Consider the following 288,358-nt stretch of genomic DNA (forward strand, 5'->3'; position numbering starts at 1 on the left):
AAGACTCTTGTTTGGGTGCCCCCAAACAAGAGTCTTATTTTTCTCAATTTTTTGCAGTTTAGCAGCCCCCACAAACTATCTGGGCTGCTTTTGCGGTTGAGAATGGAGGAACCGCTTGCATATATCGGAGAAATCCCTCCTTGTTACATTCTGGGAATCCTTAATATTTGGGAGTACCCCCAAAAAAACAAGTGTTTCGGGGCATATCTCCAAATATTCTTTAATATATTTGCCTCTTAGTGGGCTATCTAGTAAATGGCTGCTGAATTACTACAAAATGTGTAGAAAATTGAAAGAGCAATAGCTGCAAAGTATAAAGGCATTCTAACCAGTGGCGGATTTTACCTAGGGGATGCGGGACTGCAGCCCCCCCCCCAGTAAAATCCACCACCCGCAGGCACTGCCTAGGCTAGCAGCAGTGGTAGTGACTTTCCATTGGAAGCACTACCCTGCTGATCATAGACAGGCAGTCCCAGGGGGAGGTGTTTTCTCACCCTGGGACTTCAAGTCCGGACTGCAATAACAGAGAGAGGGCTTCCCATGGGAAGCCACTCCCTCGCTATAATGGCAACCCTAGCCTAGCAGCAGCCCTGTGCTTAAGCCCCGCCTCCCAGTGACATCAACTGACTGTCAATCACCGGGATGGCAAGGGAAGAGAGGGAGGATATGCACTGCAGACCCCCCCCCGGTAAGGAGACGTCACTGATTCTAACCCTAATTTCTATATGCTGTTTGAATTTGTCAAATGTAAATCTTTTCAATAAGGGCCAGAACGAGGCTGAAACGTGTTGGGAATGAGCTGGACATCAGAGACATTATACAGCAACAACTGATAAAGACTTATTATCTTGGCATCACCTTCACTGCACTCAAATCCAAGAGGCAGTGTTTATATTGTATCCTGTGCCAGCCACCGCCATACGAATCACACAGTAAAAGTGACCAAGTACATCTGGCGCCAGCAGCTGTCGAACGGAGCACCACAGTCGCGGTGACAAAAGTGCATCCTGTGCCAGGTACTGACATCGGAGCCCGCCCCTCGAGGACATGGTAAGTACTCAAGAACGGGATCTGTACACACCGCTACACGGTCATTCCTGCGGACCATCCACACAGCCGGCTGACTATACGTACAGAGTGCACCCAAATCTGCGAGGCAATATAATACCGAACTCAGCCTTGAAAATCCACAACGGTACTGGACCCCGGTGGGTCAACATGCACACCACACAGGACTCAATTAAAAAGCTTCAAAGTAGGATATAGAGACACCCTATAGAGTACGGAACTTCTAATCTCTGTCCTGATCATCTTTCCCGACCCTACCCCAACACTAAACACAGTTTGTCTACAAGCCTGTGACAATACATTACCACCCCCCACCCGACGTTTGTATTGGCGTTTTTTAGATACATGTTTAACATACCGCAGCCGGCTATTTACTACAATTTATTTTAAATCAATTTGATTTAAATCATAACCATAATTTCTGTAATATTAAAATAAATATCATTGGTTAATTTATAATACTAATGACCCAGCGTGGAGTTATTGTATCGCATCATATTACATTGTATTAGATTGTGTGGCAATTACATGACATAACTAGCACCTGACAAAGTATCACACCAGAAATTATATACATATAATGTATATATCAGCATGTTAGATACAAAATAAAGATACATAAGGTTAGCGCTTAGGTAGCACCAAATTGGTGCAAGATTATATTGACTATTATTTTAATAAATGTATACATGTTTATATTATTTATATTATATATTATATGCATTACATATATATGAGCAATAGTTGAAACTTAAATGATATCTCAGGAAAGTTGATATTCACAACATTGGAATTAACAGTATCTTACTTAATGAGTGCTTTAATACAGAGCCTGGATTTCGTCCATAGGGGACTATTTATCAAAAAATATTTGTGATATATCCCCTGAAAAACAATAATCTTTGGGGGCTACCTGCACATATTAAGCATCACTTGGATATATGTATGGGGGCCTGCAGGCCCTGGTAGCTAATTTTATCTTCAGATGGCATTAGCCATTGTAGCCTACAGAATACACTTCATCAAAGTTTACGGGAGATCCCATCCTGGAACTCTCGGCACACATATGTGTGGTCTGATTACCACACAGGCGCATTAGCACAGCCAAGTTCTGAACCCAGAAGTAAAGTCATCGCATTACTGATCACTTTACTTTTAACACATCACACATCCAGATTCCTGGATGTGATTTTTGTTTTATCCTAGCAATTATTCATTCCTTAGTGCCTTAGTACGCCTAATTCAGTAATATACAACTTGTCATTTTCTGATTTTTCAACTGAGATACTTAAATGTGTGAGTGTCTTTTATGGCATTCAAATCGAATTTAAGATGCATTGTTTCATTCACTAAATGAAGATGCATTGTTTCATTCACTAAATGAAGGTGCATTGTTTCATTCACTAAAACCAAATTGCATTTGGTAAGTAATTAAGTTATGCTTTTTCAGTTCAGAAAATGAAGGTTAATCCATTTGTTTTATTTATATTATATTATATTATATTCATAAAAGTCCTTCGGAGTTCAAATGTGCATAACCTCTCAGGATTTGTGATTTGTGAAGTAATGCAGAAATTGTGTGTACATTGATATATGTTTTTATTTCATTTTGATGGCCCCATATGGAGCTAAATGAATTACAGTATATGTATTCCAAACAAGCTCCTGAATTTATCCTTTATTTGCTAAACAGAGTTTATACAAGCTAATTCATACCATTGTTTGCTGAGATTATTAAAAACATTAAGCTAATTTAAAGCAGTTTGTAAAACAGTTTTGAGCACAATTTTAAAGGAAGTTTATTTTGGATCCATTCACTATAACAAAAAGAATTTAACCCCAGGGACAAATACAGCTTTTTCTAAAGTTTTTTAAATCCTTCATAATTTTTGACCCATGACTCTTACATGGGCCAGTTGAACTGCCTGGCAGTTATATCTCTGCCACATTTGGCAATGCACTTGTGTTCATCTTTGAGGCCAAATTCAAAAGATCTGGTGGTTTAGTACTTGGGTCAATCAGATTCATCAGGGCACAATCAATGACATGATGACTGCAAACACATGATGTGAACAGCGTGCTTCCGATAGCGAAGCCAAGCTCGGTCTCTACCCTGCCAGTGCAAATCCTGCTCTGACAGCCTCCAATCCGCCAGAGATGTGAGTGGGAGGTTCCTACCCAGGGCACCTTTGCTCCCTGTTATAGCACTGTTCTATGATGTTGAAGTTTGTAGCAAGAAACGGAATAGCGAATCCAATCACTTTTCCAAAGGTCTAATTTTTGATCTCTGTAATGCCCTATTTCCCATGCTGAGAGAGAGTGGGAATCCAGATTGGGAGAACGGCTAGACCAAGAAGAATGGGCTGACATTTTTTGAAGCGACAGCTGGGGAATTTGACTTTCTGGTCCCGCTGGCAGTAGGGAACAGAAGAGTCCAAAATGTAGGGCAGGAGCCAACCTACAGCGCTGTGGCTGTCCTTCAGGATATCAACACAGATGGAATAGGAGGAAGCCTCTGGAGTGTACTCCCCCACCTGCAGCCCTCCCTCCCCTCTACTCCACAGAGATCATCCAGCTGCCAGCACTGTGTTCCATATCTTCCGTCTGCCAGTCCTGTCTGTGTTCCATACCCAGTGTCTGCCAGTCCTGTCTGTGTTCCATACCCAGTGTCTGCCAGTCCTGTCTGTGTTCCATATCCCATGTCTGCCAGTCCTGTCTGTTTTATATCCTACATCTGCCTGTCCTGTCTGTGTTCCATATCTTCTGTCTGCCAGTCCTGTCTGTGTTCCATACCCAGTGTCTGCCAGTCCTGTCTGTGTTCCATATCCCATGTCTGCCAGTCCTGTCTGTTTTCTATATCCTGCATATGCTGTCCTGTCTGTGTTCCATATCCTAAGTGTCTGCCTGTCCTGTCTGTGTTCCATATCCTTAGTGTCTGCCTGTCCCTGTGTGTGTTCCATATCCTATGTCTACCTGTCCTGTCTGTGTTCCATATCCTATGTCTGTCTGTGTTCTATATGCTGTGTCTCCCTCTCCTGTCTGTGTTCTGTCAAAGTCAAATAATTGGTTATGATCGTTGTGCAATTATTATCTGACGATCTGATCGTCTATGGTCTGACGATGTGTTTCCACGATCCTACTTTGCGTCGTGCAGTCCGATGCGCTAAACTGCGTATTCACAAACACACATACACTGATGCACATAATGAATACACATATAACTGTATATATACATATATACATGGATGCTCATATGCGTATGCACATACTTACACATGGACGCTCATTTGTATATAGTTGCTATTTCAACACACAGACGCACATATGCGGACGCATATGTGCAAGATGGTTCCCACACATTATAGTTAATAGTCAGTGTTATTGAAGGTATTTTTAGATAATATTTATGATGTAATATGTACTTAAACGAGATCTAAGGTTTAGAGTGTACTGGATATGTCATGTTTGGTATCATACTAAATCCCTGTTTAATTGCAGACATCCGTATCTATCGGCAAAGAAGTCGTATCATGGGTCCACTAGTTATGGATGATAGGGAGTTATTGGATAGAAATGTTATAACATGCATGTAGTGTTGTAGCCAGTATTAACCAGTTGTTTGGTGGGAAGCTACACAAAGAGACCTTTGGAGAACTGAGCCATGCCCCTGATGACACCGTATGAATTAACCAATGACCAGATCATCCAGAAGCAAGAACCAATGGAAACTTGTCAACTAGTCCCTTTATTAACTCTGAACTCTGTAAGGTATATAAGCTGTGTCCCGATCCCAGTGTACAGACATTCTCTTTGATGACCACAGGCTTCTGGATTGATAACTGTATGCTGGGACCAGTGCGCATGCGTATGTATCGGCTTGTACTATTTTATTGCTTTTTACTCTAATTGTTAAATCTTTTATCGTGCTACTTTTTCTTTACATAAATAACTTTTTGTGCTTTGGAACCACACGATTGGACTGGAAAGCAATTCTTTCTTAAGCGACTTGCAACGCTATATAGTGATTAGCGATTATTAGGAATCAATAGATGGGGGCTCGGCCTTGCGGTCACGCTACCGGAAATGACTCAGAGCGACGACCGGATTTCGACTCCTCAACAAAGGGTGGACGCGTCACATATGGGTAAGAACGCAATGTGTTTTAAACCTGTTTTGTACTCAGTGTTGTGAAGTCGAATATCCGTTCTTTGGGTGATCTAAGGAGCGCTGATTAGAATCCAAGGACAAGAGAGAAAAGTCTGTTTCTTTTATTGCCACTTTTGCGCTGCAATAGGCGATTCGCAAATAGCGTATGCGTCTTCCCTGTATTACTGCCGTATGTTTAAACAATCATTGTAATAGATAGTCTTGTATCACTTGTTAAAATCCTCTGAATAGGTATTGCCAAAGGGAACGCATTTTTCTAGCCAGAAAACAAAGGTATATGAATGTGAACGCATGCTTGTGATGTGATAAAGGAAAAAGGAAAACGGAGAGGTTTTTGCTTTTTGAACTGTTGGTAATAGACAGGGCCGGCTAAGGTGTCCAAGAGGCGGATAGGGCAAGCTGAAGCAGTATACATAGTAGATATAACTGGGCGAGAAACCGGAGCATGTTTCTCGGTCGACTTCCAATTGTAATCGCAAAGTCCATTGATAGGTTAGCATCTCTGGGCAATGCGATCGGACCGCATGGTTGTGTGAAAACCGTGATTGTGGAGTTGGTTGTGGTGGAGGAAATCACTGGCAAGGCTAAGTGTTATTGGAATACTTAGATGCTACCAGGGGAGAGTATCTCAATGTAGGAAGCAGCAGGCAAAGCTTGTTATAATTCATCTGGAAAGTAGGAGTATAGTATAGGCTAGATTCTGTTTCCTCATTGTGCAAAACTGACAAAACACGCTTAGCGGTCGTTTTTGCACAGTGGGTGGGAGTGAGTGGACGCAGCTTGTTTAATTCGCCCACCGGTCGAAATCTCTAGCAAAAGTAGCCAAAGCGTTGTCCCAGATGGGTGCTAAGCAGTTGCTAGGGATAGTCGATGAGGTGCTGCTTATGAATGGGCCAACCGGGTCGGCAAGGTATATAATGAATGAGAAGTATGGCACGTACGCAACTGTGTACTGCGACATATTGGTCAAGATGACCAAAGGATGTATGAAACCCTTTCCCAAAGTTGGCAGATTTGATTCGGAGGTACTGAATACTGTTAGAGATAACATATGTTTAGTCAAATCTTTAAAGAAAAGAGTAGAGGATAATGATTGTTTAAAGTTATGGCAGCACGAGGGGAACACATGGCATGGTGGTGTATGTGCATCGCAAAGCAGTGTACTCACACCGCTAGGCAGTGTGCACATGCCGCAAAGTAGCGTGTTCACGATGCAAAGTAGCGCACACACATGGCATAGTAGCACGCCGCAAAACAGTGTACTCATTCCGCAAAGCAAGACGCCGCCCGGTAGCGTACCCACGTTGCAAGGTAGCGTCACTGTGCATAAAGAAGCGAGCGCACGTGCACCTCTGCCGCCTTATGCGGCCACAGGTGAAAGTACAGCCGATACCAAAAATAATAAAAAAGTCGTAACAAGTAACTTATACCCAGTTTTAAGTCACCTCAAGGAAAATGTACTTGTAGAAGATGATGAACCTATTGTAATTTCAGCCATTTCCCAAACTGTCAATTTACTAGATGTTCAACAGAGACCAGGAAAGGCAGCGATCCAACCAGCAGGGGCAGCAGCTGAAATTGGTGAGACTAGTGTAGAGCGTAGCAGGAGGGGGAACATTCTTAGTACTGAAACAGTAAGTCCAGCGATTCCTGAACATAATGATGTGGTAAGTATGCATCCTGTATGTACAATTGCAGTTCCCAATGGGAAACCAGACAAAGAAGGTGTAGTTCCTATCAGGAATGTAGAAATGCCCTGTCCATGGATGAGAGCAGAATTACATTCCATTATGTCAGACTTCCCAGACCCTAGGAAAGAGTTAGCCAAATGCCAGAAATTTGTAAAAGATTTAGGTAATGCTCACAAACCAACCAATAAGGATTGGCGAGTGGTATTAAGGGCCTCTCTTCCTTCCAATACTGATGTACAAAAGTTTATTAAGGATTGTACATTGGAGGAGGATGAACCCTTAATGGATGAGGATAACCAGGTAAATATAAAGTGAATAAACACACAGTTGGCTATATATTTCCCAGTGGTAGTGAACTGGAATAAAATTTTCACTATTAAACAAAAGGATAGTGAATCTACAGCAGATTATTTTGCCCGAGCACTGCAAGCAATAACACAGTACACAGGGATAGCAGATATAAAAGATGATGTACACCACAGGGAAGTAGCTGTAACGGTGCTAATGGATGGTCTCAAAGACAATCTAAAAGCCAGGGTGCAAACCTCTCTATCTAACTGGAGAGGAATTACTGTAGATGCACTTAGAGAGTCAGAACATTTGCAGGAAGAAAGAGGCACTGAGTGAGAAGTTAATGGCAGTGAGCATTCAGACTTTAGAGGGATCACATACACAGCCACACTCTTACAACACATACCAACAACGGAGTTATACAGTAAGGTGTTATAATTGTAACAGAGAGGGACACATAAAGAGGGATTGTAAACTGAGAAATTAGGGAGCAACTAGGAAGGGAACATCTAGATACACACAGAGGGGGCACTCCCAAAATCCATGGTATTTCCAACCGTTACCTGCTCACATAGTGACAGCAAATGCTCTACTGGAGAGTGATAGTCAGTGCTAGGGGTCAGGTCATACCTGTAGTCTACAGCCAGTCAGGTTAACTGAGAATACTAAGGAAGAACCTACAATGACAGTTGATATATCTGGCATTAAACACACTTTTCTTGTAGATACAGGTGTGACCAGATCAGTGATAAATTCTCCATATAATTTACAGGTTACTAACAAAACCATATCAGCAATGGGAGTAACGGGGAGGGTACAGCATTACCCTCTAACCAGATCTGCAGATGTTACTATCAGGCCGATCCAAACCAAGCACTCCTTTCTCCTGGCAGCGGCGGCTCCTACTAACCTGCTGGGAAGGGATTTGCTGTTTAAAATGGAATGTGTTATATATAGTGTGCCCCCGATGGTATATACCTAGAGATACCAGAAAAGGTTGCGCATGAGGTACAGGATATCGTGGATACACCACAAAGGTTAATGTTGCACTCTACCGTTCTAGAACAAAGTCCATCTCAGGTAAAAGAAATGTTACTACAAATACCAAGTTCCCTCTGGACCAAAGATGGACAGGACACTGGATTGATGGCAAATGTAGCTCCTGTAATGGTTAACTTGAAGAGTGGTAGGCAGGCTCCAAAAATCCCTCAGTACCCATTAAAGCCAGAGGTGGAGCTAGGAGTTTAAGCCATAATTGAGAGGTTACTGCAACAAGGGATTTTAATTTGTACAGCGAGTCAAGCCAATAGTCCCATTTTTCCAGGAAGAAGGCTGGGGGGAGGGGCTATAGATTAGTACAGGATCTTAGAGGAGTTAACAAAGTTGTTGAAAGCCAATTCCCCGTAGTGCCCAATCCAGCTGTCATCCTCATGCAGATTCCACCGTCTGTAACCCACTTCACAGTCATTGATCTATGTTCTGCTTTCTTCTCTGTTCCTCTTCACCCTGACTGTCAATATCTGTTTGTATTTTCCTACAGAGGGGTGCAATATACATGGATACGATTGCCCCAGGGTTTCATTGATAGCCCCAATATTTTCTTTCAGGCCTTACACGACTGTTTGCAACCTTTTCAACCAAGCAATGGGTCTGTCCTCATCCAATATGTAGATGATTTGTTGTTGTGCTCTGATTCGTTTATGTCATGTTTAAATGATACTAAACTGTTGTTACTTCATCGCTCACAAACAGGGCACAAGGTAGCAAAGGACAAATTACAGCCATGCCAGACTAAGGTTAAATACTTGGGACACTGTCTAACCCAGGGGCTACGACACTTGACATCTGACAGAATACAGGCCATACAGACCATGACACTGCCGCAAAACCAGCAGCAAATTCGTACCTTCTTGGGCATGTGTGGATACTGCAGAACGTGGATCCCAGGTTTTTCTATTCTGGCATTACCATTGCAGGAATTCGTTTCATCCTCAAAACCCGACCGTGTTACCCACACAGAGGAGACAGAGCAGGCCTTCCTTAACCCTAAGGATAGTCTGACACGAGCACCTGCCTTGGGAATACCAGATTATAAAAAGCCCTTTGAATTATATTGTACGGAAGCTGATGGCTGCGCAGCAGGTGTCCTTACACATAAACATGGTGATGCTAGCAGACCTGTAGCATACTACAATGCACAATTGGACACTGTGGCAAGAACACTCCTGACGTGATTAAGAAGTGTAGCTGCAACTGCTCTTCTGGTAAATAAGAGCGAGGACGTAATATTAGGGCATGATACAACTGTCTATACACCTCATGCAGTATCTGCTCTGTTTAATTCAGCCCAAACCAGGCATGTCTCTTCAGCAAGGTTCACGAAATGGGAACTAGCTCTGATAGCACCTGCAAATACCACCATTAAATGGTGCAACACTTTAAATCCAGCAACATACCTACCATATGTGCCTCGAGATGCACAAAGGGTGGAAGGAGGTGAATTTCTGGTTGGAGGTGAGTTTTGCAGGTATACTGATACACATGATTGTATGGAATATTTGAACCAGACCTTTACTGCAACAGCAGACATACATGACACACTATTAGAGGATGTAGATTTGACATTTTACGCGGATGGGAGATGTCATAGACAGACAGACACAGGAGAACTATGCACCGGTTATGCTGTTGTAGATGACAAAGATGTTATAGAAGCTGAACCTCTTGGCCCACCTCATTCAGCCCAGGTGGTTGAACTAATGGCATTAAAGAGAGCATGTGAGTTGGCAGAAGGTAAATCAGCTAATATATACACTGACTCTAGGTACGCCTTCGGGGTAGTACATTATTTTGGGGCTCTTTGGTGTCTTAGGAACTTTATGACAGCAGCAGGCACACCAGTAGCACATTCACAACACATAAAAGGACTTCTGACAGCAATACAGTTACCAAAGGCAGTAGCCGTCATCAAATGCAAAGGCCACACATGCGAAGAAGACCCGGTGTCGATGGGCAATAACAGAGCGGATGAAGCTGCCAAATGGGCAGCAGGGTTACTTGTAAATATACCAAGTAACAAAGTGATGGTTTTCCAGACAATAGACACACAGAAATTAATTGAAATGCAAGATTTGTGTTCCCTACAGGAAAGGCGGTCTGGAGATCGAAGGGATGTGGTCAGGAGTCCTCTGGACTCTGGAGAGATGGACAAGGTAGGCCTGTGACTCCCAGGGCATACTACCCAAGCCTGGCTGAGGCAGCACATGGTCTGACTCACCTGGGAAAAGAAGGTATGTGCAAGTTGGTCAGAGCATATTGGTGAGCACCAGCCTTTTCTTCTCAAGTCAGTAAAAGGACAATGTCCTGTCTTACTTGTTTGAGGAAAAATGTTGGTAAGATAATACCAACCGAGCCATCCCATATACCTCCGACAGATGGACCTTTTTAGATAATACAAATTGACTTCATCCAATTACCACCTTGCAGGAATCTCAAATATGTATTGGTTTGTACTGATGTGTTTTCTAATTGGGTAGACGCATATCCAGCTGCCACTAATACTGCTGTTTTTACTGCTAAGAAGATTGTTCAGGAATTTGTATGCAGATATGGTATCCCTAGAATCATAGAAAGTGATAGGGCTACTCAATTCACTGGTGATGTTTTCCAGAACATGTGTAAACTTATGGGAATCAATGGCAGACTTCACACCCCTTACTGACCACAAGTAAGATAATGGCTGAAACTGGATTTGGGTGGCCAGAAGCTTTACCACTAGTCCTCCAAAGCAACAGAACCACTCCCAGACCTCCTCTTAATCTATCCCCCTTTGAGATACTGTTTGGAAGGCAACCACATTTGATCATAGGTCCACAGGATGACTTGAAGTGTAATAATAAAGTGACTGTGCAATATCTTATAAAAATGAGCAGACAACTAAAACAACAGCAACAGAAACTCAAAATGCTGTTACCTGGTATGTCAGAAACAAACTGTCATGATGTTGAACCTGGAGAATATGTTATGATCCGTAATTTCTTATGCTCAGGTTGTTTAACAGACTGTTGGGAAGGCCCTTACCAAGTGTTGATGACCAGTACCACTTCTCTGAAAGTAACAGAAAGAGGTACTTGGGTCCATTCCACTCACTGCAGGAAAGTCAACCATCCGAAGAAGGTACAAGACGAAGTCGAGGCTGACAACATAGACCTGTCAATTGCGAACCTGTTCCGGGAGAACTAGAGACTGCAGTGAGAACACCTGAGCCAAAGACATGTACAGACTACTATCCCAGCAATGGAGTGGCGATTTGTTTTTCTTTCTTGTTCTAGGGTTTTTCTCATTTTTATTTGTTTCAGGACTTCCTATTTCTGTGATGGAGGACAGATGATGGAGAGGGAGGCCGATAGTGATGTCGATAAAGTGAAGTCGGAGGAGAGGTCAATAGAACAATCAGGGCAGCATATTGTCAAACTCAGTTCAGTGATTATGAAAAGATCTGCTAGCTATGGAACTCGGAGACAGTGTGAGGGGCTATTGTCTGAGGGATATTGTATCTGTGAGTACTGTGGGTCCTTAGTGGACGAGAAATACATCCAACGATGCCAGTCCAAGAGTAATCTGTATTTGGGCGGGCATCCTTTAGAGGATTACCATTCCTTAGTGGGTAAGTGTTGAGTGTGCTCTCACGTGCCTCAGGGACAACATAATGTAGGATTAGTACCATTTCCATTAAATCTCTCTGAGGTCCTTGAATTACGGGGAGGGAGGTCTATAGACGGAAAGTATAATATAACTAGGTCTCCTAGTTTACTATACTTCATAGATCGGTCTCATAGATCGGTCTTTGTTGTGTCTAAACATTTCACACACAGAGAGACTGGAGAATTGGGAAGCAGACTTATTGGATCAGACAATGGCTCGACACACCAGTAGTGACAGGAGACTCTCAAAGTCACAGATAACCAGGGATAGTGATGAACATCAGAGACGAGGACGTATGAAAAACCAAGTGTGGTATCTATTGGAAAAGTACCTATGTGTTATTGTCGAAATGTTATTCTGGCTGAAAGGTGTCTTGAGCAGATGGACACAATAGGCATAGGTGGTTTTGTTAAAACCTTATGTAATATCATCCAGGATCCTAGTGTACCTTATGTCCTCCCAGATAATATGTTTTATGTTTGTGGAAGAAAGGCTTATTCCTGGTTATCCCCGAGTTCCAAGGGTTTATATTTTATAGGCAAATTGGTCCCAGAGATGATGACCCTTACACATGACGAAATGATTGGTATCCATAGAACTACATCACCTCCATACATACACATGCAACATGAACATTGTGACAAAAGAAATATGATCCCTGATGAAGAACATGTAGCCACACAATTGATTAGTGAAACCACTGACTTCCAGATTATGGTAGCATTAGACCCCACCAGGATCACTCTGGGAACTTTAAATTTTAGGTATATCCAAGACCTGGCTAAATAGACATGACCAAGATGTATGATGAAACCTTCAGGTATACGGGTAAGGAGCTACAGGCTTATAAAAAGGAGTTAGTATAACACAGACTGGTGTTAAATTATCTCACATCTATTACTGGTGGATATTGTGTGACTTTGGCCACCCAATTTGGTGTCAAGTGTTGCACATACATCACCAATAATACTGATGACCCCAAAGAGGTGATTGACCGAAGAATTAATGAAATCCTACAACTGAAATGGGAATTTCGGAAGAATCATAACTCTTCACTGTATGAGACGAAGGAAGATGTAGAGAAATGGTTCTCATGGTATGAACCCTGTAAAATGGTTCTCCGGTCTAGGAGAGTGGGTACAGGAAATGACTGCTAGTGTAGGTAAGCTCCTTATTCTTATACTTGATGTCACTTTAGTAATTGGTTTATGTGTCAGATGTGTTCCTACTGTGTTGAAGTGTGGAAAACGTCACACACGAGGTAAACATTGATAATGAGACCATAATGGTGGTGAGTAGTACAGGTATCAAGATCGATAAACAACTACATTATAATCCTGAAATTGAAAATACCATCAGGTAATAAAATTGTGAACAGGTTTAGTCATACATGATTATATGTATTATACATGATACATAAGACATCATAGATAATGTAGTCTCAATTTTCCCCAAACATCCTTTATAGGTTAGATGAGTTCCCACATCCTACCAATGGTCCCCTATAGATCCGCAGATCACGTATAAGAGTTGTTTTACCCTTTCCTGAGGTGCATTATTGACGGTTCAATAACCTATTTGTGTTATACCGTATAGAACATTAGATAATTTATTATGTCTGACTAAATATGATAAGAACAGAATATGATAGTGTTTTGTTTGCTATCAAAGGGTGGACTATCAAAGTCAGATAATTGGATTGGATCGTTAATTAAAAATTATTATCTGTCGACATTATCATCCCTTGTCTAATAGCATGTGACTGGCACGCTACTGCCTGGTGATTCCCAAGGCCTCCCACGGGATAATTCTGGGATATCCGTGTAAACATAACCCGCGTATCGACTGGAGTTCCATGCAAGTCACGGCTTGGGGAAACTCCTGCTTTGCCTCTTGCCTCCCTTGTATAAAGCCTATTAAAGAGATTAAAATACCAAGAGATTCGTCCGTGCCTCTTCATTATCGGACCTTTTCCAACGTTTTCTGCAAGACCAGGGCTGACGAACTTCCTCCGCATCGGGACTGGGATTGCCCGATTGATTTGGTTCCCGGCAAGAGTCCACCCCGGGGCCGCATTTATCCCTTATCGTTGCCAGAGACCCAAGCAATGTCTGACTACATACAAGAGAATCTCCAGAAGGGCTTTATTCGGCCATCTACTTCTCCCGCTGGTGCTGGGTTCTTCTTTGTATCCAAGAAGGATGGAGGTCTTCGACCCTGTATCGATTATCGGGGTTTGAACGACATTACCATTAAGAATCGATATCCTCTGCCCCTTATTACTGAATTGTTCGACCGTGTCAAAGGAGCTACAGTATTCACTAAACTGGACCTACGCGGGGTGTATAACCTCATTAGAATCCGTGCCGGCGATGAATGGAAAACCGCCTTTAACACCAGAGACGGTCACTTTGAATACCTAGTGATGCCATTTGGACTCTGCAATGCCCCCGCTGTATTTCAGAACTTTGTAAATGAAATATTCAGAGATTTGTTATATGTTTCCGTTGTCGTTTATCTGGATGACATATTGATCTTCTCCTCCTCTCTTACTGAACATCGCTCTCATGTGAGGGAGGTCCTATCACGCCTGAGGAAAAATCATTTGTACTGCAAACTGGAAAAGTGTGAGTTCGAAGTTCCCTCCATTCCTTTCCTAGGTTATATTATCTCTGGCTCTGGGTTAGAGATGGACCCCAAGACGGTACAGGCCATCCTGGACTGGCCCCGTCCGGATTCTTGAAAGCAGTCCAGAGGTTTCTGGGGTTCGCAAATTAATACAGGAAGTTCATCAAAGGATTCTCAACCCTAGCGGCGCCAATTTCCGCCCTTACTCGCAAAGGAGCTAACCCCTCTATGTGGTCCCCAGAAGCGGAGACAGCCTTTCAAATGCTAAAACAAGCATTCATCTCTGCACCCATCCTGAGACAGCCCGACATTTCCAGACCCTTTTTCTTGGAGGTAGACGCCTCTTCTGAAGCGGTGGGGGCGGTACTGTCCCAGAAGTTCAAAGATAACAGAATCCACCCCTGTGGTTATTTCTCAAAAAAATTCTTACCGGCAGAAAGAAATTATCCGATTGGGGAACAGGAACTATTGGCAGTCAAAGCAGCCTTTTCTGAGTGGCGTTATCTCCTCGAGGGAGCCCAGTTTCCCATCACGGTTCACACCGACCATCGGAATCTGCTGTACCTGAAGAATGTCCAGTGCCTCAGTTCTCGCTTAGCTAGATGGGCAATATTTTTCTCCAGGTTTAATTTTATTTTGACCTTTCGTCCTGGAACCCAGAATCAGAAAGCAGACGCTCTCTCCTGTTCGCTCTCCTCCGAAGCTCTCTCCGGTCTTCCTAAGGAAACTCCAGTACTAGAGTCCAAGGTTTTCGCTACTATCCATATCCAGCCACCTCCCGGGAAAACTTTTGTTGCTCCTGCCCTCCGTAAACGACTCCTCACTTGGGCACACACGTCTCGTTTTTCTGGACATACTGGCATCCGCAAGACACTGGAATTCTTGCGCCGTTTCTATTGGTGGCCCGCCATGAAGTCTGAAATTGCCGAGTTCATTGCCTCCTGCTCTGCGTGTGCCCAACATAAATCCTCCAGATTACCTCCGGCAGGAGCCCTCTTGCCACTCTCCATTCCTTCTCGACCCTGGACTCATTTATCTATGGATTTTGTGACGGACTTACCTACCTCCAACGGATTTACCACCACTTGGGTCGTGATTGACCATTTTTCTAAGATGGTACATTTTATCCCACTCTCCAAGCTACCCACCGCCTCTGAGTTAGCTAGACTCTTTATTCATCACATATTCCGCCCACATGGTCTTCCATCGGAGATCGTATCGGATCGAGGGGTCCAATTTGTGGCCAAGTTCTGGAGGGCCCTATGTTCTACGTTCCAAGTTAAGTTAAAATTTTCTACCGCCTATCATCCTCAATCCAATGGATCTACAGAAAGAGTAAACCAAGACCTAGAAACCTTCCTAAGGATCTATATGTTGTCTTCCCAGGATAATTGGTCCGATTCTCTTCCATGGGCAGAATTTGCGCACAACAATTCCTACCACTCTTCGACTGGACAAACTCCCTTTATGATTGTTTATGGCCTCCATCCTCGAGTGCCTGAGTTTACAGACTTACCAACCTTCGATGTGCCTGCTGTGACCTCCACTATACAAGACTACTCTAAAATTTGGACTCAAGTTCACTCCTCCCTTCTGAAAACGTCCCTTCGATACAAGCTAAAGGCTGATACTAAAAGAAGGGCCATTCCTAGTATGAAGGTGGGAGATCAAGTGTGGTTATCTACCTGAAATTTACGACTCCGAGTTCCTTCGATGAAATTTGCTCCTTGGTTTATCGGTCCTTTTTCTATCATCGAGGTCATCAACCCCGTAGCCTACAAGTTAAAACTTCCTCATTACCTCAGAATTTCGAACTCCTTCCATGTCTCCTTATTGAAACTGCTAATCCTAAATCGGTTCTTCAAGGTTCTTCCTCCAACTCCCAAAGTCAAGACTGTGAGGGGAGACGAATTCGAAGTTAAACAAATTTTGGATTCAAGAGTCCGTTACGGTCAATTGCAATATTTGTTGGACTGGAAAGGTTACGGTCCCGAAGAAAGGTCATGGGAAAAGGCCGAAGATGTCCAGGCTCCCCGTTTAATCCTCGATTTTCATTCTAAGAACCCTAAGAAGCCTAGGAAACGTCCGGAGGCCATCCCTAAAGGAGGGGGTACTGTCACGATCCGTGCGGCATTGCCACGGAGCACTCGGACCTTACCTGTCCGGGCGCTCTGGCAGGGTCCTTCCTGCGGCGGCTCCTGGAGGTGATCCGGGCGCTGGGGGGCTGATGGCAGCGGACCTCTGTGTTCGCCGGCGGCTGCTGGGCGCCGCCATCTTGCGGCAGACACGTGACCTGGGGGAAGCCTATCCCATCCCTGCATTGCTCCTGAGCTCCAGCCAATCCCTGCACAACCCATGGTACTTAAGGGTGCCTTGCACACTCTTTCCTTGCCAGTGCAACGTCGTACACAGCGTGAGCTGTGTGTTAGTTCCTGAGCTCCCGTCCGCTGCAGGTTGTCACAGTCTGTCTGTATTTGCAGTTCAGCTCCAGCTTGTCTTCCGCTGTCCCCAGTTCCAGTGTGTCGCTCTCCGTTCCTGCTCCCCAGGAGGGCCTGCCGTCCCCGAGACTCTGGTCCTAGTTCTCCACTCCGGTGCCCGGGTCCGACGTACCTTCGCTTCTGCAGTACCTGTCCGGATCTTCTTGTCGTCTCGTTATTCATGATTCGCACCCCCTTGAAACCGGCTTCCTTCCAGTACCAGCAAACCGGTCCACTGACGTCCTCTGTCTCCACACCAGCTCCTAACCCAGACCCAGCCGTGGCAGCTATTGTCTGTATGTAGTGTTGAAGCCAGTTTGAACTAGTTTTTCGGCGGGAAGATACACAATAAAACTGTTGGAGAACTGACCCATACCTCTGATGACATATTATGAACTGACCAATGACCTGTATCATACCAGACTGACTTGAAGCCGGAACCAATGAAAACCTGCCAACTTGTCTTTTTTGTTATCTATGTAACCTGAACTGTATATATGCCTAGGTTCTGGCTCCAGCATTCAGTCATTTTCTTTGTGACTGCAGATTTCAGGACTGAATGACTGTATGCTGGATCCAGGGCACTTGCATATGTATTGGCTGTACTTATTGTATATTATATGCTTTCTACATGACGTCTCTCCCATAGTGCAAGAGAAGAGTCGGGACTCGGAGCGGACAGCGGTGGTCGCGTCAGGAGCGGGGATCAGGTAAGTTGTATTTTTTTTCCTTCTGTGTGTGTGTGTAAGTCTGGCACAGCGGGGGGGGAGGGGGGGCACTGTATAGGGGGGGACCACTACTGGGGGCACTTTAGGGGGGATGGCTGCTACTGGGGGCACTGTATAGGGGGGACTACTACTGGGGGAACTGTATAAGGGGAACTACTACTGGGGGCACTGTACAGGGGGGACTACTACTGGGGGCACTGTATAGAGGGACTACTACTGGGGGCACTGTATAGGGGGGACTACTACTGGGGGCAATGCAGCATAGGGGGGATTACTACTGGGGCCACTGTATAGGGGGGACTACTACTGGGGGCACTGCATGGGAGGACGCCAGTCCATTACATTGCCAGGGACGCTTGGATCCCTAGATACACCCCTGCCCGGAGGGTACCGTCACACCCGCCCACTACATGGCACCCCTTCCCGGCACCTGAGAAGCCACCATACACTAGTGGAGAGCTCCAAGTCAGATCATCAGCTGCTGCCTTCGTCTATCTATAGCCTGTCTGCATGCAAATCCAAATTATAACTTGCCTCCGGGCGTCAGGGATGAATTTACGCCACTGATCTAACCCCAAGACTTGATACGTTCCTCCCTGGAAGAAATACAGCGTTTCTCTGCGATGAGCAAGGATAAGCAATTGTCTGTAGTGGAGAGGTAGACAATCTGTGGCTTTATAGCTACTGTGGAATAGAGACTGGTAGAATTTGCTGAGACTTGCAGTTCCACGCAGCTGGAAAGCAACACTCTTCCCTTTGTAGTGAATGTGCTGTGGTCAGCTCGGCCTTGTTTCCCCACAGGATGGGCGGCCAGCAGGTGGCGCATAGCCGGGCAGCAGCATCCATCCGCTATGTGCCTGACAGCGGTTACCTCTGCGTGACGTCAGGATGCTGCTGGCAGGGGGTTTAGGGAGAAGACCCTGCCCACTCCCACCTCCCCTGCTCCTCACACTGTGTGGGACACACAAGGGGGCAGGTCTGCCACTCCAAGCTTGGGCTGCACTAAACTTTCTGCTCAACTATTTTTATTTCATTTTTTTTTCTTGTTGCTATACATCTGGCGCTTGGAGTTTGCTGGGATGGTTACATTGGCCACCTAGAGACTGGAGGAGAGGAAACTACCACTGTATTTTAGCATTATTCCTCTTAAGCTGGTGCTCTTGGCGTCCCACACACTAGTTACCAGCCACAATTGTAAAGGTAGAGGCAGCCCGAGTAGGTAGTGGTACAGCATCAGAGCAGCAGCAGGCGGCTGACAAAGGGCTCTTTGTACAGGAGGTGGAGGAGAAGCAGCAGGCGGCTAGGGGGCTGCCAAGCAGCCCCTTCCCTCAGCCACATTTGCCCACCTCACTTCCACTGAGCTGCTGCTGTGCTATCTGAGGGACTCTGGATGCTCTGCGGTCTCTACAATGCAGTATCGGAAGCCATCAGTGGGGATGTCCCGGAGCAGGAGACAGACTGAGGGGTTTGGATCTGTCCTGCTGGGGTTGCTGACAGCGTACACGGTGCTGGCCCATCTGGCTACAGGTAAGAAGAAACTTTCCTCCTACTGATACAGTGCAACGTGTGGCTGCTAGCTGTATTGTGTAGATAGATAGATAGATAGATAGATAGATAGATAGATAGATAGATAGATAGATAGATAGATAGATAGATAGATAGATAGATAGATAGATAGATAGAGTATGTGTACTGTACCATAGGAGTAAGTGACGTGCTGTGTGCGAGCAGTGTGATGGTCTTTGTCAGAGAGGATACATTACACTACTTCTTGTGGCTGGATTAGGGGGACTTGCTGCACGATGTACTACACATAGGTACAATATTATTTCCCTATGGAAAATCCTGGGGAGGGGGAGTGTCTTGTGGTTGCATTATAGAAAGTTTTATCCCTGTATTTTGAGAACTGTTATAAAGCAAAAGAAAAAAAAATAATTAAATGTTTGTTGCTGTGTTAAATCGATCATTGTTTTCCTTATTTTACCTCTAAATGATTTTCTATTTTAATCTGATCAGGGGTATCATCTGGGGGTTGGTTTCAGTGCTGTTGTGCAGATCCCTCCCTCTATTGGTAGTTCAAACAGCTGGATTATCTGAAGCGGCAGCCCTGTCCAGTTGTGTGCTTAGCTTGGGGGTGGGATAGGTAATGTGATGGTTGGTTTGCACTGGTATCTTCATCTTGCACCCTGACTAATTCTTACATGTAGGGGTATTGTGCTGTAGTCTCATGGGGTAAACTCTGAGATGTATGCCATCTCTCAGTGATGAAAACCTGTTACATCTTATTTTTTCAGTCAATCTTAAATGGGCCTGATTAATTACGAATCGCTATCACGATCGCAGCTGCGATTACGCACGCAGACCCACTGCGAAAATATGCTAATGTTTGCAATCGCTATGCCGTCACAGCCTAACATAAGGACGCCCACTTCCCCTTACTCACATCTGTAATACATTGCAATTCTGCAAAACCATCGGTAACATCGAGTACCATCGGGGCCTCAGGCACAATTACAACAGGACTGACCTTACTTAGAATTGCTAACCTCATCGCAAGCAGTGAGAGCTCAAGCTGCGTATGCCATCACAGTGGCTAATTTATGCACGCCCCTGTAATGGCGTTCAAACGCACTAACACACCTGCATTTTGCTGGAACACCCCACCACCACCCCCAGACGGTCATTTCCTGTCAATCACTCTACGAAAGGTCTGCGTGGACACTGCGATGGCATGTGCAGTACGCAACAATCGGCCACCTGCATGCGTAATTGCAGTTGCGATCCGTAATGAATCAGGCCCAATGTGTATATCATCGATAACACTGCTCACTAGGCATTTTTATAGTTTTTCATAATATTATTGCGAACTGAATTGTTTTACTTTGGTACTGTTATCTTGCTCTGTAGCAGATTACTTCATTTGGGTCTGACCTGAAGAGATAATGTATTAGTGTGTGCCTAGCTCATTATTGTAGTGTAGATTGATTTATTGGGATGTTTTATAAATGATGGGCTCCCCCAAGAGATCACAGAAAGGTAATTACTGCAGGTCACATATTGTTGCAGGTAGCACCAGTAACTGCCAAGGTTTGTGTGGGATAGTGATCTTATTATATCCAACTCTTATCTATGCCTTACTTTGTCAACCATTGAACTGGCCATTGTGGATCAGTGCTGTATAAACCATATAATGTAGCTGACCTCTACAGTCATACCATAAACTATTATAAAATAATGGCCACAACTACAATCCGGTCTCTAAGCACTTTGGGGCTTATGCCATTTAGCGTAAGATGCACATCATGGTTCTGCATATGCCCAGAAACTAGCTGCCTGCATGTAGCTTTGCATGAATCAGCCACCTACTACTGGAGAGGCGAGACAGGGTTTCTGCCATAGGCCGAGTACAGCAAAGGTGAGTTTGCGCAATTCCGAACAGATGAAGACTGGCACAGAGACGCATACAGTATACACTGGTCAAAGCCATATCAGCTGCCAGTGTCAGAGGGTAAATACATGCTGAGGATGATGGTCGCCAGGCCAGCATTAGCTGAAGGGGCCCATACATCTAAGGCCACAATTCCCTGTTCTGCTGACCCAATCCGTGATCAGATCTGTTGATCGGGGGCCATTGATGATCAAGATCAGTCATCGGATCAGAGAAATTTAACAAGTTAAAAAGTCCTGATTCGCCATTTCCGACCATATTCAGGTCCAAATCGGGGAATCGAGATTTTTTAACATGTTGAATATCCCCAATTCCCTGACCCCCTGTCGGCAAAACAGAGAATTGCTGCGATAGCGGCTACATGTATCAGTCCTTTAACTGCTTTTGTTTGGCTGATTGCTGATTCACTGTGTATCTGATAGGTGATTTGTTTTTGCATTGCTTGTGTATATATGATGTTGTGAGTGTATTTTTGCATGTATTTCATTTTCGTGCATGAGAGTTTCAACTCCTGTATTCAACAGATTTGAAAAAAAAAATTATATTCAAAAATAATAGCTAGTGCGTATTTTGTTCTAAAGCATGGATATAAGTGTATCTAATGTATGTGTGACGTAGACGGTGTGCATACATTATCTTACTGGTGCGGAATTGCACATCTTGCGATTTGGGACACTACGGAAATGACGTTCAGTGTAAGTCCAATTTAGCATCAGGCCCTTTGTTTCAAAGTGGGTCAAACTAATGTCAGTCCATTCAGTAGTCCTGTGTGGTAGACTGTTCATTTTGTATCTAACGCCCCCCTCCTGACCTGTGAATTTATACAGTTCAAAGTGCATGGGGGATTTGTGATCATAGCCCAAGGGAATAGAAGTGATGTTGTATATTGGAGTGGACATGTTAATCAAATGCATGTTTTAAAAGGACTTTTCTTCTCCTAGTAGAGCCCTAATCCATTTAGCTCTCCCCAGGAGGTGACAGATGCTTAGATTGTGCACTTCCTGTAGCTCAGCTGCAGGGTCCTGTGCTTTCAGCCTCATTGCCATTTGTTACATTACCTGGGTAGGGGGAGGGGAGAGAGGTCTTGCTGCCTCTTGTGTAATGTGAGACATTTGATCTCAGTTTTGTGGACAGTTTCTTCATCCTTTGTTGATTTATGATGACCCCTTTTGAAAGTGCACAGTAGAATGACCTTTTACTTGAAATAAAGTATTGCGGTAACTCTACACGACAGGTATTACTCAGCCATAATCACAGTTTTTGTATGCATGCAACCTTGAGAAATCATACAATTTAGTTTAATTATATTTGCACATATACAAATACATAGGGGTCTTTAATATAAAACTCAAAGAAAGAAGAAAAGCAAAATTTCTTAGAAAATTATTTTGGAATTTGCATACATTATGGCTACAGTCCTCTGAGAGCTTATCAGAAGTTAAAATACTTTTAGACTGGGTAGTCATCAGAATGATGCTAAAACTACATGATGGTCATTCCAATTTCCCTTCATCCCAGAACAAACGATATTGAACATACACACTGTGCAATCCTTCAAACGATTTAACGTGTTTGCTTATATTCAATTTACAGTGCATTCAGTGTTACAAAAACGGAGGGAGGGGGGGCGCCAGTCCCTTACTTTGCCAGGGGCACTTGGACCCCAAGATACACCCCTGATTGCCTGGTCTTCCAGTTGGCCCTACACACTACTCGATGTGCACCACATTGTTCATGATATCGTCAGACTGACCATGCAGCACGGCCTACAGGAAGATTTCGTATACGACACATGGGAGTGCCAGGCTTGACGACCTCCTGACTGCCCCCTCAAGTAGGGGGCTGCCAGGTTTCACTGCATGGGGTGTGGTGGTGGCAATGGTGGGCGGTATGGGGGCATGGTGATGCCCCCCCCCCCGCTATACAATGCTGAGAATTCCGGCATTGAAAAGCAGGAGGCAGGGCTAAGATGACGCAATTCTGTGTGAATTGCGTCATCAGACCATTCCGGAAAGCCCCCCTTCATCAGGTAAGTGTCGGAAGGGGGGAAATGGTGAGGGTGCAGGGGTGGCGGCCAGTCTGGGAGACTTGATCTCCCCTGCGGGGGTTCGTGAGCGTCCCGGCCATTGTGGGAGAATCGTCAAGTATGCGGAGCGTGCAATTGAGCATACACACAATATTTTGTTCCAATTTGCCTCAAAATTACATATTGTGCCGATATTGCTCTAGTGTGTACCCAGCCTTAGTTTGACTGATATATTAATATAATCTTTTTAAACTAATACCGTAATAGTTTAATAGTAATAATAGTTTTATTTATATAGCGCTTTTCTTCCAATAGGACTTAAAGCACTTTATATTTGCAGAATAGAACACACACTACAAAAAAATACATAAAAGGATTAACAGAATAAAGAAAAGAGAGCTAAGCATTGGGTACTATGACAGGTAGTAGTTCATTCATCAAGTGCTTGAGTAAACAGGTAAGTCTTCAGTTTGTTTTTAGAGATTCCTAGAGAGGAGGCCTCTCAGACTGTGTGCAGCAGCAACCTCCTGAGATAGGAGCCGAAAAGCTAAAAGCTCAGAGCCTGATTCAGAAAGGATCGTAATTGCGAAGCTGCCCGCAGGCTATAGATATATGATGTATGCACTCAGGCTATAGATATATGATGTATGCACGCAGGCAGCTCTGCGATTGCGACCCTTGCAGATATGGTAATGCAGCAGGAGGCATGGCGCCATGGGGTCACGCAAGCCGGATGCCGCAGATGAGAGAAAGAGGCCAGGAAATCTCCGTCAGCCGATACAGATCCAGGTCTCTTCCCTCCCTCCCAACGGTGGCGACATGCCTCCATTCCGGGAAATGAGAGCCGTCGCTGCCCCCTCCCTGCCCACAAACGGCAACAGACTGTCAATCAATGACTGTCTGCTGTCAGTCTGCATGCAGGATCGCAGACCCGTTCTGTAAATGGGTCAGGCACCAATCATTGGGAATCTGCGTTCAGATTGCACTAGCGTGCACTGCTGAATAAGGCCCTCAGTCCCCAAATAAAGTAGAAGGGATTTTAGGTAACGTTAGTAGTCCTTTACCTCTAGATCAATGTGAGGGAGTGAGTAAAGGGAATCTTTGCTATAGAGTTGTACTAAGAACAGGGTGTGCTGTCGATGGTGAGTGACAGCACGCCTCCTTTGGTGGGCGTGCCGGGGGCGTTGCTGCCCAGATGGAGGCGTTCCCATGGGAACGCCTCCCATGGGAACGCCTACCGTCTGGGGCCGGCCCAACTGACATCACGAGTGATGTCAGTGGGAGTGCTTTTGGCTCTGATAGAGCCAAAAGCACTCCTGGGCTTGCGGCAGCGAGACCCTACTGCAGGGTCTCACCGCAAGCCCAATGGTCGCGATGGTCTTGACCATCGCGACCATCTTTTTGGCCGCTTGCATAAGCTCCAATAATAGGATGGCCCTGATTCAGAGCGAGCGCTCTTGTCAGAATGTCCGGCTCTGAATCAGGCCCTCTGCTCTGAAGCAGAATAGATCATTCCTAAAGTGGCTTTTTGGCTGTATCCAGGGGCATATTTATGTTGGGTGCATGGTATGCGGTGCACACGGGCCCCTTGGTCCAGGGGGGCCCACGCCGCACACCCTGCACCCATATTTAGTTATACTTACCTTTCCGCAGATTCCGATTTCGGTCCCCCGGACCGACGCTGCAGACCAGCAAAAGATCTCAGGGAAAATAGTGGCGGACATTTTCCCGGTGACTCACGCATGCATAGAAAATATGTCCCCCGGGGAAAAGGCGCGGGCACCATTTTCCCAGAGAACTGTGCATGCGCAGTAGATTCTGGCATGAAGCCAGAATCTACACCGCTGATAGAGAGGACTGGAGGGGGCCCAAACGGCTGTATCGTAGGTGCACAAGATGAAAAGCCAGCAGAACAGACAGAAGATTATTACCGTATATACTCGAGTATAAGCCGACTTTTTCAGCACATTTTTTGCGCTGAAAAAGTACCCCCTCGGCTTATGCTCGAGTGAAGTGTAGCGCTGACCGGACGGAGTTCGGTCAGCGCTACACAGCACAAACACACAGCCGCCGGAGCCGGCAGCTGTGTGTTTGCTGTAATCAGCAGCCGCTGAGAGTCTGTCAGACTCTCAGCGGCTGCTGCTGCTCCCACTGCGGGAGCCATCTTCCGGCTCCCGCAGTGGGTAATGGGAGACACGTCGTCATGACGACATCTCTCCCATGCAAACCGGCCGGAGGAGCGGATAGCGGCGGGACCAGGAGCGGGAGTTTCAGGTAAGTGATTTTTTTTTTAAATTCTTATCACATCTCTCTCTACTGGGGGGGGGGGGACTACAGGGGCCACTACCAGGGGGCGATTACTACAGGGGGCACTACCAGGGGGCGATTACTACAGGGGCCACTACCAGGGGGCGATTACTACAGGGGGCACTACCAGGGGGCGATTACTACAGGGGGCACTACCAGGGGGCAATTACTACAGAGGGCACTACCAGGGGCACTAAAAGGGGGGATTACCACTGGGGGAACTACCACGGGAGGATTACTACAGGGGGCACTACCAGAGGGGGATTACTACAGGGGGCACTAAAAGGGGGGATCACCACTGGGGGTACTACCAGGGGGGATTACTACTGGAGACACTGAAAGGGGGCATTACCACTGGGTGCACTACCAGGAGGGATTACTACTGGGGGCACAACCAGGGGGAATTACTACTGGGGGCACTACCAGCTGCTGCCATTTCCCACACTAGGCTTATACTCGAGTCAGTTTTTTGGGGTAAAAGTAGGTACCTCGGCTTATATTCGGGTCGGCTTATACTCGAGTATATACGGTACATTAGTGAGTGTGGGACAGAAATAAGACATACATTAATGTTTGAGTGGTTGAATGGTAAAGAAAATTGCAAATCTATTTAAGAGACAAAAGCTGTATGATTTTTAGATTGTTTGAAGGTTGGAAGTTAGAGTGACTACCAAGTATAACACCAAGACAAGGAGTTTGGTAAACTGACTAATACCCCTTTCAGACATACAACCCGGGAAATTTCCTGCTCAGACCCGGGAATTTCTCCTGTGCAAATTCCCGGGTATTTGGTCGAGACCCCCCTTTCAAACCACAGTGTCTACCCGGGAAATTCCCAGGTAGACCCCTTTCAGACAAGAGCAGGGTTTTTCTGCTTACCTGCCTCTTCTCTGCCGTCTGCTCCTCCTAGCCTATCCCCTCTCTGGCTGATGATGATGATGTCATCATTCAGCAGCCAAAAGCCGGCCAATCGTAATTCAGTTTTTTTTATTATTATTATAAATTTTTTAACATTTATTTTAATTCCCTGGTGGTCCAGCGGTAGTGTGGGCGGCCCGCTGTGGCACAGCTGGCCGCTGCTGGGGGTGGCAGCAGCGCTGAGCGATCTATAGGACGCTCTGTGCTGTCAGCTCAAACAAAGCAGCAGCGCTGAGCGTCCTATAGGACGCTCTGCGCATTCAGCTCAAAGCAGCAGCGCTGAGCGTCCTATAGGACGCTCTGCGCTGTCAGCTACATGCAAAAGCTGCTTGGTGCTGCCCGGGAGTAGTAAATTCCCGGGTATCACCATTCAGACGGAAGCAGGGTAATTTCCCGGGACTTAAGTCCTGGGACAAACCCTGGTCGATTGCAGGGGCGGCTACCCGGGAACGTGTTCCCGGGTAGGTACCTTTCACACAGACATGAGACCCGGGAATTTTGTCCGAGGCAGGCCAAAATCCCGGGAATCTCAGTATGTCTGAAAGGGGTATTAATGAAGAGAATGAGAGAATGATTACTGTGCCAAATGCTGCTTAAACGTCTGAGTGAATTAATTTGGCATAATTCACTTTTTTTTAGGTCATTGGCCATTTTCAGTTCCAGTTGTCAAGTAAACCTGATATCCTGTTATGTTAATGATCTTGCACAATCCTGAAGCATGGACAGACAGTTTGTGGCTGATGAGTAGTAATCCCCATATTCTTACCAGTGACTCGCACATAATTACATTGTGAAATAATGCAACCAAGGGTGAAACACGGTCATGTCAGTAGGAATTCTTGTTATTATCAGTCTATAGAATGACCACTTTGTTGGATTTATTTTTGGATAGTGGATAGTGATGCAAAGAAGGGGCATAGTGACTTTCTTTAAGCACAAGCCGCTGTTACCATTGTTACCAGTCTCAAGTACTCGAAGTATGTTACTGACCAGGGCCGGCTCTAGGGGTGTTCGCCCAGTGCAGTCGAACAGGGGCGCCACCCATAGAGGGAGCACCCCTCCCAAACATCCCGATTTCAGCGGGACAGTACTGTCCCGATGTTCCACCCGTGGGCGGAAGTGGCCCGCGGGTGGTCAAATCGAGAGGTTGGGGACCCCCATTGCCGCAGCTGTGCGGCGGTGCCGAACCCCCAGAGTGTGAATGGATGCAGCGCGCATGCACCCATTCACCCTCTGACACCACTTCTCCTGCTGCTCTATCCTCTGGGGGCTTTGCCTTCTCCCACACCCCCCGGCCTGGGGGTCGCCATGGTGGTGGAGTTGGGGTCCTTCTATCCACCAGTTACTCATACCAGCTAATACCCTCTGAACCATCCCTTACATTCCCCACATTTGAGGTTCATGCTATACGACTCTTCCAACCAGTAAACCTCAGAGTAGCTGTCATTTACCGTCCCCCTGGCTCTCCCTCCAAATTCCTTGACAACTTCGCTTCCTGGCTCCCTCACTTTCTCTCCTCAGATCTTCCCTCCATTATCCTAGGTGATTTTAATATTCCTATTGACATTCCCACAGAATCCTCTGCAGCTAAACTCCTTACCCTCACCTCTTCATTTGGTCTCGCCCAATGGACCTCCTCACCCTCCCATGTGAGTGGGCACTCACTTGACCTGGTCTTTACGCACCGTTGTGATATTTCTGATTACTCCAATTGCCCATTCCCCCTCTCTGACCATCACCTTCTCTCTTTTAACCTATCCCTCTCTCCTTGCCCTCCTCTAACTCCTAAGGCTACCATTACTAAGCGTAATATTGAGGCTATTGACACTGTTGCTTTTTCCTCCCTGCTGGACTCTCTTCTCTCCCCTTTCATTTCTCTCTCCTGTCCTGAACAAGCTACTTCCCTGTACAATTCCTCCCTTGCTTCTGCTCTTGATTCTGTTGCTCCAGCAATAACCACTCACCCTCGCAGATCCACACCACAACCCTGGCATTCCAAATGCACCAGATACCTACAAAAGTGTTCAAGAATTGCGGAGCGTCAGTGGAGAAAGTCACGCTCTAAGGCTGACTTCCTCCATTTCAAATTTATTCTCTCCTCCTACAGTGCTTCCCTGTCTCTCTCCAAACAAACATATTTCAAGAACCTCATCTCCTCCCAGTCCTCAAACCCCCGGCGTCTCTTTGCCACTTTCAACTCCCTACTCTGCCCTTCCCCTCCTCGCCTTCCCTCCTCGCTCTCTGCCCTCGACTTTGCCACCTACTTTACATCTAAAATTGACTCCATACGTGAGGACATCATATCCCATCAGACCCTTAGCACTCCTCTCCCTCCTTGCCCTTACCACCCCTCCCCTTCTGTCTCACCAACTCTGACATCCTTCTCCCCTGCTTCTGGAGAGGAAGTCTTGGCCCTCATCCGGTCCTCCCCTCCTTCCACCTCCCCTCTTGACCCTATCCCTTCCCGTCTCCTCTCCCACTTGTCTCCTTCTGCCTGTTCCCATCTGGCTCACCTCCTTAATCTTTCCCTATCATCTGGCACTGTCCCTTCTGCATTCAAACATGCTCTTGTCTCCCCCATTCTTAAAAAACCTACCCTTGATCCTAACATACTTTCAAACTATCGACCCATCTCTCTTCTCCCTTTTGCTTCCAAACTCCTTGAGCGTATTGTCTACAACCGCCTTACCACCTTTCTTTCCTCCCACTCCCTCCTTGACTCATTTCAATCTGGCTTCCGATCTCTCCACTCCACGGAAACTGCCCTCACGAAAGTCAGCAACGACCTCCTTGCTGCCAAATCCAAGGGTCACTACTCTCTGCTCATTCTCCTTGACCTCTCTGCTGCATTTGACACTGTAGACCACCCTCTCCTCCTGCAAATCCTTTACTCTCTCGGTTTACGTGAAACTGCCCTCTCCTGGCTTTCCTCCTACCTCTCTGATCGTTCCTTCGCTGTGTCCTCTCATGACTCCTCTTCCCCTCCACTTCCACTAAAGGTAGGAGTTCCCCAAGGTTCTGTTCTTGGACCTCTCCTTTTCTCCCTATATACATCCTCTTTAGGTGAACTCATTAACTCCTTTGACCTCCAATATCATCTCTATGCAGATGATACTCAAATTTACCTTTCCACCCCTGAGCTCACCCCTGAGCTCCTTACCCGTATCTCCAACTGTCTCTCTGCTGTCTCTTCGTGGATGTCCCAGCGCTTTCTTAAACTTAACATGTCTAAGACTGAGCTGATCATCTTCCCACCCTCTTCCACTACATCACTTTCCACAATTTCGTTATCTATTGATGGCACAACTATCTCCTCTAGCCCCAAAGTGCGCTGTCTTGGAGTTATCCTAGACTCCTCCCTCTCCTTTAAACCGCACATTCAGCACATCTCGCAGTCCTGCCGTTTTCACCTAAAAAATATCTCCAGGATTAGACCCTTCCTCACCCAGGATGCCACTAAAACCCTCATCCACTCACTGGTCATATCCAGATTGGACTACTGTAACCTTCTCCTAGCTGGCCTCCCAGTCTCTCACCTCTCTCCACTACAATCTGTTCTCAATGCTGCTGCTCGGCTCATCTTCCTCTCCAGACGTTCTATATCTGCTTCCCCTCTCCTTCAAGCCCTACACTGGCTCCCCTTCCCCTTCAGATGCCAATTCAAGGTTCTTACATTCACCTACAAAGCCCTCACCAAATCCTCTCCCGCATACATTTCTGACCTTCTCTCCCTTCACACTCCCACCCGCCCACTTCGCTCAACTAATGCATGCCGCCTCTCTTGCCAACTGATTACTTCCTCCCACTCCCGCATCCGAGATTTTGCCCGTGCTGCTCCCTACCTTTGGAATGCTCTCCCTCTCCCTATCAGACTCTCCACCTCTCTACAAATCTTCAAACGGGCTCTCAAGACCCACTACTTCATCAAGGCCTTCCAGCACTCCTCCTAACCCACCTCATGCTCTTTCCTTCCTATCTTCCCCTTCTGTGTCACGCCTGTCTGTCTGCCCCTCCCCTTAGAATGTAAGCTCTCATGAGCAGGGACCTCTTCCCTCATGTGCTTCTCTTTACATTTTCTTCTACTCTCTACTCCCCATTAGGTCACCTAACACGGGACCGCCAACTCCCGGCAGCTTATTGTGAGTGCTTTAATCACTATTTCAGCAATGTATATAAGTTGTGTCCCTGTCCTGCACTGTAATGTACTGTAAGTTACTTGTTTCTTGTTCACTTATTAGTTCTATGTACTATGTAAGGCGCTGCGGAACACTTGTGGCGCCATATAAATAAAGGATAATAATAATAATGCGCACGACATCCATTCACTGACCGGAGAGGGCTGGTGGAAGCCCAGCCAGTGACTGAGGGCTGGGCTTTACCCCCAGCCTGACGTTATTTGGAGGCATGCCATGCGGGCTCGCCTCCAAATAACGTCACTTGGGGGGTGTGGTCTATGGTAATGAGGCCACACCTAATAAACTTCAGCTTATTCCAGCACAGAGCATTATGTTTTCTATAAGTTACTATCAACATTGTAATTTCTTATCTAGTCTGCAAAAACTCCTAAAGAAGAAAATAAAGTAATTTAAATAATAATGAATACTGTAATCTCAGAGCTCTGTATCAGTTCCTGTGTGTCTCTCTGCATTGAGAGAATGTCATTGGGCTTATAGTATACACACTATGATGTTTGTTCTTTATTTTACTTTAGGTGGCCTCATGTTGACAATATTTATTACACAGGTTAGATGGTAACATCACTCTAGAGATAAGCATCACCATGTCTCCCTTAGAAAGATATTAATCATTTTTACAGATGTGGTTTGATTCAGCTTGAGCTTGTTACACTTAAAAGAATGCATATTTCAAATCTAAAGTCACTTTACATATCTTAAAACCACTTAAAATGTTTGTTAACTTTCTTTACCATTCCTTTCTTCTGGAGTTTATTCTTGGAGTAATACTTCACCCATGGAATTTTTAGTGGCCATGTCTAATCATTTGCCCATACCATTGTTAAACCAGAGACCGTAAAAAGGATGCTTGCATGGCTAAATTAACTGTGTTAGTCCATGAAAGCCCATGACATGCTTTATTTCTGGATGTAAGGGGTATATTTACTACAGTGCAGGTTTTCAGAAGTGGAGCTGTTGCTCATAGCAACCAATCAGATTCATCTTATCATTTATCTAGCACTTTCTATAAGATAACAGCTAGAATCTGATTGGTTGCTATGGGCAACAACTCCACTTCTAAAAACCCGCACTTAAATAAATATACACCTAAGAGCCAGTGACACCATCATTCAGCCTTAATACATGTATTCACAATATTAATATGTATTGATAGTCATACAGAATGTGCCACTATCTTGCTGGGTGCTGTATATTAAAACTCATGGTCTGATTCTAAAGCCGCCTATCCACTTACAGATAGTGGAATGACAGTACGATTACAACATCGTAATCGTACAGTCGTTCCTCATCCCCTGTAGGGCCTACAATGAACGATAAAGGCACAAAATGGTTCACTTGCATGTGTTCATATTGTTGCCACCCAACAAATGTCCATTCAGCTCCCTCAGAGAGACTATCGAGATGCAAGCTACTCTGAATCGTAAGTTTACAAAGATGTATATGTGTCCCTAAATGCATGCATGGTTTGCTAAGTATCTCTATGCGGCCACATATGGACTTGCTTGAGACTCAGAATCAGGCCCTCAGTATATTAGAGGCAGCATTATGTCTGGGTGTTTTATTAGGCATTACTCTGCAAGGCAAGAGACAAATTATTTTGTTTTCAACTTTTTACACTTGCTAATTAATACAAATAATGATTGAAGCTTATATTTTACATTGCATTTCCATAACTGCACTGGGCCCATTGTGCCATCACCTTTCTTCCTTTCATGTTAACACACAAAATACATCTGATTTCCATATTTTCAAAAGTTGGGAGATGTTATATTGTTGTTTAAGTGGCCTAAAGCGGCCTATCCACTAGGCAACCTGAAAGACTGAACATCTAGAGTTCAGACCTTCAGGTCGCCGAGGTGCGGCGCCCGCACTGAACGGCGTTCACTCAACGTCATTCAGTGAAGGAGCCTGACCTCCTATCTCTGAGCATGCCAAACCTGACAAGCGTCGTCAGGTTGAAGGGCATGATCAGTAGATAGTTGGGGACAGCAAGGACCCAGCGTGCACGCACATCGCTGTTCCTTGCCGGCTATCCATTACACGACTTTGTAAACAATGCGACCAAAACCTGGTTTTGGTTGGATTGTTCACAAAGTCGTGTAATGGATTGGCCCCTTAAGTGGAAGAAGACTTTCTAGGTAAAATACACACATAAGTAAATGCCCCCTGCATTTATTTTTCCTCTTTGTTCCAACTTGAAGTGACCAGATATCTTCAGTGCAATCTCTATTCAAATATTTTGGTGTCTTGGTCTTGTATCTTTTCTTTGTTCCCAATAAGAACATTGAGATCGTAAAAGTTCCATTTACCCTTGTTTCATTGTCCTTATGTTTGATCTGCATATTTTACGAGGGAACCAGATTTGGGCCCATATTTATTTTTCTTTGTTTCAAGTATCACAATCTACAGAGAAGTTACTAATGAAATGTAGGGCAAAAAGATTACAGTAGTACAGACATCATCCTGCTGGGATGTAGTTGAAATGCCGGCTGTCCCTCCTGTCATCAGTGTATTGGTAGTGCACAGTATTCGTACAACTATTTATTTAACACTTATTCATATAGTTCCAGCAATTTCGCTAGCGCGTTACAGTAGAAAATATCCAGAATAATAAAAGAAGACTGAGTATGAACAGATAGAGTCTGGAGTGTCAAAACGCAAATTTCTGGTGATGGGCGACGGTTTTGAATCACCCAAATTAACACAAAATAAGTTATTTGCGCTAAGCAGGCCAGTCATCGTAAGTAGCACGGCACACAATTGAAGGGTATTTTTAAAACATTTATTTAAAAACAAAAACTTTCTTGCTAACCTGTAAAACAACTCAGACTGTCTGCTGATTGGGCTCTCTCACCTCTCACAACCACCTGGTTTTTTTTTTGTCAGTTTCCCTTTCACAAGTTGCAGCTTAATATATTATTATCCTTTATTTATATGGCGCCACGAGGGTTCCACAGCGTCTAACAAAGTACACACTGGCAGATGTATTGGCCGATCATCGGCCAGTGTGTACCAGTGATATCTCATCAGGTGTGCTGCACAGCCGATGGCAGATATATATGTCCATCGTGCTGTGTGTACGGGCCGACCACCCGTACACTTGCTGTAGAGGCCGTGGGAGGTCGCAGCGCAACCCCCGACCAGCGGGACCCGCTACCAGATAACAGATGATGGTTGTTCAGATATATCTGCAGGTCAGTCGATCTTGTTCTTCTCACTTGTAAATGTTATGTTAATGTTGAACTGTGGGGATAGGGCAAAAAGAAAAGTGTGACAGTAGGGGAGATTTAATCACATTTAACTAGTTCTCTGTTGTTTGCAGGAAACCTGCTACTTGGTGTGTGTTAATCAGCATTCTCATTTGTATGGAAATGTTTTTCATTACTAATTGCAAAACTACCAGCCTTTTCATTCACAATAGGAGAGAGTTCCTGTCTCAGTATACTATTGATTATTAGCCAATAACAGGCACCTGTGAAAACAAATATGTGCCTAAAGCTGGGTACACGCTTAGCAGATATATCTGCAGATGATGGTTATTCATTCACACTGAACAACCATCATCTTCCATCTGTTAGTGGGTCCCGCTGGCCGGGGGTCACGCCGTGAGTCTCCCGCGGCTGCCGCTGCAAGTGTAAGGGCGGTCAGCTGATCCTACACACAGTGCGATGGACAGATATATCTGCCATCAGCTGTGCAGCACAGCCGATGCGATATGTCTGTGAACGACGTCGTTCACAGACATACCGCTGGTACAAACTGGCCAACGGGCACATGATATATTGGCCGATCAATTGATCGGCCAATATATCTGCCAGTGTGTACCCAGCAGAAAGCAGATAATGCTCAGCTGTGATATTTAATACAGTTGGAAGATTAACCAAGAAACATAAACATAAAGTACTTCAAATCACATATTTATTATTATAACCTAAATATAGATAACTGAAAGATGCATAAAACTGTAGTATAAACCACATGGCAAGTTTATTAGAAAAAGGTTTCATTATGCAGCATGTCTTAGGAGATTTGTCTCTTACTGCTTACTTGTTAACATGTTTGCAATAAGTGAATGTTTTCATTTGAGACAGGCGATAGGGTTTTCATATCTGGAAAGGGAGTTTTGTTTTTGTTGCATGGGAGTTTAGGGGCCTCGCTCACAATCCTCCTGCTTCCCTGTCCCCACGGAGCAGGGAACAGACCAGACATTTCAAGTTGTTTATTCCCTTTGGAGTTGTTACTCCATAAAGGAAGTTGTTACCAGACTAAGTATGTCTGAGGGTTATGCAGGGCTCAAGGCTTGAGTCAAGCAGTTAAACCTTTTCAAGAAAAGAACAGTGAGGAATTAGCACACTGAAAGAAGATGCATTGTTTGGCGATCCCAGACCTTGCTCTTGTTTAGCCTATTTGCAAGTTATTTCAGCGTAAGCAGGAGAACAAAGGCCTATGAATACAAAATGACACACGTCCATCAATTCCCCATTAAACGCTAAAAATGTTTTAGTCAGATCTGTGAAAAGCCCTTTACTTTGTGAAGCATCTCACCAGAGGTTTACAAGAATAGTTAATTATAGGCTAATTTTCAGATTGTAACCACTTCTCCTGACTGCATTTAGTTGATAGATGCAAAATGTAACTTGCAGCATAATTTTGAAACTCCTGATCTTTGGCCGTTGGGTTAAGGACCCCATACACCTGAGCCGTGATTCCCTATTCTGCCGATGGGTTCCCAAAACAGCCGATCCGCGGTCATCGATGATTGGCGATCCGTCTGCGGATCGGGGAAACTTAACATGTAAACAATTCCTGACTCGCTGATTCGGACCATTTTTAAGTTGGGTTTGGGGAATTGAGATTTTTGAATATCCCTGATCTCCGACATCAGCAAAACGGGGAATTGCGGCAATCCGTCGCAGATGTATAGGCCCTTCTAGTTGGAGCTGGTTCTGCTTTTGAAGTTATAAGGATTTCTAGTAAGTAGAAAGTTAAGTTGGATTTGGGTTCTTGTTGCCTTCCAGGAAGCAAACACAATACCCTTATTGCATATTCCTCCAAAACATATCAGGATGTTTTATTTGAATTATTGTTTTCACTATTTGTTTAGTTTGATTTAACAAATTATTTGATTGATTGCTGATACTACGGTATTGTCACTTGTGACACTGGGCCTGATTCAGAGCCGGACGCTCTGACAAGAGCGCTCGCTCTGAATCAGGGCCCTCCTACCTAAAATTGCAGCGGCTTCCTGGCCGCTTGCATAGCTGTGGGTGACCACCCACAGCTTATGCGAGCAGCCAAAAAGATGGTCGCGATGGTCAAGACCATCGCGACCATCGGGCTTGTGACGACACCCTGCGGTAGGGTCTCGCTGCCGCAAGCCCAGGAGTGCTTTTGGCTCTATCAGAGCCAAAAGCACTCCCACTGACATCACTAGTGATGTCAGTGGGGCCGGCCCCAGACGGTAGGCGTTCCCATGGGAACGCCTCCGCCTGGGCAGCAACGACCCCGCACGCCCACCAAAGGGGGCATGCTGTCACTCATCATCGACAGCACGCCCCCTTTGGTGCAAGACCCTTGGCCGTCGCTATGCGGGTCTCGCGCATGCGCACGACGGAGCTCCCTCTGTCATGCGCATGCGCACTAGGGCACCATCGACCCGCTTGCGAGCGCTCAGCGTTCGCGAGCGGGTCTGAATCAGGCCCACTGTTTGTAACAGATTTTGAATTGACATTGTGGTCATACAGTTCGGTTCATCTGTAAGTTATAGTTTTACTTGCATTTTATTTTCTTTATTTAATGCCACATCTCATTGCCTTAAATAGTGCTGGTGAGCATGTCAGAAAAAAATACCTAGACAAAAATGTAGAGCATTAAATGCTTTCCTGCTTACCTCTGCAATGAGTCAGCGCTTCTTAACTCAATCAGAGAATGGTCTAAAGAACAAATATTTAAGTATGCTTTTATTACACCTCCTTGCCATTCCCAGAAACCCTTTCCATATGTTCTCCATAAGAGCAAGATTCTTCTTTTCAGTAATACTGTGAATCTTATTTTGAATCAGCTGCCTTACTATAAAGGAGACTTTGTTGATTCTGTACTGCTGGACCATTCATATATAAAAGAATGTGGTATTAAGGACTATGGCCCTCATTCAGAGCCGGACGCTATTTGCGGTCGTTCGTTTAAAAACAAGGGGTGGCTATTCAAATGATCCGTACGCACATTGCAGTCTGTTCACACCTCTAAGTCTGAACGAACGAGCAAAACATACGCTCGTTTATTTGTTAAAAACGCCCCCTGGCCGCACGCATCCTACGTCATGTCCGCTATTTATTAGATTAATCGAGTACATCGACCAGCGTATGAACTGCTCGCTATTCTTGTGGTTGGTGTTTGCTACCACAAATTTGCGAGCAGTTCTGGCTATAAAATAACCCAGTGACGTGGTCATTGACGCTGCTGTTTTAAATATACACACCCATAAAACGCCCGTTTTGACCTTTAAGCACGCCTGCGTTCGGATCTCCACTCCCCATTTTCAAGCACCTTCCCCTGTTACCACCCACATACGCCTCATTCTGTCACTCAAAATAGCAGGCACTCGCTATATAACGTACAAACGATTTTCGGCCGCACTGACTGGTTCGCGCATGCGTACTAAAAAGCGTACGCATGCGCAGATGTGCAAACATCGCTCGGAACGAGCGTACTGCCGCTAACGAGCGGCTCTGAATGAGGGCCTATAGTTTTAAAGAGATCAGTGAATAAAAAGAAAACTTGTAAGTTGCACTTTCAGGCAGCAGATATAATGACCTTTTCTTTACAGGTTGTGTTTACTTTGGTTACATTTTAAACAGATATATCTAAATTTAGAAGACGAAAGTAGAAATGGCAGCTTTAGATATACAGAAAAAAACCCATAAAATCCCCAAAATTTAGACAAAGCAGCAAGTATACAATGTATTTATTAATAAAGCATTAGCCTTGTATTTACTTACCTTTCAAGATTCTGTCAATTGCTTCTACAATCCTAAGTTGGATGCACACTATACAATGTGGGTCTGATTCAGCAAGGATTGCAGTTGCTTATAAGCATGCGATCGGCCGATTGTTGCGTACTGCGCAGGCTTATGCATCGCAGTGCGTGTACGCAAACTAGCTATTGCGATCAGGAATGCGATTGCAGAGGACACGCAGGCCCATGGCAGATTGATCAGTAAGTGCCGCTTGTGGGTGGTGACGGGGGGGGGGGGTGGTCGGGCGAACGCAGGCGTGCCAGTGCGTTGGGGTGGCGTTGCAGGGGCGTGCTTAAATTAGCCACTGCGTTACCATACGCAGCATGAGGGCCTCATAGCGTGCACAGAAGTTAGCAATTCCTGAGTGAGGCCTGACCTGCCTTAACTGTGCATATCGGTCCGATGTTACTTTATGTTACCGATTGTTTCGCTATTTTGCTCTAGTATTTTGATGTGAGAAAGGGGAAGTGGGCGTCCTTATGTTAGGCTGCGATCACAATGCGAATGCAAACAGTTGCATATCACCGCTAATATTAGCAACTGCCCTGCGTGCGTATATACAGAATAGCGATCCTTACTGAAACAGGCCCTGTGTACCCAGGGATGGCACAACGCAATGGAATGATATATCGCATTGGCCATACACACTACACGATCCTGTGTACGACCACGCAATATATCATTCCATGCTGCATGTAGTAGCATGGCGTCGTTTATTGCATCGTCCCATCTGCTGTGCAGTACATGATAGCTCCTCTTACCTCCAAAATGGTTGCTTTTTATTTTTACCCTTACTCTCATTAATAAGGCAAAACAATTTAACCAAAGAAAATTATAAATCATTAGGTATATTAAACAAGTTTTACAATCTACAACTAACAAATCTAGCAATTATTATTTACTTATTACCAGTTATTTATATATAGCGCACACATATTTCACATATTTGTCCATTCACATCAGTCCCTGCCCCAGTGGAGCTTACTATCTATCTTCACTACCACATGCAGGCACATACACTAGGGATAATTTTTTCGTCAATACCAGAATATTTTTGGGAGGAAACCCATGCAAGCATGGGGAAAATATATGTAAACTCCATAAAGTTAGGTCCGTGGTGGGAATCAAACCCAAGACCTCAGTAATGTGAGGCAGTAATGAAATGTACTTCACCGTCTGGTTTCAAGGAGATTGTCTTTTAGAAGTCTGGGAGATTACCCAGTATTTCTGGAGTTTCTTGGATTCTCTTTACATGTTTTCAAAGGTGTTAGAACCAGTCTTCAGCCAAATTCATTAAATGGGAACATTTTTTGCACTTCTTATTCGTATATACACTTTATGCAGCAAGGAGCCTTTACAGACCCACTTTGAACTTTGAAAAATACAAAAGTGATACTTGTAATAAAATGTTCCATCTTCAGAATAATTTAAGACATAAATGAAGCTAAAACATACCTACCAAAATACAAATTGTAGTGGACAGTCCTAATTTGCGAATGGCTTATGGAAATTGTGTGGGGCTGCTTTGGGAAGGGCCCCTGACTTTGTGTGAATAAATGTTAGGAGGTATGACTAAACTGAGAGCATACTAGGAGAAAAAGAGGAAAGGTGAATAATGGGGTGTTTCTTATGTGGCATAATGGACTTTCCCACATGTGCACTTTGAGTCAGGTCTGCAAAGTTCCAAAGAGTCACACACAGTGCTCTTATTTATGGTAGCAGTTCCTAGTCAGGAATGACCTCTACTGTGGATGGATATGCTCTTTGTTATGTGTGAGGGGAACAGTTAGCACATTTTGTTGATAAATTGCCTTTAGCGCCAGTAGATCAACTCATGCTATTCCTTAAAAAAATAGCAATAAAAAGCAGAGACCTTAGCTAGACAGTAAAAAAAAACCTGGTGTAGATTTACCTGCACCATTCTTGTCCTTTGTATGGGATGGAGTGGGAGGTGTGGTGTTCTGGTTATCCATGCTGTTTATGTGAGGTCAGTCACTGGTTAAAAGAGAAAACAAAGAGCATGTCTTAGGTTTCAGAGAAAAGGTTGAGAAGCAATCAGGTATCTTGTAAAATGGAATCTGGCTTTAAACTGAGCAATAAATGTTGAAAAGTGCCGTGCAAACTGATACTGCTTCCCACTTAACTCACCCATGTATATCCAGCAGCTGAGAAGTAGTTTCTATACTGGGAGTGTGGTTTACTTATAGTCTCATCTCATTATAGAAACTACTTTTGTACTTCTTTCTAGTGTGCATACTTCTTCAGAGTGTAAGCTGAATCTATCTATCTATCTATCTATCTATCTATCTATCTATCTATCTATCCATCTATGGGCGGAATTCAATTCTTTATAGCCACTATTGCGCCCGACAGAGCTATTCAATTCTTGCTCCTGTCGGGCACGATCAGCTGACAGCGCTACATTTCAGCTCGCAGACCCTGGGGGATGAGAGCTGAAATGTGCGAAAAGTTACATGTTTGGGGCGCCCAAACATCACTTTTCGCGATTGCGCCCAGCACTTTGGTCGGGTTTAGCTGCTTTACGCGGCTAAACCTGACCTCTATGGGCGCGATCAGCGCGAACATCTTGGACAATTGTATAGCGGCCCGCGATCTCCTGTCACTTTAGATGGGAGATGCGGGCCGCGAATACAATTGAATTCCGCCCTATCTATCTATGTAATATTTATCTGTCTCATACTTACCAGTTTTTCATACCTTGGTACCAAAAGATGCAAAGACAAGAGGTCCAGGAGATTTCACACTAATCCAGGAGTTTCTAGGACAGTACAGGACAGTAGACTGCAAGCAGCAGTTATCTAATTGTGCATCTATGTGACTCTTATTATTTATATCTTAGCTGCCTCCACTCCCAAAATGGTGTGCAATGATGATGCTAATTGCATCATCAAGCCCTGTCAACCTATATGACCAAGCGTCATCAATTAGTACAATCTCACACTTTTCCCACATCATGGTTCAAATTATGTCATTAAGTAACTACTTTGCTTCCACATCTATCGGGAAACAGATTATAAAAAGTAGGCAAGTATTTGTGTGTCTGTCTATCTGTCTGTCTGTCTGTCTATCGATCGATCGATCAATCGGTCTATCTGTCTCTCTCTCTAATATATATAAGATTTTAAATGGTACAAAACCAGAAGGTGACAGAAATAACTGGAGATTAGTACAAATGAGGATATCACTGCTTTTTAACCTTTTTCCAAAACCACAATAGTGAGCCTATATTTAAAGACTGAGGGGTCTATTTGTTATTCTTTGCGGAAAATCCACAAAAAAATAAAATTTCTTATTGCCGCATATCACAGTGCTTCGGAATGTATTTTTCGGGTTATTTATTATTGCAGACACGCCAGTACACTGGTTCCGAAAAGAGCTATCCCAGAAGGCTAGAAATGAAAGTGATAGCTAACGCTGTCAATTTACTTGCGGGTTTGGAACCAGCCAGCATAATGTGCACGCAAAGCCACCTTGTCACACATGTGCAAACATAAATTACCAGAGAGGGATCCAGAAGAAAAATATGCATTACACTATCCCATAGACTGTCATTGCTGCCATCATCTAAAGATGCCTTTAGCTAACGGGGCCAAGCTCTGAAAACCCACGCTTGGTAAGTTGCTTCAGATCGCAGTCCCCATTGTACGTAAAGGGGGGTGCGTTATCTTGCGTTAGTTTTCCTAACACAGGAGATATCTCTATTTACACATGATTTTATGGGGAATTTAATAGGCCCTAAATTAGACTGAAGTTTAATAAAGTAACACATTATCACAATACGCTCAGACCTAAATAACCCATTTGGTGTTCTTTCCACATACATATTATGTAGGCAGATAGATTTAAAATGAAAGCTTCTTTCCAGTAGTCTATATGCTAGAGATAATGGACCACCCAGTTTGCCTGTTATACAATGTTATAATTTTTGATGTAAAAATAAGTCTGTGGAAAACTGAAGCACATATTGGTCTTAAAATTTGATGAGTCTTCATCTGTAAGAGAATCTTCTGAAAGTTCATCTGTGGCCAGAAATGACTGATAAATCTGGCAGTCTCCATGCAACTTTGTGTGACTGGAATACAAATTATACAAAACCTGGTATTAGTCTGTTACCTGCATTAGTAGCAAACGAAATGCAGTATCCAAGTTTTTCCTGGGTAAGTAGCTGTGAGTGACAAACATATGATTATTCACATCTTATAGTTTGAGGAAACTGACAATAATTTCACCTCATGTAATTCTACATAGGAAATGTTCTTGTTTTTTTTCAAACAGGTATCATCCAAGAGACCCATTTGCTTTGTCTGGGACTTGGTAAAGCATGTGCTTTTATTTGGAGAGCTGACACATAACTCTGGAGTAACTGAGAATATAGTGCCTGATTCAGAGATGTATGCTAATGTTGCAGCTGCTGAGAATTTGTACGCAGTGGCTGTGTGAAAATATATATGTTGCAGCGACCGGGGGTTGTATTGAGATGCCCATCGGTGGCTTTGCAAATCTGAACAACTGCGTTCAGAGACACGGCATCTGAAGCAGATCAGTTGTTTATCGACCTTCTGAGTAACCCAATGGTCACGGGAATGGAGATGCCAGAGTCATTTTTTTCATACAGGATCAAAGTCGCAGGCAGAGACACTCCCTGAAAGATTCACGTCATCCTGCGTTTTCAGTTGCCACCCCCATTACCACCCGCAAACTGTCCTTGTCTGTCAATCACTTTGCAAATAAATCCTCACTGCAAGTGACAAAACTTGATGCATGCGCAGACCACGATAATCCCTCAACTGCGTAAACTTCGGCATTGTGCCCAACATTGTGTGTGTACATGTCTATATGGCATAACAGTATATGCAGTGTATATTGAGGGGCCTATTCATCATCGAAGACTGTATGACCTCCCATGATGAAGGATTGAACTCGCTGCAAGGGATACTTAAGTATCCTACTCGCAGCGGGGTAAGCGTGACACTGGAGCAATTCATCATTGCTCCGGTGAGGGGACAACTACTCCGAAAAGCAGTTGTACCCTTGGAAAGTATCGCAGCTACTTCTGTATTCTGTAGCTGCATTACTTACCTGCTCCCCGTCGACCCAGCTACGCATGCGTGACCTCAGGTCATGCATGTGCAAAGCCGCCGGGAGGGAGTGAGGAGGCGGCGGAAGGATCCGCTCGTATCCCTCTTCGCATCCCGGAACTCCTTCCCAAAGGCAGGAGCAGGGATCCGAGAACAAGCGCCGTCTGAAGATGGCGCTTGTTCTCGGCAGCAAACTCTGAAAACTTTCAGTTTTCGGAGTTTGCTGAATACCGGGGGGGTCCTATCGGACCTCTAATGACGAATAGCCCGGTAACCTAAACTAGCATTTCCGCATGGTTACCGGGCCATTTATCGTATGATGAATAGGCCCCATAAGGAGCAGGTTACAGTGTGGATGGCACAGAACGGAGGCAGAGGACTGTAAGAGGAGCAAAGAGATGCCTCAGGGTAGACAGGGATATAAAGGATAATTATGTAGGAAGGTGAAGTTAAATAGATTAAAGGTGAGGACTTTGTAGGTATTATGGTGAGTGATGAGAAGCCATGAGACTTAAAGGGGGTTTTCAGTTTAATGTGGATTTTACCAAATTCTTTCCCTTCCCATTAATAGTAGTAGGAGTCCTTCACCTGGGGCTCCCACCCCCATTCATTGCATTTTGCAGGTTTCCAGCACTAAAATATAACTAGTACCACTGCTGCTCATCTTTGCTGCTGCTGGGCTCTCTCCATAGCAGGGGAAATCCGACTCAGAGACTGTAAAGATTCTAAATGAAATTGAAATGTATTTAAAGTGGAAAACCCCTTTAACTGAACAATGAGCTACTAGAATTTTTGTATATACCCATCAAGTTTCAGGTGGACGGTATTGGAGACAAAAGAGGTGTAGACAGAATGAGCAGACTGCAGCAATCACGGTGTGAAGGCTTTAGGGTTTGCATGAAGATTTTAATGATGGTGCTAACATGAGGTATATAGGGCCTGATTCAGACTTGGGAATAGAGAGAGATATCTCTCTCAACTGATCATCTTGGTGAAACCATGTTGCACTGCAGGTGGGGAAGATTTAAAATGTGCAGAGAGATTTAGATTTGGGAGGAGTGTTTCCAAACTGACATCTAAATTGTAGAGTAATAATAAAGCTGTGCAGTATTTGTGGGCTACATGCAAAATCAGCCATTATTTACCCCACATGTAAAAAAATTTAGGTATTTACACCCTTTGCATTGCAATATGGTTTGTTCAGGTTCACAGTTAAGAGAGATATATCACTCTATTCCCAACTCTGAATCAAGCCCATAGTCCACAGGTGTGAGCTTACATACTTAAGGCCCCCATACACCTACCGTCGGATCCTGCTATGAGATCGGAAACGCCGATTCGACAGTCAGAAATGCCGACTGACGGCCATCGATGTTCCGCAATACATCATAAGATCGTGAAAATCTCTTATTCTCAATCATATTTTGATCGTAATTGGCAAATCAGTGAAATCTAATATGTTGGATTTCACCGATCCTGCAGTGCCGGGTTGCAGGATGGCAAAATCGCGGTGATCTGTCGGTAGTGCATGGGCATCTTAATTCTTTGTTTTCTCCAGCACTGTTACAAGTGCAGTGCTTACCTGACTTGTTGGGGTTCCAATTCTTTGAGCTGTTGGGGTCCCTGATGAAATAATCTGATTTCCATGTAGTAGCAATCTTGGGAGGTATGTGTCAGTGGGCCTGATTCATAGTTGGACGCTATTGTTCCCGCAGCTGCGATTTTTTTCAGCTGAGGATGTGCGAAATTATGCTAATGGAACAGCCGCCGGGACTTGTACTGAGACGCCCACCAGAGTGTTCGCAAGCTGTCCACAACTGCGTACATATATACACAGCATCGGATGCAGATCATGCAAACATCGAATCCTTGGCTAAGTCTGTAGTGACTCAGAATAGCTGCCCCCGAAATGGTCGAGCCACTCCTGCATTTTTAGCTTACTCTGCCCATTGCCAACCCAAATGCCCCCTACTTGTTGATCAAACTGTGAATAAAAAAATGCAGCATGCGACTACGGTACTGTACCTCGACGCATGCGCAGTGTAAAAAAAAAATCGCCTGATTTGCGATAACATCGGCATTGCGTTCAACTCAGAAACAGGTCCAATAATAATTTTCAAGGGTGCTAGAAGCCACAGCACACCCTGCCAGCCTATTGTAAAAATCGTTTTGCTTGCTCTAATTTATATCAAAATGTGAAAAGAAATTGATAGGCGACAAGATGCCCATTTTGTCATAGTACGACCACATGTGAATGTGGATTTGCACCATCAAGCCAGAGAAGGCTCAGTCCTGGATAAATTCTGTGTGCACTGCATAATTTATACTGTTTATTTTATTGAGTTCTTGCCAAATGCTGGCAAATGTTATTTGTTCCCTCCAGGGAGTAGATGTTGGCATTGTGACAAATGACCCATCATCATTTCACCCTTTCTGCAAAACCACTTGTAGTATATAAATATAGGGTCAAATGTAAGCTTATTAAGAGGAGGCTCACCAAGTCTACCATATTAGGTAGCACAGAGGAGAACAGAGCAATTCCTGGGCATCTCTAGGTTATAGTGTGCTGGAAGATTCAAACAGCATTCATAAAAACTGTGATAAAACATTTACCATTGTGCAAATGTATAAAAAAGAGGGAACATACAAGGCTCTGTTTGTGCTGTACATAGGGTTTTGCCCTGTATACCAAGGGGTAACTGGAGGTAGTCCCCGCCAGTGTTAAATTTTGCCAGGATTTGCTCGCAATAGGTTCCCCATTGCATCAAGAAACCTATTTAACAACAATCCTTATTATATTTATGCAGGGCCGGACTGGGACTAAAAATAGACCTTGGCATTTAAAGCACGCAGGCCCACCTCTCGTCAGGGTCTGGCTCCTAGCAGAGACACCCCCCCCTCCCCTTACGATTCATGACTCCTACCACTTCTTAGTCTACGCTCCTACAAAATATAATTAATATTAGAAAAACATATAAGTGTACATCATTCTCTGTATAAAAACACACACAAAATAGCACATCCTGTAGGGGATTCAAACGTGCCATAGTCAAACATTTGGTATTTGGTTGGTTCTGTTAGGCAAAGCTTGCAGTTCATTGGTGTAGGTCACACACAATTAAAAAGGGAAGGCATTTTCCCAATTGACCAAGCGCTAGCTTAGCAGTTGTAGAGAATTGGCTAGTGTTCACTGTTGGAATTTCTTAGGGCAGGGGTGCTGAACACAGAGAACGACACATCTGTGCACACCAAAGCAGACACATTTTGGTGCCTTGTGTACATAAAGACGGGGGTGCCGAGAGGGGGGGAGCGGATACTAATTACCTGGGCTTACTGGAGGGGCCTGGCAGGGGGGCCGGGTCCGGTACCGCTCTCCCCTCCGTCTTACATCACAGCAGCCCAGCACACGCTGCTGTTTGCTGGGCTGCATTGGGAGACTGCTCACGGCTGCTAAGAAGCAGCCACAGCAGTCTCCTATGCCTGTGGGGGGAGTGATCAAGCTGATCGCGCCACCCACTGGTTATGCGCCAGGCTGAGGGGGGCTCACTGAGCCCCCCTCGCCCTTTTTTTTTACCTAAGGGTGTGTGGCCATGCCTCCCGCAATTAGGCCATGCCTCTTTCTTACCGGGACCCGACGCGGCTCTTGGCGGGCCTGCATAAAGAGCATTGGTGCCCCCATCCATAATCAAAGCAGGGAGAGCACGCGCTGAAAAAACAGGTGTGGTCTTGCTGGGTAGGGCAGTGACCACACAATGGTACTTCAAATTACAATTATGCCATACAGTAGTGCCCCTTAGTAACAGTAATTTCCCTTATTCACGTTACATCACACAGTAGTGCCCCTTATTCACATTACACCACACAGTAGTGCCCCTTAATTACGTTATGTCACACAGTAGAGGCCATTCACATTACACCACACAGCCTATTCATGTTATGCCACACAGAGCCCATTCACGTTATGCCACACAGTAGTACTACTTATAAACATTATGCCACACAGTAGTAGTGCCCCTTATAACACATATGTCACACAGTAATAACCCTTACACATTATGCCACACACAGTAATGCCCCTTATAACACATTATGCCACACAGTAATGCTCATTATAACATTATGCCACACACAGTAATTCCCCTTATAACAATATGCCATACAGTAATGTCCCTTATTTATTATACCCCCCAGTAACTCACCTCCCCGTGTGTCCCTCCAGCAGCATCTTACCTCCCCATGTGTCCATCCAGCATCCTCTCTCCTTCCGCTGTGTGCTTTCAGCAGGTGTGGATTTGGTGGCAGGCCGCCAGCGCACTGACAGGCAGTCACAGTCATGGAAAGACAGCGCTGTGGCATTTCGAATCTGGCGCCGGTCACAAGCCAAACGGAGCTTGCGGACCGGCAGCCGCTGCTGTTTGGCTGCCGAACCACGAGCTCTGATTGGCTTGCACTTTCTGTCAAGGGCTGCGGCTTCCTGCCGTTGCGCCAGCAGTAATCAGCTGGCAGCCCGGTACCAGATCCATACTGCTCAGCGGCACTGGCCAGACCTGCCCATCTGGCCATCAGCCCTTTTGCCATTTACCAGATGGCCAGTCCAGCCCTGTATTCATGCCTTCTCAAAAAAAAGAATTAAAAAAGTCTTAATTAAATCTGTATTACTGTACGTAAAATAAATAACTGTGGATTAAAGAAGTTTATTGATGATATTAGCAGTTAGATGAGCCCAAATGATTGTTTACATGGTATATTTCAAGATATTACTTTATATTTGGTGACGGTTCCTTTATTCATATATTCTAATACAGGGCTTGACAAATTTTCCAAAACCTAGGAGCCAGGATGAAAGTGTAGGAGCCAGAACCCCCCCTTCCCCCAGGGCCTCATTACTGAGCACCTACGCCCCAGGCAACTAACCCCCATGGCCACACCACTAACGGGGTACCACAGGAAAACCACCCTCCCATGGCCACATTATTGAGCAGCTAACCCGCCTCCCAGGCAACCAACCCCCAGAAAAACCACCCCTCCGCAGCCAAAAAACCCCGGGCAAGCAAAGCCACCGCCGGCAATGGGCGAACTAGAGAGTGGTGGGCCCAGATGCAAGAATATGCTTTGGGCAGTCCTATGCAGTGCCCCCAGTAGTGGTCCCCCCTATGCAGTGCCCCCAGTAGTAGTCCCCCCTCTGCAGTGCTGCCAGTATTAGTCCCCCCTCTGCAGTGCCGCCAGTGGTAGTCCCTCTATGCAGTGCCCCCAGTAGTAGTCCCCACTATGCATTGTCCTTAGTAGCACCCCCCTATACAGTGCCCTAGTAACACTCCCCCCTTATACAGTGCCCCAGTAGTGGCCACACCCTCTATGCAGTGCCCCCAGTAGTGGTCCCCATATATAGTGCCCCCAGTAGTGGTCCCCCTATTTAGTGCCCCTTTAATCAGCGCCCCCAGTAGTGCCCTCCCCCTTGTAGTGCCCCCAGTAGTAGTCCCCCCCCTTGTAGTGCCCCCAGTAGTGCTCTTCCCCCTGTAGTGCCCCCAGTAGTAGTCCCCCCTTGTAGTGCTCCCAGTAGTAGTCCCCCCTTGGAGTGCCCCCAGTAGTAGTCCCCCCTTGTAGTGCCCCCAGTAGTAATCCCCCCAGTAGTAGTCCCCCCTTGTAGTGACCCCAGTAGTAATCCCCCTTGTAGTGCTCTCCCCCTTTTAGTGCCCCCAGTAGTGCTTGCCCCCAGTAGTGCTCTCCCCCTTTTAGTGCCCCCAGTAGTGCTCTCCCCCTTTTAGTGCCACACGTAATAAAAAAAAAAAAAAAAACACTTACCTGAATCCCCGCTCCCGCCATCCACTTCTCCGTTCGTCCTCCCGGGCCGGACCGCTCTGCATTATGGGAGAGACGTCATGATGTCTCTCCCATTACCCACTGCAGGAGCTGGAAGATGGAGCAGCTCCTGCAGTGGGCACAGCGGCAGTCAGTGACAGCCTAACAGACTCTCATTGGCTGCCGTTCAAAACAAACACACCGCTGCCGGTGCCGGCGGCTGTGTTTGTCAGTCACTGTGTAGCGCTGACCGAACTCCATCCGGTCAGCGCTAAACGCCAGTGCAGTCTGTCAGAGACACAGACTGCCAGTGGCCAGCATGGCGCTGCAGCCCGGGGGGCACATGGCACCCTGCCCCCCGGCCCAGCCCGTCACTGACTACAGGGCCCGGGGGTTGCTGAAAATCTGGTCGCCAGGCAACCAAATCTGGTCGTCGCCATGGCGACCTGGCCCCCGGGTTTTGTCGAGCCCTGTTCTAATAATGCATCGCTAACAGTAAATTGTATGATAACATGACCTGGTAATAAAAAAAAAGTACGAAAACAAATAAATCTTTCTATTTTTCGGATACATAGGGCTCTATTTATCATTTGAAACTGTGGACAGTGGTATATTTCATTTAAAACAACTGTGAGAATCCTTACTGGTATTTACCAATACTCAACTGTCCGACGACATCCAGTGGTATCTCCCTCCTCAACTGCGACCTTTTATGTATTGTCAGCAGCCTTTTGCTGCCAGCCAGCGAATGGAATAGTTACGGTAATGTGAAATGCTTATGTGTGGTAGCCATCCGAGCATGTTCATAGTTCTTAAACTCGGCATAGATCCAGCAATGCCGGAAAGGTTACTGTAACACCATATACAGATTGTATTACCTAGCAGCAGAAAGGTAGGCTTCCGGACCGCTTGATAAACGCAGTAAACCCGCTGTCCCTATAAAGTGTATCTGGAATCAGTAAACACCTTATTTTCTGGCGGTTTCGGATTTTCATTGCTTTATAAATAGAGCCCATAGGAAGAGACACTCCCTATACATGCAGGAACAAACTGGAAAAGTGACTTGCCACCTATCTCCAGCTCTGAAATAGGAGTTGTTGTCCAATCAATGTTAATATGCCTGCCGTAAACAATGAGCATTGTATTAATTATATGTAGGACATTAACATAATGGTCCCAATTTGAATAGTTGCGATAGTCCTTACCATAGTAAAAGCTGTGGCCATGACTTTTTGCTATTCAATAAGAAGCAGGTTTCAATGGTAGTTAATACAGCTTTCAGTTTGTACATCAGCGTAGGTGAAAAATACTGAAAATACAATAATTTTTATGTAAAAATTAAATGACACAATGCAGAGCCCCTGGGTCACATCTCCCAATGACTCAGGAGTAGATGTACTAAGGGGTCTATATACAAAGCCTTGGATAGAGATAAAGTGAACAGAGATAAAGTACCAGCCAATCAGCTCCTGACATTTTTCAAACACAGCCTGTGACATGGCAGTTAGGAGCTTATTGGCTGGTACTTTATCTCCGTTCACTTTATCTCCATCCAAAGCTTAGTAAATAGATCCCTAAATCTTGGAGATTAATAAAATATCAACCATTCAGCTCCTAACTGTCATTTTTTGAATACAACCTGTAAAGTGACATTTAGGAGCTGATTGGTTGGTTCTTTATCTCTCTCCAAGGCTTAATATATCTCCCCCTCATAATGCATGTAGAACTATTAAAAAACGGAGATTATGAGCAATAAAGAAATTTAATTTTTCTTGTATTTTTTTCTAAAAATCAGAACATTTGTTTTTAAACTTTTCGCAATCTTGTAAATATACATAATTCCCGCTCTAAAGAGAATTTAATAATACTGTTAGGCCTTTTTTTCTGAAATACACTTGCTCAGTATAATTTTTCCATAATTTATACTGTAACTGCCTCTAATACTTTGCTTACAGCCACTAGCGGCCTTTTACACTGCCCTGCTATCTTATTTGCCACTTTTTGGGGGTTCAGGATTATTTCCCCACGTATTCATAAAGTTCATATAGGTCACACTTTGCAGAATTAACGTGTGATATTGCCATGATGCCTGCAACTTGCTGTTTCTATTCTAATTGTGTGGGTATCCGGAACGTACTTGATAAAAATATCCCATGAAGTGCGCACTAATGTAACACAGGACTTCCCACTATGGACATAGCGGCTAATTACATTCATCCCAAAGAGTGATCTAGTAACATGGAGGCTAGGAAACTGATTTTCAAGAGATGCTTGTGACATCCACATATGAGAGTCTCCAGGTGCCATGTTGAGAAATTGCTGGAACTTTCCTATATGAAGTTTGAAGCTGGCGATGCTTTGCCTATATTTAAGGGAACAGTTTTCCCTCTGAGGTGAGCATTGTGGAAATTATAGTGTTAAAAATCAAACTTGCTATGAAAAAAAAAATTGCAGCCTTGACTGACCTTTTAACACTGTCCTTTCTGCATTACTAAATTTAGAGAGAACATAGGCAAGGAATAGTAAATTATATGGCACACAAGAAAACATTTCTAGTATTTTGATATTTCAGTGGTACAGTGCGTTGATTCTATTATATATGACATAAAGTTCACAGCTCCCCGATTCCGACCATTTTCAGATCAGGGTCAGGGAATCAAGATTTTTCATCATGTTGAGTATCCCTGATTCCCCGGACCTGACGTTGCAGAACGGGGAATTGCTACAATACATTGCAGATGTATGAGCCTCTGAAGGCCCTGGTGCAGGAGTGCTGATTTAAGTAAAAAAAAAAAAACATTGCCTATCGGTGTATTATGCTGTCTTATTATTCTTGTATAAAGCACACAATAAACTGAATAAAGTATAGTTTTTCTGTTGGCTGAGGCATAATGCAACCACCAAGAAGTATGTCATGGTTTTATTCACTATAATGTGTAATGAGGCAATTCTTTCTCCTTAATTAGGTTATTTAATACCATAGTTGTTAGTTACGCTAAATATTGAGAAATGAGTTTCTAATATGGCAGAATGAGTAGATCGGCAATAATTAGCTACAAGGGACGTCATTTTTTTTTTTATGCCACCAATATAATCAGTATTAGTTCTTTAGCTCAAACAGAAAGGCACTCCTTGAATTTCTGCATACTGGGATGAAAAAATGGTAATTCAATACAAATACCTAAACTTTTAACATCCATCTTTTGGCTCATATAAAGTACAGTAGGCTTTAAGTCCTGTGACTTCAAAAATAAATTAAAATAACGCACAATAAAGCAAAAACACACACAGGAACAGCACTATATTTGCTTGTATATATATATATATATTTTTATATATATATATATTACATACTTTCATTATTCTGCTTTTTCCTCTGCAATCTTGCCAATTCAGGCTTTCTGTTCCATTGCCATTGTACATGTGCAGGTGGTATTGCCGGTGATAATCCTGTCTTATACCCCTTTTACACAGGAGCTAAAACCCGGGTTATTGCAGGGTTAACCCGGGCAGTTCCTTGGTGTAAAAGGGGTGAGGGTTGGATCGCCGGGTCGAGTGACCCGGCAATCCAACCCAGATAAATAGCAGGGTTTAACATGGGAGTAACCCGGGAAACCCTTCTGTGTGTACGGCGCACTCCGGGTCTTGATGACCTGCAGTGCACCGCAAGCCGGCCAATTGGTCCGGCTTCAGTGGCGTCTCCAAGTGTCCACTTTCACGCCGGAAAAGCCGGGTCTATGCAGACCCGACTGCGGTGTGAGTGGCGCCGACTCGGGAATATCCCGGGTCGGCGCCAGCTAAATTCCAGGTCTGATCTGGATAGGAACCCTGTTCCAACTCCGGGTCAGACCGGGAATTTTGGTGGAAAAGGGGTATTAGATAAGTGTATTTATTAAGTATTATGGTGATAGCGCTGCAATGCCTGTTTTGTTTAGAATAAAACATTTGTGTTAATGCAGTACTGTTTAAAAAATGTCTATTTAATTGTCAAAAGTTTATTAATGTATGTAAAACAATAATATTTTATACAAATTATATACTGCATAATGTATGTTTCTTTTTTAATACTTCTTGTTTGGTAGCCGATAAAACTAAATGTAGTAGGACTAATTTAATTACACGCGAGCTGTAGAGAGCAATACACTTATAATGGCCAGTGGCGATATGCTGATTCTCCTTGCACCTATAGGCTGCAGGCAGAATCAGCCTTCCGTGATGTAATGCGTGAAGCCGGCTTCCGCACTTGATTGAGTTTGATAGCACATGCAAGATTGAGTAAATTGGCCTGGTGAAGTGGTAAATTACTATTCATCCGCCACTCCAATATCATGTTATTCACTTATCTCTGCAATATTTTTTCATAAATGTTAAGTGGCTTTTATTTTTAATCATCTTGCTAAGCAGCGATAAAAACATAATACTTGTCACTTTTTATCACAAAGGGTGAAATATTCATGAATAGATTACTGTTCTAGTCCGCAATTATCTACTTAACCAAGTACAGCCAAAGATGAAGATATAAGCGATGTACTTTTCAAAAACACTTTTCTCTCGGCCCTAAATAGCATTAATAAGTCTTCCTATGAATACGTTTATTCATATATAAGCAGCTTTTGGACATTCTCCTAGTTGTCCTGTAGTTATACTTTGTTAAACATTGGATAAAATAAGCTTTTATTAATTGTGTGCACCATTTATTTATATTATAAATTCAGACAAAATGCCAAGATTACAGAACTTTAAATAAACCAGACTCAATAATTTATGCTTATGACAGCTGAATGTGTGATTCATGATTAAATATTATCATGTTCAAATATTGACTTAGGCGGTTCACGTCTTTACAATGAATAAAGTGCTGTCTTGCCAAATTGCAATTATCAAACTTCTGGCACTATATAGAGTTTTAAAAATATAAATTAATTGCATATTGTAAGCCAGGGATAATTATTGCTGCATGGCCAAACCCAAGGTCCAGTCGGGAGCTACCAGGTGTGTAATGAGATAGATGGTAGATGCATTGCACTGTTTCCCAACTCCAGTCACTGAGAATCCCTAACAGTGCATGTATTACAGTTCTCCACACAAGTGAAATATTTAGTTTCACCTGTGGATCTTTCAGAATGTGTCAGTCAATAATGGCTACACCTGTGCTCCAACTAGGAGATCAGGAAAATATGCACTGAGGACTAGAGTTGTGAAACACTGATGTAGTGAGACAATGACCGAATTGGGATGTAGTCAATATCCAAGCGGACGAGATGCTGGGCGTCGAAATAACGATGCTATAGTCTACTCACAACTGCGCCATGGAGAGAGAAGAGGGACCGTATGGAGGCTGCACACAGACCCACTCCTCCCTTAATCTGCCTCTGACAGTAATTCCCAGTGATGTGCACATTGCAACTGCGGGATGTAGTTGGCTCACAGCCACTGGTCTACATCCCGAAGGCTGAATCCTGACAAGGGAGTTAAGATAGGCGTCCAAAAACCTGATGCCTATCTTAGTCCCGACGTCGGAGCACAGATGGACGGCTGCCCGGACGAGATCAGTCTGGGGCATCCTTAGTGTTAGCTGTGGGGGTGGGGGGGTGGGGGGGGGGGTGGAGATGGAGGGTTAGGTTTAGGTTACATAACGTAGCATTAGGTTTTTGGGGGGAGGTTAGGGTTAGGCACCCCTAGGGGGGAGGGTTAGGGTTAGGCACCACTGGGGGGGTTGGGGTTAGGCACTAAGTGGGGAGGGTTAGGTTTAGGCCTGAAAGGAGGAGACTTAGGATTAGGGGAGGGTTAGTGTGCGGAGTGGGGAGGGTTAGGGTTAGGCTACAAGCAGGCAGAGTTAGGGGGATAAGGGGGGGAGGGTAAGTATACTTACCCGACCCCTGTCGGGATACCAACCATCAGGATGTCGCTATCGTTATTGTGACAGGAGGCATCCAGACAGCCGGCATTACATACCGATTCCGCGTCTGCGACTTGTTTGCAAGTGAATTGGTCTGTAAATGCTATAAATGATATATCGTTCAAATTGTCCAGTGAGGGTCGATAATGATATCCCCAGTCGTCTGTACATGCAGCTCAATCTGCGGATAATGTTAACAATGCCATGCTGCCGTATGCAGCATGGCAATGCCCCCACATCGTCGTTCGGCGTTGTCGGCATCGGCAAGTGTGTATGCGCCTTAAGCCAGTGGTTCTCAAACTTGGTCCTTAAGACCCCAAACAGTTAACGTTTTCCAGGTCACCCAGCAGGTGCACAGGTGTCCTCATTACTCACTGACACATTTGAAAACATCCACAAGTGGAGCTAATTATTTCACTTGTGATTCTGTGAGGAGACCTGGAAAACATGTCTGTTTGGGGTCCTGAGGACCAAGTTTGAGAACCTGTGGCCTAAGCTACCAGATTGTAACATGTTCAAAATACTTCCTGCTGTAGTCTTTGGTGTCCTTGTTGTGTACAGATTGTATAACATGGTTGATCTGTGTGGAGTCTGTATGTTCTCTTTATGTTTGTATAGCCTTCCTCCAGGTGCTTCGGTAGGGAATATAGACTGCAAGCTCCACTGCAGCAGGGGCTGATGTGAATGACTAAAATATTCTATGTAAAGTGCTGCAAAAGAAGTGTGTGCTATATAAATCACTGTTAATAAATATATCAGCTCATACGAGTATATGAGTATCACTCCAACAAAAGAGAGTCAAATGTTATCTTGAATCTTTGCTTTAATAGATACAGGACTAGAATGACTGCTGTATAGTCTCTGCAGTGTTTCCAAAGGTCCTCTGAATTCCAGCCAACTAACTAGTCATACCCACTGAAATAGACATTTAAGCTTGTTTTCTTTTTATTATGAAGTGTTATAATATAAAAATGCTAACATTCCATGTACAGAGGTTTAATGAGTCCAGAAACATTCTGCTGCTGCAGGAAAGAAAAGAACCCCTTGGAACTTCAGGGTTTTGACATTTAGGAATTTCCATTGGTTATCAAAAATCATAACACCAGGACTGTGTGTAATCAGTCTTCTTTAGGTATCTGGCAGCCTGCTGAGAGATACCATCTTGGAATCAATCAGCATTTTGCATACTTGTAGAAAGAGGGAGTTATTAGAGATCATTATCTCAGCAAGGAAATAATTCCTTTCTCATAGTGTATTGTTTTAGTAGATATATTATTAACCCCACTGCAGCAGATCTGTTGCATGTCAGTGTATCTTACAAGTAGAGGACACACATCTATGTCTGTGAATCCACCAGTGTTTGACATTGTGTTATTTCAAATATACACAAATGCAACGGGGGATTACAGGTGCCCAGAATCTTCCCGGTAAACCAGGCATACTGACTCAAATATGAAGAAAACCTTTTGCACTGCTATTTGTAGCACTGCTGAATTTATCTTTGAAGGCTGCATGAATTTTAGGGTTTTCCAGACCAGAATGTACAAATAAAGCCTTATGTACGGCCTAATAATAAAAAGAGGAGATAAAGATTATTGTCTGTAACTGCAATAATGTTATGACCTCTATTTATTATACAGCTTTTCCACCAAAATGCTGTGTCCAACTCGGGTTTTTCGAACATGGCTCCAACCCATGTCATCACCGTGTCAGACCCGTTTCACACTGCACCTTGGACCTGGCTTATTCCCGGGTTGGCCTCGTTCACACTGAACACGGATCTGCCCTGAAAAACTTGTGTATGTCATTAGAAATGATCTTTTTTCAGACTCACAAAGATGAGGTCATAAAAAGTGGGCAGTGACTTTCCAATGAAGCTCCAAACAGCGCCTTTTTTGCATTACACAGGCCCTTCCCAGGTTCGACCCTGGTAGCTGCGAGGGTCGTATTCCTGGGTAACTCGATATGGGTATTTTTTCTTAGACACTTTTATACCAAATGTCGACCTGGGCTGCCATGGCAATAAACTAAGTATTTGTTTGGTGGCAAAGGGGTATAAGTAACATGTTGATGGGGCTACTGATCGATTCTCAGCTACCTTGACAATATTGGCTAGGAGCTGCAAAACTTAAGTTACTGTACTGCTAATCTGGGTAAGTCTGTTGGGATATGCGCATGGATGACCCTGTTAGCGAATTGACGCATGCGCAATTGAAGTGAAAACCAAGACTTGGGGGCATATCCAATTGGGTGTGAGGTTTAGCGAGGTAAAAAACCTTGCACTCAATTTTGGATTAACGCAGGTATGCGCGCTCCCGATACCCGTGGTATTCAATTAAAAAAAGTGGTCGCTGGATTTTCAGTGTTGAAAAACCTGAAATCAGACAAAACACTCACAAATAATGAGTATTATAGGATCAAGAGACTTTCAGATCTGCATGTTGGACCTAAATGTGCAGATGTACACGTTGCCTGTTGACAGTTTGACAGTTTGACTATATCCCAAATGTGCAGCCAGGTAAATAAATAGATAATTGATCCCTATGACAGCCATGGTATTTGTTGGATTTTCAGTCATGTTACCCATGTTGAATATTCCCACAGACAATAACTTATCTATTAACCTGCAGTATATTAAGAACAAAGATTTGCTTGCAATAAGTATGCAGCAGGATATGTATATTTACCATAGAGATGTAGTTCTTCCTGCAACCACCATGTTGTCAATGCTTTTGGTTTGACTACAACTAAAATGCTATTGTTTTATGTTTCATTGTTACCTAGAGTGTTTCAGCTCTTACAATAAATACTGTAAACTTACAAATAAATAATCATTGCCAATATTATACATGGGCTGGGTATGGGATGCTGGCACTCAGAATCCCAGCGGTCAGAATCCCGATGCTGGCATCCCGACTGGGTTGGGATACTAACACCTGTCAGTAAGTATCCTAACTCCACCCCTAAACCTAATCCTCCAGCTCCACAGCCTAACCCTAACCCTACCTCCCCCTGCAGCCAAACCCTAACCCTCTCCCTAGTACTTTACCCTAACTTCTAAGCCCAATATTTACTGTCAGGATGCTGGCGCCGGGATTCTGACTGGTGTAGGGATTCTGGCACCAGTAATCTGAGCACTGGCATCCTGACAGCCGGAATATAAACTACCTCCCTTATACATAACTATGCTTGGCGGTGGGCTGGCACTCTACGTCAGAAAAGCAACCAAGCTTGTGAGGGGATACTGGACTTCATTCAGACCCGCTCGCAAGCGGGTCGATGTTTAGGCCCTGCGCACGCGCAGCGGCCGCACTGCGCGTGCGCAAGCCCCGGAGCAAGAGACAAATTCTCTCGCTCCGGAGCTCACTACAAAAGGGGCGGCTGTCGATGTTGATCGACAGCTCGGGCCATTTATAGGCGTGGTGGGGGGTGGTTTCACAAACGGAGGCGTTCCTTAATCAGCAGTGATGTCAGTGGGGAGCTTCCTGCTCGATCAGAGCAGGAAGCTCTCTGGGGCTTGCGGTTGCCGAGACCCAACCTTATGGTCTCGCCGCAAGCCCCGATGGTCGTGATGGTCCACAGCTTAGCTAGCGACCAGGAGGCCGCACTGCAAAATACCTGCGGCCGCCTTCATTCAGAACGAGCGCTCGCATTTTGCGAGCGCCTCTGAATGAGGGCCACTGACAGGACTAGAGGACACACAGACTCACTGACAGGACAGATAGAAGCACAAGCAGGACTGAGGAACTAACACACTGACAGAGCTATATGCTAGGCTCGCAGGTCAGACAGACATACTGACAGTGCTCAATCACCCTCTTTCCCCTATGTATAAACCATGTACAGACTCTCCTGAGGGGAATTCCCTTCTTCCTGAGTTATGTGCCAGCATCTCATAGTGACATAGAAGAGTCACTCAGCGATCCATTGGTCTGTTCTGCTGCTTCCCGAACTAGACCCCCCCCCCCCTCCACTTTTTGCAGTTCCCAAAGCTCCTGCATTACAGGAATGTATACACTCATTTTCAGCACCCAGCAGGGTGGGGGAGATGGGTTCTGGACAACAAGAAACGCATCTAACGTTACCCCTCTGTAAATGGCATAAGAATCAGTTTTACCATAGTCATGATAAATGGAACTGCCTATGTCAATACTGTATACAGAAACATGACATTAAAGAGGCATTTGAATGGTACAGAAGGCAAACTCAGACAGGCCGTTAAGCACTACACATGTAAAGCAGACACTGGCAGCTTTATTTATGCTATTCACTTAGCCTGTCTAATGTTAACGGTTTTACATGGCTTTCCTCAAGTGCCAAGGATGCAGAGGGGGTGTGTCTGAGGCCTTGGCAGTCATCACAGAAAGATGTTTGAGATTATAGAGGTGGGAAATGGATTCTATGTAGCAAGATTTATTAGACCTGTAATTGTGTCTATCGCAATCCAACAAAGTTCTTGTTAAATTTATGCTTTATTTCCCTATGTATAACAACCCAAAATGCTCTTTGGTTTATTATATGTTATTGATTTGCACATATTGCTAATATTGAGCATGAATTTGATTGTGTACTGTGTAAAGGGCTCAACAGTGGCTTCACAATGATATTTTAATTTGTGATATCAATGACCGCAAATTAAAAGTAATGTGAATGAAATCCCTCTGAATATCTCCCTGTCATTCCTCATTATGGGGTCTATTTACTAAGCAGTTGTAGGAGACAGAGTGAAAAGTGATAAGGTGCCAGCCAATCAGCTCCAAACTGTCATTTTTCAAACACACCCTGTGAGATGGCAGTTAGGAGCTGATTGGTTGGCATCTTATCACTTTTCACTCTGTCGCCTAACACTGCTTAGTAAATAGACCCCTATGTTTTAAGGTGTGCTTTTTAACAGTGCAGGTAATAGAAATACGGCACTGTGAGTGCAATTGGTGGATTTTTATCTGACATGTCCTCCTTTAACTTATTCCTGTGCCGATTGCTGATAAACCAGCTTTAGGCTATGTGCTCTCTAGTGTTTTAAATAATTTTTTGATAAGCGCTTACAAGTGTCTATGACAACACAGGCAGTTTTCTTGTCCAAGGCGGAAACGCATATTTTTAGACTAATTTTTTTTGTTAGTTATTATGAAAACTGATAATAATTAATGAAATTGCTTAAAGTTTTAAATAATAACAACTTGTCAGCGACACAACAACTACCTCGGTCAGATTCTGAGGGTTCTTATACATTGACACAATATTGCTAATTGTCCAAGGTATACATTTATGTTACATCCAGAACATGTACAATGTACAGTACATCCAGAGCCAGTGTATTCTTTTATTTGGCTGATCTGTTACAAAGGAATAGAACAATGGGTTTTGAGTTGTGTCTACTTCAGGAAAATGCAGGAAATGTTAAAGTTGGAAGAGCAAACATTGGTGGTGTCACTTTCTCTTGCACACTTACCACCTCATCTTTTTACTCTCTGCCGTTTCTGTCTCACTTCTTTATTGTACAGTCTTCTGCTCTTATGTTCCATTATCCTGTCATTCAGTCTTTCTCACCTCCAGTGCTTGCTCAGCTATTTCCTCCTTTCAGAGGCCAGCTTGTTGTCTCATTTTCCAGATCCACTACCTTTTACTTGACATGCTGTTCTGATCCCCATACTAATGCAGCTTGTGCACTATGCCAATTTATTTACATCCTTTATGTGTCAGGCTACAGGATTTCTGCAGTAATATTTGAAGTTTAAATTAATCTTATGAAAACCATCAATCTGTAATGGGCACACATGAAACTCTAGTGTCAGTCAAACACATCCCCACATTTGTGGTCAGCGTAAGTGGTTTGGAATGCTTTTGTAATGTTTTATCTCAGAACGTAGGATCTTAAAGGTATACAAGCCCTGACTAGATAGGTACATCTTCACCCATGTACTCTTTCAGTACACCACACCAGATTGCTGTAGGTTACTGCCGATGCAAACAACCAGAAGAGGAGACACCGGTAATGAGAATTTCATGGGAGCTTTAAACTCCTGCTCAGTATGATAAATAGTGATTCTGGTTCCTGAATAGACCTGGATAGACAAAATAAGTGACTGAACAGAGCCCTAATTACAGCTTTGCACCTTGGACTGTTGCCCCTTTTGTACAGCCATAGTAAAGGTCCTATGGGTGATGCACTCAGCAGCTGAGTTAACAACACTCTGCAGTCCTAAGTGCTTGAACAACTAGGATGGCTTACCTCCAGAAGCTCCCTCATCTCCCTGCTGTAAGTCCTGCACGACCTATAGCTGAATTACAGCAATGGTAGAGGTCTAGCTGGGGAGGGGAAGGCCACGCCAATGCATTACATGGTGGTATACCACTGGTAGATTATCTTATTGTAGCTAGTGGGATTGTGCAAACCTTTTAAGGCAATACACATGCTATGCCTATGCTGTATTCCCAAACAGAAGGGGTTTAAAACAGAAAAGAGCATAGATAATGGCAAATGTATGTCAAAGCTTCACTGTTTAGCTGGCCCGAAAGGGAGTTTTTACTTTCTTCTTAAATATAATGCTTTTAAACTATTCATTTATCTCTGCTATGAACGTGTTTGGCTGCCTCACTCATGTCTCTGTTTTCTCTATCTCTGCTCCTGGCTTTTTCGTCATTTCATATCCATATTCTTTATTTGCCATATTTTGTTTCTCTGCATTGTCTTGAATAATATGGTTACATTACTGATCACGGCTGTCTTTGCAGTCTATGTCACTTCAGTTTTGTAATGGGTTAGTGGAAATTACATTAGAAACACACATTTTTTTAGCATGGAAAAATACTTATGGGAGGTGGAAGCCATAAATTTGCACGAACGTCAGAGACAAACGTTCTGTGCAAGGCTTTGAGCACTACGGACGTTCCTACTGAAGTCTGTTGTGTAATGTTTATAACATGCTTAAGAGCCTTTGAATCAGTGACATTTAATAAGAATGTCTTTCCCGAAGCTTTGTGGTTATAATGTTGTATGCTTACATTATATTCTTCCACAATATCAGTTTGCCAACTTTATTCTTCCTCACGCACACATTCCCGTGCCAGTAGGGTATTGTTTTAGCCTCTTTATCTCCATAGCCAATTAAAATAATCAGAGTACTATTCAGATGATTAAAACTCATTAAGGTGTTGTCTGTTAGAAAATGCAGAGATGATTATTTTCCATAAAACCGTTGCAACCCTTTTACAATTATGTTAATATTTCAGCAAAGTCATTGTCACTGAATTGTTCCTACACATCATCAGTAAAAACCAAAGATTGTGCACTATACCTTCTCATTCCATCTGTGAAAGTGCTTAATAATATTGTATGTCATTTCATTTCAAAGCTACCTAACCCTAACCTCCCCCTCTCACCCCGATACTTACCTTCGGGTTGCCGGCGGTCGGGATACTGGTGCCGGGATCCAGACCTGTCAGGATTTTGGCGCCAGTATTCAGACCATCGGCATCCCACACACCGGGATGCAGACTACATACCCAATACACAGCTATTATAAGAATTATCATAATTATACATAGTGTAATGAATAGTAGTCAATATTGTGCATGTTTGCATAAAATGTAAATCATGTGTTATGTAGATTTTTTTTCCCATTTTATTATTCACTATTATTTACAGTATACTTTTAGGACATATATAAAACTGTATATATTTCATTTTGAGAGAAAACAGTCCACATTGTATATAAGGAAGCCGCTGCATCTGTTGGTTAGGCTCTGATTTCAGTCATCATCTAAGTTAGGAAATGAATCCTTGTCCTGAGAGTGTATGACCGCTAACTCACCTCTGCTAAGGCAATTAGCAAGGAAAAACTGAGGGTTTTTTTTCCTGAAAATATTTTTTTAAAATTTGTTATTCAATTGAAATGTGTAAATGGATCAGGATTATTTACACAAGACAAAATGTGTGTAATTAGAAAATGGAATAGGAATACAGTCAGTATTTACTTGTTGTTAATTTAGACCAGTGGTTGTCAATCTTATTCCTGCTGACAAAGATGCCACGTGATTCATTTTTTTGTGTCTCATCAATGTAAAATATATTGCATAATGTATACCCTAATGTACATTATAGGCATATTGGAAAAGTCTCTGGAATTGTGTGACATTACAAAATCTTACATCTGTAGCATAGAAGTCACATAAATCCAGGTAGACTGATGTTATAGTGGTTAGCATCATTGCCTCAGAGTCCTCAGGTCATGAGTTCAATTCCTAACCAAGGCTCTATCTGTGTGCAGTTTGTATGTCCTCCCTGAGTTTGTTCCTGTTTTTTTTCCCACACTCCAAAACTATATACTGATAGGTTACTTGGAGTCTGACAGAAAATGAACTGTTGTGTGTATATGTATCCATTTGTTAGAGAATATAGGGGGCAATTCACTTAGCTGCTGTAAATAAAACAGCTAATTGATCCCCCGGGGGTTATTCAGTTGTCCCCTATAGGCGGCACTATCAGGGATTTTTTTTCTCCTGCCCTGTTAAGTGCCATTTTTTCGCAATCACAAAAACACATGTATCCGGGAACCTATCCCAAATCCTATGTGTTTTTGCCCGAAAACTCCCGTGCAGTAAAAACTGGGGGTAATTGATTTGCCCCCCCCCCCCCCAAAAAAAATATAATGTCCAATAGTAGATTATTACTTATAATCTACACAGATCAACCATATAACATTAAACCACCTGCCTAATATTATGTAGGTCCCCTTCGTGCTGCCAAAACCGCTCTGATCCGTCGGGGTATGCACTACACAAGACCTGTGAAGGTGTCCTGTGGTATTAGTAGATCCTTTAAGTTCTGTATACATTGTGAGGTGGGGCCTCCACCATGACTCTGACTTGTTTTTCCAGCACATCCCACAGATGCTCCATCAGATTGAGATCTGGGGAATTTGGAGGCCGAGCCAACACCTTGATATCTTTGTCATGTTTGTCAAACCATTCCTGTACAAATTTTGCAGTGTGGCAGGGCACATTATCCTGCTGAAAGAGGCCACTGCCGTAAGGAAATACCATAGCCATGAAGTGGGGTACTTGTTCTGCAATGTTTAGGTAGGTTGTACATGTCAAAGTAACATCCACATGAATGCCAGGACCCAAGGCATCCCAGCAGAACATTGCATTACATTGCCTGTGCCACCTTGCCCTTTTCCCATAGTGCATCTTGGTGTAATCTCTTCCGTAGGTAAATTACGCACACACATCTGGCTGTTCACATGATGTAAAATAAAAGTGATTAATCAGACCAGACTGTCTTTCATGGCCCAGTTCTGACGCTCACGTGCTCCGCGTAGGCAGTTTCGGCGGTAGACAGGGGTCAGCATGGGAACTCTGACCCATCTGCAGCTACATAGCAAGCTGCGATACACGGTGTGTTCTGACACCTTTCTGTCATAGCCAGTATTAACTTTTTCAGCAATTTGCGCTACAGTAGCTCTTGTGTGAGATAAGACCAGATAGGGTAGCCTTTGCTCCCCACACCTATCAATGAGCCATGGGCGCCCAAGACCCTGTTGGTGGTTCATTGTTTGTATTTCCTTGGACCACTTTTGGTAAATACTAACCACTGCATATTGGGAATACCCCACAAGACATGCCATTTTCGAGATGCTCTGACCTAGTTGTATAGCCATCATAATTTTCCAATGTCAAAGTCACTCAGATCCTTACACTTTCCCATGTTTCCTGTGTCAGACACATCAACTTCAAGAGCTGAGTGTTTGCTTACTGCCTAATATATCCCAAACCTTGACAGGTGCCCTAGGAATGAGATAATCAATATTATTCAATTCACCTGTCAGTGGTTTTAATGTTATGGCTGATCAGTGTACATGTTTCATGGATACTGAAGTGATGTCAACAGTCACTAATTAAAAGCAACAACATCCTAACTCACTATTATTTAATATTTACAGGATTGTATACTGTACCTATCTTAACATAACTTGTGTGTTACATTGCAATAAATAAAAAGGAATCATGAATAAAATAGGAGAATATTTAAAAACCAACTAAGTACAGCTTATTTGTGTAATTTACATTTAGGGTCTACATATCCCCACTGCATTCGTTTAACATATTTTAAATGTTTTCACTTGTTACTTATACCCCTTTTACACCGGAGCTAAAACCCAGGTTATTGAAGGGTTAACCCGGGCAGCTCTCTGGTGTAAAAGGGGAGAGGGGTGGATCGCTGGGTCGAGTGACCCGGCAATCCAACCCAGGTAAATAGCAGGGTTTAACACGGGCATAGCCCGTGAAACCCTGCTGCGAGAACAGAGCACTCCGGGTCACGATGACCTGGAGTGCGCTGCAAGCCGGCCGATTGGTCCGGCTTCAGTGGCGCTTGGAGATGACGTCATCTCCAAGCGACCACTTACACGCCGGAAAAGCCGGGTCTATGCAGACCCGACTCCGGTGTGAGCGGCGCCGACTCGGGAATATCCCGAGTCGGTGCCGGCTAAATTCCGGGTCTGATCCGAATAGGAACCCTGTTCCAACTCAGACCCGGAATTTTGGTGGAAAAGGGGTATTATACCACTTTCAGACAATTTCCCTGCTCAGACCTGGGTTTTTCTCCACAGCAAAAGCCTAGGTTTTTGCTCGAGACCTGCTTTCACACTACACCTGACACCCTGGAATTTCCCAGGTCGACCCCTTTCAGACATAAGCAGGATTTTTCATTGTTATATCCAGCTTTTCATTTTTTTCACTTTTATGGCCCACAATAATGAGGTTATGGTATAAATATAATAAAAGGCAAGATATTTGTCGCTCCACAAACACTGGCACTTGCAATGTTCTCACCATTTGCCCACAGGCACTTGGCAATGTCTTCTGCACACACTGACCCCAGTATGACTGAAAAGGGTATTAGAAGCCCTGGTGGTATACCATGGGGTAGATGTACTGAACTTCAGAGAAAGAGAAAGTACCAACCAATCAGATCCTGACATATTTCAAACAGCCTATAACATGATTGGATGGTACTTTATCTCTCTTCACTTTATCTCTACCCAAGGCTTAGTACATTTACCCTATGGTGTGCCATCTACCCCTGCATGAGGTTGTTCTGTATATTTCTTCATTGGGATTATTGCAGAAATGTAGAATGTGAAAATACCTGAACATAACTATCTCTCTGCCAATACAAATGAATAGGTATATCTCTGTCAATACAAATGAATATATTTACTTTTCCATTAAAAGTTAATCAATTATATAATGTTTGATGTATATACTTTTCGATATTACATTATCTACTTTAGCTACATGCATATTATTAGTAACACACTCTTAAATTGTCATTGTGCTGAAAAATTACATATTTAAAAATAACAGCAGATTTCCTCATGCCGAATAAAATTAAAACAAATCAAAAATGAATTGAAAAATTCCTCATTCAAACATTTTTTAGAGTCGAGTAATGTATATTTGGGAGACACCTGTGTTACTCTCCAGCTTTGCATATGACCTCACTACTGTCTCAGTGGGTTTCTAACAATCACATTTGAAGAGAACTTCCTGGAATCTCCTTTATCCTATTTCACTGTGTCTTGACGAGCTGGAAACCACCCTGTCACTAGACAGCAGTATTGAAATAAAGTATGGTACCCAGAGGAACCTGAGGTTTTGGAGAGCAGTGGTATGAAGTCGAGCACCATTGTGATTGCTGGGAGCGGGCCAGCTTAATAGTGGATGCATGTCAAGGCTGATTAAAGGTTTCTAACACTGTAACAAAGCAGCACTTCTTCGTTGCTTATAAATATTAGGACACAAAAGTAACATTTTCAACATTGGATTAATATGTAGATGAGGTTTCCTGTTTCTGATCAGGTATTCACTTTAGTTAGCAAATGATTACCAGGTATTTCATTATTTGTGTAACTTTTACCAATTACTCCAAAGTATGTAAATGTATACAAACTATTATTTACACTATATCCTATAAATATGGCTGTAAATATTTATCAGTTATTTCTTAAATCAATTATGGGCAAACTCATACACTTCAAGAGTCACACATGTAATATCTTAAAAAGTATAGCATACTACCCTTAATCTCAGTAATAACTTAAAACAATACATTTAATAAAAAATGTTCTTTAGCACCTGATTTATGCCAAAATTGCCCCCCTGAAAACACCCATTAGTCCCCCCATTCATCTACGTCACGGATGGGGAGCCTCAGGCCCAGCGGCCAGGCCAGAATAATTTGGTTTGGCCCTATGAGCTTTTTCTGCTAGCCTCATCTGGCTAGCAGGGTGCCTAGAGTGGCACCTTGCAGCCAGAATTTATGCAGTAGTGGCGCCTGGAGCGTCCTTAGGACTCTTCAGACGGTCACACCGCTGCCCTTACAGCTCCCCAGAGCGTCCTCAGGATCCTCTGGGCATTGCTGTAATCACCGGTGATTGTGACATCGCACGGAGGGGGCGTGGCCTGCACTGGGCCTGCGAATAATATTATATAAATCAAAATGGCCCAGAAAAAAGGTTTCTCACCCCTGACCTACGTCATAAGAGCTGGGCAGAGAGGAGGCTTGTTGTTGCACAAAGCAATTTACAAAAGTAGAGACTGACTGGGAATACAGCAGGGAATAGAACTGATGAGTCATAAAGCAGGAAAGCGCTATGGAACCCTGGTGAAGTCTGCAGCCAGAATAACCAATCAAAGTGTTGCTTTCATTTTCTAAACAGTACTCTGCAAATGAGCTAAACTCTGATTAATACTATGGGCCATATTTGCCGACTTTATGTTTCTCCTCTTCGGGAGAAGCCTGAGAGGAGATGCAGCTCACCAATTTGGGGCATACTTGCCAACTCTCCCTGAGTGTCAGGGAGACTCCCTGAAATAGTAGCAGTCTGCCTGACTCCCAGAAGAGTCCAGCAATCTCCCTGATTGCACCTTGCCCCAAATATGTAGCAGTTATATACTTGGAAAAAATAAATCAGAGGGATCATTCATTCAAACATTCAAAAGGGATCATCAGTGCTATCTCCCTGCATTGGTTATAAGGCACAATGATCCCTATGGCTATATGTATTTTCATATAGGTTACTCGTGGCCTCTTATATGGAACCCAATGTGAGTGGAAAACATTACATGAATAAGCCCTGAAAAGTATCAGTGTGTATTTTCATCAACAAGTAGATCTTATTGAATAACAACTTTACCGGCGAGCTCATAGGGTGTTGCTTTCACAGTCTCTTTGAAATGCTTTTTGAAAAGTACGCAAGTATTATTTGGGGGCTGGACTGGACTCTCACATCATTAGGGCCTGTCCCCGTCACTGCAATATTCTGCGTATTGCGGGTCATTGGGAAGGGGTGTTAATAAAACATTGCGATTTGCATCATTTAACCACTCCCTCTCCATACAGACCCACAATGTCTGGTATTATCTCTGCATTCTGCTCACTTCACTAGGAAGTGGGCGGAATGCAGGAGATCCACCCACTCTATCTCGGGTGTGTGGGACTACCCGAAAAATCGCGAGTCTCCCGTACCTTCCAGGGGAGTTGGTAAATATGCTATGGGCTACAACACTGTATTAGCATAGTTAAATGAAATTAGTATTCAGTCTGATTTTTTTTTAAATATGTATTTTAATAATTACTAGCACAGTTATCAAAGGTTCTCCAACAACCTCTTACCAAACTGGATGTAGAGATTCCTACAAAATATTTTTAGTACAGGCCACTAATACAATAGAAAAAGGCAGAAAATGTGACTGTGTGTGAAAGGTTAATGGGTACCTATGATTTGGAGGACAATATAGGATATAGGATAAACCTAGAGAAGTACTCTTTCTCCTACATTTTAAGATAATACTGAAGTTCTGCATACCCTTAACCAAGTAGAATAACTCGCCCATGATGTCAAAATGTGAAAATCTCTTATCTCATACCATTTTAGAGCTGTAAATTGAGGTTGGGGTATGGCCATTTTTATGGTGGGGGTATGGTCCAGAAAGACCAGGGGCATGGCTTCGTTCACATGGGTGTGCCGCATCCTATCACCCATGAAGGGGAGGGGCTGCTTTTTAGCCACCTTCCCTCCCCTCTGAACACCCATTCATATCTGTGCACACCAGTAGCAGGTGCTATGCACAGTAGCAGATGACGGAGTATACCTGATAACTTTCTCACCGCTTGACAGACATGGGTATGTAAGTGGGAATAAAAGTACTATACTAAATTAAGGGAGAATTGGAGCATACTTGCCAACTCTCCCTGATTTACAGGAAGACTCCCTGGAATAGTAGCAGCCTCCCTGACTCCCTGAAGAGTCTAGTAATCTCCCTGATTGCACCTTACCCCCATTATGAAGCTGTTTTATATAAAAAAAAGAAACAGAAATACATTCATATGGGATCATTAATATAATTTCCCTACATTGGTTATAAGGCACAATGATCCCTATGGCTACATGCATTTTCTGAAAAGTATCAATGTGTATTCATCAACAAAAAGATCGTACTATCTGCTTTGGATCTCATTTACATTTGGATGTTAGACAAGTTTAAGGCACGCCTCTCAGATGTAGCAGTACACGCCACTTTACCGCCACGCTCATAGGTGTTGCTTTCACAATCTACCTGAAATGCTTTTTCAAAAGTAGTATGGTTTGAAGGCTCAAGTGACAAACTACAGACTACAGAAGCTGTGGAGGGACAAACAGATTGGTAACAAAACATAATGATATTGTGCTACATCAAAATATATAACAGATGGGAAGGAACCTGGGAGGCGTGTATGACGTTATCGTCATGGATCAGAAATAATTAATTTTTCCTCTTTAGTCTTTGCCATTTTCTAGATAAAAGGTTTCCAGATAAGAAATCCCATACCTCTGCATGAAAAACAGTCTATGAAATCACAACTGAGCTTGTCATGCTTGTTCCTGTACTTTAATAAATCTGCTCTGATGAAAGCAAGAAGTTCTTTCAGCCTTGTGTTCAGGGATTTACTTGTTTTTTATAGATGATAACCGTATGAAATAATTGCACGCCAGCTGGAAGTCAGACCTTGAAGACGGTCTAGGCCACTATCTGTACAGTATTCATTTTATCAAGAGATTGACTCAATTATGGGGGAAGACATGGTTTTAAAATGTACAACAAGCAATAAGAGTTCAAATATAGAACAAGCTATACTTTAATTGATAAGAACTTTCTGTAATCTCCTACAATTTATGGTTCTGTACAGTAACGGCTACTGAGGTGGAGCTGCAGTGCAGTCTAAAATTCAAATATGGGAGCCACACCAACTGCCACCCCAAACGCTGCCAAACATCGCTGGTCAGGACTCACTGGCAGTTGGTGTGGCTCCAGTATTTAAATTTTGTACTGCGCTGCAGTCCCACCTTTGGAGCCGCCACTGCTTCTGTAAGAAAGTTAATACCTTTGTTCAGAGAGGAGGAGTGGGAAAACTGTAATGACTTAGGAGATATAAAGACGGAAAACAGCCTTACAAAAATATACCCAGAGTATCATTTTTTTTAAATCCGTTTTATAAGTGACAACAGTCCTACCAGAGATAATGACGGTGTGTAATGTAATCCTGACCTTCCTTCCGTTATTACACAAGCATCCATAGAGACTGATAACAGTAACTGATGACAGTAACTCCTATTCCTCTTGAGTGGGTTTAAATAACTGCAGGCAATGATACTTTTGGCAGTTGTTTTTCTTTTCATGGTTGACATAATTAGACAGCTATTTTTTTCTTGTTTCTAAACAACTGTGCTGGTTAATACAAGGCAGCAGCCGTCACGTTTGATAATGAAGTTGTTCCTGTGGTCTTTTGTCTCTGGAGTCTGGAAGTTGTACAAAGATTTATCTACATCTGATGACAATTGTAGCTCCAGCATAGCGCAGGATATAATCCAGCTGTCTTTAGAGCCATTCTCATTGGTTGACAGTTTTAGAATGATTTGGGAGTTTTGTGTGCACATGAAAATAATTAGAAAATCAGATTAAAGGGTTTAGCAAAAACTGTGACATCCTGTTGAAATGTTTTGGTGTTCTTCGCCGTTTCTCACATTTTTCTTAATGCAATAATTATATCAAAATAAATTTTAGGACAGAACAAAAGCTTGCGAGCAGGGCCTTCCTACCTCTATGTCTGTCTGTTATTACCCTGTTTAGTTCTATTAATGGTTCCAATTGTGAAGTGCAACGGCATATGATGTGCTATATAAGAAACTGTTCATAAATAAATAAAAAGACCTGTTGCGGTGAAGAGATAACTGGCCTGTGATGTGCCCTTTTTGTCATCTTTCACAAATGCATTTCAATAAATACCGGACCGACACAGCCCCCATTCCTACCTTTGCGCATGGGCGCCAAGAGGGGGGGGGCTGGTACAGTTGCCCGGGCTTGCTAGAGAGGCCCGGCGGGGCCCGAGTTCAGCGTCGCCCCCCCTCCTCTCTCACAGCAGCTCAGCACACAGCTTGTGCTGGGCTGCCGTGCAAGACTGCCCGCGGCTGCTGCAGCAGCCGGTGCAGTCTTCTATGGCCAGAATCACTCCTGCCGGTTTTGACCGGCCAGGCATGAATCGGGCGGTAGCCATCTGGGCTTTACCAGGCACTGTATTCCTTTCACAAGCAGTGGCTTTGAGCCGCTTTGTATGTTTTTTTTTTTTTTTAAAAACAACAAATTGGGCATCCCCAGCGAGCGGCGCTGCAAAATGATTTATTGTTTCTTTTTTTTGTAAAGGGGATGTGGCCACGCCTCCCGCAATTAGGCCACGCCACCTCCTTTACCTGGGCCCGGCCGGGCTCTCTACAGCCCTGCCTTTGGGGGCTCCAGGAATCTGACAGGTGAAATGTTAAGGTGGACAAATGTGATTTCAATACACTTTTCAGTTACTATACTGTATATGGAGAAGTAAACTATATTAGAAAGCTTTTTTTATATGTTAGAAATAAAGCTCTATATGCATTATTTGCCGCAGGTAAACCTGAATTTTGAACGCTGTTCAAAACCGGGATCGGCGGACATCAGTGATCAGTGATCTGTCGGAGATGTGGGAGATTCTGCATGTTAAATATCTCAGTTTTTCCGATCCTGATCATTTTGTAGTCGGGAACGGCAAATCAGGGAAATTCAACATCTTGGATTTCCTTGTTGCCCCGACCCAGGCATCTGGGGATCGGGGAATTGCAACAAACTTTGGCTGATGTATGGGGGCCATAAGTTGTGTGTGTGTTTATGGCTCACAGAACATGAGTGGAGAGTGGTGTAGCTGTTGTAAGGATGATAGACTACTACTAGAGTACATAAGCTCACAGTTATAGTACCTAAATTATATGCAGTCTGTAAGTAAGCAATGCATTGTATATGAAGAGTAAAGCATTGACAATGATAGACTTCCATTGTAATCACAAACTCTCAGTGTCACTATGTAGAAGTAAAGCATTATCTCAAAGGGAATCTGCAATGTAATGAACAATGTAGGTAACAGCGTCAGAAATAAAATGTATCTTTCTCTCAGCAGAGCACGTAAGCAATGCCTTTCCTTCTCTCGGTTTCTCATTACAAAAAGCGGATAAAAACTTTTCAGTGCAAAATTAATGTCTAGATTTAGAATGTAAGTATCTCTCCAACCGTCATAATAATAAATCTATATAATCTCATATAGCCTGTGGTAATTTATTACAATACATAAATGAGTCACAGACATCTGTCTGTATTTATCGGGTGTAGTTGTCTGCAGGTTGTGACCCATCTTTTTCTTTTCATCTTTTCCATCGTTGCAAATGAAATGTGTAGTCATCGTGTTCAGTCTTCATACACTGCGTCACACTTCACACATTACACTGACTTTTAAATATCTTGATCAGGTCACAAGGAAATGTTAATGATAATTAAGTATATATCCAGTTGTTGGCTCACTTTCTCAGAGTACTGTATTTATGGGCCTTTGCAGCATCAGTTAGGTCATCTGGTGGGGTGTGGGAATCGCACATGGACAGATATGTCCTATACACACCTATATACATTGCTGCATTTACTACAGCTAAACTAAATGCTGATAACATCATTTATTTCTTCACTGCCAGGTGCCTGTGTAGACTGTTTCATAAGCCACAGATGTGCGAGCAGCTGGTAAACTATAGTATTTTGAGCAAATCAAAAAAAATTTTAAAGATAAAATAAAATTTTGGTTAATTGTTTATAGTGAGCAAATGCGTAACTAATAAATATATATTTACTTTTTTTTTTTTTTTAAAGGAATGCGTTAAGTAAGTAATGCTAATTTGAACCACTGGAGGCTAATATACAGTTTTCCTGTTTAATTGCCTCTTAAACTGTATAGTTTTTCTGAACACTGAAGAGCAAAGATAGTTGAAGTTAATGAAGCACACCAAGAAGAAAGCAATTTGTCCTGGTTATAATTGTGGAGATTAGCAGGCAGGAAATGCAATATGATTTGCATAAACAAAAAGCCAAGAGTCTCCTTTTGTCTCTGTCATGTCCTCAGAATGGCCTACTTAGCCTGACTGATCCCCCAGGCTGCAAACCTCTCCAGCTGCTGTTAAGCTGGCAGGAAATTCCCTCCATTTTTTTTGTATTGTTTTTATTTTTTCTTAAAATAATTCTTCCCTTTTATTTAGAGGTTTTCACTATTTCTCATAAACCTCAGGTTATTTCAAGCCAACCACATCAAGGAGAATGACAGAGGAAAACTGACTTCTTTACTGGGGATACGTTCAATATCCCGACAGCCCTTTACTGTTCTCAGATGCTTAAAAACCTAAAGTAAGTAAGGTGACCAGTTAAAGACAAGGCTAACGCAATACAAGACCGATACAATACAAATTTCTATTTACAGCAAATATACATAATTATTTTAGGATTTTTTTTTTACTTTTTAAAGGAAAACTAAGCTCCCTACATAGATAAAGAACAAAACTAAAATGCCAATTGTCATGCTTTCCCTGACTAGTCTCTATATCAGTTTGTACCATGAGTATTCTATAAGTTCATTTTTACCCTGACTATTGTATATGTTCATTCTTCCTATGACTGTTCTATGTGTTCTTTCCTAACCTGTCCATTCTTTATATTCATTCTTATTATGAATATTCTATATGTACTTTCCTACCCTGATTATGTTGTATGGCAATTCTTACCCCAAGTATTCTATATGTCCATACTTATCATGTCTATTTCTTGCAATCACTATTCTATATTTCCATTTGTTCTTTAACCATTCTATATGTTAATAATTTCCCTACTTATTTTATATATCCATTATTCTCTATATGTTTATCCTGATTGTTCTATATGCCCCTTTATACCCCAGCTATTCACTATTCACTTTTTACCCTGATCGTACATTTTTTAAAAAGTTAATTGTTATGGAGTATTATTTCCATATCATCACAAATAGCAGAAGTACTGGGATAAACTAATACTTTTACTGTACTTAGTAATTTCAATGTATTTATTAGCAATTATTGATACAGCACCAGCTTATACTGTTGCACTTTACAATTAGGAACAAAACCATAATAAATCGAGACTGGGTAATAACTGACAGAGAGGTAAGAGGGCTCTGCTTGCAAGCTTACAATCTATTGGAGTAAAGCTGGCCATACATGGTGCACCATGCACCATGCACCATGCGACACGACGGTGGATCCGACTTCCGACATATCGAGCGGTCCCCACACATGGTGTGATCAGGTGGCCGCCCGCCCGATATCCTGGCTCCCCCCTCCCCAACCCGCATAGCGCTGCAAGGGATCGCACATCACATCCCCTGATTGACTGAACCTGCAGTAAGATCTCGGGGTGCGATGTACGACCCCACGGGTGTGTGCATCATCCGATATCATGCCCATACACAGTACCATAGAGCAGCCAAATCGCACCAATCCGTCGGATCGGCTGATTTATCGCACCGTGTATGGGCACCTTAAGTATTTTGGTCTAACATATTTAAAAATAGCTAATTTTTTTTTTTTAAAGAAATCTATAAAGGATGTATTGGAAGCAGTTCCTAAGATGTTGTCTTTTTAAACAACAGCAGGGTGACAGTACAAGGTGAAAGTTTCTATAAAGGGAAAATAAAGCTCGCAGAGACATACCAAACTGCAGACTGGTGTTCTGACTGTGCCAAAGACATGTCTTAACACCTAACAGTCCAGATGTCCTTGTCTGCATAAATAACATCTGTCAACGGATGAGCCTTTATTGTAGTGGAGGTTAGAATAAGTAGTATATGTCCCATGTTAGTGTCCCTTTAAACCAACAGAAACACATAGTCCACTGCATTAACATGTTGAGACGCATTGTGGGTGTAGGGAGTGGCCCAGATTAAGAATCTATTTAAGATTGTAATTGTGTCAAGCAGAGACATCTCTTTTTTATACTAACGATCCAGCCACTATCTGTTTTCTTCACTCAACTATTATGTGTGGAAATTAGGTAGCACACACCTTCCTTTATACTGTGATTGCTAAACTTGCAATCCATTTATTAGTTTGTGCCATTGTTATCATTCAGTTTCAAGTGGCACACTTTTCAGGGGGTTTAACTGACGTAAATATAGTTTTTTTTCTGCAGGGATTTTCAAAGTTCTATAATTGTCATATATATACAAATCTCTTTACGAACACCTTAGGTCTCAGTTAACTTTTGAGGCATTTTGCGTCCAGAATAATGTGAATAAAGTAGCGAAACGCTGAGTGGAGTACTATCAGAGGGAGAGGCCCTTCTGACCACTCAAATCTGGCTAGAAAGTTCTGCAGATGTCATCATATATACATATGTATCTTTACATCGGGCTTCCACTACCCACAAAAGATAACCTCCTAAGGAGTTTATCTGGGAATGTGTCTAAAGGTGCGTACACACGGACAGATATATCGTTATGATTTGAACGATAACGATATCGTTCAACAATATATTGTTCATATCGTTCATTTTTATTCAGTGAACGACAAACGATGCGCGTTCTCGCATGAACGATAACGATATCTATGATCGTCCGTACATGCAGGCCAATCTGGACGATATCGTCAACTTTGCATGTTCAGAAATGTGTCAGGATGACATTTGTGGACTGTTCCTTTATGTAGTATATTCATTCAGTGGTGCCGAGAGGGCAGGAGTGGGTACTAATTACCTGGGCTTGTTGGAGGGGCCTGGTAGGGGCCTGGGTCCCACCCACACCCCTCCCCTTTACCTGTCAGCAGCCCAGTACACAACTGCAGTGGGATATCAGGAGGACTGCTCGCTGCGGCAGCAGCAGTCTCTTCTCCTTTGCCTGTGGGGGGGAGGATCGATCACACTGATCGCATCCCTCCTGGATTAGTGCCGGGTTGAGGGGTTTACAGTGCCTCCCTCCTCAGCCCATAGCTTCGCGGCTCTGCAAAAAGGTTGTTGTTTTTTATTTCTCCTAAGGGGACGTGGCTACGCTTCCTGTGATTGGGCCACGCCCTGTTATTAATGGGGCCCGGACGGCTTCCTACTCCCATGTGTTCAATACATTGTGTTGAATACAGTGATGTAAAGTGTCTACCAAGAAACGTAAGGTGAGGTGCAGGAGAGGCAAAGCTCCCACATATGTTGATGGCCATGGAACACAATTCTTTCTACACGACCATGACAGTCACAAGTGACTGATCTTTTCTGTGCAATTGCCAGATAGCCGGGCACTTGCCACCCAGAAATACCCATTTCACAGATGGAGAGGTCCGGCCACACATGTAGCAATCTGTCTGCAGTTGTTATTAGTGCTAATGGCTCAGTCTGCTGATAATCGCAGGATTCAACTACTTATAAACTTGCATCTGAGTTTGAATCAGGATGAGAAATAGGTCTTGTTGAGCTCTATCTATGCTTTCTCTATCATAGTGCAGTGGTAAGAATGAACTTATATGAAACCATACTTCCTAATGTTTAATGTTTTTGGGCATTAGTAGGTGATCAGCACTTTGACAACAGATAATATAGGTGTGAACAAGCCCTTAATAAATTGACCTGCTGTAGGGAACAGACTTGTTTATGAATGGCGGAATAATACTAAAATTTGTTAATATTATGAAGGAAGAATAAATGAGTAGAGTAGGATTATTTTGACAATATGAATGTGCTATCTAGAATTTACCACAGTCTATTTACAGTTACATAAATATCCTGGTAAACAAAAAGTAATTTCTATTTTGTTATTTGAAATGTGGCCTTGATATATTCCTCCAGGTGTGCACAGTACTCACCAAACACTTTAGCGCTGGGCTGTAGCTATAGACCGAGCCTCATACAGTAATGCGGTCCAGAGTGATCACACGCTCATGATGCACAGTACTCAATCGCATTTTCAGATCTCTGGTATAAGTGTTTATTTGTAGCAAGCAATCATACAGTCCTTAAGGTCATAAAAAGAAAACAGTTTTCTTGCTTCAAAGACGGATGCTTGAATAATGTGGAGGTTTCTAAGCCTTTCTGTGTGCATCATAGAAGTTTTATAGTCCTCAATAGGCCAGACAGGACTGGAACATTTATTGACCCAATAGCTGCCACATGTGACGCAGCGGGCAAATTATGACAAAGTCGGAGTACTCTCCTGGTTTCCCAGTTTTATAGCCTATGCCTAAATGCAATATTATTGATACATACAGACTTCTTTTACAGAATGACAAAACACTGCTCAGGAAACTAGTTCCCTATCTCATATTTAGTAGTAGCAATTTCAAAGGTCCTCTTTGTTTTTGACGCATAGTGAGCTTAGCAGAAAACGATTTTATATATTCAAGACGCAGGTAGTATCTGAGAATTAGCAGTGGGCTTTAAAGGGAAAGATAATGGCCCTCATTCAGAGCCGTACGCTCTGAGCAGAGCGCACGCTCTGAATGAGGGCCGGCCTCCATGAAAATGGAGCGTCCTTCTGGACGCTCGTATAGCTGTGGGTCACCACCCACAGGCTATACGAGCGTGCATTTTGATGGCCGCGATGGTCGAGACCATCGCGACCATCGAAATTGCGAGCCGGAGCCTGCGGTTGAGGTTTTCAGTGGGCCGGCTTTTGACGGGAGGTGTTCCCGTGGGAATGCCCCCGTCAGGGAGGCACGCCCCCGGCACGCCTACCAAAGGGGGCGTGCTGTCAATCAACATTGACAGCACGCCCCCTTTGATCGGACACAACGAGCGAAGGACTTTCCTTCGCTCGTCGCGTCTGGCGCATGCGCACGACGGAGCTCCCTCCGTCGTGCGCATGCTCAGTCCAGAACATCGATCCACTTGCGAGCGGACAGCCGCTCGCGAGTGGGTCTGAATCAGGCCCAATATTTTATTAAAAGGAAAGATAATGTTTTATTGATCTGGAATTACAATCTGTGTGGGTCAACAGTCTTTACAAGAATCTTTTTGCAGCCTTGGCGATATTTATTTAGTGAAACCCAGAGTCATAACTAGACTTTTGGTGCCCTGTGCCAGAGAGAGCATTGCCCCCCCCCATTTTTTAAATAGGGACATAAGATAGTGCACCTGAAAAGGTCATGGCCTCATGGGGAAGGGTCAGGGAAGAGATAGAGGAGGCCAGGAGATGCTGGGGATAAAAGAAGAGGAAGCTACAAGTGAGAATGATAATAAACAGGAAGATTGACAGACCCAAACAGCGCCTCTTGCCCTGTGGTGCCCTGTACCATGGCACGGGTCGCAACACCCTAGTTGCCGCCCTGGTGAAACCATAATACTATACTAACATGCTGTCCAGATTTTGGTAATGTATGCTCTGGGTGCGTCATGAATATTGACTGAATGCTCTCTTTGTCTGTATGGCATGCTGGTGGGCAGGCAGTTTCAGGAATCTGTATACAGATAGGTCAGGGTAACTCACCAAAATTGACAGTTAAGTGCACAGTGTGCAGAAAAGAAAGCTGCTTGGCGTGCCACTTTCCAACAGAGGTGTTCCCAATCCTTCCACCAAAATCTGAAATGCACAAAACGGAAATGGTATCACCAGCGCTTTTCAATATTCTCACTATAATTACATATGCAAGATCCTTGCTTATCTTTATGAATGATTGGTGAAATCACTTCAGCTGGGTACACACTGACAGATATATTGGCCGATCAATTGATCGGTCAATATATATGGTGCCCGTCGGCCAATATGTACCAGCGATAAGTCTGTGAATGATGTCGTTCACAGACAAATCGCGTCCGATATCTGCAGACATATCTGTCCATCTACAAGTGTGTACAGGCAGTCTACATATCTGTCCATCGGCAAGTGTGTACAGGCAGTCTATATATCTGTCCATCAGCAAGTGTGTACAGGCAGTCTACATATATGTCCATCGGCAAGTGTGTACAGGCAGTCTACATATCTGTCCATAGGCAAGTGTGTACAGGCAGTCTACATATCTGTCCATCGGCAAGTGTGTACAGGCAGTCTACATATCTGTCCATCGGCAAGTGTGTACAGGCAGTCTACATATCTGTCCATCGGCAAGTGTGTACAGGCAGTCTACATATCTGTCCATCGGCAAGTGTGTACAGGCAGTCTACATATCTGTCCATCCGCAAGTGTGTACAGGCAGTCTACATATCTGTCCATCGGCAAGTGTGTACAGGCAGTCTACATATCTGTCCATCGGCATGTGTGTACAGGCAGTCTACATATCTGTCCATCGGCAAGTGTGTACAGGCAGTCTACATATCTGTCCATCGGCAAGTGTGTACAGGCAGTCTACATATCTGTCCATCAGCAAGTGTGTACAGGCAGTCTGCCGACCGCCCGTACACTAGGAGTGCCAACCCGCGGCTGCCTGGAAGATGATGGTCGTTCAGTGTATATGAACGACCATCATCTACAGATATATCTGCAGATCACTCAATCTGCAGATATATCTGCTAGGTGTGTACCCACCTTTAGCTGCACATCAAATGTATGCTCCCAATCTCCACTCAATGATGACAGAGTAAAAGAAAAAAAATATATATATAGCATAGCACCCTTTCAATCAAGCAGCATATGAAACAACAGTTAAAAAAAACATCAAAAGGCATCCATTGCACAATCACAAAGTATAAGAAATAAGCATGTAAATCGGCATTCACACTTCTGTATCCCCATATGGCTGAAGACATAGTAATTGCCGGCTGTGTGTACGAACTGACAACAGACAGTTCTTTCAGAGCGTGTCAGCACTAAGGGTAGATCCTGCTGCAGTTCAGGGGCTCCCTTCAGTTGGATAATGCTTCCAGCTTCTACGTAGAACAACGCCGCTCGGTCTCCATTAGGGAATGTACCGGCACCCACGTACTCTGACCCTCCCCAGGTCCTTCAGTGACCAGGTTGACCTTGAGAAAGACCCGGGGAGGGTTGGAACGCGTGGGTGTTATGCTATATATATCTTTTTCTTTTACTCTATCATCATTGAGGGGAGATTGGGAGCATACACCTAATGTGCAGCGATGTGATTTCACCAATCTTTTATGAAGATAAGCAAGGATCCTGCATATTGGGTTAGAGTGAGAATATTGAAAACTGCTGGTGATACCATAACGGTTTAGGTGAATTTTAGTTAAATTATACTATGAGGAAAGTATTTTAGCTTTAATTTTTATTTAGTTTGCTCTTTTGTTATTATCAAATTGTAAGTAACAAAAATGTATGCTATTTATAAGACAAATCAATATATGGAAATAATTTTAGTCCTTTATCTTACTCATGAAGAGCACAAGGATTACGTATATATACTTCTTCAACACTAGGAAAGTTTTACATGTATATCTATGAACATGGCTTAGGAAAACATAACGGCGTAGGAAGAACTTATATTGTTTAAGTGAGTTGGAGAGAGGGAGTCATGACTAAGTACAGAAATAATATCAGTAACAACTCATCTTTTAAATGTTTCAGACAGCTGGCCTCACAGTGCTCATTTTATAGTCCTAACTAAATAATAGCTCAGGTTTCTTATATAGATTCTTTGTACTTAGCTTCAAATCTAATCAACATTCCTAAAGTCTTAGGTTCACCGCTGTGTAGGAAGGCTATCTGAAATTACATTTATTTAATATCCATCGCAGTGTAGGAAGACTGTTTATAATGACATTTATTTAATACAGTTTGGAGAAGAGTTCAAGTGATCCAGAAGAATACACAAACTGTTATTATTATTATTGTTATTATTATCCTCTATTTATATGGTGCCGCAAGAGTTCCGCAGCGCCTCACAAAGTAGATTAACAAATGAGCAAACTCGTAAAACAGCGACTTACAGTACAAGTCCAAGACAATACAGAATAAGAACATACTTTATAAACATTGCTGCAGCGATCATAAGACTCAAAAAAGCAGTAGGGCGTCAGCTACCAAGTGTTCAGTGCCCTTGTGGAGGGTTTTGAGTGGATGATCGTATGAGTGAGGGAAGGAAAAGCACATAAGGGAAGAGGGCCCTGCTTGTGAGAGCTTACAGTCTATAGGAGGGGAGACAGACGGGTGACACAGTGAGGAAGAAGCATGTAAATTGCAGGTTACGATGAGAGCTGGAAGGCATTGAAGTAGTGAGTACTGACAGCCCATTTGAAGATTTGTAGAGAGGTGGAGAGTCTGATAGGAAGAAGGAGAGAGTTCCAGAGGTAGGGAGCAGCACAGGCGAGATGATGGAGGCAGGAGTGGAAGAAAGTGATCAATAGGCAAGAGAGATGGGATGAATTTGTAGGAAAGGGAGGGAGATTAGTGTGATGTAGATTAAGGTGTGGTGAAGTGATAGGGAGAGGAGGGTGGGTGCTGAGCTTGGTGGTTGGGTAGTAGGACCATTGTGGAGAAGAAAAGAATGAAAGAGGAGTTATAGGAGAGGAGAAGGAGGGAAGCAGAGGGGAGGCATACAGACAGAGGGGAGAGAAGGGGAGGAAGAAGTGGAGGAGATTAGGGGGGGAAGGATAGAGGTGGGAACAGGGGGCAGAATAAAGGATTAGGTAGGCACTGAGTAAAGTGAGAATTTGAAGACAACATGGTCACGGTGTGGATGGGGTAAGAATAGTGTATGTGTGAGAACGACAGTGTTGAAGGTTTTTCAAAATGCTGGTGAAAGAACACTGTTGGTGAATGCGTATGCTTGATGAACAAAGTTGTGGGGTTTTTTTATTATTGAGGGGGATATATGTGATTTAAAGTGTTTTGAAAATGAGTAATAAAAAAGTTCAAAGTTGTGAGGTTAGGCAAAAGCAATGGTAAAACTGTTACTATATTTCAAATGTATGTGTCGGCCAAACGCAGGCATGCCAGTGCGTTCGCACACCATTGCATGGGCGTGCATAAATTATCCACTGCGATCCCATGCGCAGTCTGAAGTCTCATAGCGTGCGTGGTTATAGCAATTTCAGGGTCAGGTCAGGGCTTGTGCAAGTGTGCGTGAGGCTGCGATGGTACTCGATTGTACCAATGGTTTCGCTATTCTGCTAAGTATTATGGATGTGTGCAATGTAAAGTGGGCGTCCTTATGTAGTGCTGAATTTGCATTGCGATCACAATGGATTAGCATGCTATTGTAGTTGAACTTTGTGCGTACGCAATATTGCGATCCGTAATGAATCAGACGAATAGGATTCGACAGGGTAAGGAAGATGAGAGTCCTTAACCACAAAGCCGCAGATATCAGCGTTGGACAGAATTTTGGAGGCTAGATTTTCTATGACCAAGGCAAATATCAGCCGTGAAAGGGGGCAGCCCTATCTGGTGCCATTAGTGATAGAAAAGCTGTCCTAGAGGATCCCACCTGCCAGGATAGAAGCAGAGGGGTTGTGGTAAAGGGCTAGAATGGCTTGAAGATTTACTAAAAGAAACCAAATTTCAATAGAGTTTGGGACATGAAGGGTCAGGCAATCCTATCAAAGGCTCCCAGCATCCAAGGCAAGCACCAGATAACTGTTATTATGATAGAGGAGCTTAATTGTGTGCCAGCACCTGCCTGAATGGGAGAAAGCCTACTTGGTTTGGATGGATCATAGAGGGTAGGAGGGGATTCAGTCTATTCGCCAGCACCTTGATTTAGAGATAATAGTGATCTTTGCCTTGGTCGTATTGGGATGGACAAATCGGCCCTCGAATTGAATGTGTCAGTCATAGGTGAGAGTAGGATGAATTGAAATGTCTTGTAGGAGGACATTGGGAACCTTGGTAAATGGAAGATTAAATGAGGACGATTGATTAGGATTAAGACGATTAAAAAGATAGTCTAAGACTGCAGGGAGAGGATCAATATCTGAGGGGCCCCGGGGGTACAGGTTATAGAGTGCTTGGTAATAAGTTTTATAAATGTCATTGATCGTAGAGGGGTTATACTTACATGTGTTATGAGAATCCCTAATTGTGGGTATGATAAAGAAAGCAATGCGCGCTTTAAGTTTATGGGCTAGCATGGAGCCCGCTTTATTCTCTTTATTGTAGAAGCACTGGTTAAACCAGCAGAGGGATCTCTCTGTCTTTTCTGCTAGTAGAAGATTAAGTTCCTGATGTATGGACAATAAAAGTTGAAATTTCCAGTCTGTAGGATGGAGTTTAGGAACTTGTTTTAAACGTTGGAGCTTGTGGGTGAAATGTGAGAATTGCTGTTTATGGAGCTTATTGTGGTGGGCAGAGTAACTAATAATTTGTCCCCTGACAACTGCCCTGTGGACCTCCCACACAAGTCTGTGGGCAGTCCATGGGACCTTCATTCAGTTTCCAGGAGGATCTACCCATGGGAGAGCCCAGGATGCTGAGGATGGAAGTGACCACAGTGATCGTACCATGGTTTAGGTCAATAGGTTGTGCAAAGAGGAGAAGGAGGAGCAGAGAATCATGTCTATTCTAGAGGCAAATCCTGAAATTTTATACCACACAAAAAATATAGCGCTGCATTTTCAGATCGCTAATGAGTTGGTTTTCTTGGTGTTTCAAAATAAGATATTATGCTGACCAAATCAACTGTTTTCCAGTAAAAAATGGCTTACTTTAAATAGGAGCCAGTTTTGTATTAGGTGAGCTGCACGGTACAGAAGGAACACAATGCAATTTAAAGGGTGGTTTCTGCAATATCTAACACATTCCTCAATTAGAGGACAATCTTAAGACCTTTGCTAATGCTAAACTGAATCTATAGGAATATAAATTGTATGTTGTGATCAGTCTCCAGGACACAGTGGTTCCTGTATTCTTTAAATGCACTGAACAAATTTGATAATTCAAATTAGAGCAATAGGTTTCTTTAATAACTAGTGCTATAATTTATGTACAGTGGTGGCTTTGTGGTTGTTATTAGCCCAGCTCACCATAACCCTGATAGTTATTCTACATGATTCAAAGATCAAAGCATCTACAAAGGCACATACCCAAATAAGGAATCCTGAAAAGTGAAAATGAAGCTTATTACACACTTGATTGCACCTTAACTATAATATGTCGGGGAGCCTTGGCAGAAGCTAATGACACATAACGAGAGATTTGTCAGATCAGTTTGTCAACCCAGCAAAGACTCCAGTGTAACCCTATGTAGTGACACAGGTTGGATTATTTTGTCATTGACAATAATTTTAAATTGCTAGAAATTAATCACAGCTCATTTTATTATATTAGGACAGATTTAAAGGCTAATCCTGAATACTGAAATTAGTGGCTAAAGCACGTTTTTCCCTTTTTATGTCAAATGCTGATCCATTTCTCATATACCTACCTGTATGTGACTATATGGGTGCCATTCTAGGGGGTGCAAGCAGAAATGAACGAACTAAGCCATATTTTTAGATGTGATCATTAACACAGGTCTTGTTAATTGAATTGCACTTTCCTATACTTCAAATTACGTACGAGGCAATTCACAACTAACTGAATCATGAAGTCACTTTTCTACAAACAAATTCTGAAGATGCTGTCACTTAACTTTGCCCTCGTGAAATCGTCTCTTCCAGCCCCAGTTCCACCTGTTCAGTCATAATCATAATGGTGGATGTGCCCAAATCACGTATAATCTCCATAACCATAGTTACATGTACTAATTTTCTGGGCATGTGCATTGCAAATTCATACAAGATATGTTACGCAAGAGGGCTACGCAAACATTAAACTCTTAATCAGACCGAAAGGCAAGAGGTCTATTGAGTGAATTGTTGATCCGTCAGTAAGTTAATTCACACGATTTAGTCAGAATTTGCTTATAAATGTGTGGATAATCTGTAAAATGCACTGTAGCATACACAGATGCAATGCAGAGCTTTTCTGCAAAGCTAAGGGACTGCATTAAAAATAAGTAATAATCTTAAGTAATCAAAAAAGACATTTTCCAGACTTCATTGTATTGTAAAAATGTTATAATGTTTTTATTATCTGTTTGTTTTAGAAGATTATATTTGTGTCTGCATATGGTATATGCAATATGTTTCTACCTTTTGGACTGCTAAATGGCTTTTTTTCTTGGACCTGATTTTTTTTCTTAAGTCCAACTGGCTACACTTACAGCCTTGCTCCAAGCAAATACGTCCCTCAGGATATTTCATAATGTACTTCTCTGTTTTCCTTTAGCTAGCACTGAAAGAAAGGGTCCTAGTCTTGTTCCCAGCAGACATCGCATAACCTTACATCCAGACATTGTTAAGGAAAATCTGTTTGACGTGAAGTTAAACAGTCATGTTTTATTGTAGGTGTGGTGGCTAAGGAACTGGTATATTGATTTGAGGAATGCACGGCACGTATTTGACATGACCTGCTCACCTGGCATACATTTGCCTGTGGAGGAAAGATCGCTAGAAAGAAATGTCATGCTATATAATATAAAATATGTAATCAGAATGTCCATCTAGACAATGCAGATGTTGCCGTTGAATTGTTTTCTTACTTTTTAAATTAAAGTACTATGAACTATGCACTGTTTATGTACTTATGTACTTTCTGTCTTATTAAAGTAACATGAACTATGTACTATGCACTAAATCTGTATTGATCTTTTGGATCTATATGGGTTTGTTACTTCGGAATCTATATGGTGCGATTATCATCAAAGGGAAATTGAATAATCAAAATAATTGAGAAATTGCTAATTTGCGCGTGCGCATGTGAGAGTACATCAATATTCGATACCTGACCATACTTCCACCTTTGTTAATAGTTTTGGTGGTAGCCATCTTCACTCAGGTTTCCCTTGTGCATTTCAGTTGTGGTTGCTATAGCACAAGTTGCATACTAAGGGGCAGTTTTATCAAATATTGGAGAGAGACAAAGTGGAGAATTTGCTTATAGCAACCAATCAGTTTCTGTCATTTGTTGCAAGCACAGACTGTAAAATGTACAGCTGATTGGTTGCTATGGGCAACTTACAGGGCCTATCCATTAGCAGATATTTTTCTGAACGATGAAAGACAGGAGATATCTATTGAAAATTCCGGTGACTGTGCTGAAAGATATCTGTCATGTATATGACAGATTTTTGCAAAAGACGAACGATGAACGATATTGCATGACATCATTCAGGGAGTGGATTTTTTTCTCTCCAGTGCTCTGTAGCTGCTGCTAATATAGTTCGTCCTTCGTCGTTTACTGCATATAAACTGCCAGATATTTCTAATATCTGGCAGCAATATGCGATAATTGACCAACATGTTGGAGAGACGAAAGATAAAATTTATCGGCCGCGGGAGTGCGCATCTTTCATCGTTCAGGGCCTATCCTTTAGCAGATAAATTGAACGACTGAACGATATATATCGTTCCATCATCAATTTATCTGCTAATGGATAGGCCCCTTTACCCACTTTATATCTCTCCAAGATTTGATAAATTCCCACCAAGTCAGTTGTGTATTGACATCTGGTCTAATATTTAAAAGATTTTGTGGGTTCCCAGATGTCCTGTGTACGGGGCCTTGAGACAAACTGTAGGCCCGGGAGAGAGACGGGCATGGCCAAATTCCTGAGGAGCCCAGCAAGCTTTGAAGGAGGAGGAATTGCCCTATCTGCAGTGCACATGCTGTGGAGGGATACATCCTCCTCCACAGCTTGCCAGACCCCACAGACAATGTTGGCATGATGATTGCTCCTCACTTTGTTCCAGTAATAGGAGCACTCAGGTAGATTATATACTAAAAAAAAGCTTCTTGCTGGTGGCAAAATAGCAGCCCAATATTGCATTTTATAATTTTGAACTTTGACAGCAGTACTGTAATTATCTTGGATGCACACAGCAATTTAAATTTCCCATCTGATATTTAGGCAACAAGCTGGTTTGCAATTGCATGTAATAATAACTATAGAGATGTATATTTCCTATCCTTCTATATGAACAATCTCTGGTTTCTGATAAGCTATGGATGTTGAGTGATTAGAGGGCACTATCCAAGTAACAGAAGGCTCATTGACCACCATAGACTATAAGGGGTATATTTACTAAAGTGCGGGTTTTTAGAAGTGAAAATGTTGCCCATAGCAACCAATCAGATTCTACTTAACATTTATCTAGCACCTTCTAGAAGATAATAGCTAGAATCTGAATGGTTGCTATGGGCAACATCTCTACTTCTAAAGGTGCCTACACACTTAGCGATATTTTACACGATTTGCCCGATTCCGACGCATCGTGACGACAAATCGTGTAAAATTTGCCCAAATCGTGTAAAATATGCCCAAATTGTGTGTGTCCACTCACGATGCTGATGCGCATCCTCGCAGGTCGTACATCGCATCTTCAGATTTGCCGTGCTGTAGGGCAGATTTGCCAATCTGGGACACGATGCACTGGAAAAAGTTAAGGATGCACGATAGATCGTTTGTCACATTGGACACTTTCTACACCAAATCGAGTGCAGGACTACCGGGAAGCTGCCGGGGGAGAGTTCAAGGGAAATCGTACACGATGTCGGATCGTGAGCACATAGCCAAGTGTGTAGGCACCTTAAGAACTCACACTTTAGTAAATATACCCCTAAGTATAGGATGAATTAAACGGAATACTTAGGATTGGGGTTCTCCAGCTGTGCGTGTGGATTTTTAAAATAATTTTGAGCTACATGCCTAATATATATTAAGTTACATATTAAAAAACAAACAAACACTCTATTCTATTTAGACTGTAAATTATGCAGCAGAGCTCCTCATAGTGACTAGGACTAGACATGTCTGTGTTTATGAAATTTTCACATCACTTATTCTATGTTTTTTGTGAATTTTGTGTTGATAACTGGTTTCCAGGTAAGTCCTATATCTGTATATATTGGTCATCTCAGTAGGCATCCTTTTTTGAAGAACATTACACTTAAAACAGCAAGCGGAGAAATTAGACAATCTGTATGAAAATGACATCAATCAATCAATATTTATTATCACATCCACATTACAAATGTACCAGCGAAATTGTAGTGCAAGAAAACTCACAGTCATATAAAATTACATAAAAGTACAAACACAAACCCAGTCCTCGAGCACCAACTGTGAGTACAGCAGCCGCAGCGTCTTGACGCGCCGCCATCTTCTATACATATACATCTATATGAAATTACATATGCCATATATTTTACTTAAGGAAAATAAAATAAAAATATTCCCTACTATTTATTTTTTTATTTATTTTTTGGCTTTCCTAGCAGACAGTATACGCAGGCAGTATACTGTTTATCTATAGTATACAGTGTTGGACATTTGTACATAGCCATATGAAAGAACTGCTCCGAGTTTTTAGCCTTACTTGTATTTAAACAAGCTTACTTTAGAGCTCATTTTTGATAGTCATGCCTAAAAAAAAAATGACCCCATACTCTGCAATGTTCCCTCTTGGGAAAATTGATAAGAACATAACTTGCCTGTGAGGTCAATGCATTTTTGTAGGATGAAGGAGATATGACTCCTGTGTGTGTTCCTAACGTCTAAACCAATAAATGATCCCTGCACACATCACATAATAATTCACAACCCCGATAACAGGGACTGAAAAGTACATTTGTAGCTGCCGGCAGATGTTGTAGTGAAGACAATGACATGACAGTTCAGCTTCCTGTCTACAAGTAACAATTGCAGAAATCTGTCAAATCATGGCCTAGAGAAACGTTCACATAAAGGTATTTTAGATATTCAATAATCCGGTCATACCTGAGCTGCTTTTTCCAAGTGATAAATAAAGGACCAACTGCTAATATTGGATTGGTAGTTTTGTAGATCATTAACACTATCACTATAATGGTGACGTGATTTATGTAATAATGCAGTTGGGGAAGGACTGTGATGGCACAAATATTGAACTAGGATTCGATTCCCCATGCAGGGGGCAGGGTGCTCAAAAACAAGGCAAATATGTAAAGGTTCTGTGACCCAAAGCAACCAATAAGGTATCTGCTTTCATTTCCTAGACAGCACTGTAAAAAGTTACATAATCTTGCAAAATCTAAAATATAAATTGAGTTTTGCTATTGTTGGTGTTATTTTAATTCAGGATAGCAGTAGCAGGGCCCAGTTGTAGTTATCTAGCATACATCTTATAACAAGCATGAATAATAGTTGCTTTTATACTACGACATGTAATGGAGGTGCCAATAGTCCCTTGATTTTCTCTTTTAATTTAGCCTTAAGATGATGATACACATTGAGATCTGGTTATTTGGCTTGGTCACTCTATACATGGATCTGCATTTCATTTTGTAACTCACAGGATTGGACAATCTCCATTGTTTGGCAGTCATAGCTAATCCATGGGGCTCTCTTAGTGCCACCAGCTAATGATCACACATACAGGAACAGCAGCTGCTTCAGTTTGCACAAGAACAAGTTTATATCTGGTAGGATTTCCTTGCAATCTGTGGTGGTCGGTGGAGCACCATACACGCACCGATTTTATGTCTACTGATCTAAGTTGGCCAAATTGTATATCAAAATCACCTTGTTTGTTCACTTTTACACTGGAGAAAATATTTTTTGCGATTTGAACCAATATTCATGATGGTTCTTAGTGTATTCCCATGGATATTGCCATATATCTGCTAGCGGGTATTAGAGTAATGAAGGTCTGCCAAGCTTGGAGCTGACCTATGTGCCTTAACTGAATGGGATGAAGCACATGGACTATTTCGATTCTGTGCATTGTGATGATATGCATAAATTCTTATTGGAAGGGCTGTTTTAATAAACTTCATTTCAGTGTGAAAAGCACCTTTTTGTAATTGAATACAGTATATCCAGTTTATATATAACAAATAATATAGTGGATAATCATGTTAAGAAGAATCAAACGCCATAAAGAAAATATTACTCACACTCTTTGGTTGCCATGATTGAGAGGTTCAGTTAATACATATTTAGAGGTTCAGTTAGTACATATTTAGAAACATGATGTGGTCAATGGTGGTTTCTCTGTGGTAAGTAACTTTATTCACTGTGCATATCTCAGCTCTTCAGCGCGGGCTGGAAGTTGTAGACATGTGGTGAAAATGTAGACTTCACTGCATGTTTGAACTTCATGTGGTTGGCTTCCTGCAGTGCTGGGTTCCAGGGTCCTCACTGCTCAAGAGTTGGAATATTACCCCCGATCCTTTCTACTTACCGCTTTGCCTGGTATATATTTTACAAATAGAACTGTACATGTGGAAAAGAATGACTAATAAACTGCAGTGCTTTAACTGTTTCGAAACTTAAGCCTTCAATATATATATATATATATATATATATATATATATATATATATATATATATATAAGGCAGCGAGCAGCAATGTAGGTGCCCACAGCATTCAGGCCCAATTGATGCAACTATTAAATTGCATCGTGATACGACCATTACTTAGAGCGCCCAAAAAAATTTAATTGCCCCTATAGATCCTGTTTCCCAAGAAAAGTATGCATGAATCACTGACACGTCAGAATTTTATTAAGCTTGCTTAAACATCTTTTTGTTCTCACGTGCATCAACTGCAGTTCCGTCCTGTGTAGGACAGCACACCTCAATTTCTTATTTGTTGGATGGTTTAAATGTTTTAGATATGTAAATTATGTGCACCAGTTATTGAAAGGAAAAGTGAATTCAGGCTCTGGGAGATTTCATTTCACTACATTTTTGGAAATTTTTGGACAACTTGAGGTAAAAGTAACAAGGTTCAGTGCAAGTTATATATTGTCACTTTTATGGCGTAGTCTGCCTACAATTGCTGGTAATGCAGTAGTTAATGCAATAGAGTTACTTTTTTTTTATTCATGTCAAACAGCATGGCTGTCTGTCTGTCTCCATATAGCTCAGTGCTGGGCTCTCTCTGCTGTGATAAAGTAACATTTCCTGTAGAACATATGCACTTTTGGCTCCCGCAGTGACGGAACCTGGAATCTTCCTGTCAGTACTGTACTTGTGGTTCCTTTACTCAACCATTGGCGCCAGGAATAAATCCAGACGAATTTTATTTTAAAAAGTACATAATATTTTGTTACATTATTAGAGCTTTGAGTGCCGTTGTTCCAAGAGCTTATTTAAGGATTTTAAGTGGGCTCTTTGGATAGGGCATTGCATATTTAAATTATTTAAAATTCCATTTAAACTTGTTTCAATTCCCGATTTTTTTTTTTTTAAAAAAAAGAAGTCCCTGATTTTTCCTTTAACATTAACATATTGTGGAGAAAAACTTTGTGAGCTGACAATGATACCATGTATTATCAGTGCATTGTAGAATTTAAAAGTTAAGAAAACTTCGGTACTGAAAAGTATTTAGGTGCAGACTTAAAGAAGTATCACCTTGTGGAAGGCACATAAGACTTTTTCCATCTCCTAAAAAAAACAGGTATATAACAGATTGTGCACTTTGCATAGCCTTTTGGACATAGCTCCACTATGGTCCCGCAGAGTTGGGCCCCGCAGTGCTGACAACTGCTAGGAGAGGGGTATGTGCTAAATACGACTGTTCGCTACTTTCCCTCTCCATTTATAAGCCATGTTCACTATTTACATGGTGAGTGTAAGTTTGAATCTCCTGTTTAGTTCTCCCTGTCAGCACTTTCCTCTGCTGGCTGTGAGCATTGGAATTGAGCAAATGGAATTTGGGAGCAGTGGGAGAACCGGTTGGCAAAATGCCCCCATAAGCAATTTAAGACTAACTGGCTGTGTACAAAAGTGTACAATTCCTTTTATTTCAACATCTATTCTTATTATAAAATATAATATTGTACCACAAAACCACGTTCCTTACACTTGCAGTGATTCTGTAGAGTATTATCGAATATAGAATGATGGTCAATGGAAGTACTAAGTCAGCATGATTTATGAGGTCCTTGAAATTTATGGGAAATGTATATTTTGAAGGAATATAAATAAATTCATGGTTCAAATGCCCTGTTCTCAGTTCAGCATAAAACTGAAAATAACCAGCATAGCAGAGGTTCATTTGGTGACCAACATACAATGCAAAAGCCCATCTGATGACAAACCATATAGACTATAGAGGAATCTATTGTGGTTATTCTACATAACAGAAACTATTCTGCTGACAGGCATGTTTTACAGAAGCCATTCTGGTAACCAGTACAGTAGCCAGGGCCATATTAACAATGAGGCAGAAGGGTCTTCAGCTCCAGACCTCAACATAAAATAAGGCGTATAATCATGACAGTATGGTAACCAGCCACCCAACTGGTCACACGGATATATGTGTACCTTCAGTTTAATTCTCCTGTATTTAAAATGCACATTGCTCAGCATGCCATACCCAGGACTCGAACTCAAAACCTTATGTATTACAGCCAGATACTTAACACATAGAGCATAGGTTCCTAAACGCAGTCCTCAAGGCAACCCTACAGTTTAGGTTTTAAAGATATCCATGTTTGAGCACAGGTGATTAAATCAAATTGACTGAGGTACTAATTAGTCGCTTGTAGTCAATCATGGATAGCCTGGACTGTTAGGGTGCCTTGAGGACTGAGGGCCTGATTCAGAGCCGGACGCTCTGACAGAGCACTCGCTCTGAATCAGGGCCGGCCTTCTGTGTTTTTAGAGCGGCCTCCTGGCCGCTCGCATAGCTGTGGGTGACCACCCACAGCTATAGCGAGCCGCCAGGAAGATGGTCGCGATGGTCAAGACCATCGCGGCCATCGGGCTTGCGACGAGACCCTTGTGGTAGGGTCTCGTTGCCGCAAGCTCTAGAGAGCTTTCGGCTCTAACAGAGCTGAAAGCACTCCCACTGACATCACTTGTGATGTCAGTGGGGCTGGCCTCAGATGGTAGGCGTTCCCATGGGAACGCCTCCGTCTGGCCAGCCACGCCCCCGGCCCGCCCACCAAACATCGACAGCATGCCTCCTTTGGTACGAGACCCGGAGTGACGGCTTGCCCGTCGCTATCCGGGTCTCGTGCATGCGCATGACGGAGCCGGCTCCGTCGTGCGCATGCGCACTGGGCCACCATCGACCCGCTTACGAGCGCTCGCGAGTGGGTCTGAATCAGGCCCTGAGTTTGGGAACCTCTGACATTTTTTCCTGCATAGAAAGCTTCGTAATTCTAGTTATACAAAGCTAGCTGTAATGGTCAGTTTAAACCATTGCAGTTAAGCAGATCTGTGTAGTGTGTTGCTGTGTGTGGCTGCACACTACATAGATCTACTTAACTGCAATAATATAATCTGACAACTACAGCTAGTTTCATATACTTATTTCAAGATTTGATGCTTTATACATCCCACCCTGACTGATTTTCAACAAGTTTAGCGTATGAACATGTTAATAGGAGGTTTAATGATGAAATTCCCTTGCTATGAGTGGTTTTAAGTAGGTGGTTTACTTGAAATAACTAGAAATATTGTTTAACATTAGAAACAATCAATGCTTCCGAATCAATGTTTAGGACTAAAGAATGCTAAAAACATTGATATTATCAATGCTTTTTTTCTATGTATAAACCCTATTTGCAGGTGTATGTGGAGAGGAAGAGTCCAATATGTCACAATTCTTTAATACGTAATGTTAGCTCTGCCCCATACACACATACGGTACCTCCCCTCCTCCAGCAAATTCTGCGTTTGCACCTATTAGTATATAGTGCAGAGTCCTATCTAAAGCTAGCATAAAAAAATACTATTTCATAGAACATAGTTTGAAGGTTAGTAATGAGCAGAGTATATTATGCATAATTCCCTACAGTCCCTGCTTTCCAATGGCATCCCAGTTATTAAAGGGAGGAAATTCTCATTATTTTCCAGTAATGACAAACCACACAATGATTTATCTCATTTTTTAAATGTTATATGCAATTTTTATTATATATTCTTATTAAGTACATTTTTGGTTTAAAAATGACCTAAATAATAAAAAGCAAAGTATACTGATCTTAAATTCTGTAAACATGATGGGGACGGTAGTGTTCCAAGACCTGATGCACCAGCTCTGCAGCAAAGTGTTCCTGGAAAATATTTTGAAACGTAGCTATGCACTAACGTGTTATTATATAATAGTGTCTGTTCTGGTGACCAATAAACGAAGCAAAGGCCATTTATGTTACGTGAATTCTGAGTGGTAGCTCAGTGAAGAAAAAACTAGGGCAATGAATAGCTCTGCTTCCTGCTTTCAGGAACCTGAGAATTGGGACTGGATCAGGACAGTTTTGCCCCCATGGTTGGGAAACATGGGAGGTATATAACGTTCAATACTGCATGTAGCACCTAATCACTGCAGTTCTGCTATATATAGGGTGTAGGTAATGAATAGGTATAGGGTGAATACAGCACTAGGCACACAGCCATGAGTGTAGCCACAGCTCCCATTGTGTCACATCCACAACCCATTGTGGAGTTGCAAAACCGACTGTCCTCATTCACAAATGTGGGACTGTATGATCTGGGTGTAATGCGGATTCTTTTGGAAAAGCAAACAAAGGAATTATAGACATAGACCTATACATCAGGCTCAAAAGAGGGATATATTGAAATGAAAAAGGAACAGGGCAATTTGAGAAGGTCAGTTTGCAGAAATGCAATATCACACTCACATTTATCTGGGTTTGATGATGAGAATTTGGATTAAAAACCTTGGGGCTTATAGACTCATGGCTCCATATTACTGTATTCTTTGTGGAAAAACTCAGCAATATACAAAAATGTTTCCATGCACTGATTTATTTTTTGACTGATGTTAAACATCTGGTTTTGAAACTGATCTAAAGTCCGATAATAAAAGACACCTCTTCATGCTGCTTTTATAAATCTTTTTTTTTAGACTGGCTTTCAACAGCTGAGCTCTCCTTTCCATATCATAGATCAAGTGTCTCTGTTATGGGATTGTGTGGGCAGACATTTAACTGCATTCTTCTGCTATTGTCACTTCAAAGCAAAAATATGTGCAGGTTTGTGGTTTAATAATTGAGTACTGTGTCCTGAAATGAGATGCTGTGTACTCTAAATGTAGATTTAGTGATGTAATTGAAGAAATAATGTCACATTCAATGTTATATTTCATTCCTAATGTATCCAACACTTCAAATAGATCAATATAGCAGTTACCTTGGCAGCACGTTATAAAACGCTTGGAGCAGTGAAGGAGCACATCAGGTATAAACCCTCCATGTCTTTATCATAATGCAATTTAATGATCAGCTATATATAGTTATCGACATAGTGTTAACCAGTTGCAGACTGGGATATGAAGCACCCACCAGAGAAAGAGGGGACCAGTCAGTGGGGACACATGTTAGAGTGCACAGAGCCTTATTTCGACACACCTGACTATGAGTACTTGTTTGTAACTGCATTGAGGCTGGTGCATAGTTGAATTCAAGTTGTTTATAATTATACCCGCATTGGATGCATGGAACTAAATGGAGATTTAAGCCATACTTACCGACTTCTCTGGAATCCTTTCTGGGAGCGGCAGGAGAGGAGCTGCTGCTCTCAGCTTCGGGAGTGGGACCAGACTATAGCCGTCATTAGGCCCCTCACCCTTTACGGGAAAAGCCAGCGATTTGCAGGTCCGTGAGGAGGGGTGTAAGCTAAATTTCAAAATTTGCGCACTTTAGCCCTGCCCCCTCCCTACGGACGCAGACATTTCTTGGAAAATCTTCCTATCCTGCCCACTTTATTAGGAAATGGGCAGGATGTGGGAGATCTGCCTACTTTTTCGGTTGTGCGGGGGGTTACCCAAAAAATCAAGAGCCTCCCGTGACACCTGGTAGAGAAGGCAAGTATGATTTAAGCCTGAATGCAGAACTGTACGAATCTATGTGATTGCACCACCCCTATCCATGCACTTCAGGGGAGATGTATCAAGCCGTGTGTAAAAGTGGAGAAGTTGCCCGTAGCAACCAATGAGGTAGTATATATCAAGTACTATCTATAAGATGACTGGTTGCTATTGGACACCTCTACTTGTCGTCTTCTCCACTCTTTACATGACTTGATACATCTCTCCCTTGGCTTCATAGCCGCCATTACTATCAGTACGCAGCCCTAGCCATGGTTCAAGAGATCTGTCTATACACAGGCACCTCTTTGTACACCTTCAACTCTGTATAGGCTACAATTACGTTAACACACTTTTGCTAAACATAGTCAGATGCAAACTCTCCATTGCCAACCAGCTATGCCCATAGTTGCGAACATACAAGAGCATGTGCATTGTGAAAACATGCATCAACTGTATTGTATAAATAATAAGATCAATAGTAATCATGGATATATTACAGTGCAAGCTTTTCATGCAGTAAGGATGTTTTGTCAGGTACATTTACAGAAGTAAATAATGTTAAAGACACCTGACTCATATAGTAATAATCAATGAGCACTTTTGACAGTATGGATTTTAGCTTATTTGTCAACATCCACTGCAAGACCATGCTCGCTTCCATAGGCAAACGCAGGGGGGTTTCCTGTTGCCTGGAAACCCCCCTCCCCAGCCCACACCATGACCACAATATAAATAGTAATATAGAATTTTACTAGTGCTGCATGTTCTTCTCAGTAGCACAACCTGTGGATCGTTTAACATGTGTCAGCAAGCAATAAATACACCTGTGCACCAACTAGGAGATATGGAAAACATGCACTGTTAGGGGTGCACTGCTATAGACTATCAATAGGGTCAATTATTAATACCATATAATAATACACTATCCAGTGCATAAGGAGACCAATATGTACATATATGTCCAGGGCAGTGCTAGGTTCTCCTGCTGCTCCCCCAGACTCCCAGACTTGCTCCAATGCTCTGTAATGGTGCCTACATCTGAAATAAAAAAACATTCAGCTAAGCTCAGCTACTGCCACGTCTTATGGCTTACTGTGATCGCTGGTCCTGTATATGCTGGAATTATGACACAATATACTTTGTATGATGCATATTAAAGATGGTTAAGTGCTAATTATGCCCTCTTCATGGACTGGCCACACTCGCTCTAAAATCCAGCATTTGGAAACCCCCCTCTAGAAATCCTGCGTTTGCCACTGGCTTCCTACACTGCATACTAGCAGACACATGTAAGTACATACATAAGCAGCTCTGCTGAGAATACACTGAGAAAAGGAAGCTGAAGGTTGAAGGAAAGAACCCTGTAACATAGAGGATATCAACAAGGAGCCTTTCATCAACTGATCATAGCTGATGAAAGGCAGAAGAGCAGATACTAAACAAACCTGATCTATAAATTACAGGTGCCACAAACACAGACACAAAATATTTCTGCTACCAGATTCCATGGGTATGTAAGATATCTGTACAAATGTGTCCTAATGATAATTATTATTATGTAAACTTCTGAGGTGGGTAGTTTAAAGGAATTCAGTAACCTGCATGGACTTAAGAGTAGAAAAGTGTCACTGTTGGATTAATATGTAGCTGCCAGTTGCATTGTACTAGCAAATATTTACTTTAAGATTATGATGAAGAACTGTACCTTTGTTTCAAATCCAGTAATTTTCCTGTACATGGTCCAAAAATTCAGCTGTATTGTGCCTTAAGGACAGTTTCCTAACTGGCATTAAAAATCAGGCTTTGCTGGTATCTAACATCAGTAAAAGCATATAAATCATTATGGGGATAGATCCTATTTATTCCAATGAGTGTCCTCTATTGTCCCCCTTCCCGTACCACAAATTTAAGAGCTAGTTGCACATTGGGTCTCATTCTGAGTCAGACGCATCTTAAGAAATGTACACAGTTCCCTAAATCAAGCTGGCTGCGCATGCATCTTATCTGAAAACATATTGTGTGCATGCACCAAACATTGTGTCCGAAGTAGCATGTAGTTGAGTCTGTGTCAGATCTCGAGCAAACAGAGATTAACCACAACTGACATTTCTATGCGTGAGTATTAAGACACACGGAATAGCTGCGTCTGATGGGAGTATCCAACTTCCATGTTTATTTGGTGCTTGGGGGAAGTTGGGACGCCTGTTTCAGGCAGATCTTTTGCATTCAGTGTCGGGCTGGAACAGGTTCAGATACTAATGAGGGTGGCTGAAAATGAACAGATATGTACATAGACGGTCAAATAGCTTAATTAGCATATCTTAGTCCGTAGGCTGCTATTGGCCATATGTAAATTTAGACACGACTGTGTTCGACGCAGAATCACCCCCTAGATGTTAAATATGACTTGCATGCTTCACATGCAGTGTCCGTGGCATTTCCTTAATGTCGTTGGGTAACAATCCTTACCGAGGAAAAGTGAACAGGTTCACAAACCTTTCCCTGTTCCACCCAACACATCCACATTTACACCCAAAACAGACCTGACTGCATCCAAAACACGCCTGCATAATCATGAAGCTGTCCCCTTATAACCGGCAGTCCCAGCAAAATAGGGAGGTTTGTAAAAAAATATATATAATTAAATAAATATTAACATATAAGGAGTTAATTAAAAACAAATATTGGGTTTAATTTTCAAAACCTTGAAATATTTTCATAATCAGGGACAGCTAGGAAATGTTCAGGCCATTTATTTTAAAAAAATTATATTTTTTAAAAAGACTGCGCCGAAACAGCATAGAAGAAAATGAATGGGCACATTTTTTTACAACTCAAATAACACCTGGTAGTTATATGCCAGTTCTGTTTTGGCATGGGACAACTGCCTTATTTCCACAAGTTTGATCTGTTGCATTTACTACTCATGTTTCCTAAATGTCATTTTGCGTACCTCCTAGGTCCTGCTCCTAAGGTGCTAGAGTGCTAAACATATTCCCTTTGCAATAATTTGTAGGGCACATTTAGATTGCTGCCTCTGCCAAACAAGGTGACTCACTCCTGGAAACATTTGCTCTCTTTTTGTTCTCAGAAGATTATGACCTGGCAGTAGATTTAATAAAACTTCTAAATAGGAATAGTGGAGGTGTTACCCATAGCAACCAGTCAGATTATAGTTATGATCTATGATCTAATACATTTCCTTTCCTTTTTGGTAGAATCAGTAAATCTACTCCATGATGTCTTAGTTTGAGCCAGCCAGTCACCTAAATCCCTCTGTCTTTTTTTACGGGCAAATTTTATTGTTCTATGTTAAAGAAAAATACCTAATTTTGGAAGGGATTGTTCCTTTAAATTGTGAGAGATCCACAGTGAAACAAAATAAAAAACAAAGAAATAGTAATGATAGTTATCTAACTTTATGACAATTAGACCAGCTTGGACAGCATCAATAATAATACATCAATCATGTATACCAAGTCTGTTTGAAGGATATAATACATCTTAATATTCATCTGTGGTGCATCATTATAGTCTTCTGTTGTAGATTGTAGTGACAAGAACCATACTATTTTATACTATAAAGATGGTGAACTTTTAATACTTAACCTATTTGCGGGTTTAAACTTTATATATTTACAATAAGAAAGCAGAGTATTATGTGCATAAACAAGGCAGTAATTTTTTGTTGTTGCTCATACAAAGGTTGTAATCATGTCATGTACACAAAGATACTCCACTTTTCCCACACTTCCACAATTCTCTGTGTGCAGGATTACAAATAACAACCTCATACCCATTAGTATATCAGATGTCATTTGTAGTAGGAATGCTTCATTATCTTCTTTTAAAATAGAGCTTTGAGCTATTTTGTTTGGTTATTAAGATGCCCAAGAGACAAATGAGACATGTAACCTGACAGTCTAGGGTGATTTACGTTAAACGAAACATGTTACATACTCAGTTCTTAAGTCTATAGTTCATTATTCTAAATATCAAGCAAATTTACTGAAAAAATTAATTCTGTTAAAGAAGAAAATAAAATTATCCCCAATTTTGTTTTTCTTTTTGTGATCACATTTGTATATACCTATATATCAGTGGTCCCCAAACTTTCTTGAATAACAGGGCTCTAGAGTATCAGCAATATTTCCATGGCACCCTTAGGTCAAAAGTTTCTTATTGAGAAACTTTGCAAAAATTATTCAATTAAGTAAATTGTGTTTACCTGTTATTGTTATGGTGCATACACGAGGGACAATCGTCAACGATCTCCCGGGTGTGCTGGATGATCGATCATCCAGCACACCACCAACCCACCAATGGACAATGAATTGCGGGTCCTTATAGTAACCTGGTCGATATCGACCAGGTTGGCCTGCATGGACGGTCGATTGACAATATCTTTATCGTCCTTAAGTGCACGCGCATTGCAGGTCGTTGGTGGGTTGGAGACACCGAAAAATGCACGATATGAATGATAACAATATGCTTGATATCGTTATCATTCATATCGTGCATTTTAATCGTACCGGGTGTACGCACCATTAGTTTCAGTTATGTGGTGGTGGTCAGAGTTGGGCTCTGGTTGTCCACATATCTATGATTGGCAGCCACTAACACTGGTTTTTCCTATCACATTGACCATAAATATTTTCCTATCACATTGACCATAAATATTTGGATTTGGTTCTGGAGCACCAACCCGAGGCTCTTTTTCAAGTGCCCCATGGCACCCTTGTGGGAAACACTGCTATATATTTTAAAAGCTTACAATTTAAAGACCAATATAAGATATCTCAGAACTGGGATAAAGAATTTAGTACAATATGTCTGATCTTGGTCAATTTCAACATACACTTATGCGCGTATCTCCCAACTTTGTAATGCCGGGAATCGGCATGTCCACGTGGTACCCATTGAGTGCTGTTCTTCAAGGTTAATAAGGCATACCTTCCAGCTTTCCCATCAGAAAAAGCTGGGATACTGTAGAAACGGGACCATACTGTCCAAATCAGGACAGTTGAGAGGCTTTCTATATGTATATGATTATCAAATATGCAATTATACGCATATAGCTATTTTACACTACAAATATGGTGTCAGTGCTACCATTAGGCAGACTTAAACACTTGCCTAAGGCACTAATGGTTAAGGCAATGGTTCCCATACTTTTTCGAATCACAGCGCCAAAGAGTACCAGCATTTTTTCCAAGGCACCCCTGGGCCAAAGGTTTCGTATTAAGAAATTTTATATGAAGTAAATTGTGCTTATATGTCACCCATAGGTTCAGTCATGTGGTGGAGGACAGGGCTGCGCTTCTTTTTGTCCACATTTTTTGATAGGCAAAACCAATGATAATAACTGTCTATCACATGGACTAAAAATTTTTTTTTTTTGGTACTGGACCACCAACCCGAGGCACCCCTGCAAGTGCCGCAGCACCCAGTTTGGGAACCACTGGGTTAAGGCATACTTGCCTACTTTTATTATTTCTTCTGCAGGAGAAGCCCGGAGAGGAGATGCAAGTGGCCAGTGATGAGGCCGAACTATTCGCGTAATTAGGCCTCGCCCCCTCAATGGAAAATTGCATCGAATCATGCCTTTATTAAGAGGAGCAGAGCCTAATGAAGTAATTATCATAAAAACACATCATATTTGTCCCGCCCCCTCCCATGGACAGCGATTTCCGGCATTTTCCCACATCACTATGAATTGGACAGGATGCGGGAGAAGCACTCGCTCTTCTGGGAGCCCTGAAAATTTGTGAATCTCCTGCAGGTTACGGGAGAGTAGGTAAGTATAAGTTAGGGATCCTAGAGCACTGAGGGGGATATGGAGAGAGAAAGTGGAGAGAGATAAAGGCCCTCATTCAGAGCCGTACGCTCTGAGCAGAGCGCACGCTCTGAATGAGGGCCGTCCTCCATAACTATGGAGCGTCCTCCTGGACGCTCGTATAGCTGTGGGTCACCACCCACAGCCTATACGAGCGTCCAGTTTGATGGCCGCGATGGTCTTGACCATCGCGACCATCGAAACTGCGAGCCGGCGCCTGCGGTTGAGGTTTTCAACCGCAAGGCCCGGAGTGATTTTGGCTCTATCAGAGCCAAAATCACTCCCACTGACATCACTAGTGATGTCAGTGGGCCGGCTTCTGACGGTAGGCGTTCCCTTAGGAACGCCCCCGTCAGGGAGGCACGCCCCCGGCACGCCCACCAAAGGGGGCGTGCTGTCAATCAACAACGACAGCACGCCCCCTTTGATCAGACACAACGAGCGAAGGAAAGTCCTTCGCTCGTCGCGTCTGGCGCATGCGCACGACGGAGCTCCCTCCGTCGTGCGCATGCTCAGTGCAGAACATCGACCCACTTGCGAGCGGACAGCCGCTCGCGAGTGGGTCTGAATCAGGCCCAAAGTGCCAGCCAATCAGCTCCTAACTGAGATTACAGGGAGTTTGAAATATAACAGTTAGGAGCTAGTTGGTTAGTACTTTATCTCTCTCCACTGTATCTTTCTCCAAGGCTTAGTACATCCACCCCTGAATGAGTGACGTGCAATACTGTGCAAAAGTTTAGGCAGGTGTGGAAAAAATGCTGCAAAGTAAGAATGCCTTAAAAAATAGAAGTGTTAATAGTTTATTTTTAGCAATTAACAAAATGCAAATTCAATGAACAGAAGAAAAATCGAAATCAAATTAATTCCGCAAGGGAGCTTGAACAGTACTTCTTGAATCCCCAGTCTGCTTTGAAATCTTTGTCATTGGAGAGACCTTGCTGATGCAGTATAACTACCTTGTGTCTTGTTGCTGTGCTCCTGTGACATGAAACTGTCTCCAAATCCTCACCTTTGTAGCAGACTTTGGCTGTTCCTCACCCAGTTTTAAGCCTCTTACACAGCTGTTTCTGTTTCAGTTAATGACTGTGTTTCAACCTACATATGAAAATGATGATCCTTATCACTTGATTGGTTAATCATACACCTGACTATTATCCTACTAATTCCCTGACTTTCTGCAAGTGTACCTAGAAGAATTAATGCTGTTTTGAAGACAAAGGGTGGCCACACCAAATACTGATTTGATTTAGATTTATCTTCTATTCATTCACTTTGCATTCTGTTAATTGATAAAAATAAACTATTAACACTTCTATTTTTTAAAGCATTCTTACTTTGCAGCATTTTTTCCACACCTGCCTAAAACTTTTGCACAGTACTGTAGGTGGTGATTTAATCAAACCTTCTAAAAGAAACAAAAAAGGAAGTGTTGCCCATAGCAACCAATCAGATTCTACATATAATTTTATAGTATGTACTAGATAAATAATAGCTAGAATCTAATTGTTTGATAATTCTCCCCTATAACGACCTCATCCAGCCGCTAAGATGCAGGAAAAGCAGCCAGCAGCTCCTGTTTGCTGCTCCTTCATGTCAGTGTTACATTGGGAGTGTGGCACTAAGAACCGTAGTTCCTGTGACAGAAGGATAGGATACTGCACTCACCTCCCACCTACTAATGTAAACATTGGTGTACTGCCTCCAAATGGAGGGGGTTGTCCTACAGTTTGTATTTATAATGTTGCCAATCATTTACACTGTTCCTCTATATAAATTTGATCAGAAATGAACATAATACAATACAAGGCTGTAATATCCACATAGTTGTTCAGAGGTGCATAGAACGGAGCATAGGTGCATGCCTGGCTAATATTCTATGCTCTGTCCTGCATCTTTCCATTGTCTGTGTACATTATTCCTTCATAGTGATGATGTAAGCTCTGTATGAGGTGCATTTCTGCTTCTTTTAACATCACATAAATGCAACAGAGTTCAGGTGGATAGATAATGCATGAGGGCTTATTGTGTGCAACACTTACACATTATTGTGCATTAGGTTGTAATAATTGTGGTTCTCCTTGGTATAGAGGGGGTAATTCAGACCCGCTCGCGAGCGCAGGATGCTCGCAAGCGGGTCGATGTTACCCCAATGCGCACGACGGAGGGAGCTCCGTCGTGCGCATGCACGAGACCCGGACAGCGACAGCCAAGCTATCGCTCCGGGTCTCGCACCAATGGGGGCGTGCTGTCGATGGTGACTGACAGCACGCCCCCTTTGGTGGGCGTGCCAGGGGCGTGGCTGCCAGACGGAGGCGTTCCCATGGGGACGCCTACCGTCTGGGTCCGGCCCCACTGACATCACTAGTGATGTCAGTGGGAGTGATTTTGGCTCTGATAGAGCCAAAATCACTCCAGGGCTTGCGGTCACCGAGACCCTACCGCAGGGTCTCGTCGCAAGACCATCGCGACCATCTTTTTGGACGCTCGCATATGCTGTGGGTGGTTACCCAAAGCTATGCGAGCGGCCAGGAGGCCGCTCCATTTTTAGGTAGGAGGGCCCTGTTTCAGAGCGAGCGCTCTGGTCAGAGCGTCCGGCTCACAGTTTACTGCTTGTCGGTATCCATGCCTACATATGTTGTGTGTGTGCTCTTCCTATTCTTCTCCCAGTATCTGTAGTTTCTCACAGATTTCTACCACTTGCACAATGCTACTACCTTCTTATGATCTGAGTTTTAGATCCTAAAATAGAAAGCAGCTGAGGCTTACACATCCGCTTTTAACTTCAAGGATGATATATTGGAGCCTAGAATTCAGCCACTGTGTTATTAGCCATATGAAAATTGGTTCTTAATTTGGCAATGAAGAATGCTGTCTGGAAGTCAGCACTGGGCAGACAGTCATTTTTTTCCTGCCAGAATGGACATCTGACTAAGGTAATTGAAGACACATGGGTGTATTTATCTAGAGTGGGATGGGTCAGTGCAGTGAGTGATCCAATGTTCTTCTTCTATGTATACACATAGCAAGGAGTTTCTGTGTCCTGCTTACTGTTATACAACCAGTTCCTGAAGCTACATAGCTGCTTTTGGATCATCATATCACTGACAGGTAATAAGTATCCCCAAACTGTTTAGACAGAATTAGAAAAGTGTCTGTTTATTATTGGAAGCTAAAAGCCCACAAACGCTGTTTATGCCCTTAGGGCAGTCCCTACCATTTGTATGCAGCTTTGCTATAGTCCTGTAATGTATGACAAACATTTTACTACATTCATTGCAGTTTATAATTGCAACAGGCTCTTTAGATACAGTAGTAATGTGGTTTGTTTGTGGCTTTTCTACCATAAACTACATTAGAACTTTTTTTGATCTTCTAATATTTTGTATAATAAAAATGTTTTTTTTTCTCAACGAGGGGTGAGTTGCCGTTGCCACGGAGTCAAAATGCTGGCAGACACCTCATCTCACACCCGTCACTGCCCGCTCTCCATTTTCCTCGCAGCCCTTTGGGGCTGTGAGCACTTTGAGCGAGTTCAGGCTGCCATAAAGTGTGGGTCTTGCTGTGATGACTCGCACCCGCGGCTAATTGGATTGTCCCCATAGTTTCATATTAAATATATACAGTGTCATACTGTGTATCTCATCCTGTTTACATATACATATATTTGTAAAGATATGTATTAAAGCTATGAGAGTGATAAAATTGGGAGAGATAAAGCACTAACCAATCAACTTCCAATTTACATTTTGCAGACTGTGTTTAAAAAATGATAGTTAGGAGCTGATTGGTTAGCACTTTATCTCACAATTGTATCACTCTCCCAGCTTTGATACATAGGCCCCTAAGTCTCCTACATAAAGTAATTATTAATTTGCCCATGAGGGTCCTTTAATATAGCATGTACGTGATCACACTTCAGCAAATGGAGGTTTAGGGCTAATTCATGCATTGAAGTGTATGCTATACTTTGCATGAGCAGTCTGCTTGTGAAATTAAGGTTTGATTCAGTAGCGATCGCAAATGCAATTACTTACACATATTGAGCGATTGTTAGCCATTGCGCATGCATATAAGCCACACTGTGCATGCGCTGCAATCGTACTGCGATTATGCACGCACAGAGGAATCCATCTCAGAGTGGGTGACAGGCTGTGAGGGTTTTGAGGGTGTATGACGGGGGAGTGGTCAGAAAAACACAGGAGTGTCTGGCCGTTTGAACGCTGTTGCTTGGGTGTGCATAAATTTGCCACTGCGATTGCATATGCTGCTTGAGGGCCTATTGCGTGTGAGGAGACATGCATTGTCTGCAGCAGCGATAAATTACAAAACAATTGATGTAATAAAATTGCGCAGTCACCCCCAGCAACAGCCTGTGGAAACAAGGAGCATTCAACACTCTCCAGAAACAGTACATATACAAAAAAAGTACCACAATGGCGCTAATGTGAATTGCATATGATAGTTTTCAAATAGGTCCTAAAGCCCAGTTACCTTTTGAGTGTGGTGACTGGGCGTGTGGTGACTGGGCGTGTGGTGACTGGGCTTTTGGACCTATTTGAGAACTATCATATGCAAATCACATTCGCGCAGTGTCTGTGGCAGGTCAGACCTGGTGTAAATGCTGCATGATGTTTCCACAGAAGAGCGACAGTAAACCGATAGGAGAAAGCAGAAGTGGGCACTTTTATGCCAGCTGAGCTTTGGCATTAGCATACTTTCGCAGTTGCGTGCGACTTTGCAGCTGCAATTGCGATCTGTACTGAATCAAGCCCTTACTACAGAATGAGTTCGCCACAACCATCATTGATCCTTATTATAAATACTTTTGCTTGTTCACACTGAATATTACTATCGTTAACGCACAAAACGTGGCACAGGCAAACTGTCTGCGGGAACTAGCTGTAAATATGTCTTTAAATGCTATCGTGCTCTCAGGGTAAAGCTAATAAATCTTGTCAAAACATAGTAAAAAGTTCACCTGGGGGTAGCACAGTTTCATGCAGCTGTACCATTTTGTGTGGTATTGTAGCTACGTTGGAATGTCTGATTGAAAATGAACGTTTCATTAAACTTCTGTGCATAGAACTCTCTCTCTGTTGCTACATTGAAACAAAGCAGCAAGTGGGAATGAGTCTTGTTATTATTAACCTTAGGAAATGCATCATTTACAACTTGTTTATTTAGCAATGCTGGGAAAACAACTTTCATTAAATGAGTTTTCATCTTCAATTAAATGGTTTAATTAAATATATCTGAAAGTGCACTGGTCATCGTAGAAGTAGGCTGTATGAAGGAAACAGTGTGATTAATTTCAACATAAACTTTTGCATGGAATGGTAGGTATGTTGTGTGCACACTAGATGGATTCATTTGGTATGGGATAATGTCCAAAAAGGTTAGAACATTTTAAACCTACTAATAAAAATATACAGAGTTAATATGACAAGCGTAGAAATAACTAAAATAACATGGTCACAACATGTACTTGCCTTCATCCAAGTCATATCTTTCCAAGAAAGATTTATAGATTTACCTAATGACTGGGATATATTCCACATTACTATCCAGCGTGAGATTTTCGGATAGCTATAATGTTTTTTCATGCTGTGCGATGCTAAATACTGGACCATTGCCTCCATATGCATGCTGCTCGTACAGTATAGCAAGGACACTCCTTTTCATTTGTAAAACAAATTGTGTCTCAACCAGCTTTACTACAACCCATTGTATAATTTCTCCTATTATTTCTCATGAAAGGAATATATCATTGAATAAAAATGTTACTGCTGTGATGTTATCGTTAATACACGCAGTTCCTTTATCTGCCTTATATTCATTTGGAATCATTGTTCAATTAATGCAAGTCCTCATTTTCAAGGTCACCCAGCAGGAGCACAGGTGTATTCATTACTCACTGACACATTTTAAAAAACACACAGGTGGAGCTAATTATTTCACTTGCGATTCTGTGAGGAGACCTGGAAAACATGCACTGTTTGGGGTCCTGAGGACCGAGTTTGAGAACCTGTGTTCTAGAAGGAACTTGCACAGCTATGTTTCATTTTAGTACACAAGGAGTAAAGTTAATACGATAGATCAGGGGCAAAGACAAGGTCATGGGACACAGAATGTTTTGGGCACTAAAGCAGGCCATACACAAGACCAAATTTCCTGCAACCATCCAACTAGTTGGTTGGTTGGAATGAAAATCCGGTAAGTATGGGAGCAAATGACAATCAGCAATTTGCTCCAAAACACCAGGAAACAGGAAAAAGGTCGTTCAGGCAAGTTGGATAAATCTGATTCATTTAAATTGTCTAAACAACAGCTTTCGTCCCTTTTCCGGTGTATGGGAGCAAATGGCTGATTGTCATGTCCTCCCATGCATTACCGGATTTTCATTCCAACCAACCAACTAGTTGAATGGTTAGGGGAAATTTGGCGTGGTGTATGGCCAGCTTTACCCATATGATACTCAGAAATAGTTCAGAATGTGTTGGGTATACACATGAGAATGAAGGGTATGGGCAGTACAGGGATACATATGTTATGTTGGAGGATAAAATGTTGGCATACAGTATGTCTATTAAATACATTATGATAAATTATAATAAATATTATTTACATACATTTGCATTTTATATATATATTTTTCAGATTTATTATAATTTATCATATTTAATTTATTAGAGACGCATTTATACTCCCATTGCACTATTTTTCCTACATCATTAATTTGTGTGGGTTTTTTTGGGCAGCAGCCAGTAATTACAGCAGGTTGGTGTATTTGCCTCACATACAGGTTGAGTCTCCCATATCCAAATATTCCGAAATACGGAATATTCCGAAATACGGAATAATTTTTGTATGACTGAGATAATGAAACTTTTGATTTTTGATGGTTCAATGTACACAAACTTTGTCTAAGGCACAAATTATTAAAAACATTGTATAAAATTACCTTCAGGCTCTGTGTATAAGGTGTATATGAAATATAAATTAATTTAGTTTCTGTACACAAACTTTGTTTGAGCCACTAAATTATTGAAAATATTGTATAAAATTACCTGCAGGTTGTGTGTATAAGGTATATATAACACATAAATGCATTCTGTGTGTATATTGGGGTCCCATTCCCAAGATATATCATTATGATATGCAAATAATCCAAAATACGGAATATTCCGTTATCCAAAATACCCCTGGTCCCAAGCATTTTGGATATGGGAGACTCAACCTGTAATTGTATTTTTAGTATTGTTTGTGCAATTGCTTTATTCCTTCCATAGCACCTGAAGCGATTTTCATTTTTGCAAACAGTATATCGACCACAACATGTCGACATGTACTGTATGTCGGCAGCGTTCATGTTGACATGTTAATCTTGCCGACATATACGATGTTAACTTGTAACATGTTCACAATGTCAACATCTAACTAAAATTAATGTTGACATATTCACTGTAAACATGTCACATGTCATCATTTTAACCATCGCGACATCATAACATTCTACATTCTGGTGTCTGCATTTTGAACGCCAACATAGTGTGTGTCAACTTAGTGAATGTGTATCCCAAAATAAACATACTGGGCCTGATTATGAGGTGGGGGTGAAACAAAAATGAGAAAGTAACTTTGCACCTGGGCCAGACAATGTTGCACTGTGGTTGGGACAGATTTAAGAACTGCAGAGATTTGTGCAGATTTGAGATGTGTCCAAACTCATATCTAAATTGCAGTGTAATAATAAAGCTGTCCAACATTTGTGGGCTACATCAAAAGCAGCCAATATTTACCCTGCATTAAAGAAATTTTATATATATGTATAGTGGGACCAGGGAGTGCCATTGCTATGGGGCCCTTTGGCTTATGGTACCCTGGACCCAGATCATATACTGTAGTTGCATACCAATTTCCCAGATTTGCCTGCTAAGCAATTGGGTCCGACCTATTGCCCAGCCTGAATGGGGTGACATTCCATTTTCAGTGAGAGGTGCATGTAATGGATGTTATAATGGTAAATGGCACTGTAACGTGGCATAATCTGTCCTGCTCATTGTAATGTGGGCAGCACAGATGGTGTAATGGTAGCATTTTCACCACAGACCTAACTGTGTTGAGTTTGTATATTCTCCCTGTGCTTGCGTGGGTTTCCTCCGGGTACTCCGGTTTCCTCCCACACTCCAAAAATATACTGGTAGGTTAATTGGCTCCAAACAAAAACTAACCCTAGTGTGTATGTGTGTGTGCGCATGTGATAGGGAACATAGATTGTAAGCTCTACTGGGGCAGGGACTGATGTGAATGGACAAATATTCTCTGAAAAGCACTGCGCAAAATGTGTGCGCTATATAAATAACTGGTAATAAATAAATAATAAAAAAATAATATGAACTGGAGGACACTATAATGTTGCATAATATGAACTCTAGCCTGCAACTTTTCTGTCTTGGAGTCATCTTTGACTCCTCCCTCTCCTTCTAACCACACATCCAGCACTTCTCACAGTCCTGCCGTTTCTTACTCAAAAATATTGCCAAGATTAGACTCTCTCACCTTGGAGGCAACCAAGACCCTCATTCACTAACTGATCATCTCCAGACTGGACTACTGCAACCTCCTCTGAATCCCACCTGTCTCCGCTACAATCAGTCCTTAATGTTGCTGCCCGGCTCATCTTCCTCTCTAAACGCACTATATCTGCCTCCCCTCACCTACAAGCCCTTAACTGGCTCCCCTTCCCCTCCATAACTAATTTCAAACTTCTCATACTAATTTACAAAGCCCTCACCCAATCCTCTCCTATTTACATTGCTGACCTCATCTCCCTCCACACTCCCGGCCGCCCACTTTGCTCCAACCATGAATGCCGCCTCTCCTTCCAGCTGATTACTTCCTCCCACTCTTGTCTCCAAGATTTTGCCTGCATTGATCCTCACCTCTGGAAGGCTCTCCCTCTCCCTATCAGACTCTCCACCTCTCTACAAACTTTTAAATGAGCTCTGAAGACATACTTCTACATCAAAGCCTTCTAACTCACTGCCCCATGCTCCTTGCTCACTGTCTACTCCATCTGTCTGTCTGGCCCCCCTTCTTTAGATTGTAAGCTCTCACAAGCAGGGCCCTTTTCCCTCATATGCTTTTCCTTCCATTGCTTCTACTACCATATCCTCCCCACTGCCTACAACGGCATCCAACCTTTGGGTTCTGCCACCCTGCTGCTTATTTGTATGTTATGACTGCTGATGCAGGAATTCTTATAAACAATGTCCATGTAATGCAATGTCACTTTCGTTCCTGTGTTTTCTGTTCATACTGTTTTTTGTACTTTGTAAGGCGCTGCGGACCTCTTGTGGTGCAATAATAATAACTGGAGCACTGTAATTTGGCACAAAATTAAGTGTAGGCACTATAGTGTGGCATAAAATTAACTGGGTGCACTGTAATGTGGTATAATATGAACTGGGGGCACTGTATGTCATAATGTGAATTGGGGGTACTGTGTGGCATAATGTGTACTGGCAGACCTGCAATGTGCGGCGTAATGTGAGCTAGGGCACTACTATGGTTCATAAAATAAACTAGTGCACTACTATGATCCAGTTAATGAACTAGGGCATTGTTATGGGGCATAAAATTAACAACTGCTGTGGATAGGAGATAGTCAATATCCCGGTAGCACCAACGCTGCTATTACTGGCACCGGAATCCTGACGCCTCTCACAATCCCTATGCTGGAATCCAGACCGCCGGGATACCGAAGGTAAGTAGCGGGATGGGGGTTAGGTTTAGGGGTTAGGGTTAGGCAATAGGGGGGGCGGTTAGGGTTAGACACTAAGGGGGGAGGGTTAGGTTTAGGGTGCGGGGAGGGGGAGGTTTGGTACAGGCATTAGGGGGGGAGGTTAGCGTTAGGCACCAAAGAGGGAGGGTTAGAGTAGGGAGAATGTGAGAGTTAGCATACTGAACAAGAAGTGTCGGTATGTTAGCCCTGTCGGGATGCCGGTGTCGGGACTCTGACAACCGGGATCCCGACTGCCGGCATCCCATACCCAACCTGTGGATAGGGGTCACTCTAAAAGTATTGGGACAGGAGCCCCTTTCAAAATGTTGCTATTTGGCTACACTCCTGTTTGCACCCCTTGCATTGCAACATGGTTTGTCCAGTTACCTGCTCTGTTTTGCTTTACTCCCACCTTTTAAAAAAAGTTATGCTATATAAATTATACTAACAGTGGGCCTGATTTAGCAAGGATCGCAATTGCAAAGCTACAGTGTCCCAACGGAGGTCGCAGGCTGGGATCACCATCGTGACCATCGATGGTCGCAATGGTGGACGACGCCGGGCCTCCGGCCAGCTGAGTAAGGCTCAGCTTACTCGGCCTGGCCGACTTGTGAGCCCAAGCCACTGTGTTGATCAACGCAGATCCTGGGCTGGCCACTCCCGGAAAACGGAAAAATCAGGCAGAGGCATTCAAGGGTTTGCATGTGCGACTACGCAGGACCCATTCTGCAGACTCGCAGAATGGGTCCTGCACACGGGCAGATTCCCAATAATCGGGAATCTGCGATCAGCAGTGAACTTGCGTTCACTGCTGAATCAGGCCCAGTGATGGTTGCATATTTACCTTTGTGTATTTAAAAACAAGCCTGGCACTTTTACTTGGGCACACGTATATATCTTTACTAAATGCATGCCTCCAAAATTGTAGTAGGTTAGGCGCTACCCATGTTATGTACAAACCACCCTTAGATCCACACTAAGCATATATTACAGTACATGCAGTGTTGTATAGTATACAATAAACATTTTCCAGCGCTTGTCCATGGGCCTTTACATTATACCATAGTTGCCTACCCTCCCGATTCGGCTGGGAGCCTCCCGAAAATTGTGTGCCGCTCCCAGCTTCATATGTCCGGCCACGCTCCCCTGCAATGCCAGCCTGGCTGCTCCCTCCTGGCGGGGGAAGCCAGAATGTCTGCAAGCATGCATTATACAAGCATTTATATAGCTCGAGATTTATATAAACATAAACTTAAATATGAACATGTGTGAGAGACGCAAATGAAAAAATAAATAAATAATAAATTGAAAAATGAAAGAATGTCCAGCACTCACCCGCCAGGCAATATTATAGTAGGATCACCCAAAAGAATTCTTGTTTCATACCACTGGGTCAGACGCGATATGATAAAGCTGGGCTGGTGTTGAAGTTGGCAAAGTTGCAATAAAACGTTTCCAAGTATCAAAGCATGAAGAGGCCTTGTTTTAATTTTGTGCTTATTTACTAACTAGTTATACGCTGGGACATGTAGAGTTTCATATTTGATAGTCTTTCACCTTTATTTTATATTGATCCATACAAGTCAGTGTCCACAATATTCATACTGCATTTAATTTATGCATGTTTTAATGACAGTGAATATTAACCTATTAAAATATTTTAATTTTATTTTCTTATTGACTCTGTTACATTTATTTACATTTTTTCCAATACATTCCATGCTACAATTGTATCCTTTGTATGCTTCTATACCTAGGGGTTCAGAAATCCCATATATTTGATCAGCAGCTGAGTGCTTTGGTATTTAGGAGCACCTTCTAAATAGTGCCTGGTACTTTTGCCTTTGTTGGGAACTGAACTTAAGGTGCTGAAATACATATGGTTTCCTTTCGGCCATTGTTAAATTAACCAGCTCAGTCCATGTGAGCCAATCAGTTTGTCTAGGCTCATTTCATGGCTGTTCATTGGATGAGAGTCGGGTTCTCCTGAATAAATTACAATCCTTAATACCGCCATAAGTTAAACTGATTTAGTTTGGCAGAAACTGCAAAAACAAACAGGCACTAAAAAGGTTAAAGGATAGAGTGATCTCAAATTTGGCTCCGGCAGAAAGGAAATGCTTAATAACTTGCATAGGGCTGTAGAGTTCAGGCTTTGACCCCAGCTAATAATTTTGTATTATCTGGCACAGCTGTACAGCAATGTGAGAAACTGGTCTTTTTAATTATCCTTGAAATGTTTTTATGTCTGACAGAGACAAATTACATATGTTCTTTTTTCCACTTGTAGTTTGCAGTGCACTGAAAGCACGTATTAAAATATTTACATTTAACTCCAAAAAACATTCACTATCCCTTCCTCAGAACATTTCTAAAATCTAGTTGAACATAGACCACAGGAGACCGAGTTATAAAAACACAGTTAGGCCTATTTGGATTTTGGATAAGTTATATTGCATACAATAGAATCTATTAAAATCCAGCCATCCATCAGGACCACAGGATGTTAATGTTTCAGGAGTGTCCTGTTTTTCACACATTCCACATTCCAAATTTTCACAAAACAGAAGGCCTAGTTCTACAGTATAGTGAACTAAAGTATGCAGAAGCACATATAACAGTCTATTTATTATAAAAGGTTATAAGCCATATATGGCAAAACTAAAAAGGATCATTATTATTGCTCCCACACAAGAGATATCACTGATAAAGTACCGCTGTCCTCATAGTTCTCTTTGTGGAAGTGAAATGGGACTATTACCGCTGTCCTCATAGTTCTCTTTGTGGAAGCGAAATGGGACTATTTATTAAGCTCTTTAAAGTTTAACTCCTTAGACTCCTTTTATCGCCAATATATGACATAGGTATGTTATTTAGGTTATGAGACCAGGATATGTATGCACGTGCTCCATTTTTGGTGGGAGTCACAGTCATAAGTATATTATAAACCTGTTTGCACTGTGCTCTGTACTTTTTTTAATGGCCAAAACACAGCATGAAAACTATGGTGACAAATCACTAGCAGTATGTTATATGGGGGCAGAGAGATAATATATCAACAAATAAGCTTCTTACTGTCACATTACAGCATACTTGCCTACCCTCCCGATTTGGTCGGGAGCCTCCCGAAAATCGTGTGCCGCTCCCGACTTCCAGGGAAGGCAGGCAATTCTCCCGGCTGCCACCCACCTCTCCTATCCCCCCCACAATAACCCCTGGGGGGGTGACGCGATTCGTGTCATTTTGGCCCCGCCCCCTGCTTCACAATGCCTGTTTTATCGGCATAGTGTAGCGGGGCTGGGGCCAAATTGTTGCGATCGTGTGACCCCCTGCCACGCCCACAAGTGATGTAATCCATCCGGCCACTCCCCCTTGTCCCGGCCACTCCCCCCCCACCCCACCCCGTCCTGCTGATCTGGAAGGAGCAGCCAGAAAGTCGGCAGGTATGCATTACATTCTGTGTTTGAAAAATTACAGGAGCTGATTGCTTGGTACTGTATCTGTCTCCAAACTTTGATAATTCTCCCCCTTCGGTGCTGCATTTATTCTAAAAACAGGAGTAAGAAGTATATAATGGAGTAGAAAAAACAAGGGGAAAAAAATGGCTTCTTGCAGATATATCGGACTTTGGGCTCTATTTATTAAGATTATTTTTACTAAATTAAAGTGTAAAAGGGTGTTTTCACATTAGTTTAGTTTAACATAAATTTACTAAAGGGCAATTGGAGTAGACTAATTATCACATATTTTTAGTAAACAGATCACATTTCCCATAATTGTAATGGGAAATGAGATCTGGCCAAAGTTACTAAAAATAAATTTTGAAAAAATACCAGGGGAAGCCCTGTGATAATACCGCCACCTGGAGATGGAGTTATCCAGGGTTTCCCCCGGTTCCCTGACTCTTGCTCTGCTCTAACAGGCAGATCAGAGTCGGGATCTGGACCCAGTGATCAGCCGTGTGTTCTAAACAGACCACAAGCTGATCACTGAAAAAAACAAAACGCTTACCTGCATTCAGGGTGATCGGTGACTGGAGCCCTGGAGTTTGTATGGTGAGACAGTCGGTGCATGCGCAGGCACCTTCTCACTGTTTTTTTTGGGATTCGCAGGGACAGAGCTTTATCGCAAACTCTGTCTCTGCAGGGGATTTTTGATAAATCCCTGTGATGTTGCCTAAATTCGCAATGTGAATTTAGGCAAAAATATCACACTACAATTTGCATTTCAATGTGGATTGTAGTAAATGGAGCCCTTTGTGACTTTCACAATAGATCTGTTTTATACAGGCATACTTGCCTACTTTTGAAAAAGCATTTCAGGGAGATTGTGAAAGCAGCGGTAATGTGGACATGTTGTGCTCCGCTGGAGAGACGCGTAATAAAATTGACTTGCACCCAAATGTAAATGCACCCCAAAGCAGTATATATATGTATATATGTGCAGTTGTTGCTCAGTAAGATCTACTTGTTGATGACAATACACTGGTACGTTTCAGGGCTTGTTCATGTATTGTGTTTTACTCACAATGGGCTCTATTTACTACAATCCGCATATTGAATGCAGATTGTAGTGTGATATTATTGACTGAATTCGCATTGCGAATTCAGGCAATATTACAGGGAATTACTACAAATCCCTTGCAGGGACAGAGCTTGCGATAAAGCTCTGTCCCCGCGAATCCCATCCACACACTAGTCACGGTATTTTCGCAAAAAATACCGTGACAAAGTGCCCACGCATGCGCTGACCGGCCGCCGCTGCTGCCTCCCCCCTTGGCGCTAAGCCCCGCCCTCCGCGATCGCGCCTCCCCCCGCGACCCCCCCCCCTTCTCAATAGCACTTACCTGCATGATCCGGGCCTCCGGTGATGTCCTCCATCCGTCCGGTCAGGTGATAACCCATACTGCACTGGGACCCGATCACCTGATGACCAGGCCACAGTGCACTATGGGAGACCAGTGGACCAGAGGGGAGACATCACCGGAGGCCCGATCACCGGTCCCTGGAGTCAGGTAAGTAAAAAAAAATGTTGACAATTTTTTTTTCTTTTTTTTACAGTAATCAGCTTGCGGTCTGTTTAGACCACACAGCTGATTTCTGGGACCGACTCCTGGCTCTGCTCTCCCCGTTAGAGCAGAGCAGGAGTCCGGTAACCGGGGGAGACCCTGGATAACGCCACCTCCAGGTGGCGTTATTATCACAGGGCTTTCCCCGATATTTTTTTACAATTTATTTTTAGTAACTTTGGTCGGATCACATTTCCCATTACAATTATGGGAAATGCGATCTGCTTACTAAAAATAAGTGATACTTAGGGGTTGGAGTAGAATTTTACGAATTCTACTCCAATTGCCCTGTAATAACTATAGGTGATACTAAAATAATGTGAAAAGGGTGTGAAAACACCCTTTTTCACTTTATTTAGTAAAAATAATGTTAATAAATAGAGCCCAAGGAGTTCAAAATCTAGTTGCCAAGAGAAGTGTTTTTTTGAAAATGCATGTAGCTTTAGGGATTACTGTGCCTTATAGCCAATGCAGGGAAATGGCACTGATGATCCAATTTGATTGTATAATTTTCTTTTTTTTTTTTTTTAAGTATATGACAGCTACATATTCGGTGTAACGTACAATCAGGGAGATTGTTACTCTTCAGGGAGTCAGGGAGATTGCTACTATTTCAGGCAGTCTCCCTGACAATCAGGGAGGGTTGGCAAGGATGACTTAAGGCAGGGATGGGGAACCTCAGGCATGGGGGCCGTTTATAAGGCCGCCGGAATAATTTGGTCTGGCCCTCAGAGCTTTTGTTTGGTAGCCTCATCTGGCTAGCAGGGTGCCTAGAATGGCACCCTGCAGCCTGAATCTATGCAGCAGTGCGACCTGGAGCGTTCTTAGGATGCTTCAGACAGTCACACCACTGCCCTTATAGCTCCCGGAGCATCCTCAGGATGCTAGGGCCATTGCTGTAATCACCTGCGATTGTGGCCCGCCCCTTGTGTGACATCACACGAAGGGGCCGTGGCCTGCATCAGGCCCGTGAATAATGTTAAATATATCAAAATGGCCCTCGGCAGAAAAAAGGTTCCCCACCCCTGACTTAAGGGCATAATGTTTGTGTATTTAGTTTTTTTTGGGAGTAAGAATTCTAAATGTTCTGATTTTAATCATTGATAATGTTGGGAGGTATGCTTTTAGGTGTCTTTTCACAATGACTGTTATTTTACATTTGCGAGAGTAATAGTCTTTGGTCTTATACAAAATTACTGTGCCATCTCTCATTCCTGCAGTGTTCTCCTTTTTTCATTTTTCACCATACCAGAAGTTTTATTATTCTTTTATTGTTGGTGTTTGCTCTTGATTCCTTCAGTAAAAAACTTAGGGCGGATTCAATTAGCCCCATTAACTGAACAGGTGCTAATTAATCGCCGTCCCGTATTCAATTAGCCCTGTTCATCAGGGATTTCTTTTGTTTCTTTTTGGATCTCTTGAGACCCGAAAAGAAATCCCCGTTAACTGTGCAGTTATTGGGTTATAACTGGCAGGTAACGCACAGGTCCATGAACTTATTACGGATCCTGAGCATTAACTACCGATAACCTGCGTAAACGCACGTTTAATGTGCGTTAACAACGCTATCAGGGTGAATGCAGGGGGCGTTAAAGCCGAAGGCTGCCTCCTGTTATTGCTCACAATAATTTACTGCGGTTAATTGAATTACCCGCTTAACGTTTTATTTTGCATATTAATTGTTGTAGTGTTTGTTTGTTTTTTACTTTCACTTCGCCCCACACAACACTACATATTAATCCTAATCAGTACATTCTCATGCTCCCCAACTGAATATGCTGAAAAGACGGTCACTTACAAATGGAATTTTTCAGACAAGCAAATGCTCCTTGACAGATTTTGGATACAATTAATCATATAAAACAATTATATGTTTAATTATAGATAGATTTAACAAAGCATTGCAACATTTAGAGATTGTGAAGGCGTAAACATATGGCAGTGGTTCCCAAACTTTCTTGAATCCCGGCAGCCTAGAGTATTTGATATTTTTTTCACGACACCCTTAGGCCAAAAGTTTCTTATTGAGAATATTAGAAAAGATTATTAAATTCAGTAAATTGTGCTTACCTGTTATCCTTTGGTTCAGTTATATGGTGGTGGATAGGATTGCGTTTCTGTTTGTCTACATATTTTATGATTGGCAGCTACCAGCACTGGTTTTGCCTATTACATGGCTGGCTGACAGAAGAGGGGTTGGAGAGACAGTAGGGGGCTGGCTGCAGACTGGAGTTGCGGAAACAAGGGGGAGGGAAGGGGCGCACAAAATGCATAAAAGTGCTTAAGAGTGTCATCCATCCCACCTCATTTGCCTCCCACCCCATCTTGTGTGTTCTTTCTGTCGGTTAATAAGTGTTTCTCTGTCTTTCTCATAGTGAAAGTGCTTTCTCATTTAGCATCTCTCTCTTTTTATTCTCTCTCTCTAAGGGCCCTATTAACAATTAACCTTAATACCAGCGGCATATTTCATTTAGCATCACAATGATACAAACTAATATCCCACTGGGTTTCAACAGTACTTAACCCTCCGACGCGGTCCAGCGACATCCCCTCCTCTGCAACCAGTCTGCCCATGTGCATGACACTTTCACCCGGCAGGGACTTGGCAGTGCCTAGAAGGCTTCGCTGTTGCTGGAAAACCTGTTGCTGTGTCCCCATTGCCGGCAATGTGGATCGTTTCGCTCTCACCATCTATAGATGGCATAAGTGATACAGTGGTAATCTTTGTTTACTGCATTATGCAACTACTGCTGGCATCGCTATGCACTTAAGTGCGTACATGCTCGGCTTTAGCAAACACCATGAGTTTGACAAATAGCAATGGTGGCCAAATACTTGGGTAAGTGGGGAGGCGCGTGAGTGCGCTGCAAAAGCTGGCCGTGTAAGAGTTAATGTGAAAGTGGTGTACTTCGATTATTTGTGTCAGTGGGGGCTCTAGGCAGGGGGCGCATGCAGCACAGTCGGACTCTCACTGCCCATGTCATAGATACACAGCTTTGTATGGTGTTATAGTAAATACGTTCATTGTCTTCAGATATCTGTCTACCAGAATTTTCACATCCTCTTTTATTCGCTTAAGTCTCTTTGCTCTATGAACAAGGACAGAAAGCTGTGTCATGTACTGTTTCAGCAACTGGTGTAACTGGTGAACTACTGAATAAGCAAATTAGAATGTTAAAAAAATATTTTAAGAACTTTTTCAAAAACTAAAATATAAGTGTATGCAGAAGATGTGAGCAGCTGTAAACTATAGGCTGTAGTGACATGAACCATGAAAGTATCAGAAACAATAAGGAGACCACCATTCTTTCCATGTGTATTTTGTCCGATTGCCAAGAAAGAGCGTTTGACAGCAATATCATTTTAACATCAATGAGTATAAGTAGATTGCCATATTGGGAGACATAAAATAATACAGAAGTGTCTATACATAAGTCATATTTCTTTCTATGTGTTATTATTATCCTTGAGAAGGGGTGAATGGAAAGAAAACAAGCTCTGTCCATATATGAAGGACTTGAGGGATTAGTGGATTTATTTATCCTATGGTAATATATCTTTGTGCACTTAGACTGTACTTGGTAAAACTGATTTCAGTTATGTGGCCTTTAGGCCCAATTACTTACTATTAATCTTTTCTGTGATCAGTCACTGTCTGTGCATTGGAACACAAGGAGTAATGTTTGCATATTCACTGTATACATTATTGTTGAAGCTATTTTTCCACTGTTCAAATTACCAATGAAAACAGAAGTTGAACCTTAGATGTACATTGAAAAAACAGGGAATAATGCTATGTAATGCAATAAGAGAAGTCCTGTTGTATAACAATTTTCAAGCATGTAAAGTATGTTTATAGTTTTATTACAAGTTATTTATATAGCATACACATATTCTGCAGTGCTTTACAGAGAATATTTGTCCATTCACATCAGTCCCTACCCCAGTGGAGCTTACAATATATATTTCCTACCACATGCTCACATACACACACACTAGGGTTCATTTTTGTTGGAACCCAATTAACCTACCAGTATATTTTTGAGTTGAGCTGGTCTTGTAGTTCAATAGCAAGGGAGATAGAAATACCCTTGCATTGGTTAGTACCGTATTGGGGTTGGGTATAGGATCTGCTGGTCAGAATCCCGACGGTCACAATTTCAGCTCCGGAACTTCCAACGGTCAAAATCCTGATGCATGTTGGTGAGTATTCTGACCCTTACCTTAAACCCTCCCGCTAACCCTAAACCACCCCTCCCACAGCCTAACCCTAACCATCCCTTTTGGCAGCCTAACCCTAACTGTCCCTTCCAGCAACCTAGCCCTAACCATCCCCTCCCGCAGCCTAACGCTAACCCTTCCCCTAGTGCATTACCTTATTACCCTTATACTCACCGCTGAGATTCTAAACGTCAGGTTTTTGGAGCCGGTATTCTGCCCGTCAGGATCCTGACTACATCCCCAGTTTAGGTATATTTATGTGTGGAATTGATGCAAGCACAATTAAAGTTGGCTTCTGTATGTAAATAAGTACTTTTTAGGTCACCTTTTTGTCTTGATCGTTCGTTTAGAATGTTTAGTTGTTTTATTAAATCTTATGATTTATTTACTTCAGTCTGTGTTCATGCAGTGGTCACCATGAGCTGGCTTGATGGAAATGTTACATTTCCCTTGTTTGACAAATTAATTAGTTTAATGTACTTTAAATAGGCCCCGGATAAATGAATTTGACTCTAAATGATTTGTTTGCTATTACATTTATTAATTTGGGGTGGGGGGAAAACTTAGGGTTGTGTAGGTTCAGTAATTCTTGCCTTCTAAGTGCTTTTATTTATGAGGTGGCAGGTTTTCTCTGCTAGCACTTTATGTAAAGGAGTTTTAGCACTGCTGCAAATCAACATATGGACTTAAATAGACATACTTTAAATATACTGTTTTTTTATTACCATCAGAAACAGATGTTTGGTATATAGCAGTCTTGGTCTCGCTTACATTGTGTTTGTAAGTCGGAACTGAAACTAGCCTAATTAAAGATATTGTATTGACACCATATGCAATATATTCTTATATATACATTAATTATAACGTTATAGTTTAAACTTTACTAGCTTTCTACTTTATACATGCAGTTCTTGTACATATGTATGTAGCCTGCCCTTTAGCAGTTAATGTTTTGCTAATGAAGTAATACTATGCCATATACTTTGCAAGAATCCTGCAGTATACAACGTTATCAATATTAAAAAGTTCAATCTGTACACCAATGTCTGGCTTGCATACCTTATAGGCATTATTTGGGAGTCATAGATCGCCTAGATCCATATTATACGTCGTAGGGGAGATTCAGTTACATGTGCGAAAATTTGCAAAATGTCGCAGCCGCCGGCATATTTGGTGAGACACCCACTGGCGGCTTCACAAATCCAAGCTATATATAAAAACCTATGGTTACTCAGAATGGTCGGCAGAACTGAGATTCCGGAGAAAAGATTTATAGGGTACAGGATTGCAGTTGCAGGCTGAGACATGTCCTGAAATCGGTCGCGACATGCCTGTGTTTGAATCGCCACCCCCCTGCTGCCACGGACAAACGGTCCCTGCCTGTCAATCACTTTGCGATTAAATCCTCACCAAGAGCGACAACGTTAATAGAACTTGACGCATGTGCACAGTGACTCAGACGGATGGATCAGATTACTAATAATCGCTCTACTGCGTACACATCGGCATTGCATCCATCAGGTGGAGCACTTTAGCACAGTCAGGCTAACATCCAAATGGCTACAAGAACATCATTACGCTTTGCGCCTTGTTATATATATTATATTTATAGAAAATGATTATTTGGGGAGGATGTAGCTGCTGTTCAGTTTTGGCAGTGCAGAAAACATTGCTTAATACATTTTCAACCAACAGCGACAAGTGGATGTCCTTCAGCAGTTTGTGTGGATTTACCTTGTTTAAACGGGCACTTTTGTTTCAAGTGAAGCATTGCTATTTACATTACAGATGATTAAATAAAAGATTAGGGTTCAGAACTCTGTACACGCTGCTGAGTAATACTTTTGATATAAGATTATTTTACAGTAACTTTATCTTTTAAAAGTATCTACAGACATACATACAAAGCTCCATTATATTTGTCTTGATTGCTAATACCTCAGGCTTAGTTTTGACAAGAGGCTGCCAAAGCCTAAGAATCTAGTAATCAGTTGCACCAAAGTATGTGACCTACATTACATGGGCAAACGTATGTGGACACCTGAATAACACTCCCATATCATCATTTTGAAAGTTTATTTATAAAGTACACCTGATTTCACCTTGTTGTACGATCCATGTAGGAAAATGAATATGCCAAGCCAGCATCCAAGGCTTTGCTCCTGTAGGGGTTTAAATAGTGTGGGATGCCAAGATGATGCAGAGGCCTATAAGGTCAGGTGGGATGATCCAGGAGTCTTGCTGGTATATGGTGCCAGCTGTAATAAAGGTCCCCGCTAAGGTAGAGTCTAATGGAGCATCTTAGGTGATAAACAGACCAAGGTCGTGTAATAAAGGACCCCGTAAAACGTGTGGCTGATTGCTGAGAAGGTAGTAGATAATGCACTGGAGATGCTAGTGGTAGAAAGCCGCAGTATCCTTGTAGGCCCTTTTCAGTTAAAGGAACTCACCTATCAATAATTGGATGAAGAGCATTCGGAAGTTGCAGATCATCCATGGCACGGCAGTATATACACCTTGTAAGTATTACCATGTCTGTGTATGATGGCTAGCAATCTGGTTGCAATGTAGGCTGTGAGACTTCATTTGGTACAGGAAGGCAGTGGAGTGAATATGGCTACGAGGAATCAGCTGCGGTATAGAGAAAGGCCACAGCCATTAAGTAGTGGTTTTGTGAGGCGGTAGCACCATGAGTGGGCAGTGAGGTGTAGAGTAGAAGCCCAGAGCTACTGGTTCAATTAGATGTTAGGCTGAAGCTGTGGCTTCAAATAGCAGGCAGAGAAGAGATTCATAGACCAGAACAGTGGAAAAGAGGTCTCGGATGAGAGGCAGGTAGGTGGAATGGGATCTACGTGTGCGCAAGCCCCGGAGCAAGAGAGAAATTCGCTCACTCCGGAGTTCACTACAAAAGGGGCGGCTGTCGATGTTGATCGACAGCTCGCCCCGTTTTGTAGGCAGGGCAGGGGGGTGGCTACACAAACAGAGGCGTTCCCAAGCGAACGCATGCCATTTTGTGGGTGGCCGCACTGACATCAGCAGTGATGTCAGAGGGGAGCTTCCTGCTCTATCAGAGCAGGAAGCTCCCTGGGGCTTGCGGTTGCCAAGACACAACCTTAGGATCTCGTCGCAAGCCCCGACCATCACCCTGGCCAGTCGCTAAGCTGTGGGTGGTAACCCACAGCTTAGCTAGCGACCAGGAGGCCGCACTAAAAAAAAGAAGCGGCCGCCCTCATTCAGAGAGAGCGATCGCTTCATGCGACCGCCTCTGAATGAGGGCCGTAGTGAGCTCTTGCACTGGTGTTGGTTATAATACCTGGCTTGCAGTTATGGATCCAATTCATTCCAAAGGTGTTCGATGTGGTTGAGGTCAGGGCTTTGTCCAGGCCAGTCAAATTATCCCTGTCCTAACTTGGTAAATCATTTTTTTGAGGGACGTTGACTAGTCATTTTGTAAGAGGAAAGAGCCTCCTCAAACTGTTGCCACAAAGTTAGAAGCACACAATTCTCTAAAATCTCATCTTATGCTATAGCATTAAGATTCCCCTTCAGTAGCCAAACAATGAAAAACTGGCACAGATCATTATTCCTCCTACATCAAACTTCAGAGTTATCAAACTGCATTCAGGCAAAAAGTGTTCACCTCATTCATCCTTCAGATTACCATATGGTAAAGTTTGATCTATCGCTCTAGAGAACGTAATCCATTGCTCTAGAGCCCAATGGTGTTGTGCTTTACACAACTCCAGCCAAAGTTTTCCATTATTCAGAGTTATCCGAGGCTTATTTATGGAAACCCAAGCCATGAAGCACCCAATGAACAGTTCTCATGTTACTTCCATAAGAAGTTTGATACTTCGTAGTGACTGTTGCAACTGATGACAGGCTTCGCGGCAGAGCTGTTGCTCCTATACATTCTCACTTCACAATAACAGAGCTCAGGGCCTGATTTATCAGTGCACGTGAGTGCACTGCTGAACGCAGATTCCAGATTATTAGCCGGGCAGGGTCGGCCGGCGTTCCTGGAAACAGGGCGTGTGGACCTACGCAGTCTGCTGGGCTCGCAAACCGGCCGGCCTGAGTAAGCTGAGCCTTACTCATCTGGCCAGCCGCCAGGCGCCGTCCACCATCGCGTCCATCGACCACCGATGGTCGCGATGGTGATCCCAGCCTGCGACTTTCGTTGCAGTGCTGGGATCGCAAATGCAGCAGGGGGTGGCATACATCTCCTGCTACATTTGTATTATTGCAAGGATCGCAATTGCTGAATCAGGCCCTCAGTTAACTTTAGCAGGGCATACATTTTACAAACTGACTTTTTGTAGAGGTGACATCCTATAATACTGCAACTTTGAGAGTCACTCAGCTCTTCAGTATGAGCTTTTCTACTGAAAATGTTTGGTTGTATGTTTGATTCTATGCACCTGGTCCCAATGAGCATGGGTGAAAAGGCCAAACCTAACCTCCCCCCTAGTGCCTAAGCCTAACCTCCCCCTCCCCGCACCTTCCCGGTGCCTAACCCTAACCCTCCCTTAGTGCCTAACCCTAACCCCTCACCCTAACCTTCCCCTAAGTGGCAATGCTTACCTTCGTGATGCCGTTGGTCGGGATACTGGTGCCTGTATCCTGACCATCGGCATCCCGCACGCCAGGATGCCGACTACATCCCTTACTACATAACCTGGTGCAAGAAGCACATATGTGTTTCATCCCCTAGCAACTAGTCACATTTTACAGTGGTGAGCGATTATCGTAAACTGCGCATACATCTAAGTCGGACTGTGCATGCGTCAAAGTACATTACCGTGGTTGCCTGCAGCCTCTTATTTACTCACAATTTGACTGAAAGTCAGGGAAAGGTAACTGGGAGTGGCAGGAAAGAACACAGATGTGATGCGACCGTTTCAGGGGGTCTGCGATCCCGTATGTAAGGAAAAGGTCTCCACTGTCTCTGTTCCCTCGGCCATGCTGTGCGACCAATAATCTCAGGATCTGTGACTGATGCTGCATCTTAAGGTGGGTACACACCTAGCAGATATATCTGTAGATGGTGGTCGTTCATATACACGGATTGACCATCATCTTTCAGGCAGCCGCGGGTCTGCCCCCCTCCCCGCAGCTACCGCTGCATGTGTACGGGCGGTCCGTTAGAATATTAGACACACATACGTTAATTACTTGCTAGGTCCAATAACCCAACTTTGAAATGTCCATCTATATTGTAGCTAGGCATTGCACGTTGCAAGTCATGAACACTGATTTAGTTATTGAGGTACACCTTGTGGATGTGTGTGTGCTATATGGCATGTTTTAGTATGCAGACATGTTACTAACAACTTTGATTCAAACTGATGCAAACTTTTTCAGGAAAGAAATGTTTTGCCAGCAATCATTAGTGTCTTACATACATTACTGTCCTCGCTTGACTTGTAAGTTGTAACCCAGAGAATCGCTGCTGGGAAATTTGTAGCTGATGATTCAAAGATTGTGCAGTTTATTTCTTGTTCCTTGGCAGCACACCTCTGGTGATACATAAGCTCCTAAGACTGAGATAAGGATGTTCACCTGTGTTGGAGAATAAACATTGTCTCCCCTTCATCAAAAAGAAAATCAAAAGCATTAGACCTCTAATATAAACAATGGCAAGTACCGACTAATAATACACAGAACAAGCGTAGTTGCCAACATTTTTAACATTTTCCAGGGACACTTTGCATGGAGATATGTCCCACACAGCAGAACTTTACTTACTGTAACTTATCACAATTTAACTTAATGTTACATTTTTTTTCTTATATACTGGTACATTATTTCAAGCATTATAAAGTAAAATAGGGAACTTTATTGGGACGGAAGTTTACAGTAACAAAATCTATAAAAACCTGAGGCTGTCCCTGGCAATGAGGGACATTGAGGGATATTAACAATAATATATAGAAACGTTCCTTCACTGATAAGTTGGACCTGTATTCCTGTAACTACCAACTATTACCTTGCAAATTATAGTCATGAAGCCAACAGTGATGTCTCTGGCTCCTTAGAAATTGGTCATTTGAATACTTAAATATTACTTGAAAGCACAATATGTCTACCATCACTGTGTATATGAGATGCCTGAACTTTTATTGTGGACATATGCATAACTCCTTCCGCTCCAATATTTAGCTTGTGTGCTCCAAATTGTTTGTGATATCTATTGCTCTTCAGTACTTTGTAACAAACATTGGGGAAAAAAATAGCTTTTGGGGAAACATTATAACACGTTAAAAAAATTTAGGATAATTGTTGAAAAAATTTGAAAGACTGGAATGATGCTTATTTAAAAAAAAAAAAGTTCCTAAAAATGGCACTCATTGGCTAAGTATCTGTATGTGTCGTAACAAAACCTGAACTCAGATCTGGTCTATGGTGCTTTATGACAGGAAGTAGTATACGTTATGTTTTTTTAAACTTTTATATAACTGTAGAGTAAATATAAGTGCTACATACAGAAGGTAAAAGGCAGTGATATAAGTTAATATCATGACTGGTAAAGCTCTGAAAAGGATATACAGTCAGGTCCATAAATATTGGGACATTGACAGAATTTTCATATTTTGGCCTCTATTCACCACCACAATGGCTTTGAAATGAAACAAACAAGATGTGCTTTAACTGCAGACTTTCAGATTTAATTTGAGGGTAATTACATCCAAATCAGGTGAACGGTGTAGGAATTGCAACGGTTTTTATATGTGCCTCCCACTTTTTAAGGGGCCAAAAGTAATGGGACAAACTAAACAATCCTAAATCTAACTTTCACTTTTTAATACTTTGTTGCAACTCCTATGCAGGCAATTAAAGCCTGAAGTCAGGAACGCATAGACATCACCAGACGCTGGGTTTCATCCCTGGTAATGCTCTGCCAGGCCTCTAATGTCTTCAGTTCCTGCTTGTTCTTGGGGCATTTTCCCTTCAGTTTTGTTTTCATCAAGTGAAATGCATGCTCAATCGGATTCAGGTCAGGGGATTGACTTGGCCATTGCATAACATTCCACTTTTTAGCCTTAAAAAACTCTTTGATTGCTTTTGAAGTATGCTTCGGGTCATTGTCCATCTGCACTGTGCAGCGCCGTCCAATGAGTTCTGAATCATTTGACTGAATATGAGCATATAATATTGCCCGAAACACTTCAGAATTCATTCTGCTGCTTTTGTCAGCAGTCACATCATCAATAAATACAAGGGAACCAGTTCCATTGGCAGCCATACATGCCCACGCCATGACACTACCACCACCATGCTTCACTGATGGGGTGGTATGTTTTGGATCATGAGCAGTTCCTTTCCTTCTCCATACTCTTCTCTTTCCATCACTCTGGTACAAGTTGATCTTTGTCTCATCTGTCCATAGGATGTTGTTCCAGAACTTTAAAGGCTTTTTTAGATGTTGTTTGGCAAACTCTAATCTGGTCTTCCTGCTTTTGAGGCTCACCAATGGTTTACATCTTGTGGTGAACCCTCTATATTCACTCTTGTGAAGTCTTCTCTTGATTGTTGACTTTGACACATATACACCTACCTCCTGGAGAGTGTTCTTGATTTGGCCAAATGTTGTGAAGGAGTTTTTCTTCACCAGGGAAATAATTCTTCTGTCATCCACCAAAGTTGTTTTCAGTGGTCTTCGGGGTCTTTTGGTGTTGCTGAGCTCTCCGGTGCGTTCTTTCTTTTTAAGAATGTTCCAAACAGTTGATTTGGTCACACCTAATGTTTTTGCTATCTCTCTGATGGGTTTGTTTTGATTTTTCAGCCCAATGATGGCTTGCTTCAGTGATAGTGACAGCTCTTTGGATCTCATATTGAGAGTCGACAGCAACTGATTCCAAATGCAAATGTCACACCTAGAATCAACTCCAGACCTTTTACCTGCTTAATTGATAATAAAATAACGAGGGAATAGCCCACACCTGTCCATGAAATAGCTTTTGAGTTGATAGTCCCATTACTTTTGGCCCCTTAAAAAGTGGGAGGCACATATAGAAACTGTTGTATTTCCTACATCGTTCACCTGATTTGGATGTAATTACCCTCAAATTAAATCTGAAAGTCTGCAGTTAAAGCACATCTTGTTTGTTTCATTTCAAAGCCATTGAGGTGGTGAATAGAGGCCAAAATATGAAAATTCTGTCAATGTCCCAATATTTATGCACCTGACTGTATGCATGCTCCAAAGAGTCAATTGTTTTTTGCCTAAATCAGTGATTTATTTATTTATTTATTTAGCTTGTAAAATGCTCTTTGCGTTATAGGGGTCTATTTACTAAGCAGTGTTAGGAGACAGATTGAAAAGTGATAAGAAAGTGATAAGGTGCCAGCCAATCAGCTCCCAACTGTCATTTTTCAAACACAGCATGTGAGGTGGCAGTTGGGAGCTGATTGGCTGGCACCTTATCACTTTCTTATCACTTTTCACTCTAACACTGCTTAGTAAATAGACCCCATAGTATCTAAGGTACTTGGCACAGTTTTAATTTAGATAATTAATCTCCATCAAAAATCAATTTCTATTATACAACCCTTATATACAGTAATGGGGGAATGTGGAGAACCTTCAGTTAGTTATTCTTTGGCTAAATCAGGGGAATAAAACAAAAATTGGACATTCAAACAAGCTCATAACTGGTTTAATTGATAATATAATTCTTATTGTACAGTATACTGTACTAACTCTGGGAATCCTCGCCCCACAGAATTCATTTTTACTACCAGTGAGTAAAAATAATAATCTTTATTGTCACCACATAGAAAATTGCAGCATGGTGCCCAGTGCCAGTCTGGCCTGTATGAATAAGCTCCCCAGTTGGTTAAGCCGAAACCAGTCACTATGCTGTAAATTTCAATGAGTTACAATTTTTAGTGTTGTAACAATAAAGGTAACATTTTTCTATTTATGAGAACCTCAAACATGTTTATACCGTATACAATTAGGACGATCAAACAATAAGACAGAATGCATTGAATTACCTGTAACAATTACATGGAATAAATAATCACATGGCTCTGACTTCAGCTCTGTAAGATAGTCACCACCTTGACGTGGTTGCCAAAACCGCTGTGCAATCAGTTGCCAGGAATAGTGGGGCTATAGGAGGGGGAAAGAAAGGCCAAATTTCAATGAAAGGACTCGATTCAGTAAGCTAAGTAGCCGGTTTCTCTCACAGCCAAAGTAATCAGCTTGGCAGTTGAATCAAAATGTACACTAGGTTCATTGTCTGAGGAGCACCAAAGGTTGGATTTTCTTAGGTCAAAAAAGTTAATTTTTACGAAGAAAATATTAGAACAAACAAAGAGTTTTATTTTGGAGGATTTATGTTACTACTGAAGAGTGGTTGCTTGGTCTGACCAGAAGTATATATATATATTTTTCATTAGTTTAGCTGTAATTGTGCTTCATTATTCTGAGCACCACATCCTTTATTTTAGAAAAGAGTAGTATAACACAAACTAAAAAAAACCCATACCTACAGTATATATATCTTGGTGAAGGAGAGCAGCAACAAGCAATAGTCCCATGCATGTAAACAGCACAATCAGAGCATTGGTGATTATCCTTCCATCACCAGAGTATAAGGGGGTAAAGTAGCTGACAATTCTGGTGTGTCGATATGTACCCTTGGCATAATGGCAGGTCAGAAGGTCACTCTTCCACACCTGATTGGAGAACTAGACAGACATCTAAGTAAATATGTCATATATTGCACAGCACCAGTGATTGGCTATTTCATGTCCTACACTACAGATTCCAGAATTTGCAGTGCTTTGATTCAGTAACATCTGGATAACATAACAAATGATTGTTTTTGTATTTGTTTGAAGGAAGTTGTACTAAAACATTACTTATTTCACAAACACTACATGTTTTACAAAGATTTGCTTACAAAATAAATCAACTTGTATATCAAAGAAATGTTTTCTACAAAAGTAATTTGTTGGTAAAATTAGAATAATGTACCCCGCACAGTCCAGGTTTGATTCTGTGCCTGTACTAATGTTCATGATGTAATCTAATAAGTCTTCAGGTATTTTTTTTTTTTTACGCTCCCACCACCCGCCTACCCCCGGATTAGAGTGAAGCTAGTCTTCACAGGGTTGTGAAGTGCAATGTCTGTTGCCTTTTTCCCGCACCCCACCCACCTTTTCTTTTTTTTCCTACCCTTATTTCTATTTCATTTTTTTAACAGTTTGATGTTTTATTTCAAGCTATGTCAGTTTTGACAATATAGATTTAAAACCAATAGTGAGTAATAATATTGCTGTACATGTTACCTCTCAGAAAAAAATGTTTGTTTGTTTTTTTTCGTATTTCTTTTGGCTATTGCAGTGGTTCCCAAACGTTTTCGAATCACGGCCAAAAGTTTCTTATTAAAAAATTTAGCAAAAATTAAATGAAGTAAATTGTGTCACCCTTAGGTTCAGTCATGTGGTGGAGGACAGGGCTGCACTTATATTTGTCCACATATTTTTTGATAGGCAAAACCAATGCTAATAACTGCCTATCACACGGGCTAAAAAATATTTTATTTGGTACTGGACCACCAACCTGAGGCACCCCTGCAAGTGCCCTGAGGCACGCTAATTATCTGAAACATGACGACTTCTCTTTATGATGGAATTGTTGTTTCCATGACAGTTTTGTCCAGTGGTTCCCAAAATGGGTGCCACCAGTGGCATCACAAGGGGGGTGCGGGCCGCACCCCGGTGTCACCCGCTGAGGGGTGACACCAAGGTGCTGGCTCCCCCTCAGTGACAGGAGCCGGGTGCTGCACTAGAGCATTAAGTGCAACACTCAGCTCCTGTCACAGTGAGGGAGCCAGCACTGCCCACACCTCCGGCACCCCCACCACCCTAGAGATGATACCCACGGCACGGACCGGGGTTTGGGCTGAGAGGCCACGCGCCCGTATGTGAGACCATGCCCCTTTTTGGTGGCTACGCCACACGCATGGCATCCCTCCCTGCATCAGGTGTCACAGTGGGGAGGGATGCCACTGGGTGTCACAGTGCACTTTTAGGAGTGCCACAGGTTGTTGGTCCATGTGATAAGCAAAATCAGAGTTGGTGGCTGCCAAAATATGTGAACAAACAAAAGCGCAGCCCTGTCCACCATCACGTAACTGAACTGAAGGATGACATATATAAGCACAGTTTACTTAATTTTTACAGAATTTCTCAATTAGAAATGTTTGACCTAGGGGTGGTGTGAAAAAAATAAATACTGTTACACTAGGGCACTGTGATTCAAGAAAGTTTGTGAACCTCTGGTTTAGTCACTAGGGGCACGCTATGGATAATTCATTTCAATTCTACAAGCAATGTGGTATCGCCCATTATATGCAAATATATACAGAAATGAGGTAATCTGCAAGGAATTTATATATATTCAGCTGTATATATTCTTCCGTCATATGCTTTTCCTTCCCTCACTTATAGCATCATCTCCTCCCCATTGTTAATGGTGAAACCAAACCTTTGTGTTCAGCAAGTGTTGCTTTTATGCAGTGTTCTCCCTAGGGCCTTTTTCATGAGCGCTCCGCATGTTTTTCACAGTACCCAGGGCTGGCCCGACTTACTGTGTGCGTGGCAAGGCGGTATGCTCATACATAATAGAAGTAATACAGCAACTGTACATAGTGCATAATCATCCCCCCATCCTGCAGCAGCTCTGTCAGTGCAGCCCCGAGGGGGTCCCGCTCTGCCAAGGGTGGATTGGGATGGCAAACAAGCCCGGGAAATGTTTAGAAGCAGCCCTAAATGGGGGAGTGGAGGTGGGGGCTAAGGAGAGGGGAGGAGTCTATGGAGGGGGGGAGTCTCTAATTTAGACAGATTAACACTTTCTCTCCTGACTAACCCCAGCATTATTCAGTTGCAACTTGATTTGAAATTTGGCCACCTTACTCCAACTAGCCCTGTCATTATGTATTATCCCCGTCACCTACACATTACATTAATATTCGTATTATATAACCTTAATAATTTACTTTTAACTCTCTGCCGGGACAAGGGTGCTCGCAAACTCTGTCCCAGCACCTAAAGATTGACAAATATAAATTTCGCTTTGCAATTTTGGGGATGATATTATCACATTAAAACTGCATAATGTTGTAAATATGCTCCTAAATGATCTGACACCTACCAGTAAGTAAGTTAACCCTAGCCCTACCCCGAAACCCAACCCTACCTTCCCGCGGCCTAAACCTAACCCTCCCTCCCTGCAACCTAAACCTAACCCCAGACCAGCCAACCCCCCGCCAGCCTAACACTAACTCTCTTCCTAGTGCCTAACCGTAACCCCAATACTTACCATTGGGATATCAGCGGTCAGGATGCTTGCGCCATGATTCTGGCTGGTGTCGGGATACCGGCACTGGCATTCTGAGTGCCGGTATCCAGACCGCCAGGATCATAACTACATCCTATATGGACATCTTTTGCATAATGATCTATAAGATCTGGTAAAACGTGACCTGTAGCAGTGTTGTATTTCCCTGCTGGATATATCTGTCCATCAGCTGTGCAGCACAGCCGTCGCGATATGTCTGTGAAAGACGTCAATTGATCGGCAAATATATCTGTCAGTGTGTACCCAGCTTAATGATCCCATTTGAATGTGTATATCTGTTGTATATTTTGTTATATAGATGAAATCAGGGAGATTATTAGGAGTATATTTACTAAAATTAGAGTTTTTAGAAATGGAGATGTTGCCCATAGCAACCAATCAGATTCTACTTAACATTTAACTAGCACCTCCTACAATATAATAGTTAGAATCTGATTGGTTGCTATGGAAAACACTCCACTTCTAAAAACTCTCACTTTAGTAAATATACCCCTAAAGGCCCCCATACACGGTGCGAGGCGATAGGGAATCTGTCGTCCGACATATCGGGCAGTCCGCATGCCGGGTCCCCCCTGTCTCACCTGCATAGCAATCCATGGGATCGCACATCGCATCCCCTGATCTCATGGTCCTGATATCCTGATATCAGGGCCATACACGGTGCGATATAGCAGGCAAATCGCACCAATCAGTCGAATCGCCTGCTATATCGCCTCGTGTATGGGGGCCTTTAGACTCTTCAGTGAGTCAGGGAGTCTCCCTGACAATCAGGGAGAGTTGTCAAGTATGGTCCATACATGTGGTAGATACTACTAGCACAATTCCTGATTAATTTATATTTTATCTGTATGGGGTTTGTTGTGTTTATTCCATGTGCTTTGAGGTGTTCCAACAGAAAAAAACTATAAAAAAAAACCTATTCATAATTTTTACTCACTGTCAATAAAACTTTTAAAGAATATATGGGAATTTTAATTGTTTTTGTTAATTTATACACTGAATACATCAGAGGTTCCCAAACTTTTTTGAATCTCGTCACCCTAGAGTATCAGCGTTGTTTTCAAGGCACCCTTAAGCCAAACGTTTGTTATTCAGAAATTCTGAAAGAAATGTAGTAAAGTGAAGTAACTTGTGCTGACCTGTCATCCTTAGGGTCAGTTATGTAGTGGGTGACAGGTTTGCGTTTCTGTTTGTCCACATATTTACATTACATTGAGCATAAATAATTTGATTTGGTGCTGGACCACCAATCTGAGGCACCCTCTAAATACTGACCGCCGGCTTCCCGACTGTTTAATCCCAGCAAAGTACTAATGACAGGCGTCGAAAACCCGACGCCTGTCAGACCTACGCCGGGAGCCCGACGCCCGGCATACCGAACGAAGGTAAGCTGGGAGCGGACAGCCGCAGAGGGAGTGGGATAGGTTTAAGGGTTCCTGGGGGGACTTAGGCCAAGCACCCCCCTGGGAGGGTTAGGCTAGGGAAAGGGGGGTTAGGCAACCCCGGGGGGAGGTTAGGATTAGACACCCCCCCACACACCCCCTGGGAGACTTAGGTTTAGGCTGCATGGAAGGGGGGGGTTAGGTTTAGGCACTTAGAGGGGGTTAGGCACTTGGGGGGGGGGTTAGGGTTAATCACCCCTAAGGGAGGGCTAGGGGGGGGTAGGGTTAATAAATACTTACCTTAATAGCGATTGGGATCTTCACCTCTGCCGGGCTTCCGCTGCCGGGATTTGAACATGCGGCCAGCTGTATTACCTACTACACCCACTCCTGCAAGTGTCCCGAGGCACCTCATGGTGCCACAGCGCACAGTTTGGGAACCACTGGAATACATGCAGTAGTTTGGGATTTAATGTGATGCATGTTAATATACTCTGAGGGAATGTGAGGTTGATTTTATTATTATTGTATTATATAATGTTTGCAGTGAATGCAAAAAAGTAAATATATTGTATGTCATTCATTCATGAATTAGAATGCAGATCGCTTAGTTTGGCGGGTCACAATCCCAAGTACAGCTAAGGAAAAAAAAAGGCTAATTACAAGGCTAATGAAATAAACATTCAAGAGGAATTGAACTGCATGTTTTAAATAAGGACAAAATCCAGTGAAAAGAAAGGTGCTGAATACACTCCTCTCTGAATGCCAGGAGAGTTTAATGAAATGCACAGATACAATTAGCTGGGCTCTTCTCTTGTGCAAGCATCATGTTAGCACTATGGCGCTGAGACAGCTGCATATATTGCCATTTCAAAAGAGGGGGAATGAATGAAATGACCTCCGCTGAAGTTTTCTGAGAGGTGAAGATTTATGCCAGGGGATTGTCAGTGTTGTTCTAAATACTAAAGGGTCAACCAGATAAAGATAAAACTACTTGTGCAGTACTGCCACTGCTGGAATGATTTGTCTTTGAAGGACGACCTGATAACATATTTAAAGTGTGTTTATGTACAATGGAAAGTAGCATTGAAGTTTTTGGGTAGTGGGGATAATTAGGTTTTACTAGAGCAGCCAGACACATACTGTGTGAAATATTTTTGCTGCGTGGCTCCAAGGCTGCTGCTAAGGATGGGACATGAAATGTACTAACTAGTCCTTTCTTTGATCTGCTGGACAGTTTTGTTTAGTGAGAATGTTATTCAGAATATGATCACTACATACTGTCATATTTATTTGAATGTCTATGATACATCCCAGTCCTTGAATTGAAAAAATACATCAAAAGCTGTGTAAACAGCAATACATATTAAAGCATATACACATTACACCCTTTTACCAGTTTTCTGTCTCAATCTCCTCTTTATACCGTGACATATTCAAAAGCATTAACATTATTGTATAGTTTTAATATCACAATTTTATTTTCTCGTTGAATGCACAACACAATAACCCTCTACTCAACGTAGGTGTCCCCTGTTAGTCGTATATTAGGAATGTTCAAACAAACATAATGAAAGAATCTATACACTCAAAATAAGCATTTTACTCTAGTTAAATAAAATGCAAAATGAAGGTATTTAACTTTATATATTTAAACATATTTTTATGTACTTAGCTATTAAGTGTTGTAGTAGCAAAGTCTTGGCCTGGAAAATAACTGGCAAATAATGATGTTATTTATAAGTAACAAGTATGCTCCAATACGCGTCTGTAAACCACTCTATGGGCACTAAAATGAAAACATAAAGGTAGATTATGTACTTGTTATGTAGAAGTTATTTCTTATTGCCAATCATCCATCGGATTTTCAGATATGCTGTAATGATTAAACCATTCGTCATTATTCAATAAAGGTTGCCTGCATGCTTCAATTGTTTTTAAGTTGTAGCCAGAAAATTCTTCTCGAGAGCCTACCCATGGGTACACAGAATGTATTTTTAAACCACCACTTACAAGTATTGGCCTTAATGCACAATGTGCCCATTGTAGTTCTGCTGGAGCAAGTACATTTTTCCTTAGTACTGTGCCATTACATTGTGAAAATAAACAGTTTTGTAGCTGGCCAAAGAAAGCAATCCTGAAATTGATTACAAATGTTTTTATGTAACAGTAGAACACTTTGGCCTGGCCAACGGCAAAGCCTGAGCCTGAATGCTATAGCAATGCAGAAATTAGTGAATTGCACAAAATGAATTAGAATATGAATAGACATATATTTAACAGGCTGGCTTGGTTTTAATGAGCCTAAGCAAGCATTTCAATTCAGATAATGGGCAGCAACTCATTATGGTCATATATAGTCCTCAGCATGAAATCTGCATTTAGTCAGTTCCCTGTACAGCATGTTATATGATTGTAGATTAACTGCTGCTATTATCATGTGTTCCTTTCCTTTCTGTCTGGGACATTGCTAGTAAAGTCTGTGGAATGGATATGTCAAAGGTCTTTGGAACCATAACCTCAGCAGTGTTAAGGGTCAGCTTTGCAACAGAGTAGTCACAGTCTGTGTGGTGTTAGGTTGCAGTAGTGATTAAGCGGCTTAAATATAGGTGTTTCATTGAAGACATTGCTGAGAGCAGCTCCATCACATCATGTGCTGTTCCAGTTTCCAGTGCTTGATGGAAGTCATGTGCGGCTGTGGTCTGTTAGCACCAAGATCGCTGTTTGTGGTCACACACAGTACTAGGTAAAGCAGTGAGTTTTCCAAATAGTTGACTTTGCAGAGCAAACACATGTTCCAAAATGGCATATGTAATATCTAAATGAATGATTCAAAAAACATGTAATAACTAATATTTTTGCTACTCATTTGCACTAAACACAATGGTTGTCACCTTATCATTGTGGTAGTGATCAGTTGATTTTTTTTTTTTTATATGGCAAAATATGGAGCTGTTCAACTCCTCACCCTCAGGGCAATGAGATTGTTCTATGAAGTACATTTCCCTGGGGCCTATGGTTCATCTAACATCCATGGCTGAATATTTGGGATCAGTGACACAGTGGAGTATACAGATGTGGGTAGTGGTGAGGTGTGAGGGTTTCCTCCCACTGCCCAAAAACATGCAAGTGAGATAATCTGCTTACAAGATGGGCCCTAGTAGTGAGTGTGTGTGTGTGTGTGTGTAGTAGAGAATTCAGACTGCTATTCCAGAGGACAGGGCAGGGCAGGGACTAATGTGAATTCTATAGATCAGGGATAGCCAACCTCGGTCCTCGAGAGCTACTAACAGTTCACGTTTTCCAGACCACCTAGCTGGTGCACAGGTGTATTCATTACTCACTAACTCATTTGAAAAGATCCACAGGTGGAGCTAATTATTTCACTTGTGATTATGTGAGGAGACCTGGAAATTATGCACTGTTGGTAGCTCTCGAGGACCAGGGTTCGCTACACTTGATGTAGATTGTATGCTTGCGAGCAGTGCTTGTTTGTCTGTTATGTTATTACTTAAGTAAATGTTAATAGTAATAACGACAATAAATATACTCTCTGTAAAACATTGCAAAATATAGTAGCACAATGGAGAGCAACGGACACGCTAAGCATACGGCACAAGACTTCTTGCAGTCATCACTTTTATGCATGTTCCTGCAGACCTAGGCTTCCCTAGTGTAAAATTGGCTCTTGCATTGCTTTTGACCATAATTTCAGAACATAACTACAGTGGTTGCAAGGACTTGTTCTGCAAGACCGTCTCTGAGGCCTGCCTCCCCTACACACAGCTCACAACACCGAACAATGCTGGGAAAGGCCAGTGTTCCCCGAAATTGCGTCAGTAAGATCAGAGACAGACATTTGAACTGCTAGCTGTGTTTTGTAGGGAGACCCTGACTGGTTCACCCTGCTCACAGATTATGGGACAATGTAGCAGCTAATCACAATCTGCTAGGCAAAGGTGTCAGTGAACAGTGCAGTAAGCAAGATCCCACCAATGTGAACTGGAGGCACTGTGTGGCATAATGTGAACTTGGGGCCACTGCATGACATAATGTGAACTGGGGGCACTGTGTGACATAATGTGAACTGGGGGCACTGTGTAACATAATGTGAACTGGGAGGACTACAATGTGGCATCATGTGAATTGGAGGTACTGTGTGGTACAGTATGAACCGAAGGCACTACAATGTGGTATAATGTAAACTGGGGCACTGTGTGGCAAAATGTAAACTGGGGGTACTATGTGGTATGAAGTGAACTGGGGCACTGCAATATGGTATAATGTGAACTGGAGATACTGTGGCATAATGTGAACAGAGGGCAATACAATGTGACGTACTGTGAGCTAAGGCATCCATCCGTATGTGGCATAAACTTAACTAGGACACCATTATGGGGCTGCAGAGATGTCGCTCTAGAAGTATTAGGAGGGGGGTCTCTTGGGACCCAAAAAGTTCTACTTACAGACTTGTTTAATATTTTCCTAATTAAAATGATGCATTTGCATGTACAGTACGTATTATTTGTATTGACTGATAACCATATTACCTTTTATATTGCAGGTGAAATTGATTTACCAGATTCAAATGAGCCTTTGGGACAAGTGGATAACCATGACAGGCTTGTACCAACTCCTAGGGGTAAGTGAAACACATTTCTTATATAAGGTACTCGTGATTAACTCAGAAGGTGTAGCACAATCTGATGCTTGTTGGACATGCAGAGTACATCCTGCCAATCTTAATTCATACACTGTTCTATCTGAGTGAACAGCAGTATGGCAGCACTTATCAACAAATCATCTAGCTGCTGTAGGTGTAAGGCAGCTGGAACTGCACTTTTCTTTTAGCAATTACTGTATACAGTCACCATTATATTCCAATTTAGTATACAATTTAAATACATGGAGTTAAGTATACAAAAGTTAAACAAAGTAGTTAAATGGATTATGGTAAGTGAAAAGTGCAAGGCTACTGTTAATGATTTTCACTGTACATAAATGAGGATTTGGTCATTGTGGATTTGGTATTAGTCCATCTGTCTTTGACTTTTATTACTCTGGGTTGTCTCCTATGTATCTTCTTTTTTTTCTTTAAAGGTGCGTACACACCAGACAATATTTTGCCCAATTTTGACGCATGGGAATGATAAATCATGTAAAATATGTCCAAATTGTGAGTGTTCATTTACGATCACGATGCCGATGCGCGTACCTGCGGGTCGTCCGTCGTATCTTCAGATCTTGCCTACAGCAGGCAAGATCTGCCAATCTCGTACACGATGCACTGGAAATCGTTAAGGACGCACGATAGATCGTTTGTCAGATGGAACACTTTTAAGCACCATATCGTGTTCTGGAGAACCGGGGAGCTCCTGGGAGAGTTCTAGGGAAATCGCTTACGATATCGCAACGTGAGCACATCGTTTAGTGTGTACGTACCTTTAAACTTCCCACCCTCTGTAAGGGCATCTTCTGCCCTCGGACCATATGCTACTTTCTGACTTTTGTTGTTGGGTCTGTGTCTCTGTTATAAAGTGATTAAAATTCAAAGGAATATGCATTTTTTTTTTACAAAAATATATTTTTGAAAAACTGAGCTACTTACATTCTAGTTCATAAACGAACCCAAACTACTTATGTGGCTAATTTAGACACAGAATCATCCATTGTGTGATCATGCCCATGTAGTGCAGCTTAATACTCGGGCATAGCTAAAATAATAAAAAATGTAAATGCCACTGTTTATTCTTTCAGAGCAACATGATGTATATAGCACTATAATTCAGATTTTGTCTCCATTCATTTGATATACATGCATGTTACATTGTATCTTTGTAGTGTTGACTGCAGAATGATAAATGTAACATGTTATTCAGGGAGGTAGTGGTGAAAGTCGGCCTTTCTCTCACAGGCATAGCAGAGAGCAGCCCAGATTCTGAGACAACGTGATGCAGACCACATTCTGAGCTGTGAGGCCTCTGTTCCACTAACTTGTCTGCAGACGAGCGCAGTCCAACTTTTTAACACCCATAACCACAATGTTCTGGGAACCAAGCACCTAACCCCAAATATGTTTCGACACGCACTAGTTACCATTGAAGACTTTCCCTAAATACAGTGTGTACACACAGACTGTAAAATGTAAACACATGAATATAAAAGTGAAAATAAAGTAAATGCAATTAACAAACTTCATAAAGTTAATGAATTTTAAAGTGGTGAACATTTAGAAAGTGACAATTAAATTACATTACTGATCGACTTATACAAAAGAAAACAGATGGCATACTTAAGCTAGCTTAAAACAATATAAAGGATTTTACATTGTTCTCTTGCACTCAGGATACACAGGAGATATGGGAAACAACATAGTATATTACGAACTCCAGAAAATGGAAACACAATACTGAGTCCCACAAAGCATCACATAGATATACCACACCGTGCAGCGAAGTCATTTATACATTGTGACATTCTGGAGAATTTTGCCCAGTGGTCAGTGGTGCACTATTTGGATGCTCAAATGAGGGTCATCATACAGCGTGCCCAGGTTAAAATAACCAAAATGGTGCTTTAATATCAGCATACAGTAACAGACAATAAGAAATAACCTATCCCCCATTCAGGGCACTGCCTCACTTCTACAGCCCTATTAAGGGCAGCTAGTCGGCCCACAAAAAGCACACACAGTCCTGCCTGCTTCTTGCAGATATGGCCACAGGCCTCCCCCCCCCCCCCCCTGCCGGCCTGCTTGGCTGCCACAGCCCCATCTGAGCTCTATTCTCTGGGCAGCACATTGGTCTGGTCACACCCCCTTTTAAATTTGTTTGGGTGGTCCCCCCATCACCGCAGATTCAGTGGCTTACCAACACTACCTAGCTTCATTCGATTTAGCAGTTCAGTTTATAATTATAATAATAATCACTGGTCATTTTAAATCCTCTATCCAGCATTTCATTCCAAGCATTAAGAATACCTGATTCAGCAAATATAAATGATGGATGTCCAGCTTCTGTCTGTGTACTGAATCAGAACTGTGTCAGAGACACCGTTTTCACATCTAGTAATGTCCACCAGTCAGCCTAATTCTTTGCAGGGTTTCCTCTGTCTTGACCTTTAAGGTGCCTATTCATCATCACTAATGGGCCTCGTACACATGTGGAAACGTTACTTTATGTATGTTTTATGTAACAGTCCCATTCATTATTAGGGGCCCGAGAATCAATGGCATCTTCCAATGGCGCCGATTCCTGGCACCCTGCTCTTTCCTTTGGGAAGGAGATCCGGGGTTGCGAAGAAGGATCCAAGCGAGTCCCTCCACCGCCTCTGCACAGAACAACCTATGGCTGTGCGCATGTGTGACCTCAGGTCATGCATGCGCAGTCATCTGGGTGATCTGCAATAAGTAACACTGCTATTTCTGTAGCAGTGTTACTGATCGCGCAGACAGCTGCTTTTCGCATGGCCCCCGATGATGATTTGGCGCCTAAACAGCTACAATGTGCGTGAGAACAGAAAGTAAATTAGTCACAAATTGTTGTAATTAATTTTATTTGCAAGTAAGGAACATGTATGACAATGAACTTGCTGTATGCTTTGAAGACACCACTAGTTTCCTTATATAGTAATACTTGCTGCAGTCTTACATGGCTTCACAGGTCTCATGGTTGGTGTTTTCCATGACATTGCAGTTGTTTGAGCATACCTTCTAGTATTGGTCAAGCAAAGCAAAAACGTGTTCTAACTCTCTTTCGTATGCCTTAAGATGTTGCTATGTTGTGTTATACAGCCTTAGACAACTCTTTTTGTGGCATTCTATATGGTATCGCATGACAAGGGCTATTACTTGAAGTGTCACAGCTTTTTTGCAGTTTTTTTGGAATATATGACTAATCTAGCATAATTGATACTGATATTCTTAAGTCTTGTAAAGGGCAGTTGTCAAATATCAGGCAATCACACTAGTATGTCATATATACAGGCTTTATGCTACTGTATTCTGCAGGCTGCCCAGCTCTCCAGCCACAATCTAGCGCCTGTGCTGTAGTCTGGGCCAGTACATGGCTGGGTAAGGAAGTCATTAGTCAGGACTGCTTTCTTGGAGTATGTTTATCCTCTGGAAGGAGATTTCTTGCTCCTGCATTTGGCATTTTTTCACCTAGGTTGGGATTAATATTTTTTTTTTGCTTCTTAAAAAGGAAGCAAATAAACATTCAGTTCTTTGTATGGGACAGACCAAATAGTTTGCAGACACCACAGTGAATTGTAGCATGGGTGACTTCCAGCTGTGCTCTCAAACTCTCATTAGTGCAGTTAAACATTTTTATAAAAGAAGACACTTATAAATGGGTTCTCTGAGTATGATGGCAAAAAAATGTCCAACTTTACTCTATGATCCTTTGTTTGTTTTTTTCGAATTAACATTTCATGATGACTCTTAGGGCCGTATTCAATTAGAAGCAAAAAGTCAGTTGATGGACTTTTTGCTGTCATCGCTGGTTTTGGGTGCGAAAAAAGTATCGCGCTCGTCCCCACTTATCCCCGTATTCAAGTCCAAATCTGCGAAAACGAGAACCGGCGAAACTTAAATAGGAAAAAAAGTTGTATCAGTTTTGGGAAAATCAGCCTGACACCCCCCAAAAGATGCACTGACATGGGGGATCACTATGGGTACCCCCGAATAGCTCTACTAAAGGTATTTGGGGTTTTTAAATGGTCTCAATAAGCGCTATTTAGCGTCTTGCAGCAAGGGGTGAAGAATAGCATTTTGCAACTTTTTGGGGGAAAAATAAGTATTCCCATCAAATTTAAGTTTCATGAAAATAGGTGCAAGCAAATTTTAAAGTTGCTAAAGTAAAGCATTAAAAAGCGCCAAAAACGCACCTTCAGCAAGCACCTGCAATCAAAACTACACCTCCCCCATACTTGCAGACTCCCTCAAAGGCTATTTCGCTAGTTTTTGAATTTGTACCCCCACTTTGATGTTTTTTTCACCCATTTTTTCAAAGTGCTTCTTTGGGGTGTCCTTTGTGTTTGTTTTCTTTGTTGTTTGATTTAGTTAGCGTGAGGGGGGTGTCCAAAGGGTGCAGGGTGGTTCCTGCAACGTTGCACCCCAAAACCCCAATTCTGCACTTTTTTCCGCCGGGTGTTCATAGGCGAAACTCTTTCGCCTATTACATTGCATTGCGTTATCGCGCCGGTGTAAATATGCTACAATTGAATATGGGGATAAGTTGAAACCGGCAGAAATTACATCATCGTCGAAAAAGTATTGTCGAAACGGACTTTCGCTTCTAATTGAATACGGCCCTTAATGTAATGTTCTTAAGCACCAAGTCTAATTCGTGCAGATATAAATTAACAAGACGTTTTGTGGCACAATTTCCTATTTTAATTAATGCAACAGGAATAAATGAAATGTAAACGCCCCCTGAAATGATTTGTAAGCTAACAGGCTGCCTCACAGCGCTCCAGTAAAATGTTAGTGTTGCACTTTTGCATCAGTTTTTCATTGAACACTTTTCTGCATATATATATTACAATATCAAATATGAGGTGCAACAGAGTGCCAGCCCTGTCATCCTCAGCTGTGGCCTTTCCACTGATCCAGGACTGTACAGTGGGTAAGGTAAGGTATACATAATATAGAATCTTATTAACTACAGATGTGCCACATTCTGCAGTACAGCTAGACCCAGATAATCCATTAGGCAACCTTGCATCCTGCCCTGGCCCAGTGGGCACTAAGGGGCCTAGACTACTCTAATTGATTTATTTTTTTTATGAATGTGTGTATTTTGTTTTATTTATTTTTTGACAAATGGAGGGGTCTGGAGGGGGTCTAAATCAGTATCTTGCCTAGCACCCATGGGGGAGATGTATTAACATCTAATTTGTCTCTGTGCTAAGAGATAAGTAGGCACAGCAATGTATTCAAAAGAGAGCCCCCAGAGAGGTATTATGGTAACTCCTCCCTCCTGCCATCTCTATCCGGCTGTATTGCATCAGCATAGTGCTTGTGCGATACGTAATCGCTACTGAGTGGCCCTAATATGCATGCAGCATGCATGAGATCAGAAAAACCTACACTATTTCAGTGAGAAAAAACTGCATGCATGAGGAGCATCCAGAAGTGGCAGAGAGACATCCTCAGATGGAACTATGGGCCCGATTCAGACCCGGACGCTAAGAAGCGTTCGCTCGTAACTGCTGATGGTTCACATTGTGCGCATGCATAGGCATCACCGTGTGCGAACCACTGTGAAAGATCGGGAAGCATACGCTCGCTGAGCATAAACAGAGTGAGTGACAGGAGAAGCCATTTGTGGGTGGTAACAGGGGCTGGCCACTAGAAACGGGGGAGTGTAGATGTGAAGGCAGGCGTGCCTGACCGAAATAACGGCGTTTCAGAGGCGTGCATAATTAACAGGCAGCATCATAGTACACGTCACCTGGTTGTATTTCACATTGAAGTGATCGCAGTGCTTGAGGTAGTGTATAGGGTATAAGCGCTGCATTCGCTTCCGATGGTACCCGATGTACCGATGGTTGCATACACTTCCTGGAGATGACGTGCACAAGTGGGCATCTTAAGACAGGCTGGTGGGCGTCTGCATACACAAAGCGATCGTGGGCGTGCTTATGCCTTGACGTGCGATAACCTGCCATGCCGTCGCTTAGCCGAATTTGCATACGCTGGGAACGAGTGTACGCATCTAGCGACCGGTCTGAATCGTGCCCTATGTGTTACTAGGCAAAAAGCTCACCTTCTCATAGCTTAGTCAGTTGCTTTTATGCTTCACCAACATGGCTATGGCGGAGGTGCTGTTAAGACAAGAACCAAAGGCGCCGCTGGAGAAATCTATGATTTTTCCTTGACTGCTATTTAATACATTTTAGAGAAATGGTAATAATTCCTTTTTGTTTTTGGTGGAAATTTGGAAAAAAGCGGTGATCACTGTTTAATACTTTGACCTGCTGTAATGGACTCTTAACCAGGCTCTGACTGCAGCACACACTCCATTGTCTACTGGTCTCCAGTATTAATAAAATAGTAGTATGATATATTATTATTTAAGTGGCTTTACCCTTTACATTGACTTTAATGCTGAAGCAAGACAAGAAGTGTTGTCACAAAGTAATTGTTTTATGAATGTCCTGTAAAAGTGGTTGGTATAAGTTCTGCAGTAGCCTTATTGCTTTACATACATGGGGTGCAATTAGAAAATGATAGAAAGCTTGAGGAACATTACCAGTCTTCACCCCTAGCAAGAAAATGCAAAACACATTTATGTCCCAAAGCAGACACTCCAATTCTAACCACCATTTTCTCGTATAGAGAATCCAAGCAAATTCTTGATTGGTTTATATGGTTAACAGGCACATTTTACAAGAAAACCAGTTTTGATAAATGTCCACAATATGGTTTTTAGATATATTTAATGTTTAATGTTCAGTCTAATGTCCTTTGAATCACTTTAGTTCATCTGAATACACCACACTGTACTCTTTTATTGATTGTCTGATACCAGTGATGTCTGTATTGTTCAGGTATATCACTATACTGTGTAACTATGTGCATTCCTATTTCCTATGAGCTCTCTTATCTACATTTGCTTACAGTAATGTAAAATACCCTAAGCAACTTGAATAAATAGTGTAATAATGTGTTCCTAGAACTCCACAATTCTGGAGGTCAGGGACTATTGGTAGTAAATATTTGCTTTTTAACTGCCAGTAGTGAGATTAGTAGCAGCTACAAAACAACAGTAGTTTTAACATTCAACCACAGAAGTGTGTAATGTTACAAGAGCTTATTGATTGAGTGTTCTATAGACCCAAATAATGAGAGAAGAGAGTATCAGGAGAATTTGGGGAATGCAGTGCATGTTCTGTGTGTGACCAGTGTATCATAGAGACCAGTTCTGTGTTGGTCTCAGTCTTTCTTATTCACTTGTCAAAAAAATGGAGAGATTCTTCGAAAGACACATATGAGAATAGATCCTGAGGATCAAGTTTGAAATGTAAACTATACAGATGCATTAAATGTTCAATTATTTAACTGCTGAGTGCACAAATATGCGTGCCCACTGCCCAGCTTCTTATTTTATTCCCGCAAATATTAAGTATCCCCCAGATGTCTGCTGTTGACCCTACATTTCCACCAGCAGCCACAACTCCCATAGGTTTCTATGGGGGATGCGAAGCTGCAAGACTTACAAAGTTCCATAACTTGGTCCCCACAGCTTATGCCGCTATAGCCTATAGGCTACATATCACATAACTAGCAGGGAGAGGGTTCCATAGGAACCCTCCCCCAACAATGGGCGCCACTCAAGTGTGGTCTGTAGACCACGCATACGCAGGAGTCCCAGAACAGCAGTGTTTGAGTGTGTGTGTGTGTGTGGCGATTGTCTTTATATTAAAATAGGCTACACTTTAAAAGAGCAGATAAATGGTTTAAGTAAAAATTGACATATCAGGGAATAAAGGTTGTAAGGATCTCCAAACTGTTTTTTTTTCACCTGCTGAGCTGAACGATGTGCTTGATGGATGTATGTATGTATGTATGTATGTATGTTTGTATATACACACTATCTAACATCTGCCAGTACTATGATGGGACATCATGAAGCAGAAGATGCTCAATGTCACAGCAGTCCACGGCCTTTATGATGCCTGATGCTAAGAGTTGTTGCTGGTGGTTTTATTTATATGGTATATACAACTTTGTGATAAAAAGACCCTGGTGAGTGCACTCTTTATTCAATAGTTATCTATTAATGTGTTTTCCTGCCAAGGTGGTTACGCCAGGCAGATGTTGGGAGAGAAAGTGAGTGGGCCGATTACATGGAATACATACATACATACATACGTACATACACATTTATTTGACAACAGCTGTACATCTGCAGGGTAGACAGTCACTGGGTATGGATGTATGTATTAGCACTTATGTACACAGTAATGGTTGCACTGTCATTGGTCTCATACATAGTTATAGGCGTTATCCAAAACAAGTAGCCACTATCCATCAGGGCCTTTCTCGCAGCTAGAAACCAAATCCCTGTAGATAGAATAATATTATTATTTTACCCCACACACATTTATTCTCACCTCACATTCTGCTTATTGATCCGTACAAATAACATTCAAAGTCCCTATCATGCTGTGTCACCCTTCTGATCATCCAGCTTGCACTGAGGTGCCCAGCTGTGTGGAAACATTGCTGGAATGATTAACACCACACATGTCTCTTCCAGCTGCTTCTGTCCCCACCTAAGTGATGCAAGACAGCTTTCAAAGACCAAAATGAGGTGTTTTTACATAAGTTACATTAGCATTTGTATTCAAAACATCAGTGTGACATTTTCCTTTTCAGAATCTTGGAACAGTATAATAGTGACACATTGAGAGACTTAAGGCTTGATTTCCTAAAATGCTAATTTATACATATTTACAAAGAATCACTACTGTGATCATTTGTGAACTAATTGTTGCTATGGGCAACACCAACTTTTTACACAGTTAAAGTACATTTTTCAGACTGGTCTTTAGCGAGGTTTCCTTATCTGGAAAATGTGTGCACCCAACATTACCATAGACAAATTTAAGGGACAATTTAAGTCGAATAACAGTCCACAGTTTGTTTGTAAAATACATATAGCAGGGGATGTATCAATTTAGATAGAATATTTCCAATTCTAAAAGACTGTTTTATTATCAAGAATTTTGCCCGTATTGCTGGGACTGTTGGGAAATTTGGCCTACTTATGCGAGTGGTGTGCACAGCAATTTAGGGGTAATTCTAGGGGAAAGGAGTGGGTGACATTGAACTTCAAAGCATTAGGTATGATCCAGAGGGATGTGGCACCCCCTATGTGACACAATCATGTCCCAGCACAACATAAGCATTTCAGAGGCCATGTTGGGAGGTAAGACAGAAGGGGTATATATCAAACATTTATGGACAATACAAAGAAATGTTGCAACCTTTACAGCAATTCAAACTTAGACTATCCTCAGTAGATGAGCTTTTACTTATCCACATGCATTATTATACATTTATACTACCTGATGAGTACCCGTGTGTGTAAAACTAGCCACACATGGCACTCATGGCACCAGACAACATGGTTAATGTTCTACTCAGGGCACCAGACAACTTGGTTAATGTTCTACTCATGGCACCAGACAACATGGTTAATGTTCTACTCATGGCACCAGACAACATGGTTAATGTTTTACTCATGGCACCAGACAACATGGTTAATGTTTTACTCACGGCACCAGACAACATGGTTAATGTTCTACTCATGGCACCAGACAACATGGTTAATGTTCTACTCATGGCACCAGACAACATGGTTAATGTCCAATTTGACAACATACATATGTGGTCATATTAAATGGGATCACTTTCATCTTCACCGAGGCATGTTAGGTCATGTTAGGTCATGATCACACACATAGGAACTGTGGTGAGAGCAAGGTGCCGTATGCATTGGAAATAAAGGTTAAACACAGCTGACATCATGTCTCGCCAGTACTTAAACCATTGATATGTATTGGTTTATTGTTTCATATGTGGTTATATAACTTATAGGTGTAGATTTGTCAACCTATATAGCGAATTAATCAATCCCTGGTATTAGAGATTTTGCTGTCATACATGGAACTCTCTACCTTCCCTCTAGGTGTTCGTGTGCTTTGGGAGTAACCCCATTCCCCCAGAGGGGATGTAGTTAGGAAGCCGGCAGTCGAAATGCCAACCGCCGGTTTCCCGGCATGGGACTAATGATAGGCGTCTAAATACCGATGCCTATTATCAGCCCTACGCTGAAATCTTGACGCCCGGCATACCGATCGTAGGTAAGACGGGCGTCGGGAGCACTTAGCTGCGGGAGAGGAGGGTTAGGATTAGGGACTCCCGAGTGGACCTAGGGCTAGGCATCCCCCGGGAGGGTTAGATTTATGCTAGTGGAAGGGGAGGTTAGGGTCAGACACCTCCGGGGGGAGGTTAGGTTTAGGCACCCCCCGGGAGGATTAGGTTTAGGATGCGGGGAGAGGGGGTTAGGTTTAGGCACCCCTGGGGGGAGGTTAGGGTTAGGCACTAGGGGGGAGGTTAGGGGGGGAGAGGGGAGGGTTAGGGGTGTCACCTCAGTCAGGATCTTCAACTGCCGGCCTTCCGGCGTCGGTATTTCATTTGCCGAGCTTAGGTCAGGCGGTGATTCATACCAATTCCCTGCTTTCAGGTGTCTGCTGTTGCGTGAGGAATGAAAGAAAGCTAACTAACAGCCCCTCTGATGAGAGGGCACCAATTTTTGGGCAGCTGAGCTATCAAAGACTGGTCAATACCCAATGTCCTTTATTTTCTTCTCTTCCAATACAGTGCACTGTACAGTTGCATTAATCTTTACATCTGTCCCCAGTTTCCCTAGTTGTGAACCTACAACGCGTTGTGTAATCCTGAAAAGATAACTTGTTTCAGGCTTTTGGTTCCAGATCTACGTATTCCATGTTGTTACATGCTCGCTAAAACCTCAAGATTCTAAGCTCTTGCTACATGGTGGATATCTGTGTGTTTGTAAGACAATCACATTGAATACAACTGTATTCATTGTATTTATAAATATGCAGTAATTGTAAGAAACGCTATACAATTTAAAAAAAACAACAAAACATTGTGCTGAAAATAAGGTTGTATTGAAAATTATTACTATACAAAATACTTTGTGCTAATTTACACCATAAATTAACTTTCCGTGTGAGATAGCCACTCATATAGCTGGATATAGGCCAGATGTTTCAGCTTTACTTAGTTAATACATATTTAATTAATAGGTTCAGTGTTAATCATGCATAAAGCAGCTTGCTTGGACTTGTTTCACCGCTAGAACTGGCAAATATTCAGCACTGACAGATGCACTTGACTACTCCTAAGGAAACACTCTGTGTAAATGGCTTCATCCCACATGAAGGAAAATGGTTAGCTGAAGAATTTTGGTATAAATGTATACACTGCTATATAAAGTTTCCTTTGTGCCAGTGGATATCTTGCACGTGCAAGTGGTGTTATGCAGAGGTATACAGATTTTTGGTGCTTGGACTGTTCCAAGCGAAGATTCGGAACTGGGATGGGAAGAGGCGTTGTCACATAGGCAGAGTTCAGTGAGTGTGTGGCCAGGCAGACCTGCATGTAAGAGAGAATACGCTTGGAAGGAGGCATATCTTTTACACCTAGTGTAGGGCAGTTGCAAGTGCACATAGATGATGATGATGACTAGTAGTAAACCAGGTGCATATGCTGTAACACTATATTTCCATGCACGTTTATTTTTTTAGTAATATACACCGTTATTTACTCCCAACTCTGAATATACTGTATACCCATTTCTTATTTTCAACCTAAAGATGTAGGTTCCCTTTAAAAAGTAAGATTCATGATAAAGGCTGATCCTATTCATTAACTATAATTAAATATTTATTGTATAGTAAAGCTGAAGTATCTGACCTATATCCAGTTATATGAGTGGCCATCTCACACCGAGGGCCAAAAGTAATAGGGTGAGAGGTTAGATAATATGAGAGATTAGCAGTAAACTCTCTCACCTTTTAAACTCGGCCAATGTAATAGAGTTGGAGAACATGCAAACTCACATGTTTTTAGACTCAAAAAAACTCACAATTTAAACTCTCATCCAGATGTTTTCCCATTTTGAAGATACAACTCGACCAATGTAATAGTGAGAGAGTTTACTGCTAGACCTCACCTTTTCTGAGCTCTCACCCTATTACATTTGGCCAAAAGTATTAGGTTAGAGGAACGTACTTTAATTGTTTCCAATGGAAAATAAGAGTTGAAAGTAAATCCAGCAACAATATGCTGTCTTTCGCCATGTTGCTCTCTAGGTAGTATGTAAATCTAAAATGTGGGACAGTTTTAGCATTGGGGGTGGGGGTGTGCCCAAGCTCCACTCTAAATGGCAGAATAAAAGCTGGCCAGTATTAGGGGGGTATTTATCAAAGACTGGAGAGAGAGAAAATTGTGAGAGATAAAGCACTAACCAATCAGCTTCTAGCTTACATTTTATAGGCTGTTTTGAAAAATGACAGTTAGGAGCTGATTGGTTAATACTTTTTCTCTCACAATTTTATCTCTCATCAAGCTTTGGTACATAGACCCCTTAGTGTACTACATGAAACACATGTAACATCAGGCAGTATTTTCTCTCTGTGCAAACATCAAATAAATCATTTGCACCCCGTGCATGGCATTTTGGTTTGTCCAGGTGCAAGTATGTTTGTTTAGTTGCATTTATCGGGAAGATTTATTAATTGGTGGTCTCGTTAAATCAGAAATATTTGGGTGGGCTATTTTCAAACAACCAGATTTTGTTTAGAGGAAAAACTCTGCAAAATCAACACAAAAGTTTGACTTTTAAACCTGACATGCTGCAATTTGCCATTCTGATTCTTTTTACATGTAGAAAATAAAAATGGTTAGATATTTTACGCTATGGATTCACAACTTGCAGGAAATCTATCCAGAAAAAAAAAGAAAAAGAAAAATTAGGTTATTGTGACAGGTAAGGAAGCTCAACTGCGGGAAATTTAAAGTTTATCTTGCCTGTCCGCATGTTTGTAATAAAGAAAAATCTGACTGGTGAGAGACTGATTTGGATTGGCTGACCATTAATTAACTAATTTTGCCTCGGGAGCAGTCAGTATGACTTCAATATATATTTTTTTTTAACCCAATTGCTTACAACGGATTAAGAAAAGGAAATTGTAGGTAAGTAACTAAAGCTACCACTACACTATGGAATATATGAGGCGGGAAATGTTATTATTATTAAGGGAACATAATTAATTAATTCTATTATTAGGGGGGCACTATTCATTACTATTATTACAGAGTGACTATTATAATTATTTTTATTAGGTTGCGTGCTCTTTGGTTTGATTACTGATACAGAAGCATTGTTTGCTTTATTTTCTGTGTACCCACCAGTCAGCAGTACTAGGATGCTACTTTGCATTGGGCCATTCATCCCCAGTTGCAGGGTTCGAAATCTGTGCTTTTTCTCACAATATGTACAATTTCTTTAGTTACAATGAGGTATTCAATGTATATGTGTGTTTATGTATGTGTATATACTGTGTGTGTGTATATATATATATATATATATATTATATCATATATTTCTTTAGAAGCAGAATTTGTGTGTGACCTGTCTTGGTCCATTTTATTATTACATCTGTGTCGTTTACATTGGACATAATAAGGAGATGTAGTCAGAATCCCGACAGTTAGGATGCAGACGTTCAGAATCCCTCCACCGGAATTCTGACAGCAGTCTGAATCCTGACTACTTAATCTGGACCGCCTACGTCCCGATGGTGATGGGTAGGTTTAAGGTTATGAGTTAGGATTAGGCGGCGGGAGTCAGTGCTTAAAGTGGTCTTAGAGACATGTTGCAACTCACCGCCCCCCCCATCCTTGGCGCTATCATACTAAAGGGACAGTGCGTGTCACAAAAAGGGTGTGGTCTCAAAAGAAAGAGTCGTTGTCACACAATAGTATCCCCAATTTAAGTTACACCACACAGTAGGACAATCTTATTCACATTACACCGTACACAGCAGTGGCGGACTGGGCCGGGGGGCAGGGTGCCATCTGCCCCCCGGGCCGGTACATTGTTAGTACTTGAAGGCCGCCTGGCTGTGGAAGAGAGTGCTGCTTCAGCTCTGACAGGGGAACACCAGCTACGCAGCGAGTGATATCTAAGTTAAAGAGGCTAATAAAAAATGGCTGCCCCCATGCTAAGCTACAAAGAAATGGCCGCTGTCGACCAATGAGGAGCCAGGTGTTCATTCCCAGGATCCATAGAGGCTGGAAATTGGAAAAAGGGGGCGGAGCTTATCGGGGAGTCTGACAGGGAAGCATGAATAAGAAGCGTTATGGCACCCAGGGAAGAGAGAGAGACAGTGAGTGCAGAGGTGAGAAGTGCTCCACAGAATGCAGGAGAACATCCTTTCTTCTCTACACTTTTAGAAACCAGGTAAATGGAGGGTGGGGCTTATATACAGTGTGTCTGTCTATCTGTCTATCTATCTATCTATTTATGTATCCTTATATACAGTGTGTCTGTCTATCTGTCTATCTATCTATCTATTTATCTATCCTTTCTTGTATACAAGTTATATGTGTCAGTGTGGCATAAACTTTGTGGGGGTGTTGTTTTGTACTTTATAATGTCCATGGGCGGAATTCAATTCAGTTCCATGCTGAATAGGACCGGGAGGGAGCTCGCGGGGCTATTCAGTTCAGCGCGCTGTTACGTCGGAGAATGCTGGTTCTCGCCACCTAACTTAGGTATTTAATCGCGAGAACCAGCATTCTGGGACTAAAGTGCCAGCCGGCACTTTTGTAGAATTTCTCCTTGCATTCCCAGGGGAGTGCGAAAAGAAATCCTTTAGCCCGACCAACATCGCATTGAATAGCTTCGGGAGCTCCCTCCCAGGGCTATTCAACATCGCTTTGAATTGAATTCCCCTGCATGTGTGTGGACTTAATGTGTCTGTATGTATGTATATTATTAGTGTTCCCACTAGGTACTTTTAGCAGGGCACTACACCCTGCCCGTTTTGTTAACTGTGAAATGCACCCTGCTCGTTTTGTGATCGATGAATTGCACCCTGCTTTGTCTGGGTCAGACACACACACTCTGTGGGACAGAGGACCTCATTCAGACCCGCTCGCAAGCCCACAATGCCCACAGTGGTAGTGCCCCTAATACACATGATGCTCACAGTAGTGCACCTTACACATAATATCCACAGCAACAGTGCCCCTTATGCAATGCCGACTGTAGTGGTGCCCTTATGCAATAACCCCAGTAGTAGTGCCCCTTATGCAGTGCCCTGAATAGTGGTGTCCCTTATGCAGTGCCCCCAGGAGTTGTGCCCCTTATGCCATGCCCCATTAGTAGTGCACTCAGTGTTAACGCTTCCATTAGTAGTGCCCCCAGTAGTAATGCCCCTAGTGCCACCAGTAGTAGTGCCCCTTATAAAAAAAAAAAAACAGACACAAAATACTTAGCATAAGCCCCGCTCCTACGTCCACTGCCGTCCAACTAGCTGCTCCTTGGAACTATGGGAGAGACGTCATGATGTCTCTCTCATAGTGCCCACTGCGGAAGCCGGAGCTCAGGAGTGAACTCCAGCCTCCCGCTGCTGCTGTAGGAAAGGAGTCTGGTGCCCGCTGGTAACAAAATCTCAGCGGGTGCCCTGCAACTCCCTGCGGCGCAGGGCTGACTGGCCAGGTAAGGTGGGTTGGAGGATTCGGTCTCCAAATAGAACTGATGGAACGCAGTTCCACCCTCTTCCTGCACATTTTAACCCCTGGTGGGAGGAGAGGGTTAGGGATAAGGGGAGGCTTAGGGTAAGAGTTATGAAATTCTGTCGGAATGCCGCTGTCTGTATTCTGACCGCCGGGATCTCATACCCAACACATAATAAGGTCTAGCAACTTTATACATTATCAAAAGGTGAGGTAGGAGTGGATAAAATATGGCATTCCATGTTAGTGACTAGAACACTGGTAAATAATGTGATGCCAGAGAGCGTTAGTTCCAGTTGACTTTTTTTTTTTTATTATATATATTTTTTTCTAAAAATATTATTTTTGGGGGGTTAACATCAGTTTTATTATACCAACAACTTTAGTTTTACAATGCAAACACATTACCTTACAATTATAAGATTATCACAGGGCTTGATATATAATATTCATCATTTTTGTTTTAGAGAACAAATAGCAACAGTATACTGTACCATAAGTGACAAAAACAAGGTATGGCTTTGCAGTGCCACCTGTGGTCACAAAGGATATTGAAGGTTTCTGTAAGTTAATCCAGTCTACAGTTGTTCCTGTCTCTTTAATAGTAAGTGTAACCCATTCAGTATAGCCATGCTCTGATCTACTTAATCACCTTGACAGAGTTATGCTGGCCATACACTAGTATGACCAGCATAAGATAAGATTCATCTTACGATTTCCCTTGAACTCCCTGGCAGTCCCGGCCACATGATGTACATACGGTCTCACGATACGATTGATCTACAGTTTAGGAGGGAAGGTCATTGAAAGAACACACACTTCTTCAAAATGTCACTGAAATGACGCCGGTCGGATGCACGATGCATCGCATGCACAAATACACGGCACGATCTGCATACCATAACGATAGATATGATAGGCTGCACATCTGATAATACGAAACTTTTTAAGAGAGGCGGGAGCGCGCATTGGATCGTATCCTACCCAAATAAAACAAAACACTATTTCCACACGATTCATCGTACGACGTGTCGAAAATTGGGCAATCGGCCTGAAATCGCACTAGTGTATGGCCAGCATAAGTTTTTTTTTTTTTTTGTAGTTCTAGTTATTGTACAAAAGTGGGTGAGAGTCAGATCAGATCAGTACAAACCAGGAAAATTGAAACTGTAGAAGCTTCAGAGTACACAGAGTGTTTAGTTGTATCTTGTGCAGCACATCTGGATTGCTGGGGATTTTTTTTGTCTTTAGAATTTGAAGACTCATTCAGCATACTTCTCAGCAAACCCACAAATCAAGACATTACCTCTGAACATATAGCTTATGTCCTGTGACAGGACAGTGGTGCACAGGAGCATTGAGCATTGCAGACGTCTGGCCTTGACTCACAGTGGGTCAAGGGGAAAATAATCCTTTCTCTGGCAGGTTAATACACGTTTACCTCTGAGTACAATAATATGTAAGATCCTTATCTTGACCTTAAATTAGATGTCATAACTTACAGAATCAGCAATGTAACCTAGTTTGGAAGGTTTTGGATCATGTTTTACATGTGATAAAGAAGCCCGAGTGATTGAAACCAGTACAAAGTCTTACATCCTACATCTTCCTAATTATCAACTTTTCCAAACACTCTGTTGGATAGGTGCTTGTGAGTAATGACCCCACGCTTTACTGTCTCACTGGTCTCTATAGCTTCATGAAAAATTTACAGAAATAGGCTGTCACAATAGTTTTAATATAGCCAGTTTTGTTCTATTTTACCTAATGAAGCCCACTTACGCACATTGCAATATTACAGGCGATATTGGGCAGTTGACTCTGCATCGTTTATGATGCCCAATAATAAGTCTATAAACCTCAGTTACTATGGGCATTTTGGAAAATTAGTTTTGAAGATGGAAATTATTGGATGGTCATCTTCTTTAGCAGGTCCCATTCATGCCAGAAGTGATGCTGCCTGATTTGGAATGTGTGTGGCCAGATTAAGAACATAGTAAGAATGCAGACTGACCGAGGGCAGCGATCATCTCAAGCAATGGTCGCGATAGTGATCCAAAGCAGCATCTACGGACGCTGCACTCGGATCGCAGATGCACGCAGGAGGGTCTATTTTATAAAGACGCCTCCTGCTGCATTTGCATTTAACTTGTATGATATTGCACAACCACTTCCCTGCGGCTGTGTAATACCATACAAATCGGAATCAGGCCCAAGATCCGATGCCGCGTCTTAGGACGCAGCATGCAGATCTGTGATGTGGTCAGGAGGTGTATATTTACACAAGATGCCTCCTGCTGCATTTGCATATGAGTTGTACGGTATGGCACAACCGCTTCGCTGTGGCTGTGCCATACCGTACATCTCTTAATCAGGCCCTGTGTCCTTTGTTCAAGTATATGTCACTCAGCATAAGGTGCTCCCTATTTCCAAATTCTATCCACGTGCCTTTGGATGCTTCTTTTAGCGGTTATCTAGCACTGAAAGAGGATATAAGCTTCTATTGTTACCCATGTCCTCATTTCCTTTTTTTTAATTATTGTTATTTCTGGTGTGTAGACCTGTCAGTTTGTCAAATAGCTCACAAACAGTATATGCTACAGAAGTGTTCTCATACATACACCATCCCGGAATCATTCGAAAAAGCCCCAAGTCCCGCGTGACATGGCTTGCACCAAGCAACTTTTTAGCTCTAACGCAGTGCGACAAAACAGCTTCATGAGGCTGCACTAATTAATTTGATGTGCAACACTTGTAAATCTGTGTGCGACTGAGTCTGAATCTGTATACAAAGTGCTACCATGCAGAGGCCGTGGCTTTATAAGTTGAACAAATTCAGACTGTCGCACACAGATTTACAAGTGTTGCTTATCAAATTAATTAGTGCAGACTTGTGAAGCAGATTTATTGCATTGCCTTGTGACTAATGCAGGGCATACACTATACAATTATCTGTCCAATTTGGCTGGTTGGAAATTGAATGAAAACCTGGTAATGTAGGGGAGGAAATGACAGTCGATCATATGGTCTTAAGGTGCCTATCCACTAGACGATTAAAATGAGCTATTGAATGATAACGATATCATTCAATCGTTCAATAATCGTTTGCAGATTGTTTAAAAAAATTGGTCTTTTAGACATCTATCATCGTGCAAACATGCTGGTCAACATGACGATAACGTCAGGTTTAGCATGTTTGCAGATGATTGATTGTGCCTGCACTGAACGACTGCTAGTTCAGTGCAGGCTCATCACAGACTGACTAATGACTGCATGATTACAATGTCGTAATGGTGCAGTCTTTTGCCTTTCTTCTAGTGGATAGGCACCGTTACACACTGGAAAACGGACAAAATACATTTGTTTTCAAGTGTTTTTGAGCAAATGGTCGATTGTCATTTGCTCCCATACATTACCAGATTTCCATTCCAACCAGCCAGATTGGACATATATCTGACAGATAATTGTATAGAGCATGCCCAGCATTAGCTGCACGTTTGAGCAAAAAAGATGTGAAAAATACGCTACAGTGGTGCAGCTCACACCTACACACACAGGGCCTGATTCAGCAAGGATCACTATTCTGCTTATACGCACACAATGCAGTTGCTAATAACAGCGGTGATATGTAAATGTGTGCATTCGCATTGCGATCACAGCCTAACATAAGGATGCCCACTTCCCCTTAATCGGTAACATTGACTAACATCGGACCCATACACACAGTTAAGGCAGACCTCACGCCATGAGGCCTCAGGCTCTCAGGCTGCGTATGGTATCACAGTGGCTAATTTATGCATGCCCCTGCAACGCTGTCTCAATGCACTGGCAGCCTGACCATCCCCCTTCTCACCACCTACAAACAGCACTTCCTATCAATCACTATCAATGGGTCTGCGTGGTCACTGCGATCAAAGTCCCAATCGCATGGCCGTTTCACGCGTGCACACTGCGATGCATGTGCAGTACGCAACAGTTGAACGATTGCATGCGTATAAGCAACTGCGATCCTTGATGAATCAGGCCCACGGTGTCTGATACTATTGTTCAACCTAAACACCAAATAGATCTAGTTCCAGTTTGGACATCCATGTGGGTAATTAAATCAAACAAATCCAGCCGCACTGTTTATAAAGACAAGTTTGTGTGGGGCACTTGGCAGATACCATATGTTAGTGGATAGAGGACATCTGCCAACTGGATTTCTAAGCATGACGGACCAATGTAGATCATGTTTTGTCATGCATTGTGCCCTTTAGGATTGCCAATTTACTGATATCACCAGTGTGTGTGTGGTCAGATTGTGTCTCTTCAGTTTACTGGCATTGTCTATCTGACTGGAAAAAGAAGAGAGATTATATATAGCACTTTGCTTAGAAATGAACATTACAAACAATAGTTTCTGTTTTGTGACCAACTCTTCTCAGATGAACGCACTGCTTACCAGCATCTGAGCATTTTCCTCTACCCATATCCTTGTAAGGCAAGTACTTTCATTGCTGGATGTGGTTAGTTCATTTTATGACCAGCTTAAAAGCTTCAGTCTCCTGGCAGGATAAACAATGGCTCATCTTCTTATATTTGTGGGATATGGCTCATTCTGACGGAGCATTATAAAATAATTGAGAAATCTTTATATTCTTAGTAGTTCCTGGGGTTATTGGTCTTTCTAATCAATTACAAGTAGTTGTACATTTGCAAGCTCCTGTCAGTTTATTATAATTGTAGATGTACAATAATGAAATAGGAAAAATAAAAATATTCTTGCCTAGGACATACATGTTATTACATTGTGCTAACAGACTGTTCTAAACAGCAGTCACGGCTATTAAGAAATGCATTCTAAGATATCCACATTGATTCTTAAAAAGGCTGTTGTGCAAACCATGTTGTTCATAGTTCTTTGTCATTCTCTCTTACTTATGCAATTCCTATTGCAGACCAATAAATCTCCAGCGTAAAGAAATAACTGTGGTTGGCTCAGGCAGTCTTGGACGGACATACAAAGGGCACCGTTTGAAGCCAGTATAATACAAGTTTTGTTACCAGCCTGAGCTGCTGTTTTATTACCTCAGTTTTAAGATAATCCTCTGTATGGGACTAGAACACTTTTTTTTCTGATATGCGGGGTGTAGCTGTTATTATAGCATGCAACTTATACTGACTGATAATGGTGACAACATGAATTACTATGTATCGATAGAAAAAATGGTGTGGCTTTATTATTTTTGTAGAGCTAGTCAGAGAACTGTGCAATGACGATTGATAACTTCCACTTGCTAAGCACATTTACACTGTATTCACACTGGCATGGAGGCTTTGTTTGTTTTGTTTGGTCTCTGTAAAATATGCTCAGCATAGGCTTACGGAATATGGTAGAATCTTTATTTGGATTTACCAATCAATGACACTAGGACTAAACATTTGTGAAAAATGAGACTCCACTAGTTCTAGCCAGCAAGCAGAGTCATGTAAAACACACATTGCCGTATTTTTCGCATGTGCTACATCTATCAAACACACTTTCATTCAAAACCTAGATCTTACAGTATAATGCAGGAATACTGATAGATATAACTCTACAATTAACATCTAGGGGTAAATTTACTAAAGTGAGAGTTTTTAGAAGTGAGTTTTAGAAGAGTTGTTGCCCATAGCAACCAATCAGATTCTAGCTATTATCTTCTAGAAAGTGCTAGTTAAATGTTAAGTAGAATCTGATTGGTTGCTATGGACAACATCTCTTCTAAAACTCACTTCTAAAAACTCTCGCTTTAGTATATTTATCCCCTAGTATAAGTGAGCTTCTTAGAACATATTTGTCCAACAATGCCTGCTCATCCACAATGTCACTGTGAACCCCATCAGATGGGTCCCTGTTGCTAATACTAACACATTATATCAATTTATCAAGGAGTTTCCATAATAGTGCCCATTGCCGACCATACACTGTGCGATATGCACCTTACGACGCGACGGGGGATCCGACGGCCGACATATCGGCCGGTCCCCACACACTATGCGATCGGGTGGCCAACGGCCTGATATGCCAGCACTCCCTCCACACCCGCATAGCGCTGCATGGGATTGTACATCGCATCCCCAGATCAAATGAACCTGCAGTAAGAACTGGAGGTGTGATGTACGACCCCACGGGAGCTCGCTCTGTCCGATATCATGCCCATACACGGCACGCTATAGCAGCGATATCATACCAATCCGTCAGATCGGCTGCTATATCGCACAGTGTATGGGCACCTTAATATGTAGACAGCAATGCAGGAACCTGTGCAGTGATTACCATAACCTAAAGGCAAATGGGAGGGGTGCTAGTTCTAAGCAGAAGGAGTATCAATCTTCAAATGTACATTATATACACAAATGTAGAGGAAAAAGGTTTTTTATTGGACTGCACACCCTCATTTTAAACATAATAAGAGGTGCAATCATGCTGAGACTTGTAGTACTATGCATAAGAAAAAATAAAATGTAGGTGCACACTCTATGCACTAAGAATACCGATTATCAGAATAATCCTGATAAGCTCTACAATTATCATGGATTATAAATGAGGTTCTTAGCGCGTTTGTCAAAAAATGCATGACCATCCAGAACGTCACGGGGAACATATTTTATAAAACATACTAGTATGCCCATGGCGATCATTTCGCGAATTTGAACCCAGAACATACGTACGGAAAATGCTTCGCTAGATAATGGCTAGATGATATGTTAATACAATGGAATCGGGTAATAAAAGATGTGTGTGAAACATAACCGGCTAAGCCACGCCCTTTTATGGTTTTTGGGGATTTTTTTTATTGTAACATTTTGCCAATTTGTAAGTGCGATGATATATTTGGCTATGGACTCTGAAGCAAAATGGAACGTTTCCAGGGGGTATTGCAAGCTGAGCCCCTATAGATGCAAATGATAATGCACTGTTATTCCGCCTCACTGTCTCCCAGCCTCCCGCCAATCAGCGGCTGCCGGCAGCTCTCGTGGAAAGCAGAGAAAAGAGGCGTTGCTCTTGAGGCACAATCCCGATGCTGATTGGCTGGGAGTTGCGAGCCTGGAATCGACGTGTGGGAGAAAGTAGGTGAGGGAAGAGCGTCCCCTATGGCAGTAGCCTCACATGTTGTGCCGCCCGCGCACCTTCCCTCATTATGTAGCTACGTCATGCGACCAATCAGGAGCTGAACTGGGCAGAACGTAAACGGTGTCTGCACATGGCTAGGGGGCCATGTGAGAGCACAGACCACCCGTAGTACGTGAGAACAGCAGCCGGCGGTGGTCACCCCTATCCCGCTTCCCCCGGGTCACCGTGCCGGCTCTGTTCTGGTAGTTTTCTTGACATGTTAAGGTTAGCAATACCAAAGCATTTATTATGGTTTTTGTCTTTTTCTTTTTTTTCTTAAATATTTATAGTTTTATTTCAAATTCTTTAATTATTTGCTGATTGAAATTCGTCGCAAAAGAATCACATTAATACAGTATCTTAATTAGTCTTTGAGATATTCAAATTCAAAGAGCATTCCGGACAAAGGAACTAAGCAAATTATATAAAGATTTATAGGATCCGGAGATCATAGAGATTTGAATGAGACAAATTTGCAGACTACTTTCAAAACTATTATGCCCTGTACTTTCTTTAAGAAAGTACAAAAAGAGAAGCTATGCAGACCGTACTATAGACACCATTATATTTCTAAAAGAAGAATTGTTAGTTCAACTCTCAAGAGTATTAATGAACGATGAGGAATATTTAACATGATTTTTTTCTGGTAATAAGCTTGTTTGTCGATAAAGTAAATAAAGATTTAGAGAAGGCCTAATGACAGCTGTATCACAAACCTTATCACCAGGGACATGCAGAGATGATCATGTCCAGAGGAGAGAAGGGACAGAGGTTATGTAAATGAAATAATAACATTTATCAAAGTTATCAATAGAGTTCATGATGGCAGGGTTTATTCAAACAGGGAGAGTGAAAGATTGCATATACTGTACAGAAAGGGTGATAGATGGAATAGTCTCCCAGTAGTAGTGATGGGGACACATACAGTAAAATAATTAGAGAAAGCAAATCATAACAAAATACGTTATTATGAAAACTTATATAGAAAATATTTATTATACCTTCTAACAAAAAACAAACAAAAACAAAACCAGCAAATACACAAAAAGGGCAGGCTAGGTAGACCTGTAGGCTGTAGGGTCTTCTTACTTTACGGTAGATGATGCGTTTTGTGATGGAGAACATTCTTGCTCTAGATAATGGACAGTTAAGGGAGACTGTGGGTGTTACGCATCTAGGGGTCTATTTACTAAGCAGTGTTAGCAGACAGAGTGGAAAGTGATAAGGTGCCAGCCAATCAGCTCCTAACTGCCATCTCACAGGCTGTGTTTGAAAAATGACAGTTGGGAGCTGATTGGCTGGCACCTTATCACAGACTTATCACTTTTCACTCTGTCTCCTAACACTGCTTAGTAAGTAGACCAATCATGCATGTGCCATACAGTGCACTCAACAGTTTTAAAAATAACTACAGGGAAAGAATATAGAGCAAAGAGTTGTTTATTTTGTCCTGTTATAAGGAGTGTTTCCAATATATAAAAGATCTTAACTTTAACACCTTCTACCAAAATATTAAAAGATCTAATACAGGGGAAAATAATCATTTTCACAAACAAAATGAGCCCACTCAAAAAGCCTCCCAACCCCCCTGCTTTCTGATAGACCATACCGCTTCCAAGAATTGGGAGTCCCATACCTCCCAACATTATGACGTATTTAGCAGTTCTGTAATGGGACAGTCTCTTCAAATGGGCACTGTCCCACTGAAATGGGGAAGCTTGGGCAAGTATTCTATTGGTATATTCTACCGTTGCTGAATAGTTATCATCTAATTTCACTGGAAATGTGCAGTATCCAGTAATATGATAAACTGCCCAGTTATGGTATTTGACTTTTACAGCGTCATGTGAGACATGAGTACTGTAAGTACCAAACCAGCTGTACTTTGGGAGAAATCTGGAAAAGTTTAATTTAATAAGGGGGAGGTCTAAATGTTTAAGTCAGCAATGATCAGACTCGGGGCTCTATTTACTACAATCCGCATTGGTAATTCAGATTGTAGTGTGATATTACCGACTGAATTCGCATTGCGAATATCACAGGGATTTACTACAAATCCCTTGAAGGGACAGAGCTTGCGAGAAAGCTCTGTCCCAGTGAATCCCCTCCGCACGCTAGTCATGATATTTCCGCAAAAAAATGCAGTGACAAGTGCCCCGCGCATGTGCCGACCGGCCGCCGCTGCTATCCCCCTGGCACTAAGCCCCGCCACCAAGCCCCGCCCCCATGATAGCAGGCCCCCCGCGACCCCCCCTCTCCCTTAATTACACTTAACTGCATGATCCGGGCTCCAGTGATGTCCTCCATGTCCTCCGGTCAGCTGACATCCCATACTGCACTGGGACCCTGTCAGGTGACAACCGGGCCGCAGTGCAGCATGGGAGACCAGCTGACCGGAGGGAGGACATCACCGGAGCCCCGAACTCCGGTCCCTGGAGTTAGGTAAATTTGTTTTTTGTTTTACTTTTTTTTTTTTTACAGTGAATCAGCGTGTGGTCTGTTTAGACCACACAGCTGATCACTGGGGTCGGCTCCGTCAGAGCGGAGCAGGAGTTTGGTAACTGGGGGAGACTCTGGATAAAGTCTCCTCCAGGTGGCGTTATTATCACAGGGCTTTCCCCGGTATTTTTTCACATTTTATTTTTAGTAACTTTGGTCAGATCACATTTCCCATTACAATTATGGGAAATGCGATCTGCTTACTAAAAATAAGTGATACTTAGGGGTTGGAGTAGAATTTTACGTATTCTACTCCAATTGCCCTGTAGTAACTTTAGGTGAAACTAAAATAATCTGAAAAGGGGGTGAAAACACCCCTTTTCACTTTATTTTAGTAAAAATAATGTTAATAAATAGAGCCCTTGATCTTTTAACTTCTACAACATCATCCACAGAGGAGTACTAGACCAGTAAGGCAGAATGGGTGTGAAAGCAGACACAATGGCGCTAAATGACAAAATGACATATGTAGTTATATTTGGCTTGTTGGGAAAGATGCCCTATTCTTAGACTAGTGCAACAAGTTCAATTACAGCACAAGTTTGACATCCATATTGCATTTCACCTAAACCAAAGGATACTCACTTTATTTATTTTTTACATTCCCTGCCAAGTAAGTAGAGAACCATTTAGGGAACCTTAGGTGCATTAGCTATGTTTCATAAAAAGAAGCCGCCAATACGTTCTTTTAAACTCCATTACGATGCCTGGTATTTCTTTAACCTGGTGTATGTATTTGTGTATGTTTCTATATTGTGTAATTCTCTATACTTCAATTAAGAAAATATAATGTGTTTTTGTAGGATAAATATTTAGAGCTACTGTAGAGGTATTAAACCATGGACATTCATTTAAAGTGATTCATTAGCATTGTTAGTTACATAAGCATTCTCTTCTGGCCTTATTTATACAGCTTGTAATTTATTCTTAAACAGGGAGAGAGGTAAGTGGCAAAACATACACCACAGAGTTCCCATGACTTTGAAGTCTCTTAAGTATGTGTGCAATAGGCCTGTGTTATTGTTCTGCTGCCGGATCTGTAACAAGCGAATAATTGCTCTTTCCAGCTTTTGGTTCTCAGCTGGCAAAGGCCCATGCCAGACCTATATGTAAATGCACATGCACACACAATATGTACAAGGCATTTTTCTCCAAGTACAAAAAACATGACTGGGATTGATGTGTGGAATAGTTCACAATCTCTTGAGACTGACTGGAAGTATCACAGGCACTTCGCTAAAGATGTTTTTAGCATTTATTTAGCATTACTCACTTTTTCCACTGGGACCTGGTGTGTGGTATTAAAATGTTAAGAATTATTTAAAAAGGGAATTAGAGATTTTACTAAAATTTGTATTTCATTAATGTGTGTATATATATATATATATATATATATACACACACACAAATTTGTATATGTGTGTGTATGTATATATAATTATATATATATATATATATATATATATATATATTATATATAAAATCTGAAGCCCGGCACTCTGATAAAAAATAGATAATGTGCTCTGGTGCCCTCTGTATGGAATTTGTAGAATCGTGTAAAGAAAGCAGCGACATTTGAAGTCTTGTGAAGATCGCTGAATTATATTTGCATAAATATGCCAACATTTTGGGGGGAATTGGGGCTCACAAGCAACTTGACAAAGGGATTGGAAGATTATATGTAATATATAAAATAATGTGGAATCTGTCCAAAATATTTCCTATAATATACGTATAATTAAATATATGTCACACTTGTGTTTTAATGGGAAATATTACATTGTTCATTTGAATAATACACTTTCAAGGACTTTCTTCTGAAAAGTTGGAACCTTTAGCTAATCGTTTCTGTGTGGTCCTTTTGAGTACAGTCTACTCTTAGAATTAGTTGTTGTTTCATCAAGTACATGAATGATGTGTGTAAATCAGTGGTTCCCAAAAGGGTGCCGCGGGGCACTTGCAGGGGTGCCATAGGTTGGTGGTCCAGTATCAGAACCAGAGGCAGTGACTGCCAATCATAAAATATGTAGACAAACAGTAGCACAGCCCTGTCCACCACAACATAACTGACCCTAAGGATGACATATAAGCACAATTGACTTCATTTAATAATTTTTGCTGAATTTTCCCAAATAATAAACTTTTGGCCTAGGGGTGCAGTTAAAAAAAACGCTGATACTCTAGGGCACCATGATTCAATAAAGTTTGGGAACCTCTGGTGTACATGATATCACTCTGTCATAGAGGTGTGCATTTTACAGAATTTGTAAACTATTCAAGTGTTGTGCCCAAGGCTATTTCATTTTGTTCAGACTTTGGTTTGATCTTGGGTTATCTCTTGCCTTCTCCAGGACACTTTCTGATATTTCTGGAACCTGTAAACAACATCACAATCGTGCAGGGTCAAGCAGCCACCCTACATTGTAAGGTGGCAGGAAGTCCACTCCCCAATGTGAAGTGGCTGAAGAACGATGCTCCAGTGGTGCAAGAGCCCAAAAGAATCACCATAAGAAAAACAGACTATGGCTCGCGGCTGAGGATACAAGACCTGGACACAACGGACACAGGCTACTATCAATGCGTTGCCACCAATGGGATAAAGACAATCACTGCAACTGGTGTTCTTTTCGTCAGGCTTGGTAAGCTTATATAGAAACATAGAATTTGATGGCAGATCAGAACCATTTGGCCCATCTAGTCTGCCCTTTAAGGGTGCGGTTATTAGGATTTGGGGTAGAGTTGGATTAGGGGTTTGGTTAGGGTATTAGAATATAAGGGTCAGAGTTTGGGGTAAGGGTTGGTGTTTTAGGGCAGTAGGATTAATTGTCATGGTTTTGGGTATTCGTGTTTAAAAGTTAGGATTTACGATTGAGGGTTACGGTATTAGTGTTAAGGTTAGGATTAGGGTATATGGACAGATGCTCACGGTCAGGTCTCCAAGGTCCAGCTGGGGAGAGTATCCATGGTGGAGAGCAGGAGCCAAGGGGGTAAGACTTAAAATACTCAGGGGTCTATTTACTAAGCAGTGATAAGAGACAGAGTGAAAAGTGCTAAGAAAGTTATAAGGTGCCAGCCAATCAGCTCCCAACTGCCATCTCACAGACTGTGTTTGAAAAATGACAGTTGGGAGCTGATTGGCTGGCACCTTATCACTTCCTTATCACTTTTCACTCTGTCTCTTATCACTGCTTAGTAAATAGACCCCTTAGAGGTGTATCTAGCAAGTGTTATCTCCTTGCAATGTCCAAGCAGGGTGCCCAGTAAGTAGTGGAGTAAGCAAGTGTTTGAATTGGAGAGAGGCCAATGCGCAGGTTATTCAGTTTCTTCATATGGTTTAGCTGATTGGCATAGTGCATGCAGAACACAGAAATAAAATACAAGTGGTTCAATAATAGCCTCTTCTAACATTCAAAAACTATATAGGACACAGTTCTTATACCATCCCTGGAGTTAAGATTGTTTTACTTTGAATATATTTTTGTTACATAGCTTTACAAAATTAATTTGCAATCTTCTCTTCTTTTAAACAGGACCAACACACAGTCCGAACCCCAACATCCAGTAAGTCACTTTGTATAAATAGATTTCCGTTATCAGAATAGATTCCTAGTTTATACTAGTTTGGGTTAGCTGTTTATGTTAATGATTTACTGTTATAAACAAGACACAAGTGTATATGTGTGTGATTTAACATCAAATGGTGCTCTTACACTGTCTGTATGTACTTTATATACACACTGACATTACAAACTAAGGGGGGGATCCAATTAGCAGTGATAAAGTAGCACTGCTAATTGATCGGGGCGGGGCTATCCAATTAGTCCCGGAGTGCCGCCCGATGCCGTCACTTAACATGTTTATTTTTCGAGACCTGATGTGTCCTGAAAAATAATCCACGATAAGTGCCGTTTTTTCACCATCTAAATGGCGAAAACACATAGGTCCGTGAGCTTATTGCTGGTCCTATGTGTTTTCCGGAGAAGTATCCTATTATTTCGACCGAAATAATAGGATAGGGTGAAAAGAACCATAGGTGAAAAACGGGGATAATCACTCGCCATTGTATCACTCTCCAAGGCTTAGTGCATCTTCCCCTAAGAGTCAAACTATCAAAACACACTAGTGCCCCCACTTCATATTATATCAAGCAGAACTGAACAGTGTATTTTATATAGTGCAGGTACAGCTCACTGTTTTGAGTTCACTCACTCACAATGATGCCTGACATTAGGGTGTGCCTGGGCTCATTTCGTATCTTATGTGTGCACACCTATGTTTCCGCTTCTATTAATCGCCATTATGTATGAACAGGGATCTGCAGCAGATATCGGAAATATTTTGTTTGGCAGAGCAGTACCCTTAAGCTTCTATGGGCACGTGATGTGGCCGAATGTTACAAGCTCTGAAAAGCTTAGTCTTTCAGAGCTTGAGTCCCACTAGCTTGTCATCATTTCATAGAGATAGCCATTGTAGCCTATTGGCTACAAGATCGCATATGTTACAGAGAAGGATCCTTCATTCCTAACTGGCAAATTCTAAGAAAACATGAACTGTTAGGGGTGCTTAAAGACCAGTTTGGTCACTGGACGTAGTAACATAGTAAAAGACACCTGGAAAATGAGAGCTATAAATCAGAGTAACGGCGAACATTTTAGAGGTAATTTATTTCTCACAGCACTCCAAAGCCTGTTATCTGCTGTTGTGAAATAATTTTATCATGGTTTTATGTTGTAACATATGACTTTCATGGGTTCTCTTTTAAAAACAGGTAAATCTTTACTTTGAATGTTGAGTACATGCACACGCATGCACACTTAGGGTCGCAGAGCCCTGTGGGCGGTAACACCGCTCACCTACGGTTAATGTATCTGGCTAGCAGGGTGCCTTGAATGGCACCCTGCGGTCAGAATCGCTGCTGCAGTGCCTCCCGGATCATCCTGAGGACGCTCCAGATGTGTACACTGTAGCTCCTCAGAATGCTCCGGTCAGTTCTGTAAATCCAGGCGTTGAAAAGTAGTGCCGTGGTTTTAACATAACCCTAAGCTATATATCTCAGCCATGCAAAATATACAGTAAATAATTAGCATGATTGTGCAAAAATAACAGTAAATAGACAATTTAATAGTAAGTTGAGGCCTGGACAGAAGCATGTGCTGAGCGGTAGGAAGAGCAAAGGCTCCTATTGCTCCTACATGCTGCCTCTCTGGCTAAAGACAAGGGGCCTGATTCAGCAAGGAACGCACTTGTGTATACGCACGCAATCAGTCTATTAATTCGCACTGCGCATGCGAGTGCATAAGCTAGGCGCTGCGTTAGGAATTGCATTTGCATTGACTATGCAGACCCATGGCAGAGTGAGTGACAAAAAAAGTGCCGTTTGTGGGTGGTGACGGGGGGGGGTGGTCGGGCGAACACAGGCGTGCCACTGCATTTCATTGCCGTTGCATGCGCGTGCATAAATTATCCACTGTGTTACCAGAACGCCGCATGAGGTCTCATAGCGTGTGCAGAAGTTAGCAATTCCTGAGTAAGGTCACGGCTTCAGTAACTTTCCGATGTTACCGATTGTTTCGCTATCTTGTCAAAGTATACGGATGTGAGTAAGGGCAAGTGGGCGTCCTTATGTCAGGCTGCAATCGCAATGCAAATGCAAACATTTAAATATTACAGCTGATATTAGCAACGCAGTTGCGTTCGTATAAGGAGCATAGCGATCCGTAGTGAATCAGGCCCAAGGTCAGCAGGAGCACAGAGAGTTCGGCAAGTATTGGACTCAGTCCACTGACTGCATGCTGACAACAGAAGCAGGCTGAGCAGTGGGGAGCGCATACAAAATGTCAGGTAACGTGATGCATTGCTAGAACTCTTGACCTTGGACAAGAAACATTTGTGGAGTGAGTTTTAGTAATGATGTTCCACCTAAGGCTTACTATCTGGTATTGGTTGGAATTATTTTGATATTGCTTAAGGTTGTTCCCCTTTTACCCAACACCCCTGATCCTCATTTTAATGCGGATGCTACATCAGCTTTTAGCTCTACATTTGTATAATATTGTCAGTAAAAAGTATTTTGAAAGGTTGGAGACCCTGGAGCTTTTATATGAGTACTAAACTCAAGTGGTGATAACTGAGGCAACAATAAGCAGTTAAGTGGATTTTTGCCAAAGGGAAGTAATCTAGTAACTTGAGTGAAACTATCAGCATATGGATTAATTGCTAAGAAGCAAATGGTTGGGAATGTCACTAATGCTTTCAAGAATTTGCATTTGCCAGTCCTATAGTCACCCTTACAGGGACTTTTTTTTTCTTTTAGATTAAGCTATGGTTGTAATTTTTGCTTTGTTTATTCAATTATTATTACTTTATATGCGAGTGTTTCATGTCTTTCTCCGACAAGCTCAAGCTTGGCAGTAACACACTAGCCTCTGCTAAACTTTGTCATGATCTTTGTGTTGGTTTTACAATTTTTGTAATTACCAGAAAATACCGTTATTTGAATGCATCATTTTTAATAGCGATAAATCTGAGATGTTTCAAACTATAGTCTTCTTTACATGTCTTACTTGGATACCAATGGAAATTAAACAGTTGTGTGTGGTCTAAAAGGACGTTGAGGAGGGGCCTGGATTTCTACATTGTTAATACTGGTCTGTTGCTATCAAGTTTCAGAATAAAAAGGGGATTGAACTGCTCTTCTAGATTAATGTTAATCACACTTTAGTGAATACTGATTGACTATGCTGGAAAGCAGTAGTGACTTTTTTCACATCCCTCCTTCGCCTTCTGGCAGAGAGGTGATAAAATGTGTCCAATTAGATTTTGTTGGTGTATCTACAGAATTCTGTTCTAAGGTGTAAATCCATCTCCTGACATCGGGTCTGTACAGTAAAATTGCTTCTGCACACTTGTAACCTGACTCTGTCTCCAAAGCACCTTGCACATTATAATATGCTGTAAAAAGGTGGCTGTATTTCACTAGACTGTCATGGGAAATGTCATGGCATGTAGTTCATAGTCACTGCTAACATTGTCAGATTTAATGGTAAGCCTGTACGACGAGTGAGATAATAAAGGCGATCAGAAGCTGTAGGAAAAATCTGTATACATACAGAATGTATCATGCAGAACAGTGGGAAAAGGAGAATACTTTTTGTGTAAACCTTGATCAGAATTGAATAACTGGCTCTCAAACTGGTTTGTCCAATTGGCTATAAAGTTTGAATATTAATATTACATGTTCACACTGTAGATTGAGCAGAGTTGAGCAAGGCAAACAGATTGGATAATGTTTGCCCTTAAATGGCTGCATTATATAAGGTTTTTAATGGTTTTCACATGTGAAAGGTGAATTTAAAATAAACATCAAACTCAAACACTGTATTAATAGGTGTGTGAACTGCTCTACATTGCTGATAAATAAACCAAAAGGCTATAAATGAAAAACTAAAGAAAAAAAACAAATATTACATGTACATATTGTACATTGATATTAAAATGTATTAAGCTTAATATTTAACTGGTGCATGCAAGTGTCACTATTAATATATATTGTCACACCTCATCTATATACACACACAAATCTATCAGTATGCGGTCATGTTGTCGGCAATCAAAATGCTGATCGTCAAAAGGTTGACACTATAATGTTGAATGTCATAATGTCGACATGGTTAAGATGTCAAAACAGGAAATGCTGACACAGATAAAATGTAGAAATTTTATGGTTGGGGCTAGGATTAGAGTTGGCTTTAAATTGGGTGCCAACATTATGGACCAGTTGACATTCTGAACATATCGACATAATGTACATGTCAATCTTATGGTGTCTAAATAATGACTGTGGACATTGTGATTGTCGAAAAAACATACTGAATAGTGAATACTCTCAATAGAAGGGATAGGAGATAAATTAATTAAAAGCTAACTGTCCCATCCAAGGCTTATGCAGAGCAGCACAAAATATAACCCAGAATAAAGCAGGCAGTACAGTCTACAGAACGAACAGTCCCTTTGGTTCTAGCTGAAAATCTACAGTATGTACTGAATGACTCCCCACCCACAGTTTAATCAGTTGGTGCTCCTTATTGACAGGCAAGTAGCTGGAAGTGAAGCCCGTCTTCAGATATAAATTCTGATGTGTGTGAAAGGTCATTTACAGTTCAATAGCTTTAAAGTTTTATTCTAATCTCTCATTCGGCTTTATACATACATAGTTCACTGTTTGAATTAAAAAATAGGATCTTTGGGTACTTGCCGTTGAATCCTTTTCTCTGAGTAAGGTTGGGGGACACTGGACCATGGGTTGTAGGTGGGAAGGCGTGGATTTGACACTAACACCGAATTCTATAACTCCTCCCCTCTGTGACCCCTGACTTCAGTACAACTTCAAAAGTGCCTGGTAAGGAGCTGAGGCAATGGCCATAAGAGAAAAAACTTTCCATGTTACGAACCGATGGTACACGGATCCCAAAGATTGAAGCCGTAAGCCGGCCTCCAGACCGCCCTGCAGAAATGCTAAAAACCTTCGCAGGCGGAACTGGGCAGTATGTACTCCCCGCTGCTCACACCACACAAGATAGGTTTTCCAAATCTTGTTGTAGTTCTGCGCAGAAACCTGCTTCTGCGCCCGAAGCATGGTCCTGATGACTGAAGGGGAAAAACCCCTGGCCTTCAAGAGCCCGGTCTCAACAACCAAGCCATTAAAGCCAACTGAGTTAGGTCCTCGTGACAGAATGGCCCCTGTAGCAGAAGATCTGGACGCAGAGGCAGACTCCAACCTGGCCCTGTGGCTAGCCTGAGAACCGTGGCGAACCACGACCGGTGTGGCCAGTTTGGATGACTGAAACCTGCTGCTCCCTGACTCGGAGTACTCTTGGTAACATGGGAATTGGAGGAAAAATGTAGGCCAGACGGAAGTTCCAGGGAACTGTCATGGCATCCACTGCAAATGCAAAGGATCTCTGGACCTTGCACAAAATTAAGAGACCTTGCAATTGTGGCGAGACGCCATCAGGTCCACCTCCGGCAGCCCCCATCTCTGAACCAGCTGCTGGAAAACCTCCGTGTGGAGAGACCACTCCCCTGGCAGGAACGTAGTCCTGTTGAGGTAGTCTGCCTCCCAATTCTCCACCCCCGGTATGAAGACTGCTGAAATTGACGGGAGGAACGTCTCCGCCCAAGAGAGAATGAGACTTGCCTCTGCCATGGCAAGTGCGCTTTTGGTTCTTGCCTGTTGGTTTACATATGCCACTGCCGTGGCGTTGTCTGATTGGATCCTCACTGGTCGGCCCGCCAGGAGGGCCTGAGCCTCGCACAGTGCCCGATAAAAGGCCCGGAGCTCCAGCATATTTATTGGGAAACCTATCTCTGATGACGACCAGGTCCCCTGGAGACAGATGTTCTTCATCACCGCTCCCCAACCTCTGTGACTTGCATCTGTGGTGACAATAATCCAGTTGGGAGTCACCAGGGACCGACCCTGGAGAAGGTGATCGGCAATCAGCCACCAGTGAAGTGACTGACGAGTGCTGTCTGACAGAACCAGCAACTGAGGAGAAAGGTCGTCTGAGCGGTCCTTCCAATTCCAGAGATTCTCCCACTGGAGAATCTGTGAATGGAAGCGGCCATACTGGATGGTCTCGAAGGTAGAGACCATCGTGCCTAGTAACCTCATGCCCAGCCAAACGGATGGCTGAGGGGCAGACAGCACTTTCCTAACTAAGTCCTGAAGGGCCCAGGTTTTTGGCACGGGCAAGAAAACCCTTTCCAGTGCTGTATCGAAGATCACCCCCAAAAACGTCAGACGTTGGCATGGCCTGAGGTGACTCTTCTCGAGATTGAGTATCCATCCATGATGCTGTAACACCTGCACCATGTGATCCAGGTGGAGCTGAAGTTGGGCAGTGGAATCCGCCTTTACTACCATATCGTCCAAATAGGGAATCACCGTTATTCTATTGGAATGCAGTAAGCTTGCCATTGCTGCCATGATCTTTGTGAAGACCCGCGGAGCTGTAGCCAAACCGAACAGCAGAGCCTGGAACTGGTAATGGGCTCTTCCGACCGCGAACCTGAGTAGAGACTGATGCCCCGCCCAAATCGGTATGTGGAGATATTTATCTCTGATGTTGATAGATGCCAGAAACTCGTTTGCCGACATACCCTGGATCACTGATCGGAGCGACTCCATGCGAAACGGATCCACCCACAGGCTAGCATTCAGGGCTCGTAGATTCAAAATCGTCCAATACGTGCCATTGTGTTTCTGGACTAGGAGCAAGTTGGGGTAAAACACCTGTTCCTGTTGAGACTGTGGAACAGGAACTATAACCCCTTCTGAACAGAGGGAACTGATAGCCTGGTTTAAGGCCCGTCTCTTCTCCGGTTCCCTGGGTAATGCTGTAGCAAAGAAACGTTGTGGCGGCTGCCTCCTTAGGTCGATCACATAACCTCTGGAGACAATGCCCCTTACCCAGGCATCTACTCTGAAGCTACCCACCTGTCTCGGAAAAGTAGGAGACGGCCCCCTACCTTCCATGAGACCGGATGGGCTGAGATCAGGTACTCGGCTTCCCAGATGCCCTAGCACCCGGGCGCTTGAATGTGCCGGAACATCTACCCCGGGGAGCAGTAGCCCTACTGGGAAAAGAGCGTCCTCAGGCCCCCTGACCTCTAATCGTTCCCCCTCCTCGAAAGGAAGAGCGGAAGACTCGGAAACGTGAGCCCTTTAGCTTCTGGGGCACCACAGGCAGAAAAGTGCTCTTTCCACCTGTCGCCTGGGATATAATAGTATCAAGCTCAGAGTCGAACAGGATGCCTCCACAAAAAAGCAGAGACTTTAAAGCGTTTAGATTCGGTGTCCACTTCCCAGACGCGAAGCCAGAGTGCTCTGCATGCCGCACCTGCGCTCCATCTTGTGCGGCATCACACACATAGTCTGCAGCCGCACGTATCTATTCTGCCAGTACCAGTAAGTCCTCTCTGGTCACCGGCAAGGCCAGCCACTAATTTGTCAGCCCACTTCTCCATGGCTCGAGAGATCCATGCAGATGCCAATAATGGGCAAATAACCACTCTGGCGCCCATAAAAATACTCCTAAGGCATCCGTCAAATTTTTTGTCCAGCGGATCCTTGAAGGAGGCCGCCCCTTGGACTGGCAGAGCCTTGTGCTTTGCTAAATGAGCCACAGCCGCATCCACTCTTGGAGGCAGCTCCCACTAAAGGTGTCCATATACGGGACAATTTTTTACACGATATGGCCAGTTACGACAGGCTACACAGACCAATCGTGTGAAAATAGGTGTATTTTGTGTGTTCTGCGACCCCGATGCGCGTCCATGCCATCGTCTAGTTGGATCGTAGATCAGATGGTTTTGGGGAGAGATCTACGATCTTTTAAGTACAATGATCGTAACGATCAATCGTACACTATGTGACCACATCTTATGAAAAATTTCAAGGGAAAGCGTACAACTCATCTTACCAACTTTGAATTACACCATGTATGGGGGCCTTTAGCGACCTGCTCCTGTGGAAAGGGATAAAGGGCTGCAAACTTATGAGGAGTAGCATACTTTTTATCTGGGGTCTTCCTGGTCTCCACCCAAGCTAAACCAGAGCTGCAGAGAAGCCCTGAAAACACATGCCTCTCTCCACAGGCACTAAACTTACACTGTCAGGGGTTGCAGAGGGGAGGAGTTATAGATTTCGGTGTTAGTGCCAAATCCACGCCTTCCCACCTACAACACATGGTCCAGTGTACCCCAACCTGACTCAGAGAAAATGATTCAACGGCAAGTACCCAAAAATCCTATTTTTTTAATTCAAACAGTGAACTATGTATGTATAAAGCCGAATGAAAGATTAGAATAAAACTTTAAGGCTATTAAACTGTAAATTACCTTTCACACACATCAGAATTTATATCTGAATTTATATCTGAAGACGGAGCTTCACTTACAGCTACTTGCCTGTCAATAAGGAGCACCAACTGATTAAACTGTGGGTGGGGAGTCATCTAGCACATACTGTAGATTTTCAGCTAGAACCAAAGGGACTGTTCATTCCGTAGACTGTACTGCCTGCTTTATTCTGGGTTATATTTTGTGCTGCTCTGCATAAGCCTTGGATGGGACAGTTAGCTTTTAATTAATTTATCTCCTATTCCTTCTATTGAGAGTATTCAGTATGTTTTTTCGACAATCACAATGTCCACAGTCATTATTTAGACACCATAAGGTTGACATGTACATTATGTCGACATGTTCAGAATGTCAACTGGTCCATAATGTTGGCACCCAATTTAAAGCCAACTCTAATCCTAACCCCAACCATAAAATTTCTACATTTTATCTGTGTCGGCATTTCCTGTTTTTGACATCTTAACCATGTCGACATTATGACATTCAACATTATAGTGTCAACCTTTTGACGATCAGCATTGTGATTGCCGACAACATGACCGCATACTGATAGATTTGTGTGTGTATATAGATGAGGTGTGACAATATATATTAATAGTGACACTTGCATGCATCAGTTATATATTAAGCTTAATACATTTTAATATCAATGTACAATATGTACATGTAATATTTGTGTTTTTCTTTAGTTTTGCATTTATAGCCTTCCCACCTACAACCCATGGTCCAGTGTCCCCCAGCCCAGACAAAAGAGATAATAGGTTACATCGAGCCCTTAAAGATCAAACAGGCAACATTTTATAGTATATCTTATTTTTGTTGAAGCTGCATATTCAAACTTCAAACCTGAACTTTGCCTGTGGCAGTAAAACCCAAATTGAACTGGCCAAAAAATAATTATCATATAGCGAAGATGTTTGAGGCCCTAGGACTGGCATAATTCAATCTACTTTCAAACCAGTACAAATAATTCTATTAATTAGAAAACCCTTGTGGCTGATTTAATAGTATAAAGTGTGTTACTGCATGGTGAAAACAGTTTAATTTGCTTCCCTTGCAGTAGTGCTGGAACTATCAATCAGACTGACATTAGCATATGGTCTGGGGGATTAAAATAACCTGGTCAAATATGTTAGTGATAAATTATAAGGCATTTTTGAATGTATTTATGAAACTGCTAATCTGTTTTATATTGCTGTATAGGTCATAGCATTAGGACTACATTAAATGTTGTACATATTCATTCCCATATCATTGGTGCATACTGAGAACTAGTTTATTGTTAGTTCTACTTTCACTCGTACAATTCACAAGTTTAGCCACCTGTGGCTGTAACAACGTGCCTTACATCACATTATACAGTGTACATAAAATAAAATTCCCTGGCACCATAAGCTGTTCATTTTGGGGACATTGTTGCTTGGCCTGTAGAACTAGGAGATGTTGATAAATGTCTTCCAATTTTAAATACAAATTTGTATTAAGTAATTGCAAAGCAAAATACCCTGTTGGGAAATTTTCTTTCCACTAATCTTGACCTCATCTGTGATTATTTGGATATAGAAGAATTTAATGGCCTATAAGGTTTTTTTCTTTTTGAAACATTCAGTAATGTCTGTTGGTTTTAGGAAGGGTTTTAGTACTCTTTCATGCGTGCTTTGGCAGGTTCAGAGGAAAAGCATTTAAAACAAATTACTTTTTTCCCTACAGAATTTTAAGCCTCAGAAATCTTAATTGCGTTTAAAGAAAGAAAGAAATGCCCTTTTACTAAGCTATTCACCTCATTTGTTTTCTGGTCACTGAGTCACATGTTGTGTACAATTCTCTGTAGCACTTATGATATTGCTAGTCCTGCGGGTTTTATTAGTTATGATGTTGATGGTCAGGAGAAGTGAGGATTTAAACCTCTGACAACTATCTATGTTATCAGTCACCGGGGGGCATTTACGAGCACAGACAAACCTGATTTTACAGCTCGGGACATCATATGTTTCAATTGTGACTATACGTGGGATGACAGACACATCATTACTGTCGATGGAATGCATTGTATTCAGTGTAGGCACATTTTATAGTGGAAGCATATTAAGCATGACACATATATAGACAGATATGATGTTCCCTTGCTTTCATGTATTGCAAGGATGTCACTGTAACCGTAGCAAACCATGTGACTGCGGTTTCCCTCTGCAATATAGTGCAAATTACATAAAATCTGGGTAGATACTGAATTATTTAAACATTTGCTGAGTCTTTGATTGGAAAGCTCCTTACTTTATTACAGTATTGGGCATTGTCTTTGAATGCGATATGCATCAATGTATGCTGTGCCAAGAATGGCCCCTTTAGAATTTTGCTATGGGGTTTACCTATTTCTAATTCCGCTCCTCAAATAGTTGAGGGTGAAATGAGCCAGGGTTAGCCCAGTGTGGCAGCAGGCTGTACACACCTCCAAATATTTGCATGGGAAAAATCTGGACTAAATAAGCCCCAGTGTAAGACCACATTCACTATATCAATCCAACCATCATGCATAAATGAATTCCTATAATGCTATATATTAATGCTGCATTCCCATCTCAAGAGTTATTTTGGGGTCTGAACAGCAGGACTATTCCATCAAAACAAATGTTTTTGTTTATTTTAGCCTAAACCTAACCCTACGCCTAACCCTACACTAAAAATAAGCAAAAGATGAATGTTGATATTCTGATTGTGACATGTTTAATGTCAACATTATGATCAAGCTGATTTTTTATCCATGTCGACATTTTTGAATGTTGACTTGTTGGTTGTTGACCCAAAGTCTATGGGCGGAATTCAATTGATTTAGTGCGCTCGATCTCCCGTCTAAAGTGACGGGAGATTGCGGGGTGATATTCAATTGATGCCAATTATTGCGCTGGTCACGCCCATAGAGGTCGGGTTTCACCGTGTAAAACGGCTACCCCCGACTACAGTGCTGGGCGTGATCGCGAAAAGTGACGTTTCGGTGCCCAAACGGGTCACCTTTCACCAATTTCAACTCGCACCGCTTGGGGGGTGTAAGCTGAAATGGTATGCCGGCAGCTGATCGCGCCCGACAGGAGCAACAATTGAATAGCTCCGTCAGGCGTGAAGGGGGCTGGAAACAATTGAATTCTGCCCTATGTCTACATTCTGACTGTCGACATTCTGGTCTCACCATTCTAAATGTTGACATTCCAGAAGGATACTTTGCAGTCAAAAGGAACACAGTCCAATTGAAAAATGCAATGCAAATGTAATGCATCTGGCAACTACTAAATATCAGACCATTAAAAAATTGGACCTGATTCAGAGGTGAACGCAGTGTTGATTTTGGTCACAAATGTGTGATGTTTTTCGTCTGTGCATGCGTCAGAGTCGTACTGTGCATGTGTCGTGATGGTCTTGTTATGGCTGTCGTAGTGTGGATTAGGATGCAGAGTGACTGACAGACAGTGACTGTTTAGAAGAGATAACTGAGAAAGTCCTATGCATTGGTTAAAGCTCTGGGGTCTTACAGATATTTTGAGCGACCAAAGGGTTTCTCAGAAGCAACGATTTTAAGATGGCGTTAATGGGCGTTTCAATACAAATCCCGGCTGCTGCAGCAATTGCTTTTTTTCCCACAATCGTTGCGTATGGGATGACCTCGAGTGGTACCCTGCAGTCAGTATCGGAGCATTAAGACAGCTTGCTATCAGCGGGTGGGGGCGGACTGGCTAGTTACGCGGTGCTCCGTTAATGGCGCTCCCACCCACCCTCTCCCAGCGCATAGAGAGCTCTGAAGCCCTGTTATGGGGTTGTCAGCAGTCCCCACTTAGCGCTGTTCATTTGTTCTTGAAAACTGCAGTGTTAATTGAAAAAAATGCTTCAATTAATTTTTATGGGAAATAAATTTTAATTCAATCAATTTATTTTGTTCCCAGGTTCCTGAAAACGTATCAAATAGCAGTAAAACATGTGATCACATTTTCTTTAAATATTATTCCTATGTTTTATTTGTCAGGCACCACAATGTGTAAGCAATACAGTACAAGGGTTACAAAAAATAACAAAAAGTACACAGAAAAATATAAAGCACAACAGTGAACAGTACAAAACATATATACAAATCTTGCAATAGAACAACAGATAATGAGAGACAAGAACTAGGGAAAGGGTAGGGCAACTCTCTATACCTAGAGTCTTTAGACAGTGGTAAGTCACCATGGGAAGGCAGAGCAGCTTCCAGTGATCCCGTAGCCATCGTATGGCTGAGCAGACAATATCAGAGTCGCGGAGGGGAGGAAGGAGACAAAAGACAAGGAGCACTGCTGGTAATGATAGTGCAAGTAACAAGAAGGAAAAGGGCCCAGTCTGAGAGTTTACATTCTAATTACATCCTCCTCACCTCCACTTCTCAAAACTGCCAGCATTCACTCCCACTACCCTCAGACATACCATAAACGGCCCCTCTGGCTGCTTCATATAAGGTTTTTCACATGTCTCCAACCATGTTACCAGATGTCTTCACATCTATGAAATCCTGCTAAAGTAGTACAATAGTACGCATGTCCAGCCCTATTTTTAATATAAAACAAGTCTTAATTGAACAGACTTAGGGTCCTAATTAATAAAAGTATTTTGGCGAAAAGGATCATATTCTTTATTGCCGCTCATTGTGGAGAGAACAAAACAAAATGACATACCTTTTAAATAGTGATACTCCTGTGCTTCCCTTCGCCACGGCACGGCTCACGGCGGAGACCCAATGACGCCATAACGCCAGCATCCCGGTCATCTCCAGGGGGCGTGGCCAGTTTATGACACTATCCCCATATATGTGTGTGTGTGTATGTGTGTATATACACAACATATATATATAATTTTGCAGAAAAATGGCACTCCTAAGTAGATTCAAACATTCAAACACCAGAGTGTTTATTAAAATCCATACAACATACAGTGTACACCGACGTTTTGGGCAACTGTGTGCCCTTTCTCTGAGAAAGGGTACACAGCTGCCCGAAACGTTGCTGTACATTGTATGCATTTTAATAAACATTCTGGTTTTTGACAGGGCCAGATTAACAATGGGGCGGATGGAGCTACAGCTCTAGGCCTCCACATAAAAATAGGCCCATTGTCATTACAACATTCTGTTGACTGGCCATCTGCTCTCCACACGGTCAGCCATAAATCATAAGTCATAAAATTGTATTTCTATTTACCTCACAAAATGAAGCATTATTTTCTTTTACATATTTACGGAGGCATTGGGGCTGAGAGTATAGTTGGTGTACACACCCACATGGCACTGGCCACACCCTCACAGCACTGGTCACGCCTCCTCTGCTTCTCATAATAGGCCCTTGGTCATTTTCAGCTCCAGGCCCATGTAGCCCTCAATCCGGCCCTGGTTTTTGAGTCTACTTAGGAGTGCCGTTTTTCTGCATCTATATTTTTGTATCCTGGCACCCTAATTTAAATAGTGGTCCTTGGAGTGCCAATTAAAAAAAAAAAATATATATATATATATATATATATATATATACACTATACACATAGCCGCAAGTAAGTAGGGCACTAATTATCCTGACCATTTCTACCATGTTCCAAATGTATCTAGAAACAACTGCTAGCCATTTGTTTTGTTTAGTGTTCGGAACAGTTAACGATTGAATTAATACTTGATAAATGGCCTGCTCGTCTAAGATATCTAGCTAGCAGTTGTTTCTAGATACATTTGGAACATGGTAGAAATGGTCAGGATAATTGGTGCCCTACTAACTTGCGGCTGTTTAGATATATTCCATAGGGACAGGATTAGTTATTGGCCAAGAAACAAAATGTAAATATATTATTATACACAAGCTGCACCCTATAGTTCCTCCTTCCAAGTATCATTTGTTATTCAATATTATAACAAATATTAACTAATAAAATACTAGAATATTATTATTTAAACATTCTGTAGTATTTACAGGGGACCAAACAACTGTTTCCAATTACCAACTCAGCAGAACATCATGCAAGGCGACCTTGTAGATCTGACCTTTCGCATACCATAGCAAAATGGATTTAACATTACAGGATTATGGCCCGAAGACCATAACTACAATGTGGCCATAGGGGAACAAAATGAACACAACCAAGATCTTATGACAGGTTGTTTTTACAGCCTGTTTTCTTTCCAAATCCTTAAGTTGTTCAAAATGAAAAATGATGGCATAAAATGTTGTAACGAACAAGACTACTGTTATGAATTTTCCAACCGCTGTGATAAAGAGTAATGCCTGGTACATAGATATGAGGTAAGCGTCCACGCTAACCCTATGTGCAAGGGTGCTCAAGAACCCCAAGTTTTCAGACAAAATAAAACAGGAGCATGATCCGTAGTCTGTACCAGTGGTGGTTGGTAGTGACGCCGAACAAGCAATACCACTTGTCCTGCTGTCATAAAGTAAGACCACAGCCTATACACATGAAATATAGAGCGTTTATTTAAAATATAAAATTCACTAGGGAGCAATTTTCTTTATGTGACATATAGGTTTTATGTAAAACAGGATATCAAGATCATAAATGAATACCATGTTGTCCTATAAATTAGTGAAGATGGCTTGCCACCATATATTAATGAAATATACACAGACAAGACTACACAAGCCATAAAAATACAGACAATCACTTTCTGCTTAGTGGTAAAAAAAATTTGGTAAATGTCATATATGGAATAATGCTTTTAAAAGATAGATGAGTATGTAACATGAAGAGATTCACTGCAGATGTTGCTGAACCCTAGGATAGCAATATCATTAATCCAATACACTGTATCCCAAAACTACATGAAAATGGTTTTGGGATTAGGGTTTGAACGTTTGGACCTGTTTCTCCATTAATTTGATCTTTCTCTGGTGTCTTCATCTGTTATTCCATAATATTAGCCATGATATAAAGTGGCTCTCAGCATTGACTTTTTAAGTATGGTAGTTATTAAGTTTGTGATTTCATATACTGCTGAGTTATAAGTTACGTTATGCTTTTTTAGTAAATGACGTCCCACTGATGGCAATTTTTACTGCTACTTCCAAGGTAAGGTATAATAACGTGGTCTTTTGATTGATGAAAAAGCTCTGCAACGTCTCACAATTAAGAGAAATCATTCCATAATTGTGGTAGAGCATCAGACAAAGGAATGTCCCAAGCCACCTAAAACCCAGCCACCTACAAAACACACTTTATTGCCTCAGAAACACATCATGCACAGGAGTGTACAACTTAGTGCAACATACCCAGAAACTGTCTCATATCATAACAAGGGAAAACCAGCTTTTGGGTTGTGGTGCAACATTGGGAGTACCTACCCTAGGGATCATATGCAAAGCATAAAATGGAGCAGCACAGCCCAAAGCTGGTTTTCCTCTCTTCTTCTGTCATGAGACCCTTAATCCATACTTACCTACTCTCTTGAAATGTCTGTCAGGCCCTGGAATTTTGGGTGGCTCTCCTGGACGCCCGGAAAAGTGGGTAAGTCTCCCGAAGGCCGGCTGCCCACTTCCTAGATCTCGCCTCCTGCTTCTCAATGCCGGTAATCAATGCACTGAGTAGTGAGGGGAGGGGGGGCGGCAGGACCACCATTACGCCATCGTCCTCACCCCACACTGCAACTTGCTTGCCGATCATTGCTAGCAATTATGCTTTAATCTAAGTGTTCCAAGGCATCTCATATATTTGTATAGCGCCCACATACTATGCAGCTCTTTACAGTGAATATATAATCATTTGCATCCGTCCAGGAGATCATTTTGTCAGAAGCCACTAACCTACCATCTGTGCAAACTAGTTTAAAAAAAAGCATGTTATATTGGGCTTCTCTACACAGTCTACATGCCATAGTCAGCAGGGGCTCTGTATGCGATCCTGGCCCTGATAACGCCACCGCTCAGAATCCCAGCAGGGCAATCCCGAAGGTTGGAAATGTCACACATGCAGGTAAGTATTGTTACTCTTCTCCTAACTAACCCTACCCCTAACCCACTTTTCCCACAGCCTTACCCTAACCCTCTCCCTAGTGCCTAACCCCTTACCCTAATACTCACCATTGGGATCGCAGCCATCGGGATTCTGACCGCCAGCATTGTGTGCGCCAGGATGCTGACTACATCCCCTCAATAAATACCTTTGTCATCTTCACTGCTTAGTAAATCATACTTGTTCTAGAGGATGCCTACCTTATAAATAAAATCTTAAAAAAAAAAACACTTCTCTAATTGATAGTATATAATCTAGTTGTTATTCATTTTGCTGTTATTTTGTGGTTTAATAATCAATTTTAAACATTTTAGATCATACACAAATTAACTTCTTTTTTTTTTGTAATGCAGCAACATTGTTTCAACAATGTATCCCTGGCTCTTATGTGTAATTGTATAATGTGTGTGGGGGATGTGGCAATCTAAACTAAGGTATTATCAAACTGAATTTATTGGTGTCATATGGAATTTACAGTTTGCAAGTAGTTAGGGTAGACACATATTTAATATAACCTTTTATTTTTTGACAAAAAGCAGTAGATAAATCAACAATTATTTTGTAAACAATCTTATTACCATTTGAGACATTTAAAAAAAAAATGTGTGGTGTTCTCGACAGAGAAAAAACGAAGTTCTGGGACAATCACACTTGTCTCTCCAAGACATAAATCATTAGAGCAAATGGTGTGCTAATAATTGCCTCCTCTGAAAATGTATAGCAAGACAGCTTTATTTAGCTAGCTGTAAGTCTAACTTTCATTTACCGTATAAATAAGATTTATTTCTGCGTTATTATTCTAGAAATGTTGAGTATAAGTTAGACAAAAAATGTTCTGCATTAGCAGGGCTTATTGTATGTACTGGGCATAATACTGTATTTTACTGGGGTCACATTATCATTCGGTCTGTAGATATAACAAAGGCCATAAATATTGTACTCTTTATTTCAATATCTATCTCGTGTGTTTTTTTTAAATAGCCATTTTGTATCCATTTGATTTATTGATTGCTTGCGATCACGCAGGACCCGTTCTGCACAAGCGCAGATTCCCAATAATCAGGAATATTGTGTGCACTATTGAATCAGGCCCAATATCTACCTATAATCGTCTCCCCTTATATACAAACGATCTAGGTAGTAGAAAGGTGAGGTTACCTGTCTCTTGCTGGCCACACTGTTTACATAGTATCAGCTCTGCTGGCATAGCAGATTGATCTAATCCTTCAGGGTGGCAGCTGCATAGTGACATTGTAAAGGTGGCGAAGGATGCACCTGATTGGATAGACTGACGGTTCATCCAATCACAATACTTGATTTGGGAAGCATGCTTAGAAAGCAGCCAAGAGCCTATTTTACATGCCAGTAAATGGAAACGTTGATTTATTTTTTTCTCCACTTGAGGTTTATTTACTAGCCATTGTTAACTTTTAAGCGTTTCTGTGGGGCTATGAATCACAAATCAAGTCCAACTATTGCCCTCCTTCCCAATATCCTTTACGAACAGCTGAAAGTATTTATATTTCATTTTAACAAATAACCACACTCTCAGCACAGTTAATTCTGTAGTAAAGCGTGTCCGCTCACTTTGCACTACGTTTTATAATGGAGAACACATTTTTGTGTGCATGCCCTGTGCTGTCTTGTATGGCATAGAAACATGTTTTTGTGTGTCCATTTGCTTTAACAATGAAGATCTTGGATTAGACTCTCAGAAGACCTACAAAAGAAGTTGCTGGTTCAGTTTCACATTGACTAGTTACTTGTAGATGTCTTACTTCCAACACTTCATTTGTTTATCATTTCTTTTCAAAATCTTGTCTATTATTTTTATTTATTAAACAATTTCATATTCTAATTGTTTTCCATGTTCCACCCCCACCCCATCTCGGCAAACTTCAAGCCATGTAAAGAACTCCAGGTCAGTTCTTTAGAAGGAGCCCTTATGATGTACAATTAATGCATCCATAGCTAATTAACTATCAATTTTGACAAAAGATCAGCTAACGGGGAAATAGAGTTTGGAGCACGTTAACAACCTGTGATTAGTGTGTGTGGAATGCCCCTTGGCCATCTAGCATTCCTTGTCTCAATGAATGTTTGCATGTCCCCAGGATGTACTTTGTGTTTGGCTACTCGCAGCTGTGCTATAACTGATGTAGTCACAACCCCAGCACACTATAGTCTATGAAAAGCATTACACTTTAACTACTTCTCTACCAGAGGAGAAAAAATGCACAAAAAAAATAGTTTCAATAGGATTAAATGATATCCTCTTTTTACATTTCAGACAAATACATAATCCTTTATGAAAGACTTTGGGTAAAAACCTAACCAAATCCAAACAATAATTATTAAAATCAAGAAAGAAGGGTCTAATGGGGTCCATACATCAGCAATCACAAAACATGATTCACAGATTCTTCATTTTCTTTCCCCGATTTAACAAATCTCCAATCCAACAATATGCACCCATACATTGCCGATAGTTTTCAGTGATTTGCAGATATTTTTCATCCAAAGATCAGATGTGCATATCATGAAAGTGGCCATTTTACTAGCAAAATACTAATAATAAATATATATATTTACTTTTTTTTTTAAAGGAATGCATTAAGTAAGCCTCTCATGCCAACTGATTACTTCCTCCCACTCCCGCCTCCCAAGATTTTGCCCGCGCTGCTCCCCACCTTTGGAACTCTCTCCCGCTTCCCATCAGACTCTCCACCTTTCTACAATCCTTCAAACGGGCTCTCAAGACCCACCTTTACATCAAAGCCTTCCAGCTCTCATCTTAACTTACTGCTACATACTCCTTCCTCCCTGCCTACCCCATCTGTTTCACCCCTGTTTGTCTGCCCTTCCCCCTTAGAATGTAAGCTCCTATGAGCCGGGCCCTCTACCCTCTTGTGCTTCTCCTTACTCTACCTTCATCTACTTGTTGCTTATCTGGGTGTTATGGTCGCGAATGTAGCAATGTATATTATCCATGTCCTGTAATGTATTGTATTGTACTGTACTGTACTGTAAGTCACTGTAAATCAATCTATTTGTTTATGTACTGTGTAAGGCGCTGCGGAACACTTGTGGCGCCATATAAATAAACGATAATAATAATAATAATAATACTGCAAATTGGCTGATTTTTTCCATACACTAGCAATCTACAGCACTGATTGGTAGGTGAAATCTGATCACTTTTCGGAATCGGTAATTGGTGAACCCCATACATTGACAATTTTTTTACACAATCACTTGCAAAATTGGGAATTGCCGCAACTGATTACTGATGTATGGGCCCCATAAACGTTGATTGCTAATTTTAGCCTCTGAAATCAATATCTCTGGTTCTTTTACAATGAAACAATGGGAACAGAATCTGTTTAACCAGACTGAAAGGTTTCAGGCAAAACAAAGTCTTCCTAAAACCCCTGGATTTAGTTAATTCCCAAACCAAATCCTGGATTCAGTGCATCCCTTATTGTGAAATAAAAGTATTGCAAAGCCTTTGTTGAAGTAAGATAGGCATTTCCCTTTGAAAAATAAATGTTAACTGTTATTTTCTTATTAAATACAGGTAGTCCTGCCACCAGTGTGACAGCGGATTTGGCATGCTAAGGCTAGGTCCATAGTAGCATTCCTCATATAACTAGCGTTCTCTGTTTATGGTCACAGGTCTGGTGGGGCTCTATCAAACATAATATTGCTGCCCCCCCTTATATATAGATAGACATACACATGCAGAAAAAAATAACTTTATATATACTTTTCTCAAAATTATTTTCTTTATATATAGGGGGAAATATAAATGACCATCAATTGGTTATCCCTGCTCAGGAATGTATCTATACATACCATTGTTTTTCTCTGTGTAAAGGACCAGCACATCTAAAATGCACAATTTACAAATACTATATATAACAGTCATTACAGAAATGTATTAGAATTTAGAGCAAATTCCTCAACTACTGAGGACTTCTGAGATCCCAGCATGGAGCCTTTCAGGGCCTAGGATGGGTGATCATAATAAGAGCAATGAAAAGGTCAACAATTGTTATCACCTTTCTTCTATCCTTTGTTAACCTATTTAGCTACGAGGCAGCAGCCTAATGCTGGGTACACAATGGCAGATATATTGGGCGATTAATTTATCGGCCAAAATATTGTGCGCCTGTCGGCCAGTGTGTACTAGCGATATGTCTGTGAACAACGTCATTCAGACGGTATGCAGTTGGAATGCCGATGGTCTAAATCCCCCCGTCAGCATCCCGACTGTCTAATCCCGGCAAGGGTCTAATGACAGGCGTCGAAATCCCGACGCCTGTCATTTTACCTATGCCGGGAGCCCGGCATCCTGATCAAAGGTAAGCCAGGCACGGACAGGGGGGGGAGGGTTAGGTTAGGGGCTCCTGGGGGGGACTTAGGGTTAGGCAGCCCCCCGGGAGGGTTAGACTAGGAGAAGGGGGGGTTAGGGTTAGGCACCCCCCCGGGAGGGTTAGGCTAGGGGAAGGGGGGGTTAGGGTTAGGCACCCCTGGGGGGAGGTTAGGGTTAGGTTAGGCACCCCCCCCCCCTGGAGAATTAGGTTTCGGCACTTAGAGGGGGGATGGGTCAGGCACCTAAGGGAGGGTTGGGGGGGGGGGTTAGGTCAGTTTATACTTGCCTTTAGCACAGTTGGGATCTTCACCTCTGCCGGGCCGGCGGTAAATCATATCAATCCCATTCAGACATATCGCGTCGGCTCTGCTGCAGATATATTTGTCCATCGCACTGGGTGTACGAGCGATCAGCCAACCACCCATACACTTGCAGCGGCAGCAACAGGGAGGGGGTCATGCCGCGACCCCCGGCCAGCGGGACCCGCGGACAGATAAAAGATGGTGATGGTTGTTCAGTGTGTATGAGCAACCATCATCTACAGATGTCTGCTAGGTGTGTGCCTAACAACCAAGGTTGGACATCACCTAACAAGGATAAATATATTGGTTGATTTACAGTACACTTCTAGGGTTGACAAATACACCATAAACTTACATGATCATATTTATATGACCATATGGGTAGTTAATAAAGAAAATATTTTTTTTAAATTAGTAGCAAAGTATCAATTAAGATATTTGTTATTGAGTCTATAGAGACAGAAAGTGAGAATCTTACAAGAAGCTGCATTCTACTTCTGTTTTCTTTACATTTCTCGGCTATAGTTCATTTAATAATGCTAAAGCATGTAGAGTGGTAATTTATGAGAAAGATTTAATGTGTTCTTATTGGTGACTTGGAGGAAGTTCCTGTTGAGCTGCTAGATGTATTTTATGTACCTAGTTTTATTGGTGACATCTTCTAAACTCGCCCCACATGAGTAAACATGTGAGTGCACAAATCTTATGATATCAAGTGGTTTGGTCCCTCAGATCACGTTGAGCTTCATTGTAGATGGTTAGTATAGTCAGAAGAGTACGTCACACTCTGGGGGAGATGTATCAAGCCTTGGAGAGAGAGGACCAACCAATCAGCTTCTGTCATTTTTCAAATACAGCTTGTAAAATGACTGTTAGAAGCTGATTGATTGGTACTTTATCTCTCTCAGCTTTATATCTCTCCAAGGTTTGCAACATCCCCCCCCCCCCCCCCCACACACACACACACACAAGTTGATAGGGGCAATTGGTCATTTATCAAATGCATTTTCTGCCATGCTTGATAATGATCCTCTCAGTTTTGTTTTTTTCACAATATCATAGTCTGTATTGGCACAATTCAACCTATAAAGCTCAATGTACAAAGAGACTCTATGAAACTTACACTGTACATCTTTTCTTTGCTATAAATGCTGAATGTGGTTCTGCCACGTCTAATAAATTACTTGTGCTGTTAATCTTAGGAAAGGTTATTCTTCTGGTGTTTAAAACTGATTCTAAGAGTGCAATGTAATAGCTTGCAAACTTCCAACGCTGCCGTGATTTATGCGAGTCTCAGGGGCGTATTTATAATGGGTGCACGGGCCGCTGGGTCCCGGGGGCGCACCGCATCGTACACCCTGCACTCATATTATACTTATCACTCCAGAGTCCCACGTCGGCGCCGGTGTCACCGCTGTAAGAAACAACTGGAAAATGGCTGCCGTGGTCATTTTCCCGGCGTTTTGTGCATGAGCAGCATGGAAAACACAGGGAAAATGGCTGCTGCTGCCACTTTACCGGTGATCTGCGCACTCTGGGCACACTCTAGTGCCCAGAGTTTATCTGGGCACACTCTAGTGCCCAGAGTTTATCCGTGCGGCGCTGCGCTCAGTGTGCTGCTGGCCACCAGACTGAGAGGAGGGGGCCCGGGACGGAGACTGCACACGGACCCCTCTTCTCTTGAAACGCCCTGGCGAGTCTCCCCATATTTTTAAAGTGGCAATCATATTAAAGGCTAAACCAGCATTGTTTAGCCTTTAAAATTATTGTCACTTTAAAAAAGATATACTTATAGTTGAAACAATTATTTAATTTACATTTTTTTTATTTGATAATTGAAATTTCACTTTGTAGAAATGTTTTTGAAAGCAATTTCCTAAAATTTCTTGACCTCTTCCTAAATCTCCAAGCATGTAGCCAGTACCAGATGTGTGTGTATGTATGTATGTGTGTATATATGTATATATATATATATATATATATATAGTGTGTGTATATGTATATATATATATATATATATATATATATATATATATATATATATATATATATATATATATATATATATATATATATATATAGAGAGAGAGAGAGTATTTGCAACATTATTTATGTAAAGGTTGCACCTCCGGGGAAGTTGCTATGATCCATGTCCTGTGTATACATACATACGTACATTATACATAGCTAGAGCTGTCTGACAAATACACATCTGCAGCCTTGCTAAAAGAATGCTGTAACTGATGTTTTCTCTCTCCCTCTAGGGATGACTATCAGGAAGATGGGTTTTGTCAGCCCTACAGGGGCATTGCTTGCGCCAGATTTATTGGAAACAGAAGCATTTACGTGGATTCCCTCCAGATGCAGGGGGAAATTGAAAACCGAATTACAGGTAGGGATTACAAATCAGTAGAGTGGTCATTTTTGTTGTCATGTTTAATATAAATATTTTCCTGACAAAAGCCATATATATTCCTGTGCGTAGAGGCAGTGTAAGGGTTAAGTTCCACAGGATAACAATTGTTTGTTTTCTTTCAGTAAGCTTTGAGTCCTTTCTTTTTAGGGAATTTTGTAAGTTAAGAAGATTGGTAATTTGCCATGCTTTGTACAAAGCATTTTTCTAACACTAATGTTTGGCGCCCTCTAATGTTAGAACCTTAACATTACAATACGTTTCATGGCAGTTTACCTCTTCTGTCTTGAAAGTGTTATTAAACATGTCTTAAATTTGTATGTAGTTATTTAGCTTGCTACATTAAAAAGCATTTTTTTTTATTATTTTTGTTTTCAATAATTTTATATAGTAATTTTGAAAAATTAATGACTATGTCTATGTCTGAAGAGCATTATTAGATACATAAATTCATAATATATTGGTGAAATACAAGGCCACTTACAGCTGCCCTATGCTAGATGCAAAACCTATACCTCCAAATAGGCGTATAGTCACTTACATCCAAATCTGGATGGGATACATTTGTACACACGCCCTCACTGAACTTTGCTTATGTGAGAATCCTAAACAGTACAGTACAGTCTCTTTGGTGATCAGTGTAATTGAGATTGAAATGCGTCCAACTTTGCATTGGCTTATTTGTGTGCAGCCATTACTGGAACATGTGCAGTGCAAATTCACAGAAGATACGCTCCGCAAACAGGTGTGCCTTCAGCTCTGAGTCGTCTAACCCACTGTCCAATGATGGAACTGAGCGTCTTCAAAATATCTGGAACGCTAGATGCATTGTCAGAGTCACTGACTTGGGTCAATAAATTCCCTTTTTCAAGCAATGTATTCTGCAGCCAACTCTTTTTTATTCTTCCTTTACCTGTTCAAAAAGATGGGCAAACCCAATAATGTGTACTATGATAGGATTTTATATAAAGAGTACAGTACTGAACACTTAAATGCACTGTCTGCATTTTGTTTGTATAATGCAAGAACTGACTTTGGCCAGCAGTGCACCATATTTTCCCTTGGTGTCACAGGTAGAGAGGCCAATCCTGGACCATTTTTTTCAATCCCGGTATTCGGGATTGAAAAAAATGTAAATTCCGGTATCCCATAATTCAATTGCATTTAAATTTAACCGGTCCCCCCCTTTCCTGTTCAGAATTAAAAAAAAAAAAAACACTCACTGGCCGGCCCGGGGATTAAGATTTGCATAGTATTATAGTATTTTTGGGGGCTGAGCAGCGCTGCTTAGCAATAGCACTCGGCTCAGCCTCAGACACTGCCGACCTTGACTGCCAAAAAATACTATAATACTATGCAAATCTTAATCCCGCGAATCCTGGGATTGGAGGCTCCAATCCCGGGATTCGAATCCTGGCAATTTTGGCCTTAAATCCTGGGATCCCACCGATCCCGGATTGGTCACACTAGTCACAAAGAAGGGATGGTGAAAACTGGCCATTTAAGGCGTTATATATATACGAGCGATTATATACCGAGCGATTGTTTGCAATGATACGAAAGCCGCAGTTCGGTTGCACATTGATTGTATTACAAATACGCTTGTATATTATTATTACCAGTTATTTATATAGCGCACACATATTCCGCAGCGCTTTTACAGAGAATATTTGGCCATTCACATCAGTCCCTGCCCCAATGGAGCTTACAATCTATATTCCTTATCACATGTGCACACATACACACACTAGGGGTAATTTTTGTTAGGAGCCAATTAACCTACCAGTATATTTTTGGAGTGTGGGAGGAAACCGGAGTACCCGGAGGAAACCCACGCAAGCACAGGGAGAATATACAAACTCCACACAGTTAGGGCCGTAGTGGGTATTGAACCAACGACCTCAGTGCTGTGAGGCAGTAATGCTACCATTACACCATCTGTGCTGTATAGTGGAACCACTTGCAAAGTGAGTGACAGGCAGTCAGCATTTGGGGGTGGTAACAGGGGGATAGTTAGAAAAACGGAGGCATGAACGGTCATGGTATTCTTTGTTCTAGCTGATTATTATCCAGTTTGCTTGTTTTCTAGTAATGTACAAATACATTTTAAACAAAGTATCCTGTCCAAGCACTTAACCACTGAGCCAATGCAGAAACATGGATTTTACAAGATGATATAAAGCCATTTTGTTTTCTTATTCCAGCGGCATTCACCATGATTGGTACATCCACCCACCTCTCTGACCAGTGCTCCCAGTTTGCTATCCCATCTTTCTGCCATTTTGTGTTCCCGCTGTGCGATGACCACTCCCGTACCCCAAAGCCCAGAGAACTGTGTCGGGATGAATGCGAAGTGCTTGAAAACGACTTGTGCCATCAGGAATACAACATTGCTCGTTCCAACCCCCTCATACTGATGCAGCTTCACCTCCCCAACTGCGAGGAGCTTCCCCTGCCTGAGAGCCCTGATGCTATAAACTGCATGAGAATCGGAATCCCGATGGAGAGAATGAACAGATGTAAGTTGTTTTTCTTAGCAGTTTGCAGCTCTGCGTGTGTGGCTGTCAGACATCTTTCTTTGATTACAAAGAGCCCATCTTAAGAACAGTAAAGATCTGCAGCCTGGTTCCCATCTGCCCCGTGTGCTCATGCTATGCATGGGTGCAAGGTCATAGGTGTAATGAGAGTCTCCATGGATGTGCCCTCTCCCAGGATGCTCTGGTGTCTGTCAGTGAGGCCCACCTAGGAATATTTTCACTGATTAGTATGAGATCATATTACAGCGGGAGGCACATATCTGTATGTTGTTTGTAAATACTCTTCAAAGACAGCTTGGCTGATGTATAACATTGTCTATTTCTGTTATGTGGTTAGCGCTCTTGTTTAGTGTGTGTAAAAGCTGTGACACTCACACCAGATGTGCAGGGTTAGGAGTTAGGACAGAAACCAGAGCTAAACCTAGCTGCAAATGCAGAATAAAATATGGTAGTTTTCAAAACATCACCCAATCCTGTGCAGCGGTCCTACAGAGGGGCCATTTCATGGTTGTCCCAACTCAGCAGACAGCAGCAGTGAGTATTTATGTGGGATGGGGTGCTGACTCTACACTACTGCCAGTTATTAATCTTCTTTTCTCCCTTTAGATCAACAATGCTACAATGGCTCTGGGGTTGATTACCGAGGGTCGGTCAGTGTCACCAAGTCTGGGCACCAATGTCAACCATGGAACAGCCAGTTTCCACACAGCCACCAGCTGTCCTCTGCTGACTATCCAGAAATTGGTGGAGGGCATGCGTACTGTCGCAACCCTGGAGGCCAGATGGAAGGTCCCTGGTGTTTCACACTTAACAAGAACGTGCGGGTAGAGCTGTGTGAAGTGCCTGCTTGCCGTATGTATCAACATGATCAAATATTTGGATATTTAGATAGAAAAATTTTAATAAATAACTGTATTTTCTCTTAAAAGGGCGGTAAATAGTGATCTGAATATGGGGCCTGATTCAGAGATTTACACTTATGCAATCACAGCTGCGATCTCTCACGGGCCACAATTTCAAAAATATGCTATTGACTCCAAAGCTCACCCGAGCATAGGGACGCCCACTGCTACCTTCTTACATCTGTCCGACAACGTGCAGCAGCGTAAACATTGGGGCAGCCATGCAGCTTCTGAGTAAAGTCAAACACTGCGTCTCTCCTGACACGCTGAGAGCCCTTATGCTGCGAAGGAGATCACAATGGCTAATTTGAAATGCACATGAAATAGCGTCTGAACGGTCAGACCCGCCTGCATTTTTAGAACCACCTCCTGTTACTTCCCCCAAACGCTGACTACTTGTCACTCACTTTGTGAGTGAATCCTCTGTACGATCGTATTCGCAAAGCAATCACTGCTTGTCTGCAGTGCGGCTTTCACACATGTGCAATGGCTAACAATAGCTCAATCTCCGTAAATATTGGCATAGCGTAAATCTCGGAATCATTCCCCTAGTCCCTTCTGTGCATAAATTCTATTTGGTGTATGTGCTATATCTTTATCAGTTTTGCCTGCTTTTGTACTATTTATTTTTAGTAAATAACACTTATTCTCTATTGTCAGCTTGGTAAACAGTACACTAATTGAAATATTATTAGGAATAAATGTTTGTTCTCTTACAAATACAACAACTAAGATTAAACCAGAAATCATTATAATTATTTAGACAATCCTTATTAAATAAAAATGTTATGGTTCATTATGAAATTCTGTGTTATGGTGCGTACATACGGGACGTTTTTTTTAATGATTTGTCATTAATGATGTCGTTAACGACAAATCGTTCAAAAAATCATTCAGTTTGAGAGGTATAACGATGAACGAAAATCACAAAAGCGTGCTCCCGTTTGTTGTTTATAGTTTTCGTTCATCGTCCGAACTTCCTGTCCCACATGACAATATTGTCAGGTTGGACATGTTCGGGGATGAGGGAGGGAGCCCGGCACTGAACGAAATCGTTACTGATTTTGTTCAGTGTTGTGCTCAGTGTTGTTAACGACACGGAGCACACCCCTGCCGGGGACACACAGGACGATTTTCATTTGGGGAGAAAATCGTCCCGTGTGTACGCATCTTATGTGCTGAAAATAAGGGTAATGTAGCATCCCTTATTACAAAGTGTTACTTCTGAACGACAAAGTGCTTGTATGACATACACACAGATTCTGAGTTGCATGCAAGTCCGAATTTGGATGCATCTTGCAATTTACCAAACTGCGCATGCACCACAGTCGACATACGTATCTTACAGCAGCTGCAAGCTTTTTGTACATCTCGCAGTCGTTTCTCACTGATGGCTGAATAGGTTACTGAGTAGCAACTGGTCGCTTGGACGTAAGAAAGCGTTCATGTAGATGTGGATATGGATCTTGCAAGCCCTTTTTGGTCTAAGTGCCATTACTAGTGATGAGGGTTGCGTACCAATGGAAATACGGGCGTATAGTTGCATAGGACTTATGATAGCAGTAGGCGTCTGGAGTTGCAATTGTATTACATGCACCTCAGAATCAGGCTTTCTCCTCTCATTAATAACAATTTAAATAAAGGATAATATATGCTCAACCTAACCAGCATTCTAGTTCTTATCACAAGCACAGCATGATCATTTGTTTCACTGCCATGATTTATATCCTTCTTTTTTGTCTACAGCATCATGTTTTGAACTTAAAGCTTTTATAATGTCTCTCTATACATCATAAACTAATGGTCACAAGCCTGTATATACTGGTATACAGCCAGATAACACTATTACACATGTTTGTTCTATAAATGTCATAATTTGTAGACATATTGTGGCACGTCATCACCGTAACTCATATTTCTTTGTTACAAGGGAGCAGAGAAAACACAAAGATGGAAATCCTGTACATATTGGTACCCAGCATTGCAATTCCATTGGTCATCGCTTGCCTCTTCTTCCTAGTCTGCATGTGCCGTAATAAACAGAGAGCATCAGGCGCCACCCCTCAGCGACGTCAGCTAATGGCCTCCCCCAGCCAGGACATGGAGATGCCTCTTATGAATCAACACAAGCAACAGGTAGTTTTCCACTACTAATAACGGTGGATGGCAGTTATTGTGTAACTATGTAGCCACTCAGTGTTCTTATGGCATGTTCAGCTCATTTACCATTTTCTGATTATATATATATAAATAAATAAATATACTATGTATGTGTGATCAGCATGTGGTCTGTTTAGACCACACAGCTGATCACTGGGGCTCTGCTTTGCCCATTAAAATTCTACTCCAAGCCCTAATTATCACTTATTTTTAGTAAGAAGATCGGATTTCCCATAGTTGTAATGGGAAATGTGATCTGGCCAAAGTTACTAAAAATAAATTGTGAAACAATACCGGGGGAAGCGTTATCCAGGGTTATCCAGGGTTTCCCCCGCTTCCCCGACACCTGCTCTAAAAGGCAGAGCTTAGCCGTGAGCCGGCCCCAGTGATCAGCTGTGTGGTCTAAGCAGTATTGTATGTACTATATTGCTGTTTCCTGGCATTTGTGGTCCCATCAATAAGATAACATATATAGGGCCTGACACAGAGCTGTACGCTATTTCTGCCACAGCTGCCATTTCTTTTTTTAATTGAGGATTTGCGTAAATATGCTAATTGAACAGCGGTCAGATCTTGTACTGAGATTCCCACCGGATGCCATCACGGCTGTCCGCAACTGAGCACACATACACAGAATCTGACACAGATCATGCAAACATTGACTCCTTCAGTCTATGGCCATAACTGGTCACCGTAACTGAGACGCCAGAGCCATGTTTTCAGCGAATGGGATCGCAGGTGCAGGATGTGACACCTGTGTTTTTAGCCAGTACTCCCAGCACATCGCTTAATGTGCAATAACAGCGGCATTGTGTACAACTATCAGCACACCTTTATTTATATTGCACCATTTAGATTTTGCATACAATTACCTTTTCTAAAATACTACACCTAGTAGGCACATATACACATTTATGTATGTATATGTGTATACAGTGTGTATATATATATATATATATATACATATATATATATATATATATATATATATATACAGTCAATTTAAGCCGGCACTCCACAATATAAATGGATACTTGCCCTGGTGCCCTCAGAGGTAGGAACCTGATGTACAAAGGAAAGGAGACAGCGGCAGTCACGGGACCTCCAAATGAAGACTCAGAACACAGCAGTGTAGGTGATTCGACGTTTCAGTCAGTGAAGACTTTTGTGAAGAACACAGAAATATAACGGTGTACATACCTTTATAGGACTCTACTCGAGTAGTGATGTGCTGCGTCCGCCCCTCCTGCCTGTCTTCGGGTGGATGACGTCATCAGCGTGTGGCCAGCGCGTCCTCAGGCACGTGATGCCGCCCGGCGTGTGACGCTGTCCCGATGACACTCACATCCCGGTATCAGCCGCAGGATAGTGGGCGGGATTGTGTAGTGTGTAACCTAGGTAACAAAATTTACATAAATACGTGCATGAGCATATCATGGAATACAGTGTGTACAAATGGTGTATCATGTAGTGTGTTACATCAGGGGTAATAATGTGATATTGCTACACACAATTTTTTAGTCAAGATCAGTAATAACAAAACAACCAGCCTAATATTGTGCCACCAGAACTGTTCTCATCTGTCGAGGCATAGACTCCACATGACCTCTGAAGATGAAATGTGGTACCTGGCACCAAGATGTTACTTTATGTCTATTTAAATTGCGAGGTGGGGCCTCCATGGCTCGGACATGTGTTTCCAGCACATCCCACATATGGCCCGTCAGATTAAGATATGGGGAATTTGGAGCCAAGTCAACACCTTGAACTCTTTATAATGTTCCTCAAACCATTCCTAAACCATTTTTTGCAGTGTGGCAGTGCGCATTATCCTGCTGAAATTGGTCACTGTAATCAGGAAATACTGTTGCAATGAAGGAATGTACTTGGTCTGTCACAATGTTTAGATAGGTGGTACGTTTCAAACTAACATCCACGTGAATGGGGGGACCCAAGGTCTTCCAACAGAACATTACCCAGATTATAACACTGCCTCCGCCGGCTTGCCTTCTTCCATACTGCATTCTGGTGCCATGTCTTCTCCAGGTAAACGACACACATGCACCCGACTGTGCACATGATGTAAAAGTAAACGGCCACCTTCTTCTTTTGCTCCATGGTCAAGTTCTGAGGCTCATGTGCCCATTGTAGATGCTTTAGGCAGTGGACAGGAGTTAGCATGGGCACTTTGACCACTCTGCAGCTGCACAGCAAGCTGCAATGCACGGTGTGTTCTGACACCTTTCTATCATAGCCAGCATTAACTTTTTCAGCAATTTGTGCTACAGTAGCTTGTCTGTGAGATTGGAAACGACAAGCTAGTCTTTGCCTCCCACGCGCATCATTGAGCGGTTGTCCTTCCTTGGGCTTCTTTTGGTGGTGCTAATCGCTGCGTACCGGGAAAACCCTAAAAGACCTGTTGTTTTGGAGATGCTCTGACCCAGTAATCTAGCCATCACAATTTGGCCCTTGTCAGAGTCACTCAGATCCTTACAGTTTTAATGCTTCCAACACATCAACTTCAAGAACTGAGTGTTCACTTGTTGCCTAATATTACACAAAGAGGCAGCACACAGATTCAATAAACACACTGACAGCAGGATAAATCAAACGTTTCAATGTATTGTCACATTGTGTGAGGTATGTTTATTGAATCCATATGCCGCTTCTTACATGTAATATTTATGATATATATAATGTTATGTAATAAAAACATATATATAATTTACACCAATTACGATGACTTTTGACTATTTACATGAACTCTTTTATAATGTGTTTTTTGTTTTTATTGTTAGGTCAAAGTGAAAGAGATAAACCTCTCTACCGTGAGGTTTATGGAGGAGCTGGGAGAAGATCGTTTTGGAAAAGTGTATAAGGGACATCTATTTGGTACTGCCCCTGGGGAACAAACGCAGACTGTTGCTATAAAGACACTGAAAGACAAAGTTGAAGTGGCTCTTCGAGAAGAATTTAAGCATGAAGCCACAATGAGGTCCAGGCTGCAACATCCGAACATTGTTTGCCTTTTTGGTACTGTAACCAAGGAGCAGCCCATGAGCATGATATTTAGCTACTCCCCACTTAGTGATCTCCATGAGTTCCTAGTCATGAGATCCCCACACTCTGATGTTGGGAGCACAGATGATGACAAGACTGTGAAGTCCACTTTGGAACCAGCTGATTTCCTCCATATTGTGACTCAAATAGCTGCAGGAATGGAGTACCTTTCTAGTCACCATGTGGTGCACAAAGATTTGGCAGCCAGAAATATTTTAGTCTTCGATAAATTGGCTGTTAAGATTTCTGATCTTGGTCTGTTCCGAGAAGTGTACTCTGCTGATTATTATAAACTATTGGGGAATTCAATGCTCCCGATAAGATGGATGTCCCCAGAAGCGATCGCATATGGCAAGTGCACCATTGATTCTGATATCTGGTCCTATGGAGTAGTATTGTGGGAAATCTTCAGCTATGGTCTACAGCCATACTGTGGGTATTCTAACCAAGATGTCATTGAAATGATAAGGAACCGACAGGTGCTACTCTGTCCAGATGAATGCCCAGCCTGGATATATTCCCTCATACTCGAATGCTGGAATGAGTTTCCTGCTAGGAGACCTAGATTTAAGGACATTCACACAAGATTAAGAACATGGGAAAACATGTCTAACTACAATAGTTCTGCCCAAACATCTGGAGCAAGTAATACCACACAGACAAGTTCACTTAGTACGAGCCCAGTTAGCAATGTCAGCAATGCCAGGTATGTTGAACTTAAGCCCAAAGGAAGGCCATTTCCACAGCCACAGTTTTTACCAATGAAAGGACAGATTAGACCCATGGTGCCACCTCCTCAGCTTTACATTCCAGTCAATGGCTATCAACAGATGGCTGCTTATTTTTACCCTGTCCAAATACCAATGCAAATGGCTCCTCAGCAAATGCCACCACAAATCATCCAAAAGCCTGGGTCTCATCATAGCGGGAGCGGATCCACCAGCACCGGATACGTAACAACAGCACCCTCAAATAATTCCATGGCTGACCGAGTCGCCCTCCTTGCAGATGGGAGTGATGAGGCACATTTAACAGCAGAAGACCTGTCACAAAACCGTATTCAAGTGGAAGAAGATGGATCTGTGCCAGAGACGGAATTGCTAGGCGATAATGACACATCTCCATTAGACAAAACAGATATTCAGTCAGAAGCTTAAAACCTTCTGTCCCTAAGGAAGACTTCTTCATGACTTGAATAGTAAAACTGAATCAAATAATTCACATGGTGCCATAATCCAAGCTCAAGCTAGAGCCATGTACACTAGTTTACTACTCTTCCATGTTGTTGACAAGAGCAACACACAGGATATTGGACAGACAGGTACGCTACTTTTGAAATTAAATGTAAAGTACTGTTGCTATGCAACATACTGCTTAGTACCAGAGTACAACTTGTGTAACCCAGACTGTGATTGTAAATTTAGTAAACATTCATGCCAATATTTAGGGAACAAAGAGCGGACAAGGTATTGGACTTGCTACGTAAACCATTTTTTTTTTTTACTGTCCCTGCACCGTATCCTACAGGGTGTGCCACAGCGGCTAGTGATTACCTACAGAGACATGAACTGTAACAAGATGGAGTATGTGTCGCATGGGTCCACTTTTGAGAACGGAAAGAATGTCCTTTGTTTTGGTTAATTTACACCACATGCCATTGATCTCTATACAAGATGTATCGTGCACTAAGTAGACTTGTGGTTTGAAGACTGAAGGTCTGTTTTTTTTATTTTCCATTTTAGTTTCATTTTTTTAACTCTGCTTAAAAACAAATATGATACTGCTGAAGCAGCTATAAAGATATGTGTCTGATATGACAACAGAAGACCTTTGTAATGTAATCTGCTCTTTAGGACAAAAATAAATATTTTGTTTGAAAGTGAAATGAAACAGCATTACGCCAGGTGCTGTTAGGTTGTTGCTTCTTGCAAAATAAATCATGTACAGTCGTTTAAATGTAATTTATGTTTTATCATCTTTTATATACCTTCTTTTTTTATAAATGAAGTGTTTTGATCAGAAGAATGCCTTTGTAATTTAACCGTTTACAATATCCTCCTAGGATACAGCTTATTGTACAATTTATGTGTTTTAAAATATAAAGGTCAATTCATTTCATGCCTTTGTTTCTCACAAAGTGCAATTTTTGTTGTATCAAGGTTCTGAGATTTTAATAAAGGTTGTGCAGGAAATGTTGTCAAGAAAATCTCGGCTAGTATTGTATCATACAGTAACATTCTCTGAAACTCGGGTTAGTAAAGGGACATTACATTGACACAATGAATATTTCAAAACAAACATGTTTAGTAAAATATGATACTTCCATGTCAGAAACAATAAGTATGATTCTATAACTCAAAGGGAATCACTTGTCCTGGCAATTGTGCCTTGTTTTACATTGAGTATATTCATTGCCCATCTGTCATGTCTTTCACTAGGAAAAATGCCACAGCTGAGCATGGCCTAATGTCATGTTCCCCCTGTCCTAATCATTGTTCTTCTGTTATTCTCCCAGTATATTGCTCATTTTAGCCTCTATGTTTTCTTATATTCCCTGAAAGTGAGAGAAAATTGGGCTGAATTGAATTGCACTTATTTTGGGCATTGTGCATAATTTGCACCTAGAAGGAGTAGGGGGACATAGTTGAAGTGTTTGGATAATTACTGATATCTGTCATTTTTCATTTAGTGTAAATTTTAGCCCAGGTATAAAGCCATGTGCTCCCTGACAAAAGCATACAGTATAATTATATATGATTAATAATCCACCTGAGGATTTAAATATCTGGACTTGTTTTTGTGCATAATCAGACTCACTGTGGCCAAATCCCATTGCAGTGAGTAATCCACCATTCTGCCAAAGTCCATTCAGTAGCCTGTGTAAAATTTGCTGCGCCTACATTGCAAAAGCAGGGACTGCGTAGCATTGGCGGTGGCTTTCCATTGGAAGCCCTCCATGCTAAGCCAGATAGGCAGTCCCAGATGTGGTGTTTTCTCCCCATGGACTGCCAGCCCGGACTGCAATTATTAGCAGGGAGGGCTACCAATGGAAAGCCACTTCCCTTCTATAATGTCAGCTCTATCTGGCTTCTAGGGGCTGTAGGCAATGTAGACCCTAGAAGCCTGCTTGTTGATTTGGGTGTATGCTTTGGGTCACAATCTCGCACATACGCATATTTCAGATAGTTGCGGCAGTGGGCACCAGTGACCAGACCCCTCCAGGAGATAAAGGTAGGAACCACTGCTAATCCTTAGGCATAGATTTACTAACGCTTCTAAAAATAAAAAGTGGTGGTGTTGCCCATAGCAACCAATCAGATCATGTCTATCATTTTCTAGGATGTAATAGAGAAATGATAGCTAGTAGCTGATTGGCTGCTATCGGTAACACCACCACTTTTCATTTAGAGTGGGAATACATTCTTCATGAACAACTAATTTACTATGTTGAATGCGCAGTTTTCTCTGTAAAGGCCCCCATACATCAGCAATTCATTGCAGCAATTGTGCAATTGGCAATCGATTGTGTATAAAAATCTTTTCCTTTTTCAATCGATTGCAGAATTGCCACGATCGATTGAAAAAGGGAAAGATTTTTATACACAATGCACAATTGCTGATGTATGGGGACCTTTAGTCATGCTGTGTAAGAATTACACAATGTAATATTGTTGTAATTGTGTCTCTTGCCTAGATATGACTATATTATATTGGAATTCATAAGAAAATAAAGAAGAAAATAAAACCAGACTTACAAAAAGGCCATATTTCTTTCTAAATGTACACAACTTTCTAGAAAAAATTGAATTAGCAGTTTTACAAAGGACTTGGCAGTGTATCTGGATGGATTAGGTACATCTCTTCCTAAATCAGAAACATAGACCCACATAAGATACATATAAAGGGATCAGAACTAACTGCAAAACATGTGTAGTTAATAAACTGGAGAATAGTGTAAATAAGCCTCCTAAGTTTCATAGATGGAGGCAATTGACTTAATTTACAAAACACAAAGCAGTCATAGTGCTAAGCACAATCCACTTCACTTGCTCTGGTGCACAGACATTTCTGCCAAAGTACATGGCAGTATTTGCGGAGGACCCAAGGTTGGCAGGAGCTGATGGGAGCAGCAAGGTGGAGTGTGCCCCTCCCCATTAGAATGTAAGCTCTCACGAGCAAGGCCCTCTACCCTCCTGTGCTTCTCCAAGCAGAACCTGGGGACGGGGTTTCGCGGGTGCCAGGGGGAGATGCTATGCTCTCAGTCCTGACAGCTTGTTTTAAAAACCTATTTGGTTATGCGTAGATATCAATGGAGTGAAACCATCTGGTTCTCACACATCAAAGGCAAAAACATTCAACATCAGCCATAAACCATCGATGATTATGAATCGCTGATGGCCATCCCTAATTTCTTTAAAGGCATCATGGTGAGGAGAACCGATTATTGATGTGTGTGTTTATGTGTGTGTGTGTATATGTATATGTTGTGTGTGACTGTGTATATGTATGTGTGTGTGTGTGTATGTATATGTGTGTGGTGTATGTATATGAGTGTATGTCTGGTGTATGTATATGTGTGTGTGTATTTGGTGGGTGAATGTGTTAATGGGCACTGGGTTGTGGAAATTGATCAATGAATGGGATAATGAGTGGTGGGTAGGGCAGAGCTAATAGGTGCTAAGTGAGTAATAATGGCTGCTGTATGAGGGGAGCACTTGCAATCCCCTGCGATCTTCTACACCGCACGAGAGGCCTCTGTGTGTTAGGAGAGCTGCCGAGCCTGCGGATGGTCAGATCTTCCGCAAGGGCTCCATGGCCGCTGAATGTGCATTGAAGTTACCAATATTTGCACAGGTAGGCAACATCGTACGCACATGAGAAGGCAGCGGTGGGCGACCTTATGCTTGGGTACGCTTTGTAAATATTAGCATATTTTTACAGCTGCGTACCAAATCGCAGCTGCGATTGCACTACTGCCCATCTCTGAATCAGGCCCACTGTGTGGGGGAAATTGGTTAATGGGTGCTGCTAGGATGGGTGAATGTGTTGCTGGGGGTAAATGGGGGGTGGAGGTGAATGGACATATTGGGGGTGATTCAGTTTGTTGGAGTTTAGCTCTCATCTAAAGCTATTCAATTGTTTTGCACGACCAGCCCAGAGGCTGCACTTATCATCACTGATTTTTGCTGGCACCTTCCTGAGGTGCGGGTAATCCCGTGCATTCTCGTTTGAGAATGCAGACGTCATGACCAGCATGGGGCTGGTCGCTCAAAACAATTGAATAGCTCCCATGTAGTATAGATTGGAGCTAGTGGAGCTACAAACAATTGAATTGCCGCCATTGGATGTTCTATACAACAATATTTAATAGATTTACAGACAGGATGTGCAGTGTTCACACTAGGTTGTTTTAGTAGATGGAAGAATGCGCCATGTCTCCTTTCAGAGCGCCATGCTGCACTCTGGATGTGGATGAGTGCCCTTTGAATTGGAGGAGGTTTGTGCCACTCCGCGTCCTGTACTGAGATATTGGGCACTTGGGCTTGGATGCCACACTTCCAGTTGAGATCCTGCTGATTCTACAGCCTCTGACTGCCTCTTCATCAACCTGGTCTGAGGTGAATATGAGTACAAGTATTTACATGAGTTATTGTATACTTAATGAATTGGAGACACTGCTGCGTAGCATATTTATGTATTAGGGACACTGTAGTGTGGCATATCATGTACTGGGAGCACTGTAGTGTGGCATATCATTTATTGGGGGCACTGTAGTGTGGCATATCATGCATTGGGGCACTGATGTGTGTCAAATCATATATTGGGAGCACTGATGTATGGCATAACATGTATAGAGGGCACTGATGTGTTACAAATTATGTATTGGGACACTGCTGAGTGGCATTATGAATTGGGGCACTGGTGCATGGCATATTAGGAAATGTGGGCATGCTGCTTGGCATATTATGAAGTGGGGGCACTACTGCGTGGCATATTATGAATTGCAAATCCCTTGCAGGTAACTTCCCTGCTCAACAGCATGTGGGTAAGGTTTTATGTAATTTATTTGGCTGGGAAGAGTGTATTGGGGGATGGGGGGAGCAGGGTCTGTAGGGAGAAGTTTTGCCTTGGGTGCCTAGAAACCCTACACTTCCTTGGGTCTTCAGCCATCCTCCTCCCTGCACCCAGCTCACCTCCTACTGATGGCACCGAACACTTATGTAATTTGGTTAATTCAGTATATGACGCCTCGGTGCCTTCCAAAGCCAAACGGTAAATATGTATGCAGAGAGAGGTGGTACTCCAGGGACTGGCACGTTGTTGAAAAAATACTCATCAACACATATTGTTTCTACATTGTGCCAGTACCTGGAGTGCCGCCTCTCTCTACTTTTACATATATAATGTATGTGTGGGGTGCATATATAAGTATACATGTATAAGCTTCACTGGTTTTTTTTTTCCTTCTCACTAAGGGGGATAGATCTAATATCTTCTTGGTATAGCTATTAATAAGATTAGGTCCTTTTTATATAGAGAAATGTCACATTCATGACCTTCATGGTCTTTAGTAGGGAGGGTTTCACAATCGTGATCACGAAGTGCCATTTTTCTTTTTTGTCATGTTAACAAGGGGTACAGGTTGAGTCTCCCATATCCAAAATGCTTGGGACCAGGGGTATTTTGGATAACGGAATATTCCATATTTTGGAATAATTGCATATCATAATGAAATATCTTGGGAATGGGACCCCAGTATACACACAGAATGCATATATGTGTTATATGAACCTTATACACACAGCCTGCAGCTCATTTTATACAATATTTTCAATAATTTTGTGGCTCAAGCAAAGTTTGTGTACATACATGAAATAAATTTATGTTTCATTTACACCCTATACACACAGCCTGAAGGTAATTTTATACCATATTTTTAATAATTTGTGCCTTAGATAAAGTTTGTGTACATTGAACCATCAAAAATCAAAGGTTTTATTATCTCAGTCATGCCAAAATTATTCCGTAATTCGGAATATTCCGTATTTCGGAATATTTGGATATGGGAGACTCAACCTGTATATACTTTTGTTTGTAGACTTTCACATTACACTGTTGATATAAGCGGAGTGGGGAGTGCAATTGAGGTGATTGAAGGAAGATGCTAACCACACCCCCTGTGCAGACCACACCCCCACAGAGCTGATCATGCCCGCCCACATGAGTGGTCACACTCCCTATTGTGTGCCATCACACCCCCTGCGGCAGCACACAATAGGCCCTTTGTAAATTTCAGCTCCAGATCCATGTGGATGTTGATCTGGAACTGACCTGCAGTGTAACATGGTTTTACCAAGGTGCACAGTTACTTGCTCTTTCTTACTCTATTCCCAAATTTGAATCAGGCCCCTAGTGCGTAGCATAAAGAGGACCATTATAAGCTGGATACGAACCAAGTTGTTTGCAGGGAAGACGTGAGATTTTTGCCAGTAATAACATGTGGTTTCCATTGTGAAAATACCAATCTTGGTTTTGTTTACTAAATATGTAATGAGTGACATAATTTGAAAAGACTGTGGAAGCTCATCCTAATTATGATTATTTCCTAGTTGCAAAGCAAACATATCATGTTTATTTTTAATTTATCAGTTGGTTTTGTGATGAGCCATGATGATCGAAATTTATTCTTGCAGATAATTCTGTGTCCCAAGTACTTTTTGGCACAAGATTGCAATTTCTCTCTTTGGATATTTTCACACTGGCATAAGGAAAACACCAGTGACGTGATAACACATTGCAAATGCGGTCCCAAGCGCAAATGGGTTTGGCATCATTGGACCCAATGGGTTCCTTTCCTACTAATGTTCACATTCTTTTACTAGTGTTTATTAAGTATTATTTTTCTGCCAGTGTTTAAGGGGCTCTGTTGCATGCCTGGAGTATTTTTACTCGACTTTCAGGTCCAAATTTACCTCTATTTGCTGCTGTAGTACAATAAGCACATTATATTACACACCTATGTGCAGAAAGTAAATTGCTGTGAGAGCTACAAAATACTTTCATGCACAAAATAAATACAGTACATAATATAACACACAATCCCCCTTAATGAATACAAACATAAACTCACATTACATACATAACAAAAATACTAATCTGAATTTACTCATTTATTTATATAGTGCACACATATTCCGCAGCGCTTTACAGAGAATATTTTACCATTCACATCTGTCCCTGCCCCAGTGGGGCTTACAATCTATAGTCTCTACTACATGCTCACACATTATGATCAATTTTGTGGGGAGCCAATTAACCTACCATTATTTTTGGAGTGTGGGAGGAAACCGGAGTACCCGGAAGAAACCCACGCACGCTCCACACATATAGGGCCGTAGTGGGAATCGAGCCCATGACCTCAGTGCTGTGAGGCAGTAGTGCTAACCATTACACCATCTGTGCTGCTCATATAATTTTATTAATTTTAGCTAAATCAAGTCTTTCTGTATACAGATACCTGTTTATATGTCGATATGCTTTCATTGTGCTGTCTGCATATGTAATTAAAGACCTTGTTTGCTTACACTGCGATTTGCTTGTCTGTGGCAACCAAATGTTTGCATATTTATTAAGTAAGAGAAGAGAATGCAAACAGCGGTGGATAATTTCCAGGTCTACAGGGATGAGTACATACATGTGCAATATGAAAACAACTAGCCTCGAAAGTGATAATACAAAAAAATGGTACAATTTGTAATGGGTGAATGCTCTTTATTGTTTCTTTATTCACACTTTTGGTCTCACATCTTGATTTTTTTTAAATATATGAATATTGAATATTAAATGGATTATATGAGATGCATGTCACCATATCTTCTCAGGGGCGCTGTAACTGTGAAGGCAAAAATTCAATTATTTTATTTATTCAGTCTGATCCTCTATTCACCTTATTAGGTAGCAACCACCAGGGTCTCTAAACTCCAAAACCTGTAATCAGTTATATTATTCTTAATCATACTTGTCTCTACTTTAATGTCCAGGGATTGCAGAATTTCGTGGCGTTTTCCTAGATGAGCTGGTTGCCCTACCTAGTGAAGTGGGCAGGGGTAGGACTTGATGACACATTGGGGCAGATGTACTCAGCTCTGGAAAGTGATAAATTGGAGAGTGATAAACTACCAACTAATCAGATCCAACCTATCATTTTCAAACGCAGCCTGTAACATGTAAACTCTCCAGTTTATCACCTTTCAGAGCTTAGTACATCTCCCCCAATAGGTGGTACTACACCGTGGGGTGGGGCTACCAGGATGCCACCACATCCTCTGTACTTGCCTCTTGTCCTCCCTTCCTGAATCTCCCTGCAAGGAAGTCCTACATTTCGGAAAGTATGTACACTGTTTCTCAAGATTATGTCTCTATACTGTATGTTCTTTCTAAAATTGTTTTTCTGTACTGCAATCAATATTTCCTTATCACCCTTATCCAGAGTTAATCGTTTCCCAGGTAATTACTAAAGGTGCCCAAAAACAGTGCGATATAGCAGCCGATCCGACAGATTGGTATGATTTGGCTGCTCTATCTTACCGTGTATGGGCATGATATCGGCCTGTGCGCACACCTGTGGGGTTGTACATCGCACCCCCAGATCTTACTGCAGGTTCAGTCGTTCTGGGGATGCGATGTGCGATCCCATGCAGTGCTATGCGGGTGGGGGAGAGAGGAGCCAGCATATCGGGCGGTCGGCCACCCGATCGCACCGTGTGTGGGAACCGCCCTATATGTCGGATGTCTGATCCCCCGTCGTGTCGCACCCAGCTTTAGTTTAGGGGGTAGAGATTTAATTCATTAAGCTGTAATGTTCACAAAACTTTCTTACTTTTCACACACCTGACAAAAGTAATTATGTATCAAAAGGAAAAAATCATGTAAAAAGAAACAGCATGGTTACTACTGTGTGCTCAGATATTTAACATCTCAAGAATTTTTTATATTTTTGTTATAATTACACTGCTATCCACTAGGTATCTCCTGGCACCACAAATATCAGGACTTTTCCATTATATTTACATATACAGTATACAAAGAGAACTTTAAATATGTTTCATGTTGTTTTTCTCTTGAGATAAATCTTTCAATTTGTTTTCTTTTTGGTTAAAAAATTGTCTTTTACTTAGCAACTGTTTAATTTTATCTGTCACGTTCTCATGCTTCATTACTTTATTTTACTGCATTAACCAGCACCAGGCTGAACCACCCAGGGGGATAATGCCATAGAAGGGGGACACACAGTGTGGGGTCCCCTAGCCAGCACATTAACCAGCCCCAAACTGGTCAGCTCAGGGCTGGAAATCCTCTGAAAGTGGATAATAAATAAAATGTAGCCCCCCGTCCCGTATAACAACCAGCCATGAAAATATTATTGTTATTTACAGGTAGCCTACAAGTCCCAGCAAGCCTGCCCCAGCATGCCCGGACATTAAGGAACAACAATTGCCACCATGCCTGGACATTAAGGGCCTGTTGTCACCTTTAGTCCACCTGTAAAGAAAATATTAAAATAAAGACCGGACACAGTGTTTTAATACTTTATTGAACACCTCTTCACCTAATATCAGCCAGCTCCAGAGGGTTAGGCGATGGCGCGTTGGCCATCTTGAAATTGCGGACCATTTTAAAAAAATGGCGCCGCGACCAAACCAACCATAACTCACATTGGCATTTCTGAAATGGGTCATGCTAACATTCTACATGTGGGGCAGCCATATCCTTCATTTTGAGAAAGTCTCTTGTAAGCGCAAAACCTTACGAGAGACTAAATAATTAACTTTAAAAACTGTTACAAACAATATTAGAAAATACAATTAGGTATAGATTAACTGAATCTATTTTGTGTGCAAAAAAATATTTTAGTATAAAAATATTAGATAATGTATAAATTAACACACAAAATAGAAAAACCCTTTTTTCAGCTGAAAGTATATATTTTAATTAATTTCAGGGAAATTATTACATTCAGTAAAGTTGACATTTATTATTATATTGATACTTTTTAGACTTACTGTTGTCTATATACATATCTTCTATATTTACATTGTTTCTGCGTACAATTTTTAATTTCAAGAAATAGAAATAAAATGAACATCGTAAATTATTCCAGTCCAGAAAGCAACAATAATAAGGACAAGGAAGGTATCTTCATGACCACAGTTAAATGTCTGGCAGTGTCAAAACACAATAATACCAAACAACAAAGGCATTGTATACTACATATGACAATATGCATTAAGAGTCAGTAAAAAAATATAACCAATAAAACGTTTTCATAACAAGAGAAATCGGAACAATGCCAATAAAAACAAATAAAATAAGAATAATCATATGACAAAAAATAAATATTATTACCCTGGTGCATTGAGACTATGTCAAAATATACAAGCTAAAGTAATAGAGTTTAAACAGCACCTAGGAAAGGTAGGTTCGGTATATATCCGACATTAGCCCTGCTGACGGTCATAATGTCAACATGAGAATGCTGACATAGACATAGTGTCGACAGTGAACATGTCGACATGTTCACCAAATGTAGACATCCAGCATTTCAACACTGATGAAATATCGAAATGGTCACAATGTCGAGTCGATAATGTCAGTTAAGGTAAGCTTAACCCTATCCGTAACGCCTAAGCATTATGTTAACCTTAAATCTAATGTCAACATTTTCACAATGTTGACGTTTCATATGTCAACATTCTGTCCATGCCGACATTTTGCAGGTGTTGACATCCACGATGTTGGCATAACTATTGACACTAGAATTCTAGTGTCAACATTATGGATAACGACATTGTGAATGTTGACTTAGTGATTGCATTACAGAAAGATGGGATGGAGACTGTCCAATTACGCAATATTCTTGTTTTCAGTGACAGTTACTGTATTAGTAAGCCACGGAATAATGGTCTGGTGCCTGGCCCCCAATTCCTATTGTGTGAAATTAGCACCTAATACCAGCGTACGAGTTGACTAGTCAGTGCTGTGTACCACATTTCTCTGGTATACAGGAAGGGCAAAAGTGTCTAAGTTACCCTTCTAGCTTTTCTACGTGCACGATGTGTCATTCCGCAACAGCACATTGCGACCAGCAACACTACGATTTTTTCCCTACTCCTCATAGAGGTGTGAAGAAAAAATAGCAATGTTCAGCCAACCGTACAAGGTGGATATGTGCGCAGCCATACATCGCTGGATGTTCTTCAGCACTTCGCCTCTTTTTGATTTAGCTCCCTAAGGTCTATTGGATTTGTTATAGGGGTGAGCGGGTTCGGATTTCTGAAATCCGAACCCCCCCGAGCCCCCCCGATCCGAGGCAGATCCGAGTCAGGCTCGACTTTTCCCGCCTGACTCGGACCTGAAATCGAGGCAAAACGTCATCATCCCGCCTTCCGGGTCTCGCGGGTTTTGGATCCTATATAAGGTACCCGCGTCGGCGCCATTTTCTCACTCGGCTGTGGACAGTGAAGAGGGAGGGTGGGAGTTAGGGCTGGCTGGGCTGTGTAGTGTAGTGTAGTGCAGAGTAGTGTTGTGCTGTGCTGCTGTTGTTAATAGGGGCTGTGTCCACTACTTCAAAGTCCATAGGGGGTGGCTGGACTGTGTTGTGCAGTCAGTTCTCCATAGGGGCTGTGTCCACTCCAAAGTCCTGTGCAGTGTCCCAGTCCTAAAGGGGTGCTGTAGTGTTGTCCAGGGGGTGCTCTGTCCATCAGGGGTGCTCCCCCCAAGTGCTAAAAAAATAATATTTTTTCTGTGTTTGTGAATTGTGTGCGCAGTAGCCGCACGTGCATCAACAAAGTAGTGCCAAGCGTGCGCCTGTGTCATAAGTAAAGGGCCGGCTGGCTTGACCGTTAAAGGGTGCTGTAACCTCCAAAGTACACTCCAAACCAAAAAAAAAAATATTTTCTGTGTTTGTGAATTGTGTGCGCAGTAGCCGCACGTGCATCAACAAAGTAGTGCCAAGCGTGCGCCTGTGTCATAAGTAAAGGGCCGGCTGGCTTGACCGTTAAAGGGTGCTGTAACCCCCAAAGTACACTCCAGTCCAAACCAAAAAAAAAATATTTTCTGTGTTTGTGAATTGTGTGCGCAGTAGCCGCACGTGCATCAACAAAGTAGTGCCAAGCATGCGCCTGTGTCATAAGTAAAGGGCCAGCTGGCTTGACCGTTAAAGGGTGCTGTAACCCCCAAAGTACACTCCAGTCCAAACCAAAAAAAAAAATATTTTCTGTGTTTGTGAATTGTGTGCGCAGTAGCCGCACGTGCATCAACAAAGTAGTGCCAAGCGTGCGCCTGTGTCATAAGTAAAGGGCCGGCTGGCTTGACCGATAAAGGGTGCTGTAACCCCCAAAGTACACTCCAGTCCAAACCAAAAAAATATATATTTTCTGTGTTTGTGAATTGTGTGCGCAGTAGCCGCACGTGCATCAACAAAGTAGTGCCAAGCGTGCGCCTGTGTCATAAGTAAAGGGCCGGCTGGCTTGACCGTTAAAGGGTGCTGTAACCCCCAAAGTACACTCCAGTCCAAACCAAAAAAATATATATTTTCTGTGTTTGTGAATTGTGTGCGCAGTAGCCGCACGTGCATCAACAAAGTAGTGCCAAGCGTGCGCCTGTGTCATAAGTAAAGGGCCGGCTGGCATGACCGTTAAAGGGTGCTGTAACCCCCAAAGTACACTCCAAACCAAATAACAAAATATTTTTTCTGTGTTTGTGAATTGTGTGCGCAGTAGCCGCACGTGCATCAACAAAGTAGTGCCAAGCGTGCGCCTGTGTCATAAGTAAAGGGCCGGCTGGCTTGACCGTTAAAGGGTGCTGTAACCCCCAAAGTACACTCCAGTCCAAACCAAAAAAATATATATTTTCTGTGTTTGTGAATTGTGTGCGCAGTAGCCGCACGTGCATCAACAAAGTAGTGCCAAGCGTGCGCCTGTGTCATAAGTAAAGGGCCGGCTGGCTTGACCATTAAAGGGTGCTGTAACCCCCAAAGTACACTCCAGTCCAAACCAAAAAAAAAATATTTTCTGTGTTTGTGAATTGTGTGCGCAGTAGCCGCACGTGCATCAACAAAGTAGTGCCAAACGTGCGCCTGTGTCATAAGTAAAGGGCCGGCTGGCTTGACCGTTAAAGGGTGCTGTAACCCCCAAAGTACACTCCAGTCCAAACCAAATAACAAAATATTTTCTGTGTTTGTGAATTGTGTGCGCAGTAGCCGCACGTGCATCAACAAAGGAGCAGCGCCAAGCGTGCACCTGTGTCCCATAAGTAAAGAGCCGGCTGGCTCATTTCTTAAAGGCTGGTGTAACCCACAAAGTGCACTACTCTCCAGCAAAAATAAAAAAATATTTTCTGTGTTTAGCCGCACGTATATATCAAATCGATATAACATAAATGGAGGACCAAACTTTCTCCGATAAAAATAAAATAGAGAAAGATCAAGAACCACTTCCTCCTAGTGCTGAAGCTGCTGCCACTAGTCATGATATAGACGATAACATGCCATCAACGTCGTCTGCCAAGGCCGATGCCCAATGTCATAGTAGAGGGCACATACAATCCCAAATGACAAAGTTCAGGAAAATGACCTTGAAAAAAACATTTAAATCAGCTGAAGAGAAACGTAAACTTGCCAATATGCCATTTATGACACGGAGTGGCAAGGAACGGCTAAGGTCGATCCCTAGTATGTTCATGACTAGTGGTTCAGCTTCACATGACGATGGAAGCCCTCCTCCCACTAAAAAAATCAAAAGAGTTAAGCTGGCAAAAGCACAGCGAAGAACTGTGCTTTCTAAGAAGATATCACAAATCCCCAAGGAGAGTCCAAGTGTGGTGGTGGTTGCGATGCCTGACCTTCCCAGCACTGGACGGGAAGAGGTGGCTCTTTCCACCATTTGCACGCCCCCTGCAAGTGCTGAAAGGAGCACCCACAGTCCACTTGCAGATATGCAAATTGAAGATGTCACTGTTGAAGTACAACAGGATGAGGATACTGGTGTAGCTGGCGCTGAGGAGGAAGTTGGCGAGGAGGATTCTGATGGTGATGTGGTTTGTTTAAATCAGGCTCCGGGGGAGACAGTTGTTGTCCGTGGGATGTAAAAGCCCATCACGGTCATGCCTGGGCAGAAGACCAAACATTCCACCTCTTTAGTCTCGCAATATTTCTATCCAAATCCGGACAACAACTGTCTTGCCATATGTACCATATGTAAAGGTGAAATAAGTAGGGGTAGGGACATCAACCACCTAGGAACATCCTCACTTATACGGCACCTGCAGCGCGTTCATAAAAAGTTACTGTCAAGTTCAGAAACTTTGGCTAAGACCGTAAGCAGTCCAGGGACACCTATATCCCGTTGTCCTGTTGTATCCAAGCGCCTGCAAACCACACCGTCAACTCCCTCCTCGTCAATTTCCTCCTTAGTCAGGATCGGAAGTAGTCCTGCAGGCCATGTCACTGGCATGACTGACTCTCCTATCCGGGATTCCTCCGGAGGATCCTGCATTGCTACGCCTACTGCTGCCGCTGCTGCTGTTGCTGCTGCTGGGAGTCGTTCATCATCCCAGAGAGGAAGTAGGATCACCACTACTTTTACTAAACAATTGACCCTCCAACAGTCCTTAGCGAGGAGGATGAAGTACGACAGCAGTCATCCTGAAGCAAAACGTATAACTGAGGCCTTGACTGCTATGTTGGTGTTAGACGTGCGTCCGGTATCCGCCATTAGTGCAGTGGGATTTAGACAATTGATGGAGGTAGTGTTTCCCCGGTTCCAAATCCCGTCTAGATTCCACTTCACTAGGCAGGCGATACCGAGACTGTACAGAAACGTCAGAAAAAGTGTCCTCAGTGTCCTGAAAAATGCCGTTGTACACAATGTCCACTTAACCACGGACATGTGGACAAGTGGAACAGGGCAGACTAAGGACTATATGACTGTGACAGCCCACTGGGTAGATGTATCACCTTACGCAGCAACAGCAGCAGCGTCACCAGTAGCAGCATCTCAGAAACGCCAGCTCGTTCCAAGGCAGGCTACGCTGTGTATCACCGGTTTCAGTAAGAGGCACACCGCCGACAACCTCTTAGAGAAACTGAGGGAAATCATCACCCAGTGGCTTACCCCACTTAGACTCTCCTGGGGATTTGTGATATCTGACAACGCCACCAATATTGTGCGGGCATTACATCTGGGCAAATTCCAGCACGTCCCATGTTTTGCTCACACAATAAACTTGGTGGTGCAGAATTTTCTGAAAAGCGACAGGGGCGTGCAGGAGACGATTTGGGTGGCCCGAAAAATTTCTGGCCACTTTCGCCATTCAGCGACTGCGTGCCGAAGACTGGAGCGCCAGCAAACACTCTTGAACCTGCCCCCCCATCACCTGAAGCAAGAGGTTGTGATGCGGTGGAACTCAACCCTCTATATGCTTCAGAGGATGGAGGAGCAACAAAAGGCCATTCAAGCCTATACATCCACCTATGACATAGGCAAAGGAGGGGGTATGCACCTGACTCAAGCGCAGTGGAGAATGATTTCCGTGTTGTGCAAGGTTCTCCAGCCCTTCGAACTTGCCACACGTGAAGTCAGTTCAGACACTGCCAGCTTGAGTCAGGTCATTCCCCTCATCAGGCTTTTGCAGAAGCAGCTGGAGAAAGTGAAGGAGGAGCTAAGACGGAGCGATTCCGCTCAGCATGTGGGACTTGTGGATGAAGCCCTTCATTCGCTTTGCCAGGATTCCAGGGTGGTCAATCTGTTGAAATCAGACCACTACATTTTGGCCACCGTGCTCGATCCTAGGTTTAAAGCCTATGTGGTGTCTCTCTTTCCAGCCGACACAAGCCTGCAGAGGTGCAAAGACCTGCTGGTGAACACACTGTCAGCTGAAGCGGAACGTGACACGTCAACAGCTCCTTCTTCATTTTCTCCTGCAACTGGGGCTGCCAGGAAAAAACGTAGGTATCCTAAGCAACCCGCTGGCGGTGATGCAGGGCAGGCAGGACCAAGTTTGGACATCTGATCCGGACTGAAGGACCTGGCAACAATTTCTGACATGTCTACTGTCACTACATATGATACTGTCACCATTGACAGAATGGTGGAGGATTACATCGATGACAGCATCCAAGTAGGCATGTCAGACAGTCCATACCTGTACTGGCAGGAAAAAGAGGCAATTTGGAGGCCCCTGTACAAACTGGCTCTATTTTACTTGAGTTGCCCCCCCTCCAGTGTGTACTCCGAAAGAGTGTTTAGTGCAGCCGGGAACCTTGTCAGCGAAAGGCGTAGGAGGTTGCTTCCACAAAATGTGGAGAAGATGATGTTCATCAAAATGAATTATCAACTCTTCCAGGGAGACCAGCCTCCAGAACGTACAGAGGGACCTGTGGTGGTGGATTCCAGTGGGGACGAGTTAATACTCTGTGAGGATGAGGATGTACACAACACTGAAGAGGGTGAGGAATCGGTGGATGAGGAGGATGAGGACGACATCTTGCCTCCGTAGAGCCAGTTTGTGTAGGGACAGATTAATTGCCAGCTTGTTTTGTGGGGGCCCAAACGAACCAATCATTTCAGCCACAGTCGTGTGGCAGACCCTGGCGCTGAAATGATTGCTTTGTTAAAGTGTGCATGTCCTGTTTATACAACATAAGGGTGGGTGGGAGGGCCCAAGGACAATTCCATCTTGCACCTCTTTTTTTTCTTTGCATTATGTACAGTTTGGGGCCTAGTTTTTCAAACTGCCATCCTGTCTGCCACTGCAGTGTCACTCCTAGATGGGTCACGTGTTTGTGCCGCCCACTCGTGTCGCTTAGCATAGTCATCCAGCTACCTCGGTGCAGCCTTTTGGACATAAAAACACTATTGTGAGGTGTTCAGAATAGACTGGAAATTAGTGGAAATTAAGGTTATTGAAGTTAATAATAGCATAGGAGCAGGAAAACCAACACATTCTGTGATTTTAGCTGTTTTTATGCTTTTTTAAAAAAAAATACAGATCCAAAACACAAAACCCAGAACTCAAAACACGGAAGGGTGGTTTTGGCAAAACCAATCCAGATCCAAAACACGAAGAAAGATCCAGATCCAAAACCAAAACACAAAACACGAAAAGTGGCCGGTGCACACCCCTAATTTGTTATATTATATATTTTGAAATACTGGCATACTGTACCTCCCAACTGTCCTAAGTTAAGCTTAACAGCCCAAACATACTATCCTGCCCTCCTAGTCCTGACTGCTGGGAATGTCAGGAGGCATGTCTACCAAAAACAATGGTGAAATGCACCCTAGGCCGGACTCGCCACTAACAGATTTTATGTCATCATGTAATGAGGGGGCAGGGCCACCAGGACCATAAAGAACCAAGCGGCTCTGCGGTGGCTGTCAAGACTGCAGGGCACCGTCCCAGGCATCCTGCAATACAATTACAGGTGCCACTGGGATAATGGCCGATGCTGCCTAATAGGCCCTGATCCCTGGGCGGTGGCACCACTTGCACACCTCTAGTTGCGGCCTTGGGGATAGGTGGGAGAATTGGGCTCTTCATAAGCTTTAGGCAGGCCCACAATGTGACGCCCTTTTTCAGAGGAGTTATGGCCGTGCCCTATGCACTTTCACATCACAGAGGATATAATGTTATTTGTATAAAAGCTATTTGATTACACATTTTTTCTAACCTCACACTATTTTAGTTCTTACTTAGAATTAATTATTCTTGTTTTTAGCAATACCTTATCTTACTTTTAATATTTATATTTGCTAACAACAGGAATCACTTAAAATAATTTATATTCAAAAAGAACCATTTTCATCAGAATATAAATATTTGCACTTTTGTTATTTTCTACTACATAAATTATTTTCTTTCACTTAGCATAAAATTTTATTCTGAGTATAACAACATTTATAGTTCATCTAAATGACACCAATCTTGCCTTATTTGCATACACTTTAACTTACAAAACTGAAAAAATACTTTAACTTGGTATCAGTTTTTATACAATTTGACAGTTAAATAACATTTTAAGACACTTAAGATATCTTTATTAAAAGCAATAAGCCCTAAATTCTGTAAGGCGCTGTGTGGCATTGTGGTGCCTTACAAATGAATTATAATAATGATAGCATAAGTGTGAAATCATATCTGGCAATAGGAAAAGGTTCTCTCACCTGTGGTAGCCAACTTTTTAAAATTTTGGGGGGTGCTCAAATTACATCCACCATATGACTACGGGGAGCACAAATATTGGGGGTACTGAAACACCCACTGAACTGGCGTCTATGCTCTCATCCCTTTTGTTCATCCCATGTGAGAAATTAATGGTTTAGGTCAAGGCAATTCTCCTCTAATGCAGAGATGACTATTCACAGGCTAATGTGTTTCTTTATTCTAGCTGATTTACACCTGTATTTAAGGCACAGGCATGGATTTGTGTTGGATCCAGGGCCATAGTTAGCTGAGGTTTGTTTTGAGACAATGGGGGGGGGGGGGGGGGGATGGGGATTAATACGGCCCTGGGTGGATCTGGTGGGATTGGGGCATGCTTTAGGATCGTTTATACACAGGTATTTTACACTTAGCCCTAGAAATATTCTACACAGTTTTTTTTTAAGGAGGCGGTAGTATAAATTCCATTCATATCACTTAAGCATTGAGACTACCTGCAGGGTATGTAGTCATCATAATATCGGCAGTCAAAAATGTACACAATAATGTTAAAATGTCAACACCCAACATGTGGATACCTGCAAGATGTCAACACATGAAATTCTGACACATTCAAAGTGTCAACAATTTAATTTTTATGGTTAGTTTTAGGGTTTGGGCAGCTGTCGACAGTTTGAACGTGTAATCATTTTGTACTTGTTGACATTATGGCGTCTACGTAATGACTGTTGACAAAACAAATTGAATCCTACCTGCTGTATTTATAGAGCTTATCTAAATTTCTATGACTGAACTTCTACAGTGAGACTGCCTGCTTAGTACGCCTGTAAAGACTGAACTAAATAGATTATAAAGGTGCACAAAGTGCTCTGTGTAATGAGATCACATAAGAAGATATTGGGGATGGAGATAATGCATATTTGAAGACCTAATTTTCCTGTCTTTTATATGTATCCAAGACCCAGGAAAAAACTACTCCCAAGATTGTTAATTTCATCTACTGTAGTGCAGCATGAGCACATTATACAGCATGTACAGAATTATGCACAAGCCATACCATATACGTTTTTAGATATTCAAATAAAAAAGTAATGCAGTTTAAAATAAAGAAAAGCCCAGTTATCCTTTACTGTACTTGAGTTTTAGCTAATGATGGTGTAAGCAGTGTTGATCCAGGGGAGCAACCAAACCTCTGCAAGACAGCTTCCAATTTATCCCTCTCAGTGAGAGAAAAAACCCTTCCTGACCCCATAACTCATTGCACAGTTGTGCAGTCTACATATAGACCCAGAAGATGACCAGTAGAGTAGAAAATGGGAGTGTTTGGTCATGAAAAAACATGCTGGATATCTCTCAGACTCGCATGGTTTTTTCACGCTCAAACACATGGATTTACTAAGAATCGTGTTTGCCTGTCCATTTTGGTGATACTGATCGTGTTGTATCGTATGCGAGTTCAGTTGTATTTTCCCACTTCTAAATAGACTCCTGCTGAGCACTGCATAGATCAGTGTGATCTTTGCAGTGCTTCTGTGTGTACACTATAAATAAAGAGTTAAAAATCAGAAAGAAATTGGCATGGTTTCCCCCCCCCCCCAAAAAAAAAAAAAAAAAAAGCATAACTAGTCCCAGTCCTCTGAGCCCGTTCCGGCACTGAAAATTCGGGGGGACAATGGCATGGGGTTGCCCTGTATTTCCAGTAACCAGCACCTGGCTGAATCACCTGGGGGGCTTAGACTATAGCAGGGAGACACACAGCATGGCGTCCCCATGCCATAATGTAAACCAACCCTAAACTGGTCAGTCCAGAGCTGGAAATCTTTGGAAAATGGGCACCCCAGAAATAAAATGAGGTCCCACCTCTAGAGGATCATCCAATTTAGCCCAGGGGACCTTCCTGCATGGCTAATAATTTGATACTTAACAATAAAAGGTTGGTTACTTCATGGTGCGCAAACCCCTGCTGCCTACCTGCAGTTCATAGAAAAGAGTCACCACACTCCAATATATACAAGACAAATAATAAAAAAATGCAGAACACAAGATGGCGCTGTTACAGAATAAATAACAAAATAAAAAATGAATACTCAGACTGAATATAATGTCCAGATATTGGTACTTTGATGATATAGGTTTCTTGACTGTCATCTCATAAAAAGGGTTATTCGCAACATGTAAAAAAAGACACAAAATAAAACCCATTCAAGTATTTTCGCTAAGTTGTCTTTAAAATATACACTCCAGATGGTTTAATGCTTCATAGTTTAACAGTAGAGCATACCACACTCACTATATAGTAGGTGGTGTGTAAACACATAAAGGTTTCTTTTCCAACCCAATATACACCCAATGTTAGTGCAGAATCAAGTAGTAAGTGGGCGTACCCTATCTCACATGTGAGCCAACCTCAACGTACACCTAAAGCTTTTTGGTGATGTGAGTTTCTGCATACGGTTCCTTTAATCCTCACTCCCCATGTGAGTAGTAAAGCATAAAAAAAGGGGAACAGGAACATATCACAATGGCTTATTTATTAAATAAAAAAATAAAGTTAAAAACAAATATGGATTGTACTACTAGTAGATGGTAAAAAGATGCACTGATAGTGTAGTTTAAAGATTCCTGATCTCCTCAGGCCACATTCAGTAAATCCCCCAAAGTAGAAAAAAATAGTAGATCAATCCATACCACCAACGCGTTTCAATCTAACTGAAAGATCTTTATCAAGGTGCATGAAACTTAGGGCCTGATTCAGGCCCGCTTGCTAGGCTGCATTCGCACGCAGTCTGTCGATGTTTGCAATATGCATTGCAGTGCACGTACTAGTCCATGCGATCGGGAAGCGTTCGCTCGCTGTGCATAGATACCTCGCTAGAATAAGTGACAGGAGAAGCCGTTTGTGGGTGGTGACGGGATGGTCAATGGAAACGGGGGAGTGGTGGTGAGAACGCAGGCGCGCCTGAGCATCTTAACGCCAATTCAGAGGTGTGCATAATTAAGACGCAGCGTCATAGTACACGTCACATGGTTGTTTTACACACTGAAGCACTTGCAGTGTATGCGGTAGGGTATTGTCATCCACAAGTGCTGCGATCGCATCCGATGGTACTCGATGTTACCGATGGTTGCATACACTTCCTGGAGATGACGTGCATAAGTGGGCATCTTAAGACAGGCTGGTGGGCGTCTGCATACACACCGCGATCGCACGCCAAGACATAATGGGTGTGCTAGTGCCTTGCAATCGCGGATTTGCATACTTTCAGTGCGTGTGAACGCATCTAGCGAGCGGATCTGAATCGAACCCTTAGCTCAAAGGGTCAACATTAAATACCCTCCACAATAATTCAATAATTGGTAAAGCCGGAAGTGACATAGGGGCATATCCAATTAGCTGCGGGAGTTCAGCCGCGACTAATTGCTGGGCAAAAGACCCGTGACGCGGTTTTAAGCTATTCATATAAACAGCTTTTTCCTCGCGCCATTAATTCAGGTCTCGCGCGTGAACACACTGATTCTGCGAGAACTGCGGAATCAGTGTGTTTTTACCTCTCGCGCAAGTCCGAATATGCCGGTTTTCCGCGGATATTACCACGCTCCTCCATGAGGTGCGAGGTAATGTCCAACAGCGAGGACTCGCCCGCGGGGTCTAGGGGACTCCTGCGCGTGGAATCCCCGCTAATTGAATCCCGACCAGCAGGACAATTAGCCACGGGGTAAACTCTGCGGCTAATTGGATATGCCGCATCCCGCACTTCCGAGTTCCAGTGGTGACTGCCCACCACACAGTCACTCAAGAGCTCATTTATTTGCCTCACTTCCGGATGACCTTCTTCCGGTATCCTGTTCCCATGGATAGTACAGCGGGATTGTTTAAAAGATAAATAACAGCCCAATGTATAAAAAATGTAAATATAGATGGTAACATACATAAATAGTATTACATATATAGAAAAGCTGTTTTTCTAAAAAAAAGATAAATATTTGTTTAAAACATAGTCATATCACAATAAAATACTAGATTGGGGATATTATTTAGCGTTATATGTAAATACACACAGAATATCTAAATTAATATCCAGAGTATCAGTTATCAGACGAAAGTCACAACCGGAACTCGGAAGTGCGGGACGCGGCTATGTCACTTCTGGCTTTGACGGCAGTGCAGCATAAACACGATCGACCGAAAGTGGAGAGAACCATGACGGATGAATTGCGATTTTCTTTTAACTGCCAATTATTGAATTATTGTGGAGGGTATTTAGGAGCTCATTCAGAGGCATTCGCTTTGCTGCGCTCTCTCGCAGCCGTCGGGGCGGATATGCAAATCCTGCGAACGCATGGCCAGGCTTAAGGACGCCCTCTATGTCTTAGAGAGCGACGGCAGAGTGATTGCATGCTGGTGTAATGACGCTCACTATTCATTCTAAGCACACGTCATCTCCAGGAAGTGTGTGATTAATCGGTAACATCGAGAGCCATCGGAGCTGCTCACAGCCCTTGAGGTAGACCCTACCCCACCGCAAGCACTGCGTTCACTGCAGACTGAAATACAACCAGGTGATGTGTACAATGACGGTTCCATGCTAATTATGCACGCCAAAAGAACACCGTTTTGACGGTCAGACACGCCTGCATTCGTTCATCCACTCCCCCGTTTTCCTGGACTTTCCCATGTTACCACCCACAAACTGTCACTCAAAGTAGCGCTCAGTCTTTGTGCTACGAGCGTATGATTCCCAATCACAGTGACTGGTTTGCGCATGTGCACTGCAACTTATATGCATGCGCAGTTTGCAACAATCGCCCGGCTGCGAGAGCGCGTAGCATAGCGAATGGGTCTGAATGAGCTCCTTAATGTTGTCTATTTGAGCTAAGGGCCTGATTCAGAGCCAGACGCTCTGAACGAGCGCCCGCTCTGAATCAGGGCGTTTTGTTTTTTTTGGCGCGTCCTCCTGGACGCTCGCATAGCTATGGGTTACCACCCACAGCTTATGCGAGCGTCCATGATGATGGTCGCGATGGTCAAGACCATCGCGACCATCGGGCTTGCGACGAGACCCTACGGTAGGGTCTCAGTGACCGCAAGCCCTGGAGTGATTTTGGCTCTATCAGAGCCAAAATCACTCCCACTGACATCACTAGTGATGTCAGTGGGGCCGGACCCAGACGCCACGCCCCCGGCACGCCCACCAAAGGGGGCGTGCTGTCACTCAACATCGACAGCACGCCCCCTTTGGTGCGAGACCCGGAGCGACACCATCGACCCGCTTGCGAGCGCTCAGCGCTCGCAAGCGGGTCTGAATCAGGCCCTAAGTTCCATGCACCTTGATAAAGATATTTCAGTTAGATCGAAACACGTTGGTGAGTGACTCCTAAATGGTATGGGCTGATCTACTATTTTTTTTCTACTTTGGGGGATTTACTGAATGTGGTCTGAGGAGATCCGGAATCTTTAAACTACACTATCAGTGCATCTTATTACCATCTACTCCATTGTGAATATAGTAATACCATCCATATTTGTTTTTAACTTTATTTTTTTGTTTAATAAATAAGTCATTGTGATATGTCCCCTGTTGCCCTTTTTTATGCTTTACTATACACATGGGGAGTGAGGATTAAAGGAACTATGGGCCTGATTCAGAGCCGCTCGTTCGCGCTGTGCATTCGCAAGCGGCCCGCTGAACTGTGTACACGCATGCACACACTTCGTTCTGCGCGTGCGCGAACTACACACTGCGATCACATCCCTCTCGCTCGCCCAGCAAAGGCAGCCCAAGGTAATGAGTGACAGGAGAGACCGTTTGTGGGTGGTAACAGGGGTAGTACACTAAAAACGGGGGGTTGGAGATGCGAACGCAGGCGTGCCTGAGTGTTTCAATGCCGTTTTAGAGGCGTGCATAATTAACAGGCAGTGTCATAGTACACGTCACTTGCCTTTTTTTACACTGATTTCCTCGCAATGCTTGCGGTAGGGTAAGGCTACCACAAGCACTGCGTTCACATCCAATGGTGCTCGATGTATCAATGTTTTAATACACTTCCTGGAGATGACGTGTTGTTGGTGGGCGGTTCTGCCTGTGCGATTGGGCATACGCATACACAAAGTGGCCGCTCGCTAAGACATGGTGGGCGTGCTTATGCCTTGGCGAGCGATCACTTCCCGTGATGTCACTTTGACAAATTTGCATAGGCATCTAGCGAGCGTACGCAGATAGCGAACGGATCTGAATCAGGCCCTATATGCAGAAACTCACATCACCAAAAAGAAACCTTTATGTGTACGTTGAAGTTGGCTCAATGCCCACCTACTAGTTGAGTCTGCCCTAACATCAGGTGTATATTGGTTTGGAAAATAAATCTTTATAAGTTTACACACCACCTGTTATATAGTGAGTGAGGTATACTCTACTGCATTAAACTATCTGGAGTGTATACTTTAGAGAAAACGTTTATGCAAAATACTTGAATGGGTTTTATTTAGTGTTTTTTTTACATGTTGTGAATAAAGCTTTTTATGAGCTGACATCGTCAAGAAATCTATATAATCAAAGTACCGATATCTGGACATTATATTCAGTTTGAGGGGTAAATTTACTAAAGTCAGAGTTTTTAGAAGTGGAGATGTTGCCCATAGCAACCAATCAGATTGTAGCTATTATCTTCTAGAAGGTGCTAGTTAAATGTTAAGTAGAGTATGATTGGCTGCTATGGGCAACATCTCTTCTACTAAAAACTCTTACTTTAGTAAATATACCCCTGAGCATTCATTTGTTATTTTTTCTGTACCAGTGCCATCTTGTGTTCTGCATTTTTTTATTATTAATAATTTGATGCTGTCAGAGTGACGGGAGCACTGTAGGGTAGAAGAATGCCATGATATTCTGCTGAACAAGTTACTTAAAGCTTCATGTTAGTGAAATCCACTTTGTGCCCTTTGATATACTTTGGATAAATGGGCAGTAGCAGTAACACTAACTCACACCATTTTTCCCAATCTCAAGCCTTGCTAACTGGTTTTTGTATGTACGACAAGGCTAAGGAGAGTCTAATGTTAACGGAAAGCAGTGGCGTAACTTCACCCCAGTCGCCCGGAGGAAAGTTCTAGTTTGGCACCCCCTCCAAGAAAAAAAGGGAAAATAAATATGGTGAATATCTATCTATCAATCTATACATGTGCATGCACACAAACACACTAAAATAGACTGTTTCTATTGGGCCTATTTGCTGAAGTAAATTTGCAGGATATCCCCCTGGGAGAAAACATGCATTTTCTTGAGCCATCTGCAAATTTACAATATTCCCCGAATGTATCTAGGGGGACCACAGCAGATATCAGAGACTTACCCTAAGCACAGCCTAATCCTAACCCAACTACAGCCTAAGCCTAACTGCAGCCTAACCCTAACCGCAGCCAAACCCTTCTCTAACTGCAGTCTAACCCTAACCACCGCCTAATCCTAACCCCACCCTAACTGCAGGCTAACCCTAACTGCAGCCTAATCCTAACCATAACCTAAGTACAGAATAACCCTAATTGCAGGCTAACCCTAACCATAGCCTAATCCTAACCCCACCCTAACTGCAGGCTAACCCGAACCTCAGTCTAATCCTAGCCATATATTCATGTGTAGACATTCACAATAATGACAACACGTCAATGTTGACATTGTGAATGTCGACATTATAGTATTGACATTCTAAATGTCTACCTGATTGCTACGTAACCATCAGTGCTCTTAATTTCTAATAAATTTACAAATGAGTAAATTTAATGATTTATTAATTAAACTACATATAATTAATAAATCATAAGTGTAACATGTACAGTAAGTGACTTACCTTCAATGTGGAGGAACAGGATACACTGGTGCTGTAGCTTCCACCCAGGATGAGGCTGTGTCAGTGTCTGGAAGGTCATGATGACTCTTGGCTCTCCCTTCTTTCAGGGTTCATTTTCTGCTGAAGTTGAACTGATGTGGGGAATGGAGGAATCGGGGGTGCCACGGATGGGGGGTTTGGAGCTGTGAGGGGAGAGAGAGCAGGAGAGGGGAACCTGTCCGGGGGAGGGGGGAGTCAGGAGTCCTGTGGATGGAGGTACCACAGATGGGAGAGGGGTTGGAGCTGTGAGGAGAGAGAGCAGAAGAGAAGAACCTGTGTATGTATGTGTGGGGGGGGGGGGGAGGTCGGGGGCCTGTGGATGGGGGAGGGGTTGGAGCTGTGAGGAGAGAGAGCAAAGAAGCAAACCTGTGTGGGGGAGGAAGGGGGCGCAGGTGGCAGAGGGGTTGGAGCTGTAAGGACAGAGCAATGCAAAGAAGCAAACCTGTGTGGGGGAGGAAGGGGGCGCAGGTGGGGGAGGGGTTGGAGCTATAAGGACAGAGAGAGATGAGCTGTGAGTGTAGAGAGAGAGCAGTAGGAAACCAGGGAGGGGGGAAAGGGTACCGTGAGCTCCGCTGCATGTGTCTCTCACTGTGTGGCGCTGACGCTGAGCAGTTCTGTCTGGGTGGATGAAGGAGGGAACTTGAATGGAGGAGCTCTGTCTCGCGAGTTGTCAGCCTATTCTCGCAGTTTCAGTAGCACAGAGCTCCTCCAAGCTACCGGCCTCTGACAGGCGCCAGCAGGCTGCCAGTGCCCGTTAGAAAGAATATGACACACTCCGCTGTCCTTAGCAGCAGGTGGTCCCGGAACGCCTGGGTGACAATGGAGCCAGGTGCCCCCTTGAGGGCTGGCGCCCGGCGGCAAATGACTCCATTGTCTCCGGGAGTTCCGCCACTGGTGGAAAGTATCTGTTTTATAATGACTGTTATATAACTATGATATGAAAAGGTAAACACTGGGACTATTTTAACTGGTGACAAGGCAGTTTATCTACTCAACCATCCAGGGAGCTACTATGAAATGTTCTGCTGCATATATAGATGGAGATGGAAATAAGTGTGATGGAATTTTTCCTATAACATATACATAATATACACAAACTTATTGGCAATGCAATGCAGTGTTCGCTAGGCAGATGCTATAATGCTACATCAATACTACTGCACATTATTGGGTCAATCTAATTAGGTGCGAATTGCAAGTAGCAAGTTTGTTTCTTGAAACTCGCAGAATTTGCAGGAATGCGCACTCCCGAGAATCCTCCAATCCAATTAAAAATGCCTATTCGCGGTGCTCGCAGCGGATTTGCAAATTGACTGTCAAATGCATGAAGTGCATGAAAAAGTGGGGAGATCATCCTGGACCCCCCAAAATTGATAATTTAGTTAGCAGGACCATATGGAAGGCTGTTTGTGGGCATTAGGAAGGTACTGTATGTTTTTAAGTGGTGTGAAATGGCTGATTTGTGCTTTTTTAAATGCAAAAAAATAATAAAAAACTAATTTTTTTCATTATTTTCAAACAAATTAAACAAAAAATGCAAAAAAAGTTGGAAAACAATTTCATTGGGGGGTGTCCAAGGGGTTCAGCACAGTGTTTTTTTTAAAGATATTTTTATTAATTTATTGCAATAAAACAATAATGAAAATACAATAAGAATTTGCAATCATGTCAATTTTGTAAAGATATAAAATCAACAAATTACATATCGATATTACATATAAGAAGGGAAAAACTCTCCATCCTCACATACGTTATAACAAGGAGAAGTAGTTCCAACATCAACAACTTCCGAAATATACAATATAAATTGATAAAGAACTAAGAACAACCAGTGTCCCTAGCAATACCATCAAATATAAATAGTAGAAAAACGTAATACCTCTCTACAAATAACATGTACTGTATATAAAAACATGAATGACATTAGTATATAAAAATATATATAAAATATATAAAGAAAAAAAACTATCAAATCAAAACAAAATACATGGGGTTGACAAACGAAAATTGGGGGAGGGCGACACAATAGGAAAAATGGGTATAGAAAAAATAATAATGAAATGTCATAAGGTTTATTACCAATAAAGCATCCAGTGCATCACTGTAACCTTCGATGTAGATACCAATTAGTAGATTCGAACAACTTTAGAATACGTTCCTGAGAGGAGGATTCTAGGGTTTCAATATAAGGCCCCCATTTTTTATATAAACCCAAAACTCCAGATTCAATATCAGGCAAGGCAGATTGCCTCTCCAAATAAAGTGTATGCAAAAAGGGCTATAGTGACATGTTCCAGTCGAGGAGGTTTACGTTATATCCACTTATTAAGTATAACTTTTTTCGCTAAAGTTACAATTACAGTGATTAGAGGTATAAGATGTTTTTGGGAGGAGCCCACAATACACAACGAGAAATTGGCACATAGTAAGGCAACTGGATCTGGTCTTAAACGTAATCCAAATGTCCTATTCAGAACGACAACAACCTTATTCCAGAATTTCTGTATTTTTGGGCAGTTCCACAAATTATGAATTAAAGCATTGGGGGCAAAGCATTTGGGACACTGACCTGACTCCTCTACGACCATATGTTTGCGTTGACACTGTGATATGTATGCCCTTTGAGGGGTGTGAATATGAACTTTCGGTAATTGAGCATAGTGTAAATGATGATAAAAGGGTAGAGTAATAGCTGGGCAATCAGAAGACCATTTAGATATTGTTGCTTTGCAAATCTTATCAAGATTAAAGGGAATCAAGTCCCAATATAGAAACCTAGAGCCTGATTCAGACCCGCTCGCGAGCACTTAGCGTTCGCAAGTGGGTCGATGGCCGGGCAGTGCGCACATGTAGCGTGCACATTGCGCGTGCGCGAGCCCCAGAGCGAGCGAGAAATCGCTCGCTCCGGCGCTCGCATCCAAAAGTGGCGGCTGTCGATGTTGATCGACAGCTCGCCCTGTTTGGTAGGCGGGTCGGGGGGGTTGGCTGGCCAAACGGAGGCATTCCCGAAGGAACGCCTGCCATTTGGGGGGGCCCTACTGACATCACGAGTGATGTCAGTAGTGAGCTTCCGGCTCTATTAGAGCCGAAAGCTCACTGGGGTTTGCTGCAGACGAGACCCTACCACAAGGTCTGATGGTCGCGATGGTCACCCACAGCTTAGCGAGCGGCCCGGAAGGCCAGCTCCCAAAAAAAATAAAGCCTCCCTGATTCAGAGCGAGCGCTCTGCATGAGCATCCGTCTCTGAATCAGGGCCCTAGTTTTATAAGGAAGGGATGAAACAAAGGTTAATAAAGATAACAAGGAATCGGAATAATTGTCTGATGTATAGGCCTGCGGGATTGATTGTACATAGGGCCTGATTCAGACCCGCTCGCGAGTGCTGAGCTCTCGCAAGCGGGTCGATGGTGCCCTACTGCGCATGCGCACGATGGAGGCTGCTCCGCCGTGCGCATGCGCGAGACCCGGCTAGCGACGGGGAAGCCGTCGCTCCGGGTGTCGCACCAAAGGGGGCGTGCTGTCAATGTTGATTGACAGCACGCCCCCTTTGGTGGGCGTGCTGGGGGCGTGGCTGCCAGACGGAGGCGTTCCCATGGGAACGCCTACCGTCCGGGTCCGGCCCCACTGACATCACTAGTGATGTCAGTGGGAGTGATTTTGGCTCTGATAGAGCCAAAATCACTCCAGGGCTTGCAGTCACCGAGACCCTACCGCAGGGTCTCGTCGCAAGCCCCATGGTCACGATGGTCTTGACCATCGCGACCATCTTTTTGGCCTCTCGCTTTGGCCAGGAGGCCGCTCCAAGTTTAGGTAGGAGGGCCCTGATTCAGAGCGTCCGGCTCTGAATCAGGCCCATAGTGTCTAAGTTGTAAATACATAAAGAACTGCTTATTACTTACACCAAATTTAGTAACCTAATCCTGGATAGACAGCAGACCATGCCCGGGATCAAAAACATCCTTAATTTTCATAATACGCTTGGTTTCCCAATTCAAAAAAACAGAGTTCTCTAGCGCTGGTTAGAAACCTGGGTTTCCACAAAATGTGATGCACAGAGACGAAAGTGGATTTCTATGTAAAGACTTGTTAATGGCCACCACGACAGGTAAGTATCCCTAAATAAAACATTAACATAGCTTTTGGGGAAAGAGACTGATTTGGAGAATGTAATAATGCACTAGGAGTATATGGGGATATCATTGATAATTCAATAGCCAAATTAGTATAAAAAGAATTATATAAAAGCCAGTCTAATATATAGCGAAAGTGTACCGCACGAGTGAAGGCCACTATATCTGGTACTGCAAAGCCTTCATCTTTCCTCTATAATTTTATTTTAGCCATAGACATACGAGGTTTCTTGCCAAGCCATAAGAATGCAGAAATAATTCCAGTCCAAGCAGCAACATCAGACTTTGATATTTTAATGGGCAGCATTTGGATAGCAAATGACAATTTAGAAAATATAATGCTCTTACTAACTGCAACATGACCTAATAAAGATAACGGAAGTGAATTCCAGTTTTTCAGACTGGATGTGATTTGTCCTAAAATAACTATAATTAGCTGTACATAAATCTTGCAATTTAGCGGTTATAAATATACCTAAATATTTTAGTTTTGAGGATGCTACTATAGAGAAGTGACCTCCAGAATCTCTGGCGAAACCGATTTAGAAACCAATGGGAGGAGCTTCGACTTGGCCTTATTAACATGAAGCCAGAAAATTATCCAAATTCTGCTATGACCCGGAAAATTGCAGAGATAGAAGTGCAAGGGTCTGAAATAAAGAGCAACATGTCGTCCGCAAACAAAGCAAGTTTCAATTCTATGTGATTAATATTAATATTGATCCCTTGTCCCAACATTTTACTTTCCTTTCCATCTTTCACCCTCAGGGAGGTACGAATGCAAAAATGCGATTTCAGTCTGACCGGTTCAGTGTAAGTTGCTAATTGGATGGCAAAATTAATTTGCTCTGCGAATTCAAAGAGGAAATAGCAACTCGCACCTAATTGGATTGACCTCTACTAATGAGTGGAGTTCTGCTTGTTTGCCTAATCTGAGAAAAAATATCTAATTGTTTCCTTTAAACATTCTTTTATTACTTTCAAAGAAAATATTTAGAAACAAAATTTGCAACCAAGCCCAGCCTATTTCATTATTCTATTTTAGAGAAGCTAAATTAAACACAATATTAGCGCTCAATATTCCCAATGCAAATTTCGAAATCACAAAACAGCTGCTGGCATACAAAAAGGTATCCCAAAACCTTCAAAGATAATCAGAGAAAAATGCATGTACATGCGGCGCTTATCCAGATCTCATGTTGGCTACTGTTGTTAGTATATTTAAATCAAATCAAATGAAAAAATTAAATAAACTAAATAAAATAAAAATATAAATAAAAATAAAATTAAATGTTTAGGTCAGTGTTCAATGTCCTTAAGGTCGATCTTGTAAGGACTTGATGCAATCTCAGTCTCGCATATGTTTAGGTATTGATTGTGTCAGTCCCGCATCATATTAAATCCAAAGTTAATAGTTGTATATCCAAACGTCCTCTATACTGATCCAATCTTTGTATTCTGCACCAGGTCTTTACTCAGTCACAAGGTCCATCACATTACAACTCCTCCAGGAATCCACTCCATAAATCACTCCATAATCAGTGTTCACTTTCTTGTAGACACTAGATATGCAGAGAGGTGACTGGATTATACTCACCTATTGGCTCCTTCTCTGCTGGTCTCCTCTTCTGTCCGTTGTTGCTGTGGAGTGAGTGGGAGTATGTGGACCCTTGACAAAGTTCCTTAAACGAGATGAAACGCGTTGGGATTTAATTTAAACCACTGTATAAAATACATATGCTGTAACATAGTGTATGGATTTATTTTATTTTATCATTAAATGCTATTTATCAATATAGTCATTGTGAATATTGTTCACTCATTAGCCATATACGCACATAGCCAGAGGTCCACATACTCCCACTCACTCCACAGCAACAACGGACAGAAGAGGAGACCAACAAGAAAGTGATACTGTCCCTATCCTTACTGCCTAAGGTGCTGATTTATGGAGTGGATTCCTGGAGGAGTTGTAATGTGGTGGACCTTGTGACTGAGTAAAGACCTGGTTGTGTGCAGAATACAAAGATTGGATCAGTATAGAGGACGTTTGGATATACAACTATTAACTTTGGATTTAATATGATGCGGGATTGAGACTATCAATACCTAAACATTGAATTTTATGCTAGACTGAGATTGCATCAAGTCCTTACAAGATCGACCTTAAGGACATTGAACACTGACCTAAACATTTAATTTTATTTTTATTTTATTTTGTTTATTTCATTTTTTTATTTGATTTGATTTAAATATACTAACAACAGTACATATTGGGATGTAGTCAGAAAGCCGACGGTCGTAATGCCGACCACCGGCTTCCCGACTGTGAAATTCCGGCTAGGCATCTAAATACAGACACCTATCATCAGCCCCACGCCGAAATCCCGACGTCCGGCATACCGATCGTAGGTAAGCTGGGCATCAGGAGCGCTTAGCCGCGCAGGGGGGGAGGGTTAGGATTAGGGACTCCCGGGGGGATTTAGGGTTAGGCACCCTCCGGGAGAATTAGTTTGGGCTAGGGGAAGGGGGGATTAGGGTCAGGCACCATCGGGGGGAGGTTAGGTTTAGGCACCCTTCCTTGAAGGGTTATTTTTAAAGTGCGAGGAGGGTTAGGCACTAGGGGGGGGTTAGGGTTAGGCACCCCTATGGGAGGGTTAGAGTTGGAAAGGGTTGGGGTGTTACTTACCTTAGTTGGGATCTTCAGTTGCCGGCCTTCCTGAATCAGTATTTCATCCGCTGGGGTTAGGTCCAGCGGTGATTCATACCAATTCCTACATATTATATTTGCTGTAGTTGGCCATAGAACTCTATAGGTGATTTCTAACTTGCTTCATTATAATTGAGTTGTATGAACCAGTACTAAACTAAGTAGTTAAAGTGTAATCGGAATACAAATACATACTGTGAGCCATATATAGAGTTGGATGGTAATCGGGAGTATGGCCCTCATTCAGACCTGCTCGCAAGCGCTATGCGCTCGCAAGCAGGTCGATGGTTGTGCATTGCACTCGTGTGAGGCGTGCGCAATGCGATTGCGCAAGCCCCGTAACAAGTGAGAATTTCTCTGGCTCTGGGGCTCGCCACAAACGGGGTGGCTATCGATGTTGATCGACAGCTCGCCCCGTGTTGTAGGCAGGGTGGGGGTGTGGCTGGACAAACGGAGGGGTTCCTGAAGGAACGCCTGCTGTTTGTGGGCGGCCCTACTGACATCAGTGATGTCAGTTGTGAGCTTCCGGCTCTATTAGAGCCGGAAGCTCACTGGGGCTTGTGGCAGACGAGACCCTACCACAAGGGTCTTGTTACAAGCCCAATGGTCGCAACCATGACGACCATCACTTGGCCGCTCGCAAAAGCTGTGGGTGGTCTCCCACAGCTTAGCGAGTGGCCAGGAGGCCGGCTTTAAAAAAAAAGTGGCTGCCCTCATTCAGAGCGAGAGCTCGCTTTTTACGAGCGGTACTGAATGAGGTCCTATATGTGCATGGCAGAAATGTGTGCATTCATCTTTATGCATCTTCCATGCACTCATCCATGTATAAACTTCCAGTGTACTCCCCATGTATACACTTAGTGCACTTCCCCATGTATAAACTTCCAGTGCACTCCCCCATGTATACACTTAGTGCACTTCCCCATGTATAAACTTCCAGTGTACTCCCCCATGTATACACTTAGTGCACTTCCTCATGTATAAACTTCCAGTGCACTCCCCCATGTGTACACTTCCAGGCACTCCCCCATGTATACACTTCCAGTGCACTCCCCCATGTATACAATTAGTGCACTTCCCCATGTATAAACTTCCAGTGCACTCCCCCATGTATACACTTCCAGGCACTCCTCCATGTATACACTTCCAGGCACTCCCCCATGCATACACTTATAGGCACTCCCCCATGTATATACTTTCAGGCAATCCCCCGTGTATACACTTCCAGTGCACTCCCCCATGTATACACTTTCAGGCACTACCCCATGTATACACTTCCAGGCCCTCCGCCATGTATACACTTCTAGGTACTCCCCCATGTATATACTTTCAGGCAATCCCCCATGTATACACTTCCAGTGCACTCCTCCATGTTTTCTACTAATCATCAGTGCACACGTACACAAATCCTATACTAGATACAGTTCCAAACAGGCAAATTTATGCTGACATCAGGGACTGCATAGCTCATAGTTTTGTCAACACATCCTCACTGAACTTTGCCTATGTGAGAATGCCCCATTACAGCTCAGTTACACCTCTTCAGTTTTTTTAGGTCTAGATGTGATTGAAATGCGTACGACTCTGCATCAATTGTACATGTACATGTGAGCTCTGGGCCTGATTCAGAGCCGGACGCTATTTGTGCTCGCTCGTTCAGAAAAAGGGGCCGGCTATTTAAATTGAGCGCTCACTCTTTGCGGTCTGTTGAAGCCTCTATGTCTGAGCGAGCGAACAAAACATGTGCTCGCTATTTTGTAAAGACGCCCCCTGGCCGCTCGCATCCTACGTCATCTCCGCTATTTATTTGATTAATCGAGTACATCGAAAGGCGTCTGAACTGCTCGCAGTGCTTGTGGTAGGATTTTCCTACCGCAATCATGCGAACAGTTCAGGCTAAGAAACAACCAAGTGACGTGGTTGATGACGCTGCTTTGTTAATTATGCACACCCTTAAAACGCCCGTTTTGACCGTTTGGCACGCCTGCGTTCGGATCTCCACTCCCCGTTTTCAAGCACCTTCCCCTGTTACCACCCACAAACGCCTCATCCTGTCACTCAAATTAGCAGGTACTCGCTATTTTGCGAGCGCTCGATTTCCGACCGCACTGATTGTTGGCGCATGCGCATTACGACCCATATGCATGCACAGATGTGCGAACATCGCTTGGAGCGAACGAGTGGCTGCTTACGAGCGGCTCTGAATCAGGCCCTCAGTTCTGGAGCATATGCAGTGTGAAAACACAAAGTATATGCTCTGCCAATAGGTGTACTTTCCACTCTGCATCAGCCCTTGTATTCAAAACAAACACAAATTAAAACAACTCAAATGTGTTCCTGAGTACAAGATGCAAAACTCCTTGTACAGTTCTAGGAGTTAAGGTGCCCATACACGGTGCAATAAAGCAGCCGATCTGACGGATTGGTGCGATTTGGCTGCTCTATGGTACCGTGTAAGGGCATGATATCGGATAATGCACGCACTTGTGGGGTTGTATATCGCACCTCCAGATCTTACTGCATGTTCACTCGATCTGGGGTTGCGATGTGCGATCCCATGCATTGCTATGCGGGTGAGGGAGGGGGTTGCTGGCATATCGGGCAGGCCGGCCACCTGTTCGCACCGTGTGTGGTGACTGCCCAATATGTCGGCCGTCCCCCGTCGTGTCGTAAGGTGTAAATCAAACCGTGTATGGCCGGCTATAGAATAGTTACTCAGGCCTTATTTACTATATAGTCAGACTGGCTGCAGCTTCACTGATCAGGGACAATGTACTTTTCATTTTGGTAACTTGGTCATGACCAGGCAGCTAATGTTCTCTATAAGTTATGAATGTGGGAGATACAAGTGCATGCATACTGTATGTGCTTGCCACATTTTGAATTCAGTGGACCTCATGTAGATGTCTTTGTATGCATATGATATATATGTCTGTACTGCCCATGCACACAGAAAAGATGCTTCTGTACATATGCATATTCCATTGCTACTTGCGCTTGGAGAGTCGGTGACTGCATCCAACCTAGACACAGACAGATGCTTGTCAGGATGTGTTTGTCTCGTTGGCTCTCAACCCCTGGTTAAAATAGGCCCTAATGATGATGATGAACAGAAGTTGCTTGTTATAGACTAATTGTGTCTGGCCACTAGTGTGTCTGCTAAACAGTAGAGTTCAGTCATCACTTCGCATTAGTTAATCAATATTTGCATTCGCAGTGCAGCACTTAAGCATGGTCCCACTTGATTTTTAAATTGGAAGACAATGGGTCTAATTCAGAGCCGTACACAAGGCCAATGTTCACGTAGGTGAGCGATTTTTTGCTACTGTGCGTAACCCCTTTAAAACTCCTATTGCACATGTGTTTACCAGAGTGTACGCACAAATGCACTGTTGTGATCAAGACGTGCGGTATCAGAAATGTCTTGGAAAGTGAAGGACGTTCATGGGCGATTTCCAAGAGGTTTGGTGCAGCACAGCAATGATCCGTCTTATTGGCTTGTTATGGGAGTGTTGCTGGTGAAAGAGGTTGCGTACACAGATGCTCAGCTGCTGCCATAGGAGACCGTATAGTCGGAAAAACTGCACCTGCCATAGGGCTTGTGCAAGTTCGATGGCGCGACGCATCAATCAGTATTTTAGGGCCTATGGATGCTGACAGTGGGCGTCTGAGTCCTCGCACATTCGGACACACGGATGTACTCCAGGGAAGGGTATTATAGTGGCATTTGCATAAAGTTGCTGTTGACCGACCGCCAATAGTTGCAGCCGCGGCCGCTTCTATGTCCACCTCTGAATCAAACCCAATGGGCATTTATATTTAATTTGTACTTTTATTTTGTACATGTGTCTCTAATTGTATTTGACATAATAACATTGTCCAAATACTTCATTGCAGTGTTGTGTACAAATTGGGTAATGTGGTTGTCGAAACTAGATTATTGGCTGAGACAAGATCAGTTTAAAATTGAATCGCAGCGACACCATCTTGCGACTGGCCGCAAGATGCCATTTTGCGAAATGGCCGCCTAAGCGCCATTTTAGATAAACTCACACTTTAGTACATGTGGCGATAATACTATTAGCATCATGCGAATGCATCTGTGACCATCGCCATAAGTTACGGCGATTCACCAGAAGCCTATTTCATTACTTTACGTATTATAAAGGATATATATTTCAGAAATGGCTTTACAGTATGCCAAAATTGATTGCATTAGCTGAATAAAGCAAATGGCTACGTGACAACTAGCTTGTGTAGATAAGCTTCCTGGACAGTGTCTGCCCTCACTACAGGTGGTCTGGCTCGAATGCACACCTACATTAGCAGGCTTCCTGCAATGACATGATTTCAAAGACTAGAGTGTCATCTTAGGTCAGTCTCTTGTAGCTGGGCTATTTGCATTTCACACAAGAGACTGGGAGAATAAAGAGTTTTTCTTTTGAAGCCTGGGACAGGTGGGGGGGACTGCTGACAGAGTGGGCATGTGGAACTATCTGGCTCAGCATGTCACACTGCTAAGATGTTCACTCAGTGAGAGTTAAGTGCGCCCTTCCTCATACACACATTAATACGTCTTTATATCAAACCCCGAATACTCACACATTACATATTCACACATAAGGATTAATAAGCTCTAAAGTATATGATTTAAGTTGGTTCAGTTAGTTTAAATGCTGAGAAATAAAGATATTTGATAACTAAGGTTCTATACATGTTAAGACAGCCGTGTTTGGTTTTGAACTGATGCATATTCTTTTAACAGAATTCCGGTACTATCGGTGTGGAGATCGCATCATGCATTCCCAACTTATGGACCACAGAGACTACAAGCAACAAAATGTATATTTTAGGAACTGTTAGGATGCAGCATGGGGAGGTGGGAGGGAAAAGACCTCAGTTGTTAGAGGCTGGGCGAGTCTATTTGAACCAGCCTGTTAAATGCACTGTAACATATGCTTCTCCCCTGGGAACCAATGGCATAAGCAAGAAACTTCTCTATTGTCCTGTCTATTCTGGGGGGGTATAAACATGTGTGCTCAAACACTGGGTCTTTAGTCTTCTTGCTGAATGCTGATTGACGGAGGTTTTCTTTCTGAAGGCTGGGATCTGGTCCAGAGGTGCTGCATATGTATACTGTACTTGGGTCTGTATAATTCCTTTGCGCTAAATTGTACACAGATCATAGCGTGTAACTGACTGTACTTTTACTTGAATAATACTTTGTGCTTCGGAACCACATGTTCTGAGTCTGGAGTCTCTATTTATTGTATGACTGCGTACACAAATTAGCGTCATCCTTAGAGGTATATAGGAAGGATTTTAGAAGGTACAGGCAGGGGTATATAGAGGTTCATTCTAATATCGTCATGGCTTTAGCATTTACTACTAACTCTGTCATGTCACATCTTTTGTTACTCTTGGCTTATGCCTATCTGCTGTTGTTCTCTTCTGATATAAACCTGGCACATACTGTATGCTGTTGTTCTCTTCTAGCATTCCGGGCGGCAGTAATTTAACCACATCCCCTCTGAAAGACCTTTTTTGTGTTTTCTGGTGTTTGGGAGCAAATTGCTGATTGTCATTTGCTCCCATACATTACCGGATTTTCATTCCAACCAACCAACTAGTTGGATGGTTACTGGAAAGTTGGTCTGGTATATGGCCAGCTTTACTCTGATCCCAAATCTGAATGAGGCCCTATGTTATAAACAGGATGTAATTAGGATAATGGCGGTCGCTATCCAGCCAGCCAATATCTCAACAGCCACATCCTGACATGGGACTAAAGATAGGCGTCGAAATCCCAACGCCTATCATTAGCCCCACTACTAAATCCTGACACCCGGCTTACAGAATGAAGGTAAGCTGGGTGTCTTAGTGTGTGTCTTAGTGTGTAGCCGCGGGGGGGGAGGCTTAGCGTTAGGGACCCCGGGGGGATTTAAGGTTAGACACACCCCCAGGAGGGGTAGGTAGGGAACGGGGGGGGTAAGTTTAGGCACCACTAGGGGGGGTTAGGGATAGAACCTCCCGGTTAGGTTTAGGGTGCGGGGAGGGGGAGTTGGGTTTAGGCACTAACAGGGAGGAGGTTAGGGTTAGGCACTAAGGGGGTAGGATAGGGGTTAGGCACCCCTAAGGGAGGGTTAGGAATAGGGGGGGAGAGGGGAGGGTTAGACTACTTACCTGATGCTGTTGGGATTCTGACCCGTCAGGTTGCCGCTGTCTGTATTTGATCCGGTGGCTAAACAGCCACCAGCATTACATACCGATTCCGTTATAAACCATTTATGTGCAACTCATTCACTATTAGGCATCAACTAAACTACAAGAACCAGTAAAGAAAAACAGGTGTGCCTTTAATTGGGTAGTGGCCACTATCATTTAGAAGCAGCTGACTCAGAGGGAACTCTGAAATATTCCCTCAATAAAATTGTAGCAAGGATAAAAAGTTAGAGTCTGCGCTGGAAAATGACAAAACCCATCAGGACAAATTAAAAAGTATAATATATAAAATGTGAGCTGTTCGTATAGATTGTTTAAACAAAAGATAGAAATATCACTGACTTCAGTCAGAGCAATAAGATATTATAGTTGTAATAATAACACTCACTGAGATGTAATGCCACTATGTAACAATACCGAATTGCTCATTGACTAATGTGATGTGCCCAATAAAATATAAAAGTCTCCAAACAATCACTGCAGGTGTGAGGTTATCTGGCAAAATAGCTCTATTGTGTGAGTCCTCAACTTAGCATTAGACTGTAATGACTGTGGAATAATTCTTACACAATATATCGACTGTCAAGCTCAATGGTGTAAACAATGCAATGTTGTTACCTCCATTGAAAAGATGTTTAAGTGCCCAGAAGCACATCGGCTCTAAGGACAGGAGAGAGTACTTGTGGCTACATGTACTATTCCACACTCCCCAAATTACCATAGCCACAAGTAACGGCAAGGGAGAAACTTGAGTAACTGCAGATTAACCTACAGAGATGGAATCACCGAAAACAGTCACAGCAAAGAGATATCACGTGGGCATCGTCCACAGTCTCCAAATGAGCAAATCGATATGGCACAGTAGATCTCGTTTTCAGCGGTTCCAAATGAGCAATCAGTGGCAGTCGGTGAAGGATCCTTGAGGTGTTTCTCCCCTCTATTAGGGTTTTTTTTAAAAGGAAGAGGTATACTGAGTCCATAAGGTGACATTATATACTACTGCAAACCAATCAGACATGTCCAATCAATAGGACACAACTGTTGTATAGTTAAACATGAGTCACTTATTAGGTAGCAGCTCAATGGGATATCATTTAAAAAACAACTATATAGTATATCAGTCAAATTGTTGCAGAAAGATAATTACTACATCTGATCACTAATAATAGAAATATCCACATATAATAAAAAATACATGTATAGATCATTATAATAATTCATTCAGTCAATAATACATGAACATATATGACCCATGCATAAGCACTAAGGGGTCGATCCAATTAGCCGCGAAAAGTGCGAGTTGCTTTTGCAATGGCTTTAAAACGCCGGCAAAGGACCGGCATCTCGCACCCCTTGTGGCCCGCTATGGGCCCAAATTCGCAGAAATTTAGCCCGCCGCCCTATGGGGCTGCAAACAAAATTCTGTGAATTCGGGCTGCCATAAAGTGCGCCCATTGCCGCGATGACTCGCACCGGCGAGATCATCGCGGCTAATTGGATGTACTAAAATTGAAATAAAAGATGTATACTAAAAAATGAAACCAAAAATATTGGGGAATAAGGAAATAAATAAATAAATAAAGGAATATAAATAAATACTCCTAAAGATTATAAAATATAATACAACTGTACATTGCATAAACTCATTTCTACCCCTAAAAAGGAAAAGAAAAATGCAGATGGAGACACTAAAATAAAAAATGCCCCAAAATGCTTTACAAGGTGGAGACACTAAGAATGGAAATTAAAAAAGAAAAAATAAGAAATAAATAAAAAAGAAAAATAACCTCAAAAGTCTGGTTCAATATTTTCATTGAGGCCCACTGGTTGCAGCATTCTCAAATGGTGTATCCAGAAGGACTCCCGTTGACGAAGCCTCCGATATCTGTCTCCTCCTCGGGTAGTAATTGAGATATGTTCCAGACCAATTATCTGAAGACCTATCGGATCACCTGAATGTACCATCGAAATGGCGTGATACACTGTAATTGTCATACCTATTTAAAATATTCCTGCGATTTTCGAGAAACCTAGTTTTTAAAATTCTTGTAGTCCGACCAATATATTGAAGCTTACATGTACATTGCATTATATAAATTACATAATGTGCTCTCACAATTTATAAAAGACTTAATTGGAAAAGTTATTTCTGTGAATGCAGATGAAAAATCAATCATTCTGTGTTTAATAAAACTATACCATGTATGGCCACATCTATAGCAACCTACATATTTGGGTAACCATTGAGACATAGGGCCAAATGTAATAGGTTGAGAGAGTTTAGCAGTAAACTGTCACGCTTTTTAAATTTGCCCAATGTAATAGATTAAGAGAACATGTAAACTCACATGTTTTTAGACTCAAAAACTCTCACGATTTAAACTCTCATCCATATTTTTTCCCATTTTGAAGATAAAATTCAACCAATGTGAGAGTTTACTGCTAAACTCTCACATTTTCTAAACTCTCACCCTATTACATTTGGCCTGTAATACCCTCTTCCTCCATTTGCTTCAAGTAATACTCTATGATTTCTTTACGCTTTTTGATGTTGCTGGTGTACTGTTTCATGGCAATCTTTTCTACTGTGCTCTCAAAACCAAAGAATGACTTGATGTCCAGGCTAGCAGACTGCTCAAAGCAAGTCCAGTCATCATTGTCAGGGTGTACAGTGTAACAGCAATACTCATGGACAACTATTCGGCTATTTCATTTCTAAAGAAATTGGGTGCCAAACTATTTTTCAGATTATGAGCCCTCTTGAAAATCATAGTGGGTTCAGAGTCCAGTTTAGTCTTAAAAATCAGATCTAAATGTAACATACTAAAGTTATTTTTATAAATATGTTTCATTTTGTTAGAACAGCTATTAAGTTTGGAAATGAAGACATTTGATCCATCTATATGAGAGATCCTATGACTAGGATTAACAGGACTTAGAAGAGAGGTCCTATTAATATCTGAAAATGTGTGAAAATAACGTAATAAAGGTTCAGGATAGTTTTTTTCTTTAAAAACTTGAGTAATTACTGCAGCTTGTTGTATAAACATCTCTCTAGATGAGCAGTTACGGCGGATCCGTCTGTACTGACCAGATGGAATATTGTCTAACCACTTTTTGTAGTGATTCCTTTTAGTATGTACAAGTTTGTATAACATCATTTTCTAGCTCTAGTCTAATGTCAAGGAAGGTAATTGTAGAAGGGTGAAGTGCTAGTGTAAGAAAAATGTAAAATATTTTGATTCAAGTGCCCCACAAAATCCAAAATAGATGCATCATCCCCATCCCAAAAAATAAACAAATCATCTATATAACACTTATAGAGGACTGGGTTTGCACCAAATGCCCACCCCAGATGAGCTGCTCTTCCAGGCAACCTAGGTTAGAGAAACTTGGCACAAACCTGGTCCCCATTGCTGTGCCGATATGCTGTAAGAAAAATGGTGATCAAATAAAAAATAATTGTGAGCGAGGATAAAGTGTATAGAAGAAATTATAAACCCAACATAAAAAGAAAGGTTAGCTGTTAATGACCCTACACCAGAAATAATAGGCCAACCTGTTGGGTGAATCAGTGTTTTGTGAATTTTTGCCAAATGATAAGTGGGAGTGATGGGATGTGAGGGATATAGACTTACACAATAGAGCTATTTTGCCAGAGAACCTCACACCTGCAGTGATTGTTTATATTTTACTGGGAATATCATTTTAGTCAATGAGCAATTCGGTGTTGCTACATAGTGGCATTACATCTCCTTGACTGTTATTTTATTGACACATTTTTGTTACTACATATTTCACAATTGTAATAAATTAATGCTGTGACTGCAGTCAGTGTTTTTAGATGTTTATCTTAAGAAGACCATGGATACCTACTTTGGAATGAAGAAGACAGAAGCACGCATAGGAGCAGGTGAGTATGCCCCTGTAGCAGTGCCCCCATAGTTATGCCCCTGTAGCAGTGCCCCATAGTTATGCCCCTGTAGCAGTGCCCCCATAGTTATGCCCCTGTAGCAGTGCCCCCATAGTTATGCCCCTGTAGCAGTGCCCCCATAGTCATGCCCCTGTAGCCGTGCTCCCATACTTATGCCCCTGTAGTGCCGCTTGTACAAAAAAAACAAAAAAACAAACACTTACCCCCGCTCCTGCATCCGCCGCCGTCCTGTCCGCCCGGGTGCTCCTCGGAACTATACGTCATGACGTCTCTCCCATAGTGCGCATGGGGAGAGCGGAGGCTGGAGTTCAGAAGAGAACTCCAGCCTCCGGCTAACGCGGCACTGCAGGGAAGGAGCCGGGCGTCCGGCTTATAGCCTCCCTGCGGTGCCAGGCTGGAGGTCACTGGCGCCGGGTGCACCGGCGCACCCGGTTCACGTGCACCTCCAGCCCTGCATCCACTACCCCCAGGAATTTCAGTTTTACCCCATTTTGGGTAATTTACCCCTGTTCCCCGACCACTGATTTACACCATCTTTTTGGTACAAGTAACATCAATAACATAGTTACCACTTTTACGCTCTTCAATATTACATAGGTGCATGTCCTTTTTCTTTCATTATATAATATATTTACCAGTTATTTATTTAGTGCACACATATTCCGCAGCTCTTTACAAAGAACAATTCAGTACACACACAATAATGTTATTTTTTTTTGTCAGGAGAGAATTGACCTGCCTGTATATTTTTGGATTATGGGAGGAAACGGGAGTATCTGGAGGAAACCCATGCAAGCACAGTGAGAACATACAAACTCTAAACTACTATAATCTAGATATTCCTATCGCTTACAATTTCCCTTCACTTATATATTGGAGTACTCTGTACAACATTGCCTTATAGTTAATTTTCTACACTATTCTCTTTTTTGTTTTTACTGTAAGTTCATGTGAATCCAGTTACAATTGATGAATAAAATGTATATGTGTTTTATAGCTGTAACTCAGCAGCATTGCTATGGTTGCTGTGACATCACATTGCTTCATCCTGTAACATTCTATCTACAGTTGCTGCAGTTTCCAGTTACTGGCCAGGAAGGAGGAAGGTAAGTTATATATAGCAGGGTATGATGGAGGTGGGTAAGGAAAGCAGAGGGCCTGATTCAGACCCGCTCGCAAGCGCTATGCACTCGCAAGCAAGTTGATGGCCGGGCAGTGCGCACGCACCGCGTCATCCACAGCTATGCGAGCGGCCAGGAGGCCGAACAAAAAAATACGCCCTGATTCAGAGCGAGCGCTCGTTCAGAGCGTCCGGCTCTGAATCAGGCCCAGAGTGCGGTATATTAAGGTGAAAGGCAGGATAAGACATATAGATAAGATATATAGATGGAACAGGTAATATATGCACAATGACACATAATTAGAATAGGAAGGAAAGAAACATTTAGGAACAAAAACTCAATGTAGTATTAGAGAAATTACTCATAAAGTGGCTAAAAGAACAGGGACTTGGGTCATGGAAGAGGAAAAAACAGGAGAAATGACCATGGGTCTGATTCAGCAAGGATCGCTATGGCGATTACGCACGCTCTCAGCCCAATTGTTGCATTCTGTGCATGCATATACATCGCAGTGCGCGTACACTCCACTGCGATCTGGACTGTGACCGCTGTGACTACGCAGACCCATTGCAGAGTGATTGTCAGGAAGTACCGTTTGGGGTGGTGACGGGGAGGTGGTCGGCAAAAGGCAGGCATGCCAGTGCGTTTGGACACCGTTGCAGGAGCGTGCATAAATTAGCCACTGCGATGCCATATGCAGCTTGGGCTATTACTGAGTGCGATGAGGTTAGCAATTCCTGGGTAAGGTCAGAGCTTGTGCAAGTGTCCGTGAGGCTGCGATGGTACTCGATGTTACCAATGGTTTTGCAGTCTTGCTAAGTATTACGGATGTGTGTAAGGTAAGGTGGGCGTCCTTATGTTAGACTGCGTATGGCAGACATGATTTCAATAATTAGCATATCTTCACAGTGAGACTGCGTGCGTAATCGCTATTGTGATTGCAATAGCGATCCTTACTGAATCAGGCCCCATCTGAGAAAGTAATAGAGGAGTGTGCAGAGTGAGGAGGGCTGGCAGAGGGATCATTAGTAATACAATGGGCTGTGAGGGACAGGATGATGGAGTGAGAGACAGACAGGGCAGATAAATTCATTTGTATTTGTTTGAGGTAAATGTGCTTAGCGTGTGATAACAATGACTATACATATAGTAGTTTAAGGGCATATTTATCAACTAAGCACCGATTGCAATGATTAAGCTGATTTTTTAAATTACCACATGCGCTGTGAGCAAGATACATATCCACCATCCCTTATCATATCTGTCCCCACCTACCCCCCAATTGTCATATATGACCCTTATTCATCCAAACTGCTCATCTCTAGCATCTCTATCATCCTGACTGTAACCTATGTAATGTTTGTATTGTTACATGGTCCTAACACTAGGGACGATAAAACCTGGAGCAAATAACTTATTAGGCAGGATCTTGGTTTTGGAAAAAAGAGTCAATAAAATGTATAAATGGCAAATTGATAAAATTGAAAGTACCTAACAAAATGTAATAGTACAATTATACAACAAGTCTAACCAAGAAATTCTGAATGTCTACATCCCACCTGCAGGAGGTCAGATACTTCTGGAGCAGTGACGTAGTTAGAACGGCAGACGACTGTAGGAAGCTCCAGCGCAGAGGAAAGCAGGATCAGCAGTGTGTCTTTTTCCTCATGTAGGACTTCGGATGCTTCTGGAGCAGCGGCGCAGTCATGATGGCAGACGACTGGAGGAAGCTGCGGCGTGGAGGAAGGCAGGATCTACAGTGTGTCTTTTCCCTCATGTAGGACATCGGATGCTTCTGGAGCAGTGGCATAGTCAGGACAGCAGAAGACTGGATGGAGCCGCGGAGCGAAGGAAGGCAGGATTTGTAGTGTATCTTTTCCCACATGTAGGATGTTGGATGCTTCTGGAACAGTGGCATAGTCATGATGGCAGATAACTGCAGTGAGACGTGGAGCGGGAGAAGGCAGGATCTGCTTTGTGTCTTTTCCCTCATGTAGGATGTTGGATACTTCAGGAGCAGTGGCATAGTCAGGACAGCAGACTGTGGAGAACCGCGAAGCGGAGGAAGGCAGGATCTGCATTGTGTCTTTTCCCTCATGCAGGACGTTGGACGCTTCTGGAGCAGTGGTGTAGTCAGGACGATAGACGACTGGAGGGATCCCTGGAGCGGAGGATGGCAGGATCTGCAGTATGTCTTTTCCCACACGTAGGTCATCGGATATTTCTGGCACAGTGGCATAGTCATGATGGCAGACAACTGCAGTGAGCCGTGGAGCGGAGGAAGGCAGGATCTGCTTTGTGTCTTTTCCCTCATGTAGGATGTTGGATGCTTCTGGAGCAGTGGCGTAGTCATGACCGTAGATGACTGGAGGGAGCCGCAGAGCGGAGGAAGGCAGGATCTGCATTGTGTCTTTTCCCTCATGTAGGACATTGGATGCTTCTGGAGCAGTGGCATAGTCACGAACGTAGACGACTGGAGGGAGTCGCGGAGCAGAGGAAGGCAGGATCTGCATTGTGTCTTTTCCCTCATGTAGGATGTTGGATACTTCAGGAGCAGTGGCACAGTCAGGACAGCAGACTGTGGAGAGCCGCGAAGCGGAGGAAGGCAGGATCTGCATTGTGTCTCTTCCCTCATGCAGGACGTTGGACGCTTCTGGAGCAGTGGTGTAGTCAGGACGACAGATGACTGGAGGGAGCCCCAGAGTGGAGGATGGCAGGATCTGCAGTATGTCTTTTCCCACACGTAGGTCATCGGATATTTCTGGCACAGTGGCATAGTCATGATGGCAGACAACTGCAGTGAGCCGTGGAGCGGTGGAAGGCAGGATCTGCTTTGTGTCTTTTCCCTCATGTAGGATGTTGGATGCTTCTGGAGCAGTGGCATAGTCAGGACAGCAGACTGTGGAGAGCCGCGAAGCGGAGGAAGGCAGGATCTGCATTGTGTCTTTTCCCTCATGTAGGACATTGGATGCTTCTGGAACAGTGGCATAGTCATGAACGTAGACGACTGGAGGGAGTCGCGGAGCAGAGAAGGCAGGATCTGCATTGTGTCTTTTCCCTCATGTAGGATGTTGGACGCTTCTGGAGCAGTGGTGTAGTCACGACTGTAGACGACTGGAGGGAGCTGCGGAGTGGAGGAAGACAGGATCTGCACTGTGTTTTTTTCCCTCATGTAGGACGTTGGATGCTTCTGGAGCAGTGGCATAGTCAGAATGGCAGACAGCCGCAGGGAGCAGTGAAGTGGAGGAAGGCAGAATTTGTAGTGTGTCAATTCCCTCATGTAGGACGTTGAACACTTCTGGAGCAGTGGCATAGTCAGGACGACAGACGACTGGAGGGAGACGCAGAGCAGAGTGGAAGGCAGGATCTGCAGCGTGTCTCTTCCCTCACATAGGATGTCGGATGCTTCTGAAGCAGTGGCGTAGTCAGGACGGCAGACGACTGGATGGAGCCACGGAGCGAAGGAATGCAGGATCTGCATTGTGTCTTCTCCCTTATGTAGGACTTGGACACTTCTGGAGCAGTGGCGTAGACAGGACAGCAGACGACTGTGGGAAGCCGCAAAGTGGAGGAAGGCAGAATCTTTAGTGTGTCATTTCCCTCACGTAGGATGTCGGATGCTTCTGAAGCAGTGGTGTAGTCAGAATGGCAGACAACTGGAGGGAGCCGCGCAGCTGAGGACGGCAGGATCTGCAAGTGTGTCTCTTCCCTCATGTAGAACACTTCTGGAGCAGTGGTGTAGTCAGGACTGCAGACGAATGGAGAAAGCCACGCAGCAGAGGATGGCAGGATCTACAGTGTGTCTTTTCCCTCATGTAGGACCTTGGACGCTTCTGGAGCAGTGGTGTAGTCAGGATGGCAGATGACTGGAAGGAGCCGCAGAGGGTAGGAAGGCATGACTGGAGGATAGCATGTATGAGGTGAGTTAACGTACTTGTGTATGATTGTATGTGTGTGTATGTGTGGGGTGATGAGAGCACAGTACAAAACATAGAGACTGGGGTGGAAGAGAGTGGACAATACAAAAAATGCAGATGGCGGCACCTAAGTATAGGACAATACAAAAACATAGAAATAAGGGAACGTACTTTACAGGACATACAGATGAGGAGAGGGAAAGGGCACAATACAGGACATACATTATTTTGTCATGGTGATATAGAGCAAAACCCAGAACAAACAGATAAGGTGGGGAAAGCACAATGCAGGATATTCAGATTTGGGGGGGGACAATACAGATCAGAGGGGGACAATAATAGACATACAGGTTAGTGGAACATAAAACAGGACATACAGATCGGGGGCATGTAGGGGGTCTGATGGGCTTTATAAGGGGACGTGGGAGACACCTGGACCTGAGAAGGTGTGTAAGCCGCTGTTCTGGAGATATTACATAGAAACATAGAATTTGACGGCAAAAAAGAACCATTTGGCCCATCTAGTCTTCCCCTTGTTTTTACCTCTTCGGTAACCTCAACTCTATTTGATCCTTAGTTCTTTGTAAGGATATTTTTATACCTATCCCAATCATGTTTAAATTTCTCTACTGTCTTTGCCTCTTAATATTGAAAGTGCTGAACTTTTTCTAAATGCACTGTATATCCAAACGATGGAATGGGACAAACTAGTATAGGCTAAAATGTGTGCAAATGAGCTGTAACAAGTGAACAGTTTTCTATCTTTGCCTATGCAAATGTTAAGTGTGAAATAACCCTTTTCCCAGAATCCTGTTACTTATCGCACACAATAGCACAAGTACATTTTACTATTTTATTACATTTAACACCTAAATGTTAGCAATGTTAGCAATTTACTGTATAGCTTTTATTTACTGGGCAAATTTATTTTCAGAAGGTTCCCACTTGTTACTGTAAGAAAGAAAACCTATTTATATAATCCACACATTATGGGGAATAAAATAGGTCCTTTGGGTCAATTGCTCTTATTTTAGGCATGTTCAATGTTTTCAATAGTTGGGAAGTCGGAATAACCTATTTATCTAGAGAGATTTTTCCATCTTCACAACCACACCAAGGTTACAGTTTGTCACCCTGCCTGTTCATACACTAACAACATCTTCTCCTTTTTCCTCATGGCCTACACAGCAGCTGCTGATCTGTGGTAAGTATTGAGCCTCCCTGTACCTATTATTAATCTCTTAGTGCCCAGAGGGAAGGGCGATCCTGAAGCCATGGTACCCCAGAGGTTTCCCCCACAGGGGTTTTTTCCTCTCCTGAGTGCTGAAGGATGACTCTTCGAGAGTCTAGAGGTTGCCCAAGTATGTGGCTCTTATGCCATTATGTTCTCCCATCAATCACCTATCAATTGCATGCAGGAAAAGGGGCTCTCACTGGAGCCCATCCCTGCAATGTGTAAGAAGTAGAATGATTGCTACTTGGTAACTTTACAAAATAAAAATAAGAAAAAACTGCGTTTATCCAGATCAGGGAAACAAGTATTAATGCAGCAGTAGAAAAGAGTTATTTGCTACCTCTTGACAACAGTACAGAAAAGGCAGTATACTGCGCCTAAATATCCCACTCAGGACATTAATTCAAACACATGTAAAAAATGAATAGGATTAATTACCCACACTTATGGTAAGAAAAAAGTACATAAATTTACATAGACATGAATACAAATATATACACAACCTAGAGGAATATATATATATATATATATATATATATCATAATGATAATAACTATGATAGTATTAATAATAAAAAAATACAGAGAGTTGATCAGACTCTATGGGGTAAATTTACTAAGAATCGGGATTGTCTCGATTTGCAAAGTGATTAATCTCACCGGAATTCGCCTGAACTCGGGTGATTTAGGGCCTGATTCAGAGCCGGACACTCTGACCAGAGCTCTCGCTCTGAATCAGGGCCCCCCTACCTAAAAATGGAGCGGCCTCTTGGACGCTCACATAGCTGTGGGTTACCACCCACAGCATATGCAAGCGTCCATGATGATGGTCGCGATGGTCAAGACCATCGCGACCATCGGGCTTGCGACGAGACCCTGCGGTAGGGTCTCATGGCCGCAAGCTCTGGAGTGATTTTTGGCTCTATCAGAGCCAAAATCACTCCCACTGACATCACTAGTGATGTCAGTGGGGCCGGCTCCAGACAGAAGGCGTTCCCATGGGAATGCCTCCGTCTGGGCAGCCACGCCCCCAGCACGCCCACCAAAATGGGCGTGCTGTCAGTCACCATCGACAGCATGCCCCCTTTGGTGCGAGACCCCGAGCGACAGCTTGGCTGTCGCTATGCGGGTCTCGCGCATGCGCACGACGGAGCTCCCTCCGTCATGCGCATGTGCATTAGGGCACCATCAACCAGCTTCTGAGCGTCCTGCGCTCACGAGCGGGTCTGAATTAGGCCCTTAATCTCTTTTATCTCTCAAATTTCCCAACAGGCGATTTGAGGCTAAACGAGTTTACCGATGGTGATGTAGTTCGAGATTTTTGGGTGATTTGTAAGCAAGCTTGAGTGAGATTGCAGTGATTTCTTTCGGCAAAACTCTCCCTAGCAAGCAGCCTGCACATATCAGTGTGATATGTGTAAGCTGCTTGTGTTGTACCTGTAAAAAAGGGGTTAATTAAAAATAAAAAAAATTATGTGAGGTCCCCCCCCCAAAAAGACTAACCAGCCCCGGACTTGCCAGCCAGTCCAGGTTCTTAAAATTACAAGGAAAAAAAATGTGTAGGGTTCCAGAGTAATTTAAGAACCATCACCAGTAGGCAGGGACAGAGCTGGTTTTAAATATAGGGAGAAAAAAAATGTCGTGAGGTTCCCTGTATATTTAAAACCAGCTCTGGACCCTTTCTAGTGGGGGACTGATGCCACAGCCAGGGGAGCCTTTTCACCGGGCCCCCCAGCCACATCATCAGCCCTGACTGCTAGTCAGCCCAGGCCTGGTTTCCCTGGTTAGTTGGGGACCCCTCCACTAAAAGGGGTATCCCTCTCCAGGGCACCCCTGGCCTAGGCTGATAGTCGGGGGCTATCCCCGCCTGGGCGGTGGTGGTGGGTTGATAATGTATGTGTAGTGTTAAAAATAGAATGAACATTGTCTTTACAGTAGAACTGCAGGTCCCAGCAAGCCTCCCCCACATGCTGGTAGTTGGAGGACCACAAGTACTAGCATGCGGGACATTAAGGGCGCGCTGGTACGTGTAGTTCATCTGTAAAGAAATGTGTAAAAAAACACACACACCGTGAAAATAAAGAATTAGTACATCCATACACACTCACACATACTCACCTGCTCCTAGATGTTCACGTCCCCTTCTCATCGTAAAGTATCCAATGGAAGTACCTGTAAAAAGATCCAATACTCACCTTTTGTCCCACCATGTTCTCCGCAGTAATCCAAATAGGGCCCCGGACACACTGTATCAACACGCTACAGCATGTTGATACAGTACACTAATGACAGCTCATTTGAGCTGTCATTAGTCCCGGGCCGCGAACCAATCAGTGGTGGATTAACATTAGTTGCCGCTCATTGGCTGGGACCCACGTGGACCCAGCCAATGAGCGGCCACTAATGCGCTAATGTTAAGCCCACGTGGGTCCCAGCCAATGAGCGGCCGCTAATGTTAAGTTGCCGCTGATTGGCTCGCGGCCTGATACTAATGACAGCTCATTCCCTGAGCTATCATTAGCGTACTGTAACAACATGCTCTAGCGTGTTGATAGTGTGTCCAGGGCCCTATTTGGATTACTGCGGAGAACATCGTGGGACAAAAGGTGAGTATTGGATCTTTTTTTACAGGTACTTCGATTGGATACTTTACGTTGAGAAGGGGACGTGTACATCTGGGAGCAGGTGAGTATGTGTGAGTGTGTATGGATGTAATAAATCTTTATTTTCACAGTGTGTGTGTCTTTTTTTACACATTTCTTTACAAGTGAACTACACGTACCAGCGGGCCCTTAATGCCCCGCATGCTGGTACTTGTGGTTCTCCAAGTACCAGTATGTGGAGGACGCTTGCTGGGACCTGCAGTTCTACTGTAAAAACAATGTTAATTCTATTTTTATACACTACATACACTCTATCAACCCGCCACCCACTGCCCAGGGGTGGCGGGGATAGCCCCGGGCTATCAGCCTAGGCCAGGGGTGCCCTGGAGAGGGGGACCCCTTTATTGGAGGGGTCCCCAACTCCCCAGGGGTCCCTGGCCTGGGCTGACTAGCTGTCAGGACTGATGCTGTGGCTGGGGGGCCCGGTGAAAGAGCACCCCTGGCTGTGGCATCAGTCCCCCGCTAGAAAGGGTCCAGAGCTGGTTTTAAATATAGGGGTAACCTCACGCCATTTTTTTTCTCCCTATATTTAAAACCAGCTCTGTCCCTGCCTACTGGTGCTGGTTCTTAAATTACTGTGGAACCCGACACATTTTTTTCCCTGTAATTTTAAGATCCAGGACTGGCTGGCAAGTCCGGGGCTAGTTAGTCTTTTGGGGGGGAGACCTTACGTCATTTTTTTTTTTTAATGAACCCTATTTTAACCATTTACAGAAATAAACATACACAAATCACAATGATTTGTGTATGTTTCTGACCATCTCGCAGCTCAACGGGTTGAGAGATTGAAAAGTGATTTGGACAGAGAGTTTGCTCCTATCTCACCCGAGCTTGTCATCCCGATTCTTGGTAAATTTGAGAGATGTATGCTTTAGGTGAAAAGTACTTCCGATTTGGCCCGATGGTGATTTGATTCGAGATTGCTATCTCACCTGAGTTTTACGAGTGAGATGAGAGAAATCTCTCTCTAACTCACCTGACTTTTGCCTTTAGTAAATTTGCAAGCAGGAAAAAAATGAATAAATCACCCGAGATGGTCATCTCGACCTATCTCGAATCTTAGTAAATTTACCCCTATGTATAAGAACCATTTATTACTTTCCCAAACAGGAAAAAATCCCCAATCAGGGGTCTCTGGAGTAAAGCACAAAATCACAGTTTAATTCAGCTTATTTGCTCAGTTGTGCACTGATGCATCAGATGCGATACATGTTATGTATAAGAAAAAGTTAGTCTCATGTATCCAATGAAATTATTGCACTTTGTATCCAAAATGGGATCTTCACTTGCCGCAAGTGGTATGACAAGTTTACGGTTGTCCACCTCAAAGCATTCATATAATCACTGTCAATTTGATCTTAATATTAATACACCTATTTTACAGCACCCCAGCTGGAAATATAGGTCTGGTGTATTACTGAGAGTCTTAGTACTTGCCATCACCTCTCATCAGCAGCCTCGGGCAGCGTCGATAGAATGTTATACCCGCACCTCGGTGGGACAACACTCCCATATGCCGTCAGTCTCTGTAGCCGCGTAGGTGCCCAGATTGATAGATCAATAGATGGCTTGGCGCTGGTAATAGGTGAATGCTGAGGACAGAGCCGTAACTAGACTTTTTGGTGCCCTGTGCCAGAAAGAGCCTTGGCGCCTCCCTCATTTTTCAAAGGGAGATAATGCACCCAAAAAAAGGCCATGGCCTCAAGGGGAAGGGCCAGGGAAGAGATAGTAGAGGCCAGGAGATGCTGGGGAAGAAATAAGAGGAAGCTACAAGCAAGAATGATCAGGGGCGGATTAACGGCGGGGCGACAAGGGCAATCGTCCCTGGGCCCCCACACCTGAAGGGCCCCCACACCTGAAGGGGTTAAAGTGAACCCGGAGGAGATGGCAAATTTACAGAAACCTATGGTGGCTGCAGTCCCCAGTACAGGGGGTGCCTAATATTTGTGGGTAGGCCCCAAAAATGACTTTTCAAGGATAATTTACATATATTTGTTGTTAAATATTCTGTGTAATAAAAATGTTTTATATTTTAACATACAATAAAAAATGTTTTATATAGTCAGTGCCAGAGTCTCCTTTCCTTAATGATTGCTACTTTCACGGGGTCCACAAATTACTACTGATATGGCTGTTACTGTACTGTGCTGCTGGTGCTCTCGACCTAGACCTAGACACATTCATATTTTATATACAGCAGCCTAGGAGAGAGAGTGGGAAGCCACCAATCAACTTCGAACTGTCATTTACAGAGCCGTTACTAGACTTTTTGGTGCCCTGGGCCAGAAAGTGCATTGGCGCTCCCCCCCAATTCAAATAGATGTGCACCCAAAAGGGGTGTGTCCTCATGGGGAAGGGTATGACAGTATTTTAACATTTGTGTGTTAAATAAAAGAGGATGTGATTGAAGGTGCTTGGGGAGGGGGCCAGATGGAGGGGGAGTCAGCCAGAGAGGAGATAGGGGAGGCCAGGGGATGCTGGGGATAAAAGAAAAGGAAGCTACAAGTGAGAATGATTATAAACAGTAAATTGACAGACCTGAGCAGCGCCTCCTGTGCCATGGCACATGTCGTACCACCCTAGTTACGGTCCTGGTCATTTATGTACAGTAGCACAATATTTGAAATGACAATTAGAAGCTGATTGGCTGCTTTTGGCAACTACTCAACTTTATCTCTCTCCAAGGCTTGATACATTTCTCTGACAGTGGGCTTGATTCAGCAGAGGACACAATAACTATCGCAGCTGATTACATGGTAGCAGCTGCAATAGTTCTACTATGGTAATGCAGCAGGAGGCATCATGCCTCCCTCCTGAATGCATTAATGATCCGAGTTGCGTTCTAGGGCCTGATCAGCAAGGATGGCAATTTCAAAGCTGCAATCCTTGCAATAATGCAAATGCAGAAGGAGTTGTATGACACCCCATGCTGCATTTGCGATCCCAGCACTGCGATGGAGGTCGCATGTTGGGATCACCATCGCGACCATTGGTGGTTGCGATGTTGGACAGCACCGGGCGGCCGGCCAGCTGTGTAAACCAGATTAAATGCACCAGGCGGCCGGTCCGGCTGAGTAAGCCAGCTTAAATGCCTCTGCTTGTCAATCAGGTAGATGCATTCAAGGGCTTGTGTGCGCCTTAGCAGGATCCATTCTGTACACTCGCAGAATGGGTCCTGCACACACGCAGATTTGCGATCATCGGGAATCTGCGTTCAGCAGTGCACGCTGAATCAGGCCCTAGAACACAACATTGGATCATCTGCAAGACCATAGGCCGGCTAAGGGCCTGATTCAGAGCCGTTCGCTATTTGCGGTCGTTCGTTCAAAAACAAGGGGTGGCTATTCAAATGATCCGTTCGCAAATTGCAGTCTGTTCACACCTCTAAGTCTGAACGAGCGTGCAAAACATACGCTCGTTTATTTGTTAAAAACGCCCCCTGGCCGCTCGCACCATACGTCATGTCCGCCATTTATTAGATTAATCGAGTACATCGACCAGCGTATGAACTGCTCGCTATTCTTGTGGTTGGTTTTTGCTACCACAATCTTGCGAGCAGTTCTGGCTATAAAATAACCCAGTGATGTGGTCAATGACGCTGCTGTATTAATTATGCACACCCATAAAACGCCCGTTTTGACCTTTAAGCACGCCTGCGTTCGGATCTCCACTCCCCATTTTCAAGCACCTTCCCCTGTTACCACCCACATACGCCTCATTCTGTCACTCAAAATAGCAGGCATTCGCTATATTGCGAGCACATGAATTTCGGCCGCACTGACTGGTTCGCGCATGCGTATAACGATCCGTACGCATGCGCAGAAGTGCGAACATCGCTCGGAACGAGCGTACTGCCGCTAGCGAGTGGCTCTGAATGAGGGCCTAAGTGTCCCATGATGTGGGCATGTGCAAAAAACAAATGGCCATCCCTATGCAGCAGTAGTTTTGCCAATATGCAGAAGAGGGCAAGAAGTGGTCACTGTGACCAGGGATAATTCAGCAGCCCTGGTTTCACGTGCAATAAAATAACTTGATGTCCCCTCCATACCATAATTAACTTAAGCCATAAATAAGGCTAAAATACGCAGTATCACATGGATGTGTGTAACCGAATGTGATGGTACTACAGCAAGGGTGGGGAACCTTTTTTCTGCCAAGGGCCATTTGGATATTTATAAAATCATATATATATATTTACACACACACTGTATAGCATTACTAAAGCAGACTAAATAGTAAAATATACAAATTAATAGAAAAGGAGCAGGTCCTGTAGTGTAAACAGAGGAGGCCGTCTGGCTGCTGTATCAGACTGACTATATGACTGTTGATATAGGCAGACTGTGGGACTGATGGGAAGCGGAGGAAGAGGAAGTCCTGAATGGTATCATCCGTAATTACAGTACAGTAAGAGCAGCCGACTCTGCAGTGGAGCCGGAAGAAGCTTCATTGTGACGGGCGCCTCTAGGTTCATTACAGAACTTATGAGCTGCACACCGACACTTGAGAAGAGGTCCACTGTGCTCTCTGCTGCCACTGAGGGGGAGAGAGCCACAGCTGGCTGGGCCTGATAAAATCATCTTGCAGGCGGCCGAAGGTTCCCCATTCCTGTCCTAAAGGGTTAGGAGACAGTACACTTTTGCAATGCACAATCTCTCTGCATCTCTGCAGGTTGGCACTTTTATTTGTGGAAGCCGCTCCCCAATGCGGAGAAGAGGCATGTATTTTGATGTACGCTTAGCAGACCAACCAAGGTGCACTTCATAAAAGCAACTCCAGTTACAGATGGTGCTAGATGTAAGAAAACCTTATTTTTTTGAATCAACAAAGAGAGCTGCTAAATATACTGAAGGTGACTAATTCAGTGCTTAGCAGGATGCCCATCTGCATCACAATCTGCAAGTGATCGTAAAATCGGACTGGGGCATGGGGCAGTCATAGGGGCCCACAAAGGGTTTGGCCAATCACTGAAGAGTGTGTGACTAACCACCAGAGAGGAGCGGCCAGCCATTATAGTAGCATTTATGTATTCTATATAAACAAAAAGTGGACCAATGATAGGCAGTAAGGGCCTGATTCTGGGTCGCAAGCAGTGCAGATATTTACGTAGCTGAGAGGTTATTTGCTACCACGCATGCATGAAAATTCAGAAAACCCATACGGCGCATGTGTAACCCTGAGTGCTACTGCAGTCTGGACAAATTTAATAATTTAAAAGTCAAACTATTTGAACTTGACATTTAGAATGCTATAGGGGGCACTGGCGACTCTATTCATCACTTCATTTATACAGAAGAAGGTGAAAATTATTATTTTTAACCTACTTTTGTATAAATTGTCAGTGCTATTCAGTATAATGTAACGCAGGAGATGATATCACCTGGTTACCTTTCACTCCTAATCTGTCCCCATACAATAGTATGAGGACCTAAATTCATCAAGCTCCGAAAATACAAACACAACATTTTTGCTTGACTGCGGGAACATTCGCCTTCTTCAGATGGTGTTTGTTTGCGCACTGCAGCTGCTTCACTATGGGAAGGAGTCCCAGTAATGAAGAGGGATCCATTTGCATCCCACCACCACTGTATGGGTCCTACGGCTGGAAGAACCCTAGGTCAAACATGTGCAGTAGCACTGTCGAGTCAGACTCGCCCATGTCACTGCTACCAAAGGGGACAGATGATTTTCGTACCACCGCTACTAAAGGGGACACAGCAAGGTATAAGGGACACAGAGAGGCATAAGGGATACATGTATAGTGAACACTGGGATAGGTATAGGAGACACAGGCAGTGGCGTAACTAGGGCAGGGAGAGCGGGTTACGTGCCCTGGGCGCCGTGGGACCGGCAGCACGTGGGGGGGTGCTGCCGGCCATGGTACTGGCCTGCCCTAGCTAGCCAGTGTAGCGCCGACCGCAGTTTGTGCGGTCAGCACTATACATTTACACAGGACCGACGCTAGACTTCCAGCGCCGGTCCTGTGCTGCACAGCTGAGCCCCGTCCCTCCCCCTGAGCACTTGCCCAATAGTGCCAGGAGGGTGGCAGGCAGGCTCAGACTGTGCTAACACACACATCGCCGCCAGCACGGCACCGATGTGTGTGTTATTCAGCAGCCAATGAGAGTCAGATAGACTCTCATTGGCTGTTGCTGCACACACACATCCTCTGCCAGCGCTGGCGGAGATGTGTGTGAATCAGCAGCCAATGAGAGTCAGATAGACTCTCATTGACTGCTGCTCTCCCACTGCAAGAGCCGGGCTTCCATCCAGCTCTTGCAGTGGGTAATGCGAGAGACGTCATGAGGTCATGATGTCTCTCCTATAATGCATAGCGCGCCAGCCCGGGAGGACTGACGTGCGGCGGCGGGAGCGGTGGCCTGAGCAGGAGCGTGGATTCAGGTAAGTGTATTTTTTTTTTTTGTAACTTGCGTGACTGCACTACGGGGGGGGGGTTACTACTACTGGGGACACTATTACTGGATGGGGCTACTACTACTGGGGACACTATCACTTGTGGGGGGCTACTACTATTGGGGACACTATCACTTGGGGGGCTACTACTACTGGGGACACCGTCACTTGGGGGGGGCTACTACTACTGGGGACACTATCACTTGGGGGAGCTACTACTACTGGGGACACTATTACTGGGGGGGTGCTACTACTGGGGACACTATCACTTGGGGGGGCTGCTACTACTGAGGACACCATTACTGGGAGGGACTGCTACTACTGGGGACACTATTACTGGGGGGGGTACTACTACTGAGGACACTATTACTGGGGGGCGCTGCTACTACTGGGGACACTATTACTGGGGGTGCTGCTACTCCTGGGGACACTATTACTGGGGGGTTGCTACTACTGGGGACACTATCACTTGGGGGGGCTGCTACTACTGAGGACACCATTACTGGGAGGGACTGCTATTACTGGGGACACTATTACTGGGGGGGGGGGTACTACTACTGAGGACACTATTACTGGGGGGGGCTGCTACTACTGGGGACACTATTACTGGGGGTGCTGCTACTCCTGGGGACACTATTACTGGGGGGGCTACTACTACTGGGTACACTATTACTGGGAGGGGCTACTACTACTGGGGACACTATCACTTGGGGGGCTACTACCAGGGCCGGATTAATAATGGGGCTGATGGAGCTACAGCTCCAGGCCCACCACCAGAATAGGCCCACAGCAGCATCTGCTGTGATGGCCGTTGCAGACAGGATAAAAAAAAAATCCTGCTTCATGCCTTCATTAGCCTGCCAGTTTGAGGACCCGCCCCCTCAACCCCGGCCGAGACTAACCCTTCTCCCCATTCTCGGACTGGGCTAATTCCTCTGTGGGCTGCAGGGCATTGTGGCCACGCCCCTTTCTATGAGGGGGCGGGGCTTAGCGGGCCACGAAAGGGGGGGTGCGCTGCCAATAGTGCTCGATTAGCTCTGTGAAGCTCCAGACCCCTGCCCCTACAACACCCTTCTGTCCGAAGCCCCGCCCATGACAAATGAAGCTCCACCCACCGGTGTCACCTGAAGCTCCGCCCACTCGCGGGTAGGCAACCAAAAGTTTAGTCTGTTTACCTAAGTAAATGAGTCACTTGGAAACTGTAGTGAGCGCTAAAGAGAGGCTGAGCTGCCTTCAGAAGTAGGACAAGGCAAATACCGACCATCCCCAGAGGTCAGTGTAATATAATCGGGTGCTGCTCTGATCTTTCCCAGTGGCTGTGTGCATGTTTTAGTATATGTATATAAATGCATGCATGTGTGTTTATGTAGGTGTGTGTATATATATATATAGTGTGTGTGTGCATATTTCAGAGCTCAGGCTGCCAACACTGATCACCCGCCCACTGCCCACAAGGTTTGCAGAGCCAGTGGTAGCCGACAGTGTCTTTGAAGTGCTGGAAGTTGCTGACTTGTGTTTGACTACCGCATATCTTCAATAAATAATTCCGCGCAGCTGCATCCTGGGACGTGGCTGGGTAGAGTTCAGAAGAAAGTGGAAGGAATAGGACAGACATGGAATGGGATTGAAATACTGGTGGCTGAACAGATCGGCGGTGGTCAGGGGCGCAGAGAGGAGGGGGAGCGGGTACAGATTATATGGGCCCGGGCTTCCTGAGGGGCCCGGCAGGGGGCCCGGGTCCGACGCCGTCCCCCCCCCCTCCCTCACAGCAGCCCAGCACACAGCATGTGCTGAGCTGCAGTGGGAAGCTGCTCATGTCTCCTATGCCTGTGGGGGGGAGCGATCACACTGATTGCATCCCCCCTGGCTTTGTGCCGGGCCGTGGGGGCTCAGAGGGCCTCCCTTCCCCAGCAAGCAGCGCTGCAAAACTTTTTTCGGGAAGGGGGCGTAGCCAAGCCTCCCGCGATTAGGCCATGTCCCGTGTTACCCGGGCCTGCCGTTGCTCTTGGCCTGGCGGTGGTAAGTATTCTAACCCTCCCCCCCCAGTGCCTAACCCTAACCTTGCCCCCTAGTGCCTAACCCTAACCTCCCCCCAGGGGTGCCTAAACCTAACCCCCCCATCCCCGGGCTAAGTGTTATACTTACCTGCCAGACGATCGTGATGGCGGGGGGTTGGTCTTCCGGCGTCGTGGATAAGAAAGGCGTCGGCATTTCAACGCCTATCTTAAGTCCTGTGTTGGGCAGAAATTGCATCTGCCGGTCTATTAACTACTGTACATCCCAACAGACAAAGACGACATAAAAAAACCGGGTGTGATATGAATGGCAGTCCGGCGGTCAAAATCCCAATGCCGGCAGCCTGATGGGTGAAGATTCCAACAGCGCAGATAAGTATATTATCCCTCCCCCTTCCCCCCCCCAAACCTAACCTCCCCCCAGGGGTGCCTAAACCTAACCCCCCCTACCCACACCCTAAACCTTACCCTCCTGGGGGGGTGCCTAACCCCATGTCTCCCCGGGAGCCCCTAAACCTAACCCTCCCCCCACACATCCCAAAAAAACAGTGTCTCAAGTTTAATTAGAGTTGGGGACTAACGCTAGGTACACACTGCACAGATATACTGCAGATCGCGCACCGTAACCCCCTCCCCTCGGCTGCAGCTTCTTGTGTACAGGCGATCAGCTGATCGCCCGTACACACTTGCCGATGGACACATATATCTGCAGATATGTGTCCATCGGCTGTGCAGCACAACAATGCGATATGTCTGTGAACGACGGTCGGAAATCGTGTGCTCGCAAAACAGCGATGGGCTGCTAATTTGATTGACAGAATGTACCGTTTGTGGGTGGTAACAGGGGAAGGTGCTTGAAAACGGGGGAGTGGAGATCCGAACGCAGGCGTGCCTAACGGTCAAAAGGGCGCTTAATGGGAGTGCATAATTAGTAAAGGAGCGTCATCGACCACGTCATTTGTCTTTTAGCCTAAACTGCTCGCAGTATTAGGGGAAAGAAAAACCTACCACAAGCACTGCGAGCAGTTCAGATGCCTTTTGATGTACCCGATTAATCAAATAAATACCGGAGATGACGTGTGATGCGAACGGCAAAGGGGCGTCATTAAAAAATAGCGAGCGCATTTTTCGTTCACTCGCTCAGACATAGAGGCGTCAAGAAACCGCAAAGAGCGACCGCTCAATTTAAATAGCCGTCCCCTTTTTTGGAACGACCACCCGCAAATAGCGTCCGGCTCTGACTCAGGCCTCAGGGTCTCATTCAGACCCGCTCGCGAGCGCCGAGCGCTCGCAAGCGGGTCGATGTTTTCCAAATGCGCATGCGCACGATGGAGGCGCCTCCGTCGTGCGCATGCGCGAGACCTGTATAATGACGGGGTAGCCGTAGTTATGGGTCTCGCACCAAAGGGGGCGGGCTGTCGATGGTGATTGACAGCACGCCCCCTTTGGTGGGCATGCCGGGGGCGTGGCTGCCCAGACGGAGGCGTTCCCATGGGAACGCCTACAGTCTGGGTCCAGCCCCACTGACATCACTAGTGATGTCAGTGGGAGTGATTTTGGCTCTGATACCGCAAGGGTCTCGTCGCAAGCCCGAAGGTCGCGATGGTCTTGACCATCGCGACCATCATCATGGACGCTCGATATGCGAGAGTCCAAGAGGCCGCCTCGCAAAAAAAAAAACACGCCCTGATTCAGAGCGGGCGCTCAGGCCCTCAGTCCCTTACTAGAATACATCATGAGCATTTTTTTTAAATAAATAACTGCAATGACAATACTGAACTAGGGCCCTCAATCAGAGCCGTACGCTAACAGCAGTACGCTCGTTGCGTTCCGATGTTGACTAACCGCGCATGCGTCGGTGTAACACTGCGCATGTCCGTACGGCAGATTGCGAGCTTATTTTGTCTCGTTCGTAAAAAAGCGTACAGGAAGTGACATGTCCAATGTGATTGACAGAACAGGGCGTTTTTGGGTGTTGACGGGGGTGGAGATGGAAAAACGCAGGCGTGTTGAGGCGTTTTTGGGGCGTACATACATTAGCAGATGCGAGCGTAAAATGTGTTCGGACCGACTCATACGTCACTGGATGATCCTCTTTCCCTTCAAAATGCTCGCACAGCTTAGGGTCTGGATTACTCGACCACATTGGCGATGGCCTTCTCCTCCATCCCGGCACTCCACGATGTTGCAGCGATTAATCGCGGGTGGTCAGAACAGCAATTAGTGTTGGATTGAAAACCGGCTTGGTATGTGTTTTGAAAGCAGTTTTTTGGGTTAGCACAAAAGCGTACGCAGGTGGAAATCATAGCTGCTAATGTCAGGATTACACAATCAATTTGCGTACATTTGTGGGGGTTTCTTTTGGGCTCAATTTGTTGGTTAGGGCCTATTGTAACAATAATGTCATCATGTTTTTTTTGTTTTTACCTTTTTCTTTTGGCCTGTTGAATTTGCATCGTTAGGTTAAATTTTAAACGTTCCTTAAAGAGCCCTTTTTTTTTTTCATGTAAAATGTGGTTTTTGCCAGTTTTTGCCTTTTGGCCCAGGATTAAATGTAACCCATTTTGACAATAATGTGAGAATACAATGTCAGACTTTTTTTTAATTTTTATTGCTAAAACAAAAACTAAAATAAATAACAGATTTTTGTAAAAGTTTTTTTGCAGGGTTCATTCCCAAAGTTACAATAATTGGGCCAACATAAAAGATTTATGAAACGTAGAACACAAAATTAAAAACAATTCACAAGAAAGGAGAGGGAAGTTTTGACCAGAAAGGAATATGAGCCAAGCACAGAAGGAGTGTGGGAAAAGTCGCCATTGCTGTCACCGTTTTTTCACCCGTTTGGCTGGGGGAGGGAGGGCGCCAGACCGGGTCCGGGATGTCATCGGGCTGGCCTGTCCAGAGGCAGATGTTGTGGCCTCTGGACTAGGCACAGGGCTAGGCACATTTGGAGGATTGGCTGATGTTGTGCCAGAGGTGGAGGATCCTGATGTTCCGGCAGGAAGGGAGGTCGGCTCCACCATGTGCTGGCGAACGAGCTGCTCCAGGACATTGGCGATGCGGATGTTGGCCCTGGTATTTTCCGCCAGGGCCTGACCAATGGTCACGTTGGCCGCAGCATTTTGCTCCAGGGCCTCAGCCACCCGTATCAGACTGGCGTCCATCCTCTGCAGAATCTCCGTATGGAAATCCGATTTGAAATTGAGTTCTGTGAGGAGGGCCACTGCCTGCGAGGGGGATTGCCCTGGACTGGCTTCTGCAGGGTCCTCAGCCGGATGTACTGGTTCCTCCCCTGCAGAGCCAGCAGAAATTCTGCGGCCAAGGCTCCCCTCTGGAGCAGACTCATCCGCCTGTGTCTCTGTTTGGAAAAATGAGAAAAGACTCACATTAGAATCTACATATTGGCACAATAACATTTCAGAGTTGGTGACATCACAAGATTTACCTGGGACAACATGAGGAGCCGCAAAGTCTGGCATGTCCGTATCCATGTTGGACACGCCAAACACCTCCACAGGCTGCACACACCCCTGTGCCAGCTCTTCTAAATCCGTCAACTCCAATGACACAGGGGTGGGACCCCCACCTGTCCCCCTTGCATGCCTAGCCCTGTCCGCCAGTTTTTGCTTTAGGCGATATTTGAAGTCGCCCCATCTGTGGGATAAAATTGGAACCATTATCCTTTTGTTTAAAATGGGGTTTGTTTATAGGGGGGGCAAGTGTTTACTTACCGCCGTTTGACATCCCGGGCTAGACGGACATAATCACCCACCCTATTGACAGCAACGGCTACCTCTTCCCACATTCTCCACTTCTGGCTTGTACTCATATTCCTGTCTGTCTGTGGCAGGATGTCCACACACTCTTGAATCAAAACCTCCATCTCCTTTCTTGTGAAATGTGGCTGCCTTTTCTTTTTGCCAACTTTGCCCGGAATACTGGGCCCAGCAGCCTCTTCCATGTCATCCTCCTCACCTATTTGTGTAAATATGCAGATTTCTCAACTTCACAACTTGCCCAATATTATGTTTCAAATTAATGTTTGAGACAAAATGCATGAAAGACTTACCGCCTGACTGTTGTCCATTGTTTCCCTGGTTTGTAGCCATGTCTGAGCTCCAAACAAGAAATACACCAGAATTTAAATGTTGTTTCGTGACGTATTTATACATGCGTCCTTATTTTGCGGCCGCATCATTGATTGTGCGTTCCTATGATCCCTCCTTAATTTTTGCGGGAAACTAAACACTATTTATGGCTTGGTGTGTCTCGAGTCGAGGTGGCGTTTTTGGATTGTTGGAGGTTACCTTGGTTGGAGTTTCTTGTTTGCGGATTTAGGAGTTGGCGTTGTTTGGAGTTTATTTTGTTTGCTAGAGTTGCGTTTTTATTTTCCGGTCGCTTTTTTTTTGTATTTTTTTTTGGCCTCGTTTCTTGATTTGGTAAGTTTTGTGAAGTCTAACTTTGGTTCAATTGGTGTCTCCTTCTGTTTGTTATTTTTCATAAGTTTTTTTCCCCTAATTTCATCTCTTTTAGGTTTTTTTTTCTTTCGGCCCCAAAGACCTTTTGATTGGGAATCTTATATATTAGCTCTTGGTAAGTCCATTTTTTTACTTGTATTTGCGAACTAATTAGCGCATTTTTCTCTGTTTGTATAGTGACTTGTATTGGCGAACTAATTAGCGCATTTTTCTCTGTTTATATAGTGACTTGTATTGGCGAACTAATTAGCGCATTTTTCTCTGTTTGTATAGTGACTTGTATTGGCGAACTAATTAGCGCATTTTTCTCTGTTTGTATAGTGACTTGTATTGGCGAACTAATTAGCGCATTTTTCTCTGTTTGTATAGTGACTTGTATTGGCGAACTAATTAGCGCATTTTTAAATGCTTATTCATCCTGTAAAATTGTTTGTGTTTTCCCTTTAGCATTTTTGGCTTACATTTGACCCCAATTTGACGTACTGTGTGCAATGTCGTTTTGCTCGTTGCCCAAATGTGTGTTTCGCCTATTTTATGTTTTGTCTTGCACCAAATTTAGAAACATAAATGCACAGACTAAACATATTTTTTTTAATATTGGGAATATTTTCAGTTTGGACGTATCATGACAATACCCCGGCATGTATGCAGCAATGGATGGTATCATCAAGCTAAGTTGTTTTAATTTTCTTTTGGGGTGGGTAAAAAGCCTTACATTCAAATCTTGTCATTTCAGGTTGATCTGGGGCGGATTGTTCTGGCCATGCTCCCGGAAGCCGACCAACCTCAATCTCGTCCCAGGCGTAGGCATCGTAGGCGTGCAAGGCCCCAGATATTTCGAACACGTGTCACCCTTTTTGGAATGCCCGATGATGAGGTTTTAAGATGCTACCGTCTTCCTCCCAAAATCATCATAGACACTCTCTCATTAATAGAGAGTGATCTTGAGCGGCAAATTGACAGTCCAACAGCAATACCACCACTTACGCAATTTATGGCGGTGTTACATTTCTGTGCCTCAGGATCGTTTCAAACAACGGTGGGAATAGTGGCGGGCATCTCACAATCCTCCTTTTCCAGGATCCTGAGGGCAGTGATGGAGGTACTTTTCAAGCACCTCCATCATTTTATTAAAATGCCTTTGGATATGGGTGCCCTTAGTGTGGCCAAGGCCAATTTTTACCAAATAGCTGGCTTCCCACACATCATAGGGGTTGTGAATGGTACTCACATACCACTTCAGCCTCCAGCACGGCTGGAGGCCATATTTCGCAACCGTAAACACTATCACTCCCTGAATGTAATGGTGGTATGTGATGCCTCCCTCCAGATCCTGTCCCTGAATGCAAAATTACCAGGAAGTGCACATGACTCCTTCGTCATCCGGCAATCAGGGATATGGCACAAATTAACCAACCTACAAGCTGGTGATGCGTGGCTTCTGGGTAAGTGGAGACCTTTAGTACATAACAATGTTAAGCTTGATACACAGTGATCCTGATGTTGTCTATTCTTTCTCACAGGAGACAGTGGCTACCCTTGCATGCCCTGGCTGCTCACTCCTTATTTGGCTCCCACACCAGGCCCACAAAGGGAGTTTAATACCGCACTTACAGCCACCAGGCAAGTGATGGAGCGCTGTATCGGCCTTTTAAAAGGCCGATTCAGATGCCTCCACCGCTCTGGTGGCGAGCTCATGTATTTGCCGGATATGGTTTAGAAAATTGTGGTCCTGTGTGGGATATTTCACAACATCGCCATAAGGAGTGGTGTCCCAATGCAGCCAGAGGATGCCTTACCTGAGGATGGCCCCCCCGAGGTTGGTCGGAGGTCAGTATGTGCGGGGGCCATACGCGATGATGTGGTGGCCCGATATTTTAGGTCATTATTGACCAAACAACAGTGTTTATACCCAATGTGTTACGGTTTGTTTGCGTTCATCTTTTTTTAAATTAATTTTTGCCCCATCTTCTGTTTGTTTGCATAATCTTTGGCACTCCCACGATGACTTCTTCCTGCTACCCTTCAAAAACCTTTATGTGGAAACTTGTGGAATATATTATGTCACCCATATTGCAACGCCATATTTGTTGAATCATGTGGGCATGGACCTTCGTCAACCAGTTCTTGATTTGTTGTGTGTTTGTTTCCTGTTTTTGGTATGTGGTGTATTTCTGATTATCACTGTGTGTTTTGTTTGTAAGTGACCACTTTGTTTTTTGATTTCTGTTGTGAATAAATATTTGGAGAGTGTAATTTGTTTCCTTTTTGGGCACGTTAGAAGCAAGTGTAACCAAACTCACAAACGTTAAATTTGCCTAAGGGGTAACCCAGTAATGAAGCAAGTTGAGCTAAAATGTAATATGTTTTCGGGGTACAAACCAACACACCAAGGAATCCTGTACAATCAGTTGGCTTCGTAAGATCGGCCTAAGCAGATTGCCCACCAAATAGGAACCTGTAAAATGTTGTAAACTATAATGTTGCCCACCCCAAAAAAGGAAAATGACATTGGTACTGGTAGGTGTTTCTTGTGCCTGTTTGCCTTCAAAATACAACACACAATCTGTAGTGAGATTAATTGGCAATCCTTGCTTGAAGAGTCTACTTATGTCAGTGTAAAGAATCTTGGATTTACAAAAAACGCATGAGACAGAGCGTTAATTAAAACTGATTTATTTTTAAACAATTTGTAAAAAAAAACAAAAAACTAATTCCTAAGGAGGACCGCCAGATGGTCAAGGCCCTGCAGCAGCCCGGTGACTTGCTCCCACACACTGACAGATTTCTGCCCGACGCCTCTGTTCCTCTGTGGGTGACAAAAGTTTGGGGATTAATACATCAATAATGAAGCAACATTCAAAAACAACACAAAACAAGCAAACCTAAACTTAAAAGCTTGTGCAAAAAACCAACATTACACGGATAAAACCCAGCACCCCAAAATGTGGTAGGCCAAAAATACAAGGGCCCAAAAAAAATGCACACAGGTGTGATATGTGTATGGTGAAATCAGCAGAACAGGTAAAGACAACCCCCAAAAATTCCAAAAGGCGACAGAAAGCCCACAAAAATGGGGACGACACATGATTACATACAAACAGTTTGTGGTGCCCCCCAAAAAAACAAAAAACATACCGTTCTGCAAAACGCCAGAGCGAGAAGCCACTCCCTCGACCTCCTCGGAGGTGGCTACATTCCCCAAACCTAGGGGCAGGGTGTTGGCAGAATCCTGGGAGGGGGTATTTGGAGGAGGGGCGGTTGGAGGAGAGGGGGAATTGGGCTGGAGGGGAAGTAGCCCCGAAATCTCGGCCACAGGGTCTGGGGAGGAGGGGGTAATTGAGGAATTGGGGGTTGGCGAGAGGGGCCGTGACCGGCATCTTGTCTGCCGATGACGCCGTAGTCTTTGCTGTGCCCCTAAAAGATGTAAAAAATATTGTGGTTAATTTCAACATGAATTCAAAAAAAAAAAAATAGGGAAACATGCACATGCAGATATGACTACAATGAATAAATAGGACAGACATGAAAACATGCACATGCAGATATGACTACAATGAATAAATAGGATAGACATGAAAACATGCACATGCTGATATGACTACAATGAATAAATAGGACAGACATGAAAACATGCACATGCAGATATGACTACAATGAATAAATAGGATAGACATGAAAACATGCACATGCTGATATGACTACAATGAATAAATAGGACAGACATGAAAACATGCACATGCAGATATGACTACAATGAATAAATAGGACAGACATGAAAACATGCACATGCTGATATGACAATGAATAAATAGGACAGACATGAAAACATGCACACGCAGTTAGGGCCCACAAGATAAACATGAAAACCACAGTACATAAAACTTACTTTCCGCGATCTGCATGCGAAAGCATGCCAGCAAGCGGTGCGTCCGCCGGTGCAGGTCCGACCACCTGCGCTCCAGCTGGCCGATATGTCGGCGTGAGCCGAAGGAGCGCAGGCGGCGACGTACCTCCGCATATGCGGAACGCTTTCTTTGATTTGTGATGGGTGGAGGCTGCCTGGTGATCCACCTGTCCATCACCTCCGTGAGCACCAGCAGCTCGCGCCCGGTGAATGCGGTGGCTCTCATGATGGCAATGGTGTATTTTTAAAAAAATTATTTTAATAAAGCACCAAAAAAAAATTTGATTGGCTAATGTATTTGGGAAATTAACAGGAGCAATTCTATTGGTTAGTGTATGAGTCATGTGTTCGACAGGGCCAGAAATCTCTTGAGAGTTATGATAGGCTTGATGCAGTGACATACGTAAGCAAATTTAAATAAAGAAATGAACCACAGAAAATTTGCGGGGATCCAAACAAATAGAGCAATTGTTTAATTGGGGCTAACATGTATTTTGAACAATAAAAGCGAATGTTTAAGCCGTACGTATTCTGCGGGTAAACACAAACACGGACAAGATTAAAGTTTATTGCATTGTGTTGAAAAAAACTAAACAATTAAGCTAATTGATACATTGATTGCCATGATACGATTGAGGGAGGTAGGCAGAATAAACGAGCAGGTAATCGGAATCTGACAGGCCCACTTCCGGTTTGTACTTGTGCGTGCGTTCCCTTCAAGCCATTTCGGGGATGTACGCTCGCTATTTGGCACGCTCGTTAGTTAGAGGAGGGGTCGCCTGAGTTTGGGGCGGATTTTTAGCTGCGTACGAAAATACGAGCGAGTGCTTGAATTTAAATATTTTTTTACGTACGCCCACTTGCGAGTGGGTCTGAATCAGGGCCTAGGTCAGTAAATGTTAACTTTCTGCTTTGCAGATGTGCGTGCGTGAGCACAAACCGTATTTGTATTTTTTCATTAACAAGTAAAACTGAAAGTCCAAGCCAACAGTAAGTTAAACCTTGCTGTCCAGTCTAGTATTGCTATTGCTGCTATATATATATATATATATATATAATTTTTTTTTAAAGGCTACAGCTAAGAAGGCAGTTGCTTTATTAATTTACATAACTGGCTAGGGATGTGTGATAATCACTTATAGAAATATGTCAATAAACAGAGAACAATTTTAGAATTTTTTTTTTCTTTTAATCTAAACTATTCTAGCACTTAAGGAAAGGCAGACTATACAGTACATACTGTATTAGTTCACAAAAAAAAATTGTTATAGCTTCAGTATGCGGCAGATTCAATTGGCTGCAGGGTTTGCCCTTTAGCTAAAGCTCCATCCTGCTATTCAATGACGGGTCACTACCCTGCACATTAAGCCCAGAGGGTGCAGTTAATGCAGAAAAATCTGAGTTAAATGCACCCTCTGGGGTTTAACGAGCGGGGTAATTATAGATTCCACACTCCTAATGCGGAATCTATGGGTTAACAACACAAGTTAGCCACAGGTTTATCGCGCAGGGAAAATGCATAATAATTAAATAGTGCTGACCATTAAATCGGGAGCTTTACCTGCGCAGTAAACACCATGGCTAATTGAATTTGCCCCTATAAATTAAAGTAGTTGAAGGTAGGTGCTAACTATGGGCCTGATTCAGAGCCGTTCGCTATTTGTGGTCGTTCGTTCAAAAACAAGGGGTGGCTATTCAAATGATCTGTTCGCAAATTGCAGTCTGTTCCCATCTCTAAGTCTGAACGAGCGAGCAAAACATACGCTCGTTTTTTTGATAAAAACGCCCCCTGGCCGCACGCACAATACGTCATGTCCGCTATTTATTAGATTAATCGAGTACATCGTACAGCGTATGAACTGCTCGCTATTCTTGTGGTTGGTGTTTTCAACCGCTATTTTGCGAGCAGTTCTGAGTTAAAAAAAACCAAGTGACGTGGTCAATGACGCTGCTGTATTAAATATGCACTCCCTTAAAACGCCCGTTTTGACCTTTAAGCACGCCTGCGTTCGGATCTCCACTCCCCGTTTTCAAGCACCTTCCCCTGTTACCACCCACATACGCCTCATTCTGTCACTCAAAATAGCAGGCCCTCGCTATATTGCGTACCAACGATTTTCGGCCGCACTGACTGGTTCGCGCATGCGTACTAAAAACCGTACGCATGCGCAGATGTGCGAACATCGCTCGGAACGAGCGTACTGCCGCTAGCGAGTGGCTCTGAATGAGGGCCTATGTCCCATGAAACTAGCCAAACCCCATAGCAGAAACTAGACACCCTGTACTGACAACACCCACACAGCACTGATCATTCTCCCACATCATTAGTCACACCCCCTGTAGTGGCAGACAATAGGCCCTTAATAAATTTCAGCTCCAGGCCCATGTGGACCTTAATCTGGCACTGGCTACTACTACTGGGGACACTATCACTTGGGGGGTGCTACTACTACTGGGGACACTATCACTTGGCAGGGCTACTACTACTGGGGGGGGGCTGCTACTACTGAGGACACTATTACTGGGGGGGGCTGCTACTACTGGGGACACTATCACTTGGGGGGCTGCTACTACTGGGGCACCATTACTGGGAGGGGCTGCTACTACTGCGGACACTATTACTGGGGGGGTGCTACTTCTGGGGACACTATTACTGGGGGGGCTGCTACTACTGGGGACACTATTACTGGAGGGGCTGCTACTACTGGGGACACTATTACTGGGGGGGGCTACTACTACTGGGGACATTACTCCTGGGAAGGGCTACTACTACTGGGGACACTATCACTTGGGGGGGGGCTACTACTACTGGGGACACTATCACTTGGGGGGGCTACTACTACTGGGGACACCATCACTTGGGGGGGGCTACTACTACTGGGGACACTATCATTTCGGGGGGGCTACTACTACTGGGGACACTATCACTTGGGGGCTGCTACTACTGGGGACACTATTACTGGGGGTGCTGCTACTACTGGGGACACTATCACTCAGGGGGCTGCTCCTACTGGGGACACCATTACTGGGAGGGGCTGCTACTACTGGGGACACTATTACTGGGGGGGGATGCTACTACTGGTGACACTATTACTGGGTACTACTGGGGACACTATTACAGGTGGGGGGCTACTACTACTATGGACACTATTACTGGGGGGCTACTACTACTGGGGACACTATTACTGGGGGACTACTACTACTAGGGACACTATTACTGGGGAGAGCTGCTACTACTACTGGGGACACTATTACTGGGTGGGAGCTTCTACTGGGAGCACCATTACTGGGGGGAGCTACTACTGGGGACACTATTACTGGGGGGAGCTACTACTAGATCAGGAGGGGGAACGTCTTCTGGGGGGGACTACTACTGGTGGAACTATTTAAGGGGCTTACTACTAGGGGACCACTACTGGGGGCACTAAATAGGGAGGACCACTACAGGGGGCCCTTTATAGGGGGCACTGGATAGGGGGATCACTGCTGGGGGCCTCCATAAGGGGGACCACTACTGGGGGCACTGCATGGGGGGGCTACTGCTGAGGGCACTATACAAGGAGCTTACTACTATGGGACCACTACTAGGGGCACTAAATAGGGAGGACCACTACAGGGGGCACTGTATAAGGGGCACTGGATAGGGGGGGGATCACAGCTGGGGGCCTGCATAAGGGAGACCACTACTGGAGGCACTGAATAAGGGGAACTAATGAGGGGCTGCATAAGGGGGACCACTACTGGGGATACTGTATAAAGGGCACTACTATGGGCCTGCATAAGAGGGACCACAACTGGGGACATTGCATACTGGGGGTACTATATAAGGGGCCCTACTGAGGTTAAGGTGCATATGGAAAGTAATGTGATGATAAAGGGGTGTGTCATTTTGACACGCCCCATTTTTAGGTGACCATGCCCATTTTTCGTACATAGGGGGGCCTCCATTTTTACATTTGCCCTGGGCTCCAAATACCCTAGTTACGCCACTGCACACAGGTATAGAGGACACTCAAATGTGTATAGGGGACACATAGGTATAGAGGACACAGAGAGGCATATGGGACACTGAGATATGTATAGGGGATAAATAGAGATCTATGGGATACTTCGATATGTATAGTGGATACAGAGGTATAGGAGACACTGAAGGGTATAGGGGACACTGAGAGCATTATATTTATAGAGCCGAGTCTGAGGCCAATGATGGGTTACAGGAGGATCAGTACTCGCTGTAGTCAGCCAGAACCACAGCCTCAGTCAGTCAGAAGAACCACAGCACAGTCAGATGGAAGAGTAGCAGACACAGGCTCACAATGAATGAATCACTCTCATGAGGCTGCACTGCTGATGATCACCACAGATCAGAGGAGCATGTGATGGGCCTCTCAAATCAGAGCTTAGCACATGCTCCCCTATGCAGAGTATCATGGTAATTATTTCCCAGTAGTGCACTGCCCCGGTCCTCATTAACCCATCTGCCACCTGTAGCCGCCAGGTAGGTCAGTCAGACAGTAAACAAATAGCCTCTGACTTGGCCCCTTAGTTAGTATGAGCTCCTCCACCGCTGACGTCACCGCTGATTCTGATAAATGGAATCAGTGATGATGGAGCACTTAGCATGCATCCCCAGCCGGGTCAGTTAGCAGCCTCTGATGACTGCCCGCTACAACCTGCTCTAATGAAAAGCGCTGGTAAGTTAGTGATTTGGTAGAGCTTATTTCCCCTTCATGCAAAGGACATGGAAGTGAAGTGCAGTGAGGGTGGAAGTGCGATTCCGTGACCACAAAGTCATCCAAGGAGAAACTGGTTCGCTCACCGCACTTCGAGTACGGTGGCTCGCTTCGCTCGACACAAGATTATATTTCTCCCTCTATGTCCACGTGGATGGTAGGGAATGATGTTGGACAGTAGCTAATGACATCAGGGTCCTCTCTGTGAAGGGCATCTAGACACTACCATGATTTTTGCTAGGCCACACCGTCCTGCGATAGAGGACGTGGATATGAATCACCAGGGCCCACCAGGGAATTCCCCAGATCCCCGGCAGCCCGGTCCGGACCTGATAATATGTAAAGGAGAAGGAAGTTTGTTGTCTTATATCATCAGTGTTTATATATTTAGGTGTCCTCTTCCATGAAGTCTTTGCATTATACTATTTATTCATTTTACGCTTTATTAGCCTTTTGCCATTCCGGCTAAATGTTATCCACCTGCGATGAGAATAGCCTTGTAAACTTGGCATGTGTAAAACAAGCAATGTAAATCTCACTGTGCCATCCAGTGTCGGACTGCGTCATGAACGTCCCACAGTGGAAAGCAATGGCAGGGGCCCGCTGAAAGGGCATGATCAGCCATTGGGTAGGCGTGTCCATCAATTGGAGGGGCGTGGCCATTTTACATTATTATAATCAATAACCGATGCTGACTTTTATTAAAATAGTGATATTTGCTCATGGACAAACTTTTTTGTTTGTAAAGAAAAGACAATATTCACTTTCGTATCCAAATAAACCCTGCTTAAAAGCAATGTTTACAGCAAATGGTACACAATGATTTTCCACAAGTTGTGGCACATTATACCCTCCTGTATGCTACCACTTATACAGTATATAACCCTGTGTAAAGGGTCCGATACCCCCTGATATTCAGCAGACTCCGAAAACTAAATGTTTTTGGAGTTTGCTGCCGAGAACAAGCGCCATCTTCAGATGCTGCTTGTTCTCGGATCCCCACTCTTTCCTATGGGAAGGAGCTCCAGTGATGTAAAGAGGGATCCGGGTCACGCATGTGTAGCCGGGAGAACGGGGAGGAGGTAAGTAACGCAGCTACATCTGTAGCTGATAATAACCGAGGGGACAGCTGTTTTTCGGAGCAGCTGTCCCCGCATAGGAGCAATGATGAATTGCTTCGGTGTCACGTTTCCCCTGTTGCGAGTTGGATACTTAAGTTTCCCTCGCAGCGAGATCAATACTAAATCATTCTAACTCATAGGAGGCCGTATGAAGATTGTGCCCCTCAGTCTTAAAATTTACCCATCTCCCATACAGATGGCAGAAATTATAGAGCCATTCCAGATCACTAGTTAGTTGCAGACAGTCTAACAAATATTAATTTGTTTATTCCAAAAGATAGCTGATACCCACCCACCTCCCACCCCTTGGCAACAGGTGCTATTTCCTAGTGACCTAAATGTCGCATTTTAATGAATACTGAGCTGGCCCACAAAATGGCTGCCTTTAGAAAGTTATCATACACTTCAAAAAAAGGAAGGTAAATAAGGATACATGGAAGGTGCATTAATACAACTGTTGAAATTTTAGCACATTGTAAGTTCCCAAATTTATTAAAGGAACCATACTAATATCAACTGTAGGGACAGGTGTGATTGGGATGTATCATGTAATATGTGTATTATTACAGGGAGAGTGTAGTGTGTGGGTGTATGTAACATGTACTATGTAAAATTTGCATTATAGCAGGCAGTGTAATGTATGGATGTATGTAGTATGTACTGTGTGCATTATTATTACAGGGAGAGGCAGTGTAGTGTATGTATTATGTAATGCATATAGTATCTAATATGTGCATTGTGGCATATATACACCCAGGGCAGCCAAGGCACTGGGACACAGAGGGGTATGAGGTGCCTGGAGTAGGGATGGCCATCGGTATGGTTACCATCGATGACAAAATTGAAAGTGTCCATCGATGGTAACTAGCTATGCAATGGATGACCATCGATGGCTTCACCAACCAATGGTCATCCCTGTTCCATGACTGACTAGTCCGTGGGCCAATCAGAACTGGGGGCGTGGCTTTGCTGGAGTCAAGAGGCGGAGCTATGCTCCGTGTTCCGGCACCTTGCAATAAAACAAAAAAAACTATTCGGTTATGTTCTTCCATTGATGGAGGGAGACCATCTGGTTCTCCCCCATCGATGGGAAAAACATTCAACATCGGCCATAAACAATCGATGATTTTGAATCATCGATGGTCGATGGCCATCCCTAGCCTGGAGGTGAGGGGGTCTCTCAGGCCATATGCAGCTGGTCACAAAAGGGGAAGAAAGGCAGAGTTGATACCGCTCCCCAATATTCACCATCACCAAGCTGCTTCCCTGGTCGCCCTCACTGCGACTCCTCTGCTGGTCGCCTTGTAACTGGCTCTGCCTCCGACCCGTATGCGTTGATATCAGGTGACAGGTGGCCTCTCTCTGCCCAAGCTTGAAAGTCACCGCCGGTTGGGGAGTGGGAGCTGGGCCTGGGAGAGTGAGGATGGAGGAACTGAGCCTGGGAGTGCAGGGAGGACGGAGGTATCCGGCTTAGCAGGTATTATCAGTCAAAACACAGACTGCCGAGTTAAGAGGCTCTTGACTACTGAGTGCAAAGGGTGATTTAGCTGGGGATATATGACGGGGAACCTTGACAGTGATTCAGCGACTCCTCCCCCCCTAAGGTAGTGGACGGGTCTTCCAAGTAGTGGGGCCCACTGGGGATTTCACTGGACCCCCGGTGTGCCAGTCCAACCCTGGTGCCATTTTGCCCTCTTACCTTTTATGTCTGTCTGTTACTACCCAGTGTTGTTCTATTAATGTTTCCATTTGTAAAGCGCAATGGAATATGCTGCGCAATATAAGAAACTGTTAATAATAATAATCTGCACCTAGATGAGAACATAATAATAGTGTGATGTGTCCCTATTGCCCTGTGCTCCCCCCCAGGCCAGGCCTGATTCAGAGACGCAGGCAATGTCTATGTTTACATAGATCAACGATTATTTGTAACTACGCATGAGCCAAAAATTCAGAAAACCTCTGTGGCACATGCGTTACACATTGTCTACGAACAAATTTGTTGGTGCGTTTGGGATAGATGGTAACAGATATGGGCCGGCAAAGTGATGGGTGTGACTGGGAAGTGGCTGGAAGGGAATGCAAAAAAAATTCAGACTCATGGGCGTGATGTGGGTGTTTTGTGAACAGCAGCTGCATTACCACATGCACAGCCGCAGCGGCCATGGTCAAACGGAGAAAGTGCACCTGTCATAGGGCTGGCGCAAGTGTTGATGGTGCACACGATAGTGCATTCTAAAGAATCACCGGTGGTGTTACAGCATAAAGAGACAGCGAAAGTGGGCACCTCAGTCCTTGCACATTCAGATGCTGGCTACTACACCAGTGGAACAATGATACTAGCATTTATATATTATAGCAGCTGGATGGCAGTTTTTAGTCTGGGGGTGTAAATGCAATGAAGTGTCCCCAGATTTTCTACCAGCACATGGCAACGGCAAAATTTCTCTATGTTATCTTCTTTTTTTTTTTCATACCAATGTTCAATGTAAGGGGTAAATTTACTAAGAATCGTGTTTGGGCGAGATTAAACTCGATCAGGTTCCCACAAACACGTGAGTTTTCCCAGACTAAACTCGCAAATTTACAAAGAAATGAGTTTTGCAAAATCGTGTTTTTCGATGGTGAATGCAAACGTGTTTTATTTTTGTGAGTTTTAGGCAAAACACGAGTGAGAATGGATGTGTTTATAAAACACGTGTGAGAATGGATGTGTTTATAAAACATGAGTGAGAATGGATGTGTTTATAAAACACGAGTGAGAATGGATGTGTTTATAAAACACGTGTGAGAATGGATGTGTTTATAAAACACGTGTGAGAATGGTTGTGTTTATAAAACACGTGTGAGAATGGATGTGTTTATAAAACACGAGTGAGAATGGATGTGTTTATAAAACACGTGTGAGAATGGTTGTGTTTATAAAACACGTGTGAGAATGGATGTTTATAAAACACGTGTGAGAATGGATGTGTTTATAAAACATGTGTGAGAATGGATGTGTTTACAAAACACGTGTAAGAATGGTTGTGTTTATAAAACACGTGTGAGAATGGTTGTGTTTATAAAACACGTGTGAGAATAGTTGTGTTTATAAATCACGTGTGAGAATGGTTGTGTTTAGAGAACACGCAGGAGAATGGTTGTGTTTAGAGAACACGCAGGAGAATGGTTGTTTAGAGAACACACAGGAGAATGGTTGTGTTTAGAAAACACATAGAATCCATGCTTCATCCTAGAACAGGGCCAGATTAAGGTGTGTGGGGGCCCCTGGGCAACAAACATGTGGGGGGCCCTAGTAATTGTGGACAAACTGGGGGTAAGCGCAATGGGGACCTCATGCAGAGCCCCCAGTAGTGCCCCATATGCAGAGCCCACAGTAATGGTGCCCTTATTGCAGTGCCCCCAGGAGTGGTTCCCCTTATGCAGTGCCCCCTATGCAATACCCCCAGTAGTCATGTCCCCAGTAGTAATGCTCCCTGTTGTAGTGCCCCAGTAGTAATGCCCCTAGTGCCCCCAATAGTAATGGTCCCTGTAGTAGTGCCCCAGTAGTAATGCCCCAAGTAGTAATGTCCTCCAGTAGTAGTGTCCCCAATTGTAACGCCCCCAGTAGTAATGCCCCCACTAGTATTGCCCCCTGTATAAATGCCCCAGTAATAATGCCCCCCGTGTATTGCCTCCAGTAGTAGTGCCCCCTGTATAAATGCCCCAGTAGTAATGCCCCCTCTAGTAGTACCCTTATATAAATTCCCCCAGTAGTAATGCCCCCCAAGTATTGCCCCCAGTACTAGTGCCCCTGTATAAATGCTCCAATAGTAATGCCCCCCAAATATTGCCCCAGTACTAGTGCCCCCTGTATAAAAGCCCCAGTAGTAATGCCCGAGTATTGCCCCCAGTAGTAAAGCTGCTTGCAGAAAAGAAAATCTAATACTTACCTTGAGCCCCGCTCCTGCTGCCGTCCGGTCCGCTCGGCTACCAGCAGACCAAGATAGGTCGCAATGTGAATTTTTCTGTGGAGTAGATCATGGTCTTTGTGCAGGAGGTCATAAAATCTCACCACGTGCTGTTTGGACGAAAGGCTACCAGCAGATTGACCCACCACAAGAATGCCATATCACCCAGAACATTAGGCAAGCCCGCAATGCTAAAAAAAATCTACCCTGACTGCATGCCACTGTGACTCCTGGCTAAGGAAGCAGATGCAGGTATCCATTAGTGGATGAAATGCCACCATTACCAGAGTTACTGTATGTACCGTGAGAATGTGGACTGGGATATCCCGAGAACTCAAGTCACAGACTGAAAATTACCAGTAGCCAGAAAGTAAAACACAGCCAGAAACTTATGCAGGCCTGAGACAGAGTGGGAACCTGCTGTGCCAGGGTCTAGGTCCATACAGATGGAATATGTTGTTATAGTTCATCCGAAACATCTGTTTGAGTTCTCCATCGCCCAATGCATTCAGGTTCAGACACATCCAAAAAAATGTGACCTGAGCAGCCTTTGTGATACCTACATTACCTCATTTTCTGCTTAGTATCTTGCCTCTGGGTCATTCCAGTCTGGTGGTAGAGCCTCTGAAATCTCAGCCACATGCAATGAATACCAATGGTAGTATATATTGCCATTTTTGCTTCACACAAATCAATGCAGCTGATTTAGCGCCTTTAAAAAACATCATCATTGTTTTCCCACTCATTGCAACTTGAAACACCTGTGAACACATGCAAACACATCCAAACTCACGCAAACTCTCACCTCAGGAGGTCGTCTATTTCAAAAGTATTTTGTTAAGAGTTTGGTTATTTCTCATGTGAGTTTCAAAACTCGATTCTTGGTAAATCTGCGTGTTGTATGGTTTCCTATGGAAAGTACTTGCGAGTTTGGGCGATGGTGTATTTGGTCGTGTTTTGTAAACATGCGAGTTTTGATGTGTTTCCTGCGAGTTCACATGTGTTTGCCCTTAGTAAATGTGCAAGTTGGAAAAGCAGGCAAAACTCACGTGAGATTGCAATCTCGACCAAACCCGAATCTTAGTAAATGTACCCCTAAGTGTCAAATAACACTGGTTATAGTGCATTTGACAGTTACCACCTCTTCTTACCATTCTATCCCTTAGTAACATTCTGGATTACAAGGGGTATATTTACTTAAGTGCAAGTTTACAAAAGTGAAGATGTTGCCCATAGCAACCAATCAGATTCTATTTATTATTTATCTAGTACCTGCTAGAAAATAATAGCTAGAATCTGATTGGTTGCTATAATGCTCATAACCAATAAGGATAAAATAAAGAACAGTTTTTTCTAAAATAAATTACTATGACTGTATCTTTAAAATCATCCAGACACATGAAAATGATGATTGTACAGTACTTGGCACACTCACAAAAATGAACAACTTGGGTATCTTACATCTAGGGGCCTATTCATCACCACTTAATTTTCACAAAAGCAGATAAAAATGAAAATTTTCACATGCAATTGTAAAAATTAAGTTATCGGGCCATTCATCAAGAAGGAAAAGCGGGAGATATCACAGATATCTAGTACTTACCTTCCTTTTGTGGAATGGCCCGCTGTCCCCATACACTAGTATGGGGACAGAATTAATCAATCTCCGAAAATATTATATTTTCGGAGCTTGACTGCGGGAGCATTCGCCCTCTTCAGACGGCGAATGCTGCTGCTCCGAGGTCCGGGTTACGATGAGGGATCCTTTTGGATCCCTCCGTCCTTGTCCGGATCTTTCCGCCAGACGTCGGGGCTCTTGTTCGCTTGCGTGACCTGTAGTTCCCACAGAATCACCTTTAGTAACCCTGAGGCTCTCACCATTGACTTCAATGGTGGGAGCCGTTCATTGGCTGAGAGAGGCGGGGGCTGACCTCTCTCAGCCAATGAACGCTCAGACATGGCACTACAAAGGGAAAAGCCGCGTCTGAGCTCTTCATTTGGGAGGTATGAACCATCGTGTTTGGTACCTAGTTCGTGGGTCGTTTTTTTTATTTTTTTTTGTTTACGAAGACCAAGGATGCCTACAGGGAGAAGAGGACTGGTCCAGGTAATGTAGGTGAGTATGTATGTGTGAGTGTGTATGTATATATTAAAACAATACTGTCATGGTGTGTGTGTTGTCTTTATTTAAACATTTCTTTACAGGTGAACTACAGGTACGAGCAGGCCCTTAATGCCCCACATGCAGGTACATGTGGTTCTCCAAGTACCAGCATGCAGGGGAGGCTTGCTGGGACCTGCAGTTCTACTCGTAAAGAATGTTTACACTTCTCTTTTTACACTACACTTTTACACTAACAACCCGGCACCCACTGCCCACAGGTGCCGGGGATATCCCCGGGCTCTCAGCCTAGTGCTGGGGTGCCCTGGAGAGGAGGACCCCTTTATTGGGGGTCCCCAACTCCCCAGGGATCCCCCGGCTGACTAGCGGACAGGAGATATGTTTCGGCTGGGGAACCCGGTGATAAGGTTTCCCTGACTGTGACATTACTCCCCCGCTAGAAAGGGTCCGGTGCTGAACCAGGGTCCGGTGCGGAACCAAGACCGGATTAGAGCCTGGTACTGGTTGCGCTAAGTACAGGGGAACCCTACGCAATATTTCCCCTGTACTTACACAACCTGTACTGGCTATGAAAGTCGTGGTTGTGTTATTAGGGGAGGGGGGGTGCACATTTATTTTTTAGTTTTTTTACATTTTTTAACTCTTTACAAGCTTTTTACAGTAAGATACATGCATGCATCTCACTGATGTATGCATGTATCTGTGTGAAGTCAAACTGCTCATGCTGAAAACAAATGCATGAAGTTCTTCTATTCATTTAGGGATTTGCAGTTCGACTTAAAGTTCGCTTTTCATTCGACTTGCAAATCAAATGTTAGTAAATGAAGGGATCCTATAGTCCTCTATGGAAAAACATTGATGTTTTTCAGAAAGAAAATTCCTTTTTTTTATTCGATTTGACATTCGATTTGGGCTTTAGTAAATCCCTTCATAAAACATCGAACCAAATTCGAATGCAAAATCGAACATAAATCAAAATCGAACCATAGTAAATATACCCCCTGTTGTCTATCTAGACACTGTCAACCTTTTTACTGTTTATCTATTAATCCACACCCTCAACGCACTGAGGACTACATTCCTATTCTGCTCCATCTCCAATACAAACTCTCCTGCCTCATATTTCTGTCGTCTCTCTGATTATATTACTCTCTCCCCCTTTCTGTGCCCGCTCCTTGATTATATTACTCTCTCCCCCTTTCTGTTCCTGATCCCAGATGACATCACTATCTCACCCAATCTGTCCCTGCTCCCTGATGACATCACTCTTTCATCCAATCTGTCCCTGCTTACATCACTCTCTCACCCAATCTGACCATGCTCCCTGATGACATCACTCTCTCCCCCAATCTGTCCCTGCTCCCTGATAACATCACTATCTGCCCCAATCAGTCCTTGGCCCCTGATGACATCAATCCCCTAGACCTATTCTGACTTCTCTATCTTTTCATCTACTTTTTTTTATCCCTTCTGAGTCCCTTGTGCCTTCTCTCTCCATTTTCCCCATCCTGCCCCCCCTTCCTAATGACAAGTTTCCTCCAGTTTTCCTAACTGTTCATCCCTTTTATCCCCTCCACATATATCTTCTCCCTGTCTTCCCCATACTGTACCCTCTTCCTGACTCCACCTTTACTAACCTCTCTTCTAGGTGACTGCTCCTTGTCTGCCAGATAGTAACCTATTCCTGACTACTTCTCTGTCAGAAAAATAAAAAAGGAAAATTAAGTAACTGTGGCCCTCATTCAGAGCCGCTCGCTAGCGGCCGTACGCTCGTTCCGAGCGATGTTCGCACATCTGCGCATGCGTACGGTTTTTAGTACGCATGCGCGAACCAGTCAGTGCGGCCGAAAATCGTTTGTACGCTATATAGCGAGTGCCTGCTATTTTGAGTGACAGAATGAGGCGTATGTGGGTGGTAACAGGGGAAGGTGCTTGTAAACGGGGGAGTGGAATTCGAACGCAGGCGTGCTTAAAGGTCAAAACAGGCGTTTTAAGGGAGTGCATAATTAATACAGCAGCGTCATTGACCACGTCACTTGGTTTTTTTTAACTCAGAACTGCTCGCAAAATAGCGGTTGAAAAAACCAACCACAAGAATAGCGAGCAGTTCATACGCTGTTCGATGTACTCGATTAATCTAATAAATAACGGACATGACGTATGGTGCGAGCGGCCAGGGGGCGTTTTTAACAAATAAACGAGCGTATGTTTTGCACGCTCGTTCAGACTTAGAGGTGTGAACAGACTGCAATTTGCGAACGGATCATTTGAATAGCCACCCCTTGTTTTTGAACGAACGACCGCAAATAGCGAACGGCTCTGAATGAGGGCCTGTGCTTTAACTGTCAATGTTTAAATCATCCAGTACACATTCACATTTAAAGTATCAAATAACATAATTTATTAAAATCTGAAAATACAATATTGCATGGGTCCCAGCAAATATCAAAATATTGCACAAAAAGAGTATTATTCTGCTATAGCAGCAGTGGCAAATATAATTAATGTCCAGATCTCAGAAAGTAAAGAGAACGAGGAAGCACCGCTCTTATTCCAGCATTTTGTGGGTTAAATATGCGCTGATAGAATGCGGTAATGTCCGTAATGTTATTGAATAAGATATATAGTTTCTCACCCCTATATCTGCACAATGATTCTGGTGTAATGCCTTGATAGCCCAGTAGGACTTGTAAATAGGGCTGCTTGTCCGGATGGCAGTGTCAATTAATGGATCCTTGGTCCGTTGGCTTCCAGTAGCAATCCCGCACTCATGCTATGTCCACATGGTGAGACAGCCGGTCTCTACCATGTGATGGGCTGCGAGTGCTGGGAAGGCTAGCGGCTTGCGGCTGACCTGCAGTGGGGAGACAAGAGGCTATACCCACAGTCGCCGAGGTGAAGAAACAGATGGATGTTGGTTTGTAGCAGTGTTGTAAATAATTGCTGGATCGCTGCGTGTAATGGCAGTGGCTGGTTTTCTATACTAATGCGTTTCTTTACCCTTAAGTAATTTCGTCAGAGGATGGATCACTGCAGCAGGAGTGAGACTATTTATTCACCCTGGGATGATTGAAAAATTGTATACACCTGTGGTTTCTTTATGTGAAACAGTCTCTGATTAAAGTTGCAAACAGCAAATTCAGAGGCAAATTTATACTGAAACGATAATATTCAATATATTCAGTATTCATTATAATAAACAATACCAATAAACATATATGTAAAAAAGAAAAGAAAAATTAAAACAATTAGTAAAAGCATTATCTCAGAAATTGTTTAAAAAATGTCAGCTTTCTTGTGACACTGAGTCTTGAGGCACAAATAAGGCATAAAACTATAAATCAGTTCTAGTTAGGGATGTGCGCCGGACCATTTTTGCCGGATTTGGTTCTAATTCGTCGTCCGGCTTTGGATTTGGATTTGCCAAACTGCGGTGACTGGCTTTGGATTTGGATTTGGATTTTTTTACAAAAATTGACAAAAAAAGCTAAAATCACATAAATTGGTCTTTTTTTTCTTCCTAGAGTATTATTAACCTCAATAACATTAATTTCCAGTCAATTTAGACCATATCACAGCTTATAATATTGTTTTCAACATTATTGGCCAAAGGTTGCAGTGAGCTGACTGGTTACTAAGCGACAAAGCAGCGGCACAACGACACAGACACCACAGTATAAAGCACATCTATGACACATTGCCACACAGCAGTGGCAGAAATGAAAAGTAGTGCACCCACCCAGTGGGGTACGGCCAGCAGAGTCACAGTACTTGTTTACAAAGTGGGCTACGGCCCTAGGAGTCACAGTGCACAATCTTATTAGCATTACACCGCACATAGGGCCTGATTCACATTACACCATAAAGTAGTGTCTCTTATTTATGTTACGACACACAGTAGTGCCCCTTTTACACAATGCCCACAGTAGTGACCCTTTTACACAATGCCCACAGTAGCGGTGTCCCTTACACAATGTCCCCCAGCAGTGGTGCCCCCTATGCAGTCCCCTTAGTAGTACGGTCCACTATGCAGTGCCCCCAGTTGAATGCTCCCCAGTAGTATGCCCCCCATTAGCAGGCCCCCCCAGTAGTATGTCCCCCATTAGCAGGCCCCCCCAGTAGTATGCCCCCCATTAGCATGCCACCCAGTAGTATGCCCCCCCAGTAGTATGGCTCCCCCAGTAGTAGGCTGCCCCAGTAGCAGGCCCCCCCAGTAGTAGGCTGCTCCAGTAGTAGCCCCCCCTGTAGTATGGGCCCCCCCCCTGTAGTATGGCCCCCCCTGTAGTAGGCCCCCCTAGTATGGCCCCCCCAGTAGCAGACCCCCCCCAGTAGTATAGCCCCCCCCAGTAGCAGGCCCCTCTGTAGTATGGCCCCCCCAGTAGTATAGCCCTGCCCAGTAGCAGACCCCCCCCAGTAGTGCAGACCCCCCCAGTAGTATAGCCCCCCCCCAGTCCCCAGTAGCAGGCCCCTCTGTAGTATGGCCCCCCAATAGTGCAGATCCCCCCCAGTAGTATGGCCCCCCCAGTAGCAGACCCCCCCCAGTAGTATAGCCCCCCCCCAGTAGCAGGCCCCTCTGTAGTATGGCCCCCCCAGTAGTATTGCCTCCCCCAGTAGCAGACCCCCCCCCAGTAGTGCAGACCCCCCCAGTAGTATAGCCCCCCCAGTAGCAGGCCCCTCTGTAGTATGGCCCCCCCAGTAGTATAGCCCCCCCCAGTAGCAGACCCCCCCAGTAGTGCAGCCCCCCCCCCCCCCAGTAGCGCCCCCGGACCTTTGACAAGTAAAAAAATTAAAAAAATAAAACTTACCTGTATCCCCGCTCCCGCGCCGTCCGCTCTGTCACACGCTGAGGAGGGAGCCGGAAGATGGAGCTCATGTGTGAGCTCCAGCCGGCTCCCTCCGTGCAGCAGCCAATGAGAGTCTGTGTGACTCTCATTGGCTGCTGTAACAAACACACAGCTGCCGCTGGCGGCTGTGTGTCTGTGTCTGTGTAGGGCAGAGCGCTATCACTGCGCTCTGCCCTACACGCGAGGAGACCTGATGTCGGATTCTCTAGTGAGAATCCGACATCAGGCGGCCGCCGTTCGGCCCCGAACGGGGATCCGAGTCAGGCGGTGAACACCCGAACAGGGTTCGGGTGGACTCGTAACCCCAATGTTCGGAGCGGTTCGGATTCCACAGAATCCGAACCGCTCATCTCTAGTTCTAGTGCATTTATTATTGTCATTCACTCCAATGATATCCATCATTTTATTATCAGACTATCCCTAATCATAATACTATACTCATAACATTTAATGCCCATAATGCACTGTTTCTCCCTTCGTGGCCGGCTTCACCGGGCATGTGCGAGATCTCGCAAGCATCGCAAGATCCCGCATGCAGCCGCCACAGCAGGGACATTGCTGTTACAGATGTGGGGTGATAAAGCAATGACACCTGCAGCTGTCGATATCGATAGCTGCAGCTGTCGGAACGGTCAGTGTCACTGACTGTTCATACATTGACCAGCATATATCGGCGCTGCTATCTTTTAGATAGCTGCGCCGATAATGACAGGTCATTTACCACCCAACCCCACAATAATACATGGGGGAGAAGCAGTATCAGCGCACAACGCACATAGCGTGGGCTCATACCATTCCCATATCGAAAGATAATACATCTATCCCCCTGTCACATATGCTACTGTTCTCTCCTGGTATAAACCTGGCACATATGTTATGCTCTCTCCCGGTACATTTGCTACTGTTGCAAACGTGTGTACATCTTGAGATGAGTCTGACTCAGCATACACATGCAAGTTCTGGAGTTATCTGTGTTGGGGTCCCAAATTTTGTATACTACAACCAGCTCATGAATTGTTGTAGCACATTCTTTTATTCTACAGTGCATTCTGCGGTGAATTATAGACCATAAAGGGCAAGAATGAGGACAATTAAGCATTATTTATAGACATACAATATTCCATTATGTGAATGCACCCTCTGGAGTAAACTGAGTTTCTCTAATCACTTCATAACATTCACACTAAAAAGGGACAACAAGGAACTGAATAAGGTTCTTTCTTTTCTTCACATGAGATGACCGTCACATCCCCTACTAAGGCAGAAGGATATAGGTGCAGATGTGTAAGGAAATAACCATGACTGTAAATCTCATGGACAGTCTGTGTTTAATTACTGCGCTATTAAAAGGAAATGGGTGGTTTGACATAGTTACTTCTCATTTCCACCCCACTGAAAGCGGAACTTTGCTTTATCTGAAGTACAATGCACCTGATGGTCTAACTGTTTTTGACAATGATGACATTGGAAATCTCTTATTTACTATAGCTATGATATCTGTTCATAAAAATGTCATTTTGAAACCAGTAGCCAAACTAGCTGTCTGACAGTGGGGTTTTGCCCCAAAAAGGGACATTATTTTGGGAGGTATGGATAGGCACTATCCAATTTAGAAAGAATACTTTTTTGGGTGAAGTTTTTGTTTTAATTTTTTGCTCACTGGGCCAGATTCACTAGCGATCGCAACTGCGATTACGTATGCAATCGGATTATTTTTGCGTTTGGCGCATGCATCGCAGTGCGCATGCACAAACGCGTGAATATGCACGCCAATCGCAGAGT

At 43.0% G+C, this 288,358-nt stretch overlaps 1 protein-coding gene across 1 annotated transcript; it reads left to right on the forward strand.

Moving 5' to 3' along the window:
• Positions 1-18,722: 18,722 nt before the first annotated feature.
• ROR2 (ROR family WNT receptor 2) lies at positions 18,723-202,520 on the forward strand. Its single transcript, XM_088470041.1, has 9 exons — positions 18,723-19,281; positions 138,842-138,919; positions 166,613-166,900; positions 167,792-167,822; positions 191,144-191,271; positions 193,497-193,811; positions 194,436-194,681; positions 196,662-196,867; positions 199,690-202,520. The coding sequence occupies exons 1-9, from the start codon at positions 19,164-19,166 to the stop codon at positions 201,106-201,108; spliced, it is 2,829 nt and encodes a 942-aa protein (XP_088326167.1). The 5' UTR covers positions 18,723-19,163; the 3' UTR covers positions 201,109-202,520.
• Positions 202,521-288,358: the final 85,838 nt, after the last annotated feature.

Source organism: Taudactylus pleione, unplaced genomic scaffold (assembly GCF_031769625.1).
Source record: "Taudactylus pleione unplaced genomic scaffold, aTauple2 ptg000095l, whole genome shotgun sequence".
NCBI classification, from domain to species: domain Eukaryota; kingdom Metazoa; phylum Chordata; class Amphibia; order Anura; family Myobatrachidae; genus Taudactylus; species Taudactylus pleione.

Coding starts and splice junctions, on each gene's coding strand:
- ROR2 (XM_088470041.1), top strand. CDS start 19,164: ATGCAGTATCGGAAGCCATCAGTGGGGATGTCCCGGAGCAGGAGACAG. Junction 138,920..166,612: donor GCTTGTACCAACTCCTAGGG/GTAAGTGAAACA, acceptor TGCCTTCTCCAG/GACACTTTCTGATATTTCTG. Junction 193,812..194,435: donor GATGGAGAGAATGAACAGAT/GTAAGTTGTTTT, acceptor TTCTCCCTTTAG/ATCAACAATGCTACAATGGC.